Source organism: Podarcis raffonei, chromosome 14, assembly GCF_027172205.1.
Source record: "Podarcis raffonei isolate rPodRaf1 chromosome 14, rPodRaf1.pri, whole genome shotgun sequence".
Taxonomy (NCBI): domain Eukaryota; kingdom Metazoa; phylum Chordata; class Lepidosauria; order Squamata; family Lacertidae; genus Podarcis; species Podarcis raffonei.
This window is the reverse complement of record NC_070615.1, coordinates 16,453,715-16,706,642: the sequence shown is the minus strand read 5'-3', so window position 1 is coordinate 16,706,642 and position 252,928 is coordinate 16,453,715. Positions and strand designations below refer to the sequence as shown.

Sequence of the window (252,928 nt, the reverse complement as noted above, 5' to 3'; positions counted from 1 at the left end):
AACTTAGAAATCAAGAAGCAAGGCTGGCCCTTAGCTCTGTAGGCTGGGGAGGGGGCAGAAGGTGTTGCTAAACATGGGTAGGCAAAGGGTAGAATGGTAATGTTTTGCTATAAATATGGGAGCAAAAGATGAGCTAAATTGTCAAACCTGTTTTTCTGGATTAACAACTGCATGGACACAGGCCATTCTGCTTATAGTAACTCCTGGCATGATCCAGCCAAAGTTAAGCACTTTTCATACTACAGTGGTACCTCTGGTTACGTACTTAATTCGTTCTGGAGGTCCGTTCTTAACCTGAAACTGTTCTTAACCTGAAGCACCACTTTAGCTAATGGGGCCTCCCGCTGCCACTGCACCGCTGGAGCACGATTTCTGTTCTCATCCTGAAGCAAAGCTCTTAACCCGAGGTACTATTTCTGGGTTAGCGGAGTCTGTAACCTGAAGCGTATGTAACCCGAGGTACCACTGTAGTGAACCCAATCCAGCACTAAAGCCCCACTGATTTAATGGGAAAGAGTGGCAAGCAAATACTTAGTTAGAGCATCCCATTAGGGCTATCTAAGTATATCCAACCCATGTATCAGTTGCGGTCAGCTGATCATGCCCCGCTTGAGTTGTCTACATGACAAGCAGTTAAAACTGCAACAGTGAAAAGGAGGCATTTTGCTAAAGTGGCCTCAAGGCTTGCAGACAGCATGCTTTTAAATATGATGTGCTGTTTTTGGGCAGGGATTTGGTTGGTTGAGGACTACATCTATAATTATTTGCTGCTGTTGCATTAAATTGTTGTTGTTATTATCATCATACACTCCTGTGAACATTGGGAAAGTGCCCTCTAAGTATATTGACTAAATGTATTTGCTGGTCTGATCACATCCTGTCATGTGACCAGCGCAGAGATCTGACAAGCCAGCAAACCCAAGATTCTGGCAGGCTCTGACTTCCATGACTTGCCTCATCCTTCTCTTGACTCCAACCCTTGGTCTGCCCATTCATCCCGAGACATTGGTTTCTACCATGGCTCAGCCCTTGATCCTTCATTTCTGCCTGTGGGGCAGGCAGAATTCAACACAGTTCACATTTAAAGGTGGACATAGCTAATTCACACTTTCTGAAAATACGCAAAACAAAACACAGCCATCCTTTGAAATTCACGTCTCCAAATTTTGTGGTGCAGTTCCCCAAACAAATAGTGCATACAGAAATGCATATACCAGGGTAAAGTAGGCATAGAATAGTTTTACTTCAAAATTCCTTATATTAGAGAAAATTGCTTTGCAAAAATAAAAGTGTGTACATTGTATAGAAACGTGTATGTTATGAAATTTCATCACAATTTCAGTGCAAGTTTCTCCTAAGGACTTTTTAAAACAAAGAATTTTCAAACTGAAACTCAATCTGCGCTGATTTTGAGATAGGAAAAATGAGAACCTGAGTGAAACCAAAATGGACAGATTCATCCAACTGTAGCTCAGGCCCTTTTGTAGGTGGGAGCAAGGAGGAAACGTTTTTCGAACACCAAGCATTATTTTCCCACTGAAAACAATGTTCTTAACTATGGCAAGATCATCCTCATTGACCTCAGCAGGGAAGAGGTAAGCAGGCGTTTGGAACTCTCTTTCATTTAAAACTGAAAGTGCTCAGTTCAGAGCTTCAGATTATGTGCCATACCTTTGCCCCTTAAAAAATATATGCCAATGGTGTGTGTGTGTGTGTGCGTGTTTTAATTGACTTTTTCTACCATTTGCATCCGTATCTGTTAGAGCCATTTGGTGTCAATGTGGAACTGTGTTGTGGATAAAACTGTATTTTGTACTTCTAAGTGTTCTGTATAGCAAAACCAGTTTTGTGTGTCTGTATAATTAATAACCTGCCTTTTAAATTTTCATTAAAATAATAAAGCATCACGAGCTGTTGTTAATTGCTGCTGTCGTGTAACGCAGGGGTGGAGCACCTCCGTCCTGAGAGCCAAACACAACCATCAAGCCAGCCCACAGTTCTCTTCCCCAGGGCCGCATTCCTTGACAGTCTTGCTTCCTACACTCCTTGAGTGCTTTTGTGGGGCTGGACAGTGCCCTTGAAATGTGACGATTCCCCTTTGCTTGCCTGGACGGAGTGTGGAGAGAGGTGGGTGTGGTGTAGGAATTTCCGACTTTCACATGGCTGGAATGTAGCCAACTGTACAAAGGTAAGACTCGCATCTTTTGATCCACCCATTTTTGCCCACCTACACTGTCATGTGATTCCCAGAAGGCTCCCTGTGAAGTCCCTCAGACTGTATGTTCTCCTACACCTGAGAACATCATAAGAGCCTGCCGTATCAGGCCAAAGTCTCATCTAGTCCAATATTCTTCTTCATTAGTTTCTCTAATCTTTGAAAACTATCTATGTGGCCATCACTGCCTCCTCAGGAGTGAGTTCCATAGTTTAACTTTGTGCTGCATGAATAAGTACCGTATTTTCCGTTCCATAAGACACACTTTCTTCCTCCTAAAAAGTAAGGGGAAATGTCTTTGCGTCTTACAGAGCAAATGTGTGGTCGATCGCTGGCTCCCTTTCCGGGCCCACCCCCTTGCCCAGGCCTCCATTTGTTTCCCCAGCAACATGTGACTGGCTGATTAGATTATATTTCTGGAAACTATAGAAACGGCTCCCTTTCCTTTCCTAAAGAAGCTGCAGAACTGTGAGTTGAACCCCAAAAAAACAAGGCTTTCCCCCTTTGCAAAAGAAGCTGCACAACTGTGAGCTGATCCCCCCAAAAAAGGGGCTTTCCCCCTTTCCTCCTCTGAAAACTAGGTGCATTTTATGGTCAGGTGCGTCTTATGGAGCGAAAAATACTGCACTTTTTATCTATCCTGAATCTTCCAGCATTCAGCTTCATTGCATGTCCACAAGTTCAAGGGTTACGGAGGGAAACCTCTGTCCACTTTCTTCTCGCCCCTGCACAATTTTACAAGCTATCATGTCACCTCTACATAAAGTTATGGACACCACCTCTACACGATGTAGTGAATGTTCTTGATTCTAATGCAAAGAAATGGATCTTTGGGTTGTATCCATCTACATTGTACTCAGAGTAGACCCATTAAACTCCACTGGCCCAAGTTCCATCATTTTAGTTAATTTTAATGGGTGTACTCTGAACAGGGCTAGCAACCCTTTAATTTTATTGACTGAGCAACCTAGATTGCAATCTCAAATGTGCTTACTAACATGGCCCACTGATCTTAGTAAAAAATGCTTCGGATTCTACTATTCCGTAATTTGCTTGTGATTTTTTTATTATTCTGCATTTCACAATTTTTTGAGCAACTGCCTCAGAGGCTGGATGGCATGGGTAAGTTTATGTGTGTTTCCCAAAGGCAGGCAGTGATGCCTCCCACATGGGGTCACCACCGAGAAGGCTGTGCTAATAAACGGCAAAAGCAGCATTAAAAGATGGAAATCGGAGCAGGAACTCGCTCACTAATCTCAAAATACAGCACTGGGGAGGGCGGTGTCCCACTGAAGGAATATATATAATGAAGGAGAGGGCAAGGTGTAATGTATATGAGTAGGGAAGAAATTAAAACACACAAATGTTGTTAAAAGTAGCATCAGATTTTGCAGCGACAGCTAATCCAAAATGATCTTTGTGGTGGAAGTAGAATTGCCTCTTAATGGCCTCTCATGACCACCCTATGATTTTTAAGGGAGGCAATAAAACACGGTCACATCACATCCCTTTAGCCTTAGAAGACCTTCAACTTATCTTGCTTTGACCTAAATGCTGTGCATCCATTGCACTGAGTGCTGCAGCGTTTGCCAAATACACCGTGGACATCTCTTCCAATTAATGAAATATAGCTGTCCTACATTCATCTGCCCTGACCAGAACATGCCACCCGTGTCATTTCATGCCAGCTGTGTTTCCCTGGAAGATGTGCTTGGTTTGTCTTTCCATAGCTGGAACCAGGGCTCATTCAATACAATTTGCTGGCCAAAGAACAAGATGGCATTCGCTCCCCAAATTCCACATACGGAAGCCATCCAGACTGACAATTGAATCTTGCTTTAACACTGGTGGCAGGTAAGTATCTTCCAGGTGCTGGTGGTTATAAATGCTGCCCAGCGATAAACTATTCTTACACATCACCCCAATATCCACATCAGTGTGACATTCCAGGAGTTCCAGACATTTACCTGGGGTTCATGTTTGCTCTTGGAAATGAGGCACAGTGGAGATTGTGATGTCTTTATGATATATGGTTTATTTACACATATATACAGCCTGAGTCTACAATAGAGAGGTTCCTAGCATTGCACTCCAAAAGCGTCTCTGGATTCTCCCATAGGTGCTGCTGCCTTGGATCAAAAACAGAAATCAGCCATGCTCTCTGTCTCTTTTTTTACAGCCTGCTACAGTTTTTGCCAGTACATCACTGCCAACTGTTATCCCAAAAACTCTGGCCTTTTGTCCCCTTCTGACTACCTATCTGGGACGCGGGTGGTGCTGTGGTCTAAACCACAGAGCCTAGGACTTGCTGATCAGAAGGTCGGTGGTTCGAATCCCCGCGACGGGGTGAGCTCCCGTTGCTCCGTTCCAGCTCCTGCCCACCTAGCAGTTCAAAAGCACGTCAAGTGCAAGTAGATAAAATAGGTACCGCTTCGGCGGGAAGATAAACGGCGTTTCTGTGCGCTGCTCTGGTTTGCCAGAAGCGGCTTAGTCATACTGGCCACATGACCCGGAAGCTGTTTGCGGATAAATGCCAGCTCTCTCGGCCTATAGAGCGAGATGAGCGCACAACCCCAGAGTCATCCACGACTGGACCTAACGGTCAGGGGTACCTTTACCTTTAACTAACTACCTATCTAGAGAAAGACAGGACTCACACCTCTCTGCTATCTGGCACAGAGGAATTGCTTTGTTAATTTCACAGGTAAAAGGTAAAGACCCCTGGATGGTTAAGTCCAGTCAAAGGTGACGATGGGGTTGCGGTGCTCATCTCGCTTTCAGACCGAAGGAGCCAGCGTTTGTCTGCAGACAGCTTTCCCGGTCACACGGCCAGCATGACTAATAGAAAAACTTCATTGTCACTGTACCACTTGTTTAAAGTGAGATTAAATGAGCCCCCCCCCCCAATCTTTCAGTCCTTGTTACACTCTGTGTGCTGTTGTACAACCACCAACACCGAACGTCAGCTGCAATGTTGCTGTCTTCCATTCAGCAGCCTTATGGCCCACAGGTAGAAACTGTTCTTTAACCTGTTGGTGCGGCTTATCATGCTTCTGTATCTCCTGCCTGAGGGCAGGAGATTAAAAAGGTGCTGGCCAGGGTGTGAGTAATCCCTGAGAATGTTCTTCGCTCTTCTGAGGCAACGGTCTCCTACGATAACATCTAGTGGACTCAGGGGACAGCCCATGATATCATGTGCTGTCTTCACCACCCTCTGTAGGGACTTTCTGTCCATGGCTGTCAAACCAGCGTACCACACCACAATACAGTATGAGTGAAAACGTTCTATTGTGGACCGATAGAAGGAAATCATCAGTTGCTGTCTAGCATTGTTCTTTCGCAAGACCCTAAGGAAATGAAGTCTCTGTTGGGCCTTCCTAACCACCTGGGCTGCACTGACCTTCCAAGTAAGGTCTTCACTAAGATGGACTCCCAGGAATTTAAAGGAAGAGACTCTCTCCACACAGCCCCCCCCCCCCGATATACAACGGGGCTAGCTCCCCTCTTCCTCTGAAAGTCCAACACCATCTCCTTTGTCTTGCCAATGTTTAGGTGCGGATTGTTCTCTGAGCACCATGTGGATACCTTTTGACTCTCCCCCCTGTACGCAGATTCATCTCCGCCTGTAATTAAACCCATTATGGTGGTGTCATCAGCAAACTTAATAATTGCAGTAGATGGGTCAGATGAAATGCAATCATATGTATACAACGAATACAGGTATGGACTTAGCATGCATTCCTGTGGCGTGCCAGTGCTGAGCTTCAGGGAGGTAGATGTAACAGGCCCAGTCCTCACTATTTGTGTCCGATCTCTCAGCACGTCTTTAATACAATCACAGATGTTAGAGGAAAGGTCCAGGTCCCTTAACTTTCTGATGAGAATGTCCGGAAGGATGGTATTGAAAGCTGAGCTATAATCAATAAACAGCATTCTGACGTAGTTCCCTGGTCTCTCTAGATGACTCACTGCAAGGTGAAAAGCTGTAGCAATGGCATCATCTGTTGACCTGTTTCTCCTATAGATGAACTGGTGTTTATCAAAGTCCGGTGAAAAACATGTTCTGAGGTGTTGAAGGATCAATCTATGGAAGCATTTCATCACTACAGATGTTAATGCAATGGGTCTATAGTCATTTAGGCAGTTAATTGCTGTTTTATTTGGGACTGGGATAATGGTGGCTGCTTTCAAACATGATAGAACACAAGTGGTTTGCAGAGAGATGTTTAAAATCCTCATCAAGACCCCTGCTAATTGATCGGCACAAAATTTTACCACTATTCACAGCACCCCATCTGGACCAGTAGCTCTGCTGGGATTCACCGCCCGCAATGCAGCTTTCACTTGATGGTCATATAAAACAAGTGGCTGTGAGTTTGTAGGCTGGCAGACAGGAGCCGAGATATCTGCTCTTTTTGCCTCTTAGCTGGAGAAATAGATGTTCAGCACTTCTGGCGCAACAGAACACCGTGACAGAAACCAGAGCGCACGGAAACGCCGTTTACCTTCCTGCCGCAGCGATACCTATTTATCTACTTGCTCTAGTGTGCTTTCGAACTGCTAGATTGGCAGGAGCTGGGACAGAGCAATGGGAGCTCACCCTGTTACGGGGATTCGAACTGCCGACCTTCTGATCCGCAAACCCAAGAGGCTCAGTGGTTTAGACCACAGCGCCACCCGCCTCCTGTTAACGACTGCCATTCTCAGGCTTTGTTCCCCTACTGATCCACACTCAGCAATGGATCACCAGGTTGGTCTGGCTTGTATTTTTAACATAAGCAGTTTGGCTCAGTTTAACTCCACAAACTTTGATTAATTCTAACTTTTATTGGACCCAGGAATTTAGGGTGTCTGGCACCCCACAAACTCATAATGTTTTATTGTGACATCCAAACGCAGCTACTTTGTTCCTGGAGATGGCTAAGGCAGTGATCCTTGCCCCCAGAGCAGGGTATTACAAGTGAATCAGCCTGTTCCCATGCTCATCTTGGATGGTGACCAAGATGCTTTCTCTTATGTGAGATCAGACTGCACAAGGGGCGAGACTGGGGGGGGGGGCCTCGATCAATGGTGCAAGAGTGTGAACAACCCTTGACTCATTAAGAAAACAACGCAGAAGAGAAGGAAGATGCTCTGAGCTGGCAGGTGTGTAAATACAAGGAGACAGGAGATGTTGAGACGGAGCCAAATTGCATCAAATTGCCAAATCAGTCTAGACCCAAGTGTATTGGACTGAAACAAGTGCAGCTGACGCTGGCAAAAGTCTCCTAAGCAGGAGAGCTCCGGGGTCACTAAAGAGCAGTTCAACAAAGCCAGGCTACCCATGGAGCAACTTGAGTGGTAAGACATTTCTGGAGTATAGAACCATTTCTGGCAGCAGGATGTTGAGAGGGCAGGAGGCTGCATATCTGAATGATTCCCCCACGAAAAGAAAAAACTAGACATGTGAAAACTTTCCTTGGGAAGCTTCTATATCTTATACATGACATGACATTTTTCTGAGTGTAGGGAATATATGCAGTGGTACCTCGGGTTACAGACACTCCAGGTTACAGACTCCGCTAACCCAGAAATAGTACCTCAGGTTAAAAACTTTGCTTCAGGACGAAAACAGAAATCGCATGGTGGCAGCGCAGCAGCAGCGGGAGGCTCCATTAGTTAAGTGGTACCTCAGGTTAAGAACAGTTTCAGGTTAAGAACGGACCTCCAGATCAGATTATGTTCTTAACCCGAGGTACCACTGTATAGGGAAAGCACCAGGACAAAACTAAACAAAATCCTGCTCTGACAGGGAGCTTTAAAGTGTGGGCCTATGCCTGGAAAACACAGCACAAAAGGAAGTACAATTGTACCTCGGGTTACATACCCTTCAGGTTACATACGCTTCAGGTTACAGACTCTGTTAACCCAGAAATAGTGCTTCAGGTTAAGAACTTTGCTTCAGGATGAGAACAGAAATCGTGCTCTGGCGGCGCAGCAGCAGCAGGAGGCCCCATTAGCTAAAGTGGTGCTTCAGGTTAAGACCAGTTTCAGGTTAAGAACGGACCTCCGGAACGAATTAAGTACTGAACCCGAGGTACCACTGTATAGATAGTCTTAAAGCAAAATAAATCCATCACTAATGCACTATTCTTGCATCAATAACATGTTGCAGAATAAGGCCGCAATAAAACATGGTTCTGGAGGGACCCCAATATTCAGTTTAGTCCCTTATGAGCCGGTCCAGTTTTTCCAAGCTGCAGGAGAGGAAGGTTATAGGAACACAATTATTATTTCACAGCGGGCAAAATCATTGTTCATGCAAATTTGTCTTAAACTCAGTTTCTTTTAGGTTGTAGGCGCTTCCCAGCCTTGCAAAGGATGTTTACTAGTGCTTCTGCATTAAATGACGTAAGCAAACAAGTGTGGCGATCGGTGGGAAAGGGTAAGGCAGAGTGTATGATTCAGACTGAACAAGAAAACAAAAGTAGAAAACCTGGAGCCTGAGAAGGTTCCTCAGCCAAGAGCTGCTGTAAATTGGAACGTCTCTTCACTTGGCTCCTGGCGCCTGACCACCATCATCTTTCTTTAATTATTGTGTTAGTGTGTCTTTTTATTTAGGGCAGAAACCGTTTTCCAGAAATTCCCTCCCAGGTTCATTTTGCTTTTTCAAATGAAGCAATTGTGTTTTTTAATTGTTAAAAAGCACACAACCCTGAAAACCTCACATTGTCTCCACTTTGTACTTTCCCAAACTTGGGTGGCCTATAGAAGTTTGCTTTCTTTCATTTTTTTTTTTAAGAGAGGCCAGTTTCTAAAGTGTTAGCAGTAATGATTCCATCCTAACCACGTCTTCCAGGGAGAACTGATCTACTTTTCATTGTGCTGTTTGTTCAACCTTGACTACTGCATATCCCTCAAGCGTCCTGATTTGAGCGGGACATCCCAGAATTACAGAACCCATCCCAGTTTCTGACCAGATCCTGGAATGTCCCATTTTTTGATCTGGCACTCTAGCGCAAGTCAGCTACCTCGCAGCAGAGCGCTGGACCAAAAGACACTCATTTTTGTGTCTCATCAGCTTAGTTCTGCGAGAGTTCAGAAGCAAAAAAAACAGTGTCCTAATTTTGATCAGTGGGCTGTTGGAGGGTATGCTACTGAACTCAGGCTGCACAGGGGTCCTGGTAACCCAACAGTGTTCTATAAAGTTCTATAAAGCAGGTTTCTAAACACAGGCCTGCAGGACAAGATGTTTTTATAGCAGGCCTGCCTGATGCCAGGCAGTGAAAGGGACATGGGTAGCACTGTGGTCTAAACCACTGAGCCTCTTGGGATTGCTGATCAGAAGGTCGGTGGTTCGAATCTGCGCCATGGGGTGAGCTCCCACCCCATTGACCTGCGCCTCCATGGACAGCTGTGAGCCCAAAATGACTCCTGGGCTGTAGTATTAGTTCCTTTCATGTCAGCTGCATCTTACCCATTTGTAAGTTGCTTTAGGACACTTTTTGCAAGGAGACAGATGAAGAGACATAATAAACAGCAATAATCATAATGTTCTTAAGCACTCTGTTCCCATGTTTACCTAGAGCTCCAGTATACCAGTACAGTCATCCACCTTCATAAAAGACTCTTTATTAGGAAGACCCAGTGCTTGGCTCAAAAACTCTTAACCTGACCTTGCCACAAAGTAATCATGAGTAGGACAACTGTATGAAAAATAACAAGAACACAGGAGGCTGCTTTATACTGAGTCAGAACCCTGGTCCATTTTGCTCGGTGGCTCTCTGGCTTTTTGGACAAGGGGTTCTCTCTACCTGGAGATGCCAGAGACTTAACTTGGGACATTCTGCATGAAAAGCAGAAGCTCTGCCACTGAGCTTATACCAGCAGACCCTCCCAAGTGTCCCTATTTTGCAGGGACAGTCCCGGATTTACAGAAGCCATCCCAGATTCTGATTTGATCCTGGAATGCCTGTCTTTCCCTTAGGACATCCCTATTTTCATTGCTGAAATGTTGAAGGGTATGGAGTTATGAGGGACGCGGGTGGCGCCGTGGGTAAAACCTCAGTGCCTAGGATTGCATGGTCGGCGGTTCGAATCCCCACGGCGGGGTGAGCTCCCGTCTTTCGGTCCCAGCTCCTGCCCACCTAGCAGTTCGAAAGCACCCCTAAGTGCAAGTAGATAAATAGGTACAGCTTTATAGCAGGAAGGTAAACGGCATTTCCGTGTGCTGCGCTGGTGCTGGCTCACCAGAGCAGCTTCGTCACGCTGGCCACATGACCCAGAAGTGTCTTCAGACAGCGCTGGCCCCCGGCCTCTTAAGTGAGATGGGCGCACAACCCTAGAGTTAGACACGACTGGCCTGTACGGGCAGGGGTACCTTTACCTTTATGGAGTTATGAGACCCCTGAGACAAGGAGATAAGTAACTATACATCCATTAGAAGACATCTGAAGGCAGCCCCGTAGAGGGAAGTTTTCCAATGCTTAATGTTTTGCTATGTTGCGGGTGGCGCTGTGGGTTAAACCACAGAGCCTAGGACTTGCCAATCAGAAGGTCGGCGGTTTGAATCCCCACGACGGGGTGTTTTTATATATGTTGGAAGCTGCCGAGAGCGGCTGGTGCAACCCAGTCGGAAGGTGGGGTATATTTATGAATGAATCAGACATCCCTATTTTCATCAGAGAAATGTTGGAGGGCATGTACCAGAGAAAACACTTCTGAGGCCTGCCAAATAGCTGAAAGGAAGTTGCTTCACTGGGAAAGATAAAGGATGTCTGTTTCCAGTTCCACCCATCCTTTCTGCTTTCATGACCTCCTTTCTCTTTGCTCTGAAGGCTGCTGCTGATGGTGAGATTGAATAATCAGGATGCGATTGGTGTGGCTGCAGCTACGAAAATATTAACCCCTATGAGCTGCATCCAGGTGGTGTTCCTGCCTTCCCAGTTCATATTTGAACAGAACAAATAAGCATAGATAACGCTGACCTACTGTACATGGCCCTGCCCAGAGTCCTATTGGGAAAGCTCTTGGAGGGAAGGGGAGAAAATATCAGCGAAGCCTAATTTCTGCAAAATAAAGGATGAGTAATTTCCTCGCGTTGTGACGTCAAGAGGGCTCTTCTTCCGAGAGCACTGTTTGTTTAGGTGACTGGACTTTCAATGCACATTCATGCGTCAACAATCCTCTTCCTTTGTGAGCTGTGGTTTTGTGCCCAGCAATAAATCCAGTTTCCAGGAGAAATGGGGAAAGCCAACGCCCTCGCCGTTACGCAAGAGATCCCCCCTGTGTTTCCTGTCCGTTTTAATGCCTCCCTAATGCTCCTTTGACGGAATAATAGCTGAAGGCATCAACATCCTCAGTGGAGAAAAGCCGGCCGAGAACCGTGCCACTGAAAAATCCATAAACAAACCTTTTGGGATTTCAGGGTTAGTAATTTCTTCATAAATGGGATGAATTGTGAAGCAGCGACAAAATTCAGGTTGGGAGGAGGCAGCATCTAATTGATGCAATTCTCCCACTGGCCCAGAAAATGCTTCCATTCCCATCAGTCCTACTGCAGTGAAAGCAAGTCTGAGCTGCAGTCCTAAACATAGAGGGCAGGGGTTATGGGGGACACGTCTGTGCCATCTGCCAGCGGGGTGTGTGTGTGTGTGTGTGTGTGTGTGTGTGTGTGTGTGTGTGTACCAAGACTTTCAGTTTTTAAAGCAAAACCATCTCAGCACAAAATAAATGTTGGGGTGCTCAGCATAATGCAAGGCTAGAGACCACCATGGCACAATCCCATGGCACAAATCTTTTCTCTGTTTTGAACTATTTTGTAGCGATGCATTCCAACATATACTGTTTAAGCAGAACTCAGTATGAGCCAATAAATGGCTTTGACTACTCATGTAATTAGTCCCATAACATACTGTTACAAAAAGGTTGTGAAGATGGAAAAGAAACAAGTTTTTGTTTTCATTTCTAGCCTTTTGAAAACCTTGTTCACATCTATTTCTTTTTAAGAAACAGCCTTGTTAAGTACCATATCCTCAACTGCACAAAAACTATTTCACGACACACCTTTTTCTTTACGCTGCAAAGCATATGCCTAGTTGCATGTTGCAAAGACCTCTCCCCTAAGCAGCTAACAACCTTCACATTCAGACACAATGCAAAAATATGATATAGCATTACACAAACAAACCTCATGCCATGAGCTCCCCATCTCCACTATTCCCAGGCTACACTTCACGCTAGCCCTGCTTCATGTCCCCATCAAGAGCTTTTGCCCAGCTCAAATGTGACCTTTGACTGAGCTAATGCCTCTTGCTTGCTGGATGGAGAACAGGGAGATGTGTTTGGCTGGCGGCTGTCCATAGAAACCTCTGACTTTTGCTATACTGTACAAAGATTGGGGGGGGGGCTGCACGGCATAGCTCATAGTTTCTCTGAGTTATGCAAGCCCCTTCACCACAGCAAGGCAGTGATCCAGAGCAGAGACATCACCTTGCCAACAAAGGTCCATATAGTTAAAGCTATGGTTTTCCCAGTAGTGATGTATGGAAGTGAGAGCTGGACCATAAAGAAGGCTGATCGCTGAAGAATTGTTGCTTTTGAATTATGGCGCTGGAGGAGACTCTTGAGAGTCCCATGGACCACAAGAAGATCAAACCTATCCATTCTTAAGGAAATCAGCCCTGAGTGCGCACTGGAAGGACAGATTGTGAAGCTGAGACTCCAATACTTTGGCCACCTCATGAGAAGAGAAGACTCCCTGGAAAAGACCCTGATGTTGGGAAAGATGGAGGGCACAAGGAGAAGGGGAAGACAGAGGACGAGATGGTTGGACAGTGTTCTCGAAGCTACCAGCATGAGTTTGACCAAACTGCGGGAGGCAGTGGAATACAGGAGTGCCTGGTGTGCTCTGGTCCATGGGGTCACAAGGAGTCGGACACGACTAAACGACAACAACAACAACAACAAAGATTAGAGTCACACCTCTTACACCAGCCACTTTTTCCAGCCACTTGGAAGGCTGCCCATAAGGAATGCCACCCTCAGGCTGAAAATGGTTTCACATATCTTCTTTAGATGCTGCTGCAAATGGCCCAGATGTGGAGGGAATGAGCAGCAGTGACAGTCAAGGAAAGGGGCCCATTGAAGATATCTTGCCCAAACCTGGAGCCAGCATTGGAAATAGCCCTTGTCTCTGGTTGCCTTGGAGATCTGTTTCCAGTTGGTTTAGCCCAGGGATGGGGAACCCATTGCTTTCCAGATGTTGTTGGTCTCCAACTCCCATCATCCCCATCCACTGGCCAACAACCTTTGGAGAGCCATAGAGAGCTTTGACAAATACTGACCTAGACTGGAATTTGCAATGGGTTATGCTGGGGGGAGCCCAGAAAGAAACGCCATGGTACACCTGCATCAGCACAACTGGATGCTTTCATCTGCCCCACCTGCAACAAAACACGTCTCTTCCATATCATTCTCTACAGCCACAGCAAGCACTGTAACTCTCCAAGGGTTTGAACCAATAGTTTGGCTGGTGGCTGTCTATAGAAACCTCTGACTTTTGCTATACTTTACAAAGATAGGGGGGGCCTGGATCACTGCCCTGCTGTGGGGAAGGGGCTTGCATAACTCAGAGAAGTTTGAAGGCACACTCTTCCATTGTCTCCCAAGACAGATGGCTGCCAACCAACTCATTTTTTGTAAACACCCACACAAACTGTTATATAGTTTGATGATGGCCCTTGGCTAAGCAATCTGGATTTTACACTTCAGCCAGAGGCACTAATTGTACGACTCTGGATAAGGTAAGGTTACCAGTTTTTTCCCAAAGAATCCGGGGACACTTTTTTTTTTTTTTTTGAAAAGAGAGAAAAAAATAAGAAGTAATATCTTCTCTTCTGTGGTCTCCTCTGTCACACGGCCTTCCTCTGGGATCTCTTGGAGCCTGATCTCTTGGAGCGCTATCCGCCACGGAGTCGACTCGGTTCGGACTTGGGCTCGGCCACGTGTCCTTGCCCTCCTGGTGCTCTCCTATCTCTCTTCCTCAACGGCAGCAGCAGCGCGGCAAGGTTGGGGCTCCCTCTTTTTTCTTCTTTCTTTTTCTCTCTCCTCCTTCTCCTCTCCTCCTCCCTGCATCAGCCCCGGGGTTTTTACTGGCCCTGGAGCGCCGCTGGGGAGTTGGCTGGGTGGCCAGGTGGGAGATTTGGGTCAGATTTGTTTGAGTTGACGCGCCGGGCGTCCCTGGTTTCCCCTCAGCAGCGGTAGCGGCAGTCTCAGCAGCCCAGAGCCAGCCTGGTAGCGCAGTTGGCTCTGGCTGGCTTCAGGAGCTGCTCGCTGCCGTGGCGCCCACTATTTTGCCTCGCCGGAAGTCCCCATATGATGTGTCTTGTGCCGTTGAACCAATCACACAACATTCATTCCCTACTAATAAATCTACAACACTTAAAATATAAATCCAGGGACATTAAATGAAATCCGGGGACGGATTTTGTCCGGGGACAGATTTGTAAATCCGGGGACTGTCCCCAGGAAATGGGGACATCTGGTAACTATAGGATAAGGCAGCTTCCTATGTTTGTAGAACATTCATTGCTACTGAGGACATTTGCTGTATTCCAACGGCAACAGCTCTCTTATTGGGCAGAAAGCAGGGAGGCCAACAGTAGGTGGCAGTAGAGCCAATGACAGGCAGAGCCAATTAGTTCTAGTTTTGTCCCCATCCTCCTCCCTGCTGAGCTCTATGGAGGTGGCAACTCTAAGGAGATGGAAGGAGACAGGCAATACCAACTCCTGAAACTTTGAGTAAGCAAACAGGCAGGTGGGGGCTGGCTGAGGGCAGGCTTGAGGTTGGTGGAGCAGCCCATTTGCGCAAATAGAACAGGCTCCACTGCCATAGTCTGAAATGGTCCAGTCCATTCTACCATAGGGGGATTATTTTATCTCAACACCCCCCCCCAAGTTTGGCTGCATATGTAGACCAGGCCATACGTATGCACAATTACAAAGCATTACAGCTGGGAGTGGGTGAGTAGGGGGGGGGGGGGGAGATTAAAACGAAATACACCATACGAGGACACATGAGTGAAAGAGGAAACAGATGCAAAGCAGCTTAATGGCAGTTCTGCTTCGTTGCGCCAGATGTCTCTTATCAGGGAACAGCTTCTGTGGCTTGAAATAAACATTCCCCCCCACCCCACCCCGAAAAATACATCAGATAGGGCTAGTGATTTGTAACTATCTTACCCTTGAGAACATATGGCTGATAGCTTTGGCAGGCTAAAACTATCATGATAATTGCCACACTTGGTGGACAGTTAACAAAGAGACCTAGATGTATCAACCATGAGTTGTTAATAATAATAATAATAATAATAATACCCATCTGACTGGGTTGCTCCAGACATTCTGAGCAGCTAATGCAGGGATCGAAGATCCAACTGTGAGTTGCTGATCAAACCACGTAGCTTATTTACTGGGGTTCAGGGAACTAGGGATGCTTCTCAGTGGATAAAATCTAGGTGGTGATGCTTTTGTCTGCCGTTGACCTCGGTGCAGAAATAAGGAGACCATAACGTTCACATGTTGCACAAGTGGGAGAACACAGCGGGGGTGCAGTTAAATATAATTTTAGGCTGTGGACGAAAGTCACTTCCAGGCAACATGTTTATTAAGCCTTCATCCTGTTCTGTTTGCACAATGTTTGCGGGAGAGGTTAGCAGCTACTTATTGAGGATTAATTCAGATTTGCTGGCAGCAGGGATGGGGAACTTTTTTTCAGCACAAGGAAGTCCACCCAAGATTTAATACCAGCTGGGAAGGGCAAAGTCAGATTATGAATGGGAAAACAGGAGTCTGCTTTTGACTGAATGCAAGGAAGGAACTCTAGAATAAAACTCCAGATCTGTTGAGCTTAGTCTGAATCTTCATTCATATTTCTAAAAGTCTGGACAAAACTGAAGGGAAAACAAACAGAAGAACAGGAAAGAGGTGTAGGTCAGTGGAAAGCACAGGTTCTCGATGCAGAAGGGCCCAAGGCATCTCCAGGTAGGGAAATACTGTGTCTGAAATCCTAGTAATTTTCTGCCAGTCACCATGGACAACGCTGAGCTACCTGTAGATGGTCCTATGGTCTGACTTGGTGTAAGACAGCTCCCTATGTTCCTAATGCAGTTGTGAGACTGCATCAACTCCTAAACTTTCTTCCAGCACCGCAGGCAAATGAATCTAACTCTAGACTGGAGGTTCCTGAGAAGAGAGCAGAAATCCTCTACACCACTCAAGTGCAAAGCCTGATTTCCTTGGTAACAGTTCAGCAGTTTCCAAAGGAACCGGCCAGACCGTGATTAATCTTGGGAGACGTTCTGTTTGCATAAGCTTACTTTCACTTTTCTCTTCATGTTAGAAGAGTGGAAATATGTGAGTGGAAGCTGGAGCTATTATCTCCAGTGACCTTCAGAAAATTTCCTGGAGGTGAAACACAGATTATCAAATGAAGCATTCAGCATTTCCTATCAAGGGGAGATCAGACTTGGGAGTGGGGTGCATGAGAGATATTATGGTCTGGAGGGCTTCAAATCCTCCCTCCCCCTTACATCGCTTTACATGTAGAAATGAACAATATTCAGTGGCATAAGGAGCATGAAAAAGTATTGTAGAAACTCTAGATGGGAACCTTAATGTAAAGGTAAAGGGACCTCTGACCATTAGGTCCAGTCGTGGCCGACTCTGGTGTTGCGGCGCTCATCTCGCTTTACTGGCGGAGGGAGCCAGCGTACAGCTTCCGGGTCATGTGGCCAGCAAGACTAAGCAGCTTCTGGCGAACCAGAGCAGTGCACGGAAACGCTGTTTACCTTCCCGCCAGAGCGGTACCTATTTATCTACTTGCACTTTGACGTGTTTTCGAACTGCTAGGTTGGCAGGAGCAGGAACTGAGCAATGGGAGCTCACCCCGTTGCGGGGATTCGAACCGCTGACCTTCTGATCGGCAAGTCCTAGGCTCTGTGGTTTAACCCACAGAGCCACCCGCGCCCCAGATGGGAACCTTATTTCAGCCCAAAGTCTGCATTCCCTGCAGGACAACCTTCCAGGAGCCAAATGCTGTTGGGTGAGACCAGAGGCAAGCATGGGTGGAACAACAAATATAATTTTTACCTTTCGAAAGTAGGCTATTTTCTGCACCCTCTCCACTTTATCCTCGAGGTGAACAAAAAGCATTGCCTAAGTTAAATGAGTTCAATGGCACACTCAATGGCCAGACCAAAATACCCAAGGAGGGTTTGATTTCTTTTACAAAATTTATGTACCGTTTGATGGTAGTAAAACCTCTGAGCAGTTTGCAAGAAATATTTAAAATCACCAATAAAGAAACTGTTTTAAACATTTTTAATTAAACATAATTACAATTAACAATAAAGGCCATTCAAACACATCGACTTATATGTGCCTGAATAGGTTTTCCTAACTTAAAACGTTTTAAACAGGTGCCAAAAAAAGTACACTGAAGGTGCTTGCCTGAAATCAATGGGCAAGGAGTTCCAAAGTCTAGGCACCACTGCACTAAAAGATCAATTCCTTACAACTGTGGAACAGGTATAATGTGGCACCTGTAACAGGGCAGTTATTTAGGGTTGCCATGTTTCAAAAAGTGAAAATCAGATTTTGGCAAAGTTCTTGAGCCTTGTAATCCCATGTAAATTGGACGCCTGTGAGCTATTTTAGAAGGAAATTGGCAAAATGACACAGCCAACATCTGTTGCCATCCCTGATTGTTGTTGTTGTTTAGTCGTTTAGTCGTGTTCGACTCTTCGCGACCCATGGACCAGAGCATGCCAGGCCCTCCTGTCTTCCACTGCCTCCCACAGTTTGGTCAAACTCTTGCTGGTAGCTTCGAGAACACTGTCCAACCATCTCGTCCTCTGTTGTCCCCTTCTCCTTGTGCCCTCCATCTTTCCCAACATCAGGGTCTTTTCCAGGGAGTCTTCTCTTCTCATGAGGTGGCCAAAGTATTGGAGCCTCAGCTTCACGATCTGTCCTTCCAGTGAGCACTCAGGGCTGATTTCCTTAAGAATGGATAGGTTTGATCTTCTTGCAGTCCATGGGACTCTCAAGAGTCTCCTCCAGCACCAGAATTCAAAAGCATCAATTCTTCGGCGATCAGCCTTCTTTATGGTCCAGCTCTCACTTCCCTGATTACAGGATGTGAAATGTAGCTGGGGATGTATGTTGCCTCAGGAGAGGGAGTGTGGCCTAGGGAGACTTAGTTTAAAGGGGCAGAAAAAGAGACTTAGCCCTGATGTTGCTAACCTTTGCTCTGGGTCTTCTAGTGGCAGCACACCACCTCCTTTAACCACGCCTATTCAGCACCACATACTCTAGCTGTGGTAATGCCCCCACTCTGTGTCTCTAGACTTAGATAAACATGCCCACACTAGAGTTGTCGTATTTCAAAGTTGTTGAGCTTTTTTGGGTTGATTTTAAGCTTTTGGGGCTGTTTCTGCTGCTTTTTCCATCACATTGACATACATCCGGTTTGGCAAAATTTCTCCAACGCCATTTTTACACCTGAAAACCAGGACGTGTTAGGAATTTTCCTGAAGTATGGCAAGCCAAGGTCAGACAGTTATTGACATTCACATGTATTGCTCTGTCACACAAAGGTAAATACAAAACACAAAATTATTTTAATATATACTCTGCTTGATCAAAAAAAATGGTTACTCCCAAAAACTCTTCTGAATTCAGCAGCTTATTAAAAATCAGAAACCACATTATATTTTGAATGAAGCAGAGACAGGCAAGAAAAAATGAGACGTTGCAGAAGGATATGACTGAAGGGAGTATTCTGACATGTATAGAAATCTCATCCAATTTAATCTTTGAAGCAAAATGCATGCAATCAAAGTTGGGTTTGATCTGTCAGCTCAGTGCAGAGGACCGGAAGCCATTTAACTCTCCCTCTTTCCCAACTGTTTTCATTCAAGGTGATTATATGTAGAACTATGGAACTTGCAGAATTGCTGCCCGAGTTTTCATGTTTTCATCTTCATGTTTTCAGCCTGTCAGGATTAAGGATGGAGCGTGTGTGTGTGTGTAGAAACAGCCTACTGTACAAAGGTTAAACTGACATTTGTTCCTCCACCTACTTTGTCTCTAGCCATGTCCACCACAGGCATGTGGCCGTTCAGAAGGTTGCCTAAGGACTGCAGCCCTCAGACTGAAAAAAGATTCCCCACCTTTGTCTTGGGACTGTATCCCTGCAGGCAGGGTCAGCCTTGCACAGCCCTAAGTAATTTTTTAGGCACTTCAGAAATGGCGAATTACAAGGAGAAAAGCACAATTGAGCATGTACAGAGTGCCTTTCCCTCATCACCAAGCACCCACCACCTCTCCTAACAGATCTAGAATTTGGGAGCAAGGCTTCCTCCCTGAGCATGTCTAGTGTAGACACTTTAGACAGTCTGCCTGAATAGCACAGTTGGTTAGAGTGGTGCTGATAACGCCAAGGTTGCAAGTTCGAACCCTGTATGGGACAGCCGCATATTCCTGCACTGCAGGGGGTGGGGCTCAGCCCAGTATACCTAAAGAAGCATCTCCACCCCCATCGTTCTGCCCGGACACTGAGGTCCAGCTCTGAGGGCCTTCTGGCGCTTCCCTCCCTGCGAGAAGTGAGGTTACAGGGAACCAGGCAGAGGGCCTTCTTGGTAGTGGCACCCGCCCTATGGAATGCCCTCCCCTCAGAGGTCAAGGAAATAAACAACTATCTGACTTTTAGAAGACATCTGAAGGCAGCCCTGTTTAGCGAAGTTTTTAATGTTTGATGGTTTATTGTGCTTTTAATTCTGTTGGGAGCCGCCCAGAGTGGTTGGCAAAACCCAGCCAGATGGGCGGGGGTATAAATATTATTATTATTATCATTATTATTATTATTATCCTCAGGGTCTCTTCCAACTTTACAATTCTAGGATTCTAAATAGGAAACACACTAATAATAATAATAATAATAATAATAATAATAATAATAATAATAAATAATTTTATTTATACCCCAGCCAAGACCGGGCTCAGGGCGGCTAACACCAGGTATAAAAACAATTGATTGAACTACAACTTAAAAACAAGATTAAAATACAACATTAAAATGCAGCCTCATTTCAGTAGGAACTCAAATCAAAAACGTTTTTGGGGATGAAAACGTCAAGTCTTCACCAAGGCCAACTATCCAGACTGGTCCTAATTCCAGACTGGTCCTAATTCCAGACTGGTTCTAATTCTTGTTTCACATTTGCTGCTCTAGGGGTCAACTGGGAATAGAAGACAGAAAACCTCCACGGACTTTAAATCTGCGGGGCAAGGAGCCTTTAAGGACACGTAAGTTACTGGAAAGCGAAAGCAATGAAGCTGCTCGCTCATTGGCACATTTGCACAGCTAAGCAGGGTCTGGTATGGTTTCAAATTGGATGGGAGACCACGTTTCGAGATGCTTGCATTGCAGGGGGGTTGGACTAGATGACCCCCTGTGTCCCTTCCCAACCCTACAATTCTATGACAGCCCCACGAGTGAGAGAAAGCAGCTCAGCAACCCCCTCCTGCAAAAGGCCAGCTGCGCGTGCGCAGTGCGCTCTGCTGCGGCGGGCGAGGGACAGAAAATGAAACACTCCGCGATCTCTCTCCTATGAGGGTTACGTCAGGGAGGGAGAAGAGAGCCAGCGATTGGCCCGCTCCCTTTAAAGAGGCCGGCACCTCCCTTACCCAATCCAGCGCCGCGTCCCAGCGCGCGCCGCAGTCACGCCTTATTACACCTGCGCCAATCCAGGGGGCAGAAGAGAGTTGATGGCGCTTAGAACTCTATGGTTGAGAGGAACGGGGTGTGTGTGGGAAAGGTAAGGGGCGCGGGGAGCGCATGCGCACGCCGCCGTCGGCCCACGCTCCTGATTGGTCCGCCCGGCTCCTCGCTCCCTCGCGCTATCTCGCTCTTCCTCTCCTCCGCCGCAGGGTCCGCTTCTTACAGCGGAGTGAGGGTCAAGAGAGGGGGGGTAGGCGGGCCTTAACCCGGAAGTGGTGTCGCAGGGGGGAGGGGGGAGGTGGTGAGGGGAAAAGAAGAGGACGAGGAGGGACCCGAGACGTGATGGCCGCCGCCGGCAGCTCCGTGTGAGAGCCTTCATTCGACCCCCCGGCCTCTCTTTCTCCCCGAAGTGGACCTGCCCGCCTCAGGGAAGCAGCCGCGGCCGAGCGGGAGCGGGGCGACTCTCCATCCCCTGACTGACAGGCAGACACTCAGACTTCCAGCTGTTCCCCTCCGGGCTTCGGCCTCCTCCTCCTCCTGCTGCTGCTGCTGCCCTGCTCTGCTAGGCGTCCCCTCGAGGCCTCCGTCAGTGTAGGGGGAGCAGTTTGGAGGTCGCGAGCGTGTTGTTTGTGGCCTGGTTAGGTCTTCAGTGTGGAGAGGGAGGCGGAAGGGGGGCGTCCTCGTGAGCTCAGGTGTTTGGGGAGGTTCTCCTTTGAGGAGGGAGAGGCTGAGGGTCTGCAGGAAGGCGGGGAAGGTTTTCCCTTTTTGAGGTTGGGCCAAGTGGGCTTCAGCCGATTAAGGGGCGAGGCTCCTTAGAGACCCTATGGGACTCTATAGAAGGGAAGGTTTTCAGAGTAGGGCTAGGTAGATCTTGGGAAGAACTGGAAAGGTCTTTTTTATTTGGAGAGTTCATGGTCTTCTGTTTGAAGAGGAATTGTGTTTGTGTTTTTTTAAAGGAGGAGGTGTTTTTTAAAGGGGAGGACCGGGTATTTTGGCTGAGCTCTGGGAGGGGCTTCTTCTACCCATTCAGTTCAGATAGATCTGTATAGCACAGGTCGGGAGAGCAAACCCTTGTGGTGCGTTTCGGACTCCTTCGGTGACAGGATTGTATTGGGGTCATGCAGGGTTTCCAAATCTGGGTTAGGTGACAGTTTTAATGCTGGGAGGCGAGGAGGGCCTGGTAGCGCATGAGGTGGAGGGTCTTACAGGGTGTAAAGATTGAACTTAAGCAGCTTCACGTTGCTGGAAGAAAGAAGCACTTTGTGAGGGCTTGGGTGGGAGGCAGTTTTCAAGGAGCTATAGAGAATGGTGTTGAATTTTGGGTGTCATCTTGGGTTTCCCTGCAGGTAGTTGGCTTGTTGGGTGTGGAAGACTAGTAGTAGTCTAGTAATTAGATTGGTAGTTAATGAAACGGGTTGCAATTAGCCTGTGTAGCTTGGGGTGAGACAGTTCATCCCATATCCGCTGTGAATTTCCCTCCATCTCTCCTTGGTGCGGTTCTCCATCAAGCGCCTCTGATGCCAGAACAAGGCCCCAGAATGAACGGTTTCTCTCTGGGCGAGCTATGTTGGCTCTTCTGCTGCCCACCTTGCCCCAGCCGCATAGCTGCCAAGCTGGCTTTTCTGCCCCCAGAGCCCACGTACACTGTGATGCAACCAGAACAGCAGGAAGGTGGGGCTGCTGCAGTGGGGACGCCGACAGGTAGCTGCAGCCTGCACTTGACTGAGCGGGCGGACTGGCAGTATTCCCAGAGAGAGCTGGATGCCGTGGAAGTCTTCTTTTCACGCACAGCCCGGGATAACCGGCTGGGATGCATGTTTGTACGCTGTGCTCCTTCTAGCCGGTATACACTGCTGTTCTCCCATGGCAATGCTGTTGACCTGGGCCAGATGTGCAGCTTCTATATTGGTCTAGGCTCCCGCATCAACTGCAATGTTTTCTCGTATGATTACTCTGGTTATGGAGTGAGCACTGGTAAACCATCTGAAAAAAACCTTTATGCAGACATCGATGCAGCTTGGCAGGCCCTCAGAACAAGGTAAATAGCTGTTGGGTAAACATGCCCATGAAAATGGTGGAGGGTATTTCTGATTTCTTTGGGGCTGCTTGTTTGACACAATACTTTTCCCTTGTTGTGGAATCACTGTAAACTGGCCTCCTTTGATGCAGTAAAGTTCTCCACCCGTTTTTTTGTGATGATGAGTTAGATGACCTCAGAATCATACAAGCTTCTGTTCAAGGGAGTTTATGTTCCTTGAATGGCAGCCCCCCATGCTGTTTAGCAAATCTCTCCTGAAACTGAGAGGGTGTTCAAAAGCAACTTGTAGCATAGTATTGCGAGCTACGGTTGGAGTGGTGGGGAATGCTGGGAGTCTTAATTGAACCTGACCTATCTTTAGATCCTAGATTTTGGAAGGTGGTGGTATTCTTGACTTGCTGCTCTGATCATGGAGCAAGAAATGCTCAATGTAAAAACATGGAATTAAGAAACATAAGGGAAGCCCTGCTGGATTTAGGCCCATCTAGTCCAGCACCTTGTCCTCATAGTGACCACCCAGATGTGCATGGAAATCCCACAATCAGGCCTTAAGTGCGATAGCCACTTGTGATTTCTGGCAACTGCTATTCAAACACATACTGCTTCCAACAGTGGAGATAGAACGTAGCTTGTTGTATGTACTCATGACAGCTAAATGGTACAGGAGAACTGTAATGGCTAATATACATCATGGTTTCTTTGTATTCTTGGACAGTGCAAGAGGGTAACATATGACATTTTAGAATGCTAGTAGCATTACCAAGGATTAAATGTACCAGTTGCATCATTGCATACTATGATGCAGCTTCAGCACTGAGGTGAGTATGGGAGTACCAGAGTTGGTGTGCTGCACTCTTCAGAGTTCTTAATCTATTTAGTACGTGATGAACTTATGCAAAGACCTTTCACCCACACAGTCTGTCTATTTTTAAAAGATCCAAAGTTCAGGTACATTTGATAACTACCTATAACAAGGAAGTTTCTATCAGTGTTTGTTTCTAGGGCTTTGTCTTTACTTTAGATTTAGTTCTTGGCAGGTAGTTGATGGTTTCGTTTTGAGTATTTGCTCCAACAAAGCCAAGATGGATCTTGCCCTCAATGCAACTTGTTTGATTTGGGGCTAATGCTGAGTAGATACTGTATAGCTTTGAGTATAAATGCTGAACGGCTGTGCTAGATTGGCTGCTGGCTGAGAACACCAGTTACTTGGAGGTAGGAGTCAGAGGCAGTATGCTTCGGATTATCAGTTGCTGGAAAGTTAAGGAATGGCAAGTGCTGTTGTGCTCAGGTCCTACTTGTGGACTTTCCATAGGCATCTGGCTGACCACTGTGAGAATATGATGCTGGAAAAGAAGGGCCACTGGCCTGATCAAACAGCTTTTTCTTATATTCTCATGTGTCTTACATGTTTCCTTGCAGTTTCTCAATACTGTATACAGACTTTTCACTCGCAATTGGAAACCAGTTTAATGTCTTGTAATTTTGTTCTCTGTGAAAAAAGTGAAAAAGTTGTTGACTTTGCTTTGTTTACTGTCCCAAGCATTTAAATCAGGTAGGGGGAACCTGTTGCACTCCAGATGTTGTTGGTCTCCAGCTTACGCCATCCTCAGCCAGTATGGCCAAGGGTCAGTGATGATGGGAGTTGTAATCCCAAAACATCTGAAAGGCCAAAAGTTCCCCATCTCTGATTTAAACTCAGTTAAACTGGGAGGCTCTTGAACACAACATTGCATGTGAAAACCCAGGTTGTATAAATGACTAAAAGTGTTCTTCTTCCCCATTCCTCCCTCCAAACAAACATACTTATCCTGATGAGACAACTGTGACCTTTCAGCTCAGAATGATTTGTTTTCACCTTTATGGGCTTGAGATTTGACTAGTGGGAGAGGTTGTCTTCAAATACATGTCATTTTGTCTTTAGCTTTCTTTAGGATTATCAACAAACTTATCTAACCCAGGAATCATGTTCCCCATGAACAGAATAATCAGTTATGTAATTAACACAGGTTATGCATGTGTTTGATGTAATAAGAAACACTGATAATCCATTCAGTTTGAGAAGAGGCTAACTGAGCTAGGGAGGCTCTGTGTCTCAGTTGAAGATGAATGTTCAGGGAGGGATGGAATTTGAACAATATTAGAGGGCAGAAAGGAGCCCATAGGGGATTTAGGACTGGATTAACGAGGAAGGACATTTGGCCACTGAAACATCTCAAATCTGTGCAGTCTTGTCTTGAGTATGTGGCGGTGGGGTGTATTAAAACAATTATGTGTCACATTTTTCCTATGAATGGCGCGCAAGCTGACTACTAGCTAATGACAGAGGCTGCATTCACATTTTTAAAGGAAGCTATCTTGCTAATATGGCCTTTTTGTTTTTGTATGATTCTTTGGCATCTGATGAATGTACTGTTAGAAGCCGGTTTCTGAGATCTGGTAAATTTGTTTTTTTGTAAAGTTCTATGCCTAATTTCCTCTAGTCATTCTTGGTACTTTATTTTAAGATTCCTGAGTAGGTTTGATGGACCCATGTACTGTTCATTGGCATCAAATCTTGATCTGGTAATTTAAAGTGGCCACACACCTTTCTGGCTTAAGCTGTTTAAAGGGCCACCCTTGATACTAGCCTGCCTGTGCTCTGAGATGGGCCTTGGGGGCTCTACTGGTCTGCCAGCCAGTGAGTTCTCATTGGGGTAGATGGGCATGAGAGAGGTGGTATTATCAGCAGTAGCCCTACAGTTACGGAATTATCTCCCAGGTGGTGTATATAAGGCACCTTATATGCAAGCCTTCAGGCAGGCACTAAGTTATTTCAGGTTGCATTTTCTAAATACCGTATTTTTCACTCTATAAGACGCACCAGACCACAAGACGCACCTAGTTTTGGGAGGAGGAAAACAAGAAAAAAAATATTCTGAATCTCAGAAGCCAGAACAGCAAGAGAGATCACTGCGCAGCGAAAGCAGCAATCCCTCTTGCTGTTCTGGCTTCTGGGATAGCTGCGCAGCCTGCATTCGCTCCATAAGACGCACACACATTTCCCCTTACTTTTTAGGAGGGAAAAAGTGAGTCTTATAGAGCAAAAAATACGGTAAGTGCTGTGATCCTATTGATTTTTAGTGATGTTTAAATGGGCTTTAAAAGCAATGGTATGTGACTGGTTTTATGACTTAGCTGGGTTATGTTTTTTTCACGTTGTAAATTTTGGGATTTGTAATTGTATTTAGTCTTGTAGAAGCCAATTTCTGAGGACATTTATTCTAAAAAGCAGATTATAAATGTTGTAAATGCATAAATAGAATGCAAATGCTTTCCCACTGAAAGTTCCTTGTCTAGCAACCTTCACTTGTGCGGCATTAAAGGCTTAATTTAATTTAGGTCACGCTGCCTCGATTTGTTTCGAAGAATGGAATACTTGGGTATATGAGTTTAAATAGTATGTTTTGATTGTGTGAGGAAATTCTTGATATGAAAAGTAATCTCATAACAAAATTGCCTGCTGTAATAGATTTTTGTTTGTAGGCTTATGGTGTGTTTCAATAATACCTCTTAACGACATTATATGAACAAGGGAAGAGCATTTCAGCCTGACTTGGAGAAAATTAAATCCGGCTTTCGGCCAAGGTGTACAGTTAACTACAATCTACTTAGGATTTTTTACATTGCATTCTTGAATGCATTTGAATTCTTTGGGACTTTAACAATTGCCTCTTTCTTTCTACTGCAGACAATATAAAATGGCATTGTATTCATTATTTGAGATTGTGATCTTTAACGTCTTGACTAAACTCTGCATCTGGTTTTCAGTGAGTGGAAAATAATTTTGGTAGAAATATAAAAGTACCTTAGGCTAGCTGTGTGTTATTGTGCATAAATGATGGCTAAATAGGTGCCTATCGCCTATTCTTTGTCTTCTCCCACCCCTCGTAATAGAACAACAGCTTGCACTTAATTTTCTTCCATACTTAGCATTTATATATAACACAGATTATGCATTTAATTGCTCAACTAAATTTCCAGAAATTCATTATGCGTGTAATCATTCCATTGAGATCTCCCAAGTTGAATAGCAATAAATAGAAGAGTGATAACCCCTTAAGACAGCTGGCCTATATTTTTGTTACAGTTAAAGCTGCAGTCCTATACACACTTACCTGGCAGTAAGTCCCATTGAATTCAGTGACACTTAGCTTCTTCTGTGAATACATCTATAAGATTACACTGAATATGTGGGTTTTAAAAAATTAAATGCATGTACTTACTGGGAGCTGTACCTAGTTCCCTATGACTAGTAACAATCTCTTGCAAGCAATCAAACAGGGAAACTTTTGCAAATTAGAGAACTGGTTCTTTCCCCCCTTTTGTTGCATCAGTCTGTCATAAATTACTAATATAGGTGCAGGTGGGCTAGTAAACCTTTGTGGAATCTTTCAAGGCTGCTTGATATAAGTGCTAACAAAACTTACTATAAAGTTAAAAGTAAACCACAAGCCATTCACATTGTCAAGGCATTAAAACAGGTATGGGGGACCCTTGTAGTCCTCAAGGTGACTGTTCATCCCAGATCATTGGCGAGGCTTCCTAGGGCTGATGAACGCTGGAATCCAATAACATCTGGAGTGCCACAGGTTTCCAATTCCTGCATTAGAGGGAGGAAAAGCCTTAACTCTTCTTTTTAATGAACTGAGAAAGGACTTTAAAAACAAACTCAAAATTTCCTAATTAAGCATGATACCAACTGGTTGCTTAAACAACATATTAGCCAGGTCTAAACTGAGCATTTATTTAGGGCCATAAATAAGTCCTTTGGTCATGAAACTTAAAAATATTCTTTAGCGCAAGGGGAAAGATAGCAAGGCTACTAAGGAAGATGATTTGCTTAGAGTACAGTTTTAAATTCATTTATTTGGAAATGTCCCCTTTCAGAATTTCTGCCAAGTAAACATTCATAGAATTCTATTGTAGGTATTCAGAACTTTCCAGTAGCAAAGTCTGGTGGTTAATGGACAGATCTGTGTTTTCCTATGAGATGGAAAGAAAATGATCACCATGTTATCTGGTGATGAATATTTATGATTCTGCTTCTATGCAATGGAGTATAATATAGAGCTCAGGTAGTTCAAGGTATAAAATAAATGGAACCAGGACTCTTTGCAAGTCCTGACTAGTGGTTACACATGGTTGGGGTCAGTGTAGCTATACACTGCACCATGATTAACTGTAAGCAGGGAAGAGACTGCAGCATGTTCCCCATTTCCTAACCATGGTTAAATGATAATAAAAATGTTGGAAGGGACCCTGAGGGTCATCTAGTCCAACCCTCTGCAATGCAGCGATCTTAACATGTGGTTCCCTATTCAATTCGAAACCATACCAGACCCTGCTTAGCTTTCCAAATGTGCTAGCAGTTTTATTGATGCCCCATAGCCTATTCTCGCATCCACACCAGACCTAAAAAGAAACATGACAGGCAAGCTCTTAAGTCTTGTTGCAGCAAAAACTTGTTTGCGTGCTAAATTAGTAGAAAGGCTAGTCCCTGTGGCTTTTTAATAACAGGTTTGTGCCGTAGCATGTTAACCTGCCACATGCCAAGAGGGCACAAAGCAGTTTTCAGAAGCACTTGAAGTTGTGGCATGGGGGAAAACAGACTGTGCCAGCTTCTTAATATCCCTTCCAAACGATACTGAAGGAGGTTATGGCCCTTAAGTGTGTGGAAACAAAAACTAGGCTTTAGTCATTTCTGCTGGTCTTACTTTTGAAGTACCAAGAGGTTGTTAGAAACCAACATAGAAACAAATACAGCTTGCAATATTTGAGTGTTGTAGTGTGTTTCATATCTAAGGATTTGGGTTCAGGTGCTGCCACTAAGGCAACTCAGCCAAGTGTCCTTCCACAAGCACAGTATTGCTGTCAAAATACAATCCTGTAGTGGGGAAGGAGAGACACCATGTAGCTGCTGAAGCTCTTTTGCCATGGTCCCATCCATACTACCGTGCGTCCAAGTGTTGCAAGCTAAATCAGACATTGCCAAGTAGGGTAGGCTGTGCATATTGGCATAGCCATGTTCATTTTAATAAGTGCTTCATGTGCCCCTGTGCCCCTGAAGCGCAGTACAGACAGGAATATGACCATGTTGGCACCATGCTACCCTGCCTAAAGCTACACTAGTGGCCAGAATTGTGGAAACGTTTTGGAGAAAGTGTATTTCCAAAGTTTGATGGCTCATAACACCACTTACTTTTGGAGTCATACCATAAATTTATATATCAATGGAAAGATAGTTTAATGAAGAATGTAATGCAACAAAGTTTGTTCAATTACCTGTATTCTATCAAAGCCAGATGACACCTGATTGGCTCGCTAAACACTCCTGTTTCTGGTTATTTGGCAACACAGATAATTGAACAATTGTTGCATTACATTCTTCATTAAATTATCTTTCCATTATTATATAATTTTGTGGTTTTACTCCAAAAGAAAGTGGTGCATGAGCCATCAAACCTTGGAAATACACTTTTTTCAAAAGGTTTCCACAATTTTGGCCACTAGTGTAGTTCCTCTCTTGTGGGTGCCTTCCTGAAGGGAACTTAATGATCTTATGCATCTGTTTTATAGACGGCTTTAAAAAAAGGTGCTGTTTGTTCACTTCTAGGAATTAAGTACTTATTTTCTTCCAGACTAGTTATGTAGCCTTTTTATTCATCATGGAATAAATTGATTGTGTCGTAAACACAGTAGCTGACCATTAAATGTACATCAGGAAATAGCTGAGATGGCTGGTTTTAGGCCTCAAAGAGATGGGTCCTAGAGAGTGAACTTTTGCCCTTCCAGCTGGTAGTAGATCTCATCAGCTGAGTTGTAATTGTTTAGAGCTGAATTTTGTTTCTGTTTTTTGTCTAGAGTCCTGGATTGGGGCTCATCTTGTTTCTGCTCTGCAGACTGGGCATTGTCTAGAAATCTCTCAACTGCACCTTGCATACAGTAACTCACTAGAAATCTGCAGCTGTAGTACAACAGCCTGCAAACTGTAGGAGAGCCACGTGCTTCAGCCTGATTCCTCAAGCATTCAAGTTGCCTAGATACAAGCTTCTGAAAGTTGCTGGATTGGATATCTTGGCGAGGTCTGCGTCCGGTTTCAAATGCCTAAATACTCTAGGACCGTATTTGCAGCCAGGCTGGCTTGATAGCACCAGCGTGGTTTTGTTTTAGGGCAGCTTGACGGGAACTTTGTGTAACTGAATACACTTCCTACCTGTAAATACCCTTGCTTGTCACAGGCTGCTGTGAGCCACTTAAGGAAGGTAGGGGAACTTCAGAGATTGCTATGTGAGTGCAGTTTATGACTGCAGAAAACAACACTACTTTGCAGGTGGCAGAGGAAAGTAGGAACTGCCGTTGGCTGGTAGGCTACATTTGGCTTGTGGGCAACAAGTTGGGCAGGGCTTCTGCAGCATACTTAGGATTTCCTAGTACTTTATGGAATGTTCTGAAAATATGGGTGTCTGTTCTTTTCAGGATGTAGTTATTCCGTCAGGCCCCCTAGGAAGACATGGGCTCCAATTTTGAATAGCAAAGTGGGATGGATTAGCATTTTCTGATTAACCAGGTAGGATTAACTAGAAATATATTATACAGTGGTACCTTGGTTCTCGAACGGCTTGGCTCCCGAACAAATCAGCTCCTGAACGCCGTAAACCTGGAAGTCAGTGTTCTGGTTTGTGAATGTTTTTCAGAAGCCAAACGTCTGACTCTGCTTATACTTGATTGCAGGAAATTCCTGCAGCCAGTCGGAAGCCTGGTTTTCAGACTGTTTCAAGAGTCAAACGGACTCCTGGAATGGATTAAGTTCGAGAACCAAGGTACCATTGTACAAGTAATCAAGCTTTACGGTAAAGTGAATCACATATTGGTGATAACCGATGTCAGAAATGTTAATATGACCAACAAGCATGGCAAGGGTTGGTAACTATTGTTATGGATGGGGGTGGGGTAGGAAAAGGCTTACATGTTGCCAGAGAGAAGGGGACTAGCACACTAGTCAAAATCTACTATAGTGAGGGTGAAATACTACTAGCAGTACTAAAGGAAATTTGTCCCAAGCTTCTTGCATATGATTATCAGCAGTGGTAGATTAACCATAATTGTTCTACAGTGCTTGTGTTGGTCAGCTAATGTTAAAATTCCTGAAAGTATACTGTGCGACCAGTGAAGCAAAACGATTCAGGCAAGTATATTGAATGCTATAATTCCAAATCAGTTCTTTAAGTGTCATTGCTTTAGTAGCTAAAACAGCAAGAGACATGAGGAGATATCAGTATAGTTTATTGTCAGTTAACTCTTATTTTGCTTTGTATTTATATACCTAAACCTAGATTGTGGATTTTTCTTCTTGTAGTATTGAATTTATTCTGTGTTTGTTGAATAGTTGGGTTGTTTTTTTTTCATTTTTGAAAGTACAGTGGTACAGGTTTACGAACTTAATCCATTCCAGAAGTCCGTTCTTAAACCAAAAGAGTTCTTAAACCGAGGTGCACTTTCCCTAATGACGCCTGCCACCACCGGTGCCCTTCCACCATTCGGCTTCTGTTCTTAGACCAAGGTAAAGTTCGCATACCGGAACACTACTTCCGGTTTTCCGGAGTTCTTAAACCAAATAGTTTGTAAACAGGGCAGTTCTTAAACCGAGTTACCACTGTATTTTGATGTTATGAATGTTTGCTGTAAGCTGCTTTGGGCACAGCTCATTGTTGAAAAGCAGCATATAAGTAAATTTAATCAGTTTGCAATAGTATAAAATAACTTCTGGGGTGGGGGGCAAACCCTGCTTAATCAGAACTGAACAGGTTGGCTGACTGTTGCATGGATAAATACTGGATGAGAAGGAAATCCATCATTGTCTGGATATATAATTTCCTGGTTCACACTGAGAGAAGCTATTTTTAAATGTCCTGGTGATAGAAGTGGAAATTACTCATAATAATCAATTGAGAAATCCAAGATTTTAATTAACTGGGATTGGGCACTTCAGGACAGAAGACTATCTCTTCCTGGTTTTAGTCTGTTAAGCACCACATTTAGTGGTGGTTGTGTTCTAAGAATAAAAAATCTACAAAAGTTGCTAGTTCACTTTTTAAAAAAAATAATCTGTCCACTTATACAGTCTTAAATTGTTATCACAATACCATCTATCTGAAAGGAGAAAAGGCAGCAACTTTTCAGTTGGCAAAACTGAAACATTGATACATTTCCATGTGCTCAAAAAACCCATTCTGGTTTCCTGGAGACCCTTGATTTACTTCTACAATGCTTTTTATACTTCTAAATCAAAGGGGAAATATATTCTCAGAGCACTATTTACCATAGGTGAGTGGCTATTTAAAAGCCAGTGAAAGTGTATTTTTATAAGGAATCCAAATACCAAGACTATTTAGAGACACATGTTTTCTATTTCAGAAAACATCGTGAATTCTGTACTTTCCTAAAGATCAGGGAAGATAACTTTGTCCGGGGGTATCTGTTGCAGAAAAAATCCCCAGAGAGTAGCTTTGTATAGAACTCATACACCAATCCAGTTAAAAGTATATAATGGAATGTAGCTCAGCTCTTCTGAATTATTGATACTTCGGTCAGTGAAGGGATTCCTTAGCGACCAGCAAATCCTTGCTGCCTGTGGTAAGTAAGCTTTTCTGTTGCTAACATTCCTTTGCTACAGGGCACGTTTAATTAAATGCAACTAACTCAGTTAAAGTGAATTTAGTGCTCTGTGTGTGGTTTTCTAAATGAAGCTGCGTACATTGATATGATATTAGACGATGTTTATCTTCTCGCTGTTCCTTAGAAAATGAAGCCATAACGTTAGGGAAGTCATGTAGTAAAAGTTAATTCATAAGACATGCACAATCTCTCTTCTCTTTGCATTTAATTTCCCACCATGTGCATAAATGCCTGCTAATTTTGGAATACACTTCATTTAACTGAATTGGACTGTGGTCCTTGCAGGTTTACGCCATACTAAATTTGTTAGACTTTAGGGCAGGAGTGGGAAGTCATTTTCACCCCCAGGGCTGCATTTCCTTTTGGGCAGCCTTCCAGGGGCCGCATACCTGTGGTGAGCAGGGCCAGAGGCAGAACAACAAATGTGAATGTTATCTTTGTACAGTAGGTTAATTTCTGCACACGTTCCCATACCTCGTGTCTGCCCTCCATCCAGACAAGCAAGAGGCATGATCAGAGTTCAAGAATGCATTTATAGTCAGGCAAAAACATTAATGGAGGGAGGGGGAAGCTGGACCTGTGGAAGGCATGGCAGTTCCCTTCTGTCTTGTTTATACCACCTTTTCTTCTCTGCTTTACCTTACAACATCTCAGCTAGCTACTTGTCTAGACTTAAAGGGTTAGATCTCCAGGTGTACATTTCACACATAAGACAGGAGTCAAATGAGAAGAAAGTAAAATGAGGGACTCAACCATTGCATCCTTATTTGTCTGACTTGCAACTTTAAGGAAGAAAATGCTTTGACGGTCTTTCCACCGGAGTCTCCTTCATAGCAGAATAGACAGTCTTCTGGTGTCTCTGTAGCCTCATCACAGCAGGGTTACCTGGTAGCACCAGCAAGGATATTTTTCTTTGAAGCACACAAGGATATTTTGTAGCAAACCAAACTAACTCTTCCATTCATTCGTATCATTAAGAAAAAAACACCCAAGCACCGCAGTCATAGTCGTAAAGCCATTAAGCTCTGCATTTACTTCCTAAATAAGCAGCTAGTGTAAATGTGTGTGTTATGCTAACTGCCATAGAGCAAATACACAGGAATTGAGTGCAGTACGCCAAGTTCCGTTTTAATATACCAATGCAGAAAGAACAGCTGTTTCCATACTTTCTGGTTCTCCCCTGATCTTGCCATGTGAACTCTGCAGATCTGTGCTGTGCATTCAACACAAGAGAAGCTGCTTGCACGGTCATCGGTTTTGGGGGGTGGGGAGGGAATTCACTTCCCCCTGGTTATTTATAGCAGGAGGCATTCCATGTTTTTGTTCCAAGTCAGTTTGTGGTTTCCTTCTGTTTCCAGCCAGTTCCAGACTTCTGCTTGCTGACATACAGGTTTCTACCATGGTGTCATTGTGCATCCCCCCTACTCTTGCATTGGTAGGTGTGATAAGTGCTCTGCATGGTGCTTGTGGTGCTTGCACTGCCACTGGACTCTCTCTTAGTGGTGGCGGTTGCGGTTTGGACGTCATGGTAAAAGTAAGGATTTTCAGGCCTAAGTGGGAACTGTGTATCGTCTCTTTTCCTCCCTCTGCACTATGGACCAAAACTGGTTCTGGGCTGCAGCTTTCAATATTAGCAGAGCTTAAGCTGCTTAAACATACTGACCCCTGTGCTTGAGTAGGGCCAGCTGAGGTGGGCTCTCTTAAGATAATTATTGTTAATGTTTGCATTTTTCCGTTTGCCAGTCACATGAATTCATTCAATCTAGCTCTCTAAAACCTTTGGAGTGCAGGTTAGTTTTGTTGTACAGATACAGTTGAAAATTGCCGTAGACTTTTTCAAGATTCGCTTACTTTTCAATGAAGAGCTTAACTTAGTGTACAGATTGGACTGGCTATTTCCTGATTATACATTTTCATTCCAATTCCAAGGATTCACATTGTGATAGTACCTTAAAAACCTGAGGAGGGTGTGGGGCAAAAGACACTTGCCTGTGGCCAGCTCTCTATGTCATCAGTAACTAAGTCAAAACACCTGGGGGGGTTTTATACAAAGAAAATGTTGTTGTGGCAACAGAGATGGCATAGACATTTGAATGTGGACATTGTGTTTATGCTGTCTCAAGGACGAGGATGGTTCAGCAAGACAACCTAGTAATTTTTAAGTTTAAATGCTGTTTCCATTAACCCATGGGTCACAAATGCTTTTAAAACATACAGTAGGCACCAACAACCAGCAGATCCAGGGCTAAATCTGACCCACCTAATAAGTGCTGTCCAGTTCCCTTAGTCCAGGGCTGGGAAACCTGTGGCCCTCTAGATGTTTTGGATTAATCCAGCAAAACCTAGAGGGCCATGGGCTCCTCATACCTGCCTTAGCCAATCCAGAAGCATGTGTTTTTGTGTGGTGGGGAGGGGTCTTTTAAATATGTATGTATGTATGTATGTGTGTATATATATATATATATATATATATATATATATATATATATATATAATTTATCATAAGCATATGTACAAGCACATAACCTTACAAACAGTAACAGAACAGAGCATAATCAGTATTATTATTATTTTTTACAGAGATGCAATTCCATATAGCTAAGATTTTAAGATGAGTCTATATAGCCCAGCCACAATGAAGAGTGAGTCATGGGAGGAGTAGTAATGTGATTCTCCCTTATATAACTCAAAACCAGAAACCAGACCACGTCAAACTGTCTGATTTAGTTTTGCCACAAACTATGCATTAACATCTGTTCAGATAAAGCAGTGTTCCATATACAGTCATATTTTGGATCTTGAGCGATTTGTGAGTTGAAAGTTTTGGGTCCCGAATGCCACAAACCCGGAAGTGATTGTTCCAGTTTTTGAGCGCTTTTTGGAACCCGAATGTCTGTTGTGACGTCTGTGGGTTCCAGTTGGCTGCAGGAGCTTCCTGCAGCCAATTGGAAGCTGTGCCTTGGTTTCTGAACTGTTTTGGAAGTTGAACGGACTTCCGGAATGGATTCCGTTCAACTTCCAAGGTACGGCTGTATTAGTAAAGCATGCTTCAGGCATAGGAACTTTAGATGGTTTCTAATCTGGCTGCTGATAGTAACATAAATACTAGACTTTTATAAGTTGTGGGAGGATTAACATAATTCGATAAAGAAAGAAGGGATCTGGAGGCAAATGTTGTTGAGTAATAGTCACTATCATTGAGAAAACCCAGGTCCAGAATTATTGACTCCTTACATTCCCACCACAAATGAATGAATGAATCCCTTTCCCCACACCCCATCCAACAAGAAGGAGACACAGTATTCATAATATGGAAAGGTGTCTAGTGCCGTCACACAATGACTTTAAGAATGGCCGAAATGGACTTAATAGGGGGGCTTCACCCATAATCAATCCCATTGTGCCTCATTGTATGGGTTCTGTGCCTTGAGACGGACTATAGCAGTCTCTTTTGCAGAGATGGCTCTCTCCCTGCTGTGACTTCAGTAAAACTAGTCTCTAACTCAGAGTAAATAGGGCAGAAACACTGTTTTTCAAGAGGAGGATATGAATAAAGGGCATGCTACTCTGAAATAAGCTGTTGATAATCGTGAGTCTAACCAATATCGGCTAGCAACGAATATTCAGATTCGCAACTTAATCTCCATCAGAGCAACATGCATTGGGACATGGTTGGAGGCTTCGAGCTGAATTGGATTGAACCACTCCAAGTGCACCAGAGAATCACAGCAGTCTCTAAACTGAAGAGTGCTTCAGATATTTCTGCAGTTACGGTTCTCAAGACCTGTAACAAAATGTGGATCATTATCGTTTAGGGCTGAAAGAGTAAACATTCTTCCTTCACATGTATCCCATTGAACTTGCTGAGTTTTAATTACACCTGGGGTTAGGCTGTGTGATGGTTATATGTAGATTTGTGGGGTGGTTTACACATGCTTGATGATTTCTCTGCAGTTGATGATAGGCAGCTGAATGTGTGAACCGTCACTCCATTGAAAAGCATTGCATTTGAGAAGATGTGCCAGTTCTGCTGAGGGTTGTTAGCTATGTGACAGTTCCCTCAAACATGTAACTTATCGCTTGATATGACAAACACTCAGTTTGTGCACCAGACCAATGTTTCTGCAGAATTGTGCCAGCTGACCAGTTCCCTGTTTTTTGGAATAAAAAAATGTGTTCAAATGCTGAAAAGAATTATTAGAGGAAGCAATAAAGTACATTGGAGCAGTGAACCTTTTGGACCTTTTCCTTCACCCCTTCTACTCTCTGGCTGAACTATGTATAAATAATACCTTGTTCGTAACTGCAGCCAGCCTTTCTCAACACACTGTTTAGGATACAAAGCTAAAGAGTAAACTGTAGTATCTTTCCACTGTGCTCCTCCCCCCCCCCCATATTTTTTTTAATGTGCTCTCCATCTGTTGTTTTTGGGTCTGTTCTGAGATGATCTTTACAGGAGCAACTCAGTTGCATACCCATAAATTTCAACCTGGACATTCCATTGGGTTTTCTGTTTTTCTCAGCGACAACAACCCTGTTGATTCAAGGAAGGTATTTTTAGTAGCTACTCAGTAAGTCTCCTTGAAAATGCACTGGGCACTCTCTCTAAGATAGACCACCAAAGAGCTGACTAGGACAGTCTGCTTCAAGCTATACAGCGGGTCAAATGTTTTTGTACAGGAGCAGTGCTCTAAAACTTCCTTGTTGAATATTCAGTAGTATCTGGGAAGCTGTCTTGTATACCTCTCCCCCCATAAAATCCTGCATTATTGATTATATAAGATATATTTGCTACAATTTTGTTCTGCTTATGGCTATTTACTCTTTATGTAGAATTTATGTAGTTCTTTCTTCACAATGTATCTTCACAACAGCCTTATTAAATGGATAGTGGTTTCCATATTGCAAGCAGGGAAACTGAACAAGGAACAATTATTTGTTCAAAGCCACTCACTGCATTAGTAAAGAATTCTGAGTATTGCTTCTTGATCATAAGTATTGAGAATGGAAGTCTATGTTTTTTAATGCACTTGATTCCCGGAACTTTTTCTTATTGTTGCACTAAGTCAGTTCGCTGTCAAGATCTCCTTTGCTTTCTTGCTTTCCTTTCTTTGCTCAGTTCTCTCTTTGTTTTTCCACCCGCATGTGGGGCTTGGAAACTCCAACAGCTGTGGGGGTTGACCATGCAAATCTTTTGCACTTGGCTGAAACTAAACATCTTTGAGCAGCAGCAGTGCAGTTGATGTCCCCGACCTGAAATGCATTTCTAGTAATGTGGCTATATATTAAATTTGTTTATGCAGCAAAGCAGCTGCTTTTCATGGTCCAAGTCAAAATGGCAGGTCTTGTTCAATGGCAGGCTTGATAAGTCTCCCACCGTATTTGCTTCCCCATCTGCATTCCTGTTTCTGTATTCCAAGTGGGCAAGTGGGTATTTTACATATGAGCTCTCACGCAGAACTGAAAGCAGTAACAAGAGTATTGAACACTTAAAATATCATATATCCAGACAAGTATTCCATATTCCATACAAGACAGGAGTAACCAACATGGTATCCTCCAGATGTTGTGGACTACAACTCCCATAAGTCCCAGCCAGCAACATCTAGAGGGCATCATGTTGGCTGCAAGGACCTTCAAAGTCCCATGAATTGACAGCTTGAAAAAAATAAATCTGAATTTTACATCTAGAGAATAAAAACGCCAGTTCCCCTCTCCTGGAATACCCTTTTTTAAAATAAATGCAAAACAAAGACAAAATACACTTCTCTTTTCCTCTTTTCTGTGTTTACAGGTATGGGGTCAGTCCTGAGAACATCATTCTGTACGGACAAAGTATTGGAACCGTTCCCACTGTGGACCTGGCATCTCGGTATGAGTGTGCTGCTGTAATCCTTCACTCACCCTTGATGTCTGGGTTGCGGGTAGCTTTCCCGGACACTAGGAAAACATACTGCTTTGATGCTTTCCCAAGGTATGTGCAGAACTTGCTCCCAGGAAACCATTGTTCATTTATAATACTTAAATTGGACATGTACCTTTCAAAATGACAACAACTAAGCAAAGGCCATGGGTACATTACTTAGCCAAGAGTAGATGTGGTGGGCTCAGGAGTATCAGCATATTAGAGGGTAAAAAGCCCCCTGCTCGGTGGTGCTTTGAGGATTCTTTCTTCTAGATATATCCTCCATTTAATGTTTATCATGAAGTATGTTGGTGATGATTTAATGAGGGTGGCCTCATTGGGAGACAGCACCTGCAAAGCATGCCAGGAGGGTTCCATGTTCACTGCTTGGCACCTTCACGTTATTTATTAAATTTGTATCCCACCCTTCCTCCCTGAAGGGTGCCCAGGGTGGCAAGTAGCATAAAATCTGCTGAAACCATATCCAGCATACAATAATGAAAATGATCTATAAAAATCACAGTGCCTAGGTGTAACTATTCCCTTCAAAAGGCCTGGGGAAATAAAAGTGTCTTAAAATTCTGCCTGAAAGTAGTCGGGAGAAGGGGACTTCCAGATTTTCCCTGGGAAAGGAGTTCCAGAGGCGGTGAAGAGCAGAAAGTGACCTCTGAGACTGTGGGAAGACGCTGGCAGCCAGAGTTGATCATGCTTGGCAAGATGGGCCAGCATTCTGGGTCAACAGAAATATCTTCAAATGTTCACATATTGCTATATACTTCTTAACTTGAACTGGCATCTTGAGTGTGGATCCACTGCTGACCTTTGCAAACCAAAGGTATTCTGTGTTTCTCCTGTAAATGCTTTTTGCATGTTCTTTAAAAATATTATGGGGTGTGCCTTTGTCCCATGTTGGAGGGAGTGGTGACCGGACTGGACTGGAGAATTGTGAAGGGGATATGTAGTTCAACTTGTATTGACCTTGAAGGTGAGAGTGGTGGGTGTAATTGCATACACCTTGTAGCGGTGGTTGAGTATTAGTCAATGACTGGTTACAAAAACCATTTCTACCTCCACAGTAGGCACCCTCTTCAGTATGGATGTTCTATTTCCACCCCCACCTCCAGAATGTGAAAAGTCACTTAGCTGAACTGGTTTCCTGTGTCTTGTTCCGAGGGAATGCATAGCACTTAATAGACTTTGCAGTTAGCAAGTTTGAAATGGTCCAGAGCACAAGCATTTTGGTGGTACAAGATCCACTGAAATGAATGGGCCAAGCTTTGAGAACCGGAGCTGAACTGGAGCAGTTCATCCATTCTTAGAGGGAAGTTTCTGGTGGGTTGTGCTGGAATTATGTGCTTTTGCTATCGTGTCTTGGTATAATTCCTCTGCCCTCCTGCCTTTCTAACAGTTACAAATATTTACTATATGACAAATTCTTCCTCTGAACATTCAGGCTTTTAAAAATTATTCACAAGGTTTGGAACAGAGCTTGGATGAAATAGGCCAAGTCAAATAGGAGGTGAAAAACATCAGGGCAGAGACAGCGGAGGTATTATATCATTCACTTTCTCTTTTTGCATTCTTGAGAACTGTTTCTTACCAATGGTCTGAATTCACTTGATCTGTTAAATGTTTTGGTACTTGAACGAATGCCCCCCTCCCTGTCCTTGTAAGAGAGAGAAAATTGTTCATTGCAGTTTACACAGAAATCTTTTGTGTTTGCTGATGTCTGATGGTCTCTGTAGATTTCTCTAGCTGCAGAACGGTGTGGTTAGGAATACCAAGTGAGGCTAATGTGCTTTCTGAATGCTGCGTTCCCAAGCAGCTGAGCTGGCAGTGGGATTCCTTCCAGTGGTTTTGCAAGCTGTAAATATTGTTTTGCTGAAATGCCTGATTAGGGATGAATGACACTAATTATGTGAGCACCACAATGGAGAGACTTCCCCCCTCAAGTTTCCTAAAAGTGAGGACTGACAATCTTGCTGTTAAGTCTTTGCATACATAATTTCATTAAGTGTTATTAATACATGTATGGGAGAATCCCACTTGTGGCTGTGTCAAGGATTCCAAAACGTAAGTTAGCAAGGGTAAGATACATTTTAAAAGAAATATATATTTGGGGAAGGATCCCTCTGAGTCCTCACTGCATCCTCACACCAGTTCACCACCCTGTTATAAAGAAAAGACATAGAACAGTGGTTCCCAACCTGTGGCTGGCAGACCTTCAGAGGGCTGTGGGGTTATCCCAAGGGGTCAGTAGCAGTGGCACAGGACAGTGAGTCCCTTGAGTGGCAGGGTGGAGGCTAGGACCAGGACAGGAGGGCAGGTGCTGAGGGCTGGGATGCCAGCAAGGCAGAGGGACAGTGGTGGCTAAATTTGCCCTTCATCTGAGGCGTGTGAGGCACTTTGAGTGGCAGGCTTTTTGGTGCAGGGCGTGTCCAGTGCTGCCATCCATTGGAGGCTCCTTGGTCTCCCTTACTCGCCCAGGGTTTGCCCTGCTAGCAGAATGACCTTCCATCCAAGATGAGAGCAACCCCCATTCTTCATTCCCTTTGGCTTTCCCTGACTGCTTCCATGCCACTTCTCTTTAGCACTGGTGCCTCCAACAGAATGATGCATAGTGAAACCGGCTGGCAGAAAAAACGAAAAGGAGCTGCATGCTGTGGTACAGCAGGGGTAGCCAGCTGGCATCCCGGGTCATGGCTTGGTGGTAGAGAACATCAGAAGAACCTGGCTGCTGGGTCAGGCCAATGGCCAATCTGGTCCAGTGCCCTATGGGAAGCCTGAAAGCAAAGTGTGTGCTTTGCATGCAGAGGGTCCCAGGTTTAATCCCTGGTATATCCAAGGAAGGCAGATAAAGTCCCCTGCCTGAAACCATGGAGAGCACGGCCAGTCAGTGTCAACAGTACAAAGCAAAATGGGCACTGGTCCAGCATGGTATAAGGTAGTTTTCTGTGTGCGCACTCCCCAGCACAGCTCCGATTGAATTCCAGTGTGTCTCAACTGTTCACTCCAACATACAGGCAAATATCCTGCTAACCCCCTTCTCCCTGGTGGGAACAACATCTAAAGTTTTGGCAGAATGCTTGTCTCGTTTCTTCTGTTCTTCCCATTTGCTTCTTGCATGGACATCAGCTGCTGAGTTGCACAAAGAGAGACTTCAGACAGAGACTTTGATGTTGTGCACACTGGGACGGAGAGGGTTAAATGGCCCCTTCGCTGTTCCCCATTTCCTGTGGGAGTCAGGAGGGACAGCCATTTCTGCCAGCACCCTTTGCTCAGTTCAGAATATGGCCTCTCCTTAATAAAAGCAATAGCCGTGAGCTGACATCCAGCCCTCCATGCTGTACTCACAGAGAGGGCTGAACATAATATTTTGCTTTCTTCCTCTTTAAAGATTCACAAGAGGTTCTTGCATCTCCCACAACAACTGCCCATGGTTGCCTCAGAGAGGCCTGCCTCAAAATCTGAGAACTGTGAGCCTCTGATGACCTCGTTGTATTAATTCTGTTTACTTATTTACATTGTGAATTTCCAAAATCCACTGCGAATCTCCAAGTGGCTTCTTAGAAAGAGCAGCTGTAGCCTTCCTGCCAGGCACAGTTGGACAGTGTTGGCAGAAAAGAATGAACAAATGGCACTTTCTTTTTCGGGACATATTGATAGAAAGACACAGAGCGTAAAGCTCTGAACATGAGAGTAGTCTAATTTAACAACAGCAGCATGAATGCTCATCCGGGCTTTAGAAGCTTCAGAAGTGGCCAGGCTGAATTAGCCATTTCTCCTTCTAGAATGCTGGAAACAGATGACAACAATTGTGACTTGTGTATCCCTCTGGCTTTTCAGTTACCTGCCAGGAGCCCTTTTCACAAGAATAGTAGATAAGACCAGTCATTGAATTAGACCACCGTCCTGCTTCCTCATAATGGTCCACAAGATGTCTCCAGAAAGCAGGGAATGAAGACAGTTGCCCTCTCCTGCTCTCTCTTCCTCCCTCCAGTTGTTTTTTAGAGGTTGTCTACCTCTGAAATATTGAGTTTATATATAGCTGGGCCCTGTTGCCCCATATTGTCTCAGAGCAGGGCCACAGAACATACCCAGTGTTTTCCTGTAGCTGTTTGTTGCGAAGGAGCATCTGCAGTGGAAGATGGAGTTATCTTTCAGGTGCTGCTGATGAGGACCAGGTGCACATCCCGGGAGTCATTTTCGACTCACAGCTGGTCCGAAATGGAGGTGCAGGTCAATTCTGTGTCCAGGCAGCTGTCTACCAGCTCCATCTGGTACGCAGGTTGAGACCCTACCTGCCCATGGACTGCCTTGCCAGAGTGGTGCATGCTCTAGTTATCTCCCACTTGGACTAGTGCAATGCGCTCTATGTGGGGCTACCTTTGAAGGTGACCTGGAAACGGCAGCTAATCCAGAATGTGGCAGATAGACTGGTGACTGGGAGTAGACGCTGAGACCATATAACCCCAGTCCTGAAAGACCTACATTGGCTCCCAGTACGTTTCTGAGCACAATTCAAAGTGCTTGTGTTGACCTTTAAAGCCCTAAATGGCCTTGGCCCAGTATCCCTGACGGAGCGTCTCCACCCCCATTGTTCAGCCCGGACACTGAGGTCCAGCGCCAAGGGCCTTCTGGCGGTTCCCTCTCTGTGAGAAGTGAGGTTGCAGGGAACCAGGCAGAGGGCCTTTTTGGTAGTGGTGCCCGCCCTGTGGAACACCTTCCCATCAGATGTCAAGGAAATAGACAACTATCTGACTTTTAGACGACATCTGAAGGCAGCCCTGTTTATGGAGGTTTTTAATGTCTGATATTTTATTGTGCTTTTAATTCTGTTGGGAGCTACCCAGAGTGGCTGGGGAAACCCAGTCAGATGGACGGGGTTTAAATTACTTCTTCTTCTTCTTCTTCTTCTTCTTCTTCTTCTTCTTCTTCTTCTTCTTCTTATTATTATTATTATTATTATTATTAATATTAATAATAATAATAATCTTTCCCAGAGTTTTCCAAAACAACTATGACAAAATTGGTTTTCTTTGGTTACTGAACTTAACCAGTAATGCTTTTCTGGTTTTTGTCTTTTACATCCTCAGCATTGACAAGATCTCTAAAGTAACCTCTCCTGTCCTGGTGATTCACGGTACCGAAGATGAAGTAATAGATTTCTCGCACGGTTTGGCGATGTACGAGCGATGTCCCCGGGCGGTGGAGCCCCTGTGGGTGGAGGGCGCTGGCCACAACGACATAGAGCTTTATGCACAGTACCTAGAACGACTAAAACAGTTCATATCTCACGAACTCCCCAATTCCTGAAGAAACCTACTTGATCTCTTTTCCTTTTCTTCTTTTTTTTTTACCTCAGTTAACTGTGAATGGAAGAATTTACCTGTTTTTGCACATGCATTAACTGGCTTAGCTGTAATAGCTTTATACTATGAATAAATGCCCTCTCATTAGGGTTTCTCCAATCAGCTCTCGACTGTCTTTTTATATCAGGAAACTGTTCTAACAGTCACTACTGTAATCCCAATTGTTTTTTTACCTTCAACACGCTAGAAAAGCTGGGAGTTTTAGAAGGGGTGCTAGCTAAACTTGAGGGATACTACTTAATCTAGCAGTTATAATACTTCCAACTTTTTCCCTACCCAACCCTTCAAGTTGCTTGTCTTATAATGTTTTCTTTCTCTTTGAGAAAAAATCTTCCCACAATCTGGAATGCAAGAAACCTGGATGATAGCTTCCTACTAATTTATGGAACCAGTCTAAGAGCATTCTCCATGTAAAATTTCTAGCTGTGCTATTGTAACTGGAAAGGTTTTTTTGTGGTGATTTCTCATTGTGTTTTTTTGTTTGTTTTTTGCCAACCTTCCCTTCCTAAGTAAATTAATTAATGAAAATTTCCCGGGGTCACAGATTTCTAAATGGGGCTAATTCTGAAATGACCTTTCACCAGTTTTCTGCATATTTACAAAATATTCCTAAAGGAATAATGACTGAACGGCTAAACCCTTTAATTCTTTTTACTTTTTAAAAAATGTGTAAATTTACTAAACCCAGTTATTCAGATGATGTTTACACTCTGAATAGAAGCCAACTTTGGCATTTCCTTGTGTAAAGCATTCCTTATAGAGGTTTTTAAAAGTATTGTACATAAGTGTATTTACATTTATGCATAACTCCTGATTGGTAGTTTAAAATTTAAGTCTAGTTAACAAATTCTGGTTTGTATATGAATACATTTTGTTAAAGTTTTTATCCCTGCATTATTTTGCTATTAAAAGTTTTATAAGATTTCCAGGACAACTAAAAATATTTACACATTTGTTTTTGACAAATTTATGTAAGAAACTTTCATTGAAACTGATCCTTTTTGTTTAGGGGAAATTTTTCATTCTCTGACACTGGAATTGCACAGAATATGCAAGACAATTAAATCATTACACTAAGAGGCCTGAGGTTTTTTCCCAAATTGTACGGCCTTAAATGTACTGTAAGCCTCTGATTGTTGTAAAAATGGATTGCGATGGATTATGGTTTGTGTTCTTGTTGCCAGAATGCAACAACAGTGATTGTAATGGAATAAAGGATGCATGGAATAGAGAATACTGGACTTCGCTTCACTTTGTCCCATGATCAAATTGCACCAAAGGCCACACAAAGGTCGTATATAAGTCTTTTTTCCCTGACACCAATCAAAGGATAAGGACTTGAAGATGTACAGACAGTATTGTGCTGCAGTGTAGACCGGAGACTGTTAATGTAGTGTAATGACTGTGGTGTTGGGCTTGAGTCCAGTGGGTCCTGCATTCAAATCTTGACTCCCGATTAGTCACCAGTAGCCTGCATGCTTTTCATGTTGAAAACCATCTGTGGCTTTCTCCCTGCTGCCGATAGGCTATTCTGGACTAAAATGATGGGCCAGTGTCCCTATTTTCTAGGGACAGTCCCGGATTTACAGAAGCCGTCCCAGAATGTCCTGTTTTTCCATGGGCACCTCTGTTTTCATCAGAGGAATGTTGGGAGGGTTATGCAACCCCTGAGCCAAGGAGATAACTCTACAACCTTGAAGGCTTGGGGAAGTTTTTTAATGTCAGCTAGGCGGGGTATAAATAATAAAATTGTTATTATTACTACCACTATAGAATAGGACATCCCTATTTTCATCAGAGAAATGTTGGAGGGCATGGTGATGTGACTCAGCTGAAGGCATCTTCAAAGCTGAACAAGGCAGCCATTGTATCCCAGTCCAGGGGCATTCAGACTTTTTGCCTTCATGGACCCCTTGCACATCACCAGAACAGATTGGCCCTTTCCAGCACATTGCAGTCTGCTGCATGTTCTAGGGGCAGTGGCAGTTACTTCCACAATTGCTGCAGAAGATCAGCAGTGAACTTGCAAGTTGTCTTTCATAGATCCTTAGCCTGCTGTCCTTGCCGATTGAGCCCCCCATTCCTTGGGACACAGGATGCAGGCTGCTGTTGGCCTAATCTACCCCGAAGGGCTATTTATTATACACCATCCTCATGTTAAGGAATGTGACTGTTACAGTACAGTACACTAAAACGGAAGCCTTCCTTTTGACTTGTGTAATGCAACTGCTTATGAGTGACACTTGATCAGCTCAGAGGGAACTATTCACTCATTGGAAATCCCAGCTTGGCACTTGTGTTTCAGTTTGGCCATCGTGGCCTTGCTTTGACAGGAATGCAATTAACTCATGTCAGTACTTCAAGTGTGTACGGATTTGATTTCATGAAACCGCAGGGGCAGAGTAATTAACATTAGACTGGTGCTTCCTTTCAGTACCCGGAACACACGAGAAGAAAACGTCTTCCTGTTAATCCACAGTATCTAGGGAGCAAGTCAATCTCTGAAATAGCCAGTCTAGTTCTAAACTTATATCCAGCGATTTTTATTTTATTTAGATTTGTACTCCATTCTTCAAATTATTATCAACACCATAAAATAACTGAAGTCTTCTGGCACCTTAAAAAGATGATCCAAACTTCTTAGGGCTTAAGCTCTTGTGTAGTCATTAAATTGGAAGGGACCCAAGGATCATCTAGACCAACCCCCTACAATACAGGAATAACCACATGTTGTTCCCCATCCAGTTTGAAACCATACCAGACTCTGCCTAGCTTTGCAAATGTGCTAGCAGTTTTCTTGCTGCAGCACTATGGAAGCTGTTTCTTTAATAAATCTGTTACTCTTTAAGGTGCCACAAAACTTAGTTGTATTTGCATGGCTAACTGGAAATAAAATGACTAATACAAGCCTATAAAAGACAAAAAAATAATAATCCAAGTAAAACAAATATTAAGGGTTTGCCTGGTGCCAGCAAAGCATTCCAAAGCCAGGACACAAAGTGCTGGAAAAATCCTCTCCCCCAATAACCACTTGCCCCAGCTCAGCGCTCAGGGAAACCCAGAGGAGAAGGGTCTGATTAGTCCCTTTTAAATTATATGAAGGCCTCTGTGGATGCAGCACCCCTTGGCTAAGGTTCCTCACTCAAGAACATTCTGTAATGCATTTTCTTGTACTGTAACTAGATTACATGTTCCCTGTTTCAAATGAGAGAAAAGAACAGAAGAAAAGTCTCAAACTCTTAAAAGCAACCCGTTTTTGGCCAACCAAAGTAGCATCTTTAATAAGCGTAAAAAAAGTGGATACCTGCAGTTCCTTTTTGTGCACATTAACCCTTATTCATGAGCAACTTGCGCGCACACTATGTGTTTACCATCACTGCTATAGTAAAAAAGGTAAAGGTCTTGACAGACTCTAGGGTTGTGCGCCCATCTCACTCAAGAGGCCGGGGGCCAGCGCTGTCCGCAGACACTTCCGGGTCACGTGGCCAGCGTGACATCGCTGCTCTGGCGAGCCAGAGCCGCACACGGAAACGCCATTTACCTTCCCGCTAGTAAGCGGTCCCTATTTATCTACTTGCACCCGGGAGTGCTTTCGAACTGCTAGGTTGGAAGGCGCTGGGACCGAACAATGGGAGCGCACCCCGCTGCGGGGATTCGAACCGCCGACCTTTCGATCGGCAAGCCCTAGGCGCTGAGGCTTTTACCCACAGCGCCACCCACGTCCCCACTACTATAGTACTACCTACCTATTCTGCTCAAATGCTGAGTAAGTTCTCATTTGTCTCTTGGCCTTATGGGATAATTGGTCTTTTTCAGTCCACTGCAATGAGATTCCTTATAGCAAAAATCTATGGAGGTGTTATACTGCAGTAGGCTGGGGTTTTCCCTCTGCTGAATTTATATATGGCGGGGAGGAATTAGCAAACAAACAAACTCAACGCTTCCACCATAAGTTTTCATCCTCCGAACTTGAATTTCATTCCCTTTCTACAGCCACAGTAAATACCTTTAAAAGATTGCCTACAGAAGACTTTTATCCCTTCTCACAAAAATGATATTTACATAGCTTTCAACATTTTGCTGGTTTGGGGTGCATGGTATTAAAAGAGTGAGTTCCGATGTCATAAATCCTTGCATCATCACAGGAGCTTTAGAGAGACATGTAGCACCTTAAGGACAAGCTAATGTATGGCATAAGCTTTCATGGGTCCACTCCATCATTTTATTATTTACATTTCTACCTCACCCAACGGAGTCCAGGGCAGCAAACAGCGATGAATAAATAAAGCCTAGTGAGAACACATACAAACATATCTAAAAGCTTTTTAAAACACCCACATGCCCTCATAAGCTAATAATTTCAAGATTGCCAGGAACAGTATTTTTCGGCCAACAAATGCCTGGGCAAGCAGGAATGTTCAAAAATTCCTCCTGAATGTTAATCATGAGCGTGTTATATGTGGCGAAAAGAGGTCAGAAGGAAATGCAAATGCAAAATTCAGATGGGATGATGATGATGATTACAATTTGTATACAGTGGTACCTCAGGTTAAGTACTTAATTTGTTCCGGAGGTCCGTACTTAACCTGAAACTGTTCTTAACCTGAAGCACCACTTTAGCTAATGGGGCCTCCTGCTGCTGCTGCTGCACCGCCAGAGCACAATTTCTCTTCTCATCCTGAAGCAAAGTTCTTAACCTGAAGCGCTATTTCTGGGTTAGCGGAGTCTGTAACCTGAAGCGTATGTAACCCGAGGTACCACTGTACCTCCCTATACTTGCAGGTCTTGGGGCGGTTTGTAACATAAAATCACAATATAAAAGCAAAATACATAATATAAAACAAGAACATGCCTCCATCATGAACCTCTTCCCACCCTGAAAATACTTCCAAACTCAACCCACCCACCCCCACTGAAGGCTACCCCCCTCCTCACTCCCACCCTGAAATAGGGGCCTGGCCATATTTCCCGGCCAGCCCAGCTGCCCCCTCTCATGTCACCTGTCCCAATCTCCCCACCACCACTGGGGCAGGACCCCCAGTATTATGTAATTGAGAGCCCTTCACAAAAAGAAGCTGCCAGCAGGGACATCTTGCCTTTGGAGAAATGCTATACAACTTGCAAGTCTACAGAAGCAGTCTAGACCTTTATCTAACCTGAATTGATTGGTCAAAGCACAGGTGATCATTTGGAGTCAGCATCACTGCTTGATAGCCCTGCAGAGAGCACTATTCAACACCTGCAAAGTCGATCCCATTGAATTAAATGGGGCTCAGTCCCAGGTGAGTTGGAACAGAACTGCAGCAGCCCTAGTTTTTTTGTGTGTTTTTCTTCGGCTAAAGGCTAGTTTAGTTTTGGATGAAGGTGTGAAAGAAGGGCACGCAGGCTTGGAATTTTGCATCGACGGCAACTCCTGAAACCTCGGCGAAGGAGAGAAAATAAATAACGCAAACCAGGTTATTCAGAGTACAGCCGCCGGGTAAATTTGGAAAGCAGACGCGAGGTGCACGTCCGGTGTGTGTTTATTAGGATGAGTAATCCTTATTTTTATTTTTAATGGTTTTGGGTGCCTTGGAGACACGGTGAAGCTAAAAGCAAGGATAGAAACGGGGTGCAAAATTGATTGCAAGCTGAAGATCGCTCTTTGCTAAGCAGCTACGCGGGAGGGAGGTGGCCTCGCATCATCTCGCCTTGGGGACAGCCTAAGTTTTGGCACTTAAAATGCAAAGAGGCTGAAGGGCCGCAAGCCTCGCAGCTAGTTACATTGCCTTTTTCCAAGTTGGCTGCAGTTGAAGGCGGCGGAGGCGTCTGCTGAGGAGGAAGAGAGATAGAGAGAGGCCGTGCGGGAAAGATCAGCTGCCACCGTCCTTTGCAAGATGTTGCACAGACGACGCGACCGTCCAGGTGAGGAGAGAGAGGGTAGGACTCGAACCCGCAGCCCAGTTCCACGTAGAGGGGTGTGGGCGCCGATAGGAAAGCGTGGCAGCCCAAGCTCCTCCTGCCTGGTCCTTTAGCTCCTCCCGGAGACTCCCTCATCAGGGCGCAAAAAGAGCATTGCAAAAGTGCCTCTCTGCCTAGGTTCAGACCAAGGCTGTCCGGCCCGCTGCGTTCTCTCTTGGGATAAATGTCCACTCACGTTACTCAGGCTCCCGTGTGCACGTGGATCGGGCCGGGCGGCGGGAATCCTATGGGGGCATCCTTGGGGGGGGGGCGGGGCAGGAAGAGTACGTCTCGTGCCCCTTCTTGCGGCTGACTCCCGAGTAACGAGAGCAAGTGGATCGGGGCCTATTCGGCTGGAAATCTAGGCACGCTTAGGGGGAATGATGGCTTCGGTGGGACTTCCGGCGAACTGCGCCTAAGCTGGGATGGACTAGCTCGGCTGCGATCCTAAGGACACTTCCTTGGGAGTAAGTTTCATTTCAGTTAGCCGGATGGACTCGCTTGCCAAATTTAACTGCGCCTGGGGATCGAGCCACAAGGCTGCAATCCCCGGCACACTTTGCTGGGGAGCAAACCTCAACGGAGCTTGCTCTTGAGTAACCATGCATGGGATCGGGACTGCACGAAGAGCCACCTCGTTGCGTCCTTCCAATTTGGGGAGGATCGCTTTGGGCTGATCTAGTGCAAAAATCATGAGGATCCGTGTTTTTAACCATGTTTTTGCGCCCCTGCGGCCCCACGAAACAGTTGATGCATGATTTTATGCTGCCTACAGAGTAAGACATGGTCTACAGTGTCATGGTGGTTTTATTTAACTTGAATGAAAAAATCATATGAATTCATGAGGATCCGTTTAAATCAGCTGGATCCGCCTTTTACCCTTTTTCATGGCTATGCAGTTTGTTAATGAGTGATCCAGGATAGGAGTCCTGGATGCGCCAAGGAATCTTCCAAGGCACGTGCGCGCGTTCTGGAACAGTAAGCCTTTAAAGCGCATTTATTTCCACCCGACCCCCCAAAGACTTATGGGCCCTGTAGTTTACCCTTCGCAGTGCTACGATGCCCACCAACCCTTAAGAAACCACAGTGCCCAGAATTCTTCCAAGGGGGTGGGTGCGCACCGAATGCGTTTCATCTCCATGTGCGCCCGGCTCATATTCGCCGCCTGCTCAGGTCTTGAAAAGAGAATCCGAGGGGCTGCAGCTGTTGCAAGGGAAGCCTCAGCCGGTTGCCGGGAGGAGCGGCTCGCTTGTCCTTAGACGGTCCTTCCCGCGCCCCTCTTCCTGAGCATTGCAAACATGCCTCGCCTTCCTAGGCAGTGAGAGTGAATGAAGCTCATTCCCTGGACCGGTGGAGGCGGCGAGACAGAGAGACCGTGATCCGGGCATCCCAACCCCCAAGGAGATTTTAGCAGCTGCTCTTCCTGTCTAGGGAAAACTCTGCATTAGCTTCCCGTCTGCAGGGATGGCGCTAAAATGTATTCTGGAGTCATTTCACTCGTCCTGCGGTGGTCCCCACAGGGCAGGACTCTGGGGGTAAGAAGTCCAGCAGAATGAAAGGCAACATGAGCAGGTTGTCATTACAGTTTTAAAGGCTGTTCACTAAAACCATTTCTAGGGGAGAACCTTCCGAAGTCTAAAACTACAGATTCCCAAACTGCACGATTGCAGCCCAGCAACCCTCACACAAGTCCCCCCCCCCCACAATTTGTTGTTCTTGTTGTTTAGTCCTTTAGTCATGTCCGACTCTTCGGGACCCCATGGACCAGAGCACGCCAGGCACTCCTGTCTTCCACTGCCTCCCGCAGTTTGGTCAAACTCATGCTGGTAGCTTCGAGAACACTGTCCAACCATCTCGTCCTCTGTTGTCCCCTTCTCCTTGTGCCCTCCATCATTCCCATAATCAGGGTCTTTTCCAGGGAGTCTTCTCTTCTCATGAGGTGGCCAAAGTATTGGAGCCTCAGCTTCACGATCTGTCCTTCCAGTGAGCACTCAGGGCTGATTTCCTTAAGAATGGAGAGGTTTGATCTTCTTGCAGTCCATGGGACTCTCAAGAGTCTCCTCCAGCACCACAATTCAAAAGCATCAATTCTTTGGTGATCAGCTTTCTTTATGGTCCAGCTCTCACTTCCATACAAACCATGTGGGGTCTACCCATAATACTAAGCTAACAGTTCAATTGGAACAAGCAAGTATGTTGTTGCACAGGGAGAAAATCACAGTCATGAGAGCTAAACCATGATTTATCTAACCATTACAGGTGAACACAGGCTTTTGGTTTGTCTCACTCCAAACAAACCATGAGCTGTAACCAAGGTTTGTTCTTGGCTCTACCACTCATGGTTTGTTTGGGAGAAACAAATCATTTACCCCAAGTTCTGATGCAGCACTAAGCCAAACCATGGCTTAGTTTGCAGTCACATGGCAGCAGCATCAATCACAGCTTTCTCCCTGTCCACCGGAATTCTTGCTGCTACACGATAAGCCGTTGTTTGGGAATGAATGCCTGACAATTCTTTGGCGATCAGCCTTCCTTATGGACCAGCTCTCACTACATCACTATTGGGGAAACCATAGCTTTAACTATATGGACCTTTGTCGGCAAGGTGATGTCTCTGATTTTTAAGATGCTGTTTAGGTTTGTCATTGCTTTTCTCCCAAGAAGCAGGCGTCTTTTAATTTTGTGACTGCTGTCACCATCTGCAGTGATCATGGAGCCCAAGAAAGTAAAATCTCTCACTGCCTCTATTTCTTTCCCCACACGATAGCTTGTGGTAAATTGTCAAACTCAGTGTAACTGGCAAACATTGAATTGTGTGTGCTCTATATAATTTGGGGGGCAATTAGCGGGGTGAGTCCACCACACTATTAACTGGCGGTAAGTGGTGGATCTGCTATGCTCTCCAATGATGAAACTGAATGTGAATATGTTGCTCAAAAAACCAGAAAAAATAAAGACTCGTAGAGTTGGAAAGGAGCCCAAGTTTCACCTAGTCCAATCCTTTGCAGTGCTGGAATGAAGTGTATTTTGTGCTTTGTGTAGTATGCTTTCTCATAGGTGTCTTAAGATGAAGTATTATACTGACTGTGGTCTTTTCTAGGTGTCAGTTCATCATTCAATGATGCATCGTGCATGTATAGAACATTTCCCTCATTTTCACATATACACACCCCAAATAGTATCTTAGAATGGTAGAGTTCAGAGGGACCTTGAGGGTCATTTAGTCCAACCTCCTGCAAGGCAGGAATCTTTTGCCCAATGTGGGGCTTGAAAGCTATAAAACATAGGGCATTTTTATTCACCCCAGTGATTTTGACGGGTGAGATAATCCTGGACAGCCATTTTAATCAAAATCTGAGATGTAGTATTTTAAATTTATTTTATGCAGTGATCTGTCATGGAACAACCCAACTGAAGAAGCTAACAGGGGTTACCCAGACCTCATTGCTGGTTGGAAAGGGGTCCCCACAACTGTTCGATGTTCAGGGCCCCATAAACATAGGTCTCCCACTGGCAGGAGCTCTGCCTCTGTGCTGTGGTCCTTCCCTAAAAGGTCAAACATAGGAGTCAGCATTGTAATGCGCCAGAATTGGACCCTGTAACTAAGTTTGTCTACCCTGTGGCAGCAGCTGCCAAGGATTTCAGACAGGATTCCCTCCTTGATCTACCTAGAGCGTGGGTAGGCAAACTAAGGCCCGGGGCCCGGATGCTGCCCAATCGCCTTCTAAATCCGGTCCGCGGACAGTCCGGGAATCAGCGTGTTTTTACATGAGTAGAATGTGTCTGTGGCGATCACACAGGGTCCCCGGATGTTTGACGGTCTATTGATCCCTGTGCCACCACTGTGATTACTTCCCCGCTGCCACCAACCCATTACTCTCGGGTAAAACACTGAGTCCAGATGGTTGTTAAAATTGAACCAAATAAACAAGTTTATTTTATAAGTATTAACAAGTTTATGGTTTCTCAGATAATATTCTTGTCAGTTTCTTAACTTTAGTTTCTTTACCGGCCTATACCTTCCTAATACCTTCTGACTGATTATATCAACTGTTTGAATGACTCCTCTTAACAGATTCTCTCACTCTCCCACATCAGACTAGCAGACTTATCCTCTCTGTGTCTTCTCTAACTCCAGACTGACTTATTAACAACTCTAACTCTAATTCTAACTACTCCCTTTGGGTTCCTATTGGTTAGTCATTTTACAATTAGTTAACCCTTTCCTTATGAACCCAGTATGATGTCACACACCTAGGAGGCAAACACCACAGTGTCCTTTTATTTAAAATGCATCTCTGGGTTATTTGTGGGGCATAGGAATATGTTCATTATTTTTTTTCCAAAATATAGTCCAGCCCCCCACAAGGTCTGAGGGACAGTGGACTGGCCCCCTGCTGAAAAAGTTTGCTGACCTCTGATCTAGACCAGGGGTTGAAACCAGGACCTTCTGCCTACAAAGCAAATCCTCTCCCATTGAGGAAGAAAGTGTACAGATTCCGGAGAGGAAAGCTGTGTTCTATGTTTCTTGCAGGGTTTCCCTGGCCCTGGGCTGCTTCTCTCCTGCTCCCTCCCTCTAAGAAGCTGCTGCCAGCAGGAACAGACCCTTGGGGGACCAGACTGACCCATTTGTTCCTTTGGGAACTTCCAAAGTCACCCTCCCTTCGACCAAGAAGAGGATCTGAGAAATGGGGGCACCATTGGAGGGACCAAGCTTACCACCATGTGCCTGTGTCCAGTGTCCTGGCATTAGCCGGCTGTCTCCTCCTCCTGTCTGCCTGCATGCCGGCCAGGTGCTTACGTAAGACATTTAAACAACCATTTAAATCCATTTCCCTGATGAAATAAATCTGCTTTACCCCTACATGGCCAATGGAATCCAAGTGAATTCCCAGTTTTGTGGATGGGGCTGTTTCCACAAGGAAGCGGAATGTTTGAAGATTCAGGACAGAGCATAGAATTGTAGAGTTGGAAGAGACCCCAAGAGTCATCTAGTCTAACCCCCTGCGATGCAGGAATCTCAGCTAAAGCACCCATCATGAAAGAATGCTTCCAAAACGTTCGAGAACCAAGGCACGGCTTCTGATTGGCTGCAGGAAGCTCCTGCAGCCAATCGGAAGCTGTGTCGGACGTTTGGGTTCCAAAGAACATTTGCAAACTGGAACACTCACTTCCAAGTTTGCAGCATTCGGGAGCCAAAATGTTTGAGTCGCAAGGCGTTCGCCAACCAAGGTACAACTGTACTTCCCTTCATTCAGGGAAGGGCTGCAAACTTTAATAAAAGCAATGCGCTCCACAGGGGCCTCCTTTGAAGGTGACCCAGAAACTACAACTAATCCAGAATGCGGCAGCTAGACTGGTGACTGGGGGCGGCCATATAACACCGGTCCTGAAAGACCTACATTGGCTCCTAGTACGTTTCCGAGCACAATTCAAGGTGTTGGTGCTGACCTTTAAAGCCCTAAATGGCCTTGTCCCAGTATCCCTGAAGGAACACCTCCACCCCTGTTGTTCAGCCTGGGCACTGAGGTCCAGCTCCGAGGGCCGTCTGGCGGTTAAGAAGTGAGGTTACAGGGAACCAGGCAGAGGGCCTTCTCAATAGTGGCGCCTGCCCTGTGGAGCGCCCTCCCATCAGATGTCAAGGAAATAAACAACTACCTGACATTTAGAAGACATCTGAAGGCAGCCCTTTTCAGGGAAGTTTTTAATGTGTGACATTTTAATGTATTTTTAATCTTTGTTGGAAGCCGCCCAGAGTTGCTGGGGAAACCCAGCCAGATGGGTGGGGTACAAATAATAAATTACTATTACTATTGGGGGGCAGCTGAGCCCCACTCCACATAATTGATCTCAAGACATCTCACAGGCACAGTATTTGAATGGTGATGCCCATCAACTTTGGGTTGGAGGGTGGCCTCCTCAGTTTTTTTATTGGTGGGCCAAAGGGACCTTGGCCCCTAGGAGTTGGGTGCTATGATTCAGGAGCAGGGGATCTAACTCAGCTCGAGGGCCACTTTACATCTTGGGCAACCTCCTGGGGGCCACATGCCTGTGCTGGGAGGAACCAGAGGCAGAAGTGAGCAACAGGAGTGAACCTTTAGTTTGTACAGAAAAAGTCAGAGGTTTCCACATACAACCACCCTAATCACTTTGTCTTCCATCCAGACAAGTGTGAGGTATTTTCGCACTGCAAGGACTCAGTCCAGCCAGGCAAAAATACTTGAGGAGGGTACACAATGGGCCATTAAGGGGTGTAGCATGATGATAGAGGGTGTGGACTGGGCCAAATAGAGAGATCCAGAGGCCCACATCTGAGCTTGAGATTCCACATCTGTGTCCTGGCAGCTGTGAGAACAGAATGTCTGACTAGATGGGCCTTTGCCTTGATCCATCAGGGATCTCCTCGGTGCCTTATTTCATGACCGTTTCCCCAGCCACTCTGGATGGCTCCCAACAGAATATTAAAAACGCGATAAAACATCCAACATTAAAAACTTTCCTAAATAGGGCTGCTTTCAGATGTCTTCTAAAAGTCAGGTACAGTGGTACCTCTGGATACGAACGGGATCCGTTCCCGAGACCCGTTCGCATCTAGAAGCAAACGTAACTAACGACGGTATGTCTGCGCACGCACGTGTCACTTTTCGCTGCGCATGCGCATGACGTCATTTTGAGCGTCTGCACATGCGCAAGCGGCGAAACCCGGAAGTTATGCGCTCTGTTACTTCCGGGTTGCCAAGGAGTGCAACTCGAATGTGCTCAACCTGAAGCACATTCAACCCAAGGTATGACTGTAGTTGTTTATTTCCTTGGCATCTGGTGGGAGGGCATTCCACAGGGCAGGTGCCACTACTGAGAAGGCCCTCTGCCTGGTTCCCTGCAACCTCACTTCTTGCAGGGAGGGAACTAGGCAGAAGGCCCTTGAAGCTGGACCTCAGTGAACCTTTCTGAGCTGCTCTTACAGAACAGGGAGGTGCTTATTCATTTATTATATTTAGTATATAATGGGAGAAAACACACCTAAAAGTTATTCTGGGTCCTGAGAGTATATGTTAACGGGGTGCATTTTAAATACAGCTGCATGTGGTCAAATGAATCTTGTGATAACCTATTGGAAAAATAAATATTTTAGGGGCAATGAAGTGCCACAAACAGAGTTCTTACGATATTTATGATTGTTTCAGAAAATAGCCTGAATCCAAACAGTTCTTTATGGGATACAGATTATAAGGAGCTGTTTCAGAGGATTCTCCCAGAGGCCTCTGAATCTTCTAAATTCATGGACGCGCTCAGAAGTAACAGCCCGCTAAGTCGCGAGGAGCAAATGCAGTTGTTAACAAGTCAGAACTTGACGGCGAAGATGGAGGTTGAGCAAGGAACGTGTGATCTGCTCCTGAAGTTTTCCCGATATGTCTTGGTGAAAGCTTTCGGGCCTAGCTTGGCGGCTGCTCTCGTTCAGCGCCAAAGCTGTGACCATCCAGATGACCCACCCCAAATCCAGCTGAATCCTCACAAACTCTTGCATTCCAAAGTAAAGCCTTCGTTCTTACACTGGGTCCATCGGCTGCTGAGAAATGTGGGAGTGGTGGTTGAAATGAATCCCTCCAAGATGCCCTCAAGGAACTGGATGCTCGAAACAAAGAAACATCTGGCTAAGCCTGAAGTGAAACAAAATGGTAGGTGTGCAAAGAGATTGTGCATGTTCCTCTGCAGCAAGGATGGGGGGCGGCTACTTTGTGAGGGGCCATTGACTTTTGGGAAAACCACACAGAGACCATCTTGGATGGTGGGTGGAGCCACAGCTGGTGGGTGGGGCCAGAACCAAAACGGGCGGAGTTTGTAGCATGATATAGCTCTTTGTGTGAACCTTTTCAGCCATTCTGAGAGTCACATGAAGTCCCCATCTGCACCATACATTTTGTCATTGAATTCTACTCAGTATGATCTGGAGTAGATTCCAATGTATCGTTAGCAGAGAAACAATTTACACATGTTGCAGGATTCCCAAAAATAGACCAGAGGTAATTGTATTTAATCCAGCAGAGCTTTACCGCTACTGAATGCAAATGAGCATAAAGGTCACAAATCCAATACGTTCAGGACTGGCACAGTCCATAAGAAATCCAGTTGCAGCAGACTTAACTGAAACTTACAATTACTTATAAGAAGTCTAACCTCAACACTAAGCATACTATGTACAGAACACCACACCAGAAGGAAAAGAGATAGGAAGAGAAAGTGAAACCCTGGCTCCTTCTGGTCCTACTTTGATAGTCAGCATGACCTTGAGTGATGGGTAGGCAAACTAAGGCCCAGGGGCTGGATCCGGCCCAATTGCCTTCTAAATCCGGCCCACCGACGGTCCAGGAATCAGTGTGTTTTTACATGAGTAGAATGTGTGCCTTTATTTAAAATGCATCTCTGGGTTATTTGTGGGGCATAGTAATTCATTCATTCCCCCCCTTCAAAATATAGTCCGGCCCCCCACAAGGTCTGAGGGACAGTGGACCGGCCCCTTGCTGAAAAAGTTTGCTGACCCCTGCCTTGACTGAAAGAGATAACAGAACCAGTTTAATCCAGCTGTACTCAGCTTCTCTGAAGGAATAACCCAAACACCGGGAACCTTCTGCTTCTTTCTTCCACATAGAGAAGCTTCCAGAACCCTCTTGAATTAATTCGAATAGGGAAGATCTCTACACATCAGATCAATACTTTCTGTACTAAGAAATGCAAACTGACACATTTAAAGCGGTATCATACCACTCTAAACAGCCACGGCTTCCTCCAACGAATCCTGGGAACTGTAGTTTGTTATGAGACACCTCTTCCCCTCAAAGAGCTACAATTCTCAGGGTTCTTTAGGAAGCGGCATTGATAGTTAAACCACTTTCTAAAAGGTTCCCCCCCCCCTGCAAAACTTGAGTTTCCCCTTGCCCAAGCCTGTTCTATGTGGATCATGTGCCCTTTTTGCTGTTTGCAAGGGCACTCCATGCCTGGACATTATAAATAGAGCTTGCATCCAAAATGGCATTTCTAAAATTGCCATTTTATGAATTAAGTGGAACATACACAGAGCGTATTGATGATCCCCGGTGCAAAAATGTTTCCATGATAAGATCAATAGGAAAGGCATTAGAGAGGTGATCGGTGTGTAAAGGCGACCTCTGTTGGTTAAAGTGAGATTGCAGCACTTAAATATTTGCATAAATCTATCTTAAGTCTTTTCTTAGAGAAGATCGCTGTGCAGAGGGGGACCTCTTTTTAATTCTTATCTGCAAAATAGGGTCTCATTTTTCTTTGAATGTGTGAAATCTGATTCCTCCTTTTCTCTGATTAGTCTCCTCTCACTTTTTATCCCCCCCTCCCCTTAAAAGGGCACTTAGCTTTTATTTCTTGGCAAAAACATTGGTCCAAGCTCCAACTTTTGGATCTGGGCTTGAAGGTTCCAATAATACTTAGCATTACAGTGGTACCTCGGGTTACATACACTTCAGGTTACGTACGCTTCAGGTTACAGACTCCACTAACCCAGAAATAGTACCTCAGGTTAAGAACTTTGCTTCAGGATGAGAACAGAAATCGCACGGCGGCCGCGGGAGGCCCCATTAGCTAAAGTGGTGCTTCAGGTTAAGAACAGTTTTCAGGTTAAGAACGGACCTCCAGAACGAATTAAGTACTTAACCCGAGGTACTGCTGTATATGGTATTTTCAGGTGTTCAAAGCATTTAACAAACACCCTGCAACATATAATGGTATCATTATCATAGCTGTCAACCTTCCCTTTTTTTGTGGGAAATTCCCTAATTCCAGTGCCGTTTCCCGCTGCTTCCCGCTGCTATCCCGGATTGTTAGATATCCCGTAGACTGTCCCTGGGACAGGTGGGGCTGCTGTTCCCTTATTTTCGGGGCTGCTGATCCCTTATTTTCAAATCTGAAAGTTGACAGCTATGATCATTATTCTCATTTTGCAGATTTGGCGGGGGAAGAGTGAGGCTGAGAGAAACCACCTTGCCTATCTAGTGAGTTCCTGGCTGAAGTGAGATTCAGATCAGAGGGTCCCTGTTTCATTTCTGAAGAATTCTGGGTGCTGTAGTTTGTTAAGGATGCCGAGTGGAAAATCAGTCTCTTCCTAACAATGCCTAGCACCCTTAACAAACTACAGCTCCCAGAATTCTTTGGGTGAAGCCATGACTACTTAAAGGGGTATCACAGCTCTTTAAATGTATAATGCAAATATGACCCAGATATTTATCAAGGAGCAAAACACACTTCCTATTCATTTGGCTTTTTGTAAGTTGCCGGATGGGGAATTTATGGAGTTGGGAAACCTGGTTATCTCCCCCAGCCCCCCTGCAAATTGCAATAATTTCTAGCTGTAGGGCATGGCAATTAAAGGCAGATTTTGTGTCTTCCTAAAGACTGAAACATTGTGAAATCTGAAAAGAATAATCTACTGGCCAGATTTCAAAGGCACAGCTCTGGTATTTGGCTCACTATTGGCCTAGCTATCACCATGCCAAGAAAACATAAGAAAAACCTGGCTGGATCCAGCTAAAGGACCATGCTAATGCAACGTCCCATTCCCTGAGCATGGCGGCTCAGTTTAATTGGAATGACCAATGCCTGCTGATAGAGCTTGTCCTCCGTGAATTTGCCCAATTGTGAAAAGGCCTCTGGTAGATTGGAGCAGAGGGTAAGCATTTCCTCCCTGCTATGGCCAACCAGATTCCTTTGGGAAGCTCACAAGCAGAGCATGAAGGCAACAGCTCTCCCCTACTGTTGTTCCCTGGCAACTGGTATTTTCCGTGTCATACGGTTTCTGCCATGATCTAGAATTCAACAGTGTCTAGGCAACACCATGACCATATACATACGTAATAGATAATCTTTATAGAATTCCTTCAAATCATAAAAAGTTCAAAATGAAATCTTTAGTCTCAAAGTCTCTGAAAATCTTTAAATGAAGCAAGGTACTAAACTTTATATGGTGGAATGTATATAAATGTATATACCCTTAAATGAAAATATCAAATGCTGTGGAACAGTGCTCATGTAATAATGTAGTCATTCATTTGAAATAAGATGGGTTTATGAAACATTCTATATCCACCCACCACGCTGACGAAGAATTCTACGAAACAGTAGTCAAGATCTGGAATTACTGTTCAGTGTTGGACATCATTGTTGAATACACAAAGCTTCACAGCTTGTCTTCCACCGTACAAAGTTTGGTACCTCGCTTCATTCAAAGATTTTCAGAGTCTTTGAGACTAAAGATTTCATTTTGAACTTTTTATGATTTGAAGGAATTCTATAAAGATTATATAATACATATGTATATGGTCATTGTGTTGCCTAGACATTGTTGACGTTCTCTTTGCAACACAGGGATTTGTTTGGATACTTAATGATATAGAATTCTGCAGGCCCGGCCACACATGACTCCTAATACCATGTGCTCCCTTGTCAAACAGACGCCTGGTCAGGGCAGAAAGTGTGGGAAAGCTGAATTTTAGCCACATTTACTTGAGAGAAGGTATAAGCTAATAATACGTCAACCTGGTCTCAGTTGCTCATTTGTCCAACCAGTTCTCCATGTTTCAACATCAGTTTGCAATCCCGCCCCCCACAATGTCCTCACAAAAATTCATCCGCATTTTTGGGTGTGAATTTTTCATACGCAGTTCTTATCTGCAATTTTGCCTGATTGATGTACTCATTTTGGCAAACCCATTTCCCCCTTAATACAATGCATTTTTGTATGTTTGTTTCACCAGTATATGCATTTATACGCACACTGTACCATATAGAACATGCTTTTTTGGACATGCGTTATGTGGCTGGAGAACTGCGCTGCAAAATTCAGTGTGGATTTCAAAAGAGGGGCTGTGTTTCATTTTGTGTATCGTTTCGGAAAACGTTAATTTGTTAAGTTTGAACTGAATCTCCCTTATCCCTACTAAAGATGTACAGTGGTACCTCGGGTTAAGAACTTAATTCCTTCTGGAGGTCCGTTCTTAACCTGAAACCGTCCTTAGCCTGAGGTACCACTTTAGCTAATGGGGCCTCCCTCTGCCACTGCACGATTTCTGTTCTCATCCTGAAGCAAAGTTCTTAACCTGAGGTACTATTTCTGGGTTAGTGGAGTCTGTAACCTGAAGCATTGGTAACCCAAAGTGTCTGTAACCTGAGGTACCACTGTAGTCCAAACGAACTCAGTGGCTTATCATTAGAATGCTATTGGGTTGCACATCTTAAAGGGGACTTCCTAATGCAAAACTCACAGAGAGAGAATATTCTGTGAAATGTCAAATTTGCAGGGTTACTGACTCGATCCCTGTGAACCTCATTCATCAGTGAAAAGTGACTAGTTCTTCCTTCCTCCATCTGGGCAAACAGGAGGAAACAGGACACCCGTCAGGAGGGAGTGGACTAGAGAGAAAAGAAAGGGCCACGCCTCTCTGTTCCTGCATGATATTTCTTTCCAGATATTGGAAAGAAAGAAATGTTTGAATTGCTTTGTCGGAAGCATCTTAGAGCTTTAGTTTCTCTGAAAACCATGCCCATTGGTGGGTCTTATGAGGAGACACCACCACCAGATTCACAGTCGAATTATGGATACTGATGGAGGAGAAACTCCATACAGTCTGTACTTAGATGTGAACTTACTTTGCGCTTTCTGAAATAATGTGAGAACCAAAACACAGCCCTCTTTCTGCACTTCTGTGAATTTTGCAAAGCAGTTATTCGCCCAAGTGATGCATTTGCTAGGATAAAGTGTGCATATAATTGCATATAACACTGAAAATAACAAAAAGAACCACATATTAGGGGGACATTGCTTTGCAAGAATGTGTGTACAGTATTAGGAGAAATTCGGACAGAAATCCTAATGAATTTTTATGAGGATTTCTTTTTTAAGGGGAAAAATTGCAAAGTGATGTGAAAGTATTGGAGAATCCAATTTAAGACTGGAAATATAAGAAACTGTGAAATAAATTGGAAGTGACATATTCACCCACCCCTAATTATGGGTAGGAAGGAAGCGGTCCCTATCCTAAGTCCAGTGCTTTTTTTCTTTAAAAAAAGTGTTTAGGGGTACTCTCATTTTCCTAGTCATATTTTAATACATCCCCTTAATGAGGCCAAACTTAGATTCACAAAATCTTTAGGAGTACACTACTTCTGTGTCCCCCCAGAAAAAAAAACACTGCCTAAGTCCAAGCCATTATTTCATCTCCCACTTTCAGCCATATCATATTCTGTAGCCTAATAAACCAATAGCTGAGAAGATTGGTGTAAAAAAAACCCAGCCAAAATTAGGGAGTGGGGTTCCTCTGTGCCCCCTGTAATTTTAGTGCTAACATTCATAGCCAGTTTAGAAAACCAAGAAAATCATGTGCCCAAGCTTTTCTAGGCCTATACCTCTTTAGATAGTTGGGTGGTGTGTGTGTGTGTGTGTGTGTGTGTGTGTGTGTGTGGAGGCTTTTTATTTTACCTTCCCAAAGAAATGAGGAATCCAGAAACATTGCTTGTTCAGACGATACACTAGGTATTATAAAAGCAATGTGAAAATAGTAAGATTATGCATATAATAAGTGCATCAGAAGTGGTCTGAGACTGCAATTATGTGTGCATTTATACTCAGGAGCAAACCCTATTGACATTTGTGGGGGGGGGGTGACTTAATCAGTAAACGTGATTGGTTGAGTGTGCTGCAAAATATAATGATTTTGGGGACTTTAGATTTCCCATCTCTTTAAATAGCGCCATCAAACTCAAAGATAAATAAAGGATTATGAAATAATTCAGGTGAATGATTAGGTAAACATCGACCTGCTTTTCCTAAGAAGCAACACTATTCCACAACATTGGAAAATCATGAAAAATTCTGAGTAATGACTAGGTAAACATAAACTGGATTGTGCCAAGAAGCCATGTTTGGGGTTTCATCCAATGCTAGTCCTGTTCAGAGTAGACCTATTGAAATGAATGGGCATGATTAACCAAAGACCACTAATAACTGGACTTTCCATGAGGGGGAAAACACTTTGGAAGGACCCGGGTTGATGAAGCAATGACTGTAAGCCTTACTTTTGTATAGTGGGCTAGTTTCCCTGTCTATCCATCCAGGCACTCAGGTGGAGTTAGCAGAGTTCAAGGGCACCTCCTGGCTAGGCAAAAACACTCAAGGGGTGTGTGGCCTATGGAGAGTACCAAGGGCCAGTCAGAGAGGTCTGGAGGGCCACATGCTTTCCCTGTCCTTGTGTTAGCTCACGCCACTGCAGCTATTAAAGATTAGGTGTGTTTAAGTCAAGGGGTGAGGAACCATTTTCACCCCTCAGTTCTGAGCACGAAAGAATCCAGATTAATGACTAGGTAATAATCAGCCAGGATTTCCCCAAGAAGCCTGGTTGGGCATCCATCCCAGGGGTTGGTTGGAGAGAACATCCATGGATACCATTCCACAATATTGGATGATGCAACTGAGCATTGGTTGGCTTTCCATTGGGGGCCAAGTTTTTTAAAGGTCCAAGGCTGGTGGAGCAATGAATGCCCTGGAACTCAGACGTTTTGGCTCCCAAACGCAGCAAACCCAGAAGTGATTGTTCCAGTTTGTGAACGTTCTTTTGGAACCCGAATGTCCGATGGGTCTTCTGCGGCTTCTGATTGGCTGCAGGAGCTTCCTGCAGCCAATCAGAAGCAGCAATTTGGTTTTCGAACATTTTGGAAGTCAAATAGACTTCTGAAACGGATTCCGTTCGACTTCCAAGTTACAACTGTAGTGGGTTGGCCAAGGGGAGCAACCGATACAGCCAAGCAAAAGTCAGAAGGTTCCACACACATTCCTCTGTTCTCTGTCCAGGAAAGCAAGGGGCACAATCAAACTGCACTATCCAGCCAGGCAACAGCACTCAAGGATGGTGTGGAGCAGGATTGGTGAGGGGGAGAGTCTTGAGGGCTGGTTAGAGAACTCTGGGGGCCATATTCAGTCTCCAGGCCTGCAGGTGGATTTCCATCCCTGGTTTAAGTTGTAAAGGGGTGTGTGTGAGTGAGTGAGACATGACATGACATGACATGGCAATGTGAAATTGTCCAGAGCAAAGAGAATCTCAGCATTCAAGAATTTGGGGACCCCGCTGAAATTTATTGGCAGCAGGTTTATGACCTTAAAAGGGAGGTGGGAAGGTCTTTTTCATATATACAATGCATAATTCACTAATCAAATTCATGGTCCCGATATGTAATTCATAATCAGGGCATTTTGGGGGGGAGCTGCCATAACCCAACGTCTGCAGAAAGCAGGATCGAACCCATTCCATCCATCAGCTGATGAGAGGGGGGTTTTCAGTCCTGAGGGAGATCATCCTAGAGAACTCCATGCACAGCTCAACCCTGCTTAGAAAGCAGGATTTCAGCTTACGAATGCTGTCATCAGATGATTGACAAGTGCGTGGTCTCGCCCACCTGCCCTAGTTGGCCCATGGGATGCCGGAAGGTTCCACACCCCTGCTCTGTGGGGGCAAGTACTCCATACTGGAGCGTACAGTTTGGGGCAGGGAAGTCCTGTTAATTGTTAGCATTTATATAGTGCTCTTGAGTGGTCCCCCCAATTATATTTTATTGTTTCAACATTTTTAACATATGCAATCAAAATACAATTTAGTCTTTTCTCTTAATCTTATCGACTTCCCACCCCTTTTCCCATGGAGTTATTGTTTCTCCCTTCTGCTACACCCCACCTTCTAGCTATTAAATCATAGTCAAACTGTATTATCATCTAATTACTTCTGTTGCTCATAGCTCGAAACCTGCTCATGAGTTCATTAGTGCACTTGAGTGTTCAAAGCACTCCCCATACAATGGCCTGGTGACTTTACAACAGCCCTCAGAGGCAGGTCAGTATTATCACTGCAGAGGTGAAGCTGGGAGTGAGCCCTATGGCTACTTTGCATCCATTTGAACCAGGCACCTTGATTTATAGCTTAGGCTGCAACCCTTATACACATGTGCCTGAGAATAAATATTATATATGTTAACTTGTGAGGTCTCCAGATGTGGTAGACTCTCCCAGCTTCCCCATCAGTCCAGCCAACATGGCCTGTGGTCAGGGATCATGTGAATTGACAATCCAGCTTATACCTGGAGGTTCACAATTTCTTGCAATTTCTCTATTCCTGATGTATTATAGGGCTGCGCTGCATATGGATAGTTCTGTTGGTTAGAGCTTGGTGCTAATAACAGGATCGGTCCCCATATGAGACAGCTGCATATTCCTGCATTGCAGGGGATTGGACTGTGATTCTATAACTCTTAGCCACTGTGCTTGCAGTGATAGTAGGGCTCGAAACTGTGGTCTAAACCACTGAGCCTCTTGGGCTTGCCGATCAGAAGGTCAGTGGTTCGAATCCCTGTGATGGAGTGAGCTCCCGTTGCTCTGTCCCAGCTCCTGCCAACCTAGCAGTTCAAAAGCACACCAGTGCAAGTAGATAAATAGGCTCTGGCGGGAAGGTAAACAGCGTTTCCTTGAATTCTAGTTTCCGTCATGGTACAGTGGTACCTCGGGTTAAGAACTTAATTCGTTCCGGAGGTCTGTTCTTAACCTGAAACTGTTCTTAACCTGAGGTACCACTTTAGCTAATGGGGCCTCCCGCTGCCGCCACACGATTCCTGTTCTCATCCTGAAGCAAAGTTCTTAACCCGAGGTACTATTTCTGGGTTAGCGGAATCTATAACCTGAAGCGTCTGTGTGCTGGTCCAGGGGGGAGGTTACCGTGGGGCGAGGTCCAGGACCTGAGTTGAGGGTCGGCAGACAGTCCTCCTCGGGCGAAGCGGGGTCCACAGCGAGGAGCCAGGCAAGGACAGGAACTCTGGGGAAAACAGGACTAGATGCTGGCCGAAACAGCTCTTCAACGACGTTGCTCCCGCAACCTGGGACCGGGCTGACTGGCCTTTATCTTCTCTGAGGCCAGGGGCGGTCCCGGCCCCCAGGAGACCCGCTTCTCCTGGCCTTAAGGCGAGCACTCCTCCTGGGAGAAACCAGTTCCCTTCGCCTCTCTGCCCTGAGCCTCTGCAGTTCAGGAGAGGCTGAAGGGTTACTGGACCCAGGGGGAGACTCACCTGTAGGCACTGAGTCCTCAACTACCTCCGGAGCCAGAGTGGATTCACCTGGTGCCTGCTCCCGAGAATCCGGCACAGGTGCAGGCGCTTCAGCATCAAGGCCCTGCCCCAGTTCAGCCAGCCCTGGAGGCGGGGACTCTTGTGCAGGCTGGGATTCCTCCGGTTCAGCCTCTGAATTGGATTCCCAGGCCATCACACCCTGTAACCTGAGGTACCTCTGTATTCCTTTGCCCCAGAAGCGTTTTAGTCCTGCTGACCACATGACCCAGAAAACTGTCTGCGGACAAACACCGGCTCCCTCGGCCTGTAAAGCGAGGTGAGTGCCACAACCCCATAGTTGCCTTTGATTGGACTTAACCGTCCAGGGGTCCTTTACCTTTTTACCCTATAGTTCGAAAGCACGTCAAAGTGCAAGTAGATAAATAGGTACCACTCCGGCGGGAAGGTAAACGGCGTTTCCATGCACTGCTCCGTGCACCGCCAGAAGCGGCTTAGTCATGCTGGCCACATGACCCGGAAGCTGTACGTCGGCTCCCTCGGCCAATAAAGTGAGATGAGCGCCGCAACCCCAGAGTCAGTCACGACTGGACCTAATGGTCAGGAGGTCCCTTTACCTTTACCTTTAGGACTCTAGTCAAATCCATGGTGCATTGGTCAATCAGCAGCCGTTAGCCATGATAGTTTAGTGGAACAGTATACCTCTCAATACAAGGCAGCGAGGTCAAGCATCTTCTTTTGTGCCCCTGGGACTCCCAGGGGAATCTTGCCAGTCAGTGTTGGAAGCAGAATCCTGGGCTAGATGAAACTTTGGTCTGATGCCGGAAGGCAGTCCTTACGAATCTCTGAAGTGCAAAGTTAATTTGGCAGTGTGGGAAAAACAGCCCCCTAATGAAGGTAATATAATTGGCTGGTTGAATATTAAATATAATTCTCCTGCTTTCCTTTGGACCACATCAGCAAGGCCAAGAGAGGGGTCTTGTCGTCTGGGCGGCTCAGGACCTCCATACACACTGCAGAGTCTTGCGCCCTGGAAGGGCCACCTGGGTGCTGCTAATGTAACAAAAACAACACTAGAGGCAGCAGTGATGAGTTACTGGTATCTGCAGCCACAGCAGGTGCTGTGATTCTCCAGCGGTTTTTCCACCCCTGGAGGCACACTCCATTGTCTCTTGGATAATGATAATAATAATAATATTTTATTTATATCCTGCCCTCCCCAGCCAAAGCCCGGCTCAAAGCGGCTAGCAACAATAAAAATAACACAACATTCTAAAATCAATTCATTTTAAAATCAATTCAAAATCAAATTCATGGCAACCATTGGGCTAGATGTCAGCAGCTCCCAGGAAGATTTGCATAGGATCGGGACCTGCGGCTACACGATTCTGCAAAACCAGTGTGGTAACATGAAGAACGAGTGTGTGTACATTGTGGGTGAAAACAACAAGCCCTCCTCTGTGGTCAGTTGGGTAATTTAATTCTGGAAGAAAGAACAAAATGTTAGTACAAATTATTATCATGTATGTCTCGCTACATTACAGCCCTCCCACTGCCAGCAGACATTGCATTTTCCACTGTGGGTGTGTCTGTTTCTCAGGTTTGATAAGCATCTGTAAGAAACGGTACATCCTGTCTCATTATAAGGAGTAACAGAAATTCGTAGAAACACAGGAAGCTGCACTGTACTGAGTCAGACCATTGGTCCACCTAGCTCAGAGGCATCTACACTGACAGGCAACAGCACAGATGGATTTCAGACTGGGAACCCTACCTGGAAAGGCATGTGCTCTAACCATTGAGAAATGGTCCTGTTCCCCACCCCCTGCATGACACCTTTGGGGAAAGGGGCTGGTTGATCCTGTTGCTCTTTCGCCTTTGCTATGGGCATCCTGAGCCAACTGCCCTCTTTGATCTCTTTCCTGAGCTTGGTACAGGTAAACCAGGACTGTATTTCCTGGGCACACTAACAAGCCTGGATCCTCAGTTGGTTAGAGCGTGGTGTTGATAATGCCAAGGTTGCGAGTTCAATCCCCGTACTGGACATATTCCTGCATTGCAGGGGGTTGGAATAGATGATCCACAGGGTCCCTTCCAACTCTACAATTCTGTGATTTGGGATTAAGTACAGGCTGGACCTCGGGGTGGAGCTGTGCTGGGCCTAATGGACTGGGCCTAATGGTCAGGGGTCCCTTTACCTTTACCTTTTACAGGCTGAGCATCAGCCCCCAGTATGGACAGCCCCCTCTTCCCCTCGCAACAAGCGGCTGAGTCAAAGCAGAGCCGCTGTTTTAATTTCCCACAATGCCCCTGCCATAGCACTGCAGTGGTGGGGCATTGTGGGAAATGAAAATGGTGGCTCACAGATGCAGACACTGGATCAGAGTGATGCATAGCTGTCAACGTTTCCCTTTTTAAAGAGAAATTCCCTTATTCCGAATAGGATTCCTCGCAAGAAAAGGGAAAAGTTGACAGCTATGGAGTGATGCTGCTCTTTGCTGGATAAGGCTGCTGGGAGGATGGGGAGGCACTTGAGAAAGGTCTTCGCTAATCTGAAGCTGGTCCTGATTAATCACTGTTAAACACAATGGGACTTGCATTCCCAGCTTGTGAGTCAGAGGGAATTTTAGGGTCACATGGCCAGTATGACTGCCCTGGGTGCAGGGGGCGCTGCAACAATGATGTTGATGGGGCATGGGGGGGGCAGCAAATGTTAGTGTCTCACAGAGCATGAATGAAATTTGGGAGAACGGCCACTACATGGGTGCTTATTTCAGATCCCATGATACAAAGAAGGAAGGGGTGAGGCCATCCAAATTTGGCCAGGGGCTCCTGCCCCTTTCATAGTTGTGCAGAGAGAACTGCTCTTCAACTGGTGGGTTGGGAAAGGGACGATCAGATAGCCATCTTCAAATATCTCAAGGGCTGGAAGAGGGAACAAGCTTGTTTTCTCCTGCTCTGGAAGGCAGGACTGGAACCCAAGGCTTCAAGAAAGGAGATTCTGACTAAAAACCAGGGGAAAACTTTCTGGCAGTAAGAGCTGTTCCGACAGCGGAACTGTCTCCCTTGGGACGTGGTGGACTCTCCTTCCTTGAAGGTTTTAAAGCAGAGGTTGGATGGGAGACAGTAAATGGGGGTTGGACTAGTTGACCCTCGGGGTCCCTTCCAACTCTACAATTCTGTGACCCCCCCCCAGTGGGCTGCGGTCCGCTTCAAGGTGCGTTGCGCCGGGAGCATCGCCCCCATGCCAATATGTGGTTAAATACAAATAAACAATTAAGAAATGTGCAGGCGAGTCCTGGGTCTGAAAAGGTTGAAGACACCTAGCATAAAGGAAGGGAAATCTCATCAGGTGCCGCTTGCATGGCAGGCGAGAGGGTCCGTGGCTTCCGCGTGGCACCTGTCGCTGGCTCCTTGACACTTGAGCCCCCTCTCCCAGGCAGGCGCGATGGCGCAAACCTGCGCCCAAGCCCCCTTTGGAAGCGCATAGCTCCCGTGCTCACGTTTCCAGCGCCAAAGGAAGGGGACGCGTAGCTTTTGGGAAAAGGCACGTGTGGTTTCTGGGCTGCTTGGAAGAAGAGGCGCCCAGGGGTGCGGATCCCGGGGAGTCCTCGCTCCGAACGCGCTCCAAGTTTGCGCAGACTTGGACCTGAACCAGTTCGCTTCCGAGCAACTGAGTAGCAGCCAAGGACACCGGGAAAGGGGGGGGGGAGGCGATTCGCTTCCAGGGAAAGTCCAGCGATCGACTAGGAGGAAGAGAGATCGCGATCCGCGCGGTGCTCTCCCTCCCCCAGTTTTTTTCGGGGTTTGCTCTCGCCCCCCCTTTTGGCAACTCGGCGCCAACAGCCGCGCGGTATGTCCAGAATGCGAAGCGGCGTCACGGGCCGGGGAGGAGCCAAGCGCTCAGCTGGTGTAAACAGCGCGGCTCCGAGATCGCCTATAAATAGCGAGGCTGGTGGCCGGGCAGGGAAAAAAAAAGCCGGGCAGCGGAGCGCTCAAAGGAGAAAGAAAGCCTTTGGGTTCCCGAGCGCGTCTCTCTCTCTCCCTCTCCAGAGCCGTCTAAAAATATAGATTTCTCTCAATAATCCACGTCGCTTCTCTTAATTGCTTCTGGGGAAAAAAAGAGGATCGCCACCAGCTCAGACCGTCCAACTAAAACAGAGAGCTGGGTGGGAACGGGGAGAAAAAACCTCGCTTCTTCTGTTACCAAAGGGTTCAATAAAAGCGTTGTGCGCTTTTCTGCCGAGAGCGCAGAGGTAAGGTACGAGATGATGGACTTTCTCGAGGGCTTTTTCCCCCTTCAAATCGCCACCAGGAGGCGCTGCCGCCGGTGGAAATGCAGGGAGTTAGGGACGCTTGTAAGCCTGTACGCCGAGGGGAGAAGGGAGACCGAGCAGCCCGGTTCCCGTGTGTGCGCGCGTGTGTGCATGTATGTGCGTGTGTGTGTGTGAGAGAGCGCGTGGTCTGTGGTGTGTGATCGGAAGGGAGAACTTGTCCTTTGCAATCATCATGACAACAATAACGAAGTTCTTGCAGAGATTGTTGGACGAGGAGGCAGGCTGCAAAGGCGAGGTAAGGAAAGGCGCGGCTCAGGATCGCGCGCCGGCTTGCGCGGCCACGTGCTGCTTGATACCGCCTTCTCCCTCGGCAAGCGCGCCTGTGCGAAATCCGGGCTCGCCTTGACTGGGATTCTTACGTGCGGCCGACGGTTGATTGGAGAAACAGAGAAGGGGGCGCGCGTCCCAATCGCTGCAACAAGTTAGGAACCTCGACGGTGCGGACGCGCGTTTCCTCCGGCGGCGCCCCGGCCAGCTTGTTCTTCCAGCAGGTGCCGGGATCCGCTTGGAGGGGTCAGGCTGGGCTGGGCGCAACAGCCCGGGGCGCTGCTCCTTCCGGAGACTGCAGGTGGCAGCGGTCTGGTCGTCGCTATAGCGCCCGATCCCGGAGCGGAGCCGCAGCGCGCAGGCAGGTGGGTCCTCGATTGCTTCCTTCCACGGTCGCGCTCTCCCTCTCCGTCGAGGGCTGAGCTCTTGCACGCAGAGCTTGGGGCGGGAGCGCTTGCTCCCTGGGAAGCGTGCCTAGGATGGATGGAAGCCTGGGGGTCTTTTTCTCTCTTCCTTTCTGCAGGGAGCTCCTGCCTGCCGCCCGCCGCGCACCTCGCCCCGTGGCGTCCGGGACATAACAGCAGCCACGCTGCCGTCGTGGGCCGAGGGGCGGCTCTGCGCTTGGAGAGCTCGGCCACTTTCCACTCGCTGCTCATCCAGGAAGGAGGTAAGGAGGAGAGGCTTTTGCGCGGGCAGCAGGCTCTTAACGTCGAGGGGAAAAGCTGGCGGTGGGGAGGGAGGTGTGTGTTGGCGGGTGCTCAAGCTGCGCCCGATCCTGTGCCATTTAACCTTGGACCCAATCCCCACGGAACTCCAAGGGGCCAAATCCCATGTAGGAAAACCCATACCAGTTTAAGTTCAGGTGTGTATTCTCTGACTTCTGTATTTAACTTGAATAGTGCAGGTGGCACTGTGGGTTAAACCACAGAGCCTAGGACTTGCCGATCAGAAGGTTGGTGGTTCAAATCCCCATGACGGGGTGAGCTCCCGTTGCTCGGTCCCTGCTCCTGCCAACCTAGCAGTTCAAAAGCATGTCAAAGTGCAAGTAGATAAATAGGTACCGCTCCGGCGGGAAGGTAAATGGCGTTTCCGTGCGCTGCTCTGGTTTGCCAGAAGTGGCTTAGTCATGCTGGCCACATGACCAGGAAGCTGTACGCCGGTTCCCTCAGCCAGTAAAGTGAGATGAGCGCCGCAACCCCAGAGTCAGCCACGACTGGACCTAATGGTCAGGGGTCCCTTTACCTTTACCTTTAAAGTTGAATAGGTGCTGCTGTCTGATCTCATGACTATTTATTTGCTTGGCTGTAAAAAGCTCTCTGCATTTGTATTGACCGAATGCATTGATTACTGCATCTAATTGATTCAGATTGCATTTTATGCACCAGGTGCAAGTAACTTGGAGTTAAAGACAGAGGAAAGAGGCTGAGAAATAGTGAAGTGTAGGGGTCAGAATGTAAGACTAGGCCCCTTGAGACGAGGTTCAAAAACTCACTTGGTCATATTTAATATTATGATGATGATGATGATGATGATGATGCCTCTCAACCTAACCTGCCTCACAGGGTTGTTGAGGGGATTAAATGAGGAGGGGGGAGAAGCATGTATATTGCATTGAGCCCCTTGGGGGCAGAAGTGGGACATCATTGCAATAAAACCAGCCAGTCATTCATTCAATCAATCAATCAATCAATCAAACAATCAATCCATCCTCAGCTTTCCAGTGACATAAATTGAATGGGGGTTGGGGGTTGGTTGCCCTTTAATGTTCTCGGATTCTTGTGATCCTGTTATATTTGCAATTTTTTAAAAGGGCAAAAGCATTGTTCTCCTCTGTTCAGGGCATATTTTTGTTCATGAAGTGTTGACATTAATTCCATAAATAAGAATATCAGAGGAGCCCTGCCGAATCAGAGTAATGACCTGCTGAGCACAGCATCCTTTTCCTCCACCCAGTGGCCCTCTGGGTGAGGCCAGGAAACCACAGTGGGCAATAGTACAATCCCCTCTTGGTTCTAATGTAGCTCTGTGCAACCTCCAGCATCAACATGCAAAGTACCAGCAGCTGGGGAGCAGGAAAAAGCTGCCTTTTCCTGCTCCCCAGCTGCTGGTACTTGGAGGCATTTGGCATGTTGATGCTGGAGGTTGCATAGAGCTACATTAGAACCAAGAGGGGATTGTACTATTGCCCAGTGAACCTAATATAAGAGTACAGATTCTACAGTACAGTGGAGGGATGGCTGTGTTAGTTTGTCACATCAAACAGCAGATTGGGGATGTCTTGTGGCTCATTACTGTGATACCACAAATATATTTTAGGCTCTTTTGGTGTTGGAAAGTTTTGCACCTGAATGTGATTCCTGTGCAATTATCTTTCCCCGTCCCCTGTTCTTTGAACAATACATGTGGGGATGTTTTAGAGCCAAAGTCTGACCTGCTGGTGCAGTTTAGAACTTACTCCTGAGCCCGCGCCTCCTCTAGTCCTTATTATCATCAATATGACAGATGTCGGGGTCTGAGACCGAGAGAGTGACTTCCTTGGGGGCCACCTAGTAAATTGGCATGGGCGAGATTCGAACTGGGGTCTTGCCAATCTGTTGCTTAGCCATTACGCCAAGGCTGGATCTAGACACATCAAAAAAAGCGTTTCAGGAAAACGTGCTGTAAAGCGCAAAGTGGGAAAACATGTTGGCAACAGAAGGAACTCCACAGCGCCGTCTGGTGTCACATAACGCATAAAAAACACTTTTTCTTTACTAACGTAGCTGAGTCCTAAGTGTGGGGAACCTGTGGCTCTCCAGGTGCTATTGGGCTCCCATCAGCTCCAGACTGTGTGGCCCAGTGGTCAGAGATGATGGGATTTGTAGTCTTGGGATGTGTTAAGTTGTGGGTGAACATATCAGACGACACAGTGATTCTTCAAACAGCTCTTGTTTATTCACAGGCCAGAACTGAACTGAACTGAAGGGTTCAGCTAGCCTGCTTATATAGAGCTCCACTAGAACGCAACAGTAACCATTTTCTGTAACTATCCAATCACTGAACATCACTTTCAATCCCTTATTTGCATATGTGGACCTGAGTGAAAACTATCTACAGTATCCCCCTGCTGGCCCAGGGTGAGAACTTCAGTACATAACAGGATGTCTGGAAGGTCGTAGATTCATCACCTGCACTGCAATATGCTATGCCAGATCACAAATCTGAGAAAATTGTTCTCTCTCTCTCTCTCTCTCTGCTTCCCTTCCAGGGATCTTAGTATTTGCAGATGATCCGGAGGAAGCCATCACACTACGAGCTCGCAGCATCCTTCTTGAGGATGGCGGGGCACTGTATGTGGGCTCTGAATGCCGCCCATACCATTCCAAGGCCACCATTTCTCTCTACGGGAAAGCCACCGACGAAGCCGACGTGGATGGCTATGGCAGAAAATTCATGGGAGTGGGCAGAGGTGGCATCCTGGAGTTGCACGGAAGGAAGCCTCGATCCTGGACGCTTTTGGCCAAAACCTTGTACCCGGGTGGACTTCGGTACGGCCGGTACACTTCTGAGAAGCGTTGGAGTAGTCGTGGCCTCAATGTCCGGATAGTGGATGCGGGCACAGCCCAGGTAGTGGCCGCTGAACGCTTTGACACCCACCTCCTTGTTGACGAGAGCCACAGATTGAGGGAATTCCTTGCCCACCAATCTCTGGGCCACATAGTAGCCGTGGCAGTGGGGGATTCTGCAGCCAAGAGTTTGACCTTGGAGACCCGGCTCTTCCTCAAGAACTTGCTGCACAGCAAATACGTCCTGCACCTACAATACAGGTAACTTTGCAAATGTGGCTTCTTACTTTCACGCATGCAATTGTGCAAACATGTAGGCCATCCTGCTGCCCTGTGCTGTGGGGGCTACACAGATAATGACCTCCATATTCCCCCCACCCCGGATTAGACACCGTATTTTTTGCTCTATAAGACTCACTTTTTCCCTCCTAAAAAGTAAGGGGAAATGCGTGTGCGTCTTATGGAGCGAATGCAGGCTGCACGGCTATCCCAGAAGCCAGAACAGCTAGAGGGATTGCTGCTTTCACTGCTCAGTGATCCCTCTTGCTGTTCTGGCTTCTGAGATTCAGAATATTTGTTTTTCTTGCTTTCCTCTTCCAAAAACTAGGTGTGTCTTGTGGTCTGGTGCGTCTTATAGAGCGAAAAATATGGTAATTATCATTCTATGATTGTTTGGATGTGTATATCCAAAGAGATTGCACCCTAATGTTTTAATGTTGTATCTTAATCTTTTAAATTGTATTTTAATCAACTTGCTTTTATTATTGGTTGTTAGCTGCCCTGAGCCTGGTCTTGGCTGGGGAGGGCGGGGTATAAATAAAAATTTATTATTATTATTATTATTATTATTATTATTATTATTATTATTATTACAGTGGTACCTCAGGTTAAGTACTTAATTCGTTCCAGAGGTCCGTACTTAACCTGAAACTGTTCTTAACCTGAAGCACCACTTTAGCTAATGGGGCCTCCTCCTGCTGCCATGCCGCCGGAGCCCGATTTCTGTTCTTATCCTGAAGCAAAGTTCTTAACCTGAAGCACTATTTCTGGGTTAGCGGAGTCTGTAACCTGAAGCGCATGTAACCTGAGGTACCACTGTATTATTATTATTATTATTATTATTATTATTATTATTATCATTGTTATTATTATTAGCTGTTTGTTTCAGGTGTGCTTGTTTCCTAAGCGTGGCCTGTTAACACTAACTTGGCAACTAGGATTAGCTGGCTGTTCATTGTAGTCTTGCTTTAGTGGCGGTGGGGAAACCTCTGGCTCTCCAGAGGAAGCCAAGCTACAACTCTCATCAGCTCTGACCATTGGCAATGCTTCTTAGGGCTGATGGGAGTTGTAGTTAAGCAACCTCTGGAAGGCCAAATGTTCCCCATCCTGGGTTCAGTGTTGTGCATGCACATGGTGGTTTCCAAAGAAGGGGAAAGGGAAGGAAACGAAAATAACCTGGGTTGTCATGTTTGCCAGCAAATGAAACCCTATAAGGTTAAGGAGCAGTGAGGTGACTTTTTTTGATGGCTCACAAATCCCATTTTCTTCCATAGGCAATGTGGATGCTTTGGTTTGGTACACTGGGGCTAAAAAAACCCACGTTCAGTGCCTGTGGAACTTGCCAGTTGAACTGAATGGTGTTCTCCCTTATATATTTTTGATAGTCTTGGCATTTTGATCAGAGTGCAAGGAACCAGAAATTCTGTGGTGTTTAAAACGAGGTTATAGGGATATCTAAGCATAGGGTGTTCCAGCAAACTCTTTTTAGGTCTATTAACCTGTAAAAGAGAGAGCATGCTTGCGCTTGGTACATGTAGCAGTGAGCTCCTTCAGAAAATGGTTCTGTTGGAAAACTTAACATTGCCACCATGGACAGCTCCTGGCCCCTTTTCCTAACTGTTGTACTGCTGTCCAATCTAGCAGAGTTATCCCCTCCCCTTTTGTGCTTGGCAATTCATGCAAGAAGTTTGTCGGCTTCCACATTCCTCTGAAGGTTTGTCCCCAAAGCAAATGACATCAAAGCTGAAAACCTGTGCCTGTATTTAAAGGATGCGGCGTGCAGTTTTGAAACTATCAAAACTCAGAAGCCTGTGTTACCTTTTTGCCAGTGCTGTTGTGTTGCTTTAAGGACAGAGTTTGCCTTCTGCCTGATAAGCTGGTCCCATTTCCCTCTTCTGAGATAACTGGGTGCAAACTCAGCGGAGACTTTGCCTGCACTCTCGCCGATTAAGATGAATTATATTCAGTTCTAGGTTTTGCATATTGTGGACTAAGGCCACAGGTTGCCTGCAGAATAGCTGCTGGGCTCTGTTGGTCTTTGGAGTTACGGTGCTTCGTTGCTTAATCAGAATTTCTCAAAGATAGCTGCAGGTCCGTCATGGCAGCATGAGTTAGCTACCTCCACTGTTAAGCTAAACTTTAGAGGATTTCTTCTGGTGTCCCACTTCCCTGGAAGCAGGTGCTTTCCCCAGAGAGCATCGTATATTTTGATTGCAGATTTTTGGAGCAGGACTTGGCCTTCAGACGATGCTGGACACTGAATATCTGAATGAATTTGAGGTTCAGATGCGAACAGGGTGTTCCATTTCTGCATCACAAGTCTGCTTTCCCTCCTCCTCCAGGCAGCCCTGGGTTCTGGTTGGGATTCTTGGCGGTGATGCATCTTCCATCACAGAGGATGCAACGCCTTCTCAACGCAACGGGACAACAAGGTTGGCAACAGCGACAAGAGAATTTAAGACATATGAAGGCATTGTCTTTACAATCGCTGCTCACAGCGGATGGATCAAAGGTTTTTAAACCCTTTTCTAATCTCTTGTTCAAATGGTGTTTATCTTCTTTCTCTCCCCTCCCTGAGTATGTCTTTTGAGCTGTCGCCCAGTTTATAGAAATCTCAAGTCTATCTGATTGATTAAATTTGCGTATGAGTAAACCAATAAGGCTGAACCAAAATCCACACTCCTGTTTTTAGATCTTTAACTGTTTTTTTTAAAAAAGAGCCTTTGATAGATTACAAACCAGTTTATTGATTAAACCCTGCTGTTCTAGCTTTTTATCTCTGAAAGCCAGACAAGGTCATAGGCTGGGGCAATCAATTGATGATCTATTATTTGGCTGTAGTCAAATATTCCATGAGGCTAAAAATATCCTTGTTTGGTGCATGGTATGCATTTTTACAGTGAAGTGTATGTCAAAAGAAGGTATGAAGGCTGCTTGCTTTTCCCAACCATGTGTGAGTTAAGAACTGTGTGTACACACACTCTCCCCCCCCCTCTCTCTCACACACACTTCTTTCATCCAGGAGCATGCTTCCTTTAATTTTCTCTATTATTCATTTTATTGTTTCTTTATTTTTTGCATTTCTATCCCAAGTTGCTCAAAGCCAGAGTTATTTTCACAATAACTTTGTGAGTTAGAAACAAAATAATAAAAAATAAATTCCTTCCAGTAGCACCTTAGAGACCAACTAAGTTTGTTATTCGTATGAGCTTTCGTGTGCATGCACAGTTCTTCAGATACGAAAGCTCATACCAATAACAACCTTAGTTGGTTTCTAGGGTGCTACTGGAAGGATTTTTTTTTATTTTGTTTCAACTACGGCAGACCAACACGGCTACCTACCTGTAACTAGATCTGTGAGTTAGGTTTTGCAGAGTGTGTGTGACTGGCAAAGGTGACCCACTGAACTTGACTGAACTTAGGGTCTCTCCAGCCCTAATGTGACACACTGTCCTCTATATTGCACTGGCTTCCGTTAGCACTGGACCATTCAGATATGGCTTTGATCTTTCATAGCAGGTATCTTCAACCTTTTCAGACCCGGGACCCTCTTTTAACCCAAACACGCATTTGGGGATCTTTTTCCTCAAACTTTTACCATGTATATATGTATGGTGGTGGTAGCACACCTGTGATACCTATTTTGGATCAGGCCACGACCCCTTAGTGGATCCTAACTCACCATTGAAGATCAGTGTCTTCTACTGACTACACTCACCAGACACACACACAAATTTAGAACGGTGGTTTTGTGTTTCTCTGGGGAAGCCAGCGAGAACTGCTTGATCTCTTGAATGTCGAAACTCTGCTCATTATGCTAGTTAACAGATTTTTCTCTTCTTTCATTGAAGTATTCAGTGTTATCTGCTGTCAAAATTCTTGTTGATAACAGTTCAGCCGGGTTTCTCCCTCCCTCCACCCTTTAGTATCTTTCCTCGTTACAAAATTAACACTTTATGTCCCGGGTCTGCAATTCGGCTTTTTTCTTTTGAGGATATAAACAGCCTTCACCAGCCCAGCAACTTTCAGATGTTTTAGACTCTGATAGGAGTTTGTAGTCCAAATATCAAGAGGGTATCAGGCTGCAAAGTCTGATATATTTGTAAAGGATAGTAGATCAGTGCCTCAATCCCATTCTCTTATAGAGTCTACTTCCTACATAGCCAAGGTACTGTGGTTGGGTGACGACACAGATTTTAATCTTATTTCATTTACATCCTGCCTCTTCTCCCTGCTGGAGCTCAGATCACCAAATGTTGATCCTTCCGTCCTGGAGCTACAATTACCCAGACTAGCTTCCTGGTTGAAGCTAAGCAGAATTGGGGCCAGTGAAGCCAGTGAATTTGGATGCCACGAAAGAGCAGCAAATGTTAATTTATTTTATTTTTTACTGCCAGGGAGGGAGGTGAAGAGGTGCTGTTGGGTTTTTCCAGCTGCTGACCTCTGCTTCAAATATTAGGCCCCTTTGGGGTACATGTATAACATTTGATCTGTCAATTCACTGGCTAGTTTTGACTGCTCAAACGGCTGTCTCCAATGCAGGAATGGCCAAAAAAAGCAGCATAGGGAACTGTCCTATTCAGGGCCAGATTTTATGTCCATCTATCCCAATATTGGGGATGTGGGTGGTGCTATGGGTTAAACCACAGAGCCTAGGACTTGCTGATCAGAAGGTCAGCGGTTCGAATCCCTGCGACAGGGTGAGCTCCCGTTGCTCGGTCCCTGCTCCTGTCAACCTAGCAGTTTGAAAGCACACCAGTGCAAGTAGATAAATAGGTACCGCTCCGGCAGGAAGGTAAACGGCATTTCCATGCGCTGCTCTGATTCTCCAGAAGTGGCTTAGTCATGCTGGCCAAATGACTCGGAAGCTGTACGCCGGCTCCCTCGGGCAGTAAAGCGAGATGAGCAGCACAACCCCAGAGTCGGCCACGACTGGACCTAATGGCCAGCAGTCCCTTTACCTTTACCTTTTTATCCCAGTATTGCCAGCTTCTATCCCCTGCTCCACTTGCTAACTGATGCTGGTAACTGGACATGGCAGGGATTGACTCTGGCAAGGGCCGCAGCTCAGTTTCAGATCATTGGTTTTACATGCAGAGGGTCTAGGTAAAACCCACGACATCTCCCAGGTAGGGTTGTGAATGCCAGTCAGTTTTAGATGATACAGAGCTGGAGGGCCCAATGGTCTGACTCTGTATAAGATAGCTTCCTGTTTGCCAGGCATATGCTTTAACACTGAACTCTTGCCCTTCCCCAAACAGAATGGGGACAGTGGGAATGTGACTGAGATGGTTGAGGTTGGCTTTGCTGAAGTGGGACTTGAGACGAGGTAGACTTGACCCAATAGATTGCGCTTGGTGAGTGAAGAGCTCCAAAAGCAAATGTTATTGATCACTTCCCCCCTTTCTAGGAGTACCCCATCATGGATTCAAAGTGGAAGTGTCTAACGGTGTAATTTTGGATTTGGTGGACGAAGTGATTAGTTGGCTCCCCGGAGACAAGGTCGTCATTGCCAGCACGGACTATTCCATGCACCAGGCTGAAGAGTTTAATCTTCTGCCTTGTCCTGAATGTCAGACGAACCAAGTGAAGATTGATGGTACGACCAACAATGCCTCCCTAAGGTCTCCTTTGCCAACAGAGCTCCTTAGTTTATATTATGAATGAAGGCGGGCAATTGATCAAAGAGCTAAAAATGGAAACAGTTTTCAAGTAGTGAGGAATGGTAGCATGGAGAGTTCAGTGTCCACCACTGGTTCATGAACAGCAGGTGCAACCATTTGACTCTTCAGCATAAACAGTGCGCTAGAGCCAAGGGTTCCCAAACTGTGGTCTTGAACCACCCATTGTCCGGGAGTTCTGTTCAGGTAGTTTGGGAGATGTCCTCAATAAATATTCATATTGATTTTTAAACATATTTTCACTGCTTTTCTTTCTAATATTGTATTTTACTTGAAGCATGGGAAGCCCCAATAAAAAATTATAATTTGGCGGAATATTTGGACTATATGATATGTATTTTTATAATTTGGAATATTTAATGTGATTTGATTGAATTGTTAAAATGGAAAATTTAATAAAAATTATTTTTTTTTAAAAAAAAGTTTGAGCACCACGTTGGGCAAAAGATTCCTGTATTTCAGGGGTCAAACTGGATGACCCTTGTGGTTCCTTCCAAATGTACACTTCTATGATTCTTTTACTAGGGTCATAGGAAGCTCCTTTAAGCAGAGTCAGACCATTGATCCATGTATCTCAGTGTTGTCTACATAGATTGGCAGTGGCTCTCCAGGGTTCAAAATTGGGATATTTGTAGCCCTATCTGGAGGTGCTCAGGATTGAACCTGGGACCATCTGTGGGCGACGGAGATGCTCTACTTGTAATGGCTTGAGAAAGCACAGTTAATATACTGTAGCCTTCAAATGAATTTCACTCACTCTTCCACCCTAAGGGATGGTCTTTATCCCTTTATCAGTTTCCTGCTCTCAATTGCTACTGATATTTCACAAGGCTCAGTGGGTTGGGATAGGGCATGAGGAAGACCCTTTCAAGCTTCTTAAAATTATTTTGCCAGGAAGTCCCCTCTATCTCCACATGGGTGAGATTGTGGATGGAGTAGACATGAGGGCAGAGGTTGGCCTCTTAACCCGAAATATACTTATCCAAGGAGAAATGGAGGACTCTTGTTACGGACCAAACCACTGCCAGTTTTTCAGCTTTGATACTTTTGGAGGACAAATTAAAGTAAGTGTGTTTTTGGTGGACATTGACCAAACCCAGCCCAGATATTTAGTGACCTGAATCTCCCAGCCCTGAAAAGACAGGCTTTGAAAGTCTTGGTTAACAAAATGAATACAGTATTGTAGGCCTAGTCCTTTATCTACTTTAGGAACCTCCAGATTCCAAAACAAGGGTAGAAACTTAATATCCTCTTGCTCTCCACACCTCTGGCTACTGTTCATTTCGCTGTCAACAAATGCTGTACCACTTGCTGGTCCTGATAATCAGTTTGTGCTTCTTCTTTCTGCCACGGACTCTTTCCTTATGTGTTCTTGTTTGTCTGAATAGATCCAAAAAGGTTTTACCTCTGTCCACATGTCAGGGGTGGAGTTGAAGAACATGGGCCAGCAGGTCCTAGGCAGCTATCCGGTACATTTCCATCTGACGGGAGATGTAGATGAGAGAGGAGGCTACAACCCACCATCTTACCTTGACAATCTGGCCATCCATCACTGCTTCTCAAGATGTGTCGCCATCCATGGAGCCAATGGCCTTTGGGTAGGCAGCTGTTTTCGTGTTTCCTGATTATAGTAACTCGCATGTCCATTTGCATTTGCATAGGGGTTTGGGTACCCCTAAGTTAATGGCAGTTATCAGTACGCTTGTTGCAGTGGTGGAATGTTTTGGACTAGGGCAGGCATGGCCAAACTTGATCCTCCAGATGCTTTGGGACTACAGTTCCCATCATCCCTGACCACTGGTCCTGTTAGCTAGGGATGATGGGAGTTGTGGTCCCAAAACATCTGGAGTGTTGTTCAAGAGAATGCATAACAGGTTGCTGGGAATGTTGTTGTAAGATAGATTGGGCAATCCAATGAGTTTCCACTAGACCAGGGATGTCCAGCTTCCGAGAGACTGCGATCTACTCCCACTAAAAACACTGGCATTGATCTACCCATTGTATTGACCAGAGTTGAAACTGTTGGGCTTTTCTTAGGGAGCCAGGGGGTCGGGGTTCCACAATCAACCAGGGGCATCCCGCAATTGACCGGTAGATCGCAATCGACCTGTTGGACAACCCTGTGTTGAAGTCCTCCTTTGCACAACATGAAATTTAATAGTGTTAAAAGAATATAATGTCGTATTTGAAAATGGCGCATGTTGCAGTATGTATTCTGTGTGGAAAGTTGAAGGTCAAAATGCAGAAGGATAAATGGAGATGTCTAAATAAGGATAAATCTGTATCGCATATTTGGAAGGTCTTGGAAATATGATATAATACATGGACCACATTGGTGAAGCCAAAGGGTCTTGTTGTCTCGGCAGCCCAGGTCCTCCATAGACACTGCCCAGGCTTGCGCCCCAGGGAGGTCACGTTGGTGCTTGCTAGCTAACGCAGCGGTTTGACCACCCCCAGAGGCACACTCCATTGTCTCTCTCTCTCCAGAGATGGATGCCAATAGCATGGCTAAGTCTGTTCTTTCTATCCATCTCAGTTTCTAGTGATGAGATGATTTGGGATGGCTCCAAATAGCTAACTTATATATAGCTCTGCAACACAATAAATGACCTTTGTGCTCTCCAACAATGCGTGTTGATGGCTATTTCATGATGTTCAGTCATGGTTAGGTTTTGGCACTCAACCTATCATGCAACATGAGGCAGGAGGAACCTGGCCAAAATGTTTCTCAGACTGTATCACCCAGGCTCACAGCCAGAAGTGTGTGATTGTGTGTGTGTGTGTGTGTGTAGCGTCAAAGAATATGTAGCAGGAGGAATTGTAAGTCAATGCTAAGCAAAACCTTAATCCAAGTAGTCCCATATGTTTAAAGGTGTGTGTTTCGGGTTAAACCTAAAATGTAAAAAAACACCCCAAAAGTCAAATGCTTCTCCTTCCGTGTGACTTGATACAGATTTTCCATTCCTGTCTTTGAGAGCAATCAGACTGGTGTGTCCAAGGAAGAGGACCTTTTCTGGGTTCCTTGGCCCCATGCTCAATGAATTGTTCCAGCTGAAATGCTTAGCATCTTATCGTTGTGGGTGTTCAAGGAGGCTGTATAAATCAATCTTTTTTTTTTACAACTCCCTTCTCTTGAATGAGGATCCTTCATGTTTAAAGAAGATTGGAAAATGTTTATTGAATATATGGGGGGAAATTATGTCTACTTGAAAACGTTGGCAGCATTAAGAGAGATTCAACAGCATAAACAAGTTTTGGTGGATGTAATAACGGAATACTGAGCGGTTTAGTTTATGATAGGCAAAATGAACCATGGAAGAAGGGAGGTCATTGACACTGTAAGAATATTTAAATGAATATTCTAAATTGTAAAACAGAAAATTCAATAATAAGTGTATGTGTATGTGCAACATCTGTAGAACACTACATTGGCTGTCTCCACACACAGGCTCAGGGGTGCCAGGGGTGTTCTGAGGGGGGATGGGGGGGCGGCCCTCTCCTGGTGCCGTTCCAAAGGGGGGACAACAAAATGCCAATCCCCGATCGGCGGCACCCTCCTGGGCTTGCGCCGCTCACTGCGAACCCCCCGGGAGGTGCGCCCTACCGCGCAGGCAGCATGCCACGCTCCCAGGATGCGTGCCACACCCCCAGGACATGCACTATGCCCGCTGCAGGTGGCACGCCATGCCCCCTGGGAGGAGCGCCGCTCCGGGTACCAGAGCAGGTTGCTTCGCCTCCAATGAGTGCAGCCTATTTTTAACAATTGTCCCTCCTTCTTTTGATGTGGGTGGCTTGTTTAGGTGAAAGATACCATCGGCTATGACACTCTGGGACACTGTTTTTTCCTGGAGGACGGGACAGAGCAGCGGAACACGTTTCACCACAACCTGGCTCTCCTTACCAAGGCAGGCACAATCTTGCCGACTGACCGCAACGAGGCCATGTGCCTCGCAATGCGAGATCATGTGCATGGAGGATATGTTCCTGTCCCAAGCACTGATTGCATGTAAGTAAAACTCCAGCTGTGGAGATTGTTGTGTGTCGCCATAGAATGCATGGAACAGTTCTGGTTTTTTTCCTAATATAAACAAGGTGCTGCATAAAGGATCAAGCACTTGATTTGTACAACCTGGTAGCTCACTTAAGGGTTTTACAGTCATACCTCGGGATAAATACGCTTCAGGATAAGTATTTTCGGGTTGTGTTCCACGGTGACCCGGAAGTAATGGAGCACGTTACTTCTGGGTTTCACCGCTTGTGCATGCGCACTGTCAAAATAATGTCACGCACATGCGCGGAAGCGGCCAAACGCGACTCACGCATGCACAGACACACAGTTGCATCTTACATTCTGTTCAGGATGCGAATGGGGCTCCAGAGTGGATCCCTTTCACATCCTGAGGTACCACTGTATTTCATCCACACACCTGTCCCATAAAGAGGCAGCGTTTGGATTTTGGGGCATGCAAATGCTGTGTCCGTAAGGGGATTCCTCAAGAACCCTTTCACCAAGACGCAGGGCCACATGGATCTTGCAGCACTCACAGTGTTTGCTTGCAAAATTGTTTGCAGAGGAAATAATAGAATCATGGAGTTGGAAGGGACCAGGAGAGTGCAGTGCAAGAATCTTTTGCCTATTGTGAGGCTCGAACCACGACCTTAAGATTAAGAGTCTCAAAGTCTGCCAGCCGAGCCAGTATGCAAAAATGGCATATGCTGGGCAACATGCATGCACTAAAAAAAGTTGCAGATCGGGAGCATTGAATTTAATACTGGAAAAATGGAATGGAAAGAACTGAACAAAGCTCAGCGCCCTTCCAGAAAATAATTCTGCTCCTGGCAACCCCAATCACTCTTTTTATCTCAGTAATATAATTAGGGACAGAGTCGTTTTGTTGTTGATAGGGTTAGACCTTTGGGAGTCAAGAATCTGTGCCGATTTACTATAAACCAGAAGGTCTACCTTCTGGCACTCCTCTAATGACACATGTCGCTTGAGTTTAATGTTTAACCGTTGATTGCATTTTACACTGTCTGCATGGGAGGCAGTGGCACAGCCGGGATGGAGAAGTCATGCAGACATACTGGTACGATATATCTATATCTGGACTTTTGATAAGATAGCATTCTCGAGTGCTCTTCCTCCTACAGAAGTTTTCCTGGAGAAACTCACCAGATTGGTGGTGATGACTAAGGAGATTGCGTTGTCGCAGATGTTATGGGCAGTCGGCTAGGTTTTGAGCCTGTTCTGCCAGCTGAGATAATGTCTTTATTCAGCAGAGTGATCTGGGAATGAGAAAGTTTGAATAATTAGAGACTGCATAGGTAGCTAGTGCTCAATAGAAGAAGAGTTTGGATTTGATATCCTGCTTTATCACTACCCGAAGGAGTCTCAAAGTGGCTAACAATCTCCTTTCCCTTCCTCCCCCACAACAAACACTCTGTGAGGTGAGTGGGGCTGAGAGACTTCAGAGAAGTGTGACTGGCCCAAGGTCACCCAGCAGCTGCATGTGGAGGAGCAGGGAATCGAACCCAGTTCACCAGATTACAAGTCAACCTCTCTTAACCACTACACCACGCTGGCGTGATGGCGAAATCAGGATCCGTTCTTGGGGGAATGCATATAATTTCTGGGGCAAATCTCTTTGTTTCCCCCCGCTGGCATTAATGATTCAGTTAGAACAGCCTTGTTCTGAAGGAACATCTGCAGATGGTTCCAGGTTTAATCCCCAGCGACGCCAGCAGGGACTCCATGCCTGAAACCCTGGAATGCAGCTTCTACTCAGCACATCTAAGCTAGGTAGACCCAGTGGTCTGCCTTAGGCTGTGTACACACTCTGCATTTGAAGCACATGACTTTCCCCAAAGAATTCTGGGAATCCTGTTTCTCCTGTGGAGCTCAGCTTTTCCGCTAACGATTTCTTAGCTGTAATTTACAACTCGGTCCGTAATGAGATTCTGTGACTTGCCTGACATCACTTAACGCCTTGAACTTCTCATAAAGAATGTCATTTATAGGACTTTGCAGACTTTTAAGGATTCATGGCAGTATTGTGGCCAAGCGCCAGCCACTGCGGTGCTATAACATTTTTTATTTCTTCCTGTTCAGTGACTTAAAATAAATCTCTGTGTTTCCCTCTCCCCAGGGCTGTCAGCTCCTTCTGGATTGCTAACCCAAATAATAATCTCATAGAGAATGCGGCTGCAGGTGCTCAGGTAAGACTGATAAAGGCTGCGTGCTTGCTTGTCTCCAGCCCTGAATCTTAAATCTTGTTCTTTAAACAGGTTCCCTTTTGCCCTCCATGGAATTCTGGGTATTGTGAGTTTTTTTGTGAGGGTTCTGAGAGCTTCTCACAGGCTTGTTGCCAGACATATGGGGTCGTATCCAGTACGCATAATAGACTCATTGAAAGTAATGGATATGGCTAACTTAGGTCTATTTTCAATGGGTCTACTCTGCGTAGGACTTATATTGGATACAGCCCATTGTCATGAATATACCGTATTTTTTGCTCTATAAGACTCACTTTTTCCCTCCTAAAAAGTAAGGGGAAATGTGTGTGTGTCTTATGGAGCGAATGCAAGCTGCGCAGCTATCCCAGAAGCCAGAACCAGCAAGAGGGATTGCTGCTTTCACTGCGCAGCGATCCCTCTTGTTGTTCTGGCTTCTGAGATTCAGAATATATTTTTTCTTATTTTCCTCCTCCAAAAACTAGGTGCGTCTTGTGGTCTGGTGCGTCTTATAGAGCGAAAAATACGGTAATATAATGCCCTTGCCCCCTGCCAGTTTAAGCTAGCTGCAAAGTTTAATTCAGTAACGTTTGCTCACTCTGGAGATTCTTATGCATCTTCTCCCTGCCCCCATTCTCCAGGACGTTGGAATATGGTATATCTTCCACCGGGTTCCTACTGGACAGTCTGAAGGACAGTATCCAGCCGGGCAGTCTGAACTGACTCCTCTGGGGACGTTTCACAACAACCGAGTCCACTCCAACTTCAAGGCATGTTGCAAATTTCTGTAAATACCAGGGCAAGGATGGTGAACTAAGGCCAAGATTCCATTGTGGGCGACCTTCCAGGGACCGCGTGCCTTGATATGAACATAGTCACAAGAGGATGTGGGTTTTATCTTTGTCTAGCTCAGAATTTCCCAAACTTGGGTCTCTGGCTGTTTTTGGACTACAACTCCCATCATCCTTAGCTAGCAGGACCAGCGGTCAGGGATGATGGGAATTGTAGTCCCAAAACAGCTGGAGACCCAAAGCCTGGTATAGCTGGTGCTACTGCCTCTCTTTTCCTTGGGTCAACTGTCTTCCCTTCTTCATTCCCTGCCTTTTTTAAAGGATCCTCTCAGATGTTGCTTTGGACTACAGCTCCCATCATCTCTGCCCATTGGCCATGCCTGCTAGGGTTTATGCGAACTGTAGTCCAGCAACATCTAGAGGTCCACTGGTTTTTCCATCTGTGCTGTAGGGCTTGAGCAGTCAGCGGTAGGCTCAGAGGCAGTTTTATTCCTGCTCTACCCTCATCCCTATTGGATTTTCTGAAATAGTGGGTGAACTGGAACACAGCCAGCCTTCGTAATTTTCACTTTTCTAAATCTTGCAGTGTGTTTTTTACAGCCAAGCTGTGTGTACAAAAATGCACATACAGTACCAGAACATGCATAATTCTGCGTATATTGGTGAAGCTAATATTAAAAAATGCTCTGTATTAGGGGAAATGGCTTGCAGATTTGTTCAAACGCCAAACAAAATTGTGGAATTGAAACGTTGGAGAACTTTAGTAAGGATTTTCTTTTTAATTAAAAATCACAAATTGCTGCAGAAATGTGGAGGCCTGAATTTAAGATAAATGAAAAATGAGGTCGACCAAAGATTGAGAAATTCATTTATCCCTACTCCCTAGATGTGCAGAAGTATGAAAGGTTTTCTAAGTAAACACTTAAGCTTCTGGGACTGTCAGAATGTTAATGGGACTCCAACTCCCATCAGCCCCAGTCAGCATGAGCAGCAGTCAAGGATGATGGGAGTTGGAGTTCAACAACATTTGGAGGGTCACAGGTTCTAGCATGCCCATTGTTTTTTGTGCCAATACGTTTCTATGTTTTATATCTCCGCTCCCTTAGCAAAACGCTCCAGACCTTACCAAGTATGGTACCCTTTGCTTGTTCAAAAATAATTGAACTCAGATGGTGAACGTTTGTGTGAGTGTGTATAAAATAATTTTCCAGGCTGGCTTGTTTATTGGGAAAGGAGTCAAGACGACGAAAGCCAGTGCTGAAAATCCTCGAGAATATCTGACAGTGGATAACGCCAGGTGTGTAAACAAAATGTCATGCTGCCCTTTGCGGTGCGTTGAGTTTAATTTTATTGCTTTAGGGGGATTTCCAGTCTGTGCGGTGCTTCTGTCTTCGCGTTTTGGGGTGGGCACTCACGTCTACTAACTAGCAAAATGTCTGAAATCTGAGGGGATGTGCAAGCCAGTGTTGCGTTGTGGTTAAGAGTGTCAGGTTATGCCTGGGGAGGCTTTGATTCAAATTTCCACTCTAGCCACAAAACGCTCACTGGGCAAATTTGGGACAATCCCTGTTTCCTCTGCCTTTTCTACCTCACAGGGTTGTTGTGATGATAAAATTGGTTGAGGTGTGTGTCAGCTCCATAGAGACAGATGGGGTGGGGCGGGGGGGGGGGAGGAACTGTCCGCAAATGGCTTGTGTGTTGCAATGGTCTGTCTGGTGTGCAGTAAGGAAGTGTGTATCCCCTTGTGGTGGGGCTGAATCTGCTTCTAAGACCCTCCCCCCCATGACAATAAACACTGCTCCTATTGGATTGGTTTAACAATCAGTCCCTCTTCCCAGGGAACTCTGGGAAGGGGAACAGAGGTCTCCTAGCAACTCTCAGCACCCTTAACAAACTACAGCTCCCATAATTCTCTGGGGGAAGCCATAACTGTTTAAAGTGGTATCGTAGTCCTTGAAATGTACTTTGTGAACATGGCCTAAGCCAATTCTGCGGATAGATTTTACGCAACCATCCACACACAATGCTTTGCAGTGGCATCAGCTCACAGAGGCAGGTGAGGCGCTGCGCAAAATGCCGTGGCTAGGCTTTTGGTGGGGATAGGCTGTAGCCAGCACATAACTTTGATGCTCGAAAACATGTACTGGCTCCCTGCATGCTGCCATGCCAGGTGCAAGGTTCTTGTATTAATTTGCAAGGCCCTTAACAACTTGGGCCCAGCATGCCCCAGGGACTGCGAAATTCCTTATATCTTTGGCTGATCATGGAGGACTTGAGGGTGTAGAGTCATAAGCTATGGGGGATCACAAGTAACCAGGCAATCTGTATTTGGGCTCCATTTAATGAAACTCCCTTCATTAAGCATATAGACCCTCATCTCTCGTTGTCTACTGAAAACTTTTTTTAAAAAATAAAAAATTCCAACAGGCATTTTTTGCTGAATTTTGATTTTATAATTTTAACTGACTTTTATTTTCTCCGCATTGAGTTTTGGTTTTTTTTACTCAGGGTTGAATATAATTAAGGGGTGTGTAAATTGTCAAAACAACAATATGCATGTCTGAAGTAGCCCAGGCTTTGGAGCATTTGGAGAATCTCAGATACTTGGCGTTTGGTCTGGGATCAGGGAAGAGAGAAGAGTTGGGAAGCTAAGTTACGTGAAGGGGTTTCTGGGACCACTTCCAAAACGATGAACTATCTCAATCCCTCGGGGCGTATAGCCCAGAGGTTTCTTTCTACTGTACTATTCCAACACTTGCTATTTTTAGCCATGCAAGTACCATATGCAGTAACATAAGCTCAGTTTGCATTGTTGAACGCGTTCCAACGTACGTTTTTATGTGGCCAAAATTGCTGGAAGACTGGAGCTTTGTTTCAGTTCAAGTATTTTGGGAGCATGGATGGTGGTTTTTGATTGATGCTTCCCCCTCATGTCTCTGATTTCCCATTCTTCTGGGCTCTTGGTGAACTGACTCGATTCTTTGCCCTAGATTCCGTCCGCATCAAGATGCCGACCCTGCGAAGCCAAGGGTTCCCGCTGTCATTGATGGCCTTGTTGCTTTCAAAAATAACGACCATGGCGCCTGGGCTCGGGGAGGAGACATTGTCTTCCGCAACTGTGGGTAGGTGTCTTCAGAACACCAGGCTTGTTACTTTCCGCCGCATTAAAATTAAGTTACTCGGCCACTTCGATCTGTAAAACTGGCACTGTTACCTGGTCCCTGCAATCCTCATCCCGCAGTTGTGACTAATTGATCTTTTTCCTACACTCTGAAATTAGATCAATTTTGCTGCACTCTTTTCGGCACCTGTTTAAAATATTTTTATTTAAGCAAGCCTATTCAGACACTAAGGGACGCGGGTGGTGCTGTGGGTTAAACCACAGAGCCTAGGACTTGCCGATCAGAAGGTTGGCGGTTCGAATCCCCACGATGGAGTGAGCTCGGTCCCTGCTGCTGCCAACCTAGCAGTTCGAAAGCATGTCAAAGTGCAAGTAGATAAACAGGTACCGCTCAGGCGGGAAGGTAAACGGCGTTTCTTTGCGCTGCTCTGGTTCCCCAGAAGCGGCTTAGTCATCCTGGCCACATGACCCGGAAGCTTTTATGCCGGCTCCCTCGGCCAATAAAGCGAGATGAGAGCCGCAACCCCAGAGTCGGTCACGACTGGACCTAATGGTCAGGGGTCCCTTTACCTTTACCTTTATCCAGACACTTGGATTTTATGATGCATTTTAGTCTTTTTTTATTGCTAAATTTAATTATTTTAAAAATATTTTTACAGTGGCACCTTGGTTGTCAAATTTAATCCATTCTGGGAGTCCGTTCGACTCCTGAAACCGTTCGAAAACCAAGCTGCAGCTTCTGATTGGCTGCAGGAGCTTCCTGCACTCAAATGGAAGCCGCATCGGATATTTGGCTTCCAAAAAACATTCGCAAACCGGAACACTCAGTTCTGGGTTTGCAGCGTTCAGGAGCCAATTTGTTCGACAGCTAAGCTGTTCGACAACCAGAGTACCACTGTGCCTGTTTTTAACTGGTTTTATTGATAATTTTAATATTTCTTGTAAACCAATTATGGGTTTTGTGACAATCTAGCGGTATATGAAATTTGTCAAATAAATAAAATGAAGGATGTCGTTTTGCGTTTTCAATAGCTTGTGCACTGCTGTGGAGACGATTGTGCCCTGAAGGGTGTTCTATGAACCTGTAAATAAATAAATGACTCTGTAAGGGTTTTTTTTGTGGGGGGGGAGGGGGGGGAGAAAGCAGCATTTTGCATTCCCTCGAACTTACCTTTTCAGTATGTTTTCTCCACTTCCTAGCTTTGCAGACAATGGGATCGGACTCACTTTAGCCAGGTAAGTTGTCCTTTCTTAATAGAGGCATATTTGTAATGAACCAGTGCTGTCTAGTAATAGGTGGTAGAGGGTCTCTTACTGCAAGGGGGGGGCTGTGGCTCTTCAGATGTTGTGGACCACAGCTCCCATCAGCCCCATCAACTGGCCATGCTGGTGTGGATTGATGGGAGTCCTCCAACATCTGGAGGACCAGAGGTTCTGCCTGTATCTTTCCATAGCTAATAGCCATTGATGGATCTACCCTAAGTGAACTGTGTAGACTTTTCAAAACAAACAAACCCCTTCATATATTACACACCGAGCAAACAAATCTCTTGGTCAGCCCAGAATTTATTTCCTTTTAGTTTCATTGGATGCCCCACCATTTCACAGAGGGGGGAAAAACTTCTTTTTATCAGCTGCTACCTTTTGTAAGTCTCTTTTCTCTAAGCTGATGCTAATGACCCCTCTCTCTGGCTGCCTTGAGACACTGGAGTGTTGCTACTGGTTGGAGTAAGCCATGGATGGGAAACTTGTGGCTCTGCAGATGTTTTGGGATTCCAACTCCTGTCAGATGCAGGTGGCGCAGCCAGTGGTCAGCAGTGATGGGAGAGGCATGGAGCAATATCTGGACGGGCCACAGATTCCTCCTGCTCTGTGGTTGATGATACTGGGCTAGATGCAAGACAACTCTGAGCTGGTTTAAGGCAGTTTTCTGTATCCCTGCAAATAAAAAAGCATATACAGTGGTACCTCGGGTTAAGTACTTAATCCGTTCCAGAGGTCCGTTCTTAACCTGAAACTGTTCTCAACCTGAAGCACCACTTTAGCTAATGGGGCCTCCTGCTGCTGCTGCTGCGCCGCTGGAGCATGATTTCTGTTCTCATCCTGAAGCAAAGTACTTAACCCGAGGTACTATTTCTGGGTTTGCAGAGTCTGTAACCTGAAGCGTATGTAACCTGAAGCGTATGTAACCCGAGGTACCACTGTAAGCTGCTTCATACTAGTTGAGACCATTGTTCTACCCAGCTCAGTATTGCCTACACTGACTGACAGTGGCTCTCTGGTGTGTCAGGCAGGAGATTTTCCTAGCCCTACATGGAGATACTGGGAGATTGAACCAGGATCCTTCAGGATACGAAACAGATGCTCTGCTACCGAACTACAGTGGTACCTCAGTTTACATACGCTTCAGGTTACATATGCTTCAGGTTACACACTCCGCTAACCTGGAAATAGTGCTTCAGGTTAAGAACTTTGCTTCAGGATAAGAACAGAAATCGTGCGGCGGCGGTGCGGCAGCAGCAGGAGGCCCCATTAGCTAAAGTGGTGCTTCAGGTTAAGAACAGTTTCAGGTTAAGAACAGACCTCCGGAACGAATTAAGTACTTAACCTGAGGTACCACTGTACACCCCTTCCCCTAAATGATTTAGCTTTTTTTCAAGAGAGAAGGTTTTTCAGGGTCTTGGATCATTTCGCTCAGTGTTTCCCAAACTTGGACTTGGTTTTGGACTACAGCTCCCATCATCCTTAGCTGGCAAGACCAGTGGTCAGGGATGATGGGAATTGTAGTCTGGGGGGAGAGCTGGACATCCAAGTTTGGGAAACCCCAATTTAGGTTGTCCCTTTCCTGTTACCTATTTTCAAGACAGCTACACCTGTGCTGGCAGAATATTTTTGGGCTGCGCTAATACTTGCCATCTGATTTTTGTGTTTCTTTGTCCGTGTTCATCTAATTATAGCGATGGAACTTTCCCCATCGACGAAGGCTGCAGCCTAGAAGTGACTCGTTCCATCTTTGTTGGCGAGAGCAACAATGTTGGCTCCCAGGGAGGACAAAACAGCTACTGGGGGAAAGGAGCTGGCGGAGAATATAGGACACTGCCCCGAAACAAGTAGGTTATTCACGGATCGTGTCTTCCTTTGGAGGTGAATTGGCATGTGATTTGGTACATAAGTTTTTCCAGAAAAGGGACTAATGCATCGTGGATACTTTCTAAAATTATAATGATTATAATGATGAGGAGACTGTTGGTGGGTGGTGGCCCTGGGGGCTGCAACACCTGCACCATTCCTATTGGTGGAGGTTGGAGAAACATCTGGCAGTGGGGTAGTGGGAATCAAGGGATGCTGTAGCTTAGGGGTAGAGCATCTACTTTGCAAAAACAAACAAACCATAAACCAAAATTTAAAACACTGAAGAAGGGCAGGGTAACCCTGGGCCCCACCCCCTGGGCCAGATGGAAAGGGCCTTCCAGGGAGTGGTTAACACAGTGTGAGGAACATTAAAGTACAATAAAGCAATATTTGGTTTATTAACTACATTAGTACACCAGCCAGGTGAGGGGGCATGGCTCTGGCCAAATGCACATTTTTAGTTTGCGCCAAAACTCAGAACTGCATCTGAGAGGGAAGGGGATTCCCGAATTGGGGTGCTACTATTGAGAATGCTCTCTCGTGAGTTGCCATGTACCATATTCTCAGAGGACTGTGGCATCATGAGGGCATCCATAGATCTTTGAATTCCAGGCAGGTGTATAAGGGAAAGGGGTTTTTTTCTGGCACCTGGGTTGTCCAGAGTACATTGTCAGGCAGAGGTGCCAGACCAAAAGGTAGTTGGAACATTCATTGACTTACCTGCTACTGTTTTCTCTCAAGATTCTATCACCTCAGTTTCTTGTGTGAAGAGATGTTTGTTTAAAAACATTGTCATGTAAAAATTGTGTCCCATACCAGAACAGAACACCTCCGGGGAGGAAAGAGACCCTGTCTCACTGGTCATCTTCTCTGAGGCAATTAGTTTTAACATGGGGTGCTTTAAGATATTTGACTTTCTCTTTCAGATCTGAGGGGGTATGGTCTTGTGAGAATATTTGAATTAGTCAGAATTGGGGAAAGATTATAGATGGATTGTCCTCTAAACAGTTTAGCCCTCCAACTGTGCCGCATGTGGACATTGGAGCTTAGAGTTCAACAAGTGGGACTCTGCAACAAGAGTTATAGATTTAAAGTGCTGTGATGCCGCTTCAAGTAGTCATGGCTTCCCCTGAAGAATTCTGGGAGATGTAGTTTGTTAAGGGTGTTGAGAGTTGTTAGGAGACCTCTCTCCCCCTCCCTAAACTACAATTCCCAGAGTTCCCTGTGAAGAGGGATTGATGAAACTACTATGGGAGCAGAACAGTGGACTCTGAGCAACTCACAGCACCCTTAACAAACCACAGTTCCCAGTGCAGATGGGGCGCATTTGAGTGGTGGGGGTGTCTGGGTTGATAGGGTGTGAAAAGCTGCAGAGGACCATGGCTCAATAAATTGCAATAGTCTTTTGTCATGGAAAAGAAAGATAGATAGTCATAGATAAAATTTGTACAATACGCTAACTGTAGTTGGGGGAATTAAGTTGGCATGTATTCAGGAAGCAGAACGAGGAAGGCGGGAACTTGCCAAAAGAGAAGGAGAGAGGATCTCCAAGATGTGTACGTGTGTATGTGCTAATGGAGCAGAACAAGGGAGGGAAGAGTTGTAAAAGTCAAACTGAACTGAAAGCAAGAATAACAAGCTAATAAACAAAGCTGTGAACAGATGCACAATCGCTGAGTAGAAACAAGAAGGAAATGTAGAAAACAGAGTTTTGAGAGCATTGCCGAAGCGTATTATACTGGACCGGTTTGCCCGTAACACTAAGGCAGACCACAGCTTGGTGCAAATGAGGAAACTTGTAGGCTCTTAGGGAAGGAGATCACTGCTGCTCTGATCCTCCTCAGACATCTTGGTTCTGTGCTGAGCTAAACCATGGTTTGACTTGGTATGTCATTGGGACCCTCTTTCCAAACAAAGCAGAAGTTTTAAACCATAAGACAAATCTTGGTTCCAACTTTTGGTTTGGAGAAATCTAAACCACGAGCCTGGGTTTGAATAGCATGTTAAGACAAACCATAGCTTAGCTCAGTGCAGTCTAAGCCACGGTTTGGCTGACGTGCAAATGAGGTTGTGTGTGCTTAAAAAGGGCATTTCAGAATGCTGAACCACCTTTCATTTTTGTAACTTTCATAGGACGTTTCCGATCCGTGGCTTCCAGATATACGACGGTCCTGTCCGGCTGACGAAATGCACTTTTAGAAAGTTTACCCCTACTGTGGACAGGCACTCGAGCGCCATTGGCTTTTTCATGAAGAACGCCTGGCAGATAAGTCCTCAGAACAATGCCTCGCTGGTCAGGATGGAGAGAAGCGTAAGTCAGGGGAGATGTTAACTGGGCCCATCTTCTTTTTGTGTGGGTTTGGCAATAGGGAATGTGCCTCTGCTTGATTCTCCTGTGTGCATTTTATTTATTTAAACAATTTATGGGGCTTCTTCTCACTTCCAAAGGAATCTCTGAGCCGTTTGCCATCTATTTTTAACAGTCAAATCGGCCTAGCGAGAGAAAGGCTGAAAGACCCCACAGTCCAGTCATTTAAACTTCCCCTGGGCGTGGTGCCAAGGGCCACAATTGGTCTTTTGGTTCTGAACCCAGGGGAATGCCCACTAATTCCTGCAGCCATTGGCCCATTTGGCGGCAGGAAATCGATCCGGCCTGTGATAAGCCAGTTCACAAGGGAGGCCTGCAAAGCCGTCCGCCCAATAAGGAGGCGAACGCACATCACAAAACATCAAATGCTGCAACTGATAATCAAATACATATACCAGAATGATTAAAATTATTTATAGCTCGCTCATCGTGGTTAACACAATGTGAGGAACATTAAAGTACAATAAATCAATATTTGGTTTAAGTACAAATCACCGTCAGATCAAGCACTTTATTAACTACATTAGTACATCAGTCAGGTGAGGGGGCATGGCTCTGGCCAAATGCACATTTTTAGTTTGCGCCAAAACTCCATTAGTGTTGCATCAAAACTCAGAACCGCACCTGAGAGGGAATGCCATTCCAGAATTGGGGTGCTACTATTAAGAATGCTCTCTTGGGAGTTGCCATATACCATATTCTCAGAGGACTGTGGCATCATGAGGGCATCCATAGATTTTGAATTCCAGGCAGGTGTGTAGGGCAGAGGTGGTCTTTCTGGCACCTGGGTTGTCCAGAGTACATTGTCAGGCAGAGGTTCCCTGGATTATGTTGGACTACAACTCCCGTCATTCCCAGACAACTTAGCCCAGTGGTCAGGCATGATATAAGTTGTCATGCAACATCCACAGTTGAGGAACATTGGTGAGGACAACACTGAGCTAGAGGAACCACTGGTTTGACTTGTTGTAAGATTCCTGCATAGCATTTAGGTGCCTGACTAATGTTCCTAGTGCATGGTCAGCACTGATTATTAGGGTTCCTAATTTTTGTGTGCAAAATTTAGGTGTGTCTGCTGCTTGCATCCTTGTGGTGAAGGGAAGTTCTTTTGGCCTCCTGCCTTTCAGTGAATCACACACTTTGCAACTTGTTTAAACGTTGCCCGTTGAAGGTCAGACGGAGGGTGAGGAATTCATTCGGTTGCGCCCTCCCGCAACCACATGGAGCTTGATAGCTGTGCAGAGCAAGTGCAAGAGGCTCTACTCTTGCAGGCCGCTTCTTGAAGATCACAAACGTTGCTTGAGTTGACTTGGACCAGAACTTCCCTTCACCACAAGGATGGCTCACTCTTCCTCATGCTCTCCTCTAGACATCTGGAGAAACTGAATGTGTTGGGGTGGAATCATGTTTTGCGTTTCCTTGCTCAGCTTCATTTTATGGTGGGGGCATAGAAGCACAGGGTATAGAAGAAGCAATGTAGATGCAGGGTTCTGTAGATACAGCAGAGGGTTTTAGCATCCACAGCTTTTCCAACAAAGATGTGTGAGGAACCCTGTCTGGAACTGGGAAGAGTCACTGCCAGGCAAGACTAGGGATGGAGAACTTGTGGTTTTCGGGATGTTGTTGGTCTACAACTCCCATTATCCCGTGATTATTGGCCATACTGGCTAGCGCTGATGGGAGTTAGAGTCTAACAGCATCTAGATGGGCATAAACTCCTCATCCAACAGGGCTTGGGCTACAGATACCCGGGTTCAAGTTTCTCCTTTGCTGCAAAGCTCACTGGGTAGCCTTTGGCCAAGTTGGTGCTTTCTCAGCTTAAATCGGCTTGCATGGTGGTTGCGAGGATCAAATCGGATATCCTATTGTGTCTTTTGGAGCTCCTTGGTACCCTAAAGTGGGAAACTGTCAAGCAAACAGTGCAAGACTGCCATGTTTTGTCCGTTACATAACTTCTTTGTCTTTTAAAATAGCATTGGGGAATGAGTGGCCCTTTGAATGTTGCTTGATCACAACCCCCACCACCCCTAAGAATTGGCCACGCTGGCTGGGGGTGACCAATACTGAAGTCCATCAACATCCGGGCTCCCTGGTCCCCCTAACCTGCTTTAAGAGCTATACAGTGGTACCTCTGGTTACAAACTTAATTCGTTCTGGAGGTCCGTTCTTAACCTGAAACTGTTCTTAACTAGAGGTGTGCTTTCGCTAACGGGGCCTCTTGCTGCCGCTGCGCTGCCGGCACACGATTTCTGTTCTCATCCTGGGGCAGAGTTCTCAACTTGAGGTAACTCTTCCAGGTTAGCGGAGTTTGTAACCTGAGGCATTTGTAACTCGAGGTACCACTGCATGGCAGGTGGAAATTCATCAGATGCATTCTTTCCAGTGCAGAGATACAGTGATGGGAAGGCCACACTTGTTGAACTTTCTGCCTGCTATGCAGTTGATAAATCACAGAGCCCTCATGGGGGGGGGGGTCCTGTCATTCCCACCATGGAAATCTTGCGACATAAGCACTGAATAGCTATTTTAGTAGCCTGAAATGCAATAGAGTTCCTGCAGTAATAATGACTCTCTGTTCTTATCTGTCTTTCTCCAAAGGTTGGGCTCAGAGTGTTCTTGGGCAGGCCAGGCCAGTGGTTTGGAGACAATAATAATGATGGTGATAAGGTCTCGATTTTCCATGATTTGGATGGTTCAGTGACAGGCTACCCAGGCACCTTTGTGGGCAGGTCAGACAACTATCTGATTCGTCACCCGGGCTGCCTTATCGTCCCAAGGTGGAACGGAATGATTTGCGCTGGAAAATATGCACAGGTAAGGCTGGACCATTGATGCTTATGCAGAGATGTTCTCAGTGGGATGATAGAACGCGGGTGGCAATGTGAGTTAAACCACAGAGCCTAGGACTTGCTAATCAGAAGGTCAGAGGTTTGAATCCCCGTGACGGGGTGAGCTCCCATTGCTCGGTCCCTGCTCCTGCCAACCTAGCAGTTTGTAACCACATCAAAGTGCAAGTAGATAAATAGGTACTGCTCCGGCGGGAAGGTAAACGGCGTTTCCGTGTGTTGCTCTGGTTCGCCATGCTGGCTTAGTCCTGCTGGCCACATGACCCAAAAGCTGTATGCCGGCTCCCTCGGCCAATAAAGCGAGATGAGCGCCACAACCCCAGAGTCGGCCACGACTGGACCTAATGGTCAGGGGTCCCTTTACCTTTACCTTAAGGCTGGATCATTGATGCTTATGCAGAGATGTTCTCAGTGGGATGATAGAAGGAAGCTTTGGTGTTGCTGAAGGGATGAAGGAAGGAAGGAAGGAAGGAAGGAAGGAAGGAAGGAAGGAAGGAAGGAAATGGAGAGAGGCTGGCATGAACAGAGGCTGGGGAGTCCCAGAGAGAAAAGCTAGCTGGCAAGAGAGGGGCCTCTGTGGAGATGTGTGAGAGAAAATGGGTGATGGACGGATGAAGAGAGAATGAAGAACAGAGAGAAAATGAATATATCTGCCTACAGCCCTGTCCAACTTTTCCTTTTCTCAATTCTTCACTTCTTACACATTTTTGCATGGCTCTGCTGGTTAGCATTAGAAGAGCGTTTGGAAAGCAGGAGTGTCGAAAGCTGCCAAAAACAGGGCGGGGGAGAGTTGTTGTTGTTGTGTGTTGTCTCTCAGAGCCTCAGATATATGATTAACATTCTCCAGGACTTTCTCATTAGCAAGGAGAATTCCTGGCTGCACGAGGGAATTTAAAACATGACATTGGGCTGTAGATCCAGCTAGCATCTGCTTAATATCCTTCCCTGAATAATTTACAGGGCAGTTTTCCCCTTGGCATGCAGTGCTGGGATAATCTGTCAATAGGAATAGTTTATTGTCCCCAAAAGTCAATTTAGCTGAGATATATATATATATATATATATATATATATATATGTATATGTATGTATGTTCTGGCCATCCTCATTGGCCTGAGGCCACCCTACATCTTCGTCTATGTAGTTTCATTTTTGGATTAAAGTAGTTTCTTTTTTTACATTTTACCTGCCATGGCTGAACCATTTTAATTGGGAACATAGTCAATGCATGATTAAGGGTCAAGCTGCAGGTTACAATACATTAGGCAGGCTTCCTCAAACTCGGCCCTCCAGATGTTTTGAGACTACAATTCCCATCATCCCTGCCCACTGGCCCTGCTAGCTAGGGATCATGGGAGTTGTAGGACAAAAACATCTGGAGGGCCGAGCTTGAGGAAGCCTGACATTAGGGATGAGGAGCCTGTGTCCCTCCAGATTAGCCACGCTGATGAGGAGTGATGGAGTCCAATAACATCTGGAGGACCACAGGTGTCCTCACCCCAGATTAAATGAATATATATGAAAGAAGAAGAAGAAAACTCTCATGGGTGCTAAATGGGAGCTTTCTAACACTAGTTGCACCGCCAGGGTTTGTTTTTTTCTAGAACCACAGCTGGGGAGGGAAGAGTTAACTCTCCCCTCTCTATGTTCTGCAATTTCATTGACATTTGGACTTCTCCACTCTTATTATTTATTCTTTTAAGAAATAATTTGAACCACAGTTGTGCATGAGAAGGAGACGAAGAAGTCTGTGACCCATGTATCCAATTTTGCTTGAGTAGCAATCCCTTTGAGCAACCTAATTCAGGGGTAGGGGGGAAGCATTTAATTGTTGTTGGTAGACAGTTGCGAGCCAGAAGCCTTTAATGATCTACTGCAAAGGAGCCAGACCCAGACCCATTTTCTGTCCCCAACCCCCACCCCAGCTTTCATGAATCTGCCAGGAGCAATGTAAGAGCTGCCACTATGCATCTTAATTACCATTTGAAACCATTTCCTAAGAAGAGGGGTTGAAGGTTAAACCACTTGGGGAATTGTAGCTCTGTGAGGGGAATAGGGGTCTTCTCCAAGCAGCCTTAACAAACTACAGTTCCCAAGATTCTGTGGCAGAATCCATGACTGTTTAAAGAATTACAGTGCTGCACTAAATGTAAAGTGTGGATAGGCTCTGATTTTGGATGCTTCTTGTATCCCATCCTCTGTGTTTATTTTGCCCTGTGTACCTGGCAAAAGAATCCATCGGGACTGCTTGCTGTGTAAAATATGGGGGGGCAGGTAACCCCCACCCCACATAATTGATCACAAGACATGGTGCACAAATACCGCTTGAATGGCAATGCCCAACAACTTTGCTGTGGCCCAGCCCCCTCAAACATGTTATTTGGGGGCCGAAGGGACCTTGGCCCCTAGGAATTGGTTCCCATGGTATCCAACATGGTGAAACAGACATCAGCATTGAATATATGTGGCACTGTACATAAGGGACACACAGAGTTTGATGTCTATGTTGGAAACCTGTTATGTGCAAGCTTGTCCCCGTATTTACACTGATGAGTAGCAATCTCGTGGACAGGGATGATGATGATGATATTTTAATGTATTGCCTCCTTCACTCTACTAAGATCCCAGGGTGGGTTACAAATATTTAAAATGCAATATTAAGAAGTTTTTTTAAAAAAAAATAATATTAAAATGCAATTAGAAAAAAACAGAGTGGGTCCTGAAAATATACATCTCAGGCATGAAAAGGCTAGGTTGAGTGCTGCATTTTGGCAATTCCCATCCCAACCTGAGGATAGGAATGTGGGGGAAATTTGATTCAGGTGACATTTAAAAAGAAGTTGCACTTTTCAAAACAATACGTAAATCAGAACAAACCCATCATTTGAAATGCACACCTCTGTGGACGTTGCAATGCAGTTTTCAAGCCAAATAATGCATACAAACACACACACACACACAAAAACCAACCCTATACACTAGGATAAAGTGTGCAAAAGAATGCATATATTAGGAAGAATAACGTTCAAAAATGCATAATATTTGGAGAAATAGCTTTTCATAAATATGTACACCACGTCAAACTGCATAAAAAACATCAGTTTTGGAAGCCATTCGCACAAAAATGCTGATGAATTTTCATGAACTGAAAATTGCAAACCAATGTGGAAATGTGGAGAAATGAACTTATGATTGTAAAAAATGAGAAACTGAAATTGACATATCCGCCCATCCTTACTGGGGTATGCCTAGGCTTGAGCCCAGTTCCTTCTGTGTGCAAAACATGTTCCATACCAGTGAGCCACAGCTCCACCCTTCACATGGGTAATGACTCTGCATCTAGCTACTTGGTGCTGCATAAAAATTCTGAACTGTAAACAAGATAAGCTCTCCCCCCTTTTTTTTCTTTCTCGCTCTTCTTTTTCTGGTCTATTTTTATAAGCGCATTATGGCACTCCATGCAGTGAGACCCTTTTTCCGTCCTAAGAACTTTCCTTGGCTGTGTAAGGCAAGAACAAACAGTCATTTTCTCTGGGACCTGTCCCTTCTTTACTAGAGTTTCCCATCCAATCAGCGTGTAAGCTGTGGGGAATTTAGTTCAGGACTTGCCTGGACTGAAGGGAAGGCATAAGAATTTGGCACGAGCGCAGGGAGAGGTATTTGCTTTGAAACGGAGCACAAATTTTAGCTTTCAAAATGCCATCAACTTTCAGGAGCTAAAGGCAGCATCCGTCTTGCTTAGACAGACTGGTGTTGTGTGCACGCTCTGAATTTTTGCTCTGAAAGGCATAAAAAGGACTAGTTCCAATCACGGAGGACTGTGAAACCCTTTGCTTCACTTTGATCTTTGGAAACTCCATGACCAAATCTGCTTTTCTTTCCCCTCCTGTTTTTGGATTCAGGAGACAAGACCCTGTATTCATTTGGCGGTACAGACAGGTGAAATTGCCTTTTAGTAAATGTGTGTTATGATCATTTTTATGCTGATTCTTGAGTTTGGTCCAAACGTACATGTATGTTCTGTGTGCACATGTATTAAGGATGGAGGGGGAGGGAGGTTTTCAACCTTTTTGAGTCCGCGGCTCCCTTGACCAACCACATTCTTTCTGCGGCACCCCTGTGGGGCTCAGGAGCCCAGTTATGTCTCCCTTGCCTGCAGAGCTGGCAGCCTCTCACCCTTTTTTGAACACCCTCCCTTGTGGAGGGTTCCCTCAGCCTCCTCTCCTCTCCTTGGGAATCCTAGAGAGCCAGGGTGGTGTAGTGGTTAAGAGCGGTAGACTCGTAATCTGGTGAACCGGGTTCGCGTCTCTGCTCCTCCACATGCAGCTGCTGGGTGACCTTGGGCTAGTCACACTTCTCTGAAGTCTCTCAGCTCCACTCACCTCACAGAGTGTTTGTTGTGGAGGAAGGAAGGGAAAGAAGATTGTTAGCTGCTTTGAGACTCCTTGAGGGGAGTGAAAGGCGGGATATCAAGTCCAAACTCGTCCTCCTCCTCTTCTTCTTCTTCTTCCTTTGGGCAGCTGCTGCTGCCACCCCTGGTCTCTGAGCTGCTCACCCACTCCCCACTCCCCAAAGAGAAGTGCTTCCCAGAGGCACCATTCACCTGCGGAGCTTATAGCCAAGGCTGCTGCAATAAACAGCTGCACAAGCCTTTGGGAGGCAGAGACATGAGAGGGCAGAGGAGGAAGGAAGGAAGGAAAGAAGGACAGAGACCATTGTTGCCCACAGCGCCTCTGACCACCATTCAAGGCACCCCAGGGTGCCACGGCACACTGGTTGAAAACCACTGCTGTACACTATGAATAACATACGATAAACATAAGAAGAGCCTGCTGGATCAGGTCACATTCAAGCACAAGAGCCTTCTCCCCTCCTGTGGTTTCTAGCAACTGGTATTCAGAAGCCATGGAGGCAGAGCATAGCTATCAAGGCTAGCCTAATCTTTTTTATTTATTTTTTAAAATATGCTTTTTCTTAGTTTTTCATTTCACATAAACAAACAAAATACAATAATGTTCCATAATCACCTATCCACTTTCTTTCTCAATGCCCTACTGAGCACTGACTTCCCTCCCTCCCTTCAGCAGGTTTTCTTACTTCAATCCCCTTTCCACAGTTCCTTAATAATATCCAGTCCACGTCATAAGATTTATTTCAGTCCTGCTAACGTCTTCACGTTTCTACAGTTATTACTTACATAATCCACAAATTTACTCCAATCTCTTTGGAACTTTGCTTCCTCCTGGTTACCGATCCTGTAGGTCAGTTCTGCTAGTTCCGCACAATCCACCAGAATTTGTCTAATCCTTTTTAAAGCCTCTCCTTATCACCAGCATTATTTTATATTCCTGCCCTATTTTGTGGTGTTTTGTTTCTTTTCCTATTTTATTTCACCGTTACCAATCATTAGCTATATCTTGTTGGTTGTGTTAGCTTATAGTGTGAGTTTCATTCAGAATCTTTGGGCCAAAAAGGTGGGATAACCTCTCCCACCCCCACCCCCAACCGTCCTCCATCAATAAGAAATCTCCCTGTTGTCATCTAGTAGTCCTATATTAAAAGCGTTGGCAGAAGGCCAGAAAATGTGCAGGTCAATAAAATTCTGTAGGCCTACTCTAAGTAAACTTTAGCTGAATACAACCCTACATTTTTAAACCAGGTATTTTTTTGGGGGGGTGTCATTGGTCACCAGCCTGCAGTCAGGTTATCTTTGCATTCACCTGCATGCTACCATTTCTTAATCATAGTTGCATTACAAGAAAGGACTTGTCAGTCATTCCAAACTGCATAGTAAAAGAATGAATATGCAGGACTCGATGTTGACTGCTTAGCTATAGGAAAGTGAGAAATGGTCTTGATTATAATCCTTGAAATTGTGCATGCGTTGGCTGCAGTTAGAAGTGCAGTCAGTCTAGAAATATTTCTAACTAACCGCAAAGCTTCCCCCTCTCTCTTTCTCCCCCCCCCTCTCTTTTTGTAACACTCACTGCATCCTTGTCAGAGAAACAGCAATTGCTAGTCTCTTTCTCTCGTGTGAAGCATAGCATGTAATGCAGAACTACCATAAATGCCGTTTGTTAGCATATATTGGGGATAAATATCTTATGGAACGTCTCTCCCAGTGTGAACTTGCTCAGACCTTTATGTCGTCATATGTAGTGTAGTGGCTAATTCAGGATCCCTTCTTGATTATCACAGCCATGCTATATAACCTTCTAAGTTTATACAGCAATCTTACAATTCTAGAATAATAATGATTAGGGATGCATTGCAATGCTTAGAGCAGATCTCTGCGTGCCTCCTCCAGTTGAATCTGGGCTTTCCCCCCTCTGTGCACATACATGGGCAAGTGATTTGGAGTGCTTTGTTATCTTCTTTTGGAGTGACTTGAGCTGTGTTTTCCTTGGCATTCCATTTGACATAACAAAACTGACACCCCATTCTCTTGAAACAGAAGCACCTTGTGTTTTCAATGTTCCTAAACGCTTAGCATAGGGACACGGGTGGTGCTGTGGGTTAAACACCACAGAGCCTAGGACTTGCCGATCAGAAGGTCAGCGGTTCGAATCCCCGCACCAGGGTGAGCTCCTGTTGTTCGGTCCCTGCTTCTGCCAACCTAGCAGTTTGAAAGCACATCAAAGTGCAAGTAGATAAATAGGTACCGCTCCGGCGGGAAGGTAAACGGCATTTCCGTGCGCTGCTCTGGTTCGCCAGAAGCGGCTTAGTCATGCTGGCCACATGACCCGGAAGCTGTACGCCGGCTCCCTCGGCCAATAAAGCGAGATGAGCACCACAACCCCAGAGTCGGCCACGACTGGACCTAATGGTCAGGGGTCCCTTTACCTTTACTTTAAACGCTTAGCATACAGAACAGCTCTTCAGTGCTCTCCGACAAGCCTTCTCCAGAATGACCCTAGGAGCCAATCCTCACCTCCTTTCACTTTGATTGGCTCCAGTCAGCACTAAGGATAAGAAGGCTTCTTCTCAGTGGCTGAAAAGTCCCTCTTGTTGCTATTCTTGAACAATTGGGAACAGAAATCCTTGGTGAACCAAAGGCCAACCAGTTGATCATGATCTACCTTCTTCCCACTCCCTGCAGCTCCCAAACTTTGCTAATGTATCCTGGCTCATTTTGCAGGGGCCACATTTTTCTTTGGCACCTTACATGGCTTTGTTTTTGTTTTCCAAGTAGCATGTCACTGCCCATTCTCTTGTTTTCCCATTGGGGAATCAGAGTTGGAAGTGACCACAAGGATCATATTGTCCAACCCCCTGCAGTATGGGAATATTTTGCCCAATGTAGGTCTTGAATCCACTACCCTGAGGTGAAGAGTCTCATGCTCTACCAACTGAGCTTAAGTGATTCCCATTTTTGGGACAATCTCTATTGCCTGTGATTATTTTCTCTCTCAAGAAATAACCCTTCAGAATGCTATTTGTGTCGCTGATGCACTATTTATGTTGGAAGTGGTCCATTGGCTACAGCTCTGGATGCCCAGAGCCCTTTGCTGGCAAAAGTCTTGAAAGGGGCATGCTGCTGATTGAATGCATGTGTGAAAGCTGAGCTTGATTGGCTGTAACACAGGTCTCTTCCCGCTTTCTCTTTCAGCTCTATATTCAAGCCAGGCGTCCTGAGAATCTGACCTTATCAATTGCCAGAGCCGTATACCATTTCCATCCTCTGAGGCTACACGGTGTGAACAGAGGGGTGCCGTACCAACAGTACCAGCCTGTGGTGATGCTGGAGCAAAGCTATATTATCCAATGGGATGGCAGAGCACCAGAAGATGTCATCCTTTACCCGGTCAACTTCAATAGGTACCATTGATGGAAAATGTGTGGCGCGATGAGCTCTGTGGTGTTTGCTAGCTTTTCTGTTTTTAAAAGCAGTTCCAGGTTCCTGCTGACTTTTCTTCTTCTTCTTCAAACTTTTGGAAAAGTTGGCCTACTTAAGGCTTCTAAAAATGACATTAACAAAAGACCAGCAAAGAAGCTATGCCTCTGTTTTTAACTTTCGCTGCCATCTCTCTGATGTGCCGTGTTGTTTCCCCTTTCAGTAAGGTTTTTTTTGGGAAGAGATTCAAGTTACTGTTGGCATTCCGGCCTCAAGATTAAATCCAGCAGATCCCTGGCATGCTGTTCATTCTCATTAGTTTACACTAGCTGCTCCGCTTGTGATTTATATCCCACCTCTCCCTCTTTCTGTAAAGGGCAGCAGTGATTATGAAGATTGCCTATGCAGGCTTGCATTTCCCCAGTAGTCTAAACACCACAATGGCTTTTTCATTTTTTTCCTGTTATATAAACCTGAAAAACAAAACAGCGGGACCCTCCCTACTGAAATAATTCAGAACTGATAGACAGCGGTCTGGAAGAGTAATAAGTTTGAGTGCAACAAGAAGGGAGGCCCAGATTCCATCTTTTTCTCTGCTGTTTTCTGTTTCAAAAAAGGCTAGGAAGGATATGTGTGTGTGTGTACATACATTCACTAACAGCCTCTTTCCTGACTTGGCTCAGGAATTCTAAAAAACAGCAACCTAACAAATCAGTGCAGTTGTGTCTTATCAGTCCATATGTCTGTGTCTGCTGTATATTTGGAAAGTTGTTTGTCTGTTCTGTATGCACTGAGATCCTCCTCTGAGGGTCTTCTGCTGGTTCTCAAACTGCGAGAAGTGAGGTTACAGGGACTTCCAATGCAGGAATCTTTTACCCAACGTGTGGGGTTCAAACCCAAGATTAAGAGTCTCATGCCCTTCTGACTGAACGATCCCAACTGGTTTTGCAGAATCAAAAAGTTAAAAGCAGCGGGTATAAAAAGAATTTAAGGTTTTGAAGTTTTGCATAAGCCCTTAAAGACTAGAAATCAGTTGTATTCTGAACCGAATACCTGTTTGTGTGCGTTGTTATGGAATGGTAGTCCTAGTCATTTGTTGAATCAATGAACGTGTGTACGCAAAGCTCTCATGTTAGCAACTGACCTGTTCTTTTTTTTAATAAAAAAAATGGCACATTGCAGTTACTTTTAGAATCAGGAAGTAAATGTTTGCAGATGTCAGCAAGACCAGACAGGTCGTACCTTCTTTAGTAGATCTCCCTTTTTTTTTTAAGTTGATGGGGGAAACTGTACAAACAATACGGCTGATGATTAACCCTGATACACCCGTGGCTTTTTTGACGCAGGAAAGAATGTGCAAAATGCGTATGGTGCAAAATGAGGAGACAACGTGATTGACACTCTTAATGTCAGTCTCCTGGTCTTGCTAAGCACAGCTTGATAGCATAATTAAGTTATTTTTACCCCAGTGGACAGAGATAGTGGGGGATGCTGATGTTTCAGAGAGGCAGAAGTCATGTTTCTGGAATACGTATTTGACATTGGCTAAGAGAAGCTCATAGGGGGAATAAAGAATTTATCACCGGGGATTTAGACTGTTCCTGAGGTAATGTAATCTGTAATATTGACACTCAAGACTTGCGTGGTTAACTCCTCTCCTGAAGCTAGAATGCCAAGAATCCACCAGAAGTAATGGAAGGGCAGAATCATTGCTGTTTTTCTAGGAAAAGAGGTGCCAGAATTCACCATGTTCTCTTATAATGGCAATGGCGCCCACCTGAGAGGTGTCAGAACTGAGTTCTGGCTGGAAAAACCCCCAGGAATGAGTAGGAAGAGGTGGATTTTTCAGAGAAACAGCTTTGGTTACGTACTCACTATATTTTTAAAGCACATTCAAAGCACATCCTGGCCCCCTCAAAGAATTCTGGGCACTGTAGTTTGCCAAGGGTTTCTGGGGATTATAACTCAGTGAGTGATTCTGGAACTACAGTGCCCAGAATTCTTTGAGGGGAAAGAATATGCTTTGAAGGTATAGTGCTAACTCAACACACTAATGATCAGAACTCTGTATACCAAGGATGGGGAACCTGTGACTCCCCCAGATGATAATGAATTCCGGCTCTCATCAGCCCCAATCAGTATAGTCAATGGTTAGGAACTCTAGGAATTATAATTCATAAGCCTTTCTGTTTTGGAAGGTGTTTGCTTTATTAACCAGATAAGCTTTTATCCAGTGTGTTTGTTTTCACCTATGGGATCATCCAGCCTTCCTTTTGTGCCATGTTTCTAGGTACAGGCCCGCACTTTAAATTATTATTAATTAAAGCTGAGAACTTATTCTTCTTTGTGTTCTTGCCCCGGCGTTTGTTCCCTGCAAAAACCTGTTCTTTACCACTGAAAACAATTCTGTGGAGAACCAGAATTGCAGTTTGTTCCGATATAGAGCATTAAAGAGCGAGTTCTCCTGGGGAAAGCAGCACAGTGAAAATAGTCATCAGGGTTAGTAGTCGCTGGTTGCTTTATCCTCCCTGAATTTGCCTAATCCCAAATTGGTGACCATCACTGCTTCTTGTGGCAGTGAGTTCCGCAGTTTAAGTGTGCGAATAAGTCCTTTCTTTTGTCTATCCTCAATCTTCCAATGTTCAACTTTGTTGGATGTCCCCGAGTCCTTGCGCTACGAGAGAGGGAGGAAAACTCTCTCCGCACCATGCATAAATGTATTCACTTCTGTTCTGTCGCCTCTTAGTTGCCTTTTCTCTAAACTAAAAATCCCCAAAACATATAAAAGTTTGAGATTTAAACTCTGGGGTGGGGGATTTGTGGTTCCTTGCCTCACCTCCACGAAGAGTTATCACAGGGATTGTTCAGAACAGAATAAGATGTATGGAAGCACCATGAGTGGTGATAAGTTTGAGATAATGACACGCAGTAGTAACCTTTGTGCAATTCAAAACTTCTTGATACTGTTCCATGGTACGGCGGGAGGAGAAAGGGGGACAGTTTGATGATATTTGGCAGAAGAACACAGAGGGCTGATTGGAATTTTAATTGCTCAGAACAAAAGTCAGTCTCCTGTAGAACTGATTGAGGTCCTTGTTCTTTGCCTGCGTTGACTACATGTGTAAAGTCCTTCCAAGTCCAGAGGCCTATGATCTTTGCACAATGGATTCTTTCTCTTTGCAGGCCAACTTCATACTTAGCGTACTCTTTTTCCTTCTCTTTCATGCACACATCACGTAAGGACCAAAATTGCAGGTAGGGAGAATTGCTCAAAGGAATTGGCTTACGTGGAATGGCCATTTGCAAAAGCAAAACCACAACCAAACAAAACACCCCAACACACCTATGTTCACGACAGACATTAAACTCGTTAAGAGGAGACTGTCAAAAGGAGAGATTGAGGAGGAGGAGGGATAGGTACAGCTGGCAGTGGGTGGAAATATGGGCATGGAATGAACCCAAGGTGTAAGGACTTGGTGTAACAAGCTACTGCCTGCACACCAGTCTTTTGCCTTTACTTGCTTGAAAAGCGGCGAAATTGAATAACATCTCCCACTTTGAGTAAATTGGCCCATCGGTGCTTTATTTGCAGGCCGAAAGACACACACATTTAAATCATCAAGAGAACTGAAGTGGTGGATTGTGTTTGCCGTTTTTGTGGACTGTTTTGTGGCGCTGTTAATTGGGCTCCAAAAACGCTGCAATATTTACTAAGAAGTCTAGGCATGTTTAATGGGGCACGGCTGGTTCAATAAAGCTTTGGGTCTTTATTTAGCATGGATCTCATCTACACTACTGACGATATCATGGATGCTTTAGTTGAGATTCCTGCATTGGACTAGATGACCCTTGGGTTCCCTTCCAGCTCTATGATTCTATGCCTCGGCCCTCCAGATGTTTTGAGACTACAATTCCCATCATCCCTGACCAGTTGTCCTGCTAGCTAGGGATCATGGGAGTTGTAGGCCAAAAACATCTGGAGGGCTGAGGTTGAGGAAGCCTTTTCTATGCCTTACTTATTTTGTTTTTACCCCACCCATCCTCCAAGGCATCATATGTAGTTCTTTCCCCCATTTTAGCCTTTCTCACATGTGAAGTAGGTTAGAAGGAGGGATGAGGCAGCCCAAGGTCACTTATTGAAAGTCTTGAGAGCCTAGTAGAGAAGCTTGGGGCCCACTGAACCATCTGAACCAGACCAGACTAGGATCTTGCCTCTTCCTCCACTCCAGGGGTGTGCTGGAGTTCACTGCTTTTCTTCCCTGATAAGTGAATATCTGCTGTAACTAGCACAAGCCATGTGATGTGGAGACACCATGGAAGTTGAGCTTGAGCTTGATATATGGACTAAGTCTGTAAATGGACTTTGCACGTTTCGTATCTAAGGTTCAAAGAAGCCATGGTTTCTCTCTGGAAAAGTTAGCAACTCCTGCCTCTTAACCTGGGACCGAGAGAAGGCTGCAGATAATGTGGGCAGATCTGAGTGTCTGCCCCTATTGATTCTTATCTTAAACCCTCATAAGTTTTCTTCCCCCCTCCTCCCGCACTGTAATTGGCAGTGAAGTCAAGTGCAGTAAAGTTTGCAGGCTCATACTCTATCTTGAACCAACAATAGCAACATTAACCAGAGATCCTTGTAAGAAGCTTATCTGAGCTGGTTCGTTGCAAGTCTGTTGAGATTAAAATTAACTGAGCGGAACAAAAGGCCAAAAAAGAGGCTGTAATTGGCTGTTCAGCCTAAAACTCTGGCCATATGAAGTGCTGGAATGTTTAACATAAGATTGGAAGGAATGCACATATTAAAATTCTTTGCTTAAGATTTATTGGCTTGGCCTCAGGAGGTGGGACTCCTCAGGGCGAATTTGGCAAGGAGTGTAACCTAGAAATAGTGGCTGAGGCTGGAAAAGGAGATACAGGAACATAGGGAGCTGTTTAATACAGAGTCTGACCATTGGTCCATCTAGACTAGTGTTGTCTGCACTGAGTGGCAGCATCTGTCCGGGATGTTAGGCAGGGAATCTTTCTCAGATGCTGAGGACTGAACCTGCATACTACAGGTTAAGTACTTAATTTGTTCCGGAGGTCCATACTTAACCTGAAACTGTTCTTAACCTGAAGCACCACATTAGCTAATGGGGCCTCCTGCTGCTGCCGTGCCACTGGAGCACAATTTCTGTTCTCACCCTGCAGCAAAGTTCTTAACCTGAAGCAATATATCTGGGTTAGCGGAGCCTGTAACCTGAAGCGTATGTAACCTGAAGCATATGTAACCCGAGGTACCACTGTAAGTTGATGCTCTACTGCTCTTGGGGTCCTGCTAAAAATGGCAGCTCCTTTTTTACTCTCACCGGTCCCATCTGCACTATACATTTTAAAGCAGTATTATGCCACTTTAAACTGTCATGGCTTTCCCCCAAAGAATCCTGGGAACTGTGGTTTGTTAAGGGTGCTGCCAATGGACCATTCATCCCACCCCAATAGTCAGCCACCATTCCATGCCCAATGAACATGCTCAGTCCTCACCTGACTGGTTTTTTTTAGGCTGGGCATTATGGGAAATAGAGGAGGAAGAAGAGAGGATGAGAATCCTTGAAGATCTAGTGCAGACCTATGAATCATGGTCCGGCACAAGCCACCAGTTCAAATCTTGCCTTGGCCATCAACTTGCTAAGGTTGCAGTAGGACAGCTTATGAATCTCTCAGCCTCAACACCCCCCATTCAGTTTCTTGTGAGTGCTTTTTCCCCACTGTGAAAGAGGCTTCAATTTTCCTGCCTCATTCTCAGGGTGCTTGGGAGTTTCTTTATAACGTGGGTCAGTGTGCGGTTTTGAGATTATTTCATGGTTCTGAGATAAGAGATAGACATATATGTGTTTCTTTCCGGTAAAGATTTCTCCAGCACTCCGCAACCTTCCTAGCTGCCCACACTTCCTGACCTGGAAAAATCCCAGGGGAGGCATTACCTCATGTTGTCTCCTCCTGGCTTTTGGTCTGAAGTATCTGGGAGAACTGCAGAATGGAGCTGATTTGTAAAATGGAAGGACACTCCTGCAGACACCAAGATTCTCTCTCCTCGTTGATAGTTTTCCGTTTTATTTAGGGTCAGTTGCCGGAGAATGGTTGCAAGTGGATGGGAAATGCAGGGGGAATTTCTGGCACAGCACTTAGGAGTGTTTGAAGAGTTTGAAGGCAACAGTAGCAAACAGAGGAGGCGAATTTTAGTTTTATAGACAGACACAGAAGTTTAGCTTTGCTTGGGACTGTAACTTGTTTCGTTGAATTAGGGTAGGCTTTCCCAAACTTGGGTCTCCAGCTGTGTTTTGACTACATTTCCCATCATTCCTGTCCACTGGTCCTGCTTGCTAGGGATAATGGGAGTTGTAGTCCAATAACAGCTGGAGACCCCAGTTTGGGAAACCCTGATGAGAATTTTGCATGTTTTTGGCTCAGGGTACATGGGACGCGGGTGGCGCTGTGGTCTAAACTACAGAGCCTAGGACTTGCCAATCAGAAGGTCGGCGGTTTGAATCCCTGCGACGGGGTGAGCTCCAGTTGCTCGGTCCCTGCTCCTGCCAACCTAGCAGTTCGAAAGCACGTCATATGCAAGTAGATAAATAGGTACTGCTTCGGCGGGAAGGTAAACGGTGTTTCTGTGCGCTGCTCTGGTTTGCCAGAAGCGGCTTAGTCATGCTGGCCACATGACCCGGAAGCTGTACGCTGGCTCCCTTGGCCAATAAAGCGAGATGAGCGCTGCAACCCCAGAGTCGGTCACGACTGGACCTAATGGTCAGGGGTCCCTTTACCTTTACCTTTACACCAAGGCCATACTACAGTTCTCCAAAAGAAACCTCTGAGCTGATGATGTGGACCCAGGTAAGCATCTGAGAGCAGAGTGGGTGGCTGCTTGGTAGGTGCCATTTGAAGTGCTGGGTGGGAAGGCCGGTGCTTAAATCAACCTCTGCCCACAGCTCAGGCCTGGCATTTGCAGGAAGAAGCTGTGGTCTGGGGCACATTCCCCAAACCCATGCACATCTGCTGAATGCCTCATTCTGCCTTTGCCAATGCTACTGCTTGCTCAGTCTTCGTGAACATGTGTCCCGCTCGCCTCTGTTGATCACACCCTCCTTTTAAAGTGTTATTCTTTCTTGCTCTCTAAGCTGTTAATCATGCAGTGATTAAATTCCTTGCCAGTGATGTGTTCCAGGGGGAAAGAGATGATAATAGACCAGGCTTGAACAAGCCTGCAGCAAACATGCCCGGCTCCTATAATTATTTTATTTCTCTCCACCCCGGCTCGTGAGCAATCATCTCTGTGTTTACAGTTGGTAGGGGAGGGGTAAATGAGGAGGACGACGAGGATGGGAGGGCAGAAAAACCTCTTGGCAAGCTTAAGAACTACCAGCAGCTGAGTGCTTTGATGCGCTCTGCAATTAGGATTCCAATTAGTGTTTCAGCTGATGGTTCCACCTAAAATGACCCACACCGAGGTTCTTTCTGAAAGCCCTTTGCTTGGCCCCTTCCATTGTGGGCAGAATTAACAGACTTGCTTTTCCTAGCTGATGGGGAAGCAATGGCAAAGGATGCAACTGAGAGGTTTAGCGGTGGAGACACCCTATTGCTTAGGAACATAGGAAACTCCCTTATATACCAAGTCAGAACAGTGGTCCATCTAGCTCAGCAGAGAGAGACCTTAGATTGGGAGGTCAAATGCAGGCTTCCATGTCTGGCACTCAGGACTCACCCCTGGGCCCAGCCCCACTCCACACCCTCTTGAAGTGCTTTTGCAAGTGCTCTTGAACTCGATAATGTCTCTTGGTTTCCTGGAGGGATGTGGGGTGTTTATATTGTAGAAAGAAACCTCTGAATTCACATGGCTGCAGCATAGCCTACAGAACAATGAGTCATGTTCTTTGCTCTGCCCATTGGTTGCCTCTGGAAGGTTGCCCATGAAGAAAGACAGTCCTCTATGAATGTGAAAGTTACCTCATCTCTGGTTTTCACTGACCGGCTGCAGCTCACAAGGGTTCTAGACCTGGGTCTCTCCTGTTCCTAACTGGAGAAGTCAGGGATTGGACCTGGAACCTTCTGTCTGCAAAGCATTGCTGAGCTACAGCTTTGTCGATCTTGGTTAAAAGCTAGGTCTTCGGGGTTACAGTCTGTTGTATCATCAACATGTGCCTATTGCATCTGTAGTTGCCTATACAAAATGTGGATCCTTAGGGCTGATTCTCACATTTAATTGATATCTCAAAGTGAATCCTTCCCCCCTTCGCTTCTGGTAGTATCCCCATTGAAGTGGGGATAGAGGTCAGTTTTGGAAAGGGCACATCAGCTGCTGATCTCCCTTATTGCCTCAAAATAATATATCGTGATACTCTGAGCAGCAGTATTCTTGACAGCAGCAAGGATTTCTATATTGGCTAGAGGTGGACAGAAAAAGAAAGTATGAGAGATGTTGTGGAGCAAGTGTCCTGTGCTTGTGATAGGTACCGCGGTTTCTCGTTTTCCTATTGTCATTGGCTGGGCTTTGAAGTAGTTGTCCAGATAGGATGAGCTGGAGGGTCCTCAAATTCAGCAGGACCAGGTTACCAAATTTTGAAGTGAGTAAATTTTGAAGTGAGTAAATTGTTTAGTCGTTTAGTCGTGTCCGACTCTTCGTGACCCCATGGACCAGAGCACGGCAGGCACTCCTGTCTTCCACTGCCTCCCGCAGTTTGGTCAAACTCATGCTGGTAGCTTCGAGAACACTGTCCAACCATCTCGTCCTCTGTCGTCCCCTTCTCCTTGTGCCCTCCATCTTTCCCAGCATCAGGGTCTTTTCCAGGGAGTCTTCTCTTCTCATGAGGTGGCCAAAGTATTGGAGCCTCAGCTTCAGGATCTGTCCTTCCAGTGAGCACTCAGGGCTGATTTCCTTAGCCCAATTCCATCTGAAGAGCCACCACTACAAGGCCATTAGGCAACTCTGTACCTATTCTCTCTGTGTAAATTCATTAGATTGGCATGACAGTCATTCCCAATCCCTTAGGACTTTCCCCACCAGAAAATTCTATGCACCCTTTGCTAAACGGAATGCATTGTGAGTTCCTGCCAAAAATCTGGACCTGATATTTTCCAGGATTCTCTCTAGAGAGGATCCTTCCTCTCTCAGGGAAGGAAATCCAAGTTCAATCAGTATGAAACCTTTAGAAGTCCGTAGTATGGGGGACTTACCCAAGCATTCATACCATAAGCAATTCTTGGTTCTCATACTGCTGTCAGCAAACCTCTGAGGAACCTATGGTTGGGTCTGTCTCCTTCTTAGGGATGCAGATGGACCAGTCTATTTCTGGTGCATGTTGATTTTACATGTATTCAATCCATTTTATCCCATTTTTGTATCAACTCGCCATTAAAAAAACCCTCACCAGATAGAGATTTGCATGATTTTAAACATATCTCCAGGGATGCGGGTGGTGCTGTGGGTTAAAGCACATCAAAGTGCAAGTAGATAAATAGGTACTGCTCCGGCGGGAAGGTAAACGGCGTTTCCGTGTGCTGCTCTGGTTCGCCAGAAGCGGCTTAGTCCTGCTGGCCACATGACCTGGAAGCTGTACGCCGGCTCCCTCGGCCAATAAAGCGAGATGAGTGCCGCAACCCCAGAGTCGGTCATGACTGGACCTAATGGTCAGGGGTCCCTTTACCTTTACCTTAAACATATCTCCCTCTCACAAAATGCACATTTTTGTTTGCATTTGATTTTTATCCTGAAATATGCATATATTTTTCCTATGCATATTTGGCATGGTTTTTGAAGCAAGGACACCTGCGTTCCAATTCATGAGTTGCTTTGGGAAGTTGGGTTGGGTTGCTTTAAAATGCCATGATGAAATCCTTGAGTATCACTGCTCTTGACTATTACAACCTTTTTGTGCTTCCTTCCAAAGACAGGTTGTTGTTTTTTTAGCATAACACCATGTGTGTGTGTGTTTCAGTCAGGCATGCCAAACCCTGCAAATGTCAACACTGCAATTAAAAAGAGACACCACAAAACAGCCACTAGGTCTAACTTGTCAATCATTACCAGGAGGATGTAAACAGATATATATATATATATATATATATATATATATATATATATATATATATAAATATCTGAAGCACACTGTTTGGATTGTTGGATGGCAGTGATGGCGGGAGAGAAGCTGTAGAGTTGAAATTCTTGTCGCTGGAATTTTTTTAAAGTTTAACACCACTTTTGGAGATGTTTCATGTTGCTGTGCTATTTGTTAACTTTGCAGTGGTTAATATTCAGCCTTGCTTCTTCAAAGGCAAATATTTGGAATGGTAGGCAGAGAAGCAAATATATTTCTGATAATAAAAAGCCAAAGAAAATAAAACCCTGATGGTCAAGTGAACTGAACCATATTGCTAGAACAGACAGTAAACAGATGTATTTCCTTATCTTTGCTTGATTTCTACTTAAGTTTAGTTTCATTTCAGTGGACGCACCATCAACTTAAACAGACAATCTGTCTTTTGATTACTAATAGGGTTTGCCACCTTTCTTAAAAAACTTCTGGCCTTGCTCCTGTGCCTTTAACAGCTGCCATTCAGGCAGACATCTTGGTGGTCAGGCTTTTTCGGCCATGGAAATGAGATGGGGAAAGCCTTCTATTAGTCAGACTGTTGTAGGAATGAAGCGCGTAGGGGGGAAAACCCCAGCAATCTTGTCACATACTCCTGGATAAATCCTCTTGATTATTGGCAATTTTCTGCCCAGTTCCCAGTATATTATTATTATTATTATTATTATTATTATTATTATTATTAATAGTAAAGTTTTCCTTTGGAAGTGCTGTGGATGCCTCATGCAGTCTACTGTCTGAGGGTTGCCTCCCAATTACAGTATTGCACTACTTAGGTTTCCTCCAGTTTGCTAGAGGTTATGAGACTTGTTAGAACATCCCTTTCCCCCTGTAAAGGGAAGGTAAAGGGACCCCTGACCATTAGGTCCAGTCGTGACCGACTCTGGGGTTGCGGCGCTCATCTCGCTTTATTGGCCAAGGGAGCCGGTGTACAACTTCCAGGTCATGTGGCCAGCATGACTAAGCCGCTTCTGGCGAACCAGAGCAGCACACGGAGATGCCGTTTACCTTCCCGCTGGAGCAGTACCTATTTATCTACTTGCACTTTGATGTGCTTTCGAACTGCTAGGTTGGCAGGAGCAGGGACCGAGCAACGGGAGCTCACCCAGTCGCGGGGATTCAAACCGCCGACCTTCTGATCAGCAAGTCCTAGGCTCTGTGGTTTAACCCACAGCGCCACCCCCTGTACAGAGGTAGCTGCAATTCCCAAGTTCCTTGAGAATAGGGATGGATTGTTAAACCACTCTGCGAATTGTAACTCTGCGACTTAGGAGTCTCCTAACAACTCCCAGTCCTGATTTACTGGCCACCTCTGTTTTCAAACAAATGGAGCCAAACGAATATGAGTTTGGAAACACAAAGAGTATGAAACATGAATTTAGGTTGCATTAGCAGCAGGGGAAGCGCCAGTCAGGCCTTCGTGATCTGTTTGATTCCTGGATTTTCCATCATCCTGCGTAGTAGGTCAACAGATCTATCATATTTTACAAGGGAGAAAGAATTAAGGACAAGTTGTTCTAGGCTTTGGAAACCAAATTCAGATTCATAGACCTTCTGTTGTCCGTTGCAGCTTACATCAAACAGTGCCCTCTAGGTATTTGTTCGTTTTTTAAAAAGCCATTTCGGTTGTGAATTTACTGCAAATGGAGAAGTTTGCAGATGCAACTGCTCTGTTCTTTTCTTTCTTTTGGAGAATGATTCCATTCCATTCCATTCCCTTGTTGTTATAAGAAATGGTTTTTTCCCTAAGTTGCGTTCTCTTAAGTTCACTGAGTTCCTGAAGCTAGGACTACCGTAACGTTCTCAAGTTCAGGGAATTTGGCAGTAGCTTTGCAGCATTACAACATTTTGGATGTTGCCGTCCGAAGGAGAAGTGTTAAATAAAAATAGAATCTGTACAGAACGTGGAAGAGTGGGGTATAACAACAGCTGAGTGAAGAATCTGTGGACACAGTTCCCATTGCAATTATTACAAGCTGTTTGGCCAAAGTGAGTCAACTGACCGGGGGCAGGGGGTTTGATTTTGATGGGGACAGAAGAGGGGGGAGTGAGTTTGAAAATCCAGTTTGCTTTCAAGAGACTGTTTTTCATGACCAATTTTAGAAATAGTAAGTGGTGGTGTACAAAAAAAAAAAAAAAGGAAGAAAAAGAAGCCCAAATATGCACAGAGAATGACCCCACAATAATGGATATTTTGGCAAAGAAAGCATAGGGTAGAGGTAAGACAACTTTGTGCTACATGTTGAGCAAATCATGCCCCCCTCCCTTTGTTTATTTGAATTCCGGCAGCCTCTTACTAAGATTTGCTGCTTTTCTTGCTGTGGTGTTGTTGTTTTTAACAAAAATTAATACAAGGGAGGCTTGCAAAAGAGAGCATATTTTCCATTAGATGCAGCAATATTTCATCTAGTACACAGAGACAGAGATGGTGACAAGGCCAGCTGTAGGTTTCAGGAAGCCCTCAGCAAAGCACTCTCTGCTCCTGGTAGCTCTGAATGTAGTTGGGCAGGGTTGGTGGACGGCAGCAATATTGCAGCAGGTGCTAGGCAACTTGAAACTGTTTAAATGTTCCACGGTGCCTTGAAGCAGTGCTACGTACATTGGGAGCACTGTGGATAATTAAAAGTGGAGAAGCGCTGATCTAATACAGAAGGCCTCCGGGCTGGACAATGCTGGCACCACAACAGTTGCCCACAGATGCTGTGTGCTGATTCTGTGCCTGTCTGGTGTATTTTTTCCCCAGTGATCTGATGGTTCCTGCACTATATCTCGCCTCCATGGTCAGGGCCAGTAATGCTTCTGAATGCTAGCTGCTGGAAATCACAGGTGGGGAGAGCGCAATTATGCTTGAGTCCTGCTTTTCATCTGATCCATCCACTGCAATTATTAAGTTTGCAGATGATACCACCATAATGGGTCTAATTACAGGTGGAGATGAATCAGCGTATAGGGAGGAGGTTCAAAAAGTCTCCACATGGTGCCTAGAGAACAACTTGCACCTAAATATCAGCAAGACAAAGAAGATGGTGTTGGACTTTCAGAGGAAGAGAGGGGAACTAGCCCCGTTGTATATCGGGGGGAGGGCTCTGTGGAGAAAGTCTCTTCCTTTAAATTCCTGGGAGTTTACCTTAGTGAAGACCTCACTTGGAAAATCAATATAACCCTGGTGGTTAGGAAGGCCCAACAGAGACTCCATCTCCTCAGGGTCTTGCGAAAGAACAATGTCAAACAAAAATTGATGATCTCCTTCTACCGGGCCACAATAGAAAGTGTCCTTTCATACTGTATTACAGTATACGCTGGTTTGACAGCCACGGATAGGAAGTCCCTACAGAGGGTGGTGAATACAGCACATGATATCATGGGCTGTCCCTGGAGTTCCCTAGATGACATCAGGGGAGACCGCTGCCTCAGGAAAGCGAGGAAAATTGTTAGGGACGACTCACACCCTGGTCAGCACCTATTTAATCTCCTACCTGCGGGCAGGAGATACAGAAGTATAGTCAGCTGCACCAACAGGAAGCCTTCATGTAGCAAGCAACTAATAAATTGAATAAATAACAAAAAGCTTAAGCCTCACTTCAGCAAGGCAGATGTAAGATACTTGCCCTGGACTTTCCATGCTGGGTGGCTGAGTTGGTTAACTTCCATTTTGTTTTCCCATAATGCCCCAGAATAGGGACACTAAGTCCGGGGGTGGTAGTGTCCCCCACTAAGGGGCACTTGAATGAATAAGCATTTTTATATTGCAATGCACATGTGAGCCTTTTTGGATTGCCTAAATGTGAATAGGGATGTACACACACATACATCTGCAATTCAGGGCCACCATTACAGCAAGCTGTCGGTCTAAACCCAGCCACTCACAACATTTTAAAAACATTTCCCCGAAAGTCGAAATAGGAATACCAGAATAGGACCATATACTGAAAAATACAGATTCTCCAAAGAGACAATTGGTGAAACATACAAATTTTGGGAGAATAATGTATCATTAAGGCAAAACAACAATGTGACATTTCCCTCTCTGTCTCTGTAAACCAGAATGCATACATAGCATCAGTGAGTCACAGTTTTTGAAAATGGAATATGGGTCAAGAAACTACCCAAGTGATCTTGGTTTGTGTTTTTTTAAAAAAATATTGTGACCAGGCCAGAACATGTTCTTTCTGGCAAGACTTCTTCAGGTTGCATGAATTCCAGGAAGACATTTGTTGGGAAGGTTTCACTGTTTTCAGTTTTCTCTGACCTGTTTCCTTTAATAGCTTGGTTGTTGGCCCTGGCCTAATATAGGGTTTACACCTTGCTTGCCCGTGTAGCCATGGTGATGCTGAAACTAATACAGAGAGGATGAAGAGGAGTGTAGGGACTCAAGGTTGATCTTCTCTGTCTCTCCTTTTATGGCTGTCATCAGAAAGATGGCTGCCATTTGGGGAGACAGGAGTTTATATATGAACGAGGAAGGTGACGTTTGAAACCACGTGGCTTCGTGGTGAATTGAACTAAGGCCTATTTGAACACTAACCGTGAAGAGTGCCATGACAAATCCACCATCGTACATTTTGTTCCAGTGTTTTGTGAGCTTTTATCCAAATCATGTGCCTTTTACTTTAAACCACAGAGCATTCAAATGGTCCTAACAAGAACAAAAAGGCTTATGGCACCATATTTTATGGATGACACCACGCCTGGTGAATTCTCCAAAACGATGTCCATGTGATTGGAAAGCTAGCATGAGGAGAAGGCTGGCTGAAAGCACTTATTCCTGATAGGCAATGTTTTTCATCTGCAGGGCACTGGGTTTTGTATTTGAATTCTACGGGATATATTTATTTAACATATTAATATGCTGCTTGAATCATTCAGATTTCTAAGTAGGGTGCATTAAAAAGCCCCAGGAAAAAAATATAAAACTGAACACTGCCTTTAAATGCCTGCTTGTACAAGAAATTCTTAGCCATGTACCTGAACTTCAGCAAGGAGGATACCTGTCTAATCTCAGTTGACAGGAAGTTTCACAGGCCCACTAAACTGAATTCACCACATTATTGTTAACAACATGGCGGACCCTCCCACCTGCCACCTTCTTTCATGGTAGGTGGAGGAAATATCTATTGGAGGCTTAGGAACATAGGAAGCTGCGTTCTACTGCGTCAGACTGCAGCTCAGTATTGTCTACCCTGATGTACAGCATTTCTTCAGGGTTTCAAGTAAGGCTTCTCTCCCAGCTCTACCTGTATTCAAAGCAGATGATCTACCCCTGAGCTAAGGCCTTTTTCCCGATGCTCCCAGACGCTCAGTTCTCATAACAAATCTATTTGCTCGTCACAATTTATGAGACGCCAGTCATTGCAAAGCAGTCCTGAGGCAACTGTCTGAGGCCTAATCCAGGCGCCTGAAGAACCAAAGGAGCCTCTTCCTTTCAGCTTCCCTGGATGTTCTGCCAGTCCAGTAATAATAACCAGCAGCAGATGTGAATCTTTCATGGCGTGCGAGAGAAAGGGCTGGGTTGGGGATTGCAAGGCACATTCATGGTCCACCCAACCCCCCCTTGAAGATAGATCTCTCAGCTTGGAGCCAGTTTCTTGAAAGATGAGAAACGTTTTCTCTGGTGTACATGTTCATGTTTAACCTTCTTTTCTTTTGCCACCAGGGGAGACTGGCTCCATGTTGCTTTGTGTTACCCAAAGGGAACAGCGTTCACTGTTGTGGGGGACATTTACCAGCGGCAGACGGGGAGAGCGCACAGCGTCATGTGCTACCAGGCGGCCTCATCCCACCATAGTGTGTTGAATGGGACTGATGAACGGCTCTTTTATTTCGACAGCACATCAGGGTGAGTGATCCTGTCAACCCGGCACCTTTTCCTCTGCTGTTAGTGCTGCCAGTGAGTTGCAAAAACCTGTATTGCATGCACCTAATCCCTGTCATCTGAGAAAACATAAAGAAAAGAACATAACCTGCCTTATACTGAGTCAGCCTGTTGGTCCTCTCCATGGTTTCAGATATAATAATAATAATTTATTATTTATACCCCGCCCATCTGGCTAGGTTTCCCCGGCAACTCTGGGCGGCTTCCAGAAAAATATTAAAATACTGTAATCCATCAAACATTAAAAGCTTCCCTAAACAGGGCTGCCTTCAGATGTCTTCTAAAAGTCTGGTACTTGTTGTTCTCTTTGACATCTGATGGGAGGGCGTTCCACAGGGAGGGCACCACTACCAAGAAGGCCCTCTGCCTGGTTCCATATAACTTGGCTTCTCGCAGGGAGGGAACCGCCAGAAGGCCCTCGGTGCTGGACCTCAGTGTCCGGGTAGAACGATGGGGGTGGAGACGCCCCTTCTGATAGCTCTGTCAGTCCTACCCAGAGTTGCCAGGGAACCTTTTGCATACACAGCACAAGTTCTACCCCTGAGCCATCATCCTTTCCTAAAGAGCACAGATGTATCAGGTCAATCTCTACCGCCAATGGGCCATGGTTCACAGGCAAACTTGTGTGCCCTATTGCCCCACATCACTTTCAGGGGCCTGTGTGTCAGGAACTCCTGCATGGGCAATCTTCTCCATTTGCATTCGTGGAGAATCTATAGCAGAGAAATCCCCTCAGTACACTGGAAGCCCAGAGCAATCGACAGATTTGTAATGTGCCAGCTATTCCATTCCAAATCTCCCTTGCTACCCCTTCTCCTAAACATAGACATGATGTCTCTGTTTCGTAAGGAGCCTTAGGGTTGCATTTTCTTCTCCCCATCCCAGAAGCTGCATTTGGAGATGTGGCTGTTTAGAAGAAGGTCATGCTTCTGAGTGGAATACTTTACTTCCTCCTCATAGAAATGAATGGCACCTATTTTCTTGTGTGTCCGATAAAGTTTAAAAGAGGCGAAAACATAGACACCAGAAAGCTCTGTCTCGTTCAGCATCCTTCTTTCCACATTGGCCAACCAGTCACCTGTAGGAAGCCCACCAGCGAAACATGAAGGCGGCTTGCCTTTTCCTGCTGCTGTTCCCCAGCATCTGATATTCAGAGAGGCACTTCATCTGAAGGTGGAGCTTCCATTAACAGCCATATCCTCCATGATTATGACCAGAAGGGCTGTAGTTCATTGGTAGAGCAGTTTCCTGGAAGGCAGAAGGTCTCAGGCTTAGTCTCTGCAGCATCCCCAGGTAGGTCTGAAACCCTGGAGAGCTGCTAGTCAGTGCAGACAATACTGATTTGGATGGCTCAGTGGTCCAGCAATGTTCCTTTGTCTTACCAGCTTTGAATGTCATTTATTTATTTATTTAAGCTGGTGACTATCACCACTTTGAGTATATTGAATCTGATGTGAGATGCCTAATCCGGGTTCAAATGTTTGCAATAAAATTTAGATGGAAAAATATTTCTTGATCCGATCCAGGAAGGATCCCCGCCTCACAGGCAAGAAGCTAGTCCAAAAACACTGCAAGATCAGAAACACACAGCTCATAAAGATCTTATATTTATAGATCTGCCTATCACTCACTACCGCAGTAAAATATACAAAAGTCAGCAGCCAGTTTGCATAATGTACAAAGATACAATTTGCATGAATAAGACATCAGGTCATGATTTTTCCATCTAAAGTTTATCGCAAACATTTGAACCCGGGCCACTACATTTTCTACTCTTTAAAGGCAAAGGGACCCCTGACTATTAAGTCCAGTTGCAGACGACTCTGGGGTTGCAGTGCTCATCTCACTTTACTGGCCGAGGGGAGCTGCCGTTTGTCCTTAGACAGCTTTCCGGGTCATGTGGCCAGCATGACTAAGCCACTTCTGGTGAACCAGAGCAGCTCACGGAAACGCCGTTTACCTTCCCGCCAGAGCGGTACCTATTTATCTACTTGCATTTTGATGTGCTTTCAAACTGCTAGGTTGGCAGGAGCTGGGACCAAGCAACGGGAACTCACTCCGTCGCAGGGATTCAAACCGCTGACCTTCTGATTGGCAAGCCCTAGGCTCTGTGATTTAGACCACAGCGCCACCCGCATCTACTTAGCCTTTAATAGTCCCCCTGCATTCGGTATACTGAATATATTTTAGCATAACAATGAATTAAGTATCTCTTTTTGCTGTTTTGTATGCTTTGGGTTGTATCTGATATTTGTCATGCTCTTGAGATGACCCACTGACATTAATGGATGTGACTAATTTAGCTCCTGTTCATTTCAGCGGATCCATTCAGAGTATAACAAGTCCATGTTTAGTGTGTGTGTGCACGCACGTGCCATTGGACAGAATTAGGGTGATAATGATAATATTGAGCATTTGTATAGTCCATCAAAGTGTTTAGAGTCTTTCACATGCATAGTCTAGTTGCAATCCTTACAGCTACTGCGTAAGGTAAAACACTAATATTATTTTCCATATTGCAGAGTTTGGGGATGGAACTGAAGCAAAGAGGGCTTACCTAAATCTATTACTGAGTTCATGGCAGAGATGAAATTTGAACTGGGGACTTCTTGTTTTGGAGGGAAGTTTCCTTAGCATTCAGTAGGGTCTCACTTGACTTCCCTGGTGACTCAAGACATTAAAAGCCGTGCATGCTCCTATTTTGTGTAGGCTGGGAGCTCATTCTTGTCCATGCTAAAATGTAACAGAAGATCACGGTTTTAATATGTATTAAAACTGTCTTAGTGATGGTGCAAGCAGTAAGGATTAGTACATGGGTAGGCAAACTAAGGCACGGGGGCTGGATCCGGCCCAATCGCCTTCTAAATCCGGCCCGCGGACGGTCCGGGAATCAGCATGTTTTTACATGAGTAGAATGTGCCCTTTAATTAAAAATGCATCTCTGGGTTATTTGTGGGGCATAGGAATTCGTTCTTTTTTTCTTTCTTTCAAAATATAGTCCTGCCCCCCACAAGGTCTGGGGGACAGTGGACCGGCCCCCTGCTGAAAAAGGTTGCTGACCCCTGGATTAGTAGTAGATTAGTAGTTACTCTGCTAATAAACCTGTATTAGCTCTATAGGGCACACTAAGGTGGCTTATGCCAACTCAGACTATTGGTCTGCCTGCCTCTGTCCACACCTAGGCTGCCAAACAGGGATTTCTTCCGTGTCTATCTGGACATGCTGGGGACTGAACTTGTATGCATAGCATGTGATGTACCACAGAGTTACTGTGCTTTCCGTACGGCCCCAGTGCTATCATGGCCTATGTGCTGCACATGTGTTTATTTATGTGTCCCCAAGCTCAGTTATGAACTTTTGGTGCTTCTCTGGTATCAATAATAAAGAAGCTTACTAATAATAGTAACAGCTACATATGTTTGGTCCACAGTGTAAACCACATGCTTGTAGTTAAATTTTTATTTTTAAGCCCACTGTGACTGGAGGGGAGACAATAGAATCATCTGCTGAAGTAGGGTTTGGGGTTTTTTTTAAAGGGCAAATGTACACCGTGTTCAAAAATGTATTTTCTGCATCTGCATTGCTTCACTCTGACCATGGAGGCTGCGTTCGATTTATGAATGCCGAGTTAAAAATAGAACCTTGAGTTCTATGTTTAGACACAACACCATTGACCCGTCAAGGCTTGGAGTGCATTGCATGTCCCAGATCGGAAAAGGACTCTCTTGTACCTGCAACTTTCACAATGAGAATTGGGAAAGGCTTGTTTTTGCCTAGTCCTTCCTTGTAGATGTCACATTATCCCAAATTATGTAAACTTGTTGTTTACCAGCGTGTGGATTTTACTAGTTGCAGTTATTTATGAGGACGTGTCATCTGTTGTCCTTAAGAGCTCAGCACATGGATTTGATTATTACTTTTATTTATTTTGACTGTGATCTGAATGGAATCCCAGGGTTCAGCAAGTTTACTAAGTAGCAACAAATTACGGCTGGTTTCTTTCTTTCTTTCTTTTTTTTTTTTTTGGTTAACAGAACCAGGTGAGATTTTTTTTTTTTTGTAGCTTATGTTGAGAGAGAATCTTCCTTTCACTTTTTTCAGGTACATCTTAATGCATGCTAATAATCGATAACACTATTAATTGCTTTAAATCAATAAGCGATGTTTTTTAAAAGAGTATTAAATTATCATTATTATCTTACTCATCCTTCACCAAAAGGTCTCATGGCAGGTTATAGCACATAAAAACAAAACGCAAACCATAATCCCCAAATCAGTCGCCCATGCAACACTTTACAGCAAGGACACTGAAATCAATTCTTCGATTTTTAAGGGTCAAGATAAAGAGGTGCATCTTCAGCAGCCAGCAGGAGCTGAAAAGAGGTGGTGCCAGGTGTCCCTCTATGAGGAGGGAGTGCCACATTTTTGGAGCCATCACTGAGAAGGCCCTGGCATAAACTACTGTGCGCTCTGCCCTCCATGCTGAACTTCCAGGATGTTGTTACTGCTGATCTTCATCCCTAGGCTGGTCTATAGGGAAGGAAACTTCTTCCTATGTATCACTAAGAGAAAGAGTTTCAAACTGGGAAGTCTCTGGGTTTTAATTTTGCTTCTACCATGAACTCACTAAGGATGAAGCCTAGGTTCAAGATGATGCAGCAAACCAGATTCAGGTTTGTTTTGTCTACACTGAGTCAGCCACAGGAGTGGAGGAGGAGTGCTGCAGGAACTCTCTGAGTTGCATGCAACAGCACACTGCTGCTCATTCACACTAAACCGTAGCTTTGCTTTAAACTACGGTTTAGTGTGATGTGTGAACTTGACTAGCAACTGTGGTTCAATTTCCCCCCTTTGTCATGCTCTTCATATTAATAGGTATCTCTTTGTCCAACTTCAAGCACATGAAACTCGGAAGGGCCACAGCTACTGCTCTCAACGCGGCTGTGAACGCCTTAAGATAACAGCCTCGATGCCTGCAGGACGTCCCTGGAGTTGTGCTCCTAATCCCTTTTGGGAAAAAGACATCGGAAGGAAAGCTTCACAGCCCGCAAGAATTCAGCACCAGACTATGCCTTGCAGTCAATGCGGGGCTCCTTGGGTACAGTATAGAGTTCTTCTTTCATTGGGTGAACTGGGACAAGGTTAGGTGTTCTATGGGAATTCTTGGGGAGAGGTCCCTGGCTTCCATTGCCCCTCCCTCACATTGAGGCCCATTCTGACCAAAATACCTGGTTCTTAAGCTGGGGCCTCAGTATAGCAGTCTAATACAGTCATACCTCATGTTACATCCACTTCATGTTACGTTCTTTCAGGTTACGTCCTGCGGCAACCCGGAAATACCAGAAAGGTTTCGTCGCTTCTGTAGGACAAAGGGTCCCCTATACAGTGGTACCTCTGGTTGTGAACAGGATCCGTTCCGGAGGCCCGTTCGCAACATGGAAAGAGTGCAACCCGCAGCGGTGTGTCTGCACACGTGTGGGTTGCGATTCGCCGCTTCTGGGTTTCGTCACTCATGCATGCACAGAAGCACAAAATGATGTCACGTGCATGCGCAGAAGTGGCGAATCGCAACCCGCACGTGTGCAGACACACCGCTGCGGGTTGCGCTCTTTTCATGTTGTGAACGGGCCTCCGGAACGGATCCCGTTCACAACCGGAGGTACCACTGTATAGGAGATCCTGTGTCCTACTTTAGAGAAAAGTCTTCCATAGTAAGGGATGAACAATCCCAAGTCCTGGTTCAAGATGCAAAACCAGTAAAAAGGAGGGGAGAGTAAGTTTTCCTTTGATACTTAGCAGCACTTGAACTGAGCAGACAGTAACCAAAGGCTACTGAAGTGGTTTGAAGTAAAATAAGATAAGATAAGATGCAAAAGACGACTGAGTAAAGAAAAAGCTATAAAACCATTTCTACAATTGCTGAATTTTTGTTTTTTCATAAAATGACTGGGTCAACCTTCAGTAGCAGCCTTCTTAAGCAAACGTCTTCAATAGCGGCCTAAATGTCAAAATATGAGGGGCTTGTCTAATTTTAGTTGGTAACTGATTCCAGAGGGTTGGAGGTGCAACACTAAAAGCCAGGCATCTAGTACGTACCAAGGACACTTTTGGGGCATGTGTCACCCTTAGCAGTACCCCAACTGTGGAGTGCAGGGATATGTTGTCCGCTGCCACTCTCCTGGGCTCCAATCCCTGTAATTTCATCCTGAATATTACTGAAAGTTTTTAAAAATAATTTCTAGAATAGTTGTGCAAACTATACTTTCCTTTCTCTATTGTACATGGGTAATTTCCTTTTGTTGTAGCCAGACAACAGCCCATGAGAATTGTATTTTATACAGAAGAATTGCAAGTGCATCCTAAATATATAATCTGTGGAAAATACCTTGCTTGCAAGCTCTTAGCAAATGTAATTAAAATTCCTTTGGAAACTTGTGTCCCAGGCAATTAACAGTTCTTCTGATTCAATAATGCAGTACAGCTAATCTCCTCATGCTAATCCAAGCAAGCTCCTGTTATTCCTAGAACCTTTTATTTATTGAACTAAATTTACAAGAAATAATTGGAATTGTCAGTTAAAAACATTTTACAATAATAAAAATTAACTGTAAAAAAAGGAGATTAAATCACATCAACATCTATGTGGATAGGCTTGCCTGAACGAAATTATTTTAAGCAGGTGTTGAATGTGCATAATGAAGACGCCTTCCTGGTGTCAAAAGGCAGGGAATTCCAAAGTGTAAATGCTGCCACCCTTAAAAAAAACTAATTTCTTACAAGTGCGGGACAAGTAATATATGGCACCTGTAAGAATGCCAGCTCCACATATCAAAGAAGTCAAGTGAGCACATAAGAGGGTCAGGCAATCCAGCAAGTAATTGTATTTACAGTTATCACTCAGAGTTGACAAATTGTTAAAAGATTGTTCTCTCTTCCCTGCACCTTACACTTGTGAAAACAACCCAAAGTGGTAATTACAGAATATCACTCTTGTATTGATCCTTAGCTTGCTACAATCATCAGAGATATTTCTTAGCCTTTCTGCTTTTGTCACTTTCTTCCCCGTCCCGCATCTCAGAGTTCATTGCTTGAAAGGCAGGATCTCCCATTGCTATGGCAGACTGAAGATTATCCAGAGTCAAACTGGTCCTTGGGTTTTCCCCTTCCTCGCCGTGTGCTGAGGTCTTTTCCACAAGCCCTATTAGCTAGAGACACGTGGGGGGGTGTGATCCAGTGGTCTCCTATGGGTACCCCGTGACCCTCCGCCTGATTTCAAAAAGCTCTCTGCAAGTGATCAGTTTAGACCTCTGGGTGGGGAGGAAAGGGGCTTGAGGCAGAAAAAGAAACAGCAGGCTTTGGCTGTGTGCACACTAGGCCATGAAAGAACATCCTTTCCTCAAAGAATTATGGGCATTGTAGTTTAAGGGTTGCTGGGAACACTGGCGGAGGAAGAGGAGTGCAGGGGGAGCACCCCCCCGGCAGTGCAACCCCAGTGGGGTGCCATCGTGGCTGTCCCCCACCCGCGCTGGGTGCCACGCCCCTGCAGGTGGCGCACCATGCCCCCAGGATGCGCGCCAGCCCCGCCCCCACCTGCTCTCCGCCCCCTGGTTCCGGAGCATGAAGCTCCACCACTGGCTGGGAATGGTAGCCCCTCTTTGAGGGACAAACAACAGTACCCAGAATTCTTTGAGGGAGAGAATGTGCTTCCAGTGTGCTCTAATGGTATAGTGTGTATGCAGCCAGAGAGAGAGAAGGCGGGCTCACCCACTACTGGGCTCAGCCCTGTCTGTGGTTGGCATTCGACCCCTGACGGATCATCCTTGAAGGAATGCAGCCCGTGAGAGAAAAACGGCGCCCACCCCTGCCCTACAGGGAAACAGTGTGCTCTGCGGCTGCCATGAGTGTCCCAAATTGCAGTTGCGCAAAATTGCTACCCTTAAACCATCTGCAGAAGGATGTACCCTCTGACTTCATTTTTAGGAATATAATTGCCACTTTGGGTCATTTGAAAGGCCTAGTGTTGTGCCTCCTATGCAGATATGGGGGGGGGGGCGGACTTGCATGAGGGAGCCACACAACAAATGCCCCTACTGGCCTTCTCCCGACACTGTGAATCCCATGCATATCCTGGTATGAGTCCCTAGAGCTTGCTGACAAATTTTCCAGCCTGTACAGGAGTCTGTAAACTTGGTTCCTCCATGTGTGCCAGAGTATAAATGCAGATACTGTCATACGTGCAGTATAACTATTGTGCAGAGGCAACCAGTTCATAAAACCAGTGCCTTTATGTGATCCTTTGCTTGGTTGCAAGCATTTTGGGGGTGGGTGGGGCTGTTCTGTTATACACACACCCCTGCAGGCTGTTGCATGTGGTCTGCCAACCTTTTGAACTGAGCTGTTTTCTCTTGAAGTCTCCCAGCAACTGTGAATGAGGTCGTCACCCTGACCACAGGCATTCCATCCCATGTACTAATAGCAAATGCATTTTCTCTCGGCGCGAATCCGCTTGTAGCCAAAATGGCATACAGGAGGGGGAGGTATCCACAGACTTCGGGGGAACCCCAAGGGATTTGCAGAAGCACAAAAAGATAAAAATGGTGAGGAGGGAGAACCGTCAAATAGGGGTAAAGAGGACTGAGCGTGCTCAATGGCATTGACAGTTGAGTGGGGGCAGCAGATACAAAACAAGGGGGAGAGAATAGGATGGAGTATCTTGGGAAAGTCCATGATTGCCTGGATCCCTGAACAGGAATATGGTGGACGCTCGGGTTGTGAACGTGATCCATGCAGGATGCACGTTCACAACCTGCAGCGTTCGCAACCCGCAGCGGCGCGTCTGCGCATGCGCGGATTGCGATTCGGCGTTTCTGCGCATGCACAAAGCGTGATTTAGCACTTCTGCACATGTGTGACCGCCGAAACCTGGAAGTAACCTGTTCTGGTATTTCCGGGTTTTGGCAGGTCCGTAACCCAAAAAAACGCAACCTGAAGTGTCTGTAACCTGAGGTATGACTGTACTCCACAGTGTGCCATTTTGCTGCAGGTTGACCTCCAAGGGCTGTCTCTTGAAGTGCGTACACACCATGCATGTAAACCACACTTAAAGCACATTTAAAGAACGCCCTATCCCGCTCCCAAGAATTCTGAGAACTGTAGTTTAAGGGTGCTGGGAATTGTAGCTCTGTGAGGGAGAATTCTTTGGGTGAAGTCATGTGCACACTTGGATTTTTTGGAGATTTTTTTTTGCAGCTAGGCCTGTGCTCAGCCTTTTCTACAGTAGCCATTCACTGTTCTCCACTGCTTTAAATGGTTTTTATATTACCGCACACCGCCTTGATATTTTACGAGAGGAACAGCACATAAGTACTTTCATTCAAAAATAAAACAATTTGTTTCCAGCTGTTGGCCGCTGAGGGAGTTACTCTCCCTGAAATTTGTCTGTCTCTCAGGCTCAAGGTAGCTTTCAGTGGTCTTGATTTATCTTAATCCTTGGTGATGACTCCTGCTAACCCCAGCCAGCATAGCCCAATGGTCGGGGGGGGGGAGGTGATGGGGGTCTTTGCCCGACAACATCTGGGAGCCTGCAGTAACATCCCAAGGCAATGAATGTCGTGTGTTTAATCTGAGGTGGCAATTCTTCCTTTATAATTGCAGGTTGCTGTTACTAGTACACCTTCAGTTAGATACCTTCGGATCCAAATCCAGTCTGTCAGAAGAGCAGACCTGGAGAACTACTCAAAGGCGGCTTTTATTAAGGTATGTGCAAACAGGCATGGCAGCTTTACCAAATGCATTACAGTGAGAGGCAGAGGGTTATAGTCCTTCAGAGGGTCATATTCAGGCCTGGGAGAAGTGTGCAGTTGTTATCTCTCTATCTAGCTTTCGTGTGCATGCACACTTCTTCAGATACAAAGAAGTGTATCTGAAGAAGTGTGCATGCACACAAAAGCTCATACCAATAACAAACTTAGTTGGTCTCTAAGGTGCTACTGGAAGGAATTTTTTTATTCTGTTGTGATTTTTGCATCGCACACACGCTTCGCGATACATTGCCAGGTCAAAAATTATGAAACCGATATCATGATATGGACTTCAAACTAGCTTTGGATGAAATAACCCTACCCTCACCAAGATGGCTGGAAGGATAAATGGGTGGGGTCGGATGTGCACCAGGGATGGGCCACCTGTGGCCTTGCAAATGATGATGGACTCAGCGTGCACGCCCCCATCACCAGTGGCTGGGGATGATGGGAGTTGTAGTCCAGCAACTTCTGGAGGGGTTCTCAGTCCTTGTTCTAGGATGCCCTCATCCCTTTGCAAAAAGGGTGGGATAAAGTGAAATACAGTGGTACCTCGGTTTATGAACTTAATCCATTCCGGAAGTCTGTTCTTAAACTGAGGTGCTCTTTCCCCAATGAGGCCTCCACTGGTGTCCTTCCACCGTTCGGATTCCGTTCTTAGACTGAGGTAAAGTTCTCAAACCGGGACACTATTTCCGGTTTTGTGGAGTTTGTAAAGCGAATCGTTCTTAAACCGGACTGTTCTTAAACCGAGGTACCATTGCAACACACAAATTTCCCAGACTGTTCCTTGCATTTGACAAGAGCTTAGCTTAGTTAAGTTCCAACTGTAGACTGGAAACTGCCACATAGGACCCTTTGATACTTGCATACAGACTGCCTGCAGCTAACTCTGCCCTTTTCTGTGTTGCAGGTCAACGACGACCTTTTCTTGTTCCATGGCCAGGGGATACTTTTCCTGGTTCTAGACGCATGCTCGGGCGCAGTTGTGAGCCGGCAGCATGTTGATGCAGCCGCTGCTTCAAAGGCTGCCAGCACCGTAACCAATTATGTTGAAACGACTATAAACGAGAGGTGGGTGATGGAGCAAGAGTTTGCTGCGGGGGGGGGGGGGGGCGGGGTTGGCAGGAGGGAAATGACCTACTTTTTTGCAACTTGAAATGTATGCCTGGAAGAATCTGACAGAAGCTAATGAAAACTTCAAACTATGTGTGTCTCAAAAGGCTGCCTCCTAGGTCACGGCGGGTGGAAATGTAGCACTGGAAAGCTGGCAGCGACATAGGAGCTGGCAGCCACTGTGAGGTTAATGGCTGCTTTTCCACCAAACGATAGATAAGAATGGTTTTTTGTCGTCTTATTAAGCATTCTCGATTCTGTAACTTTCACCAAGTGCCCAAGTCTATAATTTCCCAGCAGCCAATAATTCTCTCTCTCTTTCTTTTCCATTTCGGAATCTTGTCCTATTTATTCCTGCCAGGTTCTGCTTTTCTCCCTCTCCCTCTCTTTTTTGACAGATTAAAATCAGAGGTGCTGTGCTGCTAGACTTTCCAATAAAACTTGGTGTGAGATTTTCCCCACCCCAACCCCATTTTCTCTTCACCCCCCCCCAGCTTTCTCCTCTTTTTTAACACAAGTTGTCGACTGGACTTGCCCCGTCCGTCTGCCCTGCGGAGTCTTTTTGCAACTTGGATGTGTTTTAAGAAGTGGAGCGGGATCCTCTCCCTTTCTGCATCTGTTCCACATTCCTTGTGGTTTCTTCTGCGTCGCCACATAAACATGGAACAACAGAGGTTTATAGACACACACACACAAAAACCCTGGCTGCAGGCAAAAGCAGGTCAAATAACCTGAAAACAGATTTCTCGTCCAGGACGTTCCAGAACAGTTCACGGCCGCAGACCTGACTCATCCGCAGCTATCACATCTCAGTGTATAACTTGCAGTCATGAGGGGTTGGAAGCACTTATTATAGTGCAATTTGCCCTTGACATGCATTCTGTAGCAACGCTGATGAGGGTTTTAAATCCAACTAAATGGTTGTGTTCCACAACAGAGCTTGCCCTCTTGTGCACCCATGGCATACATCCTCCCCCCCCCAGCCCAAATTTGCTCCAGAGGGTTTGGGGAACTTCCAGGGCAGATGTCAGGGAGAGGGAAGAGAAATTCCATTGTATAAGCAGAACCTGTGGCTTTTCGAGAAGCAGTCCCCACTGATGAATTTAAAGCAGATGCCAGCGCTTTGGGGATTCTGACTGCTTTTGAAGACATAGGTTTGTCGCCAACTAAGTTCTACTCAGAGTATTAAATCTGGTCATGCTCATTAATTTCAATGGATCTACTCTTTAGCATGAATAAGGTTGGACACAACCCATTTTTATTCCGCTAGGCTTTTCTAGCAGGATAATCCTGGCCTGGTTGCTATTTATTCTGGAACTGTATAATATTGTTTTAATAGGACTTCATCTGGTTATTGCTATTGTGTTATATTTATTTCTGTTTTGTGCATCACTTCAATGTTCTTTTGGATATTTATTATGATGATTTATTATCGCTCACTGGGGCAAGATAGCTTGAGCATCCTGGCTCGAATGCAATGGCTGCCAATTAGTTTCCAGGCCCAATTCAAAGTGCTGGATTTGACCTATAAAGCCTTAAATAGCTCAGTACCACAATATCTCAAAAGCTGCCTTTCCCCAATATGACTTGACCCAGTCCCTGCAATCATCACCTGAGGCCCTTCTTCATATGTCTCCTCCACAAGAGGCCCAGAGGGCGCCAACATGAGACGGGGCCGTTTCTGTGGTGGCTCCCCTCTTGTGGAATGCTCTCCCCAGGAAGGCTTGCCTGGTGCCTTCGTTCCGTATCTTTAGGTGCCAGGCAAAATCGTTCCCCTTCTCTAGGCCTTTGGCTACTTAAACAATCCATGGCCTTTTAAACCGTGTGTGGAGGGGGTTATTGTTTTTCTTGGCTATTATGGTATGTATTGTTGTGGTAAACCACCCTGTGATCTTCAGCTGAAGGGTAGTACAGAAATTTAAATAATAATAATAATAATAATAATAATAATATATCCTGCCGTTGCTCCCAAAGGAGCCCATAGCAGCAAGCAATTAAAACTGCAGCAGCAGCATCATAGTTGTTGCTGCCGTTGTCAATTTTCACATTTATTGCACGTTGCAAACACTATTTGTTAATAAAGGCTACTGACATCTTATGAATAGGTGCCTGAGATGATGTTATGTAACCTGAGGGATTTGAACTCGTGACTTCCCAGGTTAAAACCCATGCAGTATTTGCTGCTTTGTACTAATTCTAAGACACTTTGTACTAATTCTAAGACGCGGGTGGTGCTGTGGGTTAAACCACAGAGCCTAGGACTTGCTGATCAGAAGGTCGGCGGTTCGAATCCCCGTGACAGGGTGAGCTCCCGTTGCTCGGTCCCTGCTCCTGCCAACCTAGCAGTTCGAAAGCACGTCGAAGTGCAAGTAGATAAACAGGTACTGCTCCTGCGGAAAGGTAAACGGCGTTTCCATGCGCTGCTCTGGTTCGCCAGAAGCGGCTTAGTCATGCTGGCCACATGACCCGGAAGCTGTACGCCGGCTCCCTCGGCCAATAAAGCGAGATGAGCGCCGCAACCCCGGAGTCAGTCACGACTGGACCTAATGGTCAGGCGTCGCTTTACCTTAATAATTGCCTTACTAATTATAAGAAGTACAGCCTTGTTTACATGCCGCCTTCCTTCTAAGAAGATCAAGGCAGCAAGTATAGGCTTAGCCAATTTTGTCCTCATTAACAACCCTATGAGGTTGACTAGGCTGAGATTCAGTGACTTGTCCTAAAACACCCACTGGAGTTTGTGGATGAGCAGGAACTTTTGTCTGAATGTCCAACACTAGCCTTTATATAATCCTTGCAGTTGTGGGGGCAGGATGGGAGGGAAAGTTTTTGTCATGCGAGAGGTTTCTTTTGTTGGTCTGGCTTGTAGTGTTGGCCTGTCATTCCTTGCTTTTTAGCCAGAACTTGTTGGTGATTCAGTGGGAGCTGGGGCAAGGCAGAGGCGGAATGTAAAAGGTGTTAAGATCCTGTGGGAGGAACCAGATATCACAATTCTGGTTCAGAAACCACATTAGCCAGCTATACAAAGCTTCGGGGAGAAGGATATAAAAGGTTAAGGAAGGCCTAACTCTTCAAGATTGGGGAAGAGACTGCCTTTCCCTGGGGGACTGAGGAAGAAGGGGTTGTAGCACTGAGGGCGGTCTTGTCACCAACGTTATTATTTTTAGTCACTTTATCATTTAAATTCATATATTGCATACGTGCCAAAATGGCTTCTAAGATGTTTATTTACAACAATAATAATAAAAAATCAGACATGATTAAAATACACAAGAAAACATCCTTCATTAAAATGTCCAATGAAATAAGCCACTTGAAAAGCATAACAATTCACACAACAGGCTCAGAAGGTCAAGTTCAGGGGTATGCTTGCCCTAAACAGAGCCGGTGGCATGCCAGTGGTGATGGGCAGGATGGACTTAGCAGAAGTTAGGGCAGTAGTAAAGAGTGTGAGTGCAAGCGAGAGACTCTCTGAGATTTGTGACAACTGGCTGGCTAAATCCCTGCTTTATATACCTGACATTCTTGGTAAGTTAAGATTGTGACACACAATCTTAAGAGCTCCCGTCTGCATACCAGGTGACCAACCAGAAGTTCGACACACTCCCTGTCTTATTGCTGCTGTGGGCTAAGTGGAGCTTATGCTTATCTATTCATTCTGGCGGTCGTCTTGTGTAAGACTTTCCTTGAACTATTAAAGATTCCTGGGGAGAGAAAGAGGGTGCCATTCTTCCCCTTGTGGTATGCATGCTACTGTTCTGTTCTCTTCTTCTCTTCCAGATCTATTGTTCTTGTGTGTACTAGAGACCCTGCCAAAGTCATGGGAACCTCTTTAATGCCTGTGTTCACCACGTTAGGTTCTGCAAAGCCGATTGCGTTCCACAAAAAAGGTGACTATATGAATTATGTGACTTTACATATGGTGAAATACAGTGGTACCTCGGGTTAAGTATTTAATTCGTTCTGGAGGTCTCTGCTTCCTGCTACTTACCTAGTTCTTGATCCACAAAAGTACTTTGTCTCCTATTCCACGACTTCTGGAAGCAGAGAGTAAGAAGAAATGGACAATACTCCCAATGGAGGAATGTATAATGTGTCTAGAACATGGATTGCTTTTTAACTTGTTTGTAAATGATCTCATGCTTTAAAAGAGGATTATACAAATTCATGGAGGATGAATGCCTGCTAGCCATGATGGCCTCCAGAGTCAACGACAATGTGTTTCTGAATATCAGTTGCTAGAAAACACAGGAGGAGAGTGCTCTTGAACTCAGGTCCTGCTTGCAGGCTTTCCCTGGGCATCTGGTTGGTCACTGTGAGAACAGGATTCTTGACCAGGTGGGCTGCAGGCCTGATGGAACAGGTTTTTCTTGTGTTCTTCTGTTAGATGTATGGTGCAGATGTAGCCTTTGTCACCTTCCATTAAAAAAATAATAATTTCAGTATAATGGGAAATTCTGTAGTTCAGAAGCAAGTATGTAAGAAAAGGTGACATGGGCTTTTTGCGGTTGTGGTTCAGTATTGATCCTATTCAGTGAAAACCATTTCCAGAGTGCACGGAGAGCATTTTAAAGTGACCTTTTATTCTTCACTGCTCAAGGTTAGAAACAGACGTTTCGGGAAATCAGACACACGTCCTTGTTCAGCTGTATCCTTGAAGTTGTTTTGGTAGAGGCTCGTTTTCAGACCCAAAAGGAACAGATAAGTTTCAGATTACTCTCCAGATGGAATTGGCTAGCCTTGACTGCCGGGTGCTTGACGATGATGGCTGTCACTGCTGGCTTCAGTGAAGTGATGATTCCAAGGTTTGATGCCACACTGGTTGCACTCGGCTCCCCAAAGGTAAACCAGAAGATAAGGCTGGAATTGCTGATTCAGAAAAAGTTTATCTAATTGACAACCTGATGCCTACTGAAGTTCCTAAGTACAGCATGAAGGCAATGGGTCTCTCCTATTGTTGTTGTTGTTGTTGTTGTTGTTGTTGTTGTTGTTGTTGTTGTTGTTGTTGTTTAGTAGTTTAGTCATGTCCGACTCTTCATGGACCAGAGCACACCAGGCCCTCCTGTCTTCTACTGCCTCCCGCAATTTGGTCAAACTCATGCTGGTAGCTTCAAGAACACTGTCCAGCCATCTCTTCCTCTGTCATCCCCTTCTCCTTGTGCCCTCCATCTTTCCCAACATCAGGGTCTTTTCCAGGGAGTCTTCTCTTCTCATGAGGTGGCCAAAGTATTGGAGCCTCAGCTTCAGGATCTGTCCTTCCAGTGAGCACTCAGGGCTGATTTCCTTCACAATGGATAGGTTTGATCTTCTTGCAGTCCATGGGACTCTCAAGAGTCTCCTCTAGTTCTCTGTGATGGAGGTGGCAGCATAGCAGATGCCTAGTGTCCCATTGCAGAATGAACAGGGGCAGGGGGGCCTCAACTGTATCAGGGCTGAACTTGAGCACATTTCAAACCAATAACTAAAGAGGGATACCTCCCTTCAGACCATTAATAAGAGTCTAAAATGACCCAGCTGCATCGCTGTTCATAAAGACACTGAGTACATTATCATGTCACAGTAAACCTTAGCTAATGGCTTGCTGTGAACGTGTCAGCCTTGTCTGCTAATGAGAAACAAGTCATTATCCCTGACTTATTGTTGCACCCAAACTTGGGGAGTCAGGATTGTTTTACTCAAACAAGCCATGACCTGCAAACTAGGCATATTATCCTATTACCTTACTAGGTGGAACTGAATATAGGAGTAACTCAGGAAAGTAAGTGCACCTGGGCTTTTATAATACGAGGACTCTCTTGTCAACAACTCACTTTCCAGTCTAGTCACCTGAAGAGTCAGGAAGTTGAAGTCCCTTATCACTAACCTGTGTGTCCGTCCCCCCTGTTGTTGGACTACAACTCCCATAATTCCTGACTACTGACCTTGCTGGATGGGCGCTGTAGTCCCAACAACATCTGTAAAGCTACAAGGTCCCTACCATTGCTCTAAAGCTACAAAACCGTTTAGGGCAAGCCTTAGATATCTGTGTCGTTTAGGAACCAAAAGCTGCCTCTTCATCACTCTGCTTGTTCCTCAGGCCAAACTGCAGAGGTATGCTGAAGCTTCCTTCTCTGGCATTCCAATCTGCAGCACTTTTTCTTTTGAAGTTTAAGTGCACAAGTGGAGGAGGTCCCAGGGGTCATGTAAGGACAAGGACATGTTAGTCCCCTCGCTATTGCAGTTGGAGAAAGGGGGTGCAGGGTTTAGTTTAATTTTCTGAGTTTTTGTTTTGTTTTGTTTTCATTGCAAAATAGGACTGGGCATTCAGTTTGAAAGGGATGTGATAAATCTGGCCTGGTGTGCAAACAATGCCTGCTCCTGTATCATCCTTTTACTTTGCTTGTCTTTGAACACCCTGAAAGCTGTTTTGCTGGAATCTGTTTCGAGAAGCCAGGCTGTGTGTCAGTAGGACTCTTCCTAGGCTGCAGCTGTGCAGCTGGAAATTGCTTGTCTTTTCAGAGTAACAGACTCAGCAAGGCCAATCTGTTCATTCTGTAAGGATCTTTATAAAGTATCCCAGTGATCTCCCAACAAGTCAGAAAATCTGTCTCAGCTAGTCTGACACAAAAATTGTGCTTTAAATGGTATTTTGTGCAAAGGTAATTGGCATATATGCCTTATTGTACCTTGATTTTTCCCTACAGCAATTCAATTGAAGAAGCAGGCAGGCAATATAGCCAAATTTCACTTCTTTTTCTTGTAAAATTTGTAACACTCTTTAATTGATAACGCTGTCAGTCAGCCAGCTGCCTGTGGTTCAGCTTAGTTGCTTAAGAGGTCAACAGTGGACTTGGATTTTGTTTCCAGTCAGAGATTAGTAGCGTTGTTTTGCTTTTTAGTTCTGTGGTTTTCATTAGCACCACCCTTGGAAAGCTGATGCTATCGAACAAGAACTTCAGACTGAAATTCGGCCTGAAGTTTACTGTCATAATAAGGACGGATGGATCTGTTGGTTTAGGTTTTTCTCAGTTTCTCATTTTTTCAGTTTTAAGTTCAGTTTGATGCATTTCCACACTGGCTTGCAAATTTATTTATTTTTTTAAAAGCCCTCAGGAAAATTCATTAGCTTTTTGATCCTAATAAACTCATTTTTGCAAGCAATTTCCCCATATATAATGCATTTTTTGTGTTATTTTCACAAATGCAGTGCTTTTTTCTGGAGGAACACAGGGGTACACATATCCCTAAACATTTTGTGACTCTAACGGGAGAAGAAACTAAAAATTTTAATTATTTTAGTTTCCTCTCTAGCACAGTGAATTGTCAGTTCTGTTGCTACCCCCAATGGCGGCCTCATTTCCTGTCACAGTGTTTCCTGAGTCTCAGATGGAATGAGAGTACCCCTAAACATTTTTTGGGGGGGAAAGCACTGCACAAATGTAGTCATGCTCTGCCCTAGTAGATACACTTTTCTTTCTCTTTGCAGTGCAAGAACAGCATTGCAAAATTCAGAGATGAGCTAATTCTGAAGGACAAATATGTTTCAGTCTGCATAGCTTTGGGAAGTGTTCATTAGATAGGTTCACCTTAAAATGTGAACTGATGCAAATTTCTCCCCCATGCCTAACTTAAAAAGTAGTCACGCTGAATTGCCTCTGTAATATTGCAGAATAGTTTAGACACATAGAATCATAGAATTATAGAATCATAGAATCATAGAATCATAGAATCATAGAATCATAGAGTTGGAAGAGACCACAAGGGCCATCGAGTCCAACCCCCTGCCAAGCAGGAAACACCATCAGAGCACTCCTGACATATGGTTGTCAAGCCTCTGCTTAAAGACCTCCAAAGAAGGAGACTCCACCACACTCCTTGGCAGCAAATTCCACTGTCGAACAGCTCTTACTGTCAGGAAGTTCTTCCTAATGTTTAGGTGGAATCTTCTTTCTTGTAGTTTGGATCCATTGCTCCGTGTCCGCTTCTCTGGAGCAGCAGAAAACAACCTTTCTCCCTCCTCTATGTGACATCCTTTTATATATTTGAACATGGCTATCATATCACCCCTTAACCTCCTCTTCTCCAGGCTAAACATGCCCAGCTCCCTTAGCCGTTCCTCATAAGGCATCGTTTCCAGGCCTTTGACCATTTTGGTTGCCCTCCTCTGGACATGTTCCAGTTTGTCAGTGTCCTTCTTGAACTGTGGTGCCCAGAACTGGACACAGTACTCCAGGTGAGGTCTGACCAGAGCAGAATACAGTGGCACTATTACTTCCCTTGATCTAGATGCTATACTCCTATTGATGCAGCCCAGAATTGCATTGGCTTTTTTAGCTGCCGCATCACACTGTTGGCTCATGTCAAGTTTGTGGTCAACCAAGACTCCTAGATCCTTTTCACATGTACTGCTCTCAAGCCAGGTGTCACCCATCTTGTATTTGTGCCTCTCATTTTTTTTGCCCAAGTGCAATACTTTACATTTCTCCCTGTTAAAATTCATCTTGTTTGTTTTGGCCCAGTTCTCTAATCTGTCAAGGTCGTTTTGAAGTGTAGACACATAGACACAGATGAGCTAATTTTGCTCCTGGCTCTTATTGATCACCAAGCAACTGACTGTCCTGCTTTTGCACTTGTGTGCGAGTTGTGCATTCCTACAGTATTCGGCAATACAGTGGAACCTCGGGTTACATACGCTTCAGGTTACACACTCCGCTAACCCAGAAATAGTGCTTCAGGTTAAGAACTTTGCTTCAGGATAAGAACAGAAATTGGGCTCCGGCAGCGTGGCGGCAGCAGAAGGCCCCATTAGCTAAAGTGGTGCTTCAGGTTAAGAACAGTTTCAGGTTAAGAACGGACCTCCGGAACGAATTAATACTTAACCCGAGGTACTACTGTACAGTATTTTCCTTTCGTAGTGGGAATACAGATAATTTCAGGTGGGGTGGCGATTAGAAAACACATTCACAAAAAATGCCTTTGTAAGCAAAAGGCACTGGACTTGTGCTAGGCGACGCTTTCCTCAGCAGTGCATAAATTCCTCAACACGGTGTTAGTGGGGCAATGTCGCTCACGACTCTGAGAGTGCTTGGATGAGGGACCACAGAGAAGGGGTGTTTAAACTTTCCCCATAGTCCACATTCCATCCTAGACAAATTCCTGTCTGGATCATCGCAGTCAGGCTGATTAAAAACCTATCCCCTGCCAGTTTGAAGATGTGTGGCGGTATTTGCCCTCACGCTTGTTAATTACATTGTCCTACACTTTTGAAAGGGGCTGTCACATTCCACATTCGAGTGATAATGGGAGGAGGAATGCTTTCCGTATAATTACAAAACCAGGTTTTCGCCACCAGTGGATTCGTTAGGCTTAGGTTGGCATCCAACCAATATTTGCAGCGCGGTTGCGGCAACCTGCCCTTTCCTTAGGATCTTGCCCCCCCTCCCTGCCATCATGCACTGGAGTTCGTTACAGAGGTCCAAATATGCAGATCCCATTGTACCGTGGGATTTTGCAACGTTCCAATCATATTAATTCTCGCCTATTTGTGGTATGTTGGATCATTTGCAAATCGGAATTCCCAATATAGGAACAACAGGGAAGGCATGGCAGTGCTGACCAAAGCAATCCTGATCTCCCTCTGTGCTTTGGCACAGAGCTGTCTTTCAAAACCTCTGTGTCAATAAGTATCCGGATTTCAGTAGTGTGTGAAGTTCTTAGCATTAGCAGTCAAAGACATCTAGGTATACTTTCTCCTCTGGAGGTCTCCGGGGCGATTTCCTCCCTCGCAAGATACCCTGTGAAAATCGAGAAGTTCATGATATCATGTTGCAATTGTGGGGCACTCTTCTAGAGAAGAGTCCTTTTAAGTACATTAGGCTACTGAGTGTGGAGAACCTGTGCTCCTCCAGGTGTTTGTGGACTTCAACTCCCAGCTAGCATGGACCATGGACGATGGGAGATGGGAATCCAACACCATTTAGAAGGCCGCTGGTTCCCCAGTCCTACATGAGGCAAAGCATCAGTGATAGCCATACTTGTGTTGTAGGCCACTGTGTGAAAGACGTTTTGGTCCCTCTTCCCAATTTAGTTTGCGAATGGGAGAGCATCTTATCAACTCAGCATCTAGCAACTCAGTCTGCTAACAGCTGCATTTATATACAGTAAACCAAGGCGGCATTCAACTCCATTCTTGTGCTAGCACAATGGGATTCTTCCCCACCGGGTGCACCAACTCTATAAGGCTGAGGTGTCTTCTTCTATAAGGCTGAGGTGTCTTCTCAATGTTGGAGGGGTGGTGGAGGAGGCCAAGCATGGAGCCAAGCATTGCACAAACTCCTCTTGAATGTGAGAGAGGAGGAGCTGCCGGCCATTGAAAACTCGCCATGCTGGACTCCATGCTTGGTCTCCTGTTGGCGATACAACATTGTGTGTGCACCAGGTCCCCTCAGTCTTAGGCACAAGGCGGCGCCTCTGTTCCCCACTTTCCCCTCCCTGCTCACACCCCAAATCTTCCCCAAATCTGCTGTAGAGGGTTTGAGGCACCCTCAGAACAGATTTAGGGGGTGTGAGTTGGGTAGGAAAGCAAGCTCCGCTTTGGAGTAGTTAGGTGAACACTTTAAAACAGAAACTAAACAAAGCTCCACACCAGGAACAGGAGTTTCTTCACGTTGCCACTCTTCGTTTAAACATAAGCAACTATAGCAGTGAGAAAGGGAGGCAGACCAAAGAAGTAGCCTCCATCGTAGGAAAGCCTGTGGCAAGAAGCTCTCCAAAAAGTAGTAGAAAGCCGGATGGCATTAAGACATGTGCCATGATGTCACTACATTAGTGCATGTCTTAGCCTCTGGGAAATTCCCACTGCAGGCCTCTCTGATTGGTAGTGGCAGGCAAGCTTCAGATTTGGCATGCTTCTGTCAGAGGAAAATTAAAAACAAACCAGAAATGTTGGATAACTGCTGCATATATAATCAGATTATCATATGTGACAGTTTGAGATGGTTTCTGGGGCTGGTGGGCCCCCTAGAGTCTTGTGGGTCCTAATGCACACACCCCAGATGGCTAGCATCCACAAGTGGATATTTAATTAGTAAATAAATGAGTAGGTAAATAAAGAGTGCCACTCAGATGTTAAGAAATTTCCACTAATGCTGGGATGAAAGCCAGTGTGGGCAATGGAATTGTACAGGAATTGGTATGCAAACTCTTAAGAATTGATTCACTAGCACCGGGTCCTTTTATTCTGTCTGCATGATTCCATTCTTCAGATTCTGTTCAGGGGCGCTCAGATATCAGATCTGCAAGTTAACTGGCTTTAAGAAGCTTGGGCTTCAATTATGCTGAGCAATGTCCAACATAAGGGATGTTTACAGTGTGTGCATGAGTATGAGATACGGAACCCGTGTCTGCTTTTGTTAATAGCTCCTCTCAGATGCATGCATTTATTCAAAAAGGTAAATAGAAGTTGGTTGTCTTAATATTTTGGTTCTGCTGTAAAATAAGGATATTCTGCTTTGCTGTAATAAATAAAATTAGTACCCCTTTAGGTTATGATCAACTAATTTTATTATTTGGCAATATAAAAGAGTTAGAGGATACAGAAATGATAATACATCTCTTAACAGTTGCTAGCATAATAATGTACCAGAATTTTGGGTGGGGTGGGGAGAATATAAACTCCATTGCTAAAGGATTGGATTTAAGGGTTTGATAGCTGGTTCATACAAGAGTTAGGGGGAAGTATGCAACCTATTTATTTATTTGAAAAACTGAGTTCTTTTTTGTGTATAATGGCATAATAAGTTAGAGAAATACATCTATCTTAGTGATAATATGAAGGTAACATGTAATGGTTTTATATCCATCTTTATGTCTATGTATTCTTTATTGTTTTATTTATGGTTATGAACTTTTTATGGATCTATTGTATGCATTGTTGTTTTGATATTTTCTCCTTCCATAAATACAAACCATTGTATTTATTATGAACTAAAACGCAAGGTTTGAAAAAAGGAAAAAGTTGGTTATGTGGAGAACAAATCGGTTATTGATAGTTTTTTCAAGGAATGTGATTCCACAGGAATTTGGAAAATCTAAGATTGCAAAAATTGTAAGGATTATTGTAGGTTATTTGCTTAACTGTCTGATAGTAATTGCATCCATTCTCCCCAACTCCTTTTCTCTCTCCCTCCCTCCCTCCCTCCCTGCCTCTCTTTCTCACTGTCTCTCTCACTCTCTCCATCCCTATAGGTAGTTTTGCGATGCTTGGATATAAAGGCAACCCCACACCCTACTGGATTAAAATCCACAACCACGCTGCTAATCAGAAATCCGCTTCTCTCCAATATTACGTGCCCCTGATGTTGAGAGAGTACAGATGCTCAGTTGATGCAACAAAACTTCAAGACTTTGTGAAAACCGAGGAGGGCAAAACTCCACAAAGGCTAGAAAACAAACACAACTGAACCATGCTGTGTTCATTGGCTTGCCTGTAAGGAGGGGGGCGTAACTTAGTCTTCTTGTTTTTACAAGATTGTAAAAAAAACAACAACTTTATTTTGCAGCTAATAAATATATTCTGATATGACAAAGTGGGAGGGGAAGTGTAGTTTGTGTTTGTTTGTTTTTCAGAGCCTGTACTCTTTTCGTTTCTATTTAGAATTAGTGCTGTGGTTTAAGTCTGGCTGGAAGCCAGGCCTCTATCCTGGAAGCTCTGTTCTTTAATCCTAGAAATGTGGAGGTGAGGTGCAATTAATCAGTGAAAGACAAAAATGCATTCTGCATTTGCACAGAGGCACTCTTTGTTGTCACTTCAGTGTATTCCAGGACTGAATGCTGGCATTGGCAATCTCATTGTGGGGATGGGTAATGCTAGCCCAACATATATTTTTTTAATGTAGCACCTCTCCCTTTCTTTTAGACGATGTGTGTTTTCTAAACAGCAAAATCAGGAAAATGGCAGCCCATCTTGTATCTGCTCTTTCAATTGCTTTAGTGGAAATCCAGACTAGGGATGTCAGATAATTCTGTCAAAGACTGAAATGGGAACAGACATTGCCACAATTTGCATGTTCACCCAAGGTCAGGAATGGAAATTATGCAAGCAGATATGAGTGGAATTCACTATTGTTCTTTAATCCATGAATTTAGGTAAGTAACTGTGTTTGGTGGTATTCAACTACGTTTTACTTACAGTAGACCTATTATGCTCATTCATGTCAGTGGGTCTACTCAGAATAAAACTTAATTGAATACCACTTGTTAGTTTTTGTATTGCCTTGGCATTTCCCTTCCATGGAAATGTATTGAAAATTATGTCACCTTCAGCCAGAGCAGATAGCGAGACATATAATGTGGGTTTCAGCAGAGGCTGAACTGTAGTTGAACAGAAACAGCGCTGGTTGAGATGAACACAGGACAGCACAGAAATCGCTTCCTCCTTGCATCCATAATGCAGACAGTTTACATATTCTGGGTCTAAGACTAAGTTCCAATTAAGACATGTCTAGATGGAATTGCTTGCAGCAGTTCCCTTAGGAACTGACCCTATAGGATTTCCTACAAAACAAAATTACTGCTTCTGGGATCCAGGCACAAAACAGTTCATCAGGGAATGGATCTGAAGCTTAAGAGCATACAGTATATGACAAGAACACCTTCTAAGGTGGGGAATGTCACTGTGATAATTACATTCATTGTGCTATTGGGCTGTGTGGTGTAGTGGTTAGGGTGGTGCTCTAGGACATAGGAGATCAGGGTTCAAATTATGGAACTCCTTTGATGACCTTGGGCCAGTCACTAACCTACTTCACGGGGCTGTTGTGAGGATAAAATGAGGAGGGGGAGAACTATGTGTGCCTCACGTTCAACTTCTTGGAGGGATATAAATGTGATAATAAATAATTGTTGGTCTCAAGAAACCTCCGTTGGGTGTGGAGTTCCACTTGTAAAGCGAAATGGAAGGCGACAAACCCACTTACTTACTTGTCTAATCTCAGAGTAAAAGTTTCCTTTTTCCATTTATCTTGGCGTGTGCCGTGCAGTGAACGATTATATAATTTTATCCATCTGCTTTGTGAATTCTGCACTGGATTTGTAAGCATTTCAGTCTGGAATAAATTGCCCTTCGCTGGGCTCAGGCTCCTGGTTCTTTACTGTGCCATCCTATTTATATAGGAACACGATTCTTTCCCTCCCCATTTTGACTTCAGAACAACCCTGTGAGGTAGTTTAGGCAGAGAGAGAAGGGTGGCTTGTTCAAGGTCACCCAGGCCCCATCTGCACTCTGCCCTTTAAAGCCGTATCATATCAGTTTAAACAGCCAGGACTTCCCCTAGAAGAATCGTGGCACTGGGACTTTGTTAAGGATGCTGAGAGATGTTAGGAGACCTTCTATTCCACTCACAGAGCTACAGTTTTCCAGAGTAGCTTAACCGTTAATCCTTCTTCCCAGGGAACTCTGGGAATTGTAGCTCTGTGGAGAGAATAAAGGCCTCCTAATAACCCGGAAGTGTCTTCGGACAGCGCTGGCCCCCGGCCTCTTAAGCGAGATGGGTGCGCAACCCCAGAGTCGGACACGACTGGCCCGTACGGGCAGGGGTACCTTTACCTTTACCTTTAATAACCCTCAGCTACTTTAACAAACTACCATTCCCTGACATCTCCCAAGTCTTGCGGAGAAACACCCTGGTCTAAAACTGTGGTGGCTCACTGCTAGTCAGTGATAATTCTGCACTAAATGGACCAATGGTACAATTCCTATGTTCCTAACAAGATCCAGAATCATCTGCAATGTTCAGGGATTTCATTGCACGTTTTAGTGGAAAATTGGTGTTGACAGAATTATCTGAAGGGGGGGGAGGAAACGGGTTTGAAAACCACTGTTTTCTTTCTGGTAAGCTTATGGTCTCTTGACCCAGATGTTGTGGAACCCTGTACATTGATCTGCATATAGAAAATGACCTTGATAGAACGGTCTGTGTTGGTTTCCGAGGCTTGTTTTGAACAAAACTGCACCTCCTATGTTCCCCCTTCCTGAGGGGGTAAATATTTTCTTCCCGTATAATTATATAGTGGGATTGTGAAGAACAACGTGAAATGGTAACACTTGGTGAGGCTGCTGCAGCACATAACTTGCTGAGTTGTGGTCGCTTTTGCTGAGGTAACCAGAATAAGGTTTCTTGAACAGGTCCCATGCTTGTAGTGGGCGGAGCCATGGATGCCATATTCGTTTTTGTACAGCAAGCTGCCTTCCACACGCAAATCAGAGATTTACACACACATCCATCCCTCCTCCATCCAGGCCAAAGCACTCAAGGAGCACACAAGAGGTATGGCCTGGGTGTCCCGAGGACTTGACAGACCTAGGGGGCACATTTGAGCCCTGGGACAAAGGTTTCCTGACCCCTGCCTTTAAAAGACAGAGAAATATCCTGCTCATTTTAAGCTGAACTGTTGTTGGCCAAAGTTTGGCTCCCTGAGGGTGAGTAAGTTCCCCTCTTGAGCTGGCCGTCTTGCCTGCCCGCCTGACATCATTCCACTGACTTGCTTCCAAACCACGGCACACCAATTGCTAACGCGACTCAAAAGTGTGTCAAATAAAACAGGGTTCCTTTTCCCCCCTGAGTGCTGTGTGGCTGAAGGACACCTGAGAACTGCCAGAAAGGAAACAGATTGAGGAAGGGAAGGAGAACCCAAGAGGGATTTGCTGAACAGCAGGTAAGGGAGCTGTTTTTCTTCTTCTTTTCTCCCCTTTAAAATATTTTTAGTTCTGGAGAGAGCTATCAGAGGAGACCTTGGATATATGATAACCCAAGACATTTTGCATATTTGCACTCCAGGCTTAATACTGCTGTTATATCAGCTTCCTATTTCGTACACTGTGTGCTACGATAGCCCAGCAGTAATTGCATATCCATCACAATAAATGTGTCACTGCTGACAGAAATGTGAATTCCTAAATGTACCGTATCTCGGGAGTATTTAGAGGTGGTGGAAACCAAACGATGTGGTGCACAGAATATGCATTCTTCAAATACTTCCATGCTCACTACGAATATATACCAGTTTTATACCTGTTTTGACTTTTCGCACCTTTGGCCAAAGAAAATGCTTGCATTTCTTATTTGGGAAGGCTGCTACTTGATTTGCAGCAATTAGCAGCTGTCGTTGATTGTTTTTAAACTCTGTGGCCTGAAAAGCTTCAGCTGCAGGTTTCTGCAGAGAAAACCTCTTATAATAAAGGGTCAAATGCAAGCAAGCTTTCTTCACTGAACTGGGTACCTAGCTCCCAAGCCAGGTAAGTGAGGCAGCATGGCTGCACTGTACACTAAAAGGAATTTGAAATTCTACACCAAGAAATGCTGGATTCTGTGATCTCTGTGTTCAGATGATTCAGATGAGTTTCATAACATCCTGTAGAATTCTGCTTGTGTTTGTCATGGGGAGAGCTGAGCAAATCTGTCGATTTTGGTTCTTCTCAGTTTCTCATTTTCCCCCGTTGATGTGAAATCCAGGTCTCCACATTTCCAGATCACTTTGTGATTTATTTATTTTTCTAATTCCTCATGAAAATTCACCAGCATTTTTGTGTAAGTTTCTCATAATGTATGTATTTTTGTAAGCAATTTTGCCCAATATGCACATTTTTGCAAAGCATTTACCCCTTGATATTTATATATTCCTAATATAATGCATTTTAAAAACTTATTTTCACTTATGCATACTTTGCCATTTTTTTAAAAAAAGTGCCTTTTGTGCACATTACTTGACTGAAGAAGCGCATTGCAAAATTCAGAGGTGTGAATTTTGAAAAACAGCTGTGTTCTATTCTGCATATTGTTTCAGAAAGCTCAAATTAGGTAAATTTGCCTTTAAATAGGCACTGAATTGAATTTCTTCCCCCATCTCTATCATGGTAGGATGCAGAAAACTTTGTGGGCTGTAGGAGCTCAACCATTGGACATAGGGCTAAAATGTGCTCAGTCTCTCCTGAGTTCTGAGGTTCCTTCAGACATTGCCCACATGCTTTCAAGCCTACGTTCATAGCCTTGAGGACCAAAGTGTTTTTTAAAAGGAAACAAAACCTAGAGGTGCTTAGAATGCTATATTTTGCATCTAATAACCAGTTTCGTGCAACTGTAGAAAACCCACAAACCTGCCAATTACTTATTTCCTTGTCACATGGCAACCAATATGAGCAGCTCCAGATTTCTGCCTACAAAAATTTTTGCCTACAGATTTTTGTTTCCAAGAACACATTTTTTGCTGCTACCATCATGTCAGGAAACATTATAATTTTATCCTAACCCTGACACAGAAATTGATTTTTTGTGTTGAAGGTGGAAGCGGTGGGGAGGAGAGAAATCATACTTAAACAAAGCACTCCTGGGTTTAAACTGAGACAAAACTGTTCTAAAGCATATTTTGTGATAACAGCCCCCCTTTTTTGCTGTGTCTGAGAAGCCTGCCCTCCACTCACCAGTATGATAATGCCCTAAACTTTCCTTCCAAGGCAAAGGCAGAAGAGCTGGCAGCGCAGAAGCAGAAGGAACAATAAGCTTGACCTTCTGGAAAATTACATATGGACTAAATCCTCCCGAAAAGAGGGGGAGGCCAGGTGAGGTGAGCCACACGTAAACAAGGCTGGTGCCACCAAGGCACAAAGGAAAACAACCAGGGCCCCACCCTCCTTCATAAAAGCAAGCAGTTGCAGGAGCAGGGAATGGCAGATGGGTTCAGCTGCTAGCCTGCTGGGCCACTGGAAAGGCAATTGTTGGGCCGGGTAGGAAAAAATAATCTCTTGATCCACAAAGAATCGATGGAGGAAGCCCAAATGCAGCTGAGCTGTCAGGAAGATCACAGGTACTCTTCAAGCTGTTACCTGTCTGTCTGCAATGAATTTGATTTTCTGAATAGATTAGGACTGTGTCAGGCCTCTGATCTCCAGAAGTTTTTGTTTTTATCCTAGCCACGGATGGGAATCCATTGGTGCCAAGTTAGGTAGGGGTCAGGGATAAAGTTGATCAGCTTTCCTTTAAAGCCAAATTGATCAGATTTGCAGTTTCTGGAACAATACGCCACCTCGCAGAATTTGCACTTCTCTGAATTTTGTAATGCCGTTCTCCAACCAAATGCATGTAGTGAGGGGAACTGTGCATAAAAAAATATGCTCTGGAAAATAACATACAAAAATGTATTATATTAGGATTAATTGCTTGGGGGGGAATGTGTACAGGAATGTACTTATTAGGAGAATTCACGCATTAGGAAAAAATGTTGGTGAATGCTCGTGGTTTTTGTAAAAAAAAAAAAGTGAATTGCTGCAGAAATATACAGACCTGAATTCAACGTGGGTTAAATGAGAAACTGTGTGAACCAAAATGGACAGATCCTTCCACCCCAAGTGCCAAAATTGTCTTTTGTAGCCTAGCATGTATGGGCCTAGATAATATCAATGGTCTGATGCAAGACACATCCAGGGCAGAACATCTTCTGCTTCTGTTTGAACAGCTGCATCTCCCCCAGTACTGGATGGCTAAAGTAATTTGAGCAAGTGAACTTAGGTTAATTGGTTTAATTTTAAAATCAAAGCTTATTGACAATGCGTTTTTTGTTTGATATTGAAGAATTCAGAGCAAACCTAGTGAGCACCCACTTTCCCTGAATAGCTCAAATCCGGCAGATGTAGAGGAAGGAGGACAGGAACCATCACATGTGGGTGCTATGGGTTTTTAATTTATACAATTAATCCTGATAATTTGTCCTTCGGAATAGGGACAGGGTTGAGATCTCACGCTGCAGTCGTTTTATATCAGGAGATTGACACCTGCAGTAAACAGCTGTTGAAGGTCCCTGACTAACTGCTTCCTGTATCTACTTTTAGCATTGTCTGCTAATATTTGCTCTTTGGACAGATCCCAACAGCTGGGAATCTTTTCAAAGCGAGCCTCTAGCCAGAATAAGAGATGTAAATCCCACTCTCGCTCTTGCCAAACAGCTTTTTAATGGCTAAGTTTTGCTTTCTTTCTGCCGAGTGGAGAATTTGCAGCTGGAACTGGAGAGGCCTTCAAGATTTTCACTGTGCTGGCTGCATGATAAGCCTGCCACTTTTTTTCTTTTTTTAAAAAAAGCTTTTAAAGTGCTGCCTTGGAGGCAGAAATTAAGCGGATGCAGCTTTCCCTATCACTGCATTTCCATGCTAGAAAATGTACCGCTCTCTGCCTCCTGAGAAGCTAAAAGTACAGCTCCCACAACAGCTACATTCTACTTTCACTGTTGGAGTGAATATACCTGTTGCTGGGAATCACAGTGCAGAAAATGCTGTTGCACTCAGATCCCACTTGCGGGCTTCCCGCTGACAACGGATTGGCTACTGTGAGACTAGACCGGCCATTGCCCTGATGTAGCAGGCCTCTATTCGTATTGTCATGACACTGCATTCATCCCCTCACTCTTGCCGTGGTTTGCATGCTTGGAGAAGGCAGGTAGGGAGGAAGGGGAAAGCAGCCCAGGAAGCTCATGGCGGGAGGGCAACAAATGGGCTCTGCAGCTGCATGGTCTTCTCTAGGGATCCTTTCTAAATTCCCTATCTCTATGTTCCCCATAAGGAAGTGTCTCTATATTAGCATGCTGCTGATAACGCCAAGGTTGCTGGTTCGATCCCCATATAGGATGGCTGCAGTTGTACTAGATCAGGCATGTCCATAGTCCATTTGGGGGGCCTAAGTTGGCGCACTGGTAGGTTTAATCTGGACCCTGTGGCAGTTCAGTTCCCGGGGCAAAATCCTTAAAAAAAGCTCAACCCTAAAAAAGGCTCAACAACATCAATCTCAAAAAAAGCTCAACAACTTCAGGCCAAAAAAGGTCAACAATATTGGTCGGCCCTTTGGTCGGCCCTTCACTTCATCAAATCTGGCCCTCTTTGAAAAAAGTTTAGACACCCCTTGACTAGATGTTCCTCTGGGTCCCATTCGACTCTACAATTCTATTATTCTAAGTGGTACTACAGCATGGATCTGGGTCTTGGAGCTCAGTGATATTCACCCTTTACTAGTTGGCCTAGTAAGAGAAAGAGGTTGATACATTTGGGTGCTATGAGGGAGGTTTAGTAGATATTATAAACCCACTAATCTATTATTTAGCTCCGCCTTGAGCAGGCAGTGGTGGCAAACTTCAAACGACAGTGCAGATTAATTCCTCTGCTGAGTGTTTTTCCATGTGTGAGTGCACACACACACACACACACACACACACATGAGAGAGATGCAAACAAACAAGTATTTGATAGGATTTATTTCATGCCTTAAGGTTCTAGAGAGGCTTACAGTATAAACACACAATATCAAGATGGTTTTTGAAATGTATGTCTACCATTGATCATGGCCAAATTTGGTTACTCGGGAATTGTTTTCTATATTCTGCTGTTTGATATTTTTTTTCTTGCCAGTCAATACAAACTTCATTTTTAAAAGCAAGCCAGCAGCAGGACATGTAGCAAGTGTCCCGGCGAAGGTTGAAACCCAGCAGTTATGTAAGGTCTGCAGGACTTGGCTTCTGTTGTTCATCACATGTTTCTGCCATCTGAAGTCGTGCTGAACGCTTGAAAACAAGAAAGTTGTCTGTGAGTGGCTAAACAATGGACAAATGAGAATAATCGAGGTCCTGTTTCGTTATTTTAATTAGGGATGGGCAAGCGTCAGGCTGATTGTCCTGAAAATGAATTGGACTTTTAAAAAAGTATTCGCACTTTAAGTTCTCGTCTCCCTCTGTCCCAAAGCTACCATTTGGGAGGGGAAACTTGACTTGGAGAAAAGCAGGGGTAACAGGAGGTAGCAGAGGGCTCCCATGGACACAGAATCAAGCTCCATGCTCCCTGACAGGAAACAACTACTTATGGCAGGCATAGATAGGCAAACTTGGCCCTCCAGATGTTTTGGGACTACAATTCCCATCATCCCTGACCACTGGTCCTGTTAGCTAGGGATCGTGGGAGTTGTAGTCCCAAAACATCTGGAGGGCCAAGTTTGCCTATGCCTGACTTAGGGCTTTATAGGTCAATCGGTAGCCCTGTACCTGACATTGCATGGGAGTTGTAAGAAACAATAGCAACAAAATATCTGTGCATATTTGTAATCAGTGGTTAAAATCAGTGCATTTCAGTCCACCATCTTAAGACAAAATGGCACCCAATGGTATCCAAACAGATGAAAACCTTCTTCTTCATTTCAGGAACCATAATGCAAAATAGAGATTCAAAGGGTGCCTTTTCATGTAGTTTATATTGCACAAATCTTATTGTTGTAAACCTCTTTGATTATTTTATGACATAGTGGCAGTGCTTTTTTTCTAAAAAATATGTTTAGGGGTACTCTCATTTTGACTCAAGGAAATCACAATTTTATAGTTCAAATCGGGAAAAATAAATACAGTAAATGGACAAAAGTACAAAATGTTTAGGGGTATGCGTCCCACTGCGTCCCCCCAGAAAAAAGCACTGCATAGTGGTATGTAAATATTTTTATATAGCAATGTGCTCGCTGCGGCAAGAGGGCAAGTTAGCGTGCTTGTTCAGTTTTGGCCCTTCTATATAATATTTTTTAAATATATGGCCAGCTGATGACAGAAATGATTACTTCACTGTAGATCTTAATAGCAGGGCAGCAGTTCAAGTTAAGATAAAATGCAGTTGCTTTATTTCCACACGACTCTGGAGTCGTAAGGCTTAAGAAAACGGCCAGCTGGCAATATTCTGAAATTCTTCTTGGCTTTAGGTGCTGATAAATAGAAGAGTTAGGGTTTTGTTTTTTTCCAATTTGAAAGAATGCAACTACTCTCCCCCCTCCTCACCCCAAATCAAATACTTATGCATGACTCTAAACTAGTACTGTCAGTCTTTTGCCTGAAGTGTGTGTCTTGTTTGCCAAAGAATAATGTCACGGCCTCTTCAACATAGTGGCCAGTCTAATGCAAAACCCAACAAACTCCTCTTGTGTAGGGTTACCATCTCTTTAATGGCTAGAACAGCCTTTATTAACTTGGTGCTATCCAGATGTTTTGAACTAGAGCTCCCACCAGCCCACCATAGGATGATGGGAGGGTTTGCCTCTCGACCGATAATGAAAGCAAGATGAATAGTGGACATAAACACCCAAAGAGGGACAATGTACTCAGCCTAGGTTGCTGAGCTTTTGGGGGGAACATCAGAGAAAGTGTGTGTGTGTGTGTGTGTGTGTGTGTGTGTGTGTGTGTTTAGGCTTTTAAAAAAGGATTTCAAAAGCATTTTTAAAAATAAATAAATAAAAATCACCCTGCTTGCCATGCGTCTGGGATTTCCTGGCCATTTTGCCGATTTGGCAAAAATCCGCCTGGATGCCATTTTCAGAGCCCGGTTCCTGGATGTTGTTGTTGTTTAGTCGTTTAGTCGTGTCCGACTCTTCGTGACCCCATGGACCAGAGCACTCCAGGCCCTCCTGTCTTCTACTGCCTCCCGCAGTTTGGTCAAACTCATGTTGGTAGCTTCGAGAACACTATCCAACCATCTCGTCCTCTGTCATCCCCTTCTCCTTGTGCTCTCCATCTTTCCCAACAACAGGGTCTTTTCCAGGGAGCCTTCTCTTCTCATGAGGTGGCCAAAGTATTGGAGTCTCATCTTCAGGATTTGTCCTTCCAGTGAGCACTCAGGCCTGATTTCCTTAAGAATGGATAGGTCTGATCTTCTTGCAGTCCATGGGACTCTCAAGAGTCTCCTCCAGCTTGAATAACTCAGAGAAGCTATGAACTATGCCGAGCAGGTTCCTGGATATGGCAGCCCTAACCTAGCCACTTCAATTCCCTGTTGAGCTCAAATCTCCATTAGGATAGGGTTTTCTCCCTACAAATGAACTGAACAATAAGGAAAACTGAAACTAAGGAAGGGAGACTACCCGTAACCCTTTTCAAATTGGTGGAAAACTTTAATTTGATTGACATACGGAGATTTAAACACCCACTGGACAGAGAATTCGCTTCTTTTTCAGAACCAAATCAGTCTGCTGGAAGAATAGACTCAGTTTTGCTATTTCCAGGGTCCAACATATTCTCCCCGAATGATCTAAAATCAGTGGTAGAGCACATGCAAAAAGGACCCAGATCCCATCTGGCATCTCCAGATTGGACTACGAAATGTTCCTAATTAATACCCTGGAGAGCCACTTGCCAGTCCAAGTAGACCAGTGTCAGAACTGTTGTAAAACAGGATCTACAATAAATTTTGGAGCTGCATCTGAGTTCCTCTCTCTGGCCCTGCATTTTTCCTTCTCAACACAAGGGTTGGTGACCATGAGGACTGGGGGGGGGGGCAGAAGGCAGAGAGCCCCGCAAGTAGGTGGAGCTGAAGCCATTGATAAGCAGAGACCATTCATTCTTGCTTTCGCCCCATCTTATATATTTTCTGATAATCCTCCGGAAAAATAATCTCTCAAAGGAGCTGCTGATGGCATTTTACCATTGTACTGTTGAGAGTGTATTAACTTATGGTCTGTGTGTGTGGTTTGGGAGCTGCATGGTCGGGGGGAAAACAAAGCTTTCCAGGGTTGTAAAGACTGTGGAGAGAATAATTGGGTGCACTCTAGGATCAAATCTATGCTTCCAGGTGCCATAAGAAAGCTGCAGAGATAGTGCAGGATAGTGCGCACCCCAGAAATGATCTCTTTCAGCTTCTGCCTTTTGGAAGAAGGTACAGGGTTATGAAGACTAGGACTAGCCGCCTGAGAAACAGTTTCTATCCAAATGCGATTTTGGTTTTAAACGCAGTGTAAGGTAGTCTCTATGTGAGTATAGTGTATTCAGTTATGGGGTATCAGACTTTTTAGGGGCTAACAAGGCTGGGATGGTTGGGATAGCAGGCTTGTTGGTTTTTGAATGTCTGATATAGATTTTTTTTCTTCCAATTTCGTTGTTCTGTATGGGACAATGACAATAAAGATTATCGTATCGTATCTTCCTACCTGCTTATTCCCCCCCCCCCAAAAGCCAACATGTGAGGAGGAAGGGAGCTGACAGCCTGGTTCGACCCCAGGAACTGGTTGTTAAGAGGCAGGTGGGTGGAGACTGGCTGAGGGCACACTGAGATTGATGGGGCAGTACCCCATTTGGCATAACAGACCACCATGCCCTGGGACAAGGTTTGACTATTTTGTATGCTAAGAGGGCACTATCCAAACTTCTGCTCACACTCGCACAGCACATTTGCCAAAAGTAAAGTGCCCGCAACCGATCTACATTTAAAGCGGTGTGGTAGTGTGTATCATAATGAATCATAACATTTTGCCTATATGCAGTATTTCAAACTGAAGTAATATTTTTTTTAAAAAAAATTGGCCACTGTTAACGGTGGCTGATCTGCTTTAGGGGTAATTGCAGCAAAGTCTTGTTATAACATCCTTGGCTTACTGAATGTCAACACTGTTAAAACGTTGGCTGTGCACTTGGTTTCTGCACAATCCTATTAATTCCCCCCCCCCCCCGCATTTTGATTCCCTTAAAGTGTAAAACTGGGCGCAGTAGCTTTCTACCCGTTTTGTGTGTGCTTTCACCGACTCCTCCTCCTGCTCAGCGCCTCCCTAACTAGCTTTCTGGCATCCTTTTACTTAATTGCCACATCTCTGCTGGCCTAAAGACTGCAGCACCTGTCAAGGAGCAGCAGCGCTGAGGCCACTTGGAAGTTTAACCTCTTGCGACGTTACAATCACAAAAAGCACAAAAGGGCTTTATTTATTTTAAAAGTGTACACTGGTGGTGGCCTGGGAGGGGTGGCGGGAGTATTTTGAAAGCTGTGAATGAGGGAAGAGCAGTTTTAATCCCAGTCTTATCTCTATACAGTGGTACCTCGGGTTAAGTACTTAATTCGTTCCAGAGGCCCGTTCTTAACCTGAAACTGTTCTTAACCTGAAGCACCACTTTAGCTAATGGGGCCTCCTGCTGCCGCCAGAGCACAATTTCGGTTCTCATCCTGAAGCAAAGTTCTTAACCCGAGGTAATATTTCTGGGTTAGCGGAGTCTGTAACCTGAAGCGTATGTAACCTGAAGCGTATGTAACCCAAGGTACCACTGTATAGCACATTCTGGTTTGCATCCGACTTTATTCGTTTTATATTTGAGGGGATGGCTTCCTCCCCATCATACTTTCCACAACAACTTAAGAGCCCCCCCCCCCAAAAAAAAATTGTATGGGTGCACCCACCATCTTGACAGTGTGTTGGGTTAGAGAAAGGCCTTCTCTATCATGTTTCCCCATTTGTGAGACTCGTTTGTGGGACCCAGGGAAGCTCACATGCCTCCTAGGTTGCTTCCAGACAAGCTGTTTGTTGAGCATTTTGTCCTGATTGGTCTACAAGGAGGTTAGACTATGCCAGTTATTTCTTGAGATTTCATTCTGATTTGTTGGTGGGGTGGTTATACAATGTGGTGTTAAGGTGGAGCCCAAAACAACTTCCATTTGCTGGTATGTAATTGAATCCTGCGAGAAAACAGGGACATTTCAGAGTGTCCTTACACTAAAGTCTTTTAGGCATTAGGTGATCTTTTCCACTCTTAACTGTATTTAAAGCATTTTTGCTGTTTTAGAATACTTTGCAGGTGAGGGACAGGGTATTATGGATGTGTTTGTTGCCCTGGGTTTCTTTGGGAAGAAAGGTGAGATATAAATTCAATGAATAATAAAATAATAATAATTTTGATTTCCCCGAGCTTTTAACCTTTGATGCATTTTCTTTGTTAAAAAAATCTGCTGTGATTTATAGTGTTGTTAGTAGCGGTTCTCCTCATGATTACTTTGACATGTTTTATGAGGTATTGTCATCTGCCCAGGAATAAACCTGTCTTGAGCCACCTGGCATTAATTGCTTTAATTCTTGTGCTGTTTTAATGGGCTTGTTTTATTTCACATTTTAATTGTGGAGATGTCGCCGAATGTTTTGATGGAATTGTTTCATTGCGCATTTTAACGAATGTCTGCTTGTATTTTATTTTATTTTTTGTAATTGGTTTTACACTTTGTAAGTTGCTTAGAAACCACTTTGGTAATGAAGCGGTATATAAATGAATACGACTCCTATTAATAAATGCTTTTTTAAAAACAAAAAAAAAACCCTACGCACACAAACACAGTGTTGTGATTTCATTTGCATTGTTGTAACCAGTTAACTGGATTCTCCCGAATGCTTGCTTGTGTGGTTGTGAAGTCTGGTTGCTGTTGCTTGTTGTGCTGTGGTGTGTATGCAGATCTTCAAGCTGACACTAGTTTGTCAAATTTGAACCTTGGCATAATTTTTACTGGGTTTTTCTTCCTTCCTTCCTTACATGCTGAGCTGTATCACTTGTGTTCTCCATGCCGCATTCCTCTGGATTATCCTGCAACATGGGACATTCTTTCTTCTTCTGCCCCACCCTGTAAATACTTTGTATATATAGAAAATCCTAAATGGCGGCTCATGTTATCGTAAGCCTGCATAAAAGTTAAGAGTGAGGTGTGGTATGGAAAGCACACTTGTTGTCTTAGCTCTGCTGAGTCAAGAAAAGGGATAAACCAATATAGGCTTAGTCATACAATCAAGCCTAACCTTACCTCATTTTATTTTATTGAAAATAAATAACTAAATATCCATACCTGTGCAAAAAGACCAAGGCATTCTCAAACTGCTTTTCTTGCCCCTTTCTTGCTCCTTTTTACAGGTCTTCAGAAGACAAGGGATATCTTCAAAGGGCATTTCCACACCCAAACATGTTCCTGACCAGCTGCTTAGTGGCCTTGGTATTTATGCTCCCTGCTGTACAAATGGGTAAGTCTGGATGGATTTAATTGAATGGCCACAATATTCGTTTTATTTTCCACATTTTGTGTTCTGTTGTTTATTTTTAATATTGTGAGGGGTTCTTAAGTCAGGCCGCAAATAAAACTTTAAAAAAAGTTTGTATATATAGTAATAATAATTAATAATTTTATTATTTGCAGCCCGCCCATCTGACTGGGTTTTCCCAGCCACTCTGGGCGGCTTCCAGCATATACAAAAACATAATAAAACATTATAACATTAAAAACTTCGCATTTAATTTAATAAGTTAAATATGATGGGATTCATAAATTGCACATAACCCCAAAGTGCTAGGAACGCCCTCCTTTTTATTTATTTGCTGGTTTCAAAAAATGACATCTACAATGACACACACACACACAAATCTTTTTTTAAATCGGCACATAAATACTAATAGAGTTTTATTCTGGGAGGGAGAGTCACCTGTTTTGCCAACCTCCCCCAGATGCTATTGGTGCTCAAGCCATTAAATATGGAGTGCTAGAGTTTGTTTCAGTGAAAATGCTGCTTATCCCATAAGGTTCAAAGTGGGTGGCTTAGGATTTTAAAGCACCTCCCCCTACAACTCATCACTCCCTCAAACCCCCAGAAGCTGCATATTATTGAACATATTTTTCTTTTGTCTTCCCTGGTTTCTACTCTTCATGTCTTCCATTGTGGAAGTCAGGGTGGCATTTGCGGGGCCGCTGTGAGGTGTCTCATCCAGACACAGACCAGACCCAGTCCTGCTTCGCTTCAACAAAGTTTCTGCTGCATCAGTACAGTGGTACCTCGGGTTACATACGCTTCAGGTTACAGACTCCTCTAACCCAGAAATAGTACCTCAGGTTAAGAACTTTGCTTCAGGATGAGAACAGATATTGCACAGCGGTGGCGCATCGACAGTGGGAGGCCCCATTTGCTAAAGTGGTACCTCAGGTTAAGAACAGCTTCAGGTTAAGAACGGACCTCCAGAACGCATTTAGTTCTTAACCTTTTTGAGTCCATGGCTCCCTTGACCAGCGACATTCTTTCTGCGGCACCCCTGTGGGGCCCAAGAGCCCAGTTGTGTCACCCCTTGCCTGCAGAGCTGGCAGCCTCTCACCCTTTTTCGAACACCCTCCCTTGTTTAGGGTTCCCTCAGCCTCCTCTCCCCTCTCCTTGGTAGTCTTCTGGGCAGCTACTTCTGCCACCCTTGGTCTCTGAGCTGTCCACCCCCTCTCCAAATAGAGGTGCCTCATTCGCCTGCGGAGCTTATAGCCAGGGCTGTTGCAATAAACATCTTCCAGCCCGGACACTGAGGTCCAGCGCCGAGGGCCTTCTGGCACTTCCCTCGCTGCGAGAAGTGAGGTTATAGGGAACCAGGCAGAGGGCCTTCTCAGTGGTGGCGCCTGCCCTGTGGAACACCCTCCCAGCAGAAGTCAAGGCAATAAACAACTATTTTACTTTTAAAAGACAACTGAAGGCAGCCCTGTTTAGGGATGTTTTTAATGTCTGATGCTGTATTGTTTTTAATATTCGGTTGGAAGCCACCCAGAGTGGCTGGGGAAACCCAGCCAGATGAGCGGGGTATAATTAATTAATTAATTATTATTATTATATTATGCAAGCCTTTGGGAGACAGAGATGTGAGAGGGCAGAGGAAGAGGGAGGGAAGAGGGACAGAGGCCAGGGTTGCCCGCGGCACCCCTGACCATCATTCTAGGCACCCCAGGGTGCCACAGCACACTGGTTGAAAACCACTGCTTTGGAACAGGAGGTGCTCTGCAGGTGTTTCTGAACTCCAACTCCCATCATCCCCAGCCTGTGTGGTTGATGGACAGGGAAGAGGGAAAATGAGGTCCAGCAACATCTGGAGAGCAGTTGCTGCCCCCCCTGCCTTTAGAACATGCCCTGTTTTCATGAAACACATTTCCAGAAATGAACGTTCAGAATTCAAAATTGCTACTCTCTGTCTAACTACCTGTTTGGCTTCTCGGGCTCAGGAAGTTTTCATCAGGAAGCAAAAAAACTAATGCTATACTCGGGCCCATTGTTTTTAATCCCTCCACAATGACAGAGGAGGGATAGAATACAATCTGACCTAGGAGAAGGGAGAGAAGAGGAAATTCGCAGCTGGGTGTGAAATTTCATCTGTGATGGAGGAGAGATCCAGAGATGCACCTTGTAAAACTGTCTCTCTCCCTGGCAGAGAGCAGGCAGGCAGTTCTTTGATTTGCTTCTAACCATCCACCATCTGTGTAAGGTGAAATTCTCTCATGCAGTTCTTGAATTATTTGCTTAAGCTGCCATTACTATAGGCTATTAAAACTGTCCCTTCTGCTCATACAGCTGTGCATCTCCTTCTATTTTTTTTAAAAAATATTTTTATTAAACAGTTTTTATAGTCACACAAACAAAACATAACAACGACAAATACATAAACAAACAATAACAAAAAAAAAACAAAAAAAACACAAGTATCATTTCATATCCTAATTTCTTAAACCTTTCTTCCTCGACTTCCTCATGCCTCCCTTTTCTGTATTCCAAATTCTAATCAATTACTCAGCAAATCTTCCCTTATTTTACTTTAAATTTAAGCTAATCTTCCTTATTCTCCTTGTCTTAACCATTGCTAATAGTAACCATTTACTTTCCAGTCCAACATCATTCTAACTTTCATTAATTTTGTAGTATTTCTTTAAATAGTCCTTAAACTTTTTCCATTCTTCTTCCGCTGCTTCTCTTCCCTGGTTTCGGATTCTGCTCGTCATTTCTGCCAAGCCCATGTAGTCAATCACCTTCATCTGCCATTCTTCCAGTGTGGGTAGATCTTGTGTCTTCCAGTACTTTGCAATAAGTATTCTAGCTGCTGTTGTAGCATACATAAAAAAAGTTATATCCGTCTTTAACACCCCTTGGCCGACAATGCCCAAGAGAAAGGCCTCTGGTTTCTTAGTGAAGGTATATTTAAATACCTTTTTAAGTTCATTATAGATCATTTCCCAGAATGCCTTGATCTTCGGGCACGTCCACCAAAGGTGAAAAAATGTACCTTCCTTTTCTTTACATTTCCAACATTTATTATCAGGCAAATGGTAAATCTTTGCAAGCTTGACTGGGGTTATGTACCACCTATAAATCATTTTCATAATATTTTCTCTTAAGGCATTACATGCCGTGAATTTCATCCCGGTGGTCCACAACTTTTCCCAGTCAGCAAACAAAATATTATGACCAATGTCCTGAGCCCATTTAATCATAGTTGATTTAACCGTTTCATCTTGTGTATTCCATTTCAGCAGCAAATTGTACATTTTTGACAGATTCTTAGTACTGGATTCTAACAATTCAGTCTCCAATTTTGATTTTTCCACCTGGAAGCCAATTTTACTGTCCAATTTAAACACTTCATTTATTTGGTGATAGTGCAACCAATCTCTCACCTTCTCTTTTAATTTCTCAAAACTCTGCAATCTCAGTTTGTCCCCTTCCTTTTCCAGAATTTCCCAATATCTTGGCCACTTCGACTCCATATTTAACTTTTTAACTGCCTTAGCTTCCATTGGCGACAACCACCTTGGGGTTTTGTTTTCCAGCAAATCTTTATATCTGACCCAGACATTTAATAGTGCTTTTCTGACAATATGGTTTTTAAAACTTTTATGTGCTTTAACCTTGTCATACCACAAATATGCATGCCACCCAAAAATATTGTTAAAACCTTCCAAATCCAAAATGTCTGTGTTTTCAAGAAGCAGCCAATCTTTTAGCCAGCAGAAAGCTGCCGCTTCATAGTACAGTTTAAAGTCTGGCAGGGCAAACCCCCCTCTTTCCTTTGAGTCCGTTAATATCTTAAATTTAATTCTGGGCTTCTTGCCCTGCCAGACAAATTTAGATATATCTTTCTGCCACTTCTTGAAACAGTCCATTTTATCCATTATTTGTAATGCTTGGAACAAAAACAACATTCTTGGCAATACATTCATTTTTATAACTGCAATTCGGCCTAACAAGGAAAGCTTCAAGTTTGACCAAATCTCCAAATCTTTTTTCACTTCTGTCCAAGTTTTTTCATAATTATCTTTAAATAAGTTCACGTTCTTAGCTGTCATATTTATACCCAAGTATTTCACTTTTTTAACCACAGTCAACCCCGTCTCATTCTGAAACCTTTCTTTTTCAACCTGTGTTAGATTTTTCTCCAATACCTTAGTCTTTAACTTATTCAATTTAAATCCTGCCATTTGACCAAACTCTTGAATTATTTCCAAAACTCTTTTCGTACTAGCTTCTGGCTCTTGTAATGTAAGTACTAGGTCATCTGCAAATGCTCTCAATTTGTATTGTTTAGCTCCGACCTGGATCCCTTTAACCAACTGGTCCCTCCTAATCATATTAAGCAAAACCTCCAGGACCGATATAAAAAGTAGTGGGGAGATAGGACACCCCTGACGTGTCCCTTTTTCAATCTTGAACTCTTCTGTAACCACATTGTTTACAATTAGTTTTGCTTTCTGTTCAGAGTATATTGCACCTATACCATTTTCAAACCCTTGGCCTACCCCCATCCCCCGGAGGTTCTTCAGCATGAAACTCCAAGATATATTGTCAAAGGCTTTCTCAGCGTCCACAAATATCAAAACAGCCTTAGTGTTTATATTCACTTCCAACTTCTCCAAAATGTCAATTATATTCCTTACGTTATCCGACAAATGCCTTTTCGGGAGAAAGCCCGCTTGGTCCCCATGAATCTCCTCCATCAAAACTCTTTTCAATCTCTTTGCTAAAATGTCAGCAAAGATTTTGTAATCCACATTTAGTAACGAGATGGGTCGGTAGTTCTTAAGTTGGGTCTTTTCAGTCTCTGTCTTAGGTATAAGTGTAATGTAGGCCTCCCTCCACGTATCGGGTGCCTTCCTCCCCTCCATGATCTCGTTGCAGACTTCCCTCAAAGGTTGTATCAACCCTTCCTTCAAAACTTTGTAATATTTGGAAGTCAGTCCATCCGGTCCAGGTGATTTGCCCAACGTCATACTTTGAATGGCATCTTCTATTTCCTGTGCTGATATCTCCTGGTTCAAAATAGTCTTACTTTCCTGCGAAATCTTTTTCAGCCCATTTTTCTCGAGGAATTGTTGTATGTCCATTTCTTTCTGCGGCCCTTGTGTGTACAGTTGTCTAAAGTAGCTCTGAAAACAGTTCCTAATTTCCACTGGGTTACATATGTTCTTCCCTTTCACTTCTAAGTTTGTTACCGTGTTGAGTTTTTGTCTCTTCTTTATTTGCCAAGCCAACAACTTGCCACATTTATCTGCAGATTCAAAAGTCTTTTGTCTCATTTGCTTAATTTTCCATTCTATTTCTTGATTCATCAGTTCCATATATTGTGTTTGATACAATTTAATTTCTCTTAAAATCTCTTGCGATTTTGGCTTCAGTCTTAGTTTCCTTTCCCCCTCCTTCTAGGAGCCCGAACAGGTGTTCCCTGAAATATTTTTATAGCCCAATCAACAGAGCATCTAATCTTCCTTTCATTAGTTTGTTCGTTAATGATCCCTTTAGCTCAACATTCGGTTTCCAAAAGCAGCCAGACAGATGCCAAAAAGGAAGTTTAGAAGAGAACATGAGGGGGAGAACCAGCTCCTGAAGTTTTTGGCCCCTGGTATTCAGAGTTTGTCTAGTACAGTGGTACCTCAGGTCACAGACGCTTCAGGTTACAGATGCTTCAGGTTACAGACTCCGCTAACACAGAAAAAGTACCTCGGGTTAAGAACTTTGCTTCAGGATGAGAACAGAAATTGGGTGGCGGTGGCGTGGCGGCAGCGGGAGGCCCCATTAGCTAAAGTGGTAACTCAGGTTAAGAACACTTTTAGGTTAAGAATGGACCTCTGGAACGAATTAAGTTCTTATCCAGAGGTACCCCTGTATCTATAATTTAGGAAGCCAGGTGTGGAAGTGTGGGACACCCAAATATAATGCAGTGGTTTCAGAATACAGTGGTACCTCAGGTTACATATGCTTCAGGTTACAGGCTCCGCTAACCCAAAAATAGTGCTTCAGGTTAAGAACTTTGCTTCAGGATGAGAACAGAAATCGTGCTCCGGCAGCGCGGCAGCAGCAGGAGCCCCATTAGCTAAAGTGGTGCTTCAGGTTAAGAACAGTTTCAGGTTAAGAACGGACCTCCAGAACGAATTAAGTACTTAACCCGAGGTACCACTGTACTCTAGGGTTCCTCAGGTTTGCAGAAGTATATCTTTTTTTTCGTTTTTAGAAAATCTGGGGAAAAAATATTCCACATATAACAACATACTGTAAAGATAACCTAGCTTCTGCGTTAAGCTGGGTTATTGCATTGCATTATATATTTTTTGTAATGTGTTTTTTAAAAAAAGTAAATTACAGTCTGGGAGGAATCTGTGAACTCTCTGGACCTTTGAATGTTAAGGCTGTCAGTCGAAGGGAAGAAGGAAAACAAAGGGAGGATATTTTGCCTCTGTGGTAACCTGGAGGGGAGGATTAGGGTGTGCGACAAAGGAGATTTGTTTTATTCACTTATTTATATATTTCAGAGTTAAATCCTGCTCTTCTTTCCCAAAGGGAATCCAGGGCATCTTGCAATGATAAAATTACATAAAACAATTCAAAACAATATTGTAATATTTTGAATTCAGCGGTTAAAACCAGCATAATGAAATATATTAAAACTGACCTGCAGAATTGCGCAAGGGGAATGCTGATCAAAGCCAACCATTAATATTTTACAGGACAGAAATTAACAGAATGAAAGTCGGTTTGGGTTTTGTTCTGCTATTTACTTACTATTTTTAAATTACTGGAAGTTAGAAACATTTCCGGATTTATTTTAAATCACTCAAAGATCTACTAAGAGATCCCGTGTCCATGCCTGTTCTATGGAACTCGTAAGAACGTATGAACTCTGTCCTTTAGAGCTGGTCACTTGAGGCTAGAGAAGAGCGAAGGTGGATTCAGTCGAGAAACCACAGGCTAGCAGATTGACTGATCCCTTTCCAGGGTCTCTTTCAGCCCTGGACTTGTTTGTTTTTTTGGAATGTGACAGGAAACTCAATGCAGATGGAGAGAGTTTGTTTAGAATTCTCAATTTATCTTTCCAATGGCACAAGAAAAGAAAAGAAAAACACACACACAGCAGTATGACTCTTGTCAGTCAGAGAATTTCCTGAATAGTTGCAGTGGAAAGTATTTACAGGGCAAAAGAATGAAATGTGATCCTTCTTTCAGAGAGACTTGGCAGGGAGGAATTGGGGTTGGTTGTCAGGTTAATTTTAAAGGACACATCGGGACCATACAATTAAAGCACCCCGATACCACTTTAAACAGTCATGGCTTCCCCCCCAAAGAATTCTGGGAACTGTAGTTTGTTAAGGGTGCTGAGAGTCGCCGGGAGACCCCTATTCCCCTCCCAGAGCTACAATTCCCAGAGCTCCCTGGGAAAAGGGATTGGTTAAGACACTCTGGGAATCCATTGATTCCAGTAAGTCTACTCTGAGCATGTTGGGTGTCGATCTCTAATTCGGTTTGCGCATTTGAAAGCGCACTGGCTCCCAACCCCAGCTCACTGCCAATCCAAATAGTAAACATTATCAGAACAATGCAGTCTTATGCATGTTTACTTGGAAGTAATTCCCACTGCGCTCAGCAGAGCTGATTCCCAGCAAAGTGTACAGAGAATTGTAGACTGAACGTGTGTTGAGTTGCACCGGATCTTTAAGTGAAGTATGACATGCATTGAGGGTCTTTATACAGTACAGTGGTACCGCAGGTTAAGAACTTAATTCGTTCTGGAGGTCCGTTCTTAACCTGAAACTGTTCTTAACCTGAAGCACCACTTTAGCTAATGGGGCCTCCCACTGCTGCCGAACCACCAGAGCACGATTTCTGTTCTCATCCTGAAGCAAAGTTCTTAACCCGAGGTACAATTTCTGGGTTAGTGGAGTCTGTAACCTGAAGCGTCTGTAACCTGAGGTACCACTGTACTTGTACTTCAAAGACCATACTCATAAAAATAGGACAAAACTATTTCCCGCCCCCGGGGATGTGATGTTGCGGGCTGGGAGCAAGCCCTCCCCACGCACATGGGGCGGGATATAGCCCCTGCGCCATTGGTTGGTCCTCAGCCACATCAACCCAAGGCTATCCAATCCGGACGGTCCGGAGCCTGGCACAGGCTATTGAAACTGCCCACAGCCGAGGACAAGTTCCTTTTCTCCCTGCTCGGGCAGTTCTCTCTCCCCGCCCCGCCCCCAGGTTAGGCTCTTTATCTCCTGACTTCCTATGGACTTCGGTTGGTTGCCTGTTTTTTAACGGGAGCCTGGTAGGAATTTTTTCCACTGGGCAAATTGGCATCGGCCATTTGGTTTTTCGCAATTTGTCACAACTTTGTAAGGTTTGGCGGTTAGGCATTGGAGTATTAGGTTGAAGGTGAGGGGAGGTAGTGGCTATCATCTACCCCTCCTATTTCAAGGGTATTCCCTTAAATTAATCTGAGGGGCGCGGTCCCTGTCCGAAGCCCCAGATGGGGGGCTAGGGCCATGGCACGACCCCTAGCAGTGACCCTGGGGGAGTTCCTAGTTGATGTGCATCAGCAGGGCTCCCCCTTCTGGTGGTTAACCCTTCCAAGACTCCTGCAGATGGGCAGGAGTCAGATATAGCCGTGTGGTTTCCAATGCCTAAACCAATACCACTCACAGCGTGAGTCACTCAGCCAGCGTGGTGTAGTGGTTAAGAGCGGTAGTCTCATAATCTGGGGAACCGGGTTCGCGTCTCCGCTCCTCCACATGCAGCTGCTGGGTGACCTTGGGCCAGTCACACTTCTTTGAAGTCTCTCAGCCCCACTCACCTCACAGAGTGTTTGTTGTGGGGGAGGAAGGGAAAGGAGAATGTTAGCCGCTTTGAGACTCCTTAAAGGGAGTGAAAGGCGGGATATCAAATCCAAACTCTTCTTCTTCTTCTTAACCAACAAAGTTGTGGCCTTTTTTGTCCATTAACCTAAAATACTGTTTCATGTGTCTTTATTCCACTTCCTGGGACCTTGCCATGCAATGAAGATTAATTCTATGGAACGCCCAGTTATGGATCATTTTGACTATTACCTAAGTCTTTTCCAAATATGTCCCAATTAGTTCTAAGTCCTTGAGAAAGGTTTTCAAAGAAATATTCATTGGGAAGTGTGCCCAAATAAATCCCCCCTTTTCTGCTTACTTACTGATCAGCTAAAATAATTCTTACCAGCTCCTGATGAACAATTAGAATGTTTTGGACCTATTCTCCAAAGAAAATTGCTTTGAGAACACTTTCCCAAGGACTTGGGACTAATTGGGAAATATTTGAAAAAGACTTGGCGGTTGAAACAGATTTATAACTGCTTGTTCCTTAGTATTATGTTCATTGTTCTATTTTCATGTGTTTGTTCTTCCAAGTACGTTGCAAGTATATTTATATATTGGTAGGTTTTACTGCTTACTTCTTTAAGTACAGTCAGTTCCACTGCGAGATTAAATATGCTTAAGCATTCTTGGTTTTTACTTAAAGAGAACGATTACAGCCCACTTAATAAAACGTCTGATTCAGAAGCCAATAGGGAAGAGGTTGAATTGTAAAGTTGAGGGTGCATAGCAGACAAAGAATAAACTTCAGGGTTTCTGTGTGTGTGCATGTGTAGCCTGTGAGGCTGCTTTGTCATTGGTATTGACAGTACTGAGTTAGACGGACCAATGTTCTTCCACCTGGGGTTCACAGAAGTGAGTGGACTACAACTCCCATCATCCTTCACCATTGGGCTAAGCTGGATATGGATGATGGGGGACTCCAGGTTGAAGAACACTGGCCTACAGGCTTCCTTCTCACTGCCCTACCTGGAGATGCCAAAGACTGGACTTGGGTCTTTCTGCATGCAAAGCAGGTGTTCTACCATGGAGCGATGGTCCTTCCCCAAAGAGAAAGAGGTGGCAGAAGTGGGGTGGTGGAACCTGGAGAGAATAGGGTTATAAAATATTACACAAAGTGGTGTCGATGTTCGGCTGTAAAATGTTGAATGGTATGTGGTTAGAGTGTTGGACTAGGATCTGGGTGGATCAGGGTTCAAATCCCCAATCAGCCGTGAAGCTGGGCCAGTCACTGTCTCTCAGTCTAACCTAACGGGCTGGGCTGTTGTTAGGATAAAATGAAGATGGGGTAATAATAAATAATAATAATAAATTTTTATTTATACCCCGCCCTCCCCGGCCAAGACCGGGGCAGCTAACACTGAATATAACTACAGTAAAAACATTTTAAAAACAACAACAGTTGATTAAAATATAAGTTAGAATACAGCTTAAAATGTAGCCTTGTTTTAGTGGTAGCCTATAGATCAAAGCCATAAGGGGAGAAAACGTCAAATATTCACCAGGGCCAACTATCCAGGCTGGTCTTACATGGGCCAGCAAAAAGAGCCGAGGGAAAATTGATATACAAATCCCATATAAGGGGTTCCATCAAAAAAATAAATGGGGGGGGGTTAGACTGAGTCCAGCCCAAAGGCCAGGTGGAACAGCTCTGTCTTGCAGGCCCTGCGGAAAGATGTCAAATCCCGCAGGGCCCTGATCTCCTGCGGTAGGGCGTTCCACCAGGCCGGGGCCAGAGCTGAAAAGGCCCTGGCCCTGGTTGAGGCCAATCTAACCTCCTTGGGGCTCGGTACTTCAAAAGTGGTGTTATTTATGGACCTTAAGGTCCTCTGCGGGGCATACCAGGAGAGGAGGTCCCGTAGGTATGAGGGTCCTAGGTACAAGGGTAAAGCCACATATGGCACCTCAAGCTCCTTGGAAGAAATGTGAGGTGATAGCACAATAATACTGTGATGAGCCAGGCCTTTTGCCTGCCAAATGTGGTGTCATTTTACCCATTATGCCTAATGATAGACAAATTCATGTCGTTCACTGCTTCCTTTGCTTATCCCTGCAGGAGCGGCCTCATCCTGTCCTGACCTGGATCCAGAGCTGGAACTCTGGAACCCTGGGCATGACGAAGATAATCAGGTGAACATCAGCGAAGGCCGGAAGCTCCTCTTATCATCTTCTGCCACGGTCCATTCCATCAACATCACAAATGGAGGTAAGCTTAGCTTGCCAAAAACAAAGTTAATAATTGGGTAAATTGGCTGTGGCCTTGGAGGGAAACCTCTGCAAAAAAATAAAATAAAATTTCAAAGCAGCTTACACACACTCAGGGTTGAATGCTTCCCCTCTATACACACACACACACACACGAAAATAAATCCACTTAATAGGCAGCATATCCAGGAGAACCACAGCTTTGGGATGTTGCGGTGCATGAGATTTGATCGGCTATGATGTGTGCATCTGAACTTGTTTTGCTTTTCTGGCTGGGGAAATTGCAAAGGCGACCCAACATGTTTGATCACTGCTGCTTGGTGGCTTCCTCTTTCGACGCCCTGCTAATTATGCACTGTGCATGTAATTACAAGATGGGGCAGAGGCACAAACTGCTATAAAAAGGCACCCTGGTGCTGTCAACAGTGGCTGGTAGTGTCAACCAACGCTATCCATGTGAGCTTTTTGCTCCGCAAGTGCTTCTCTGCTTGTAGAACAACATGGCTCACGTTGCATCAGTCGATTTGCATGGAGGAGGACTTGGAAAGGATTAGTACTGCCCTGCAGAGGATTAGTACTGCCCTGGACGCACTGTGGCGTGCTCCCTTTCAAACTCTGATTCAAAGGTCTTACTCGCAATGTTGAAATAGACTTTTATTCTGTCCTTGAGACTGACCAATGCCTCTCTGCCTTTGCTGAGCAGGGCCAACATTAAGAAGCAAGGCCAGGGATATTCATATTCTGTGCCAACAGCTTAAAGCAGAATTGAGCACTTTGAAACTCTCAGCTTTCAGAGGATTTATTTATTTTTAAACAAGTTTCTTGTCTTTATGGCAAAGTGTGAGGCTATTTGCCTGCTGAAATTGCAAGAGGCTGGTTTGGTGAGTGGGAGGTGCTGAGTGAGACTTCCTATGATGTGATGGTAGATTTCTCCTCCCTGTGACTATCGGAAGTGAAATAACATATCTGTATAATTTAATATATGTTGATGTCAGAATTCAGGTTTTCTTAGTGCAAAGCAGATACACTGAATCAGGGCTATAAGCCAGGCATAGGCAAACTCTGGCCCTCCAGATGTTTGGGACTACAATTCCCATCATCCCTAGCTAACAGGACCGGTGGTCAGGGAGGATGGGAATTGTAGTCCCAAACATCTGGAGGGAAGGAGTTTGCCTATGCCTGCTATAAGCCATGGTGTGCATGGGCTTAAGAAGAAAGCAACCCTGATGTTCCCAAGGTGCAAATATCTAGGCTCGAAAGCAGATTGCATAGATGTATTCACAGGGGGGGGGGAGGAGCTAATCCACCTCAGGCAGCAAAAATAGGCCTGGGAAAGAAATTTGTCTGAAATCCTGGAAAGCTGCTGCCAGTCTGTGTAGACAACATTGATCAAAGATGACCATTTGTCTGACTCAATATAAGGCAGCTTCCAATGTACCTACAGCAGACTTTTAAATATATATATATATATCAGAAAATCAGAAAGGACCCAATATGGAGTTTTTCACAATTAAAGCAATAAAGACATGTTTACGCTGTGCCTTATTAAAAGTGGCAAAATTAGAAAACCCAAACTCATGTAGTAAATAAAAGGATGCTCTGAATTCTGGTTGATTTAAATCTTACCACACCATCAAAGCAAAACTCTTTTTTTTTTCCCTTCAGGAAAGCTAGTGATTAAAGACAACACAGGCCCTATTGTTTTGCGCACTCGACATATTTTGATCGAAAATGATGGAGAGCTTCATGTCGGGAGTGAGAGCTGTCCTTTCCGGAGCAACCTGACAATCATCTTGTATGGGCGGTATGTAATTAGACAGACTTCATCCCATAATTTTGAAGATTAGACTTCCTAGGCCCCTTAAAACACACACATACACTGGTCCAAGCTCCCTCATGAGCTCTTGGCAGGAGAGTTGCTATGGTGGTGTGGGCATAAAGACAATGGCTCTGAGGCGCTAATCTCCCGAGAGGTATCTGCGAGTATCGTGGCAGGACAAAGACCACACCCAAAATTTAACAGGTTTATAAACACATTGTGAACCACAGACCATTTATCCCAAGTACAGAAAACACAGGAAGGATTATCTTTGGGGTACCGTAAAAATTAAACCACATCTAGGACAATGATAAAAGCAAAAGGTTGCATCTACTAGCAGTCATACTAAGAGTAGACCCACTTGAAAGAATAGGCCAAATTGTTGTTGTTTAGTCGTTTAGTTGTGTCCGACTCTTCGTGACCCCATGAACCAGAGCACGCCAGGCCCTCCTGTCTTTCACTGCCTCCCACAGTTTGGTCAAACTCATGCTGGTAGCTTCGAGAACACTGTCCAACCATCTCGTCCTCTGTTGTCCCCTTCTCCTTGTGCCCTCCATCTTTCCCAACATCAGGGTCTTTTCCAGGGAGTCTTCTCTTCTCATGAGGTGGCCAAAGTATTGGAGCCTCAGCTTCAGGATCTGTCCTTCCAGTGAGCACGCAGGGCTGATTTCCTTAAGAATTGATAGGTTTGATCTTCTTGCAGTCCATGGGACTCTCAAGAGTCTCCCCAATTAACTTGGGTCTATTAATTTCAGTGGGTCTACCCTCAGAAGGACTTAATTGGATGCCACCAGTACATTTCACACAATGTATATTATCACAATGGTGTGCTTTTTGGACACCATTTCAGATGCAAACAAATACTAATTCAGAGTAGCCAAGGAACAGCAGCAAATGCTTTGCTATTTAATTTAGTGTTATCATTATTCTGTTGCTGTCTAGGAGAGGCGCTTATGGGGTTTTCTGCCTCTGGTGCCAAAATAACTTGGTCCCCCTTGTGTATAATGTGCTTTGGCTAGGAGGAAGGCTCAATGTGCTGATCTGCCACAGGCAGCAAAATGTTTAGAGACGGCCCTTACAATTCCACATTCACCTGTGATGTGTTATTTCCTTCAAGGAACCAATACTTAAAGCGTGTCGCTTTTCAGAAGATCTAAGCAAAATATGAGTACTACCAAGATCTAGCTAGACGGTTATAAATTTTGTAGACCTTCACATTTGTATTTATGTACTCAAATGATCTAATTTTTCTTTAACCTCTTAGCGCTGATGATGGCAGCCAACCAGACAGTTACTTTGGAAAGAAGTATATTGGGGTGATCGATGGTGGGACTCTTGAGGTCCATGGTGAGAAGAAGCTATCGTGGACTTTCCTAAACAAGACCCTGAACCCAGGTGGCATGCAAGAAGGAGGCTACTACTTTGAACGAAGCTGGGGACATCGTGGTGTTATTGTCCATGTCATAGACCCGAACACAGGGACAGTTGTCCATTCTGATCGGTGAGTCAATCTCTTAATTCCAACTCTACTCAGTTTCTTACAGTCTTAAGTGCAATTCTCCACATTTTCCACATCAATCTGATTTTTTTTAAAGTCCTCATGAAACCCACCAGAATTTTAATGTGATTTCCCCCCAAACATACACATTTGTCTACGCAGTTTTGCCTGATATGCGCATTTTTGCAAAACGATTTCCCCTAACACAATACATTTCTGTTGTTACATTATTTTCAGAAATAGATGCACTTTGATGCACACTTTACTCTAGTATGTGCATTTCCGTACACAATGCTTGGCCACAGAACAGCATTGCAAAATTCAGAGAAGTGTGAATTTTGAAGGATGACTGTGATTTAGTCTACACAGGGTCCCTTCAAACTCTTATGATTCTATAATTATATATCACAAAACATACTGTTTTGTAAAGTGCAATTTGGGCAGATTTGCCTTTAAATGTGAACCGACTTGAATTTCTCCCCACCCCACGTAAACTGTGAATATTTTAATCAGCACAGACGAATTTTACCAAGTGCTACTTTATCTATTCTTTGTGCTCTTTGTAGCTGAACTCACTGAGATCTGTACCTGTATAGAGCTAGCTTTAGCTGACATAGGTCCTTAATATATGTGTGTTCAAAAAATCCCCCTCCTATGCACTTCTTTACAATCACCACACTAGCAGCATCTAAGGAGAATGCTAGTAATGGGACTCTCTAGGAATTCTCTGTGTTGATTTATTGGATACTTTACTGCACGTACATGAAACAGATGTATACCCAGATGGGCTGATAAGGGCCTATTCTGCCGTGGCTCCCTCTCTCAGGAATTCACTCATCTTCTGGAGGTCAGACGTGAGTCAGCCAAGCATGCCGCCCCCCTTGGGGAATGAAGACTTTTCCTGGAGGAATGATTGCTTTAATGTACTGCTGCTTGCTTAGGCTGCTGACTTCAGAGCCGTGATATTGCTTCTTTCTGTGCTTCTACCTGGACAGTAGAAACATCAGGTGGTTCATACCTACAAAACGAAGGAACGAGCAACCTACAAGTCACATTTTTAGACTGTGTGGACAAGCCCTGTGTATTGCTAATGAGCTTTTGTGTACTGCATTAATGATTCTGCTTGTGAGACACATTAGCAAGCCCTGTAAAGCATTGAGTCCCTCCAAATTAAGAGGGGCTTTTTGAGGGTATGTTCTGCAACATGTCACTGGCGTAGTAATAGGACCTGGGTGGTGGATTTATATTGGCCCATCCACACATAATTCCGCTTCATTAGTTGTTCTGTGATGCTTCCATAGGGTTGTTGCATTATTGCTGTCTGAAGGGGCACTCTTACGCTACAGCATAACAAGAGCTGGACAAAAAAAGAAACTAGAACATTTGTGGTGGGTGTAAATAGTTACAGGATATCAGCAGGAAGTTGCAGGGTATGTACTGATTGGAAATGAAGCACCCCAGAATTTATTGGTGGCAAGGAAAAAATACCACCAAGGTACCCTTTGGTGGTGGGCCGCGGGTGGCACTGTGGTCTAAACCACTGAGCCTCTTGGGCTTGCCAATTAGAAGGTTGGCAGTTTGGATCCCCGCAACTTGGTGGGCTCCCATTGCTCGGTCCCTGCTCCTGCCAACCTAGCAGTTCGAAAGCACTCCCCCCCCAAAGGTGCAAGTAGATAAATAGGTACTGCTCCGTCAGGAAGGTAAATAGCGTTTCTGTGCGCTGCTCTGGTTTCGGTGTTCCGTTGTGCCAGAAGCGGCTTAGTCATGCTGGCTACATGACCCAGAAAAACTGTCTGAGGACAAACACCGGCTCCCTTGGCCTGTAAAGCGAGATGAGTGCCACAACCCCAGAGTCATCTGCGACTGGACTTAACTGTCAGGGGTCCTTTACTCCCCCCCCCCCTTTGGTGAGTGAACCCCAGCAGAGATTTAAAGTCGCAAAATATGAGGCAAAGTAAAGCATGAAAGTATTAGACTTTTAAAATATGCCCTAGTGTAGTCCAGAATTACCCTCTTTCCCCAGCATAGGAAAATACCAAAAATGGTTTACTTACAAACTCTCCAGAGGTCAAATTCATGTGCTTTTCCACCCAGCATTAAGTGACGGTCGCACAGGCAGTAAAACTTGGCTTAGTTACAGCGGTGAAAGTTCCCAAGCTATTGGTATAGGAACACAAGAATGGCTTCTCAGGTAGACTGAGTAAGATAAGGTGAGCTAAGCCTGGCAGGACAGCTTACTTTATGGTCTTAAACCTTTTGTTTTGTCGTCTTATTGCTTGTTTCTAGCTATATCTATAGATGGATCTATGGTGGCAAACTGCTGTTAATGTGCTCATGCCTGTTTCTTTAGGTTTGACACCTACAAACTCAAAGGTGAAAGCATCAGACTCGTCCGGTACTTGAATGCAGTTCACAACGGCATGATCCTGGCAGTTGCGGTCAATGATGAAGGATCCAAAAATTTGGATGATTCAGCCAGGAAAGCAATGACCAGACTGGGCAGCAAGCATTTCCTCCACCTTGGTTTTAGGTAGGAGTCTGGCCTGCCAACGTTACCAACACAGAGGCCCTATTGTATCCTGCCTGTACCTAAAATAATTCTGCTTCCCCCCCCCCATAGCAAAAACATCTCACATAGTGATTTTCCCCTCTTCTTGCCACTTGGAGTGTTCAGAAGTTAATTAGATAGTTTGAAAGAGATTCAGTAGCTCAGCTGAGCAAGTTTCAGTATGAGACTTGAGAACTTATTGCCCAACTTGGTGGAAAAGCCATAGTGACAGAGCACTTGTTTTGCATGCAAGCATTTTCAGGTTAAATGGCTTAGCATCTCTGGGTTCCTCTGAAAGCTTGGAGCACTGCTGACAGGTCAAAGTAGGGATTTTCCAGATGACCTGTTTGTTGAGTCTTCAACCTGATTTGATTGCACAAAGCTGACATGGAGGTTAGACTATGGACTCAGCTAGATTGGTGTTTTATATGTGTTGTGTATGCGATATAACACTGTGACACCAGATGGTGCTGTGGAGTACTGTCTTTCCATACCGGATTTCCCTGTATGAGTTTACAACGCATTGAACTGAATCGCTTATTTGACCTGTCTAGATCCAGTCTGTATCCACTCTTTACTGAGCATTCATCCTGATTTCTTTGCCGCATTCTTCTAACCATGAATCATTTGCTCATCCCACGTTTTTGCAATGCATTTCTTTGTCACTTTTGCAACTGCCAAAAAGTCAGTTTCTTTTCTGGATTTGCTGCGCCAGCTTGACACAGCACTTTATTCTGCTTTATTTGCATACACCTAAATTTCCAAGTATGCACTTGGATCGCTTCCACCGAATACTAAGAGCCTGGAGGTGCCCATATGCAATACTGAGCTAGATAGATCAGGCGTCTGACTGTATCAGGCCGGCATCGATTCACCCCCTGTGCTCCACCTAGATGCTCTTCTCCAAAAAAAAGACCGAACTGCAGGGAATCTAGCCACATCAGCCAAGAAACCCTCTTGATACCCACAGGCCTGGACATCTCAGGTGGTTCATCCTTTCAGGCTTGCCTGCTGCTCTTGGCAAGTAGAGCTGCAAACTTACCTGCAAGTTAGCAATACCATAGGGCTTACTTCCAAGTAAACATGCATAGACTTGCACTGCAAGAGACCGTGCCCTGTATTAACTATATGGGCCATATTTCGCCTGTCTTCTTTTGTGTGTGTGTTTGTTTTTCTCTCTCTCTCCATTCTGATTTAATCAAATGGACCTCATTTGATGTGTTCAGGTTCCAACAGAGAGCCGTCTACAAAAAAACAACAGTTTTAAAAAAATAATCTCCTGGCATTTTAAGCAATTGACATGCCCTTTCTCCCACCAGCCCACCCCGCTCATTTGGAGGGAGATCATAGCTTTCCAAATGCCTTTGCCATGTGGTATGAAGCAAACATTTCCAGTAGTTGCACCTGGCTCCCTGGCAGATCTGTCTCAAGAACTTCATATTTGCAGCTTCCATTGGGTTTGCTGCACAGGGTTGCAAGGAGCGATGCTTAGAGACAGTGATGGCTGGGGCCCATTGGAGCCAGTAGGGTGGAAAGAAGGGAGGCCAACAGTAGGTGGCGCCAGAGCCAATGACAGGCGGAGACCACTGATTCTAGTGTTGTCCTTCCTGCTGAGTTCTGCAAGGGGGGAAGCTGAGACTAAGGAGGAGGATGCCAACAGCTTTATGCTACCCCTGGATTGTTCGTTCCAACACAGAGAAGTCTCCAGTGCACAAACTCTAGTTCACAAGTGAATGTTTGTCCAATATGTCTTCTGGGACCCTGAAAGTATCCTAGACGACCTATAGACTTCAATACTTTGCACATTTGCAACGTGGCTTTTCTATATATATAAAAAAGAGTGAAACTGGTTGATCAAGTGATCTGCTTATAGCCCATTCCCAGGGACGAACTGCCAAGATTATCCAGTCCTTGTTTGTGCCTGTTCTATGCAATCCGTATTCTTCTGCTAATGTTCTTAGCGGTCTCCAAAGCTGTGCCCAAGAATGCCAGCAGCCATGTATTGCTCACCTGGAGTTGATTAGAACATGTAAACCTAATTCCTAAATCTTATATATATATATATATATATATATATATATATATATATATATATAAATGTTTTATTAGTTTTCCAATAATAGCCAAATTATGACAATAACAATTAATTTCTAATTCCTAAATCTCCAGCATTTCAAGAGAACTGGCAAGCATAGATTCATCTGAGGCCCTTTAAAACAACAGCAGATTGCCAGCTAATCAATAAAATGCGATGCATTGAGCATTCCCACTAATACCCTTTATGTATTTCGTTGCGTCTTTTGCCAAATCTAGATTCTTTTAAAGGCCATAGAGTGGAGGCCAACTATTTTCCGTTTCTTAGACATTCATTTCTGCAGAACTCTGTCACATAATGAGTTCTTTATGGGTCTGACCCTCAAACAACTTTCTCTGGAGGATCGTCAGTGAGCTTTTAACAAGCTTCCCCTCCCAAGTTTGAATGTTTCGTAGTTTTCAGACTGCCCAGGTTTATCTTCGTCTGGCATTTGCAAGGTTGGATTCTCAGTTAAAAGCGGGAACTATGTTACGAGCTGAAGGAAATAAGGGGCATTTGAACAAGGAAAAGGATTCCTTGTCAGTATCTTTTCTTCTTAGTTGGAAAAAACGAGGTATAAAAGAACATTACCCTTACATAACTTGGCACATTTCATAAATCAGGTTGGCTGGGCAGCTTCGAAATGAAGTATTCTAATAGACTGCACACTTCTTTATGCTGTACATAAATAAATATGAAATATGTTTTTTCTTTTGATTTTCTAGGCATCCTTGGAGCTTTATTACAGTAAAGGGGAGCCCTTCCTCTTCTGTTGAAGACCACATAGAGTACCAAGGTAATTAAAAGTAAATAGCTCCTTGAAACTGGAGGTTGAAATTAGTCTCTCTTTTTTGGAATAAATTTTATTAGGGTTTATAGAGAATAATACAAAACTTGATGTGAAATATTTTTTTTCTTCCTTTGTATCCAAATTAAGACTTTGATATAAATACAATAAAAACATAAAGGGTGTGGGGAGAGAAAGGATTAAAGAAAGAGAAAGAGAGAAATAAAGCAAAAGAAATAAAAAGAGGTTTAAAGGAGCAGAGAGAAAATCGGAAGGTAAGGAACTTCCGATTCTTTGTCCACTACATATAAACAGTATTCACTTCATCCTCTCCAATATTACAAACAACAAAGCCACTTTCTAGAAACAAACAGTCTCTTCAATCCTCAATTGCAAATGTCATTATTTCATTTACTTTTTCACACGAAAAGTCTATGAGAAGTTTCCACAAATTAGTCATTCTGACCAGAATGGTTTCCACAGTACATGCATTGACCTGGGGCAAATATAATCTGAAACCATGGTTTGTGCAAATCATAATTAAGAATCCACACCATGGGGTTGATCCAGGCTGCCACTTTCCCTTGGGGGAAAAAAAAGATCTTTACCACTGTATCAGAGCAAATGTCAATCGGATTTTCCACAGATCAACGTTTGCTCTGATTCAGTGCTTAAAGAGCGGGTTTTCCAGGGGAAAGTGGGAGGATGAAACAAAAAGCTGCTCAGAGCTGTGCAGGGACAAGCAGAGGTGTGGACAAGTCAATCGTTCGAGCTTCCAGACAACAGAACAGGCAAATCAAGGTTCAGAGCTACTTGCCTGCTTTTGGATCCTACCTCCTCAGGATTAAGCTTCATCAGTTTACTTCTGTTGCTCATAGTGCAATAGTTCTTGAGGCAGAACAGGGGCCCTTTCATTTGAAAGCCTGTAAATTCAGATGTGGCAACAGCTCCAGTTTGCAGACCAGGCTCAAACTGTGGTTTTAGTTTGTCGGCCCTAAATAAACCACAGCTTGTGAGCAGGTTTGGGTTCAGACATAAAGCGAAACCGCAGTTCAGCTAAACAAACCTTGTTTTTGTGGCACACCTGAACCCAGATGTTGTCCTCCCTTTTGCACTCCCAACTTCATAGCTAGTAGGAAGTTCCAGGTTTTACGGAGCCCATTTCCTTGCAGGGAGAGTGCACCATGACTTGCCTTCGTAACAGGTGTGGGAGTACAAAATATACAAGCCATGGATGGGAGGACAGGCAGGCGTGCAAGGAGGGCAATGAAGCAAGAGCTGTTTCCCAAACGCAAACAGCACACATGAATGCAGACACAAAGGCGTTTCCCAAAGTTCTTCCTCCTTCCTGCTTACCTTTAAAAAACAAACAAAACAAAAACCAACCTGTCAAATTGTTTCTCTCCCAGAACCTGCAAGAAACTAGTAGTGGAAAACTGCTCATCCTTTTAGATGTTTCTAAAGGCCGCATTTCGAGTGGTTGGAAAATGCATTTTTCCCTTCAGGACCTCTTGAGGCAAAGACGCCTGGATTTCTTGCAAAAGCTAAATGAATGTGTTATCTAAGAAAGATGAATTGGAATGGAACTTTCCATGTGCCCTTACTGCTGTATTGTTAAGACGTTCTTACAGAAGGACGTCAAGGGGGACTTATTCTGGAGCTAGAATATGATGAGTGGGGGGGGGGGGAGAATCTCTAATTCTCCACCCTGACTATTTGTGCTGATTTTGCAGACTCTCCCTTTCAGCAGGGGGAGCAAACACCCCATAATGGTTGGGAGGAAAGAGGCCAAGATCTAGCACTTGTGTTTGAAATGTTGCAGGTACTTACCAAACCAGTCCTAAATCCCAAGAGGAGCAGGAATGTTGAAGTGTCGACAGCTTCTCCGTACTCATCCAGAAAGGCTGGGGCTGCTATAACTTCTTGTACTTTGCTTTTTGCAGGACACCGCGGCTCAGCCATTGCCAAGGTCTTCAAACTCTTCCAAGCAGACAATGGAGAGCATTTCAATGTGTCTTCAACCAGTGAGTGGGTTCAAGGTGAGGCCTCACCCCCACCCCTGCCACCATCACTATTTTTCACTAGCCTGAAGCGTGGGGAGATCCACAACGCACATTTAGGGCACATTCAACACACTTTTAAAGTACATAAAAAGGTAAAGGGACCCCTGACCATTAGGTCCAGTCATGACCAACTCTGGGGTTGCAGCGCTCATCTCGCTTTATTGGACGAGGGAGCTGGCGTACAGCTTCCGGGTCATGTGGCCAGCATGACTAAGCCACTTCTGGCGAACCAGAGCAGCGCACGGAAAAGCCATTTACCTTCCCGCCGGAGCGGTACCTATTTATCTACTTGCACTTTTTTTTGGCGTGCTTTTGAACTGCTAGGTTGGCAGGAGCAGGGACCGAGCAACGGGAGCTCACCCCGTCGCAGGGATTCAAACCGCCGACATTCTGATCGGCAAGTCCTAGGGACCCATGTCCCTTTTAAAGTACATAGCTTCCCCCAAAGAGTCCTACAAACTACAGCACCCAGCATGCTCAACAAACTGCAATTCCCAGGATTCCTTGAGGGAAGTCATGTGGATTGAATGTGCTGTAACTGTATGGTTATATGATCAGCCTGTGCAGGCAGCTAAATAGAGCAGTTTGGAATCCTCTCCATTATTGCATAAATCATTCCTTCAGAGCCAGGGATGGGTGACCTTTTCGGGCATGAGGGCCACATTTCCCTGGGTGGCAGTAGGTGGGACCAAAGTAAATAAAAATAAAATGGGTGGGGCTAATATAAAAAGTGGGTGTGCAATCCTCTCCCTCTTTCCCCATTCATCAGTTCATTCTCTCTCTCTCTCTCCTCTAGGCTTTCATTGCAGCAGGGCAGCAAAATGGCCTCTGAATAACTATGAATTAACTATGGCCACATTCACATCATACATCTAAAGTGCTGTGATCCCACTTTAAACACTCCTGGTTTTCCCTGAAGTATTCTGGGAGCTGTAGTTTGCTAAGGGCGTTGAGAATTGTTATCATTTCCCTCACTGAGCTATAATTCTCCAGAGTTCCCTTTGAAGAGGAAATTGATCATTAAACCACTCTGAGAATTGGAGCTCTGGGAGGGCAATAGGGGTTTCCCAACAACTCCTAAGCACGCTTAGCAAACTACAGTTCCCATAACTCTTTAGGGGAAGCATTGAGTGTTTAAAGTGGCATCAATTGCATGGTGTGCACAGTGGTACCTTGGGTTACATATGCTTCAGGTTACATACGCTTCAGGTTACAGGCTCTGCTAACCCAGAAATAGTGCTTCAGGTTAAGAACTTTGCTTCAAGATAAGAACAGAAATCGTGCTCCAGCGGCACGGCGGCAGCAGGAGGCCCCATTAGCTAAAGTGGTGCTTCAGGTTAAGAACAATTTCAGGTTAAGAATAGACCTCCGGAACGAATTAAGTACTTAACCCGAGGTACCACTGTATATGCCTTGTGTCAGATTAAAAACGTGACTGTTTTAAGAGTTTGCAGTAGCGTAGGCGGCTGTCAGCTCCTATAGCTGCATCATTTCACTTGTTCTACATTTCTGCAGAGCACTTTTAGTGCAGTATTGGAATGTCGTTGACTTATAGTTACTTAACCTTAGCGCAACTGGGTCAGCTATTAAGCTTATACTGTATTTGTGTTGTGAATCCATGCAACTTTAAAGAATAGCACTATCTTCCCCCTACACACACACAGCTTGACGCACTTCACAGCATCCCCAAATAGCAGCTGACAGACCCACAACCAGAGCCAGGGAGTGGGCAGTTGTGGAAGAGACTTGCTAACGGTGCTTGGCACCAACATCAGTGGAACACATTTTTGTCGCATTGGTTAAGGTTGTTCTGTCCAAAACAACCTTCCTTCATGTTGACTGCTTTTCCTTCTCTCCCTGCCCCCCCTTCCAATCCTGCCCCAGATGTGGAATGGACAGAATGGTTTGACAAGCCTGAAAAAGCAAAATCCAAAGATGGAGAGCGACTTTCAGATTTTCGGGCTGCTCACCCCGAAGTTTGTGATCATCCCATTAACATCCAGGTAGGACAGCCAAGGGGACAGACCTCTCCCTGCTGTTACACCCCTCTTCCTCTTTCCAGTTGTCAGCCAACCATTTTATATGGAGTTTAAAGCTGTAAAATGAAAACGGTTTATTAGACCACATGGCTTTTGGGTGGCCTCTTGTTTTCTAACTGCTCTGTATAGATGGGTGTGATAGAGATGCTTGCCAGAGAAGCACTTTGAAAGCCAGCTGGGAGCTAGGGCCTGTTTCTCATTCAAGGACTGAAACCACAGCCTCAATATACATTTAACGCAGTATCCTGTCACTGTAGTCAAGGCTTCCCCCAAAGAATCCTGGGAAGTGTAGTTTGACTACACTCCCAGTACGTTTCTGAGCACAATTCAAAATGTTGGTGCTGACTTTTGAAGCCCTCAACGGCCTTGGCCAAGTATATCTGAAGGAGCGTCTCCACCCCCATCGTTCTACCCAGACACTGAGGTCCAGCACTGAGGGCCTTCTGGCGGTTCCCTCACTGCAAGAAGCCAAGTTACAGGGAACCAAGCAGAGGGCCTTCTCGGTAGTGGCGCCCTCCCTGTGGAATGCCCTCCCATCAGATGTCAAAGAGAACAACAACTACCAGACTTTTAGAAGACATCTGAAGGCAGCCCTGTTAGGGAAGCTTTTAATGTTTGATGTATTACAGTATTTTAATATTTTAGAAGACTTTTAGAAGACATCTGGAAGCCGCCCAGAGTGGCTGGGGAAGCCCAACCAGATGGGCGGGGTATAAATAAATTATTATTATTGACGAGGGTGCTGAGAGCTGTTAGGAGACTCTGTTGCTCCCCTCACAGAGCTTCAGGAACTGAATTTTTAAAGCACCGTGAGAATTGTGGGTCTGCGAGGGGAATAGAGTCTCCCAGCAACTCTCGGCACCCATAACAAACGACACTTCCCAGGATTCTCTGACTGTTATGCTATTTTCCCAGTCTGGTTAACATGTTGTTCTGGGAAAAGCGACCTCTTTCACAGACCGAATACCTTGTAAACAAGCAGCGGCATGAAATAAAACAATTGCTAGTGGAGGTAAGCTGCCAAAATAAGAGAGAGCCTTGATACCTTTCTCTGTGGCACAAACAATTTCTTTAAAAAAACATTCTTATGCAGCAGCTTGTAGTTTGATTCAACACCTCCTCCTTTGTTCTGACTCCACTGTTGGAGACAATATGCCTCCTGAGTACCAGTTACTGAAAATCACAGGTGCAGAGAGTGCTTTTGAATTTGGATCCTGTTTGTGGGTTGGCTCCTGTGAAAGCGGGACTAGATGGGACTAGATGGGTCTTTGGCCTGATCCAGCAGGTTCCTGGTTTTGGTGTACAGTTTCATGTGAAAGCAAAACACCTGTCGTCGTCCCCCCCATTGCACAGGTGGTGAGCACACAACTTTTATTTTATTTTTCACGCTCAATTACTACTCATCTTGCATTTCCATTCCCCTTCCAGGCAGTCACACTCGATGGAGTGAACCTGACAACTGAGGTTCACTACAAAAGTGGCCGTGATTATAGGTTTTTCTGCCGTGGCCCAGGACAGACTCCCGGAGGCTGCCGTAACTACAGAGTGCGCTTCTTATGTGGCAAGCCTGGTATGTGACTAATTTTAAAAGCTTGGGCAAAAGTTGCTTCTACTGACCTACTTACTGTAAAGGAAGTAGCATTTTACCTCAGAACTATAAATACCTCGGTAATGGAGGCTTTCCACGAGTCTGAAACACCTTCTAATTCTGTAGTGTCTTTCTCATCCAAACACTTTCCATTTCTGCTTACTGGCTTCCCATTCTCCCAACCAAGTTTGTAGTCCTCATGCACCAACTTATACTGACACACTGTGGCCAAGAGATTGATATTGAGGCATTGGAAAAATGAAAGTACGATACCTTTTAATCATGGACTGACGTTATGACATCATTCATAATTCATGAACACTTCTTACAGGTGCAGACTCTGTATGGATAAATATGTTAACATTTGGAATGAGTTTATACAAAATGTAGTAGGCTATTAACGTTTACATAAGCACTAGGACAATAACACTATTCCAATTTATATAAGAATGTATGGGAATATCATATATTGCTTTCCCCCCTCCATATTCTCGCTTTCATGTGTATCTTTGCTGTTGTTGTTTTTGTCCCTTTCACATTTCCTTCTTTCTTTTCTGTATCACTTTATTTCTTTTTACTGAAATCACTTTAATAAAATATAAATATTTTTTTAAAAAAATTATCCTGACACACATCTCCCAGCAGTCAATCACAAAGCATCTAGTACAGTCATACCTTGGTTCTCAAACTTAACCTGTTCTGGGAGTCCGTTTGACTCTTGAAACTGTTCGAAAACCAAGGCACAGCTTCCGATTGGCTGCAGGAGCTACCTGCACTCAATTGGAGGCCTTGGAAGCCATGTCAGACGTTCGGCTTCTGAAAAATGTTCGCAAACCAGAACACTTCCAAGTTTGCAGCATTCAGGAGCCAAAACGTACGAGTACCACGGCGTTCAAGAACCAAGGTACGACGGTAATCTTAAAGGTCTCTAAAAGGATACGGGAAATCACAATAGTGTGGCCTACATAGAATGCTAGTCAAGACAGGCCTTTGGTTTCACCCGACCATTTCTTTTCATTATACACGCTCAACAATTCCAAGAGTGGCACATTGGCATCACCAACACCCAGCTAAAACTCCACTGAAGTGTTTCACAAGGTGCTCAATATCTCTTCCCTCCATCAAATATAAATGGGAGGATTAATTCTTGTGGTGAATGCCATCAGTACTGGAGAAGCGACAACTATTTCAGAAAGCGGTCATTTTATTTTGCAGCCGTTCATTTTAAGCAAGCCGGTGATTCCATGCAGTTCTTTTTACCTTCATTTTTTCAAAAGGCAAAAAAAGATGGCTGTTTTGTTGATTAGCATGAGGAAACCATTGTATCATGCTGAAGACAGCTTCTGTAGCATCTTTAAATGACAGCTCTGAGCAACCGTAAATGCTGGGTCCGAGAGGGTGTGGTGCTGTGGGCCCACAAAGAGCTGCGTTTAAATTTAGTGAAGGGGTTAGTGGAAAAACACACTTGCCAGTAAATAATGAATGGAGCCTATTTTGTTTCGCTTGTTGAGTTTTGCACATTAAAAAAGAACCTGGCAGCATGGTTGGAGGAGTTGTCTTGTATTTCCTTGGGGCCAGACAGCCACTTACTTCCGTTGGTGTGAAACATGTCTTATAAGATGAAGTGAATAATTTGTGAAGTATTTTAAATATTCTGTCTCTCCAACCCCCCTCCCCATTTATTTATTTTGTGTGCGTTTTCCTGTATTGGTTTTCCAGTGAGACCCAAGCTTACAGTCATGGTTGACACCAATGTAAACAGCACCATCTTGAGATTGGCTGATAATGTGCAGTCATGGAAGGCTGGAGATAAGATAGTTGTGGCCAGTACAGATTATTCCATGTATCAAGCCGAAGAATTCCAGATCTTGCCCTGCAGAGCCTGTGGACCCCATGAAGTCAAAGTGGCGGGTAGGTCATCATATTGGAATTCATGATTTTGATGTCTACACAGTTTGTGTCTCTGGCTGCTTCCCGGTAACCTGTTTATTAAGTGTTCACCCTGATTTATTTGCAGGGAGATTAGATGAGGTTTTCCATTTACTGAGCATTCATTCTGATGTGTTTGTGGGGAGGTTAGATGATACTGCATCAAGCAGTTGTTGACCCACACTTTTCAGTATCTCTTCCCATTACTTTCCTAATTGCAAAATGTCTGGTGATGGGGCAGGGGTATGTGCAGACGGGTTTGTTGTGCAAGAACACAAAATCAGCTCTAATTGCATAAATGGCAACAGTCTAGAAGCACCCTGTCTCTTTTGCCTGTGCTATTTTTAAACCTCGTGCCTAAAAATCAGTGAACCGTTCAAATTCCTTGTGAGCCTGTGTCTTCCCAGTAGGGAAAAGGGACTTAGATGTTGGGTTTTAAAATCAGATTGGTAGCAGATGAACAAAGTGGACAAGGAGGAAAAGAGGAGATAGATGGCAGCAGTCAAGAGACAGCCAGTGGTACAGAGAAAAAGCTTGGATTGAATGCATCAGTGTGATGATGATGATGATGATGATGATGATGATGATGATGATAGAGGTGTTATTCAGAGAAATTGAACCCTAATGAAAGTGAGGAAATAGGGTGGATAAAACTGGCCTACCTACCTGATAAAATGAACAATCAGCGCTATGTAAATATAAGCAGTGGTCTTGTTGTTGTCAGGAATTTGATCAACACCGTGCTATACAAAACACAGCCCCAAACATAGGTCACTCCTTGACAACAACAGGCCCCCATTATATTCATTGTAACCTGCTCGGTAAGACCTGTAGCTGGCCCTTTGTGAAATGGGCCAAAAGGAGTTTGGTGCTTTGTTCCAAGGGAAATATTATTCTGGTTTCAAATGCATCATAGGCTCATGACTAAAGATGGCAAGCTGTCTGTGAGAAAAATGTATCAGCAGCGTTGATGGTGTTTTTCCCCCTTTCCCCAGAAACACTTGGATGATTGGAAAAACCACATGAAATGTGTGTGACACAGGTTACATCATGAGAACAATCTTGGGCGATAGTCAATGAAAACATAGCTGGAACAGGGTGTTTTTCTTGGGTTCCACTAGCATCTGAAAACCATGCTAGTGGGGAGTTGCAGAAGGAAAGTGGCAGGGGAAGGGTTAAGCCCCTCCCCCCTCCATTTGCAGCTACTCTGCTAGAAATGGCATCCTCCCAGCACTGCTTTGCAGTGGAGAAGTGTTGGCTGGCTTCTGAGAATCCGAGTTGGTTGCACAGTGCTGGCCTCAGTTGCATAATGAGGTGGCATCGATGGAAAATTCCTCCTGTCTCTAGTTCACTGTGCTGTGCAATAGAAACAGGAGAACTGTTGAATATCTTCTCCTGGACTTCTCATAGAAAATGTTGATAAACATTAGTCAGGGAGAGTTAGGGATAAGGGATGTATTCAACAAAGTTTTTTACAAAATAGACCCATGGAAATCAATGGACCTAACTTAGTCATGTTAATGAATTTACTCTAAAACTTAGTTTGATGTCTTCCACTGAATCCTGTTGCACTTCAACAGGTTTGGAGTCAATCATTCTGTAAGGGTTTTTAACAATATTGTTAAACAGATGCTAGCTCAGCTACGGATAGGCATTGCTTCTGAGTTTTTGAAACAGACAGAATTGCAACTAGTAAAGTTTCTTTTCTTCTCATTGCTACAGCCCTGTATTGGAAAAAGCCGTATCAGTTGAATTTATTTCTGCCACGCCACTATAAAAACGCAAAGGGGGAAATGGTGGTAACTGTTAAGTTTACTGCCTGAATAACATCCGCCTAATACAACCGCCTAATGGTTAAACTAGAGATTTGTGGTTTTATAACGCCTTTTGTGACTGAGTCAAGTGCTAATTATAACCAGTGTCCTCATCGTTTAGCGATATTTTCATACACTCTGCATTAGGATATTTGGCCAAATGAGTTGAGCTGTTTTTAACAGTTCCTGCTAATAAATTATGCTGGCATGACAAACAGAACTTCAGAGAAACAGATGAGAACTGGGCATCTACAGGCGGTCAGGAGTGGGGTGTTCAGCTGTGTGCCATAAGAATTTCACACTCTCACACATGAACACCTACCTTGAATGAGTGAAGATAAAATAATTCGAGTGGTGCAAGTGAAGACAGCTATTAAGGCGTTGCACCCAGAAGAAGACTGATAAATTGATGTCAGGATAGGAGTTGCCTAACTCAAGCAGCTACTGCAAATTCCCCCCTCATGCTTTCATCATATGCTGTCATAGGTGCCAACTCCCTGGGGCCCTGGGTGCCTGAGCACCCACAAAATTCCCCATGAAGGGGCCAGGCACTGACAAATTTCAATGCCAGGGCCATGAATGGTGCATGGCACCCATCGCCCCAGGCACCCACGGCCGCAGAGCCAAGCAGGCACTCCTGTATGCTGTTGATATTGCTGATGTTATTTTAATTTCAAAGGAACAGAAAAAGTGAGGTGAGCTTCCGTGTGAAGTTGTCGAAACATGGATGTCTAAGTTATTGGAATCCCACCATTTTTAATCAACATTATGTGAACTTTAGGCACAGGTTATTTAGTTTAGAGGAGACTCTGCACAAGTTCAGAAGAGATTGCCAGTGGGGGAAGAGTCAATTTCTCACAAATTATCTCTAAGCTAACGTTACCAGATTTTTTTCAATGAATCCGGGGACACTTTTCAACTTCAATAGATTTTGTATGGGGACTGATTTGTAAATCCGGGGACCATCCCCAGGAAACGGGGACATCTGATAACCTTACTGTAAGCATGAGTTTGGAATAAGTTGTGTTCCCAGAGCATTGGATACCCACCTCAGACAGAACAGATTAATCAGTAAAGATTTGCTGCACTGACTTCCAGTGATGGATGCATCTGAGAAGTTATTAGGTTTAAATCAGGGTCTATTGGATGGGGACAAATTGGTTTTTAAGAAGTGATAGAAAATTATTGCAAGCAATTTAAAAAAAAATTCAAAGTGTCCTTTTTAAAAGAAAGAAAGAAAGAAAGAAAGAAAAGGATTTTTAAAACTTCTCCATGGACTTAATTTGTCCCACACTGTCATTGTTCGTGGTGCTTTGTAGAGCAAAATATGCAAAAGGGACAGGTTTATCTATTAGTACAGTACATTTATATTCCATATTGCTCCTTCACAGATATTACAAATGGGGTTCCATGGGAAATCACACTGTTAAACTGCTCTGGAAATTGTAGCTCCGTGAGGGGAATAAGTACCTCCTAACAATTCACAGCACCCTTAACAAACTACAGTTCCCAGAATTCTTTGTGGGAAGAACCTTGGCTTGATGCCACTGTTCTTTCCTCACCTCACCCTATAATAAGCCGCTTCTACATACTTTGCACAGCTGATTTTCATGCAGAATTCTGCCTCCCGTTCATGGGAATGGGGCGAAAAGGTTTGGCCAAGTCCCTCCTAGTTGAACGATGTTTCTCAGCTTTCCTATCACTAATTAGGCATTGTTTTTCTATGGTTTGTGTCCTCGCCGCCCCCAGGGAATGGATTCAAATTCTTTGATGCTTTGAATCTGGATTTCAAAGAACTCTGGAGATGCCCAGAGCGAAAGGCAGCAAAATGAAAGGCAGGAAGGGTGGGACAGGGTAGAAGATCAAACAACAATAATTCCCAGCCTTATCTGCAGCTACGTAGCCACATGTGAAGTGTCCAACACTTGATAAGTTTCACAAATGGGCAGAAATGATGCAACACCCTTTTAATGTACCAGATAATAAATAACATGAATGAACTGCTGGGTGTCATTGTTCAGACCAGAACACCCTTATAATAGATGGCTGGTTACAGTTCATCTGTGAATATATCTTGACTGTGTGAAAGTCTGATTATCAGTAGACCTCTGAGGCGGCTGAATCTGTGGGAATCCAAAAGTGTGGGAAAAGCACATTAGAACTGGACATTTCTCAAATCAGATGCAGGGCTTGTTTCTCACGAGTTTGCCCATCTAGACCCTTTTTATTTGTTCAGAAGGAAATGAGGCCATTTTGTCCTTAATGGCTGACTGCATCTCAGACGGCAACATGTATTATAATCCATAGTTATCGACTACTCTGCCAATAAAGACTCAGCAGGCAAATTCTGTTTCAATTTTTAAATGCCTGTTGAAAACTCTCTTATTCCATCAGGCCTAGGCAGGCCATTGAGATACAGTGGTACCTCGTGTTACGTACTTAATCCGTTCCGGAGGTCCATTTGTAACAGGAAACCGCTCGTAACATGAGGCACACTTTCTCCCCTGGCGCCTCCCACTGCTGCCGCACCGCCGGAGCGCGACTTCCGCCTGAATCCCGGGGCAAAGGTTGCAACAAGGGGCATCTATTTCCGGGTTAGCGGAGCGCTTAACCTGCAGCATTCGTAAGGGGGGCGGTACGTAACACGAGGTACCATTGTAGTTGGAAAAATTCTGATTTTCACTCTTTTACATGGTTTTTATTGTATGGTTTTTAAATGCTGTAGTTGCAAACCACTCTGATTTTTAAAAAATGAATAGCTGTGTGTATATATATATATATATATATATATATATATATATATATATTATGATAAAGCAGGCAATGAGTAATGGTTATCATGGCAAGTGATAGGAGAAATTTCTCCAAACTTGTTGGGTGGCAACAAAATAGCTGAACATATAGGGCAAAAAAGGTGGTGATCCCTAATAATAACAATAAAAACATTTCTCACAACAACCCTACAATGTAGGGATGGGGAACCTGTGACTCTCCAGATGGGCTTAAGCTCCCAACAGCTGCAGCAAACATGTTCAGTGGTCAGGGATGATGGAAGTTGTCATCCAATGATAGCTGGAGGGCCATAGGTTCCCCGTCCCTGAGGTAAGTGGAATAACTACAGTGGTACCTCGGGTTACATACGCTTCAGGTTACATACGCTTCAGGTTACAGACTCCGCTAACCCAGAAATAGCACCTCGGGTTAAGAACTTTGCTTCAGGATGAGAACAGAAATTGTGCGGCGGAGGCGCAGCGGCAGCAGGAGACCCCACTAGCTAAACAGTTTCAGGTTAAGTACGGACCTCCAGAACGAATTAAGTTCTTAACCTGAGGTACCACTGTACTGCAGATGGTGAGAGAGAGGGGGAGAGAGTTGCCTAAGGCCATCTACTGAGTTAATGAGAGAAGAGATATTTAAACCAGAAACTGATAGGGGTGTGTGATTTTATCGTTTTCTGTTTCTCATTTTTCCAATCTTAAATTCGGTGCTCCACTTTTTTATCTTTGAAAAAAGGTCCTCATGCAAATTCATCAGCATTTTACTGCGAATTTTAGTGTGCAGTTTCGCCTACTATGTACATCTTTGCAAATGAAATATTACCCCTAATAATATTTGCATATTACTTTCAAAAATATTTGCATTCGTATGCAAACCTTACCTTAGTATATGCATTATTTGTAGAAATTTAATCAGCGGGAGATCTGCATTGCAAAATTCAGAGAAGTGTGAGCTTTGCAGGCTGACTTTGCATCTTGTTTTAGAAAGTGGGGTTTGGGAAAGCTCTGCTTTCAGTGTGAACTGAATCAAATTTCTCCCTTATCGCTACTTCCTGGTTTCTATAACCGAGTCTCTTTCTATCATCTGTGCTACACCAGTTACCATCAGTTTTCCTATTGCTTTTGTTCCTTCTTTCTCTCTTTGTGAGTAGGTTTGCCAAAGTGCTAACTGGAAATATATTCTGCTAGGTTGCCACTTCTGATGGCTGTACATGCAATTATTTTGTTGTTGGTAAACTGCATGTGTGCGCAATGAAATGTGCGCACGTGTGATTATCTATATCATCACACCTGCGTGTGCAGATAGTTATCCCATGCGGCAATGGACATATGGATTTAATGGATTTCCTAGATGTAATTATATAAAACTGCATTCTGCTGAGTCAGATCATTGCTCCAGCCAGCACATGGACTGACTGCTACTTTTTACAAATGGTTGCAGATTGTTCTTTCTAGCACAGTATATTTTGACTGCATTCCAAGGCCTGCAGCTCAGGGTTAAGTCATTTGCTTTGCACGTAAAAAACTCCCCCAAATCAAATCCTCCAAGAGGAAGGTCATCATAATATTTGATAGCACAGCTTTCAGAAAAAACAACAACCACCCTGTGTCGAAATCTTTGCAAAGCTGTTGCTGTCAAACCAACGCACTAAATCCACTAAATTAACTTGGTAATAAGGTAGCTTCATGTGTCTTGGGCTGGATTCACAGTCATGTTTCCCTGACTGTTAATATCGGTGTAATAGTTGAGCTTTTGCACAACATAAAAGCCACTTCCAGAAATATGGCAGAAGATAGCTCAAGTTGATTGCTCGTTTCCACATTATTTGCTTTCAGGGGAAAAAAATGTTTGCAAATCACATGGAAAGAAGCACTAAACTTGTGCTATATTTGGCTATATTTTTGGCAGGGAAGCTAAAATATAGTGAGGAAATGAACAGTTATGGAAACATCAGGAAACAAAATTGACTGCCATGGGAACTGCCACCTTAAGTCCTTTATTGCCAGACAACCTGGGGCTTAAATCCAGGAGAAACTTTCTGCATGCATTACATGTGCTCTGCTTGCGACCCACGCACTCCTCCCCTCCCCTAATTTATACAGCAGGCTATGTGTGGAAGAGTGTGCAAAACTAAACAGTGTGGCTGGTGTCACAATAACTGTTTGTCTTCATCCACCAAGCGAAAGGCTTGACGGAACACTCGCCTTGAGCGTCACTCTAACCGCAGATCTCATTTACAGTTCTTTGGGGTGAGATGTTCTTGCCTCCGATGTGAAGAGCTTTCTTTCACATCTGCCTCTCTGATGTGCCCCATGGGGCTGGTTGCGCACCAAGCGCCTAATGTAAATTGGCAGCCGGCCCTGCATTCTTGTTGCCCCAAACAGAGCGAAAACAAGAATTCTTGCCACAACAGGTCTCTTGTGTGTTGAAAACAAACGCAAAACCCTATGCTGCCTCTCTTGGTGTCTATGGATATCACATTAAAGAAAATAAAACCTCCCCCTTCCCCCCCCCAAAAAAAAGCTAAAAGGGATAAAAATTTAAAAAGGTATACAGTACAAAACAATAGCAGCATAAGAAAGTACACAGCTGGTTAGAGCATGGTGGGTTAGAGCTCAGTTGGTTAGAGCTCAGTTGGTTAGAGCATGGTGATGGTAATGCCAAGGTTGCAGGTTCGATTCCCATATAGGATGGTTGCCTGTTCCTGCATTGCAGAGCGTTAAACTATGAAGCGCTCTGGGTCCCTTCCAATTCTAGGATTCTGTAACCCAGCGGTGGAACAGGATGATGAAGATGATAGCTGTTATTTATTGAACTTTTAGAAGACACCTGAAGGCAGCCCTGTTTAGGGAAGCTTTTAAAGCTTAATAGGTGATTGTATTTTAATATTCTGTTGGCAGCCGCCCAGAGTGGCTGGGGAAACCCAGCCAGATGGGCGGGGTATAATTAATTATTATTATTATTATTATTATTATTATTATTATTATTATTATTATTATATCCAACCCTTCTTCCATAAGGAAGCAGGGTGGCAAACAAAGCAGAAATGTTCTAAAAACAATGATAAAATAAAATCTAAAAGCAGTTTTAGTCAAAAACATTCTTCCATCCAATGATCTTGAGATTTCCAAGATTGCACTCTGCTGTTTTCTAAAAGCCAGAAATGAGCTACATAAAGAAATCTCATCAGGGGCACTGTATTGCAACCACCCACAAAGCCCTGATCTATGCCACAGATGTATTTTACTCCCCATAGCAAAGCAACATGGATTAGACCCTTTCATAGGCATGGTGTGGAGTTTCTATAAGGAGAGGTTCCAAGGTAATTTAGGTCCCCTGCAATAAGGGGACTATGCGTACCTAGTAATCCATATTACACTCCACTCCAGATTCCTCTCATTGTACAAAAATAAGAGCGCTGCTGGATCAAACCAAAGGACCATCTCATTGAGCATCCTGTTCTCACAGTGGTCAGGTGCCTATGGTAAAGGTAAAGGGACCCCTGACCATTAGGTCCAGTTGTAGCCGACTCTGGGGTTGTGGCGCTCATCTCGCTTTATTGGCTGAGGGAGCCGGCGTACAGCTTCCGGGTCATGTGGCCAGCATGACTAAGCCGCTTCTGGCGAACCAGAGCAGCACGGAAACACCGTTTACCTTCCTGCCAGAGCGGTACCTATTTATCTACTTGCACTTTGATGTGCTTTCGAACTGCTAGGTTGGCAGGAGCTGGGACCGAACAACGGGAGCTCACCCCATTGCGGGGATTTGAAACGCCGACCTTCTGATCGGCAAGTCCTAGGCTCTGTGGTTTAACCCACAGCGCCACCCGTGTCCCTGGTGCCTATGGTAGGGTTGCCATATTTCAAATGGCGAAAATCCGGGCAAAAAAGTTGTTGAGCCTTTTTGGCAATATCGCAAAAAAGCCGTTTTTGATCTATTTTTAAGGGAAATCGGCAAAAGCAGCACTGCCGACATGGGCTGCCATACATCTGGGAAGCCCACAAACGAGGCCTGAGTGCGAAAGCGTTCTCTTCACTTGCGATTCCCAGCAAACTGCTATTCAGAGGCAACCTGCCTGTGACAACAGAGGTAGTACAAACAGCCGTCATGTCTAGAGATGAATGATAGCATTGCCCTCCGTGAATTTGACTAATCCTCTTTTAAAACTGGCCGAGTCAAGGGGACATCCTGACAATTTGTGGGAGCAAATTTTCTCAGCTGTGAGTAATGCAAACGCTGTAAATTTGACAGAATGCCAAGATTTTGCAAGAACTGGTTCCTGAGTAAGAATTTCATTTGATTCTGCTTCGTTTATTCTGGTGGGAAAATCCTGGGGTTTTTGTGGCAAATATTGAGTAAGGGCAGAAGAGGAGGAGGAGGAGGAAGGGGGATGTATAGGATTAAACAGGAGGCAATAGGTGTTTTAAGAGCAGGGGAACGAAGAAATGTGAATGCAAGACCCAGAAGAGGAAGGAGAAGGGAAACCAAGTCATTCTTGGGTTCTGTCTGGACAGTCCTATTGAACATCCTAGCCTGGTTCTTGGCTATTTTTGTGTGTGTGTGTCACACAAATTTCTAGTTTCTCTAGGCTCTAGAGCAATTAGATATATTTTAATTTAGGTAATCTATGTAATGGGCTTGTTATAAAATGAATATGGATTTTGAATTTGGTGTTTGTAATTTTTTTTGGTTTTGGAAAAAACAACAAATTTCTAGTTTCTCTGCTGGTGGTATAAATTGCCAAATTAACCTCCTGCAGAAATAGACATGCTTGGTGTGTTTGTTTTACCATCAAGCATTCCAGGAACCCAATTTATAGCTATTGTCTGGGGTGAATGTGGTATCAATACTCCGTAAGGAGAGGGCAGTGGAGGACAGCAACCACCTGAGACCCATTTCCTTATCTTGAATCTCCCCCAAGTCAGCAAAAGCACAACATGAAAACAAACACTCAAGGTGTTAGTTATATATAGAACTCTCTTAGTGCATATTCAACATTCTTGTTGGCATTTAGCATTCTTAGCATGTCTCTGCAGGTGCTAAATAAAACCCAAGCCCGTGCAAGCCTGAGATCTTATTATTCCAAAGCCCAGGCACGTGTACCTTTCATAAAAAGAGTTTTGTAGATCACTGCAGATGGTGACAGCAGCCACGAAAGTAAGAGACGCCTGCTTCTTGGGAGAAAAGCAATGATAAACCTAGACAGCATCTTAAAAAGTAGAGACATCACCTTGCCAACAAAGGTCCATATAGTTAAAGCTATGGTTTTCCCAGTAGTGATGTATGGAAGTGAGAGCTGGACCATAAAGAAGGCTGATTGCCAAAGAATTGGTGCTTTTGAATTATGGTGCTGGAGGAGACTCTTGAGAGTCCCATGGACTGCAAGAAGATCAAACCTATCCATTCTGAAGGAAATCAGCCCTGAGTGCTCACTGGAAGGACAGATCCTGAAGCTGAGGCTCCAATACTTTGGCCACCTCATGAGAAGAGAAGACTCCCTGGAAAAGACCCTGATGTTGGGGAAGATGGAGGGCACAAGGAGAAGGGGACGACAGAGGACAAGATGGTTGGACAGTGTTCTCGAAGCTACCAGCATGAGTTTGACCAAACTGCGGGAGGCAGTGGAAGACAGGAGGGCCTGGCGTGCTCTGGTCCATGGGGTCACGAAGAGTCGGACACGACTAAACAACAACAACAAAAGCATCACCAAGACATTTATTTTGGGAAGCTTGCCCCATGCCTAGGGATAACTGAACCTTACTCCGTTCCTTATTTTTCCAATCTCCATAGTTCTCGGTGCTCCACATTTCCATATTAGTTTGAAACCTGCATTTCAGGACAAATTTCTCCCAATCTACCATGTTTGTATGCAATTTTGCCTAATATGCACATTTTTTGCAAAGCAGTTCCCCCTAATATAATGCGTTTTTGTATGTTTTGCAGTAATATATGCATTTTAATGCACAATTTAACCTAGTGTATCCATTTCTGCACACGTTACCTGGCTTCAGAAATGCACTGGAAAATTTAGAGGAGTGTGAATTTTGAAGGATGGATGTGTTTCACTTTGCATATTACTTTTTGGAAAAGTGTGAATTAAGGTAGAATTGCCTTCAAAGATGAACAGACCCGAATTTCTCCCCTATCTGCAACCACATTGCTTCTGTGCATCTGCACCACTCCAAAGCACTTAAAATGCAAAACAGTTGCAAAGAATCCCAGGGCGCATAAACATGGAAAGCATTCTAAATCTGAAGGCCTGCCATATAAAAATCATCTGTCCAGCAAGGCAAGATCGAGAATAAGTCAGAGCTTGTGGGAGATTTAAAAAATGTTAGAAGTGTGTGTGGGGGGAGAGAGAGAGACCACTTGAATTGAATAATGCAACTTCTGCAATGGGTTACGTTAAGTGATTGTTTGTCCACTGCTTGAACCTTACCCAGGAATGTCTTCTGGTTTTTATGCCAGTTCTATTTGCAGATTCCAGGCCTTTATGTCAGAGGGTGAAAAATAGCTAAATCTGTTCGCTGCTGCGATTAAAACACATAGCAAACTGACAGCAGAAATCGTATTTCTGTATAATCGCCCTGAGCAAATAGCCAATTATTTGAAGCACGTATGTTCCTCCAGTTAATTTTGTAGGCTTTTTGTCTGTGGACCGTATGCACATAATAAAACTTGAGCTGGCTGGGGGAAATGGTATGTTTTAAAGAATGTGGCTTTTTTTGAAAGGGGAGAGAGATGAGGCCTTGCAGATATTGGGGATCGAGGGAGGCCATCTTCTGGGTGCCGCAGCAGAAAATGGATGGACAGCAGTAACAGCTACAGAGGAGAAAAGCTTGCTTTTATTTACTATCTGCACCACTGGACACAGATGAATTCTTTTGCCCTCCTTATCAAAGTTCCGTATGAAGTTTTGCAGGGATCTCCCCTTTCTGGCTCCAGCAGGTCTCCATCTGATAACACCTTGTGCTCAGATCTGCTTCAGCAAACAACAGCCGCAGCAGGATCAAATGATACCACCTTCTCCGTTCATTGAAAACTGCATCGCAAAGCGGGTGGGATAGCTCCCTCTGCCCTCCTTGTGTGACACGAAGGCATGTTGTAGCCAAGATGTGGAGCCGCCGTCCGTTCTGCTATGACAGCAATTTGCAGCGAGTATCTTTGTGCACATGGAGAGAGTCTTCTGGGCACCTGCTTTGTTCCATCCTACTGTGGCTTGAGAATTCGGAACCATAGTGGGCCTGCACAAGTTAAATGGCAGGCTTGGGTCTCAAGTTGGAGCCACCTGGGAGATGGAACAGGTTTTGTCCTCACTCGGTAGTGTCCTTCAAGCGCAGCCATCATTAGGTTTCCTCTATAAGTGAATATTGTCCTCTGTGGCAGGAGTGAAGAACCTTTTTGGCCCCGGGAGTGTGGTGGCCAAACTTGGCAGGTAGGTGAGGCCACCTACATGTCTATCAGCAGGTGGTATCAGCTGACTGATAGCTGGCAAGTCCTGTCCTCCTTTCAAAGTTGACCTGTGAGGTGGTGTGGGGGGTTTGTGGGGTCTGCTTCACCAGTGTTTTCCTCACAAGAAATGCCCTGGCAAAGCAAAATCAGGCAGAATAAGCAGACAGTTCAGCCCTGCTCTCTGCTTTTCCAGCTCTTTCCCTGAAGGGAAGAGTTTGGCAATGGTGTCAACTGATAACAGATGGGCATGGTTTGGGGGAAATGGCTGGTACGCAAAAAATTGGCTCACTGGCCAGAGTTCCCCCGCTGTCATGGGCCAGGATTCACTTTCGCCTGCTGAACAGCAGCCTGAAGGGGGAGTGACTCCACCTGCAGCTGATCAGCCTTCAAGGACACAACAGGAGATGGCACTGATGAGAACCAGCTGGCTTTGGCCTTCTTAAACAGAGCCCTCAGCAGCTGTCAGATGCTGCAAACAATGCTTGTCGTTCCTGGTCCTACCTTGCTGCTTCCTGCTTCCTATCTGGACCCTTGAATCTGTGGTCATCTGGACTCCCTGACTTCTGGACTGTGAGACTTTGTGTGTGTGGATTCTGCTCTCAAGCAAGAGTTCCTCAGAGACCGCTAGCCCCTGCTTGCTGGCAACGGAACTCAGACGGGGCTACAACACCCATCCTTGTTCTGTGATGGAGGACTAAAAACACTGAGCTCATGGACATGGTTGCAGTTAGGGCAAAGCCTTATGCTCATCACCTCTCACTGATGGCGATTCTGCAGTGGGTTGCCACTGAATGGTAAAAAGGTAAAGATAAAGGACTTCTGGGCAGTTCAGTCCAGTCGAATTTGACTATGGGGTGCAGAGCTCATCTCCACTTTCAGGCCAAGGGAAGCCAGTATTTGTCCACCAACAGCATTTCTTTTCATCTGTCCAACATGACTAAACAGCTTCTGGTGCAACGAAATACCATGACGGAAGCCAGAGCGCATGAAAATGCCGCTTACCTTCCCGCCACAGTGGTACCTATTTATCTGGTATGCTTTCGAACTGCTAGGTTGGCAGGAGCTGGGACAAAGCAACGGGAGCCCATCCCCGTCTCACAGATTCGAACTGTCGGCCTTACGATTGGCAAGCCCAAGAGGCTCAGTGGTTTGGACCACAGCGCCACTGAATGGCAGGCACAGAGAATTGCATACCATTGAAATATTCATTCCTCCTCGTAAAAATGATGGGCATTCTGCCTGTTTTCTTGTTTTAAAGCAGATAACCCATCTCCTATATCTTCTTTGCAAGGAACAACTCTGATTTGGCTATTTCTGAGCTTTTGGCATTTGTTTCCAGTTATAAATGTTGAGTGTGCATGCCTCTCCCGAAAGAAAATATCTGCAAGTGTAAAACATATATGCTCTTTGAGCGCAGCATTTATTTAATGAGTGTATTGCTTGTTTTTACTGGACCGGTTCAGAATGTGGGCAGTAAGATAATCTCTTCCTGCTTCCTTCCTCCCCCAACCCCCCATTACAAAACAGCTGAATCAGGGAAGACATGGTGTGTCTGTGTGTAAAAGACGCAGTGACATATGGAGGAGGGATAAGTTTAAAAAGTCTTCTCTGGTTTGTAGAGGGCGAGGGGAAGAAGCTGGAAAGAATTCGTATATGTGTGTGTGTGTGTGTGTGTGTGTGTGTGCTTGTGTATGAACTGCAATATGTAAGCTGCAATCCTATGTGTGTACACTTGTAAATTAATTTACTTACTTTGCAGTGAACATTCATAGTGATGGTGATGATTATGATTTCTGTATATGCTGCCCATCTGACTGGGTTGCCCCACCCATTCTGGGCAGTTTACAAAAAATTATAAAACCATAATAGCCCAGCAGTAGGACACATGCTAGGGACGTGGGTGGCGCTGTGGGTTAAACCACAGAGCCTAGGACTTGCCGATCAGAAGGTTGGCGGTTCGAATCCCTGCAATGGGGTGAGCTCCCGTTGCTCGGTCCCTGCTCCTGCCAACCTAGCAGTTCGAAAGCACGTCAAAGTACAAGTAGATAAATAGGTACCGCTCCAGCGGGAAGGTAAACGGTGTTTCCGTGCGCTGCTCTGGTTCACCAGAAGCAGCTTAGTCATGCTGGCCACATGACCCGGAAGCTGTATGCCGGCTCCCTCGGCCAATAAAGCGAGATGAGCGCCGCAACCCCAGAGTTGGTCACGACTGGATCTAATGGTCAGGGGTCCCTTTACCTTTAGGACACATGCTCTGTATGCAGAAGGCTTCCATCGCTGGCATCTCCAGGTAAGGCTGGAAGAGACATCTTCCAGAAAACCCCAAAGAGCTGCTGCTGTTCAGTGTAGACTAGTGGGTAGTCCCTGTGGTGTCCTCCATCTGTTCCTGGACTACAACTCCCATCATCTCTGAACTTTGGCTACACTTTTCTGGGGTGGATAGGTGTTTGAATCCAGGAACACCTGGAGGGCCACAGGTTGGCTCACCCCTGATGCAGAGGATGCTGAACGAGAGGGACAGTGGTCTGACTCTGTACAAAGCAGCCTCCTATCATCAGCTGGACCGATTTTTGAAATGACATAAGGTTCCTAGCAGTACACTTAAGCTGTAAAAACCCCCGAAGTTCTATGGCATAGGTAGGCAAACTAAGGCCCGGGAGCCGGATCTGGCCCAATTGCCTTCTAAATCCAGCCCATGGATGGATCAGCATGTTTTTACATGAGTAGAATGTGTGTTTCTATTTAAAATGCATCTCTGGGTTATTTGTGGGGCAGAGGAATTCGTCCATCCCCTCCCCCCTCAAAATATAGTCCAGCCCTGCACAAGGTCTGAAGGACAGTGGACTGGACCCCTGCTGAAAAAGTTTGCTGGTCCCTGTTCTGTGGCATCACACTGGAATAGCTGGAACAGTCAAACTTGGAAGTATGGAATCAAGATGCCAACAAATCAAAGGGCTATTGATCTGGCGGGTGCCTATTTTGCTGATAATTTCATTGCTTTGTTATGTTTGCTGACTGCTTTGTGGTCATATGGCAATTAAACAGTATATAAATCCTGTGGAATAATAAAAATTGAAATTCAAATTGAAATAAATAGAAGTTAGAGAATGGATTTGTTAATGGCGAATTTTCGTTTCCTGCCCCTTTAGGGAAAGCAAACTACCTTCACACAGGAGAGGTGATCGATGGCGTGGACATGAGAGCAGAAGTAGGCTTGCTAAGTCGCAACATTCTTGTGATGGGAGAGATGGCCAAGGAATGCTACAATTACAACAGTGATCTGTGTTCCTTCTTTGATTTTGACACCTTTGGAGGCCATATCAAGGTATCACTTGGTGTCTATGTATTGCAGGTCGTCCCCCCCCCCCCCCGTGCTGGGACCTTTCTTCCATGTGGCTGGGGGAGTCTGACATGACATTGAGCACTTGTATCTAACATATCCAATCTCAGACTTTATGTCTGCAGCATAAATTTTATGGAGCATGGGCACAATCGTGCCAATAGATCTATGTGCATTTAAAGTGCAATACTTTTCAAGATGAGAATTTATTTATGCAGCTCCTATACTTTGTGCCCTTTTGTACCAAACAGCAGTCTCCTAAGCTGTGTACAAAATGATGGCAAACAATTCTAAAAAGCAAAAAAATATAAAGTTTGGGGGAAAGCTCAGTGGTAGAGTATTTGCTTTGCATGCAGAAGGTTGTAGGTTAAATTCCTGGTCTGAAATCCCCAAGGGCTCCTGCCTGTCAATGTAGACAGTACATCAGCTAGATGGACCCAGTACTGAGCTAGTGTTAGAATTCCTGCTCCGTGATTGCAGTCATGGGATTTTTGTCTATCACATGATGGTGTATGTTTTGACTCCACAAAGTGGGAAGTGATGGAGACAGGATGTTTGTGTCACTGTGTTCCGTGAAGTGGGACTATTGTCCTTTGTTCATTCTCTTTGCTGTCTGATGCTAAAGAGAGAGGGAGCCATGTTGCAGTGCTCTGTGTGTGTTTATAAGTAAATAAAGTAGATTAGCCAAAATGCTGAGGTCTGTCATGTGAACTGCGAAGACTCTGCTGATCCCTAAGTGTGTGGATGTCTGTTGGCATCGGTCGCTGTGATGTTCGGGCAGAAGAAAGCTTTTGAAGCTCCCGAACAATCGACCAGGAGGGAGAGAACATGCCAGTCGGGCATGTGTCTCTGCCAGGGTCCTACTCGAGTGTAGGCTGACAGCTATATGGTCTGGTTCAGTATAAGGCAGTTTCCTATGTCCTTATTGGATTGCATCGTGTTCTACTCAAGATCCATTAGTTTCAATGGGTTTCCTAATAACTGTCAGTAGCTTTAACAACTATACTTCCCAGAATTCTTTGGAGCAAGTGATGAGTGCTTGAAGTGGTTTGATACCACTTTAAATGTATAGTGCAGATGTGGCTTTAAAGGCGCTGGATCACACTTGTTTGAGAAACGAAAACAGCAACCCTGAAAGCGTCTTGCACAAATTTCAAACCTGCCGATTGATGATGATGATGATGATGATAATGTTGATGTTGATGTGTGTGTGTTGTTCTCTAGCTTGGACTTGGGTTTAAGTCTGTCCACATGGAAGGGATTGAACTGAAGCACATGGGCCAGCAGTCACTGGGACACTACCCAATCCACTTCCACATGTCCGGAGATGTGGATGAGAAGGGCGGCTACCACCCTCCTACCTACGTGAAAGACATCTCCATCCACCATGCCTTTTCTCGCTGTGTCACCGTCCATGGCTCCAATGGTCTGCTGGTAAGAAACTTGAGATTCATTCACCACCCCTTCCATCACAATTCATAGTGTTGGTGCTGCTGGTCTGCAGGTCTACCTAGGCGCAAAATAACTTCAATAACTTGGGGCCAAAGTACCAGAAGGGCTGATTCCTAATGCACCAAAACAATCACTGAGATGCTCTAATGGAGCACTTCAGGTGGTGCGATCTATCCCTGAGGTATGGCTGGCCTTCACTAGGGACTAAGCCCAGGGGTAGGTAAACTAAGGCCTGGGGGCCAGATCCAGCCCAATCGCCTTCTCAACCCGGCCCACGGACAGTCCAGGAATAAGCATATTTTTACATGAGTAGAATGTGTGCTTTTATTTAAAATGCATCTTTGGGTTATTTGTGGGGCATAGGAATTCGTTCATTCCCCCCGCCCCCCAAAAAAATATAATCCGGCCCACCACATGGTCTGAGGGGCGGTGGTCCGGCCCATGGCTGAAAAAGGTTGCTGACCCCTGAGCTAAGCTTTCCTTTTGGCAGGCCTTGCCCTGCAAAACTCCCTACCAGTTTTTTCAGACATCTTTTGAAAGCCGTATTTTTTAGGCTGGCCTTTGCAACTGAATTTGCAAAGGGAGTGACCGCCGAGACCATATCACACCAGTCCTGAAAGACCTACATTGGCTCCCAGTACGTTTCTGAGCACAATTCAAAGTGTTGGTGCTGACCTTTAAAGCCCTAAATGGCCTCGGCCCAGTATACCTGAAGGAGTGTCTCCATCTCCATCATCCAGCCCGGACACTGAGGTCCAGCGCCGAGGGCCTTCTGGCGGTTCCCTCATTGCGAGAAGTGAGATTACAGAGATGAGGCAGAGGGCCTTCTTGGTGGTGGTGCCCGCCCCATGGAACGCCCTCTCATCAGATGTCAAGGAAATAAACAACTATCTGACTTTTAGAAGACATCTGAAGGCAGCCCAGTTTAGGGAAGCTTTTAATGTTTGGTGGTTTATCGTTTTTTAATATTCTGTTGGGAGCCGCCCAGAGTGGCTGGGGAAACCCAGCCAGGTGGGTGGGGTATAAATAATAAATTATTATTATTAAATTATTTGTAAGGCATCGATCATGTAGTGTGGCAGCAGCCGTGCTTTGGAACTCCCTGCCTCTTGAAATTAGGCAGGAAATCCTTGCCCTCTTGGTTCCTTGTAGCCCCATTGCCCTCTGAAGTTTGGGGTGGTGGCAGCCCAGGTGATGACATTGCCCTGGAGAGTAGCAGTCCCTGAACTGTGGAATTCCTCCCTCAAAGAGGCGTTTCTGGAACTTTCCTCATAGTTTTCATAACATGCGGGAGACACTCCTCTTTACCATATTCTCTTTACCCTGGTTTTTGTTTAGAACTCACCCTGTTCTCTTGATTGAAATCTGTTTTAATTGTTTTTAATATTTGATTCTTTTGTGATCAACCCTCAGACCTGTAGGGTAAGAAATAAAAATAGCAATAATACTTTAGACGCAGCTGGGAACTTTCTTGTTGTCGCAAGCCTATCCAGACATGTAAAGTGGGCAGCTATAATTGTTTTAAAAATTTTATTGATTTTTATCTGTGTTTTTTAATGGTGATGGCTTGATTCATATTCAGGTTTTTTAAAAACAACCATCCCTAGCCACAAGGGTTTTAGCTGCGTTTCCTTCTACATTTTTATTATTTACTTCATAAAAATTAAATATCGCGTGCCTGTGAAAAACACACACCACAAAGCGGTTTACAAAGGGAATGAAACAATGAAATTATCAGTTTAAAAAAATTAAAATCAACAATATGCTAAAATCAAACATAAATATTCTACATTTCTGGATAGGCTTGCTTAAACCATGGAGGCAGAGGATAGCAATGATGGGACAGGCTTCTCCTCTATGGATTTGTCTAATCCTCTTTTAAAGCCATCCACCTTGGTGGCTACCGCTGCCTCTTGTGGCAAGGAGTTCCAAAGTTTAACTGTGTCTTTCCCTTTGTCTGTCCTGAATCTTCCAACCTTGCATGTCTACAGATTCTAGTGTTAGGAGAAAGGGTTCTTCTTAGATTAGCATTTATTAATTTGCCATAGATCAGAGTCTATGTTCCTGTTCCTGTTACTACAACTGCTTTCCGATTTGTAGCCACATGGGGAGAGTAGCATGTCAGATGAGCAAGGAACCTAATGGATGTATTAACTGCAAAGCAAGGATGGCCAGAGGCCTGTTAAGTGGTAGAAAGCATCCTGGTTAAAGGTAAAGGTAAAGGGACCCCTGACCATTAGGTCCAGTTGTGACTGACTCTGGGGTTGCGGCGCTCATCTCACTTTATTGGCCAAGGGACCCAGCATACAGCTTCTGGGTCATGTGGCCAGCATGACTAAGCCACTTCTGGCGAACCAGAGCAGCACACGGAAATGCCGTTTACCTTCCTGCCGGAGCGGTACCTATTTATCTACTTTCACTGGTGTGCTTTCAAACTGCTAGGTTGGCAGGAGCTGGGACCGAGCAACGGGAGCTCACCCCGTCGCGGGGATTGAAACTGCTGACCTTCTGATCAACAAGTCCTAGGCTCTGTGGTTTAACCCACAGCGCCACCCGCATCCCACACATCCTGGTTATGGTACCGTAAATACTTCTTCTGCAGCGGCTGCACAGCTGCTGATTAACATGGGCCAATCCAAACCCTCATCACCGATTCTAATTTTAAGCCCTGATCCTGCACAGATAAATTTTTTTTCAGGGTGCTGCTGCCACTGCCAACTCAAATATTCAGAGTGTGACATTGCAGTGGCTCAAATGGGCGGGTCGGTTTTAGAGGATTTGGAAGCGTCCAGCTTCTCATTTTTGCCCTTTTCCAAGGAGCAAAATTATATTTAGTTCAAAGGAATTCTGGTAAAGAGCCACGTTCCTTCCTCGGCACTTCCACAGCCAAAAAGCAAGCAATGGGGAAGGAAACATGGTCAAGTTGATAGGAATGAAGAAAGCAGCTACCTCAAGGGATTTTCTGGTCGCTGCTCTTATTTTACATCCATTTTGAGATGTGATTGGATGTGCACAGCCTGTTCTTTTTGCATTTCGTTGCCATTTGACCTCTTTGCATACCACTTTCTCTCTCTCTCTTCTTACACCTGTGTGTATCTAACTGCCGGCAGAGGGTAACACTACATTTGTGGGAGTAAGCCTCATTGGACTCGGTTGGGATTACTCCTGAGTAAAACAGTACTTGCCTGGGGATCTTGTGCAAATGCATATAGAATCACCGCTCTTACTTGGGGGACCAGTTCCACCAAAATAGCAGGGCTGTTCTCCAAGTAAAACAGTTTAGGGATTTGGATGCGAAAGCACTGACAAAATTATTGCAGCAGAAACGATATAATATATAGTCAGCATTTCAGCCATAAGATGCATTGAAAAGATGTGGATCTCTGCCCACCCCTTAGTTTGTCTGCGACTATCTGGATTGCAGAGACTGTAAGGGACTGGCTAATCTTGTATTTAAATGATCTTACATAATTGCATCCTCTGCTAGTGGAGCAAATCTAGATAGGCTTGGGCTCATGCCACCTTTTGCATGTAAAAACGTCTGAAATATTACTCTCGCCAGCAGCAGTGCATTAAAAGCCCACCACATCCTGCTTTCCTCATTGCTTTGCAAATGTGTGTGTTACAATCTGCTGAGCCACAACATTAAATCCTGGCCTGATTTATACCAAGGCTTGTTGTGGAGGGGGCTGGATGAACGCAGGGAGTATGTCATGCCAGAAACTATTGGCATACTCTATAGATTTATGGTGGATAATACTCTGAGGAATACGCATGAGGGCCTGCTAGCTGCGGCAATGCTTGCATCTGGTGTCATTAATTCAGTTTGAGATTGACGATGCTCCTTTGCTGGAAAGGACAAATGCCATATGAAGTCTGCCCCTGAATTTAGGAGTCCAGCATTTATAAACCCTCTGATTTAAAGCCATGCCATCTTATATGTGCATGCACAGAAAGTGATTTAAATATATATATAAATTCCCAGGGAATCTAGGGGCATCCTGACGCTCTTCTCAGACGTGGTTTTCACATGTTGCAATGTGGATTCCTGATAACAGTGGCAATGAAGTCAATGAAGGGCTCTTAGTACATGCTCAGGGACACACTTGGCATCAGCCAACAACATGCAGATGGAAGAAAACCCTTGTGGCGTGTCATCCCCTTCGAAATGAGCGTGATGCACTCCTACAATGGAACGGTACACTGATCTGAATCATCATTGGCTGATCTGAATCATGCCGCCTTCATCTCTGATGGAAATAAGACATAATGACTTGCCTCTGTTTTTAGCTTTAAACTGGTTTAAGAAGAAATGTGTCCAAACAGGGAAGCGAACCCAGTTCACCAGATTACGAGTCTACCGCTCTTAACCACTACACTACACTGGCTCTCTTGAGAAGGTGATTGGGCCGCATCCTGCCCATGGGCCCCTGCATTAGATACTCTCAGCATCGTTTCAGATGTTGTTTTTAAGTTGAACATCATTAATGCCATGAGCCTCACAATTACGTCCAGGCAAGGTGCTGTTCTGAGCATCTAAGAAGACCAGCCTCGTATCCATGCCCTCTCCCTTTTTTATATCCACAGGTCAAGGATGTTGTTGGGTATGACACGCTTGGACACTGCTTTTTTACCGAAGATGGCCCTGAGGTACGCAACACTTTTGATCACTGCCTTGGACTCTTGGTGAAACCCAGCACTTTGCTGCCCTCTGACCGAAACACAAGGATGTGCAAGACGATCACAGAAGGAGCTTACCCAGGATATATCCCCAAACCTAGACAGGACTGCAAGTGAGTCAAAAAACAAACTTCTAATTTCCTTTGGCTTATAGAACTGATTTGCCTGGTGTATCTTAGTGAACCATTACAGCCCATTTGGGGAGCTTCTTATGCCTATTGTTGTTTAGTCGTTTAGTCATGTCTGACTCTTTGTGACCCCATGGACCAGAGCACGCCAGGCACTCCTGTCTTCCGCTGCCTCCCGCAGTTGGGTCAAACTCATGCTGGTAGCTTCGAGAACACTATCCAACCATCTCATCCTCTGTCGTCCCCTTCTCCTTGTGCCCTCCATCTTTCCCAACATCAGGGTCTTTTCCAGGGAGTCTTCTCTTCTCATGAGGTGGCCAAAGTATTGGAGCCTCAGCTTCAGGATCTGCCCTGCCTATACCTTGCTTGAAAAGAGAAATCACCTAAATTTCCACTGTGCATCTCTCTCTCTCCCCCCCCCCCCGAAAATCACAGCCAAAATGAAGCATTTTAAGTCCTTCAAGTCTCAGTGGGGAGAGACTTGGGTACACACTCAAGCGAGAGGAATATTGCATTAGTTTTCCTGGTTATAATGCTGGCGCTTCTCCTGTTTTCCAATGTTCCTTTCACACAGCAATACCTGTTGTGTTAGGGAACTGTGGCTTTTTGACTGATATACAAGCATGTTGTGCTAAATTTCATTCACACCTGTGACACAACAACAAACGGCATTAGATGTCGCTGCTCCCCCACTTTTTCCACAAATGTGTGCTTCTGCTCTTCTAAGAAAATGGCAGGAAAGAAATGTATGCTGGGATAGCTCCCCGACTTTCATCACTTTACTTCCATGGATTTTTTTCTGGAAGCAATTAAACATGGAAAAGAGTGCGAATCTTCCACCATATTCCGCTAGATCCCTGGAAGTGGTTTTTACATTGTATGAAAGCTTGAATATAATAGGAAAATAGACACAAGGGAAACGGAATATACTGTTGTCTGAAAACAGCTGTAATTAATCTCTCATATTCAAATAAAAGATTAGAACTTAAAGGTAAGTGCTGTCTGTTATCATTTAGTGCACGGCAACCCAGGTATACCAGTGTTTCAATGTTGGGGATGTCCACAGCGTATGTCACAGTAAACAGTAGCAAGAAAAAAGTCTTGTATACCTGGGACTTTGCTACATTAGTCAAGAAACAGCATTTTGAATGCATTATAAACATGTAACACCAGATGGCCCCAGAGAGCAAGGGAAAAAAATCTAAGCAATTTTCCATAGCGGTTTTTCTCCTTTTGTTATAACAATTTAATTTCTGACTTATTTATAGCGTTTTATTTCTGTGTGTAGATCCACCCCTGGGCTGCAACGTAAAATGTTTTGTGATCTACACTGGCAGCCACAAAGACTAACAAACTATTGGGACAGTTTTGCAAGTAACGTTAAGCCTAAGTATGGCTAAGTATAATTGTGCAAGCATCCAGATATTTGCAGGAAAAATCTCTGCCACTCTGCAGGAAAAATCCTCCAGTCCTCCTGCTGTGAGCTAAGCCATGTGTTAATATGGCTGGTTTTGTGGTTTGTCATGCTCTAGACCAGTGATGGCCAAACTTGGCCCTCCAACTGTTTTGGGACTACAATTCCCATCATCCCTGCCCACTGGTCCTGCTAGCTAGGGATGATGGGAGTTGTAGTCCCAAAACAGCTGGAGGGACAAGTTTGGCTATCACTGCTCTAGACAAACCATGAGTCAAGAAGAGCAAACCTTGGCTACAAACCTTGTAACTTATCTGGATCAAGATAAGCCAAGAGCCCAGATTTGGATATAACACCAAGCCAAATCAAAGCAGGTATGATTTTTTTTTCCCTTGCAAGTACCCGTGCTCACACATTCACTCCTAGCTATGCTTTGGCTTAGTGTTACATGAAAACTGTATCTCAATTTCATGGCAGGATTGTGTATGAGATTTGAGCAAAACGATATATTCTTTTCAAAAAGGGAGTTTGGCTGGAAACAAACACATTTTATAGCATTATGTTTTAATAGCCATGTGAATCCTGGGAAATAGGCAATATGCGAGATAATTTCAGTGCCAGCCAGGACTTGGCCAAGCAAGTGACCATGAAAGCCAAGCTGTTTGCCAAACAAGTACCTTTAAATCCTTCAGGGATTTCAGGTACCATGAAAGCACGAAAATTCAATCAGGTTGTTACTTAAGACAACCCCTAGCAAACTCGGGGCTTCCTAGAGGTTTTCCTTTGCTTCCTTTTTTGCTGACTCATATGCGGAAACATTCGTCACAGCATAAAACATAAATGATATAGGATAGTTTCATACCATAGAAATTCCTTCTGGGATTCCTAAAGGCTTTCAAGGCAGGGCTGTGTCGCAAGTGTGACAGCTGTAAGGATGCTGTAACAGAGACACAGGAAGGTGCCTTGTGCTGAGTCAGAACATGGGTCCATCTGCCTCAGTGCTGTCTGCACTGACTGGCAGCAGCTCTCCTGGAGATGCCAGGGATTGAATCCCGGACCTTCTACAGGCAAAGCAGGTGTCCTGCCATTTTACTAAGGCTCTTTTTCATGGTGGTGGTCAGAGAGAAAGAGAGATCAAAGTTACTCTGTTCTGTAAAGGAAAACTTCTCTGCTCAGTTATATAACTTGATTAAATATACAGTTGTACCTTGGATCCCGAACGCCTTGGTATTTGGACGTTTTGGCTCCCGAATGCTGCAAACTTGGAAGTGACTGTTCTGCTTTGAGAATGTTCTTTGGAACCTGAATGTTGGACGGGGCTTCCTGGGCTTCCAATTGGCTGCAGGAGCTTCCTGCAGCCAATTGGAAGCCGCGCCTTGGTTTCCGAACGTTTTGGAAGTCAAACAGACTTCCGGAACGGATTCCGTTCGACTTCCAAGGCACGACTGTAATGCCCATCCCTCTGCACACTCCATTTGGGAATTGTGTTTTTTTGTTTGTTTACGCTTGTCTTTTCCCGTCTAACCAACAGTGCAGTCTCTACCTTCTGGCTGGCCAACCCACACAACAACCTTATAAACTGTGCAGCTGCAGGATCCGAAGTGAGTACAAAGGGAAACAATTGCCTAGTGGTGCAGCAATAAAACTGCTAGTGCATTTGCACAGCTGAGCAGGGTCTGGTATGGTTTCAAATTGGATGGGAGACCACATTTTGAGATTCCTGCATTGCAGGGGGTTGGGCCTAGATGACCCCCGGGGTCACTTCCAACTTTACAGTTCTGTGATTCCAGCTGGAATAACCTTGGGATTCTAATCCCCCAGCCCACTACAACCTTTCAGGTTCCTGATGAAACAAAAGCTGTTTGTGTCTGTTCTGAAAACCAGGCACAATGCCTTAATACAGTTTGGGGTGGAAACAAAATCCTGACTCATTTCTGAGCCCGGCTTCGGCTGGGGAGGGCGGGATATAAATAAAATTTATTATTATTATTATTCCACCTGCCTTGTGCGAGATCTCAGAGCACAGTTGGCAGAATTCAATGACCCGTTCCATTAGTGCAAGGACTTTTGGCTGTGTAATGGAACTCCCCACCCACCTCTCATTGGTGATACATCTGGGCTGTCCTCGTTTTTACTTTTTGAAATAATGGCAACCCTACCTCTCCCATCGGGGACGCAGGTGGCACTGTGGGTTAAACCACAGAGCCTAGGACTTGCCGATCAGAAGGTTGGCGGTTCGAACCCCCGCGACGGGGTGAGCTCCCGTTGTTCGGTCCCTGCTCCTGCCAACCTAGCAGTTCGAAAGCACATCAGTGTGCAAGTAGATAAATAGGTACCACTCTGGCGGGAAGGTAAACGGCGTTTCCGTGCCCTGCTCTGGTTCACCAGAAGCGGCTTAGTCATGCTGGCCACATGACCCGGAAGCTGTACGCCGGCTCCCTTGGCCAATAAAGCGAGATGAGCACCGCAACCCCAGAGTCGGCCACGACTGGACCTAATGGTCAGGGGTCCCTTTACCCTTTACCTTTCCCATCACTGTTCTAGGTCATCCCCCCAACCTTTAAGTGCAGATTTGGGGAGGCCGTGGGACACACACAGGGAATGGAGGGGGCAAGTTCCCTGGCAGAAGTAAGAGTCCTTGTGCTGGCAGAACGAGTGTTTCCCAAAACGAATGGTTGTACTTAGTTCCCTCCACACCCGCCCCGCCCCACCAATGTGCAGGCTTCTGCTTTTTGCTGTTTTTAATATCTCACGTATCCCAAGTCTGGCATAGGCTGAATCTGTTGTGTTCTCTCTTGCAGGAAACCGGGTTTTGGTTTGTTTTGCATCACGTACCGACGGGACTCTCTGCAGGAATGTATCCCCCTGGCTACTCTGAGCACATTCCAATGGGGACGTTCTATAACAATCGGGCACATTCGAACTATCGAGTGAGTACACATGCAATTGGAAATTAAGTTTCTATCTTCTTTTTCCAAATGCTGTCCTCCCCCCCCCCTTTCCCAATCTCAGTGTCAAGCCATTTATTGGCCACCATTCCTGCTTCCACAATATCAACAGCATACGTTCTCTCCCTGCCCCACTCCAAGCATTTTTATCTACAAATGCTGTTTTTAGTTAGCTCCAACTTTTGGCTCTAGATAGAGCAGAGTGATAAATAAAGAGGCCTTTTTCTCTTTTAATTCCCAGCTGATGGTTGCACGTTGTTGTCTGTATCTGTAAGTTTCACTAAACAGGCATGCACACACAAACATGTGCTGTTTCTCAAATGCCAAGATCTGTTGAAGCAGCAACCAATGTTTGTGACACATAATGAGTACTGCACTCAGGACCCATAATAGACAAGGTGTTAAATGCATTGATGTATTTCATGTGTCCAGTAGCTGCATGTCCCCAGGGCTGTTTAGGAGGAGGGGAGGGGAATGAAACTAGACATGTCGAGAAAAAATTATTCATTTAATGTGTTGTGTTGTTTGGCCTTTGGGGTGAACAGGGAATGAGTAGGTGCTGAAACAATTATTCAGTCTTCTTAAAAAAGGCACATACAGTGGTACCTCAGGTTACATACGCTTCAGGTTACACACTCCGTTAACCCAGAAATATTACCTCGGGTTAAGTACTTTGTTTCAGGTTGAGAACAGAAATCGTGCTCCGGCGGCAGGAGGCCCCATTAGCTAAAGTGGTGCTTCAGGTTAAGAACAGTTTCAGGTTAAGTACAGACCTCCGGAACGAATTAAGTACTTAACCTGAGGTACCACTGTAGTAGGTCTTGTAGGGGGCTTGGCCTGGGGAATAGTCTCAAGGGGCAAACAGAGGGCCTGGAAAGACCACATTTGGACCCTGGGCCATCAGCTCCTGACCTCTGCTCTCTAACATAGCTTGTTATTATGGAGAGCTGGTAAACATTCAAACCCTCAGATGCATTAAAACAAAATGATGGTGCAATCTGTTTGTGCCAGGCAATGTTCCAAATTCTTTTGCTGGTGTAAAGCGAATGCATTGAAAGTATGTGCGTATACGTATGTAAGTTTGCATGCTTATATATTTCCCTCCTAAGGATTTGGCTGACAGAATCCCTCCCTCCTTCCCTTCTTTTCCAGGCTGGAATGATCATTGACAATGGAGTTAAAACGACGCCAGCATCTGCCAAGGACAAAAGGCCCATCCTGACTCTGATCGCGGGGAGGTAATCTGATTTTGATTGGTTTTATTTGGAAAGTAAAGTCCTCTTTTTGCAGCTCAGGCTGGGGAATGAATGCTGATCATAACCGTCATAACCTTTTAATTGTTTGGGGGATACGTATGTGTCTGTGTGGAAGGGGGAGATTTTCAGCAGATCCACATACATTCGGCCACAGCTTAAGCATGTGATTTCCCCCAAGGAATTCTGGGTACTTTATTAGTTCCCAGGATTCTTTGGGGGAAAGTTGTGTCCTTTAAATGCATGGTGGGGACCTGCTGTTTACTTTCCTTCAGCCAACTCCCTTCTCCCAGCAGGATTTAACACCAGTCTTTTTAAGTCCTTACCTTGTTCTCCTGCCATACCTGCATCAGGTTCTCTTCTAGTCCTCAGTGTTAAACCTCTCCCTGTTGATTTACTTTTGAATTTATATTCCGCACTTTCATTTTAAAAAAATACAGCAAGGCGGAGTGCAACATATAAGGATAAAATCAACAAAAGAGCCATAAAAATATCAATAAAATAAAAGTTATTTCTGCTCGGTATTATTTTATTGCTTAAGTTATTAAAGCAGAAGTTAAGTCAATCCCTCCTCCTGCCAGCCTATAAATGACAATACAATAAAGCAGCTTTACAAACTAAGGTTTCCTGGAAATGCAGCTCATCCCTGGGAGATATCCATGCCGATGGTGTTTTTATTTAATGATTTGTATTATAAGTCTGGAATGCTGATATCTCTGCCCCCCTAAATATTTCATATCTGTTTTCTGAGTCAAACCTTTGGTCTGTTTTGCTCATTGCTTCCCACACTGGCTGGCAGCAGCTCTCCAGGGTTTCAGGCAGGGCACATTCACAGCCTTACCTGGAGATGCTGGGAATTGAAGCTGGCACCTCCGGGATGCAGAGGATGCTCTGTGCCTGAGATATGGCTTTTCTACTCCGCCCTTTGGTGTCATGGATTCAGAGTATTCACAGAATCATAGAGTTGAAGGGACCCTGAGGATCATCTAGTCCAACCCACTGCAATGGAACTGTCCCATATGGGGATTGAACCTGCAACCTTGGCCTTATCAGCACCCCGTTCTAACCAACTGAGCTAGTCGTCATGATTCCTTTAGCATCAGTAGCTTAAAGCTTAATAATAATAATAATAATAATAATAATAATAATTTATTATTTATACCCCACCCATCTGGCTGAGTTTCCCCAGCCACTCTGGGCGGCTCCCAGTCAAGTGTTAAAAACAGTACAGCGTTAAATATTAAAAACTTCCCTGAACAGGGCTGCCTTCAGATGTCTTTTAAAGATAGGATAGCTGCTTATTTCCTTCACATCTGAAGGGAGGGTGTTCCACAGGGTGGGCGCCACTACCAAGAAGGCCCTCTTTCTGGTTCCCTGTAACCTCACTTCTCGCAATGAGGGAACCGCCAGAAGGCCCTCAGTGCTGGATCTCAGTGTCCGGGCTGAACGATGGGGGTGGAGACACTCCTTCAGGTATACAGGACCGAGGTTGTTTAGCTTAAGCTTTTGAGGTCCATAAATTGAAACACCTCGCCTTAATTTGGATAATCATCTCGCTTACCCTGACTCATTTCTAGCAGGGAAGGTTACTTGGGACCAGCTCCATATTTGCATCAGCGTGTAGCTTCAACTTAGGCAAGGAAAGCCTATTAATCAGGGAATTGCTTTCCCCAGCGGCGAAGGCTGCAATCTGATTGCAGTAGGCCTGCCAAAATAAGGTTAATTTTCTGGAACTCTGCAGGTTCCCCTTTCCCAGTTTAGCTCAAGAGGTTGGTTTATTAAGTGAAGCAAAGGGGCTTTCTGGATATCTGTCAGCAAACGGAGCAAATCTCTTCTGCCTGCCTTGCTGAGTCAGGAATTCTTTACTCTTTAGCGTTATCTGTACTTAACACTACTAATCCGTCATGTTTGTCCAAGCTGCACAGTGATCCACGGAGGACAACCCCTTTCACTATAGCCCAAGGCAGCTGACACACAATTCAAAGTGTTGGTGCTGACCTTTAAAGCCCTCAGTCCAGTATACCTGAAGGAGCGTCTCCAACCCTTGTTCCACCCGGACACTGAGGTCCAGCACCAAGGGCCTTCTGGTGGTTCCCTCGCTGCGAGAAGCCAAGTTACAGGGAACCAGGCAGAGGGCCTTCTTGGTAGTGGCACCCGCCCTGTGGAATGCCCTCCCACCAAATGTCAAAGAGAAAAACAACTACCAAACTTTTAGAAGACATCTGAAGGCAGCCCTGTTTAGGGAAGCTTTTAATGTTTGACACACTATTGTATTTTAATATTTTGTTGGAAGCCACCCAGAGTGGCTGGGGAAACTCAGCCAAATGGGTGGGATATAAATAATAAAATTATTATTATTATTATTATTATTATTATTATTATTATTATTATTCAGAAAAGCCTCGTTTGCTTGGAGCAGACAGGCTTTTCTTTTCATCTGATGTTCAGTTGTAGAATTTGACTACACCTGAAAGTAGCCTAACCTGGTGGGCTGCCTCGTTCTGTGGGTCCCTATCTGGTTCTTGCCTCCTCTCAGTGGATAAGCAATGCATACCCTCCAACATTTCTCCAATGAAAATAGGAACGTCTTACATAATAAGAATATTTATACAACGCCCATTTGACTGGGTTGCCCCAGCCACTCTGGGCAGCTTCCAAAATATATTTAAAAACATAATAAAACATTAAACGTTTTTAAAAAAACTTTTCCTACACAGGACTGCCTTCAGATGTCTCCTAAAGGTTGTCTAGATACTGATCTCCTTGGCTTGGGGAGGTTGCATAACTCCAACATTTACCCTCCAACATTTCTTTGATGAAAATAGGGACGTCCTAAGGAAAAGCAGGACATTCCAGGATCAAATCAGAACCTGGACAGCGTCTATAAATCGGGAACTGTCCCTGGAAAACAGGGGCACTTGGAGGGTCTGGGAATGTCATGGGGTGACATGGGACCTCCTCTGGTGAACACTGGTCTGTAAATATTGGAAATAAATATGCAGCATGGCCATGGAAGCACCCCATGTTACCAGCTTTGAAATCTCTTGAGGGCCGGTGCTCTCCATGTTGCTGACCTCATTTCCTTCCACCTGTTGCAATTCCAGATACAGCCCGCATAAGGACGCTGACCCTCTGAAGCCCAGAGAACCTGCTCTCATCCGACACTTCATTGCTTACAAGAACCAGGACCACGGCGCCTGGCTGAGGGGAGGAGATGTGTGGCTGGACGACTGCCAGTGAGTGTGGCCTCAGTTCAACCCTCCAGAGTTCAGCTGGGTGTTTATGGCAGGCAGAAGGCTGTGTGGCTAGGACTGTGTTTCTTGTTTATAACGCTCCGCATCTTTCATCCGGCGGAGATGAATGCAAAGAAAGGGAACCAGGAAGAAAGCAAACACCTTGCTGTTTTTGCAGAAACAAACCCCTGAGCTTGAGTTGTTTGTGTGCATACGTGTGTGATCGAGACCCGTTACAATGAGCTGCGGCAGAAAAGGGACTTTAAATAAACCTTTTCTGCTTGAGCCTGAAATAAAATATAAGCAGCTGCGCCAATGGTTTTGTTTTATGTGGTAGCCTGTTATTGCCAAAAATTCCAGTGCCAGGGAGGTAAGACATAAGACAGGGCAGCATGGAGAAGGGTTGTGTAAATAACAGGCGGTTAGAGAGTCTGGAAATGGGAGCAGACGCTTCCTGTCTTCTCCTTCTCCGAGACAAGATTGTCAGGTTGTGCCCTGCAAATCTTACCTGTCTGTGGCATGGCTGCAAAACGCCCCCTCCCCCAATCCAGCAAAGAAAACTTTTAAGAGCTTAGGATCCTTCCTTATACTGGATCAGACCATTGATCCATCTAGTTCAGCACTGTTTGCACTGGCAGGCAGCGGCAGTTCAGGGTTTCCTGCAAAGGACCATCCTAGCCATAGTTGGAGATGTCAGTATTTGAACCCAGGGCCTTCTGCTACGGCCCTTCTTCAGTTAACCTCCTTGCCTTTCTCTGCCTCCGGCCTTATGCCCCTTGTTCCTTTGCTACCTGCTGCAGAGTCATTTCAAAGCCATGCTTATTCTAAGAGGCAGAAAGCTGCAACTTTCCACAACTTCTGCCTCTGTGGAAATGGAGGGAAACCTAAAGCAGGAGCAGGGAACCTGTGGCGCTCTCAGATGTTGGCAGACTACAAATCCCATCGTCCCCGACCATTGGCAATGCTGGTTGAGGCTGATGTGGAGGTGGGGGCAAAGGGCTGCAGGTTCTCAGTGTTAAAAGAGACGAGAAAGCTCTCCTGGTTGCAACCTGCCAACTCAGAGAGACAACCAGTCACATGTCAGAAGGCTTTCATTCATTTCCCTGTGCAGGGGAAGGCAGGTTTTGTGGGAAAAGGAGCCACCGGAACACTGCTCTCCAACGAATTCAATTTATCTGGTACAACCCCAAATTTTGGGGGCCTGCACCAATGGCGGCCAGAGCCCACAGGGACTGGTAGTGCGGAAGGCAGGGGCAACAGCCGCCATTGCTACAGGGAGTGGGCAGTGCCAGCTAATTCTGACAGAGCAATGGCACATGTCACTCAAGAGACAGATGCTTAACAGTTGTCTCTCTATGCAGCTTTGATTTCACACCACTGTTTGCAGGTGAGAACCATACCTGGGCATTTCCTTGCCCTGGACTCAATACCGATAGCTGCAAAAATTGCTTTTTGATGCATGTTGATGGTGCTGAATGAATGATCCTTAACTATCACCTGCGTTTGCAGGTAACGCTAAGCCCAGCCATGATCCGTAGGCAAGGTTGTTCTTAATTACAGATTGTGGTAGAGGAAGAGGCAGGTGAACCAATATCCTGGGTTCAGACAATATGCCAGGCCAAATCTAACCTAAAAAGACTTGCAGGAGGAATATAGTGAGTTCAAGCTCCTCTCTGGAGGCCAGCATGTTTGAGTGGTCCTGGTATGCCATAGTTTGGCTTTCTGTGACGAGTGAACGAAGCCAGAGTACCATACAAATAAGTAAAATGTGAGAAGGGTTATCTAACACTGCAGCCACATGTGGTTGCTTCCAACTTTTTCCCTGTTTAGCTGCCTTCTCCCTGCTGCCACCAAACCTCCTCATAGCCAAGCTAATATCTCAAACCCTTCAGCAGAGCACAGAAGTATTTTCCATGTTGTTAAGTTTTTGGCAGCGTTTATTTCGGCAAAGTTCAAATCAGCCTCCAGCTCTCGTAACCTAGCGTTTCATAGACGTGGGGATCCAGCCATTTTAATATTTGTTACTGTAATATATTACACCAGAACAATATATGCTAATGTGAATTGCAACACTCGGCATCTTTCAACACTGACTAGACGGCCACGGAAGCTGCAGGAATTCTGTGCAAACGGTAGTCATGTGACGTCTCTGCCCTCTTGTGGCGTAACAGCACCAGTGAAAGCAAATCTCTTTCGCCCCTCTGCTGTGCTTTCGATAAGTCGCATTTATAATTGCCCTCTGTTCAGAGACATTTCTGCAGTCTGTGGAATTACTCCAGAGCAGGGATAGACAAATGTTTCCGTTTGTTTCTCTCAGTTTCCTATTTTTCCAGTCTTCAGTTGTCTACATTTCCACATCAGTTTTAGATTTTATATCCTCATGAAAATTCATTAGTGTTTTAGTATTGTCCCTAATATACAATTTTTGCAAAGCCCATTTCCCTAATATTTTTTCATGTTGCTTTCACTGATATGTGCGTTTTCAAGCACACTTTATGCACCATAAGAAAAGCAAATGCCTCTATTTCTACATAATAGATGGGGGGGGGAATAACCTGCGTTGAAAGAAGGTGACCCATTTTGTCATGTGTCACAGCCCGGTCTTGAACCCAAGACCCATCAGGCATCTGTTCTAAAGTTCTCTTTTCCTTGCAGGTTTGCTGACAATGGCATCGGGCTCACTTTGGCCAGGTAAGTGCTCCTGGCGCTTCTACGTTTTCTTGTATTTTCACTTGCATAAGATGTTGAAAGCATGATTTGACCAAAGCACTTCTGCTAACGTGCGATTCCATCCCTTCTAGTGGCGGAACGTTCCCGCACGACGACGGATCAAAGCAAGAGATAAAGAACAGCCTCTTTGTAGGTGAAAGTGGAAACCCGGGGACAGAAACAATGGACAACAATGTCTGGGGACCTGGGGGCCTGGACCACAGCGGACGGACTCTTCCCATTGGCCAGTATGTCTTCAGTTTCTGTATTTTCTATTTTGTTCAGGTTTCCAGGAGAGTATAGGGCTTTGCTTCCCCCCACCCCAAAATCACTGTGGATGGAGAAAACAGAAAAAGTTTTTTCCTCCCTCTCTCATAACACTAGAAGTGAGATATTCAGCCAAACTGAATCTTGGTAGATTGAGGATGGACAAAAAAAAGTACCTTTTCACAAAGTATGTAGGCTTTGGCCAATATTTTCTTTCTGCTAGCGCAAGGGTTCTTAGGCCAGCGGACAGATGAATTTTATGTTGTGCAACAGAGGGAATCTTGTGGCGCAGAGTGCACTATTTCACAGTAGGTAAAGGTAAAGGGACCCCTGACCATTAGGTCCAGTTGTGACCGACTCTGGGGTTGCGGCGCTCATCTCGCTTTATTGGCCGAGGGAGCCGGCGTACAGCTTCTGGGTCATGTGGCCAGCATGACTAAACCGCTTCTGGCAAACCAGAGCAGTGCACGGAAATGCCGTTTACCTTCCCGCCGGAGCGGTACCTATTTATCTACTTGCACTTTGATGTGCTTTCGAACTGCTAGCTTGGCAGGAGCAACGGGAGCTCACCCCATCGCGGGGATTTGAACCGCCGACCTTCTGATTGGCAAGTCCTAGGCTCTGTGGTTTAACCCACAGTGCCACCCGTATCCCTATTTCACAATAGTTACCAGCAAACTACTTGTGCATTCTCTTGTGCAACCACGTCCCACAGGCCCAAACATTTCACCAGTGGAACAAGCATTCTGCTGAGTGACTCTTAACTTTGCGTTATGTTGGATGCAACCCATCTTCTCTACCCCCTCCCCCTATTCCAGAGTTGGTATTTAGGGCTTGGCTTCATGCCCAGCTGGCTGTGGAGCGTCCTGGCCAATTTAAAACCACCTCCGACAAAGAGCTGCATTTTTATTTCACGTCTTTTAATGGCTCTGTGCTTAATGTTGTATTTCGGAGCTCATTAAGTCTCTGTTTTGGGATGTTATCCCTGCAATGACTGAATGAATGAGTAATAAAAGCAGCTGACTACTTAAGAGACCGGAGACCAAGCTCAAATTTTGCTTTTGATTGGCTTGCGGATATTATTCCTTTTTTTAGGTCAGCGGCCTAACTTTCCCGCAAAGCTCCTTCTAAGAATGCCAAGCAAATATGTATGATCTGCCAAGGCATGAGAGACCCCGAGTTGAACTTGTTAAGAATCACAAGGTTTTCCTCATATATATAAAAAGACCTAGCAGATTATAGAAGCTAGTTTTTCCAGTGGAGTGTGAAATTGTCAGCTGAAGCTCCTCTATAGCTACAATGCAATACAGTGGTGCCTCGCAAGACGAAATTAATTCGTTCCGCAAGTTTTTTCTTCTTGCGAGTTTTTCGTCTTGCGAAGCACGGTTTCCCATAGGAATGCATTGAAAATCAATCAATGCATTCCTATGGAAACCGCCTTCAGACCAGGTCCGGGGACAGTCTGTCCCCCGACCTCTTCTGAAGGCTGGGGGGGGGGACAAGGGCTTTTCTTCCCACCGCCAGCCTTCAGAAGGCTGTTCTGAAGGCTGGCGGTGGGAAGAAAGGCCCTTCTCCCCACCTCCCACCCCGCAAGCTCCGGGGACAGGAGGGCTTTCCTCCCAACTGCCAGCATTTTAAAAGCCCCCAGGACAGCGGAGACTTCTCCGCTGTCCCGGGGAGATTTTAAAATGCTGGCGGGTGGCAGCGAAGGCTTCGCTGCCGCCCGCCAGCATTTTCAGATCGCCCAGGACAGCGGAGAAGTCTCCGCTGTCCCGGGAAGGCAGGTGGGGGGAGCAAAGACTTTTGCCCCCCGCTGGCCTTCAGAAGAGGTCCAGGACCTCTTCTGAAGGCCAGCGGAGATTTCCCTATGGGCTTTCTTCTTGCGAAGCAAGCCCATAGGGAAATTCGTCTTGCGGAACGACTCAAAAACGGAAAACTCTTTCGTCTTGCAAGTTTTTTTGTTTTGCGAGGTGTTCGTCTTGCGAGGCACCACTGTATATGTTTACAGTGGCAACTCACTCCAAGGAGATTAATAACTTCCCCTCTTTTTTCTTTTTAAAAAAATGTGCTTTAGGAATTTCCCAATTAGAGGCATTCAGTTTTACGATGGGCCCATCAATGTCCAGAACTGCACCTTCCGAAAGTTTGCCGCGTTGGAAGGCCGTCACACCAGCGCTTTGGCGTTCCGCCTCAACAACGTTTGGCAGAGCTGCCCCAACAACAATGTCACAAACGTATTCTTTGAGGACGTCCCGGTGAGTTGGCTTTCAATGTGGGCTCACCATCGCAGGACTCAGTACATGCAGAGGGAGGACATTTTGCAACAGAAGAATTGCATTCCATCATTGGCCACCTTCTGAGGGTCACATGGCAGTGGTGGGCGGGGCAACAGGTGCACCTCCTATTTCTGTACAGTGGGTTGTAATCTAGCCATACAAAAGTCAGAGGTTCCTGCATGTACATCTCTCCAGGAAAGCAAGAGGCCTTATTACAGTTTAAGGACACATTCCAGGCTAAGGAACTGGAGAAATCAAGGGCTGGAGAGGGGGGTGGTCTGTGAGGAAGATGTGGCCGGTGAGAAGGTGGGGCATAAAGAGAGTCCTGAAGACCAGAAGCCGTTTGCTCCTGGGCCTGAGGCTCCCCAACCTTAGCTTAGCGAAATTATTATTATTAGTGAATTTAGTATTACAGTCGTACCTTGGAAGTCAAACAGAATCCGTTCTGGAAGTCCGTTTGACTTCCAAAACGTTCGGAAACCAAAGCGTGGCTTCTGATTGGCTACAGGAAGCTCCTGCAGCCAATCGGAAACCGTGGAAGCCCCGTCGGACGTTCGAGTTCCAAAGAACGTTTGCAAACCGGAACACTCATTTCCAGGTTTGCAGCGTTTGGGAGCCGAAACGTCTGAGTACCAAGGCGTTTGGGATCCAAGGTACGACTGTATTGCTATTACTATTATTTATTACATTACTCATTGTTTTGCCACAGCAACTCAAAATGACTTACAATATTTTAAGCAATACATACATCCATACATTAAAACTAGCATTTTTAAAAAACCGCTACATTAAACTTCCCGCCCATGCAAAAAGCCATAGATAGTAAAAAGCCAAAGGCCTTAATAATAATAATAATTTATTATTTATACCCCACCCATCTGGCTGCTGGCTGGGCTTCCCCAGCCACTCTGGGCGACTTCCAAAAAAATATTAAAATACTATAATACATCAAACATTAAAAGCTTCCCTAAACCTAAAAGGATTATTTTTGCCTGGCATCTAAAGATATGTAACATTGGCGTCAGGTAAACTTCCCTGGGGAGAGCATTCGACAGGCGGGATGCCACAATTGAGAAGGGCAGTTCTCATGTTGCTGCTCGCCTGACCTTGCATGGAGGGGCACACAAAGAAGGGTCTCAGATGACAATTGCAGGGTCCGGCTGAGTTCATGTGGGGGAGAGACTTCCCTTGAGGTCTTGCACCATATAAGACTTCATAGGTCCAAGCCAGAGCTTCAAATTGGGCCTGGAAACTAATTGGTAGGATTTCAGGATGGGTAGCCCTCAAGCTTTGGGGACGCGGGTGGCGCTGTGGGTTAAACCACAGAGCCTAGGACTTGCCGATCTGAAGGTTGGTGGTTCGAATCCCCGCCACGGGGTGAGCTCCCGTTGCTCGGTCCCTGCTCCTGCCAACCTAGCAGTTCGAAAGCATGTCAAAGTGCAAGTAGATAAATAGGTACCGCTCCAGCGGGAAAGTAAACGGCGTTTCCATGTGCTGCTCTGGTTCGCCAGAAGCTGGCCGCATGACCCGGAAGCTGTACGCCGGCTCCCTCGGCCAGTAAAGCGAGATGAGCGCCGCAACCCCAGAGTTGGTCACGACTGGACCTAATGGTCAGGGGTCCCTTTACCTTTACCTTTAGCCTGCAAGCTGTTTTGAACTCCACGATCAGTCCCAGAGGCCATGGCCAAGATTCCAGGACAACTCACACAGGGCTGCCGTGTTCTTTTCAGGGCACAAATGGACTGCAGAAAAATAGGAAGCTTCTGTGTTAAGCTCTGAACTTTGGGGGGGGGTACCTCTAAGCAGTTACTAAGCTATCGGTTCAGAATTAATTGGTTAATGTGTCATATTTTCCCTTCTATTCAGATAACCTCTCGAGTGTTTTTCGGAGAACCAGGACCTTGGTTTAATGGGCTGGATATGGATGGGGATAAAACATCTGTTTTCCATGATGTTGACGGCTCTGTATCTGAATATCCTGGGTCGTATCTTATAAAGGAAGATAATTGGCTGATTAGGCATCCAGACTGTATTGATGTCCCTGACTGGAGGGGGTCTATCTGTAGTGGTCGATATGCACAGGTAAGACTGATAGGCATGTTCAGAATTTGGATCTTGCTGGCTCACAGTTCTTTTGCATTTCTGATTTCCACAGCAGATCACTGCTGTGGGGTTACTGGTCTCTTCCCTATGCATGTTCTTCTTCCTTAAAAGCTCTTTAAAAGGAAGTAAGTTTTGCTTTGCTTTGACTTCAGGTGTACATCCAAGCCTACAAATCAGCCAACCTGAGAATGAAAATAATAAAAAACGACCATTACGGACATCCTCTGTACTTGGAGGGGGCTCTGAGTAAGAGTGCCCACTACCAGCAATATCAGCCTGTGATCACTCTACAAAAGGGCTACACCATCCATTGGGACAAGACTGCTCCCGAGGAACTGGCTATCTGGCTCATTAACTTCAACAAGTGAGTGTGTGGCCCGTAAAAAACAGCATTTCGATTCAGGAATATAGCTTGCTAAAGAAAGCCGGGGTGTGTGATGATGATGTTATAATAGCCACTGCATTCTTCCAGGCCTGACATCATTGTTCCAGGAAACCCTCTGCAAGTTTTACCATCTTCTCACCTAAACATCCAAGTCCCCTTAGAATGGATGTAAAGAAGTCATGCGATAAATATTTGAGGCACTGCGTGGGCCAAGTTAATCCCTGACTCATAGAAGGTGGTGGCTCGCTACAGAGGAATGACTCTGTATTGCTATAAGGGATCTTTAGGTTGTTTGGAATTGACTCTGCTCAACATGTAAACATTTAGCCCAGCCATGTCCAAAGTCCGTTTTGGGGGCCTAATCTGGCCCGCCAGTCGATTTAATCCGGCCCCCGTGGCAGTATATGTCCTGCGGTAAAATCCTTAAAAAAGCAACTTCAATCCTAAAAAGCTCAACAACTTCACGCGCGTCCACTTAATCAAATCTGGCCCTCTTTGAATTGTTTTTAGCCAGTTTGCAAGTAAATGTATTTTATTTTTGGAGTGAGTGGGATTTGACTTGCGACATGTGCCAGAAAAATCATAGTCACAGAGCTTGGGGTTGTTATTGTTGCAATCATCATCATTATCGTTTTAGGAATGATTGGATCCAAGTTGGGCTTTGCTATCCTAAAGGGACGACATTCTCCATTCTCTCCGACATCCACGATCGCCTTTTGAAGAAAACCAGCAAAACAGGGACATTCTACCAGGCTCATGAGATGGAGAAGCTTGAGTATCGATATGCTTCCAAGGGATACTACTATTGGGATGAGGACACTGGGTAAGGAAACAGCAAGCATGCCCCCCCCCGTGTCCTACAGCTCTCTGAAGCACAGAATTGCTATGGAGGGTTGCAGAGATGTGTTGGGTGCAGGGTTGTTTTTAACAGATGCACAAATGACATCCTCGTGTCTAGTCTATATGCCATCTTTCAGATTCAGCTCCGGTGGCAATTTCCCCGCCTTTGGTGATCATTCCTCTTCAACAAGCAAAGCCATGCCATTTTGGATCCCTCTTCACTTGTTGCAGATTTTTGACCACCTTGTCATATGGAATGATCGATTTGCATAAGGACGTAAATTGGGGATCAGCCCAATGGCTGAGTCCAGCATCCTGGGCTCACAAGAGCCAGCCAGATGACCCAATGGGAAGCCCATGAAGAGAATTTGAGCACAACAGTGCTATCGCTGCTTGCGATTCCCAGAGTTCAGAGACACTTCTGACAATGGAGGTGGAGCATACCCATTATGGCTAGTAACCACGGTAGCCACGATTACCTTTGTACCCTCTCCGTTTTTAAAATGATGGGGGCCTAATGGTATCCTCACTGGGACGCGGGTGGCGCTGTGGGTTAAACCACAGAGCCTAGGACTTGCCGATCAGAAAGTCGGCGGTTCAAATCCCCACGACGGGGTGAGCTCCCATTGTTCGGTCCCTGCTCCTGCCAACCTAGCAGTTCGAAAGCACGTCAAAGTGCAAGTAGATAAATAGGTACCTCTCCGGCGGGAAGGTAAATGGCGTTTCCGTGCGCTGCTCTGGTTTGCTAGAAGCGGCTTAGTCATGCTGGCCACATGACCCGGAAGCTGTACGCCGGCTCCCTCGGCCAATAAAGCGAGATGAGTACCGCAACCCCAGAGTCGGCCACGACTGGACCTAATGGTCAGGGGTCCTGTTACCTTTACCTTTAATGGTATCATCAAGCTCTGTGCATAGGACACTTATACAAAATCAGACCATTGCATACCACCCAAATTTCTCTGATTAAAACAGGGACTTCCTTTTCCATTATTTTTATTATTCCCTGCCCATTTGCACTAGGTTGCCCCAGCCACTCTGGGTGGCTTCCAACATATATAAAAACACAATAAAACATTAAAAACAGGGCTACCTTCAGATGACAGTAAGAGCTGTTCGACAGTGGAATTTGCTGCCAAGGAGTGTGGTGGAGTCTCCTTCTTTGGAGGTCTTTAAGCAGAGGCTTGACAACCATATGTCAGGAGTGCTCTGATGGTGTTTCCTGCTTGGCAGGGGGTTGGACTCGATGGCCCTTGTGGTCTCTTCCAACTCTATGATTCTATGATTCTATGACTTCTAAAGGTTGTATAGTTACTTATCTCCTTGGCTCAGGGGGGTCACATAGCTCCATACCCTCCAACATTTCTCTCATGAAAATAGGGACATCCTAAGGAAAAGCAGGACATTCCAGGATCAAATCAGAAACCAGAATGGCTTCTGTAAATACGGAAGTGTCCCTAGAAAATAGGGACACTTGGAGGGTTTGCCATTGGCCCCTTTAGTTCAGTACTGTCTACACTGACTGGCAGCAGCTCTCCATGGCTTTGGGCAGGGAATCGCTCTGGGGTTGACCTGGAGATGCTGCTAGGGATTTAACCTGGGACCTTCTGTGTGCAGTGCAATGCTCCACTACTGAACTGTGGCCCCTTCGCAGAAGGAAAGTACACAGTCGCTTTGTTACGTCTGGACCATTGGGTTGGCAGCAGGGAACCAGCGGTAGCTGGGCAGCCAGCTAATGGGGTGTTGGCACTAGCAGTGAGCTGCAGTGTGTGTGGCAGATCACTGTGCCTGCTGGTCTTCAGCCACCTGCTATCTTCATTTCCTCAAAAATGCCTTTGTGCCTACTGGGGCCTGGGGCCACTTGGAGGAAATGAAAATGGGATAGCTGGAGCTTTGGCTGCCGGAGAACTTTGCTTCATGCCAAGCTGCCCAAAAAGTGTTGTTTTGTTTAAAGCAAGCAGGCTGCTGTGGTAACATGAAAAAGTGGAGGTCACTGATTGTAGCAATAAAGATTAGATAAATAAGAAGATCAGCCCCGACACCCAAAAGTTTTTAAAGGAAAAAGTTGGCCATCAGTGGCAGTGAAGGGACTGGGTGCCGGCTGGGAGATTTTGTCCAAAACAGCTGGAGGGCACCAAGCTGGTGCTGTCTGTCTTACATAAAAGGTAAAGGGACCCCTGACCATTAGGTCCAGTCGTGGCCGACTCTGGGGTTGCGGCACTCATCTCACTTTATTGGCCGAGGGAGCCGGCGTACAGCTTCCAGGTCATGCGGCCAGCATGACTAAGCCGCTTCTGGCGAACCAGAGCAGCGCATGGAAACGCTGTTTACCTTCCCCGCAGCGCGGTACCTATTTATCTACTTGCACTTTGACGTGCTTTCGAACTGCTAGGTGGGCAGAAGCTGGGACCAAGCAACGGGAGCTCACCCTGTTGCGGGGATTCGAACCGCCGACCTTCTGATCGGCAAGCCCTAGGCTCTGTGGTTTAACCCACAGTGTAAATGTCAAATTTCTTGAGCAGCCTCTAATAGTATGAGATGTAGTAGTTGCATCTGAAAGTGAGAATAATGCATAAGAGAGCACCTGCCTGGGATAGATGAACAGAAATGCATAATTCACACACAATTCATTTAAAGCATGCTCAATGCACATATAAAGCCCCCCCCCCAAAGATGTTTTCCCCTTCCAGAGACAGTTCCAACATCCTTAACAAACCAGTTCCCAGGATTCTTTGGCAAGAGCAATGCGCTTTAATGGTGCAGTGGAAGGGTTCAATATGAAGACATTTCCATATGAGCTTCATCCTGTTCCGGCTACGGCGGAGTCAGAGTCAGGGACGCTCACGGCTCTTCCATCTTTTCCCAAAGGTTGCTGTTTCTCAAGTTAAAGGCTCAGCACGAAAAGGAGCCGTTTGCCTTCTGCTCCGTCAGAGGATGCGAGCGAATCAGGATCAAAGCCAACATCCCCAGGAAAGCAGGGTCCAGCGACTGCCAAGCGAGAGCCTACCCAAAATATGAGGAGCAACCTTCAGTGGATGTGCCAATGCCCAAAAAGCTGCCAAGCACACACCTGGTAAAGTAGCTGATTTACTGTTGCCATTTTCCTGGGTCTTTGTTTCCGATTAAATCAGTGCATAATTTTCTTTCTGGAAACTCATTAAACATACAGTGGTACCTCTGGTTGCAAACGGGATCCGTTCTGGAGGCCTGTTCACAACATGAAAGGAACGCAACCTGCAGCGGCGCATCTGTGCATGCGCGGGTTGCGATTCGCCGCTTCTGCGCATGATGTCATTTTGCGCATCTGCACATGTGCGAGTGGTGAAACCCGGAAGTAATTCTTTCTGGTACTTCTGGGTTGCTACAGGACACAACCTGAAAAAACGTAACATGAAGCAAATGTAACATGAGGTGTGACTGTACTTCAGTCCCATTTTATGGGCAAAGTCTTATTTTGCCCAAAGTGGAAAGTCAACATTCCTGTTGAGAAAGTAGGAAGCTGCTATGTACTGAATTAGACCATTAGTCCATCCAGCGTAATATTGGCTACACTGGCTGGCAGCAGCTCTCCAGGGTTTCATCTTTGCTGTGTGCTACCTTTTCAAGGGTCGGGAGGGGGGATACCTGGGATTATACCTTTAGGGTAGGGGGAGCAGGGTACAACAGCTCTTCTCCAATGGCTGTCAGAAGCTATTGCAAGAGGGGGTCCAGAACGCTCTCCATTTGCCTCCAAACGTTCTGAATGTCCCTTGTCAGATTTGTAGATCACTCCACGTAAGACTCCCCCAAAATTGCCAAGGAGTTAAATTTCTGGCAAGACATAAACTGGGGACGCCTCGTTTAAAATAATATTTTGAGGCATTTGAACTGAACCACAAAATGTGTGAGCGTAACTCCCAAAATAAATGTATGTTTGAAAAAAAGCATGTCTAAAAGAATGGTTTTGAAAGTCAATAGAAATACCAACTTTATTTTCTGTTTTAAACCAGAACAAGGACCATTTTGTAGAACTGAAGCTGGACAGCTACAAGACCAAATACTTCCATCTCAGGGATGATTTTGCGTATATCTCAGTAAGTCTTTGCTCTTGAGTAATGTGCTGTATTTTTAACACACTCTATGTTTTAGAACTTTTCATTATATTTTAACATAGCCAAAGGTCATCTTCTATGGGACACAATTTGTAACAGAATATATATAAAATACGCAGTGGAGGAAATAAACTCGAAATAATTGAGAAAACTAACAGATCTAACAAAGACTTATCTGGAAGAATCTATATTTGTTCCTGAATTCTTTTAAAGTACTGTTGAATGGAATCTGAATGGATTTCGTATTACTAGCAAGGCAAGTTGATATCCAGAATTGGGTTTAATTTTCTACCAAATCATAATTAAAGCTGGACTTAGATGTTTGATTTTATACATGAACACACGCTCCTTGGTTGGTATAAATATTATTTTTTTACATTTCGCTGCAATTTGGAACCAGTCTTATTTTCATAGCAGCAATAAGCTTGCTGCCAATTTGTTGCTTTCTTGTCCTAATGCCCAACAAGACTGCCTTAGAATGAAAGGGGGGGAGGAATATCCTGCAAGTTTTTAATATGCCATCATTACTCAGTTCTTTGGTTTGTTGGGACACCTCACCAGCCTGTTTTGCCACATCATTTTCTAGCAATACCTTTGAGCATTAATTGTTCAAAAATAAGTTTTATGGGGTTGCTAGATACTTTATATTTCATTTCCCTGCCCCCTTTCCATCAGTGTTTCCAGATGCTTAATACATATGAAAATGGGGTGTGTGAAATACATAAATTTTGACTAATTTCCAGCGTTGCACCTTAAATCAACAATACAAAGTTAAACATAAAAGTTTGAAAATTTTCGTATTTCGAGGTCTGCCTCTCTTTTTCTTTTCTTTCTTTCATACACTATATTTCAAACCAGCCTCTACTTCTGAAAATCCAGAACTATCAACTGTTACTGCTCCGGTCTCCCTGATAACAGCAAGAACTGATTTGTTTTCCAGGTTGATGGCAGGAAGTTTTATCTCTCCGAAGATGGTATCCAAGTTGTTGTGATCAATGGGCATGATGGGAGATTTGTTGACCGGATGAGTTTCAAAAACTCTGTTCTGCAAGGAATCCCAGCACAGATGATCAACTATGTCAATAACATTCGGGAAAAGTAAGTCAATGAGAAATGAGGGCATTCAAGTTCTGGAAAAGAGGATAAACTCTTTGAGCAACATTAAAAAAAAATACCCAACTGTCATGCAACGAAGTTTGATGGAAGCTCTTTGCCCCCTGTCCCTTGGATCCAGATCTACAGATCCAACCGCTTGTGGGCCAAAAGGTGTTGAGGAGGGAGCGTCTCTTACTGGAACCTTACATGTAATACCTTGAACTGTGCAGGTGGCTCCTTATATAATTGTGCTATGTATATGGTGTTCTACGTTGTCAGCTTTAACAACATAATTACAGTGGTACCTCTGGATGCGAACGGGATCCGTTCCGGAGCCCCGTTTGCATCCTGAGCAGAACGCAACCCGCGTCTGCACGTCGCCGCTTCTGCACATGCGTGTGACATCATTTTGAGCGTCTGCGCATGCGGCAAAACCCGGAAGTAACCTGTTCCGTTACTTCCAGGTCGCCGCGGAACGCAACCTGAAAACGCTCAACCTGAAGCATATTTAACCCAAGGTATGACTGTATATGGGACGCGGGTGGCGCTGTGGGTTAAACCACAGAGCCTAGGACTTGCTGATCAGCAGTTTGGCAGTTCGAATCCCCGCGACGGGGTGAGCTCCCATTGATCGGTCCCTGCTCCTGCCAACCTAGCAGTTCGAAAGCACGTCAAAAGTGCAAGTAGATAAATAGGTACCGGTCCGGCAGGAAGGTAAACAGTGTTTCCGTGCACTGCTCTGGTTCGCCAGAAGTGGCTTAGTCATGCTGGCCACATCACCCGGAAGCTGTACGCCAGCTCCCTTGGCCAATAAAGCGAGATGAGCGCTGCAAATCAGCAAATCAGCCTGATTTGCACTCCTCAAACTAATACATGGATCAGAATGAAGTTCTTCTTTGGGGTTTTGCACCGAATTTTGCGGCATAGCTCTTGGCTCAAAATATACCCCAAATATTTATTCTGGGGTAAAATTCATACAAATCTTGCGATTTCCCACAAAAATAAATCTGTGCAGAATAACACAGGATGCAACATATTTATCAATACAGTACATACAAAACAGACATGAACCAGAAAAAGGACTTGAGAGTGGAAATTGCCCCATTCTGATTAATGTTAAAGACAGGTGTGGGAAAACCCATTCTGCACTAACCCTCATTTAATAAAATGTACCAACTGTGTTACTGGTAGGAAAATAAAATAAACCTCAGTGCGGTTTACAAATTCATTGTGAGTTATGCTTTTTGATACGGTATTGGGTAGGCATTTGCTGTATCAAGGCAAAATGCACCCAGAGATATTTAATTCCCCCTACCCGCCCCCAAAATAAGTCTGTGTTCTGGCACATATGGACTAAACATTCCTGGGATGTATGGAACAGCTGGAAAACCTAGTGGTTGTAGATGTAGCCTAACAAGCCATATTCTGTCGTATAGCAGCCATCTGATTTTCTCATTGCTCCTGCAAACATTATACATACCATTTCTGATAACAGATGTAAGGTGACCTAATTGGATGTGCTTGTTAATCTTCAGAATAAATTATGCATGCCTGGCGAGACATGATTGAATTGATACAGGGACCAGCACCCCAGAGTTGCACAAGTGGTAGCTTTTACCAAATTAAATCACTCAGTGGAAGAATAGATGGTTTATGGATGCCTTTGTCTCCTGTAGTTCTATAGTGGTGATGACATCTAAAGGAAGGTTCGTTTCAAGAGGTCCGTGGACTACCGTCCTGGAGAAACTTGGAGCACAGAGGGGCTTTAAATTGAAAGGTAAATAGCTATTTTATAAAAGAACCTTTGTTATAGTTACATTTCCAAGAATTAATAGGATGTTTAAAAGTGTTGATCGTTTCAGTTTACTGTGTTCTTCAATCTTTGGCCCCCAGGTGATCATCCTTGACCGCTGGCTAGGGATAATGGGAGCTGTAGTTCAACAGCTGGGGACCACAGTACAGTGGGCTAGAGGAAGTGTTGTACCACTTCAGATTTCAGGCTCAGCAGAACTGAGCTGCTGGATCTCCATTGAGTTTAAAGATGTGAAGGCTTAGAGAATTCATGGGGAGAGAACAGTACCTCAAAAAGCCAAGTAATTTTTAGGAAGGGAGAATACCTCTTTAACGAAACAGGCAGCACACCTTTGGGTTTTTGTGTTGGAATGGCACTCTGAAATAAGATCCTGAAATCAGGTGGTGGTTGTTTTTTATTTAATGATCTTCAGATTTCTTTGCATCCCCAAGCGTGCTTGCATTTTTGTTGCCAAAGTTTGGGTTCTTCTCATTTGGGCAAGACTTCAGTTTTCAGGGAGAGGCTTTCATGCTTTGAATAGCTTCTTTGCCTCTGTTCCTTAGCCATGCCTGCATCCTCTTGCCCTTGATGGGATCTTTCCTGATCTGCATTATACATTCTAGCCGAGCTTCCATTATTGTGCTTTTAAGCATTCTCCAAACATTATGACCCCCTGACTTTCATTCAACTTCCTTTTTTTAAAACCAGTACCTTCATTTTTGAGAAGCCTCCCCTTTTGAACTGAAAGGTGACTTCATGTTTGACTTCCTCGGCAGCTGTCCACTTAAAGACATGTTGTATTTGATAGCACCATGATCACGGTTCCCAATCAGTCCAAGAACACTTATATCATATACCAGGTTCTCGGCACCATTTAAAATTATGTCCATGGTTTGCCTCGTTTCTTGCTGGTTCCAAAGCAGTCATTTGGAGGTTCTCAACTATCCTTTTTTCCTTTCGTTCAGATAAAATGGGTTTTGTTGGATACAAGGGCACCTTCCGGCCCTTCTGGGTTACGCTGAAGACAGATGACGAAGCAGTGAGGATTTTCCAAGCTCTGCCAGTTCCAGTGGTAAAGAAAATGAAACTGTGAGAAAGTGACCTGCATTGTGTGCTCCTGCTCATTAGCACACCCTCAATGGAAAATGCGTTGAGGCACATGGCGTGCTCAAGATGTAGTATATTTTGATGATGTACATAGAAGAAACCTTATTGTGAATGGGTTAAATGGCCACATCAGACAACCAACATTCCGTAGGCAGTCCAGGATACAGTTAGTAATAGGTCTGTTCCTCTCACAAGCGTATTTGTGATAAGAAAGGTTTGATTTCACATCATGTTGCCTTGGTGTACTGCAATGGTCTCCTTCATGTCTGTCCGTAGGAGCCTCAGGTTTTGAATCAGTAGAAATGTACAAAGTGTTCCTTCTCCGGTCTCAACTTTCCAGTCTCAACTTTCAGACACCTACTCAGGAAAAAACATGCACTTCTAAGTTGAGCTCCTGGCTATGTATATATGCAAATGTAAGCAGAAGTCAGTATCAGACACAACGGCAAAAACTGAAAATGCTTTGTTGATCTCCTCACAAACTTTCTGGTGTGCTGGCATTCAATGTCAGCAGGACACTTCATAAGCACCGACTGATATCCTATTTCTGCCTGCGCGTCAGCGATCCACTGAATACCTGAATGCCGCAGTTGTTCAGGGTATTGCAGAGGTTGCTGGATCTTCACAAAGAGTCTCTTGTGACAAAGGACCAAATCACTGTGGCCAAGGATCAGCTTATGAAGGACAAATGTTATCAGTTTCTCAAAGAGAAAATTGTGCTTGGGCTTCCTGTTACCAGCTTTTTTTTTTATTAATAAAAGCACATCAAGTATGTCCCCTCACCCTGCCAATATGGAACTGCTTCAGAAGTGAGGCTCTCACCCAGAACGGTTTTTTAAAGAAAAGAATTAAAAAGGGAGGAGAAAATATTTATGGGTCATCAACAAACTGCCTTCAATATGTGCTCTTTTTTAACTGAGTGACTGATTGGTCTCTACTAGTAACTGACCATTCGCAATCTGTAAAGTTGCTTTTCAAAGGTTGCATTGTAGAAATACTGCTTTCTGAGAGCCTTGGGGAGGGTTGTGTGTTGTGTCTGTGTGTTCGTCACTCCAAGTATTCTACCCGAAATAGCTGGTCCTTTTTCGGAACTAGATGTATAGTGTTTTGTATATTTTCTTAAAGCTCCTGCTGAAAAAGATTTAATTTTCTATTAATTTATTGCAAAAGGCACAAAGAAGATTAAAGCTGAAGAGATAAATGCTGTTATGGGAAATTTTTTTTTGTACACTAGGGTAAGGTCATGGAAATGTTTCTTCAGCTAATCTGCTTTGCACTTGAAAACTTCAAAGGGCTGCAGAATGTGGTACTTCCCTTGGCAGCCTGTTTTGTATGAGGACAAAAACTCTTGGAATGTTACTTCCAAATGTTTTCGCTTACAACTTAATTAACATTTAGTTGTTTGGAATACACATTTATTGGAATAAAATTTCAATGCAACTCTTACATGCGTGTGTACCGTTTACTTGTGTTGGATTATTTTATCACAATGAACTGATAGCACAGACCATCATCACCCATAAACAATTGAGCTAAACCTGTCAGCATAATGCACATTGTCAGTCTAAGGATGGTGTCGTATCACTTAGACCCTACCCCAAAAGTTCGAAGCATCAGTAATCCCACCATGATACCATTTCCCTTTACTGCCACAATCCTCCGTGGCAGGAGGCCCTTATCCAGGTATAACTGCTTAAGCTCCCTTTCCTCTCCACAATGGAGAGGCCAGGACAGAACAAGGATAAACTGTGCTGACATTTGCAATGAAGACCATAGCTCCTTGTGTAAGTACCATGTTAACCTGGTCAATTCTTTTCTACTGACTGTCAGAAGCCCTCCGGCAGAAGGCTCCATCAACACCTGCTTTACAGGCTAAAAAGTCTGACTTTGAACATGGTAATTCTGTCCCTCTTAATCAGGGCCAGCCCAAGGTACTTTGCCACTTGAGGCACAGCACAAAACAAAACAAAACCACCACCCCTTCCATACACAGAAGCTGACAAGCTCTCTTAAATCAAAGGTGAACTCAAGCAATCTTCACTTTCCCAAACGAGATAACCATCCATTAAAATTCACACTTCCAAGTTTTGCAATACAGTTGTCTAGCCACATAACAAGTGCAAAAATGTACACAGTGAGGTAAAGTGTGCATTTTCTTTTGCATATTTTCACTAACATACAAAAATGCATTGTATTAGGGGAAATCGCTTTGCAAAAAAACCCAGGTACTAGGCAAAACTGCATTAGGAGAAACTCACATTAAAACACTGATGAGTTTTCATGAGAATTTGTTTTTAAAAATAACCTCAAACTGATGTGGAAAATGAGAAAGAATACTAAAAATAAAAATAGAGAAACTGAAGTCGACAGATTCGCCCATCCCTAACCTGTACCGTTTGAATTATTTTATATTGTTCACGGCCACATGATTCCCATGCACAGAGGAGTTGTAAGCCAACTCTGGTTTTTTCATGTCCGGATAGTGAAGGCACCAATTTCAGACAAAGGGAAGGGTGATTGGTTCCTTACAACAAATGGTGCATATTCACCAATGTGCCCTTATAGAGCAGAAATGTAAACAATCCTGGAGTTTAGTCCCAAGTCACTGAAATACTAAGGGCAGAAAACCTGTCCAAACTGTTGCTTTATCTAAAATGACAGCCCTGCCTGGGGTTTTTACTCAGTCACTGCTCCTTTGTACAACTCTCATTCACACACTTAAAATCACCACTGATATTTTAAGTTTAGAACAGAGATGAAGCGCACAAAACTCACAGCTTGCAGGTCTAAAGAAATCAAACATTTTGAAAACCTGGCCATTCTGGGTGGCCATTCTGGAAGGGAAAGCAAGCAAATACAATCAGATTTGGTCTTTAACAGCAGAAATTTACTGCAACATTTCCTTATGCTCGACCACCCTCTAGTGGTTCGCTGCCGATAATAGAGCATCTCCACCGCCTACGTCTCATAGACTTAAAATATTTAACTCCAGACAGAATCCCTGCTGCTGTAAATGCAAGGAAATTAATTCAAATGGCAAGCAGAAACTTGGGAAACTCAAAGACAAAGGTAAACTTGAAAAATGAACACATGATCTCTCAAAGTTGCAAGCGGCAGCTGCAGAAACATCCTGCCAAAGCTCCAGGCGCTCATAAGGCAAGAGGAAGTTTGCTTTAAGCAAAGAAAAGCTCTCATGGGATCCACCTGATGGACTTGCATACATGAAGAGAACGGCACACACAGGCACACCTAAATAAAACAGGCCACTTCCAAGGGGTTTTAATGCCTCAAATAGTCAAGCTAGCTGGTGATACTTTAAAAATGCAACAAATTTCTTCTTTCTTCTGTATTTACATAAACATAGTAAGAACAACCCAATGCTGCCTCTCTCCCCCACGCCATCCCTTTGAGGAGGCTTATTTGAGACATTTGGATCTGAAGATTGGGGAAAGTGGAACAGTTAGTTGGCTGTCACCCTAGTGAACGTTTTGAATAATTTCTTTTATGTAACTGACCGTCAGAAAGTTGGAAGTCCCTTTTTCCCTTCTCCCTTCCCTTCTTCCATCCATCCTTCTCTCTCTTTTTATTTGGGGACCTCTGTTCTGGGCCATTATCCACCAAGGATTACACCCACACGAAGTTGGTGGAAGAATCCTGTGTGAGCGGCAGGGAAAGGAAGACTTTCCAGAGTGAGAAACTGAGAAGAAAATTCCCAGGTGAGAACTGGCAGGGTCCACCACTTTCAGTGTGAGACGAGGGTTAAGAGACGACTTTGAGAGAGGAGACTGCATTTTTCTCTTTCTGTTTTTAGTTTCTTTTATCATTGTATTATGAAAAAGCTTTAATAAAATCTTGAAGCGGCTTATTTTCTGCAACTAACATTGCAATCCTATGCATGTTTACTCAGAAGGAAGTTAAGCGTGTTTAGATTTGCAGCCCATGGGTGGAGGTGGTTCTTGGGAAGGCAACCATCATAACCCAGTTAGGGTAGGAAGCTTGTGGTTATTCTTGCCCTCTCTAACTTCATGCCATTTAAGCCCTTATTGCCTTAAAACTTTATTAAAGTTTCATTATTATAAGCCTGTGCCTTGGATTCATTTCCATGCAGCTAAATACCAAGTGTATAATTTGATCAAAAACCACAAGATGGTGTCTACTTCAAACACGCTACAAATAGTTTCTAGCTGGGTTCTAGAACTACTTCAAGCTCACTCTAGAGCTTGTATGCCTCCCGCGGAATTTGTTTTACTTTTAACAGCAAACTTCTGTCATGCAACATCCAGAATAATATGTTTAAAGTTAAAATGAAAAGAAAGATGTTAACTGATTAAGTTAATTTTATGAGAAAATTAGTTTTGGAAAACTGTTACAATGATATACACTGAAACTCAGCTAGGGGGATTGGAGGAAGTCAAGTAACAATGTTACTAAGATTGGATTAAGAATAACTAAGATCTATGTTTGTTTCGAAATTTTGGAAAATCAATAAAAAAAACTTGGGGGGGAAAAACAAAACATCCAGCTTCTTCTAAATGTTCAGATTAAAAACATGTTTGCCACATGACGTAGGACCACTGTCAGAGAGACATGAGATTTACAAAAGCATTCGGGAGATAAAAAGGTAAAGGTAAAGGGACCCCTGACCATTAGGTCCAGTCGTGACCGACTCTGGGGTTGCGGCGCTCATCTCGCTTTATTGGCCGAGGGAGCCGTCGTTTGTTTGCAGACAGCTTCTGCGTCATGTGGCCAGCATGACTAAGCCGCTTCTGGCGAACCAGAGCAGCACATGGAAACGCTGTTTACCTTCCCGCTGGAGCGGTACCTATTTATCTACTTGCACTTTGTGCTTTCGAACTGCTAGGTTGGCAGAAGCTGGGACCGAACAACGGGAGCTCACCCCGTCACGGGGATTCGAACCACCAACCTTCTGATCGGCAAGTCCTAGGTTCTGTGGTTTAACCCACAGCGCCACCCACGTCCCTATTCGGGAGATACATAGCAGCTAATTAGAAAAAAAGGTACATTTTTCCTGTATTTATGTAAACTCCTACATTAATAGTGTTCTGTGTACAGAAACTGTTCTGATTTATGGTACTCATTTGATTTTCCTGTTCCCACATTTTCACCATTACTTGAATGAGTTGCCCTTTAAGTCCCACCTGTCACTCACCAAATCTGCTACAAAGAACAGAATTACCTCTGTCTCTTCGCCGCAGTGCTGACAAGAGTGGATGTCACTGGCCATACGCGAACCGAAGAGATGAAAGCAAGATCAGATTCTCTGTCAAAGGGTGCTTTGTCCTTGAAATGGCTGTAGGTTTCACAACAATGGCATTAATCAAGCTGAGAAAAATAGTTTCACTCTGGCTGCTCATCTACTTACCTGTGTATGAAAGCTGCCTTATACCAAGTCAGGCCACTAGTTGGTCAAAGTAATAGTTTTCTCTATTCCAACTACTAATGGGTCTCTGAAGTTTCAGGCAGATGTCTTCTCAGTTATGTTAACTCCCCTCTCTTTCCCCTGCCTCCCTCCACTTGAATTGGGGAGTCTGCACATGCAAAGAAGATGTTGGGAGTTATGGGCCCCATAATTAGAAAATGTCTAACAAATTAAAACACACCTGATTGCCCTTAAATAGTCAAAGAAACTGACACAATCAATTCTGAATAATTCATCTTGCAGACACACTCTTCTATAACTTTCAAAACGGAGAATCGGGATGCTAGCTTCACGGAACTGAAATCTGCATAAAAATCAATCACCACAATTGCAGTTGGGAGTTGTGTGCAGAGTAGTCACACGACCTTAGAAGAACCAGAAGACAAAGGCATGATACAGCTTTGCAAGGCAAGATTAAGCCTTGCAAAAAAAAAAAAAAGGCATCAAGAATTGCTAGCCTGAACGCCCACATCTAACTTAGTTAGTCATTTCGGACACACTGATGGCTTGAAAGAGGCACACACAAATGCAACTGCCTCTCAGTTTAAACGCTTCCCAGCCAAAGGCAATCAGGTGATTAGTGATCTTCAAGGCCCAGTGACTCAAACACAAAAGTGTTCCCCTCTACTAAAATCAGAGGGACATAAAGTATGTGAATTTGGTTGTTTCATACCCTGCATTTTCTTACTGTCCTACAGGGCATTTTGCAGCTTGCTAAGCTGCCACCTATCCTTATGCCTTTTGTTTGTGTCCTAAAAAAAGCTGCCACCTAGTTACCTGGAAGAAATTTTTACTTAGCACAGGTGACCAGCCAGCTTTTCATCAGACACACACCAGACAAATTTAGCAGGCAGCATATTCGAAAACTGGCATCTTTTTAAAAGCACATCTTGCATGCGAGTTTTAAGTTCCTCTGAACAACAAAAAACGCATCTACATTTAGCTTAGTTGGTAGAGCATGAGACTCTTAATTTCTGGGTCATTGGGCAAAAGATTCCTGCATTGCAGGGAGTTGGACTAGATGACCCTTGTGGTCCCTTCCACCTCTGTGATTCTATTTCTCAACATTTCCCTGTTCTTTTGTAACAGCAGAATGGAACGCAGGAGTACAAAACCCCTAAAAATTAAGTAAAAATGAAAATAAAACCTGGGGGGGGGGGGAATAAACAGAAGTCTCAGGACAAACACAGTACTCAGCTATTCATTAACACTTAACCTCTCATCTCCTTCAAAACCTTGAATTAGGCCAGGAGAGAGCTTTTATCAATGGTATTCATATATAAATGGTTCAAAAATCAAGAGAGGATAAAAGCTACTGAAGGCTTCTCAACATCTGAATTTGGCACATAATGGTGCCACCTAGTGGCCACTCTGAGCAGATACAGACATCACAAGACACAGCTGTGTCCCGACAGAGGACTCCACATGTCAAACAGAAATTTGTTCTGAAAAAGGTACAAATTTATTGACATTCCAGAGGGAGTGTTCATGGTGACAGCAATATTTTCCCAATTATCTACCAACTTTATATATGAATGAACAAATTAGAGCACCCAAAGTATTGGAAGTATTTTTGGCACCAGAGAAATACAAGCTATATTCAAAAAGATCAAACGTGGCATGATCTAATATGGTGCGGTGTCCACAAATCTGAAATAAACTTATGCACCAAGGCAGTATTCTTTCAAATTAACCTTAAGAAACAGAGTAAGCCCCCAGTTTATGGTCACTGCAATTCTGGAATGCCTTGAGCCCAATTGCAACTGAATAGCTTAACTCCAATCCAATTTTGGCCTGTAGATGTTTGCCATGAGTGCTACAAATAAGGGGCAGGGTGGGGGGAAGAACTTGTATAAAATTGTATAAAAGCCTTGAAAATCGTGTTGGCATTCAAAAAGACTGTACAGTGGTACCTTTATACTCAAACAGTTTGGCTCTCAAACAAATTGGCTCCAGAACGCCGCAAACCCGGAAGTGAGTGTTCCAGTTTGTAAACATATTTCAGAAGCCGAACGTCCGATGCAGCTTCCGATTGAGTGCAGGAAGCTCCTGCAACCAATCAGAAGCTGCACCTTGGTTTTTGAACCGTTTTGGGAGTCAAACGGACTCCTGCGACAGATTAAGTTTGACAAGCAAGGTACCACTGTAGTCAGAAATAATTTTCTTCCGAATGGAATACTGGTCAAAATTGACTTAAGCCCCTTTTGAAATTAAGTTCTTCAATTAGTGTCAGGGTTAATTGCCCCTTGATACATTTGCTATTTTTGTTACATTCCTCTTACTGGATCGGCTCAGCCTTTTATCACATGGCTCGGCCTACTGCCAGATGTTCTAAACTACAACTTGCAACAGCCACAGCCAGCACGCCCAATGCTCTGAAAGTGATGAGAGTTGTGGCCCAAAACATTTGGAGGGGCACCAGGTTGAGGAAGGTTGGAGTAAGTGAACTGGCCCACCATTAGTCTATGGAAACCCTAAATCTGTTAATTCAATAGACAAGTTTATTCCCACTTTGGGAATGCCCGCTGGGCATTTGACCACCAGCAGTGAAACCAACTTACATAAAAACACTCATTGCATGCATCAAACCTGTGCTTTCCAGAATCTGCTTTGGCACCACAGCTGACACTCTGAGATTGCCACTTTCAAGAAGGGGTATCATTTATTTTCATTAATGAAAATATTGCAAAGGTAGAAACTCCTAGAAAGTTAAGTCTTGTTTCTTATCGCCAACGAAACATTCACCTTGTTGACTCCTCCAAAATAGCTGACGGCAGAATTCCAATTGCAACAGCTCTTCCCCTCTCATCCTTTGAGGAATGTTCGTAATACTGAAGGTAAACACACAGGTGTTTAAACTTTAAACAGACAACTGTTTGAAAAAACCCAACTGCTTGAAAGTAGACAAGGCACAATATACCAACTCCAGATCTAAAAGAAGCAATCCACTGATGTTAAGCATTAACGTTGCTGTTACTGAACAAATGCCTCTCATTAATAAGTAAACTGGTCCCTTAATTTGAAACCCAGAAAGGCCACCCTATTTTCTCCTTCCTAAACTCCCCACCAATCCTCCTCTATGGTCAAATTAACTTATCAGAGCTCTTCTTTTGGTTTGGTTGCACGGTTGTCGTCTTTGAGGGGTCCATGTTTCTTTTCAGTATCTTTTTTCTTTTTGGATTTTTCGGGCTTGGTCTCGTTTTTCCCCTTTTCGCTTTCCTTGGCTCCTTTACCAGGGTACACCTGACCTTCCAGTGTTACGTCCGCACACCTCTCCTGTTTTATCAGAAAGTCTTTGATCTCCCACGCATAGCCTCCGTCCCGCAGCATAAAGATGGCACGATTTGAACCGACGATAAACCTAGGTTTTAAAAGGGCATTCAATTAGTGCCCGGCCTTTGAAGTATTGAAAATTTGTGTTTCAGGTAGTGAAGAGCCTCTGCCCCACCCCTTGCAAAAAAAGGAATGTTAAATAACCCCAAGGATTAAGTGGCGTGTTGCATTTCTTAAAAGCAAAAGGTGTTTGTCTCAGAATGAGGGGGGAAACAAAACTTGCACTGCAAGTTTATTACCTTCATAAGTAAGAATATTATAATTTATTCAAGTTTATTACCTTCATAAGTAAGAATATTATAATTTACTACCTTGTGAAAATACAGCCTATTGCATTTCTTATTCAAATTTATGGTGGAGTGGAGACACACAGATGCAGCAAAGGATGGGGAACCTCAGGCACAATGTTGAATGTGGCCCTCCAAGCCTCCCTATCTGGTCCTTGGAACCATTTTCATCCTGCACTGGCTCTGCTTTGCATGCTGAATGTTATTGCCTAGCAAGAGAATGTCCCTAAACTGTGATATGGCCCTTTGCTTTGATGGAGGACAGCGTAGGGTATGTGCAGAAACTATCTTACTGAAGAAAGGTAAAGTTTGCATTTGTTTCTCTGCCTCTTTTTGCCTCTGGCCCAGCCCACGATCAGCGTGTGCACTCTGGATGTTGCCCAAAAGGAAATGCGGTCACTGGATTGAAAAAGGATCTCCCATCCCTGCTAGAAGAGATGGGTCTCAGCTTTATTTTAGATGTAATGGGAAAATGCAAAATATCTGGCTAACAAATGCTTAGGGGTTAAAAAAAAAAGCCTCTACGTATGCTAATGTTAAAATGTTGGCTTATATATTAAGATTTCATAGGAATTTATCCTTGTAGTACACTTAAATAGCTCCATGTTGTCAAAGCTGGATAATTGGGTAGGATACAAGTGAAGTCATGTACAGTAATCCCTCTCAAGCATATTTTTTATGAGTTGCACCTATGAGGTGCAGATATTTCGTTCCATGGCCTTCTTGGGAGGAGCTGAAAACAACACAATAAAGAGCTGCTCAGTTCCACAACAATTTCTCCCCTGGAATGGTGGGAAATTCAGGACAGGCAAAAGGGAGCACTTCTTCACACAGTGAATAACTGAACAGCAGAAATCACGGCTACCAGATGTGGCGGGGGCCGCCAATTTGGACAGTTTTAAAAGGGGATTAGACAAAATTCATGGCAGCTAAGACTACAGATCGCTACCAGTCACAATGGATACATTTCTCCCTCTTATACTGGAAGTAGTATCTTTGAATATCAGCTGCTGGGAAACACAGGCAGCAGAGTATGGTTGGCTTCATGTCCTGCTTGCTGGCTTTGCACAGGCATACGGTTGGCCACCGTGGGAAATAGGTTTCTGGACTAGACACGGCTTTGATCCAAGGCAGGGTGGCTTTTCTTACATCATTTCTTCAAATTCCAATTGGGGGCGGGGTGGGGACACACAGACATATGTGTATCCAAAGGGACAAACAGTATGAGAAGAATACTACCTATAAATATCCACAAACATCCATTTTCACAGCCCACTGGCAAACTGTAACAGGTTTTAAAGTCGACTACGCTTTTCCAAACTAATCCAAGTATGTTTCTACAACAGTTAAGTCCTACTATGTTCAATGGGACTTATAAAGTAGGTGTATATTAGATTGCAGCCATAATGGGTTCTAGATTATTTCCTTCCTCGTATAGGAAAATATGAGACTATTTCAACAGTTTATTTTTACCAAATGAAAATTGCTAGAATTTTTTTTACTAATTTTCAATAAAATTCCACACTGCTTTAGACTGCACTCAGCACGAATAAGCACTGCGCCTCTGTCTCAGGAGGGGGAAGGTTACATCAAAGGAAAAAGACAAAATAAAGCTATTAATTATGATAACTTTATCCATCTTCCTAACTGAGCATGCCATTCTTTTGAAAACTTTCAAACAATTTTTCGTCTCCTCATTAATACAGATCAAAATACAGGAAAGAAGGTATTAATTTAAAACATGCAGTAATTTAGGTGGTCATACATATAAACACAGCCCATACAAAACGAAGATTAAACCAGGCAAGTGGGGGCAGGTGTGCAACTCCAAGACAAAAATCTTACCTTTGTACGTCATAGTTGGCATTGAAAAGACTTCCCTGCCACAGATTAGTAATTTGCTCTGTCTCTTTTTCTGTAGGTTCTCCTGACACAGTGACAAACATCATAAGAGTCTTCCCTTTCTTGGTCATCTTCAAGATACTCTCAGGCTTGCCTGGGTCAAGTTGGGAGAAGTCTATTGGTGCAGATGGACGCTTGTGCTCAGGAAGATCTCCTTCTTCTATATCATCATCTTTCTGTGTTGGAAACAAAATACAGGAACGCTTAAGAATGCATTGGAATGGGCTGTCATATCCTGATGCAACAAGTTATTTCTTAGAAAAATTAGGCTTATTGAAAGATCTCAAGTTTAGAAAACCATGCACATTTTGAATGCATATGTAGAAACCGTTTGTCTAATGCAGCTCTCTACTTGCTGAAATAACAGAACACAACTTTTTTCTGTTTCAGAAATAGAAACCTGGTTTTCAATTTAGCACTCTGGATGAGTGCATGGCATTACTTTATGTGCCAAGCAGCTCACTCAACAAGCTAGTTAACAGCACCAGAGATCACGGAGGGTCTGGATGTGGGAAGCAAAATGAAATATTAATTCAGATAAGGGAACACTAATGAGAAAACTGATTTAAAAATAGGTATTCTACCTACATGAAACTCATAAGCAGTTTCAGACTACTCCTGGATCCAGCTTTACATTTAGACAGGTGGGGACAGTTAACCTGGGAAAAGGTTAACCTGCTAATCACATGAGCATTGGTTACTAAAGAAATTGGGCTGCTGCAATGCAGCCTATGTTGGGCTACCCCTGAAGAGTGTCTAAAAGCCTATTAGTGCAAAATGCAGAGCAAAATCATATGAAACTGCTGTTTTATTCTGCTACGCAAAATGCACTGGTGGTTGTTACTACAAAAGCAAAGAGGGGTGCTAATTACTATCGAGTTCTGCTTATAGTCCTTTAAACTCTTCCTGTTCCTTATTTCAGAGAACAGCTCCTAATTTAAACTTTAAAACCCATACTCTGCTCAAAGCAGTATGCATATACAAATCATAGAATTGTAGAGTGGGAAGGGACCCTAAGGATCATCTAGTCCAACCCCCTGCAATGCAGGAATAGGCAACTGTCCCATGCGGGGATCGAACTTGCAACCTTGGCATTATCAGCACCATGCTCCAACTAAGCTATTCAGGCGCGCACTCTCTCTCTCTCTCTCTCTCTCTCTCTCTAACACACACACATATACATATATCATAAAACAAGCAAGCATATATGTATAACATAAAACAAAACTGAAACAGTTCAAGCTACTGAACTTAATATTACGTTTATGAACCTGAAAACCCCAACTTAAGTTTCACGCATTGCAAGGCCAGCACACCCCAGTAAAAGTACTGGAAGTGTTCTGACTTCCATAATACTGTACCTGGTTTTCTTATAGTCTCACAGTGCGGTTGCCAACCCTACTCTTCCCAATGAAGACCAATACACTCCACACGTGCTCAGAGGCAGCCTCTCCTTCAGGATTATTTCCTTACCACCCCCACATTCAATTAAACTAGCTCTAGGCTGGAACCTCACCCCCTTAAAACCAACTTCTCTCCCCCTATTCCCCCTCAGCCTGTGCCCATGCCCTACACGGAGCACACCCACTGAAATTAATGGACTGGGCACACAGAAGTCACTCCATTAGCTACTGCTGGTTTTAATCATCTCCCGAATGCTTTTAAATGTCTTGTTTTAATCTGTCCTTTTTTAAAACAACGGAAAATGTTTTTGTTTTACATTTTTTAAAAAAGCAGTTGAGAATATTTATATCCTGCTAAATGAATATATAAAAATAACTTAAGCCTGGATAGCTCAGTTGGTTAGCGAATGTATAGGGAAGCTTCTTCACGTGTAATGTTATGTGTGCGTGTGTATATACGTATAGAGTTACATATATACATATATGTTGAAAGCAGCCCAGAGTGGCTGGGGAAACCCTGCCAAATAGGCGGGGCACAAATAAATAAATAAATAACAATAATAATGCTGATAACGCTAAAGTTGCAGGTTCGATCCCTGAATGGGATACCTGCCTATTCCAGCATTGCAGAGGTTGGACTAGATGATCCTCAGGGTCCCTTCTAATTCTAATTTCTGTCAGTTTTCTGGGGGGTGGGGGTTGGACTGGGGTTGGATACAACCCTTGGCGAGCGCAACGAGCCTGCACTCCAGCCCTAAATCCTTGCCAATGAACTAGAAGAGGAAGACGGCGAGGGACCCCTCCCCCGACCCTCACCCCCATTTTGGGGTCCCCGCTGCGCCCCTTTTCCCTCACGGACATACCTCCCACTGCTCCAGCAGCCGCGCCATGTCGGCGTCGTTGTAGTCCCGAATGTCCTTTTTCTTCTTCTTCTCCTTCTTCGCCTGCTCAGTAGACTTTTCTTTCGGCTCTTCGGCTCCGGAGGCCGCCGCCGCCGCCAAGGCACACAGCGCCAAGACCAGGCCCAACCATCTGTAGGCCGCCGCCATCTTGTCCCGACGCGCGACGCCGCCGGCACTGGCCGGAGAAGGTTCTTCCGCCCCGATCCCGCCCCCTTGCCAGTTCTGCGCATGCGTCGGGAGGGGAAGTGGGCGGGGCAGCCAGATTTGAAAGCTACAGGAGGAGGAGGGTGGGCGAGTGGGAAGGTGCCGGAAGGAACGAGGGGCAGAGGGCTGTACCACTTCAGCCTGCGGGGGGAGCGGGACGAACCACGTTTTCGAAATTGAATAGAACAAAACTCCTTCCCGTTTGTTTCTGAAGGGAAAGAGGAAACCATATTTCTGTGTTGTGAAACGCCCTAGGATCTTTGGATGAAGGGCTGAATACAAATTTAATAAAAACAATAATAACAATAATAACAATAACAAATAAAATATAATTATGATGGTGGTGGTAATAATACAGTAATATCGTATTCCGTGCTCCCAAGACACTCAGAGAACCTCAGAGCTGTAGGTGCAGAATCCAGCCAACCATGCAATCTCTCCTTACTGCCTATTCTTATTATTTTAAATTTATATTTCCAGAAGAAATACTAAGTTGGCTCTCAAACACATGAAGGCCAGCAGCAAAATAATAGGAACCAAACATTTTATACTTAACAAAGCCTAGCAATTATCTAAATTCTGTGTTTTTATTTTATTTTAATGTTGGTCTATCTAGCCCAGTATTGTCTATTCCCACCATACCTGACAGCTGGTCCCACTAGCAAGGGATGATGGGAGTTGTAGTCCAAAAACAGCTGGAGACCCAAGTTTGGGAAACCCTGGTCTACACTGACAAACAGCAGCTTGGCAGAAAGATGGTACAGTATATGAATAAAATAACTAAGTATCTTTTCTGTTTTCTGATCTAGGTGGTGTGTGTGTGTGTGTGTGTGTGTGTGTTTCCCCCAGGGAGAGATTGTTCTTTGCTGAGGCCAAGACAGCCAAAACCACAACAGACATCATTGAAAAAGGACAGCAACTCCCATCAACATAGCTGTCAACATTTCCCTTTTTTAAAGAGAAATTCCCTTATTCTGAATAGGATTCCTCGCAAGAAAAGGGAAAAGTTGACAGCTATGCCCATCAACCTCTCTACTGTGAGGATCCCAAAATTACACAGGCTTGCAATAGCTAGGATTGCTCTGCTAAGTTACTTTCCCAAAAGTAGCAGGTAGATATTTACTTCTGAAGAAGAAAATAAAAGTATGTAACTTTATTAGTGCTTTGTGCACAGAAAAGTCACCAGTTTGGTGTACAAACAAATATCATTTTACGCGCTAAATGCAGGAACACAGCAGACAATGTCTGGATGCCTTTAGTCACAACGTCTTACTAGGCTGAAAAACTGTTATGTACTGAGCTGAATAGGATCCAAAAGGCAGCAGTCTGATTGGTCCTAGAACAATAGGATTCAGAATGCAGCAGTCTGATTGGTCCTAGAACAATAGGATTCAGAATGCAGCAGTCTGATTGGTCCTAGAACAATGCAGTAGTATGATTGGTTGGCAGGAACTACCCAATCATGCTCCAGATAGAAGTGAATCCTCAACCTGATTGGCTTACAGTAGAATTCCGGAATTAGCCAATCATGTGCAGCCCATTGTGTAAATAATGTATATAAAGCAGATACTTTGAGGGGACATTCATTCATTCCTCCTCACCACTATGAGCTGAATAAAGAGCATGAAATCACTTAGCGACTCTGAGTATATTTCAAAAACATAAGCACTTTTCAGGGCAGTCTGCATGGATAACATGACTGATTAAAAAAAAAGAGTCACCAGCATGAACAGGAATTTGCAGGCGCACCCTTAAGGCCTTTTTTTTAAAAAACAAAACATCAAAGGAGACTACAGTGCACAAGCACAAAATAAGCGGACCCCCCACCCTTCCTGAGCTGGACTATATAATTGAAGTGTTATGTCCTGCAGTGACTCTGGGTGCCTTCCGGAGTATATTAAAATGCTTTAGATTGACTTTTCACAGAGGCATTGTTTGTATTCTCCAGACCCATAGATTACCTATAATTTTTTAAGTAGCCCCTTTGCTTTCGATAGTACCATCTCCATTCACACCAAATCATGCCTTGAAATGGCAAGTAGAGCTTAATTTAGTTGCCGAAATATACATAAACATGCCATGGGAGAAGGTGTAGCTCAAAGACAAGACAAGGCGCTTGCACGATGAAGGTCCTAGGTGAAGAACCAATGGCCCACCAGATGCCAGTGAACTCCAACTCCCATCAGCCCTAGCCAACGGTCAGGGATGATGAGATGATGTAATGTTTTTGATTTTTTTAAAAAAACTTTTACAGTTGTAAAACTTTTCTGTTTAGATGAGCCTACCTGGACATGCAATATTAGGCACATTTGTTTCCAAAGCTGTTGGTTTTACCTGTATTTTCATAATTTTATTACATCTACTTGCTTTTAAAAGTTTGCTTTTAATTGCTATTTTAAAGGATCATAGAATAGTGGAGTTTGAAGGGACCCCATGGGTCATCTAGTCCAACCTCCTGCAACGCAGGAATCATATCTAAAAATCCCTGACAATGACCATCCGACCTCTCCAGTGAAGGAGAGTCAGCTTATACTATTTTATGTAAACCACTGAGATTTTCTTCATTAAATCTTGCTAAATAAATAACTAAAGGTAAAGGTACCCCTGCCCGTACGGGCCAGTCATGTCCGACTCTGAGGTTGCGCGCCCATCTCGCTTAAGAGGCCGGGGGCCAGCGCTGTCCGAAGACACTTCCGGGTCACGTGGCCAGCGTGACAAGCTGCATCTGGCGAGCCAGCGCAGCACACGGAAACGCCGTTTACCTTCCCGCTAGTAAGCGGTCCCTATTTATCTACTTGCACTTAGGGGTGCTTTCGAACTGCTAGGTTGGCAGGCGCTGGGACCGAGCAGCGGGAGCGCACCCCGCCGCGGGGATTCGAACCGCCGACCTGACGATCGGCAATAATAATAATAATAATAATAATAATTTATTATTTATACCCCGCCCATCTGGCTGGGCCTCCCCAGCCACTCTGGGCGGCTTCCATAAAAACCAAAAATACAGTAAAATATCACACGTTAAAACTTCCCTGAACAGGGCTGCCTTAAGATGTCTTCTGAATGTCAGGTAGTTGTTTATCGCTTTGACATCTGCTGAAAGGGCGTTCCACAGGGCGGGCACCACTACCGAGAAGGCCCTCTGCCTGGTTCCCTGTAGCTTTGCTTCTCGCAATGAGGGAACCGCCAGAAGGCCCTCGGCGCTGGACCTCAGCGTCCGGGCAGAATGATGGGGGTGGAGACGCTCCTTCAGGTATACTGGACCGAGGCCGTTTAGGGCTTTAAAGGTCAGCACCAACACTTTGAATTGTGCTCGGAAACGTCCTAGGCGCTGAGGTTTTACCCACAGCGCCACCCGTGTCCCAAATAAATAACTAGAAGTAAGTAAATAAGTTATCACATCCTAGTTTGTGAGGGAAGTGGGAACGATACATGGAGCAGGGCCTAGACCATGGTGGGGACCCCTGATCTCTCCTTATCAAGCTCACCTCCGCTCATTCTTGCTTGCCTCTCAGGGATACATTAAAACACTTTTCTTGAACCATGCTTTCCATCTCCCACAGGCCTTTATGCACTCACAGCTTGTTAAATTGTGGTCTGCTAATTATCTTTTATCACACATTGTTTTGGTCATTTTATGT

General features: G+C 44.6%; 5 protein-coding genes and 1 long non-coding RNA gene across 8 annotated transcripts; 4 read left to right on the top strand and 2 right to left on the bottom strand.

Annotated features, from left to right (window-relative positions):
- The first annotated feature begins 21,946 nt into the window (after window positions 1-21,946).
- ABHD17C (abhydrolase domain containing 17C, depalmitoylase) lies at window positions 21,947-45,238 on the top strand. 2 transcript variants are annotated; one of them, XM_053364366.1, is made up of 3 exons: window positions 21,947-23,013; window positions 38,522-38,701; window positions 43,729-45,238. In XM_053364366.1, the coding sequence occupies exons 1-3, from the start codon at window positions 22,493-22,495 to the stop codon at window positions 43,946-43,948; spliced, it is 921 nt and encodes a 306-aa protein (XP_053220341.1). In that variant the 5' UTR covers window positions 21,947-22,492; the 3' UTR covers window positions 43,949-45,238. The 2 variants fall into 2 exon arrangements, with proteins under 2 accessions (XP_053220341.1, XP_053220342.1); XM_053364367.1 differs by lacking the exon at window positions 38,522-38,701.
- A 4,407-nt stretch (window positions 45,239-49,645) lies between these two features.
- LOC128401391 (uncharacterized) lies at window positions 49,646-57,794 on the top strand. The gene is made up of 3 exons (XM_053364364.1): window positions 49,646-49,908; window positions 54,479-54,745; window positions 57,129-57,794. Exons 1-3 carry the CDS (start codon window positions 49,881-49,883, stop codon window positions 57,785-57,787), a joined length of 954 nt encoding a protein of 317 aa, XP_053220339.1. The 5' UTR covers window positions 49,646-49,880; the 3' UTR covers window positions 57,788-57,794.
- Window positions 57,795-70,845: 13,051 nt separating this feature from the next.
- Window positions 70,846-237,265, top strand: CEMIP (cell migration inducing hyaluronidase 1). Of its 2 annotated transcripts, none has more exons than XM_053364360.1 (29): window positions 70,846-71,318; window positions 161,088-161,194; window positions 172,172-172,321; window positions 173,986-174,124; window positions 175,404-175,640; window positions 177,988-178,167; window positions 180,985-181,055; window positions 182,990-183,085; window positions 184,994-185,112; window positions 186,577-186,718; window positions 188,456-188,647; window positions 203,859-204,034; window positions 205,274-205,483; window positions 210,089-210,294; window positions 213,255-213,324; window positions 214,525-214,653; window positions 215,824-215,909; window positions 219,029-219,160; window positions 221,813-221,848; window positions 221,959-222,114; window positions 224,208-224,388; window positions 226,276-226,491; window positions 226,665-226,876; window positions 227,535-227,720; window positions 230,603-230,807; window positions 231,724-231,807; window positions 232,766-232,923; window positions 234,597-234,697; window positions 235,678-237,265. In XM_053364360.1, exons 2-29 carry the CDS (start codon window positions 161,137-161,139, stop codon window positions 235,803-235,805), a joined length of 4,056 nt encoding a protein of 1,351 aa, XP_053220335.1. In that variant the 5' UTR covers window positions 70,846-71,318; window positions 161,088-161,136; the 3' UTR covers window positions 235,806-237,265. The 2 variants fall into 2 exon arrangements, with proteins under 2 accessions (XP_053220335.1, XP_053220334.1); XM_053364359.1 differs by having other exon boundaries at window positions 70,846-71,323.
- Window positions 71,317-148,872, top strand: LOC128401389 (cell surface hyaluronidase-like). The gene is made up of 22 exons (XM_053364361.1): window positions 71,317-72,333; window positions 74,914-75,472; window positions 77,833-78,002; window positions 80,901-81,089; window positions 82,066-82,235; window positions 82,560-82,769; window positions 84,972-85,177; window positions 87,318-87,387; window positions 88,044-88,172; window positions 89,405-89,490; window positions 91,184-91,315; window positions 92,515-92,550; window positions 94,272-94,424; window positions 96,580-96,757; window positions 99,413-99,628; window positions 107,269-107,477; window positions 123,268-123,450; window positions 128,362-128,584; window positions 133,141-133,242; window positions 134,200-134,360; window positions 138,183-138,292; window positions 146,628-148,872. Exons 1-22 carry the CDS (start codon window positions 72,150-72,152, stop codon window positions 146,840-146,842), a joined length of 3,891 nt encoding a protein of 1,296 aa, XP_053220336.1. The 5' UTR covers window positions 71,317-72,149; the 3' UTR covers window positions 146,843-148,872.
- On the bottom strand, window positions 231,676-234,604 carry LOC128401398 (uncharacterized). The gene is made up of 2 exons (XR_008327467.1): window positions 234,311-234,604; window positions 231,676-232,972 (listed from the first exon to the last, which is right to left on the bottom strand). It is a non-coding gene; the product is annotated as an uncharacterized LOC128401398 (long non-coding RNA).
- A 5,433-nt stretch (window positions 237,266-242,698) lies between the features above and the next one.
- Window positions 242,699-249,276, bottom strand: MESD (mesoderm development LRP chaperone). The gene is made up of 3 exons (XM_053364368.1): window positions 249,048-249,276; window positions 246,725-246,957; window positions 242,699-244,620 (listed from the first exon to the last, which is right to left on the bottom strand). Exons 1-3 carry the CDS (start codon window positions 249,231-249,233, stop codon window positions 244,356-244,358), a joined length of 684 nt encoding a protein of 227 aa, XP_053220343.1. The 5' UTR covers window positions 249,234-249,276; the 3' UTR covers window positions 242,699-244,355.
- Between the last annotated feature and the right edge of the window lie 3,652 nt (window positions 249,277-252,928).

Excerpts from the sequence above, each read along its gene's own strand:
- CEMIP (XM_053364360.1), top strand. The coding sequence starts at position 161,137 with ATGTTCCTGACCAGCTGCTTAGTGGCCTTGGTATTTATGCTCCCTGCT. Across the intron at positions 172,322-173,985 it reads CATCAACATCACAAATGGAG|GAAAGCTAGTGATTAAAGAC; the intron begins GTAAGCTTAGCT and ends TTTTCCCTTCAG. Across the intron at positions 175,641-177,987 it reads ACAGTTGTCCATTCTGATCG|GTTTGACACCTACAAACTCA; the intron begins GTGAGTCAATCT and ends CTGTTTCTTTAG.
- LOC128401389 (XM_053364361.1), top strand. The coding sequence starts at position 72,150 with ATGGAAGCCTGGGGGTCTTTTTCTCTCTTCCTTTCTGCAGGGAGCTCC. Across the intron at positions 87,388-88,043 it reads ATGCGGCTGCAGGTGCTCAG|GACGTTGGAATATGGTATAT; the intron begins GTAAGACTGATA and ends CCCATTCTCCAG. Across the intron at positions 107,478-123,267 it reads TACCCGGTCAACTTCAATAG|GGGAGACTGGCTCCATGTTG; the intron begins GTACCATTGATG and ends TTTTGCCACCAG.
- MESD (XM_053364368.1), bottom strand. The coding sequence starts at position 249,233 with ATGGCGGCGGCCTACAGATGGTTGGGCCTGGTCTTGGCGCTGTGTGCC. Across the intron at positions 246,958-249,047 it reads GGCTGCTGGAGCAGTGGGAG|AAAGATGATGATATAGAAGA; the intron begins GTATGTCCGTGA and ends TTTCCAACACAG. Across the intron at positions 244,621-246,724 it reads GCCAACTATGACGTACAAAG|GTTTATCGTCGGTTCAAATC; the intron begins GTAAGATTTTTG and ends TTTAAAACCTAG.
- ABHD17C (XM_053364366.1), top strand. The coding sequence starts at position 22,493 with ATGCCAGAACAAGGCCCCAGAATGAACGGTTTCTCTCTGGGCGAGCTA. Across the intron at positions 23,014-38,521 it reads TGGCAGGCCCTCAGAACAAG|GTATGGGGTCAGTCCTGAGA; the intron begins GTAAATAGCTGT and ends CTGTGTTTACAG. Across the intron at positions 38,702-43,728 it reads TGCTTTGATGCTTTCCCAAG|CATTGACAAGATCTCTAAAG; the intron begins GTATGTGCAGAA and ends TTACATCCTCAG.
- LOC128401391 (XM_053364364.1), top strand. The coding sequence starts at position 49,881 with ATGTTGCACAGACGACGCGACCGTCCAG. Across the intron at positions 49,909-54,478 it reads CAGACGACGCGACCGTCCAG|GGTTTCCCTGGCCCTGGGCT; the intron begins GTGAGGAGAGAG and ends TGTTTCTTGCAG. Across the intron at positions 54,746-57,128 it reads CATGCCGGCCAGGTGCTTAC|AAAATAGCCTGAATCCAAAC; the intron begins GTAAGACATTTA and ends TGATTGTTTCAG.